At 38.1% G+C, this 232,828-nt stretch overlaps 4 protein-coding genes across 11 annotated transcripts; 2 read left to right on the forward strand and 2 right to left on the reverse strand.

Annotated features, from left to right (window-relative positions):
- Window positions 1–916: 916 nt before the first annotated feature.
- On the reverse strand, window positions 917–24,393 carry ythdf3 (YTH N6-methyladenosine RNA binding protein F3). Of its 4 annotated transcripts, XM_088642359.1 has the most exons (6): window positions 24,017–24,365; window positions 23,413–23,437; window positions 17,791–17,861; window positions 11,609–11,688; window positions 7,753–9,468; window positions 917–1,882 (listed from the first exon to the last, which is right to left on the reverse strand). In XM_088642359.1, the coding sequence occupies exons 4-6, from the start codon at window positions 11,672–11,674 to the stop codon at window positions 1,859–1,861; spliced, it is 1,806 nt and encodes a 601-aa protein (XP_088498485.1). In that variant the 5' UTR covers window positions 11,675–11,688; window positions 17,791–17,861; window positions 23,413–23,437; window positions 24,017–24,365; the 3' UTR covers window positions 917–1,858. The 4 variants fall into 4 exon arrangements, with proteins under 4 accessions (XP_088498485.1, XP_088498487.1, XP_088498484.1 ...); XM_088642361.1 differs by lacking the exon at window positions 17,791–17,861 and having other exon boundaries at window positions 24,220–24,393; XM_088642358.1 differs by lacking the exon at window positions 17,791–17,861.
- Window positions 24,394–28,753: 4,360 nt separating this feature from the next.
- On the forward strand, window positions 28,754–43,714 carry ttpa (tocopherol (alpha) transfer protein). Its single transcript, XM_088642364.1, has 5 exons — window positions 28,754–29,197; window positions 31,762–31,915; window positions 37,746–37,939; window positions 38,370–38,480; window positions 40,613–43,714. Exons 1-5 carry the CDS (start codon window positions 28,994–28,996, stop codon window positions 40,826–40,828), a joined length of 879 nt encoding a protein of 292 aa, XP_088498490.1. The 5' UTR covers window positions 28,754–28,993; the 3' UTR covers window positions 40,829–43,714.
- A 2,162-nt stretch (window positions 43,715–45,876) lies between these two features.
- ggh (gamma-glutamyl hydrolase (conjugase, folylpolygammaglutamyl hydrolase)) lies at window positions 45,877–55,573 on the forward strand. 2 transcript variants are annotated; one of them, XM_088642362.1, is made up of 10 exons: window positions 45,877–46,152; window positions 46,409–46,435; window positions 47,131–47,236; window positions 48,354–48,404; window positions 48,945–49,029; window positions 50,248–50,386; window positions 50,534–50,640; window positions 51,615–51,705; window positions 53,492–53,626; window positions 54,318–55,573. In XM_088642362.1, exons 1-10 carry the CDS (start codon window positions 46,053–46,055, stop codon window positions 54,437–54,439), a joined length of 963 nt encoding a protein of 320 aa, XP_088498488.1. In that variant the 5' UTR covers window positions 45,877–46,052; the 3' UTR covers window positions 54,440–55,573. The 2 variants fall into 2 exon arrangements, with proteins under 2 accessions (XP_088498488.1, XP_088498489.1); XM_088642363.1 differs by lacking the exon at window positions 46,409–46,435.
- A 2,325-nt stretch (window positions 55,574–57,898) lies between these two features.
- On the reverse strand, window positions 57,899–216,878 carry LOC148655633 (sodium/potassium-transporting ATPase subunit beta-1-interacting protein 3-like). Of its 4 annotated transcripts, XM_088642348.1 has the most exons (7): window positions 216,048–216,878; window positions 148,654–148,791; window positions 142,193–142,273; window positions 104,978–105,175; window positions 81,355–81,415; window positions 68,735–68,819; window positions 57,899–61,786 (listed from the first exon to the last, which is right to left on the reverse strand). In XM_088642348.1, exons 1-7 carry the CDS (start codon window positions 216,099–216,101, stop codon window positions 61,777–61,779), a joined length of 627 nt encoding a protein of 208 aa, XP_088498474.1. In that variant the 5' UTR covers window positions 216,102–216,878; the 3' UTR covers window positions 57,899–61,776. The 4 variants fall into 4 exon arrangements, with proteins under 4 accessions (XP_088498474.1, XP_088498475.1, XP_088498476.1 ...); XM_088642349.1 differs by lacking the exon at window positions 68,735–68,819 and having other exon boundaries at window positions 216,048–216,866; XM_088642350.1 differs by lacking the exon at window positions 68,735–68,819 and having other exon boundaries at window positions 81,312–81,415; window positions 216,048–216,836.
- Between the last annotated feature and the right edge of the window lie 15,950 nt (window positions 216,879–232,828).

Below are 232,828 nucleotides of genomic sequence, written 5' to 3' on the forward strand. Positions count from 1 at the left end.
AAAGGATTGTGGGAGTGTGGAACAAAAGGCTCTGCATTGTTGTTGAAGGCTCTGCAAAGTTCTTCTTTCAAGAAACAGCTGGATGAGATCTTTGGATCAATTACCTACTATCAAACAGACATACTGCCGAATGGCCTACTCGCCTTCGTAACTGTTCTTTGAAATCACTAAGGGTCACAGTTAAACCTTTGGTGCAAAACGTAAAATGAACTGCTGTAAATCATGTTATTCAATGTATTCAACACCAACGACCAACAGAAGCCTGGTGATCAGTAAAGAAAGGCAAAAATAAACGTGCTTACTTTGTTTTCAGTTCAAACGTTGAAAAGAGAAAGCACAGTAAACAAGTTCACATGGACCTGAAGCAGAACTATACAATGAGCTCACGTTAATTTTTCTGGGAGTTTAAGCAAACTCATTGTAACATTAAAAGCAGGTGTTTGTATTTGCCCCAGATCAATGAACTTTTATCTGTTTTAGGTCAGTACCTTGATTTTAACATTGCACTGACCCAAAAGTACAAGTTGAAACAACACCTCCTGAAAAGTAAAACAGGAGACTAAAGGGAGTGCAAGTTTCACATTCTGAATAGTACGTTTGTGAAGCAATTATGGGGACAAAAGAACCATTTTATTTTAAAGAAATGTCAGACTTCAGGAGATCATCTAGGATGCACTGGAGGGCTTTGCAAAATGTCAACTGAATTGTGAAAAATGTCCATACCAGCCCCAAGCATATTCTCCAAACTCAAGCCATATTTTCTCAACGGGAATTAGACAAAGGTACAGTCTGAATTTCAGTTTCACATAGAAATTTCAACCAAATGGATATTTTGTACTTCCACTTCTCCAGTTGCAACCTTGACACAATAAAATCAAAATGCCAAAACAAAAGCAGTAAAAACTCAAAGCATGTGTTCGCTAAACAAGTATTATGTTTATTTAGCTAGTGAATCACCTAAAGGAGAAAATTGTCACTTCCTTGATAGTTGCCTTTGGGCAAACCCCCCAGAGCTAGGAAGTTTACATTTTAAATGCAGTTACAGAGGTCTTAAAAAGATTGATTTAAACTGAGGTACGTTAACTTCGAAGTTCAGGATAGTTTGATTACTGGTAGCATCAAACAAATTTCTCCTTAGACAAATGCACTTTTGTATTACATTATTACAGGAAAACAAATATGTGCATTAACTGGTGATATCCACCAAGCTGCATAATAATATCTTCTTTTAGTACACAAAACAGATGTTGAAACAAGGGAAAGGTCAGTCTATAACAAATCGCATGATTATTCCTGGCTGCATTTTATTTGGCAAAAATATACACAGTTTTGCCTTGGAACATAAATTTTACTGAAGTGTTGGGCAGCTTAATACAGATTTAGATAAATGTAATTTGTCATTTTTTATATATTTAATCTCTTCTGAAAGCGCTAAAAATCTTCCAAATTTGAAAAAAAACCCAACACAAAATAGGAAAGTTGAAGCTTCGTGAAATCTTGTATCATTGGAACCAACTACACTGGTTAATTTGTTAGTAACAAACAAAAGTTCAAAGAAAGTTAAAGTCAGGTCTCTGTATTTACTAGAATACGAAACAGAGGACAGCAGAGATTGGTAGAAGCTTTAGAAGGATTGAAAGTGCTTAACAAAGATACAGTTCAAGTGTGTTTTTTTTCTTTTCTGTGAGACAGGAATACGAGGGCAGATGCACCAAAAACTGATACAGAGTCCACTGTTGTGTTAGGTGTTCAGAGATATCGTCTTCAGCAGAAAACCCACTCTTCCTCTGAAGTTAGGCAATTATTTAAGGATCTACGTTATTAGTGTTGCAGTTCTGGCAGGGCTATCTCCATAAGGTTACTGTTTGTTTCTATTCCTCTCCTGCAAAGTAAGAAAAAAAAAATTACACGTTAATATTTCACATCACCTCAATATTCTTTGTGAAATATCAAAACTGAAAACTAACATCAAGAAAAATGTCTGTATTAAGTATACACATATGCAATATAGTCAGACTTATTATATAAAGTATTTTTCTACTGTACACACTGGTTTGTATTTTCCACATAAAAAGCTTGAGAAGTCTCTTTGGGTTTCTGTTAACAGGCCTGATGTTTTTGACATCTGTTTTTTTACTCCAGGCTTCCTAGTTTTTAAAAGACAATCACTCATGTTTCTAGACAAACCCAAGTGCAAGCCAAGAGCAAACTTCTCAGCGAGCTGCTTAAATACAACAAGAGACACACGTTTTCACAACATTTTCTCCAAGTATTTCATCATATACCATATACCATCATCTAGAGTTTTGGAGATATCCCCCGTAATGTCAATGAACATTTTTTAAAGGATTGTAAATTAGCTAAGTTGAACAAAAAGATTTTACTGTGACAAAGTTTTCTTTTGTCCTTTTAAATTCTAAATAGGACCAGCACAGACAATGATGAGAACAGCACATTGAACAGACCTTAACAACAGCTCTAAAAACATTATTCCATGTAGATTAGACCGTCTGTAGTATTTACTGAACATTACCGTTCTCTCAATAAAATTGCCTTTTATGTAACTTCTATTCCAAATTTTCTAACTTGTACAATAATATATTCGTCAAAACATTTGAACACCCAGAAGTGCTCTCTGGTTCCTAGCTAGCCACATCTCCTCAGACTGTAAACACAGAACCCAGTCAGTGGGTTTTGGTGTCACCGATAAGACAAACAGCTTCAAAATCACATCCACCTCTACAGATGCCTGGTTCAAGGAGAACGTATCATCTACACCAGGGCTCCACCAAACCTAGAAAGTCTGTGAGAAGTTGCTCACATCACATCTGTGGACAACAGTGTGACAGACTAGTCATTGGCCTCTTCTGTCCAAGGGGGCAACAGTACATCCTCTTGTATGTAGTAGTTGTAATGAGGCTGCTGCCCAATATAGGTCTTCCAGCCTATGACATTTTGTCCAGCATGCTAAAACACTCTGCAGTTCAAGCTAGCATGACACACCACAACGAAAATAACATGGTACATCCTAGACTTTACCGCATGTCTAACTAAAACATGTTGCTAGGGAATATTGAGGTCACATGTTGGACATGTTAGGTAAAACTTTTTTGGTGCCGAAGTTGAATTCAAAATTCAACAACATAAGGAGGAATATAGAATGCCTCCGCTGAAAATACAAAGGGTCTGGTACCAAGTAGGAAAAAATAAGCCAGATTTGTGCTTCCTGCCTAAAACATGCGCTCTGAAGAAGTAACAAAAAGGTGCTTCCTTTGTGAGAGTGAATTTTTAAAAATGTTTACAATCAAGCAAAACCATGTGGAGCACAGTATAACAAATAATCCAGCAAACGTGTTCCTCAGCCTTACATGTTACTCACGAGAAGACAATATCTTCTACTCAGGAGGACACTGGCTCTCTGGGGACTTTATCACCCCTGCATTTTTAAACACAGGCTCACTGGAGAAGAATCCAGTGGTCCCTGTGAAACCTGAGACACGCTCTGAGTCACGGGGCAGATGGGAAAACACAGAACAAAAATAAAGAGATGCAGTTTAAGTGTCTCATTGAAAAGACTTTGACCCACGTCAGCTGTGTGAGACTGGGCCAAATTCAGTGAGACCAGGTATTTCAAGAGAGAATATAGGCAGATAAACGCTGCTATTTTACTGCACAATCTAGGCCTAAACGCAAGCATTCTTTAGTGCACAGAGGATGTTATTTGACTCCTGTCAAAATGCAAGACTTATAAATCATAAAAGTGTCAAATACCCCAGACAGGCCATGCCAGTGCTTCTCTGCCTTTCCCCTTATTTCATCTTTCTTGGTATGTGCAGCAAAAACAAACAATTGTATCAGTTCTGCTCAGTCTACATAAGGGTCAGTGTAAAAGAGAATAGAGCAAAACCAGCTTAGCTGACTAACCGACAACCCTACTGGGATTCAGACTGCTTCACTATCCTGCAGGTGCCAGAAAAACCACCAGGCCTCTTCAAATATGTATGTGCTTGCAGCATACCGAATATTAACAAGGCCAGGTCACACCGGCAAGTGGCTTTGTGTGAATTACTGCATAGCTGTTAATATACAGTATAAAACAGATAAATACATTAAAAACCTGGTGGTCCTATATTCCTCCTTTTTAACAAAAAACAAATCAAATATTTCAGAATCTGATGCAACTAACCCCATACCTGCTGTACCATAGTCTTGCTGGAGCTGGGACTGTCCACCTGTATAACAAAAGCTTTGGATTCCTGAAAATCATTCAAAAAAATAATCTGCTGGTCAGGACAGTCTCCGACTCCCCCACGATCCTAACGTTTTCCTAATAAAAACGGATTCCATATGAGAAATGTCAAAGTAAAATAGAGCAAGATGGACGTTTATGTAAACTCTTAAAATTTGAAAAGCAATAAACAGCAAAATTATAGGGCATTTTTAATTTGTTAACCGACTGGAAAGTGATCAAGCACATCCCAACTGAATTATACAAAACCTATTTTTATGGTTATTGTGTAAGCACACAATTTAAAGAACTGAACAAGATAGGCTCCCAGCTTTCAGCATTGCTGAATCCCTAAACCAGGATTAAACAGCTTTCTGATGGATGGATAAGTTTGTGACTAATGAAAATGTATGCTATTGATAAAAAAAAAATATTCTGAGCTTTACAAGTGCAAAGGGAAAACGGTCTCGGTCTTATTGAATGTGTATCTGGAGCAAACATTTAGTTACCTGGACAAACATCACTCCACCTTTTCGATGAATTACACAGGTCATTGAACATCTTTACGGTGTTTAACAGGGTCCAATCCAAAAGAAAAGAGCACTGTTATTTGCTCAGCAATATTTCTGAACCATGATAGAAGACACGAAGCTACTGAAAATGATTTTGAAATACAAAAAGAGATAATAATCTCAAAATATCACGAATGCAACAAAAAGCAAAAGTGATCAGTGAGTAAAACCAGACAGCTCAAAGTGACCTCCAAACTGTAACTGATTATCTTGGTAACATGAAGCACCACAGTCCAATGAGTGATGGTGGATCTAAAAGCAGAAAAGCTGCGCCTATGCATGTCAATTGGATACCGACCCACATTACTGGTACACAGAGCAGAAGAATAGGTTTATAACTGCTAAACGATTCAAAAATACAATGCAGCTTGATAAGGAGACAGCTACCCATCAAATTCTAGCACAATAATTACCAGTACAAGAACGCAAACTGTAACTAAACTGCACAAAGCATAAGCACAAATGCCTTTAATCACTCAGACCTTCATCTTCAAGTGTAACCTCCACGATGACAAATTTCACAGCCCCCCCACCCGACTCCCGCGTGTACAAAAATAAAGACTGGATACATGAACAGTTGTGTCCTGAATACAGAATAAAGGAAAGGTGATAGAGGTGAAAATTAAGAACATTAGCACTACCATCAAGAAATGCACATAACCTAATGTGCAAATTGGAAAAATCACTGCATCCTTCTTCAGACTATCCATTTTCCTATGCCTTTTGACTATCCAGCTCCTATACTTAATGTGTTTCTGATTGGACTAAGGCAGTCTCATCTCCTAGGTGAAAATAACTTGGGGGCAGCACTGTCTCTGTCTGGACGATCTCTACAAAAGCCACAGATGTTTGACAAAGCACCTTACGTATGCCTTACACAGAAGCGAAGGACGCTCAATGAGCAATTTTGAGCAATCATTGCATTTTTGCTTATAGCAAAGTAACTTGAGCTTCGTATCACAATAAAACAAAAACTAAATGCAATGTTTTGCCCTTGAATGCGATTTTAACACTGCTCACATTTTTCTTCACAAACAGCTCACAGAAGCGTAAGAAAACCATTTTCAAAAACAAAAACAAGGCCAGATGGGGCATTTTAAAATTGTCTGTCACACTTCAATGAGATCTATTCATATAGCTCTGGAAAGCATTTTTCAGACAAAACATGAAGGAAATTACTTTTGCTCTTGAATCCAACATGAAATTTAATGGTCAAGCTCAACAGTGGCTGCAGGAGACAAACGCAAAATGCAGATTGCAAAAGGCTTTGCACCGATAAAAAGGTTTTCCTTGCCAGGATGCGTTACATAGGAGCTGATGCTGCAGTTAGAAAGGGCAGAAATAGATAGGAGACATACTATAACACAATCTACCCCCACCCTCCTCTATACTACATATGACTGTATGTACGTGTGCATGCTGACCGAAGAGCCATAACTGTGAAGCTTAATAATTGTGTAACTCTATAGATGCAGCACTTATACACGTCATTTAATATAACAAATAACACTGTAAAGATGCATTCTGTCATCACTCTGTCCATGAGAGTGGGATTTCTCAGGGAGTGTAATTCGTAACCTGACACAAGGCAGATATATCGCTGCAAGAGGCAGTCCTGGAGTTCACAAAGAACAATGACATGACTGCTACTGCAAGCGATTTGGTAGACAGTACGTCAAAAAATGATTTCAAAATAAATCTTTTTGTTGGGTTGCTCATTTGGTTAGGTCAAAATACCAAGGCTGACAATACTAAGTTATGAGGATTGCATCTTATGCAAAAAAGGCAGCCAGCCTGTGTGTGGGTGCTGTAAAACACCATAAAATTATGAAGGTAGGGCCTTTAGAATTGACTAAGTGACAGACTCTGGAGGTGGAAATTCAAACCACAGGTAAAACCTTTGTTTGGGAAACACAAAGTATACAACCTAATGCCTCTGACATGGCATTTCTACAAGAACAAGACGCTTACATTCACATTCTCACTGTAGAATTACTGATATCATAGACATCATACATTTACAGGTCACTTGAATGAAAAGTAGAGATAAGAAAAACCAAAAGTTAACGGACTTCTACAGCACTTTTCTACTTCGGTAACTTCAACTGAGCAATTAAAACTGCCTTTTGCATTTCTCAAAGACAGCAGAGGAAATAAGCTCCCTGGTTCCTGAACCAGAAGGTTACTTTTAAGATATGACCAACTAGTTTTCTTATTTCTTGAAGTTTTTCCACCTTCTCTGAGTAAGCTGTTTTTCCATATACCCTCTCAGTACTGCCTTGGTATTGTGCACTAAAAAAAAACGTAAAGTAGTCATTAAACTTGCATTAAAAAAGTCACCAAAAAAAAGTGGCCATTCTTCAAATGAAATGACCGCAAATCTCTTGCAGTCTTTGAGAAGTAAAATGACTTTGAGAAGGGCTACTTGAAGAATTAAGTAGGTGGAATTAAACAGCTGGGGGCTGTAATGAACCACTGTACATTTCATAGAGCTGAATAATGTTATTTGGAGCACCGTTATGAGAATGGGTAAGATATCAATAAGAAGGTTTTGTGAATACGTGATGGGAGTAAATATCACACTGCAAATATATAATACCAGGCCGGACATCTACAGCACTCAAAGGTCACAGTCCAGCAAACATTTCAGGTACGCCTTAAGAACTGGAAAAGGCGTTAAACTAGATTCCAAATAAATTACGAACGGAGGCAGAACAAAAAAGTCGACCCACTGCTTCTTGCGAAATGAAGATGCACACTCCTGATCTTGCACTAGATAATCAAGAAGAGGTGTCATACCAAATTTAGTGGAAAAAACCTGAATTGAGGTTAAATGTTATCTAAAACATCACCTATACAATTCAGCTGCAACAGCGGAGCAGACAAACCCCCTGTTATACACTGCCAACCTCACAATTCTTTTGAGATTTTTATAAAAGTTTCAAGGCTTACCCTACGCATGGCTTCCTCCTCCTCCTGACGCTTTTCATAATGTGCAAAGTCATCAAAGATTGAGGTGGTATGCTTGAAAGTAGCGATAATTTTAAGCACTTGCTTAGCCTTTTCTAGAGGCACTTCCTGCGTGTCCCTGGAGTTGGTGACCGGTTTGTTGTCATTGTTTTCTAAGCGGATGTGTCGCAGCTGGTTGTTGGGAACGTCTTTTACAAAGATCCACTTAACCTCGAACTTGCCCTTCCACTTGTCCTGAGACCAGACGCCGGCGTAGGCGTTGTAGTCCACCACCGACTTCATTTCCGCCACGCCGCAAAAGTGTCCGCTGCCGTTGACGCTGAAGAGCAGGTACAGGGGGCCCTTGGCGTTGAGCGAGCGGTAGGCGGCGTCCAGCCGCTTGTTTCCGTGCTCCGTGCTGCACCATATGGAGTACTTGATGGAGCGGTGGATGTCGTCCTCAGAGTAGCTCTTGATGATGAACACCCGGCCGTTCTTCACATTCCAGTCAAAGTCTTTGGGGTTGTAGTTGTTGAGGGCCTTGAGTTTCTCCAGCACGGGGTGCACCTCCCCGGAGGCGGGGGGGGCGCTGAGGGGGGCCCCGACCCCCATGGCAAAGCTCTCCGCCCCGCTGCTCTGGTTGAAGGCGGCGCCCCGGTTGCGAGGCGCCACCCAGCGGTTCTGGGGCGGCGGGGGCTGCTGCTGGGGAGGCTGCTGCTGGGGTGGCTGGGGAGGTGGCGGCTGCTGCTGCTGCTGCTGCGGCTGCTGCCCCCCCTGCTGGAGAGGGAGCTGCTGCTGCTGATGTGGGTGGGGGGGGCCGGGGGGCAGCTGTTGAGGCGGCTGAGCCGACTGCAAATGCAGCTGCTGGTGCTGGTGCTGGTGCTGGGGCTGAGGAGGCAACTGGCTCTGCATCAAGGGCTGGGGCTGTGCCAAGAGCTGCTGCTGCACCAGTGGCTGGGGGGGCAGGACTTGTTGTGCCAAAGGTGGCTTCCCGATCGACCCTTTGTCATCCCAAGTGCCAATATTCATGTTGTGCTTTATAGGAGGAGGGGGTACAGCAGCCCCAACGCCCATGCCCATGTTGGCTTTGGGCTTGAGCTTGGGCTGGGGTTTCGCAGGCTTCCTGGCAATGGCTGCCCAAGAGGTAGGCTTGGGAGCAGAGGAGCTGACAGGCGGCACGCTGTTGGCTGCCATGCTGCTCATGCCTGCTGCCCCTCCCAGCGCGGAGCCTACTGTTTTGGTCACCGCCGCCATGTCAGCACCAAGCTTGAGCCCAGCCATTCCCTGCTCAATACTACTGAGGCCCGGCACTTTGCTGAGCTGGGTGTCGCTGCCAAAGCCTGCCTGTCCGTCTGCTATGGCCCGACCCAAGGAACTAGGAGGGTAGCCGTAACTGCTGCTGTAGGCTGAGCTCTGTGTTGACTGTCCCTGAGACCCACTCGTCCCCCAGGTGGAAAAGTCCGCATTCCCGGGAAAGAAGTTGAAGCCATGCTGGCTGAGGAAAGGTGGTGTATTTCCTAGGGCCCCTGGCTGGCTGAACACTCCATCAGGGATGAAATGGTGCTCACCATTGCTCATCTGTCCATAAGTTGTCAAATAGGGCATAGGAGGGTCTCCTGCTGTTGACCAGGCTGCTTCACCAAGGGAGTAAGGGAATCCAATGGATGGAGCATAATAACTAGGCATGTAAGGGTCCGACATTGGTGGGTAGCTGTTACTCTGTGCGAAGGAAAAAGAGAAGCACAATTACACGTTTTCACATTTTAGCAAAGAATGAAATCCGGCATCTTCCAATATGGGAACTTCCAGCAGAGAAATAACTGGAAAACCTACAAGACCTACAGTAAAAAATTATATTTCTATTGCATCATTTTAATACAAACTCATCATTGAGCATCTTCTATTGCTCAGAATAAGCAGGCACTATGTTCCTCACCACAAAGAGAAATGACAGCTATGTCCTCAAGGTTCCTGATTACAGTCAAGACAATGAAATAAATCAGCATTCCAAACACACTCTTTAGGTTACTAATTCATGCCTCCTCCAACACCAACAGCAATATTTACTCAATTTTACCTGAACATTCAAAAACATAACTTACTTACACAAAAGGGAACGCGCAGTATGATATTCATGATAATTATAAGGCGCCTTATTACCAATTTTAATAAGTTTTTTTTTAAAAAAGAAACTGACAATACTTTGAGAATACTCTGCGCCTTTCCAACTGGTACGTCATTCAGCAAATCAGGACTTTCCACTCACAGAATGAAATGCATTATTCCATCTAACAACTTTGTATATTTGAAACAAAGGCAATGACCTGAGTAAACCCAAAAATTCCCCAAACCAAATGTTTTCTTGACAGTGTATCTTGCATTTTGTGGAGCTCTTCAGAGTAATCGCTAATGTGTGCCTTTGACCTACTGCCAGGAATTCCTTCTTTGTCAAGTTTTCTCAAGCATCAGGGATAGTGTTCGGGACGTGATGCTTTGACAGTCTTCGAATTGCTGTATTTCTTTGACAGACAGGCGAGAGGACCCTAGGTTGAACACTAGCCCAAGGCAGCTTAAAGTCAGCGCGTCAGCATGACGGAGTGGTCTGTCACTGTGCCTTGTGGACAGAACCCCTCCAGGCTCCAAGACGAACTCTTTCAGAGAATCCTGCATAGTTCACTGTTCAGGTGTTCATCCCTCAGAGCACTTAAGTCACTTTAATTCATCTTCCACTATTAAGATCAACTCGTCTATCATCAGTCAGTCTGGTGAGATATACACCATCCGCTGTTGAGGTAAAGCCCAATCCATCATTCAGGATCCCAGCCAGCCCGGCCACAACTTGCTCCCCCCCCACGCTCTGGCAAGCGGTACCGCACTTTTGAAGCACAGACCACTAGACTCAAGAACAGAACAAGAACCCTACTGTACTGCCCCACAACATATGCATTATTCCTGTTATCATTTATTATGTTTGAAAAGTACTGTCTACATTGCACGGTGTTGTACTGTGTGTCCTGAGAGATCAGCGCGAAGAACAATTCCAATGTACACGTACATATGGTACTAAACTCCTTTAGTACTCTGGAATGCGAGTATGGGTGAATTGCTCTCATCTACCCCATGTCTCTTAATTACATGAAACACAAACATGTCTCTTTTCTATTTAACTCGGTTTAACCCTTTACACAGTCTTCCAAATGTTCTGTTTTAAAGTACTAATTACTTTACATAATGGCACACTAGTAAAATAAACTGAATATGAGGATAGTCTACCCAAGTGAAGGAGCTACAGGTCACGCTGGATGTTTCTTTCAGTAATTGGAACAAATCCTTAACCATAATCCTTGTAGGTTTTTTATTCTGACGCATATTATACCCTCTATGACACAGAGACTGCAAGCCTGTCAGCTGGTGTTAAAGCACGTGAGTCATAGGAGACTTGGAGGGATCACCAGCAACTTTGAATTGTTCCTGTAACCTTCTCAGTCACTTTAGACTTATTCTGGAATCTTCATTGTTCGCTTGTCATACTTCCCTACCAGCTGTGGCGTGAAATCCAACATATACATTTACTATTAAGTCATAACACGGAAACAGAAACAATGACACTAGTTTTGTGAAAGTAACTTTTTTACTTTCTATTAGCATTTTTAGCTTTTAAGCTATCAGCTTGAAGTAAACTGTGTAGATTCTGAATATAAAGCCCCATTTGAAAGGGTCATGATTACAAGCTTAAGCAACAAAATGTGGTAAAAAAGGCTCCTTAGAATGAAATAACACTGCTTTACACCACCTCTTCTCGTCCTCTGTTTTAAATTTAAAAAATTAAATATTCAATACAAGAAGAACTTGAACTCACCTGATTTGTCTGGCTGCTTAGATAAGGCTCAAAGTCATCATCATTTACAGCATCTTTCTGATGCATTGAACCGTTCTGCACTATAATAGAAAAAAAGGAAGAAACATTATACATAAGCATGAAAAATATCACTTAAGCTTAAAATATGAATTATGTAATATATATAACTGCTTTGGAAAGGTACATAAGTTGCCCCTTAAAGACTCAGATCACAGGCAAAAATACATTTGATGGAACTATTACTGAACCTGTAGTAGTTCAGTTGGGTAGTTGCGCCAGCATGCATAGGCTGCAAAGGAACAAGTTATAGGTTTATTCCATGCTGAAAAGAGAAGAAAGAAAACAACGTTTTCGGAAGAAGGCTCCACGGCCAAAACGTTGTTTTCTTTCTTCTCTTTTCAGCATGGAATAAACCTATTACTGAACTTGATGAGTTACCTCATAGGTTTGCCAAAGTTATGTTCACATACAAAGCTCAAAAAATGCAAATATCTACAGGATATTCTATTATACACTGCTTAAACTCATGACATTAAAAATAAAAACAGTAAAAACACTAAAGAGTGTAGCGAATTGTCATGTTCTATCCAGCACAAACCCTCCATCATTTAACTGTCAGTTTCAATACAAATCATAATTGATTAACTATGGTAACAACTTCTGTAATACCTTGATAGGTTTAACTGTGATTGTAATGTTTCAGTCAAAGGATTTATGTTAAGAGGTTGAACTTATTAGGCTTCTGGCTCTGATGCCATTAGACTTTGGATTAATCTTGATGAAAATGAGGACTCTTTCAGGAAATGTTTATACAATAATCATAAACGGATAAGAGTGAACCAAAGACCTTATACAGCAGACATGCCAGAAAACTGACATTTTATAAACAAGAGAACACACAAACTATTAAAAAAGTTACTTAAAAGTAAGCATCAAAAAACATTAAGTGCTGCTTAAAATTCTCCAGTTAGCTGTATTACCACCTTTGAACCTGATCTCGTCAAATTTAAGGAGCTATGTAAAGCTTGATCAGTACTGGAATGGTGGTGGTAGACCAGTAGGTTGTGCTCTTGTCTTTGGACCAGACTTCTAAAGCCAATGCACTATTATCTCAACTGAGGACACTGTGCTATATAATAAGAAATGAGATGAGACATAAGCCAAGGACTCATGTCCTCATGTCCAGGACTATGGTCCTGACCATTTGGTCATTAAAGATCCAGAAGTACTCTGTTAAAGTCAATGACAGCATCCTGCAAAAATACCACTGTGGCAGGGTTACTCTCCGCCGTGCATAAAGCATTTTGGGATCCTTTGGAATAGAAAACATTATATAAATGCAACAAATCATTATAACTTACTGATAGTGTTGCTGTAGGCCTGTGTAACTATCAGTACCCATTTGCTCCCAAAATTAAAATGCAAATCAAAAAAAGAAATAGCCATTTCCGCCAGAGCTTATAAGATATGCATCTTCATTACATCTTTAAATAAATAAGCATTCTTTAGTATTCTTCATGCTTCTTATGTCAACATTGAATTAAAAAAAATTGCAAATCAACAATACTAAACAATAAAACGAATATAGACAATACACTTCTGTATTCCAAACAAATAGAAGAATGCTGAACTGTAAATTTCAGATACTGTCTATGAAAATTACAATTGAAGGGAAAACAGATTAGAATCATGTAATAAAGTTTTGACTGTCATTTTACCGATTACAGTTGTATGCTTAAGTTAACTTGCAATTTTGTTAATTTAATCTGTCTTTTTCTAACAAAATAAACCAAGATATACTGTTACACAGTTCAAATACATTGAGATTCCAAACTAGAAAATAACTAAAGTAATTCTGACAGGCCAACACAAAGTTGTGAGCCTAACCCTGCTGTGACATGGGATTACAGAGAAAAATAATAATAAAATATTCTATAAATGTGTTACATTTGTTTTACACATGTGCTATTAAATTTCTTCAAGAATGCACCAGTCACTGAAGACAATGGAGAGGCAAAAAAGTAAAGGGAGGAAATATAAAGTATTAAGCAAAATATTCATGACACCTTCGGAATCTTTTTAGTCATGTGAAAAAGACATTTGCCATAACATTAAGAAAAAAACTGAATAGAAGATTAATCGCCCTAATGTAAGGTCAGGTTATATTTCAAATGAAACAAGCCAAACGTCTGGCCAGAACTGTATATTTGCAAGAAATTGAATTTTAAGAGCAGTACAGAAAGTCAGCACAGAAAATGACATGTTAATATTTGCCAAAACAAACCTGCCTCCTGCCTGTTGGATATGAGAAAAGGCATATCTGAAGGAGATGCAATTCAAGTCTACTTATACATTCTGTGTTCTTAGGATAGTGATAAATAATTTCAAGTCTGAATGAAATGGTGACTTGGACTCGTAGTGTGGTATTTTGAATGCAACAAGTCAGCACAGACACATGGCAAACATATTATGTACGTTATGTAGGGAGGTTCAAGATCTCCTATAATATGAGCCTTCAAGTGTCTTCACTTGAATCAATTTCAAATGGCCCATAGTGCTGATTTGATCCAAATTAAATAAATAAAAGTTACGTTTTGATGCATATACAGTAGATGTTGAACTTTTTTTTGTTTTATTGGGGGGGGCGCTGAACTCCTGCAAGAACAAATAAGGTTAAAATGCAGTGTAGAGAATTAATCTTGTAAAGTCAAATTATGCAAAAGTCTTCTTGAAACAGTTTACATGAACTACCATTATTTTTATTTTTCATTGTCTTTGAATTTCCCTTTCCTCTTTATTGTGAAATTAATTTGAATAACTATATTTATGAGATGTAATAAATTGAAAAATACATCACGCTGAAATTTTCTTCTGACATTGTACTCTGAACTCTACACATGGTATTAAATGTAATCCTGATAAAATTGACAAATTAAAGAAAACCCATGTTTATACTATGATTTCTAGCACATATAAAGTCTCAGAAATCTTAAAAATGGAATTATATGGTACACAGGATGGCCTTTTCACTACGCCATACACTTCCATTAAAAATTATATTCATTGACTAACAAAGATTTGTTTTTTAACAGTAAGGGAAAAATAGTTCCTTTGACTGCATTTCATTTACGAAAAACTTTCTTAAATTGATTCTTATTCTACAATAATCTGTAGCAATTCCAGTCCATAAGGTAAAACATTCGCTGAAGGGTATGATTTCAATGCATAATCAGAAACAGAAATTTAAATAACTAAAGTTTAGAATGAGCTCTTTTGATCAAGCATGAATTGTTACGATCACCTGTTCTACATATCACCCTGCAACTCACAACTGGCAACCCACTGAAGCTAAGCAGATGTGAGCCTGGTCAGTACCTGGATGGGAGACCTCCTGGGAAAAAAACTAAGGTTGCTGCTGGTAGAGGCGTTAGTGGGGCTAACCCTGCAGCTCATGTGGGTCCTAATGCCCCAGTGTAGTGACGGGGACACTATACTGTAAACAGGCGCCGTCCTTCGGATGAGACGTAAAACCGAGGTCCTGACTCTCTGTGGTCATTAAAAATCCCATATTTTTCTCGAAAAGAGTAGGGGTGTACCCCGGCGTCCTGGCCAAATTTCCCATCGGTCTTTATCAATCATGGCCTCCTAACAATCCCCCTCTATAAACTGGCTTAATTACTCTGCTCTCCTCCCCACTGATATCTGATGTGTGGTGAGCGTTCTGGCGCACTATGGCTGCCGTCGCATCATCCAGGTGGGGCTGCACATTGGTGGTGGTGGAGGGGAGTCCCCATTACCTGTAAAGCACTTTGAGTGGAGTGTCCAGAAAAGCACTACATAAGTGTAAGGAATTATTATTATTATTACTTGTGACACGACTACATGTTGGCAAGGAGAGGCATTTAAGACCTCCCTGCAACACTGCAGATGCTGTACTAACTGTACACCAAATTACATTAAACACTAAATGAACATTGGTGTTATCATCTAAGCGTTGTAACATAGCTTTTGCAATGCTTGAAATTTCCTTGAGATCCCCAAACTACACACAGTTCTGCAAGTTCAGGACTCTCAGCCATTCTTTGTCTACACAGTAAATCTTTGCCCCCCAGGAATCTAAGGATTAGCAAATGCCTAACACTACTGGAAGGAGCACTCAACAGCTACCTCATTTGTAAGAGATGGCCACTGTTTTGTATACACATACTATGTGACAGTGACAAATTCAAAACTACTTTATTCAACACACCAGATAACCGAAGACTCCTTCAAAGCAGATTTAAAAAATATCAAGCGTTTCACTGTTGTAGACGTTTTTGTAATGTCTAAAAGGAGAGCCAGCGTCATCGTCACACCATGACTGCTTTGCAAGAGATGGCATATAGACATGAAAGGATCTAAGTTTCCTGCCAGAATGGCATTCATGCATAAGGACAGGCAAGGGAAAGGACTTAGAATAATGTTCATGTCATAGCAATCCATTAATAATGCACACGAGGGGGATACCCTGCTCTGTGCAAGTGCAGGCTGAGCTCTGCGATCAGGGCCGTGAGCCTGGGGTGTCACTAGCCGACTGTGACCACGACTCCGCAAGCGGCAGCGCACGACTGGACCAGCCCCACTGGGCACGGAGTGGGGTTAGCGGGCCAAAACTCTCCCAGCCCTCAGAGACACGGGATCCCTTGTGGCTTTCCCAGCCCTTGCAGGCACACGGCGCCACTGGTGGGGGGTGTTCCTCTCCTCCGATGACCTGCTCTGCAATGTATTAAAAGATGAAAGACTCAAAGAGGTCTACCTACACTTCTGCAAAAGAGGGTGTGTGTGTGTAACAAAAACCGGAAATGTTGTACAGTTTATTCTACGTTATTTGAATAAGACTTTCCCGAATCTTCGCATTTGAATCAATATGTGGTTTGAATGACAGTTCTACACCTATATTCTGATTACTTAGTGTGCAGAAAAAACATTTAACATGTAACATTTGTAACTCTTCTGATTTGCTTAGATTGCAGTTTTCAACACTTCCACTGGAATTTGTTGACCAGATTTCCAACTCTTTATTTCCTTTTCACCTCCTCCTACTTCATCTTCCGTACGCTACTTTATTGCCTCACATTTCTGCTCTCCCCCTCTACCTAAAAAGCCGAAGAAGGCTCCACAGCCGAAAAAGTGCCTTTTCTTATTTTGCAGTGGAGATGGAGCTCCTTATTAATTTTTTTGCATCTCCCTTTTCTAACTGAGCGAGCAGCGTATTGAAGAGCTCCCTTGCCCTAGGAATTAAACCTGGGTGGTATCTACCTGCACTCACCTGTCTCTTTCTCAGGTGTGCTCTGTTGTGACCCAACAAAAAGGACATTCAAGAAGACGCCTCACCTAGCACTCACCATCTACCACTGCTGACACAGTCCTCCTTCAAAGAGGTAATAACACTTAAGTATCAGACATTATATTTCTTTTTAACATGGAGATAAATATCAAGACTGAAGTCAAAGTTCTTCTTTCCTTATAAGTACTTGAGGCAGCTTCACTTAACAGAAACATTTAACATCAATGGAAAAAAACCCACATAGGCCACTGCCTTGCATAGCTACTGTCCCATACCACAAAAAATGAAACATGTTAACACCACTTTGGCCTTTAAATGTGACAAAAAAAATAGAATCCACGTGTTAAAACCTCTTGCCTTATCAAAACAGCATTAGAAAACCTAAATCTTCATACCTTCCTAAAACTGCAGTACAAAAAATGCGTCAGTGATATGACATGTCATAGTGACTGTCAATCTTCACAAACATTCGCTTACACCTTGCTGGTATTTTTAGACCCTTAATGCTCTGTATCAAAAATCTATTTTCTATGCAAACAGTTTCTGCTTCTCTGCTTCAAAATGCACAGCATAAACTGGATAAATAAAACATCGATATACAATTAGATGGAAAAAAATACACTTTAAATAGTACAACAATAATGAGACTATTTTAACATTATAATAGGTATTATATTGAGCTTCATTATTCAAAAAAGTATGAATAGTAAAGGATCTGCTTTGTATGGACTTTTGGGGTTTGATATGGACAGTACACAACATCCACTGACTAAAAAAAGCTCTGATTAGAAACATTTTTTAAAATCTCTTAGTCTAATCCTGTGTTAAAGAAACAAATAAAAGCACTTTTACTTACATTGTTTTAATGCCTAAACTTGGATCAGAATTTGTAGCTAATATGAGTCAAGAGGGTACCCCCACTTTAATCTGGTAAAAAAAGAAAGTTCAGAATCAAGACAAGAACGTCAGGTACTGGCCGTGCGCCTCTGTGAACGGCTCCTGTCCCTCACTGAAACAGTTAGAAAAATGGCTCGGCCCTACGGCCATCACTGACACTGCTAAAAGAAACCCCAGCCTCTGTTAGATATGGACAAGGAGCCCTGCTACTTTAAGATGAAGAGCACGGGATACAGAATCCTGCTACATGAAAAATAAGCACTCACCCCTCTCCCAACACTGCAACACACTAAAGTAAGTCCAACAGTAGTTCTGTGCACATAAAAACATTAGCCGTCTGCAGGCCCATCTCGTATTCATTCATATTCAGTTGATTCACGAAGTCACACCTTGAGGTGTTACTGTCTTTGTCTTCTCTATGTTGTTTGTTTTTACAGTTTTTGTATGTTTTTACAGCCTTTATGTGAAGGCTGCTCTTCTTTTTAAATGCCAGGGCTCTGTCAGCATCCAAGGAAAGGCTGCTTGACACATCCTGCCGTTGTCCTTTTTCATCAGGTTCGCAATGGTTTGGAAGCACCTCATTTTCAGGGGGCGATGGTAGTGTTGGGGGGGGCTGGGGGCAACTCTTCGTAATCCTAATCCTGGTATTGGCAACATAACTACCAAAGCCATTTATGAGATATTCACCTTATTGAGTGCTATGGCAAACCAAAGTGCTTCTTTTTCCATTAAGGCTGTACAACTGGAGACAAATGTCTGTATGTTGACAGAACACATTTGAGTACTGGTACTACAGTAATGGGACAACACGATAATTTCCCATATATTAAAACACGGAAAGAGTAATATATTAGGAAACTCAATAACATTTAATGGACCAGCACCATAAATTGACAAATTAGGCAACACACACCCATTCACAGTTGTACAGCGCTTCTAGGGAAAAGAAAATCACTTTGAAGTACCCTAGCACAAATGAGGCCCCTTCCACATCCATATTTGTACAGGTTTTAATGTGTTTTTATATGTCTGACTGAAGCAGAGGCATTAATAATCCACAGACCACAGTGAAGAATGACAATATGGTGGACCTTCCTCCAGTTCCACAGTATGTTATGTTACTTAAAAACATTTGCAAATTGCTTGTTAAAGTAACAGCAGAATTGACTGTTAGTGGCAGGTTTTAAAAACACATTTATAGAGATAGCCTATAACTCTCACGATATAATTCAATGTTGCCTCCGTAAATAAACATTGTCAAGCTGCAATGTCAATGTACACAAAAAAACAGCAGCCTGATCACCTCTTACAACACTATTTGGAGATGAATTTCAAGCCGACACATACAATGTTACAAAGTGTCCCACCAAAAAAGATGTGGACATTTATTTGCCACCAAACAGTCTGATATAGCATATACTTAAGTGAATATAAAATGACTGAATTTCGTTTTACTTTTTTACGGATTGCACAGTAATCCACCGATGTCTTCCAACCTATCTGCCTTTTACACAAACATAATAGGGACAGAATAAAGACTCTGTATGAAAAATAGAAGCACCTGAATGCTGAAGTTTAAACTAAATTATTTTCTAAACTTACTTTCCAGTATTTATAACTGTAATAATATCAGATAAATCATCTCGCACTGCATAGCAGACTAAATGAGAAACTACATTTCCAGATGTAAGAACAAGTATATCTGAGACAGTTATTTGCTAGCTTATTAAATGTTATACTGTTGGCTGAAGTGTACTTACTGCTCAATGATAAGCCTTGTTAGTCTACTAAACAGTAATTATTGAGGACGCAGAGTGCAAATAATCACATCTGCAATGAAATAAACTTGGAAGAAAAACAAACCTGGGAACTACCTAACTCACAATCACAGCTTTTAATTGCATGTATTAAATTTTAGAATTGACCAGACACAGACTGGCCTAATGTGATAAACAATGAAATAGATCATGGAAGACATTAGATGCATTTTTCTTACACATCTCAAATAAAGTTTAACCAGCCAGGTTGTTTAACTCTTGAGGATCAGAAATTCGAAAACATTTACAATTCCTATTGTGACACTTGATATACTTGAGGATATTTTTATCAAATAGAAAAGGTTATCAAATTGTATAGTCTACTTAAGCAAAGCATACTATGAACTAAGAATTTCTGCTTTGTTTCAACTTCCTGTTAATTGTTAAATAAGACAGCGATAATGTAACTGACAACCAGTTTTCATCTTTTTTAGAAAACATAAAAGCATGCAGATTTTATCATTTTGAGATAGGGGTTAGTTAAAGGGGTTTTACTTTCAGTTCAAAATATCTTATTGTTCTACAAACACAGAAGACTGGGAGGATTTTGTTTCCCCCAAAACACATCAACCAGCACTGATTTTTGTAGAACATAAAACTTAGTTTTAAAAATAGTTTTCCTCTCAAATGAGAAAAGTAAAAACATTCATACTGAATAAAGAGCATGTTAAAATCTTGTTAATGGTAGTACACATTAATATTAAATCTGATGGTGTTGACAGGTCCAAAGCTTTTAATAGACAAGATTTTAACTTCAAAATATGAACTTTAATAATGTGCTTAATGGCAACACAGAAAATGGGTTCAGCTGTACTTGAGAGTGTCTGAGAGTACAGACTTCACAGGAACACAATGCCTCTCTCATAAAACATAGCCACTCCTTAAAATATTTTAGATCAAGTCAGACATTATCAGTGATTTGAGCCTATAAAAATGAGATGAACAAAAGAGGGCTAAAATAAAATAAGGGTTCTTTCTTCTTACACGATAATGTCAAACTATTGAAGTGTTTCTTTCCAGCATATTGGTCAAGAACAGATTTTTGATAAATCCAAATAGACATCACCATAACAAAGACTAGAATTCGAATTCAGTTTACCACCAAAATACCAAAGAATAAAATATTAGCACATCAGTGGACAGGCTTTTAGTAGTTTAGGGGTCACACTTCTGGGAGATATATGTAACCTGTTTAATGCTTATTTTGCACTTCTATACTTGCCCTTCATTTTCTTCACTTTGTCTTGTTGTTTTTGGGGGATTTGTACTTCCTGTGCCACATTCCAGGCTTTCTGCACGTTTCTGCTCTAACCCGAGCTCCCGATTCCTTCTCCTGCTGCTTGGCTTAGTGAGCATCAACCTGAATAAGCAGGCTTGCCACTGGCGGCGTCTTGCTTGGCTCATGTCCCAGCTTCCTCCCGATACCTGGTCCAAGCCCTGGTCAACCTTTTCTCTGTTAAAACCTTGTGTGCCATCAGTTTCGTTCATGAGCTAGGGCCAGAGCTTTCATGTCTACATAGGACAGAACTTTCTCCTGCCTGCTCCTCTCCCACACCATATTCCTCCTCTTCCCTTATAAAAGAAAGCACTTCTCTGCCAATTTAGGCCTGAAACAGACAATCACTTAGGTTAAATAAAGCTTGAATCAGGCTAAAACCTACACAATGCCAGATTAAATTCTCATTTAAAGAGATAATATGGGGTAACCCACATTTTTAATGTTGCATTTAGGGCGGAGGGGTGGCTCCGTGGCTAAGGATCTGCACCTGTAGCTGGAAGGTTGCTCTGACCCCAGGCTCTCTCCCTGTCTGTGTGTCTCATGGAGAGCAAGCTGGGGTATGCGAAAAGATAATTCCTAATGCAAGAAATTGTATAGGGCTAATAAAGTGATGTTATGTTATGATGTTATTTGTTAAACACTGAGATTCATAGGAATGGCTAAAAAATGAGGAGGTCATGTTTGCTGGCTTGGTGGTTGTAAATTGATCCAGGGATCCTATGCAGCCATTCCAGATGATTCCATACAGCCCAATGGAACCAGATTCCATAAATTCCAAGGCATAGGAGCTGACCTGCAAGTATTTTGGATGGGATGCAAAAATGTATAATGTTTCACTAAAATTATTTATATAGCTGACATTTGCAGTATTCTATTTACTAAGGTAATGCCAGGTATATACTGTAGGAATCTGTTTTAGTATTAACCGGATCCATAAGTATACATGTCAACTACGCCAAGCCTTTTTAAAAGAATTCATTTGGTATGGACATGACAAAATTACTCTTTTAACATCTGTTCAAAGCACCAGGCAGAGCGGCCATTTTGTGTTACTACAGTTTTATTATGACAACAGGTGCAAATAAAAATATCGATTTTAACGTCCTATAATGTCTTAATTTCGTTCTAGTTGAATGCAATTGATATGAAAGGTTTTTGACAAAATAACAATCCATGAAAAACTATTTTGATTAAAATAAGTTAAATACAAGAATGTAATGAAAGAATACAGGAGGCCATGCAGATAGGACCTCTCGAATGTCTCCATTTATGCACAACCTGAAAATTAAAATCAAATCTGATGGAACTGACATGGCTCTAATAGACAAGGTTTTAACTTAAAAATCTGAACTTCAATCAGGTGCTTAATACCAAAACAGAAAATGCATCCAGCTGTACTTGATGGAGCGTCTGAGAGGGCAGACTTCACAGTAACAGTCTGTCTCATAAAACACCATTAGCAAACAGACATAGTAATGAGTAGGTTAAACATTCTTTAAATAAATTGAGGTATTCTTTAATTTGATTTGTACATTTTATGCTGCGGACAACGGGGTTTTTAGTAAATGCCGAAACTCTTAAGTGCACAAAAAATAAAAACCAACAAGTTTAATTGGTCAAATATTGAGTATCCCTTAGATCTGGAACATGTAATTAAATCTTCAACAAGTAATTTTCTAGAAAGACTTATCAGAGTTTTATCCAATGCCTGAGAATCGGTGATTAACATGTGTGTAAAAGTCATAACTGCTCAGGGGCAATGTCATCCACAAGAATTAACTTCGCAGGCTTCCTCTACCATTGAAGTAGAGTATACTTGGAAAACAAAACAAAACAAAACATAGGCTACTAAGCCACTAAGACGAAATTTACAAGAAATTAGTGCTGCTGTAATTAGACTCACACACTTCTAACCTAATACCACTAACAGAAACCTCATTTAAAATTAGCCAGAAGTTTGCATGATCTCAAAAAAACACTTCAAGGCGTTAAAATAATACTGAGACCAAACATAAAGGTTGCAATAAATGCAGGTAAGAGAGACATGAAACGTTTGCTACCTGTTTGTTTCACTACTGTTTTCAAGACTAATGAACCTGAAACCTTGTTGCGAAGTTTCACCTGTCACTGTGACTGGAACGCTTGGTCCTCGTCCTCCTTCAGTTAAATCGCAGTGCAGCCGAGGCTCAAGTTACAGAAAACGATAAAAAAGCCATTGTGAAAATCGCCATATCGACACGTCATTGTAGCCACATTATCCCACCTTAAATGGGAAACGTGGGAGGCCTGAGATTTTTACTCGCCATCCAATTCTATTTATATTCGGCGTAGGTAACGAAACCTGGATTCTGCACTGAACTGTTTGCTTTATGCGTCTTCGGGAGACGCAGAGCCCGATACACCGTCTTGGGCAAGGCCGTTAACACCCTGTCTCGTACTAGGGATTTTTTTTGTCCCAATACATAAACAGTAATATGTAACTTACCTTTATTTCCTTGTCCTTTAGGTCTCTGATTCCAAATTAAGTGGGCATACAGAGAGGGGGGGAGAAAAAAAGGAAAGAAAGTCAGTGCACGAATTTCACACACTGCATAGTTCATAAAATAAGCACACAAAAAACAGCGTGGCTGATAGGCGTTGGACGCACTGTGCAGTTGTGCTGTACAGTAGCCCAGCTTAATTTTCCCATCAGGGGGCAATGGAAACTCCCGGCCCAGGCTGGTACTGCAGCTCACATTAGCTGGGATACTTACCTCTCCAGAGATACAGCTATGCAAAAGCAATCAAAAAAAAAATGTTCACACGGGTCTTGGGTTTGCTCTGTACTCCTAGGGCACCGCTGACCGGATGTCAAGCGTACCCTGCCCCCACACAAAACCAGAAAAAAATCCCTGTGCCGCACTGTACAGGGGACTTGTGCCCGAGGTGCACCACCAGAGAGGTTCAGTTCGGCCTACTCAGTGCATCATCTGCAACACAAGAGTCTTCCACCCCAGTCTGCTGCTTGACTTATCTGGCTATAATAAGCAGCCGGCAGCACTGGCGTGGCCCTGATGGCGAAGGTTTTGTTTCACTAGATCAAACTCTACCTGATCGACAGTGGTCGCAGACATCCTCCAAGAACCAGAGCTGGGTACTAATACTGTCCACGGTCTCCCCCTTCTCGTTTCTCTGCTGTTTTCTCTCTCCGGTTATTCAAGCTGTTTTGAAAAGGCGGTCTGTTTGTTTGTTTTTTTTCCTCCCTTTCCCAGAGTGTTATGTACTTTTCGGATTTGTAAAGAAATCGTCTTACGTTTTTCCGATTTTTTTTTTTTGGAAATATCAGACAGAGACGGGGGTGTCTTTCCCTCAGACACACGGACGCTGCAACTGTTTCAGATGCCCTGCTAAAACCTCCCGTACTGTCTATCTCCTGCTCCCACAATGGCGGACAGGCTCCCACTCTCACTTCCGCTCTTCGGCTCCGTGACCTTCCGCCTGTGACGTCGACAGTGCTGAGACTTAGGAGTAGAAGAAGCTCTGCAGTAGCATTAGAGGTTGTAGTAAGTGCGATATGAAAGTGTTCATGTGGGACTGTGTTCCAATCACAAAGACATAGAAAAGGACAATTTACTCTTCTTTTACGAGGCAGAAATGGCTTTGACTCACGAAATATTAGGAAACCGCTGGAATAGCAACGTGAACACAGCTACTGCTTCCGTGTCAGTTTTGAAATGAACAGGTGAGAATTAACACCTTCATCATCATTTTATAATGTAGTGGACCACTCAAAGAAATTATTGTTTTTTCAAGAGACAACTCGTTCAGCTACAGCTGCATTGCCAATCCCTATCTTCTGAAAGGCGGAGCTGATAAGTTTACAATAAAACAATTGTGATGCAGTTTTTTTCTTGTGTTTGATACAGTATTTTATTGCGGCATGCATGGAATAAACGTTAAACAGTTTATACAGGTATCATATTTAATGGGTATTTGTATACAATGTTAGATCACTTGAAAGCTTTCTAGTACTGAACGGACATCACGCCTGACTAACGCAAAACATATTGTAACTAGAGACACATTCAAACTCTTAAACATTTTCCATGACGAGAACACTTTAATAGTCAAAGATATTCTAAGCACAGTCCGGTTCCTCTAGGTATTGATTCTGTTAGGGGCAAACCGAATTACAGAGACACAACGATCAGGAATTCAGGTGTGAAAATCTCACTATTCCACCATGACGAAGAGATGCCTAGACAAAAATGAAAAATCACATTCCAATTTAGGAGCTGCACTGGTATTTTTTACATTAATGTTCAGAACACAGTAGGAAAATAGTAGAAACTTTTAGACACCAGTGTGATCTTGATTTGATAAAGGGGATCACAAGGCTTTGTACTGGAAGAAGCATGATAATCTGATTCTCTCAGTGCTTTACAGTACTTCACTGCAAACAGGTTATGAAAAGCAGCACCAAGGAGGCAAGATTTTACTTTGAATAGCTGACACATAAGGAAACTTATATTAATGCATTTAAAATGTTCTAAAGACTAGTGTTTTAAAACAATTCGTAAATATATTATGGGGACCATGTTATATACAGTATAACTGGCTTTGATTGGGTTTGTGCTGGAATGTCATTATTCCTATAGTCATGCACTGCAAGATTTTAAGTAATGTTAAAAAAATCATTTGCATAATTGAAAATTGCTATTACTCTAATATCACTGTAATAGAAGCAAGCATCACATCGTTGATAACATTTTCTGTCTTTCCTCTGTGAGCCATAAACAATCACTCAGGAGTCGACTTATTTCATGTGCACGGGCGTTACAGTTTGTCCCAAGAGTACACCCTGCAACTCAACGTTTTTCTCCACCTGGCCTGCTTTTATTCTCTTAAGTCGCTAGATGGAGGAGGGGGCTAGAGTCTTACTTTGTCTTCGGTTCATCCGTTTTACCACTTCAACACCAGTTTAGGTCAGTTTTGCAGTGGTAAGTGGGTTCCAAATAAAGAGTTCCATTCAGCTCCTCAGAACTGCTATCTTAAAACTCTCCCTGACCTTCTCTCCTTCTGATACCCTTAGTTTCGTTCTAATTTCTTTTGCATGGCTTGGTTCATTCATCAAACAGTCAAAAAGATCATAACTGTAATTAAATTCTCCATGTACTGTATGCACATACATGTACAGTATGTATGCAGAGTGTGCTCACATGTGGGTATTACAGTGTGGTTTGGCAGTAGCTCATTGTCTGACTGGAAGGCATTACAGGGGCTGGTCAGGTCAGCCCCATCCATCACTGGAGTACGGCTCCCCTCTATTTCAGACATTTTTACTACTTGCTGCCTCAGGAAGGCTGGAAGTATGGCTAAGGACACCAGTCATCCCGGTTTCTCATTTTTCTCCCCCCTTCCCTCTGGTGAGCGTTATAGAAGCATAAAGGCACGTATGTCCAAGTTCAGAGATGGTTTCTTCCCTCAAGCTGTCAGATTACTGAACTCTACCCCTGCCACTGGCTCACACGGAAGGGGTGCTTTTTCTAAGATGTATGTTATTTAATGTTGTTGTTGCTGCTGCTGCTGCTGCTGTTGTTCTGTGTTTATGTTTTCGGTGTTTACATAATGGCTTTTTTCTTTGTATTAGGGGAATACATGCAAATATGCATTTCATTGCACCTACAGTGCCTTGCGAAAGTATTCGGCCCCCTTGAACTTTTCAACCTTTTGCCACATTTCAGGCTTCAAACATAAAGATATAAATTTTTTATTTTATGTGAAGAATCACCAACAAGTGGGACACAATTGTGAAGTGCAACGAAATCTATTGGATTTTTGAAACTTTTTTAACTAATAAAAAAATGAAAAGTGGGGCGTGCAAAATTATTCGGCCCCTTTACTTTCAGTGCAGCAAAGTCACTCCAGAAGTTCAGCGAGGATCTCTGAATGATCCAATGTTGTCCTAAATGACTGATGGTGATAAATAGAATCCACCTGTGTGTAATCAAGTCTCTGTATAAATGCACCTGCTCTGTGATAGTCTCAAGGTTCTGTTGAAAGCGCAGAGAGCATCATGAAGACCAAGGAACACACCAGGCAGGTCCGTAATACTGTTGTGGAGAAGTTTAAAGCCGGATTTGGATACAAAAAGATTTCCCAAGCTTCAAACATCCCAAGGAGCACTGTGCAAGCGATCATCTTGAAATGGAAGGAGTATCAGACCACTGCAAATCTACCAAGACCTGGCCGTCCCTCTAAACTTTCAGCTCAGACAAGGAGAAGACTGATCAGAGATGCAGCCAAGAGGCCCATGATCACTCTGGATGAACTGCAGAGAACTACAGCTGAGGTGGGAGAGTCTGTCCATAGGACAACAATCAGTCTTACACTGCACAAATCTGGCCTTTATGGAAGAGTGGCAAGAAGAAAGCCATTTCTCAAAGATATCCATAAAAAGTCTCGTCTAAAGTTTGCCACAAGCCACCTGGGAGACACCCCAAACATGTGGAAGAAGGTGCTCTGGTCAGATGAAACCAAAATCGAACTTTTTGGCCACAATGCAAAACGATATGTTTGGCGTAAAAGCAACACAGCTCATCACCCTCAACACACCATCCCCACTGTCAAACATGGTGGTGGCAGCATCATGGTTTGGGCCTGCTTTTCTTCAGCAGGGACAGGGAAGATGGTTAAAATTGAGGGGAAGATGGATGCAGCCAAATACAGGACCATTCTGGATGAAAACCTGTTGGAGTCTGCAAAAGACCTGAAACTGGGACGGAGATTTATCTTCCAACAAGACAATGATCCCAAACATACAGCAAAATCTACAAAGGAATGGTTCACAAATAAACGTATCCAGGTGTTTGAATGGCCAAGTCAAAGTCCAGACCTGAATCCAATCGAGAATCTGTGGAAAGAGCTGAAAACTGCTGTTCACAAACGCTCTCCATCCAACCTCACTGAGCTCGAGCTGTTTTGCAAGGAAGAATGGGCAAGAATTTCAGTCTCTCGATGTGCAAAACTGATAGAGACATACCCCAAGCGACTTGCAGCTGTAATCGCAGCAAAAGGTGGCTCTACAAAGTATTAACGCAAGGGGGCCGAATAATTTTGCACGCCCCACTTTTCATTTTTTTATTAGTTAAAAAAGTTTCAAAAATCCAATAGATTTCGTTCCACTTCACAATTGTGTCCCACTTGTTGGTGATTCTTCACATAAAATAAAAAATTTATATCTTTATGTTTGAAGCCTGAAATGTGGCAAAAGGTTGAAGAGTTCAAGGGGGCCGAATACTTTCGCAAGGCACTGTATGCATATGACAAACTGAACTGAGCTGAATAAACTTTTAGTACTTGTAAAATAGATGACTTCCTCTTACTTTGCTGTGGTTGCCAGTTGCCATGCAGTAAGCACTTCCTACCTAAGCGTGCTTGTACAAAAGTTGCTTTTGAAAACTTACACTAAATACAAATTTCATGGCAAATATGTACAAAATAAGCTGTCAACATTTTTCACCCAAACAACAAAGTGCCTAAATGAGTCAATTTGGAATGATTAATTCCAAATGATTTGTGTGATTTAGCCTAAAGTACCTTTATAAGCCATTCATGCCGCAACAGACAAACACCTGCGTTACACAGAGCATGTGTCTTAACGTTCAACACAGAAATTGTTCATGGAGTCATGCTGTCATGGTTTTTTTGCTTGGAAAGGAAGGTATGGTTTATCATCTTTAGATATATGAAATGTGTAAAACGTCAGATGTATTCTGAATTCAAACAGAATTTAAATTATTATAATTCATGTCCCGAATTACTATTTCACCAAACTGTGCGCAGAAATCGCCATTTTTGGTCCGGTAAAGGGGAGAAACAAACATTGAAAATTTGCCATGTTGACAAAAGCTCTGTGACTTGTAATCCACATTTAGGAGATAAGGTGGTGTAGGGGTGGTTTGTGTGCATTGCTGATATCCAATTGAGTACCCTTGCGCTGGCACAGTTGGTGAGGTTTAACTTTCTCAGCAAGTAGCTCTGCGTCCTGCACTAGGCTGGAAGTTGAAACTTCATCCGGTCCCAACATGAAGTCCGGAGAGGAGACCGATTTTAACGGGAATCTGAACGATTTGCCTGACGACTCCAGTTTGCTCAAGCCTTACTTGTCCAGACTTAGACAAAAAGCAAAGCGAGAAGAAGGCGACAAGCGCTATCAGATGGACTTATCGGACACCTTCTTAATGAAGTTTCTACGAGCCAGAGATTTTGATATTGACCAGTCGCTGAAGGTATGGAGTTCTGGAGTTGTTTACAAGTTTAAAAGTTGTTTACAGTATGTTATATATGATTTTTTTTACGTTCGTATCTTGTGTACCTATATGTTATTATGGTACGAGTAGACGTCTGCCTACTCCTGTGGAAGACGCAAAGTAAAACTTAGTTTTCAGCCAGGATCCAAATTATTGCCGCATATTTGTTGCTGCAGAAGACACGCGCGTGAGTTGATTCTTAAATGAATGTAAAACCGATTTCATTGGAAAAAATGTGTTAAAATATGCGTTTAGAGTTACAAAAAAGAAGCATTGTGGGGTTATAAAATAGATAATTGTACACGTGCAGGTATTTTATTAAATTAAGAACGGTAAAAATGTGAATTTTGGTTAAGTTGTTTTAAACAAAGGCTTTTTTTATTTCAATTAAGCAGTAAAATCTTCGGCGTGGCAGTGGACGACTTCAGTACGTACTGTACCAAGTTCAGTTCACCCTGTTATAGCGCCACAGTCTTGCACAGAAAACTGAATTATTACAGTGTAAATTATTATTCTGATATTTAGGATATTTGTAATTCACAAAGTATTGAGGTTTGCAGGTTGTATTTTATTTCCAATATTTGTCTTCCGTTTTATTATTTTATTACTATAAGACAACGCAATATTCGCTGCTGTAAATGTTTTTGTAATTATCTCAAGAGACGGAATAGCCGTCAATCAGCTCCTAGCTCCGACTCCTAACTCTTGTCACAATCGCGAATAGAACTGGTTTTAGAGTCTGCTCCAGTGAAAACTTTTTTTAATTATTATATAAACGTCCCCCGCCTCTCTGGTAAGCAGGCTGCCGTAGACTGTCTGCTGACAGAGGTGCGTCTTCAAAAATATAAGATGACTAGCGTTTTCAAATACTTTCTGTTCTTTTTTGAACTGCTTATGAACTACTTTACGAAAATGAAAACTGCATATTAAGTAAACCACCTAAGTTGAATAGTACTGGAGCTCACGAAACTAAATAATTTCAGTGTACTGTTCATTAGTTATTGTTTCGCCTGTTCATAATGTTGCTTTGTGTAAACATATTGTGTATCAGCTCCAGATTGTTAAGCTACAGGTAGGATGCAGGACCCGAACGTGAAGATCGTTTCTGCAACCAGAAGTTATTGAAATAAAATAATCGAAGTGCAGAGCCTATGTAATGCTGCATTGGAATGGAGAAGTACTGTAACACGATTAATCCGTTCACGACAAAGGATTTACTACAGCGTTGAATGAGAATACATCCTGGCAGTTCATATGTCTTGTAAAATGTGTTTTTCTCATACAAGACAGGTTAATTCAGGTGTTTACGTCAGCACTCATTAGCTACCGTAATGTTTTACTGGCTCTAATTACGTGGGTTCAGAAGGTACAGGTAGGCCAGTGCTTCCAAAGCATGCAGGTGTAGAACAGGACTTAATGCATTTTTATACAATAATTCGTATTCTATATTCTGGTCGCTTGCAGATTAGAATGGCATATGTTTAGCAATAATATTATTTATGGTACCTGAAAGTTTCAGGTTGTTGCACAAAGCTAAGGTATGCGTATACGTGATCTGACAACTGGAATCAATTTCCTGTAGTTAAACTCTGTTTATTTTTAATTTTAAGCGTTGGAGTTGTGGGTTCAAGCCCTGATGCAGACCCCACTATTCTACCTTGAGAGAGGGACTGTACCTCAGTTGCTCCAGTTCTTCTAGCTTCAAGAATGGGGACCAGTATTGCTGTTGACAATTCTCTGAGTGTTTCAAATCTATAAAACCAGGATAAGCTCTGGCCTGAAGAGCCTTTGTCTCAAATGGAAAATCCAGTCTATTTATCTGTGACTTTGTGTCTTTCGAAAATTGCAGTTGCCTCTAAGCAGGCTGTATTTGTTGTCATTATCATGGCTCCTGAATGTTCACTGGGTGATAAATCTTTTTTCCTACTCAGTGAGAGAAAATGATCAGAATTACAGTGTGCCGTAGATGCAAAGTGATAGGAAAGAAAAAATAAAAAAAAAGTTTTACACAGAAATCCACAACAAGGTAATGTGCAATTGCTAAAGGTTTATACACTTGATAAAATGATACATAATCTAATATTTGCTGTAACCTATCTCTTTCTTCTATTTTGACAACTTCAAAACTATTTTGACAAGTTGTCAAAGTACAGTAAGTTTCCACATATTGTATAAATTAGGTAATTCACTAGAAATACGACTAATTGCGGGGATAATTGTGAAGAGATTTAAATATAAAAAAACAGTTACGCTTAATTGATTAGTGAATAACTAATTTATGAATTGGTGGTGGGTATTAATCCATCTGTGATGAATTGATATGCTAGTTGTGTTTATCAACATGTTGATCGCTCTAAAATGTTGCTTTCCACTTGTTTCAAAACATTAAACTGGCAGTGATGCGATGCAGACATGTTTTGACCTTTGCTTGCTCATTACATAATCCCATAATGGGGACATAAGTAGGACAACATTTTTTGGAATGTTTTAGTTGCTTTGTGGTCAATGATTCAGTAGTGTGTCCTTGTGCACTCTCTCCACAGTTACTGATCAACTACCACAAGTGGAGGAATGAGTGTCCTGAAATAAGTGCCAATTTGCATCCATCGTCAGTCCTGGGTCTCCTCCGAAATAATTACCATGGAGTTCTGAGGTCAAGAGACGCAAGCGGCAGCAGGGTTCTGATCTATAGGATTGGTTCGTATTCTCGTTTTCAATAAATTAAAATTAATTTAAGATCATGTTCTCGTGCAGGATTTACACTCATCGCTGAAGATTTAAGCGCAATAAAAAAATAAATGAATCAAAAAGTGACATTGTGCTTTTATTCACAGTTACCTGTTGTAGAGTCAGTGAAGGCAGTGAGCCTTGGGTTGGCTTTGCACTCTGTGCGACGTCACTCTTTCGCTTACTTTGTGAGTGCAGGAAAAAAGATTGCAGACCGCTGGTCTGGTCCTCAGATCAATCTCATTCCCTAGTTCTGTCATTTGTATTCCCTAAATATGATGCCTGAACCGTCTGCATCTAGGATGTTCTGCAGAAATTAAGTTATCACAAGTAAAAGGAGACTCAACTGGAAAATTAAGTTTATGTTATCTGAACTGAGCTCAGCTACTGTACCCTTCTGTAGTCCATATTCTTTCATCATATGAAGAAAGAAAGATCGGCCACTTTATGAACAAAACCTAGGAGGTGTCGCAGTGAAGATGATGAATTCAGAGAGGGAGAAAGTCTCAGTCAGTGTTCCGTGTCATGGTAACAGTATTAGTTAACCTCTGTGATCTTGATCACAATAATTTATTTTAAATGCTGAAAGGGTTTGACTCTAGTTATTGCAATTAGTACATCATTAGTGGGTTTTATTGTATATTTGTATGTAATATCTGTAAAAGGCTACTTACATTCAGCTCTGTTACTAAAACTGAGTAAAATTACAGAGTCCAAAACTGACATGATGTTTAATGAGAAAACAGGTGGAATTTAGGATTATACACTGGCAAAACAATAAAACAGACAGGCATGACACAAAGCAGAAGCAAATTAAAAAATAGTTAATAAATTGTTTCAGTGTAAATCCCGTAGGTTAGTTTTTCATTTTTGCAGCATTTTTTCCAAATAAAGACTTTCTTGCTATAGAAGTATCAGTGGAGAGTGGATGGGTAAACAAGCTTCGGTTTATCCACATTTGCGTTTAAAATAAAATGCATATTTCCTGTTTTTATCCTAAATGTCCATCTGTTTTTTTCATTTTCATGCACATTGTTTGTTACGACCCCAGGTGTCTAGGGGTAAAGGGGTGTAACATTTAGGATGGTTTTGGATGCAGGTGGGTTTCTGGTGAGAGACTTGGGAAGCGTGACAAGTTTTGGTGCAAAAGTGATTTGAAAGTGAATAAGTGACTGGTATGTATCAGGACACAATAACACACAGGAAAGGGTACTAGAGCGATGTCATGCTGCCTAAAATTTAAAAATTCTTTAGAAAAAAATCTCTATATAAATTATACAGTATTACAGTCTATTTTTATCCATTACTATTGTTGACTTGTTAAACAAAACTTTAAATTTTCTTTAACATTTTCGAACACTATCTACCATTTCTGAATCCATGCTTAGTATCTTTAAGGATCATATTTCCATAGAGATTCTATTCTAGTTTTGTTCTACTGATCGTTCATTTCCTAGTAATAATAGAGATTGTGTCCTTAAGTACAATTGTTAGAATACTAGTTGTTACGACCCCTAGTGTCTAGGGTAAAGGGGTGTAACATTTAGGATAATTATTTTGGAAGCAGGTGGGTTTTGGTGAGGGACTAGGAAGCATGATAAGGGTAAGGAACTAGAGTGGTGCCAAAGAAAAGAAAATAAACAAAATGGAGCTGGCTAGGACAGTGAGGGAAAGCTAATCTGACTACAAAAGAAAACCCGAAACACACGCTCTTCGGCATCTTCAACACCCTAGCTAACCTGCACTGACTACCCAAAACCATACAAGACAAACAGCACTCACCCGTACTAAACTAGTGTACCAATACAAAGTCAACTAAGTCTGTAAAGTGTACCCAACAAACTAAACTAACCTTATATACAAAAGTTCACACAAAAACAAGTGAACCAGGAATACAAATAAGGGAAAACAAGAGTAATCAACAGGAGCAGGGTACAAAAGAACACAAAAGTTGAACATGTAACACTGGGGCAAGGTAATGGCAAAACAAGGATGAACACACAAACAAATGAAAGTACAAAGAAACTAACGTAAAACCAACAAAACAACAAAGCCGAAGCTATACAAAAATACACACACATAAAGCAAAGCCGAAGCAATAACCCGAAGCGAAGCGATAATCAAAACCAAATGGGACCGAAGTCAAACGAAAGGCCTCTCCTTGCTGAAAACCTCCATGTTATATGCTGAATAAGATGTGTTCTGATTGGCTGAGAGCTAATTGATGATGATGTCATACTGAAAGTGTGGTGTAATGGTGGGCCAATGGGGAAGGGAAAACAATCAAGGGTCAGCAGTGTGGACATAACAGAAAAAACACACAGAACACACACTGGGATGTAACACTAGTAGACCCTGGAGATTTGCTTTTATTAAGAGCATCTAATAAACACTGCCTTTTCTGTGCTAAAATACTTCAATATCGAATTTATGTTTGCTCAGCTTTATTCATGTAAAACATCAGTCATTTTCCTTCTATAATTTAAACAGTTCCCTTTTTATCTCTTTAGACACTTTGTTTCATCTGTTACTGTTGTAATACTGAAAAAAATTATAATTTATTTCAATTGCTTAATTTCTTTCTTTGTCATTCTTAGCTTTTTATCCTTTTTTATTCAGTACAGTGCATTGTACAGAATTTCTTTAATTTGATCCTGCTCTGTTTGCAAACTCTATAAGGTGTTTTATTTCTCCTTATATTGTTCTTAATCCATTTATTTGATTATTAGGGCCACTGCTTTCCTGCTTTGATTTACTTACTCATTTGTTGAATCCATTAAGTGCTTCAGGCAGAATATGTTCAAACCATATTTATCCTGTCCTAGTCTACTTCTCTTCCAACTGTTAAAGAACACATTTTTGTGTTGATGTTGGGTAGATACTGGGAAGTTTGTATTTCCCTCTGCAACTATTAATGAGACAACCATGTCTGTATAACAAACAGCTGTTATATATACAGTATCACTTCTCTACAATGTAAAATATATGAAATATTTTGACATTTATATTGCACAGTATTCACAGGTTTTAGCTGTAGATGGGATATTAAAATGTACGTGTCAAGCAAAATGTGGTTCCAATCTTACAGTATATCCATGAGTCTTGGGTTAAACAAAAAACAACCCTCGTTCACCACTTTGTACCCAACCTAGGTAGCCCTTGGCTGACTTTAGCTGCAGACTATGAAAGTAAAAGCCAAGAATAATTTATTTAGAACAAAAAATCCTTGGCGGAAGATCTTTTAGAGTAAAGTTCATGTTTACCAAGGAGTGTGAGATTCAGAACTGTGAGAACTCGCCCAACATTTCAGGTGAATGCAGAAGATAACGGTTAAAAAAAATACAGATTACATAATGTTACTATCCTGGTAAATGTCTTCCCTTCAGTTTGTTGGTGTGTGTGAGAGGTGAGTAAACATGTTGCCTCTCTTTTTGTATTGAAAAATAGGAGATTAGCCATTGACATATCTAGAGCATTTGTGTGAATCTGGCACCTAAGGCTATTTCTAAACTCCCACGTTTTTTCAGTGTTCCTGTGAGACTAACAACTTCCAAGAGACTTATCTTCTAAAGCATAATATTACTGGCATTTTTATACTCTTTCAGGTGGATTTCTATTTATAAATATTTATTTATCTATATATAAGAACTTTACTATTAGTTTAATTCCTGTATGTAAGGTACTGGTAGGTTTATTAAAACACACCATGATGTTTGCAACCATCATAAATTGTAGTCATGCAAGATGCAGACAATGATGTGCATTTCTGCTGCCAGAATTATGTACAATGAACCATACATTACATTAAATGAAAAACCTATCACTATATCTATATAGATATGGTTTTTAAAACATCAAGTATGTGGATTGTATAAATTAAATGTTTTGGCTTAATTGTGATCATAAGTTGTCCATGACTGACTGTGATAAACCTGAGTGACCTTGGCTGTTCTACAGTATAATAATAATAATTATTATTATTTATTATATTATTATATAGCACTTTTCTGGACACTCTACTCAAAGCGCTTTACAGGTAATGGGGACTCCCCTTCACCACCACCAATGTGTAGCCCCACCTGGATGATGCGATGGCAACCATAGTGCACCAGAACACTCACCACACATCAGCTATCGGTGGGGAGGAGAACAGAGTTAAGAAGCCAGTTCATAGATGGGGATTATTAGGAGGCCATGCTTGGTAAAGGCCAATGGGAAATTTGGACCTCGGTTTTACGTCTCATCCGAAGGACGGCGCCTGTTTACAGTATAGTGTCCCCATCACTATACTGGGGCATTAGGACCCACATGGACCACAGGGTGAGCGCCCCCTGCTGGCCCCACTAACACCTCTTCCAGCAGCAAACCTTAGTTTTTCCCAGGAGGTCTCCCATCCAGATACAGATCAGGCTCACACCTGCTGAGCTTCAGTGGGCTGCCAGCTGTGAGTTGCAGGGTGATATGGCTGCTGGCATATATGAGCGCTTATCACATTAGGGACAGAGATGATTGGGCACTAATGTAGTGATGAGGTTATTAAACCCATTGAATGTAAAGCTTGGTGAAAATCAAGAAAGAAAAACACAAAGAAGGACCAATATGCCCTGCTTACCAAGAAACACCTTGGTGCCATTGATATGTTGAAGCAACAACTCATATGGACTTACCATCAGTGGAACCAGGTCCTTTTCAGAGAAGAAAAAATAAACTGTATAATACTCCGATGGACAATAGAAAATGTCACACAGATGTGCAGAACACTGTTATTTGTTGTGTACAACAGACAAATCAGTCGGGAGGTAAAAGTGTGATACTTTAGTTAAGAGTGTCTAGACTAGGATCAAGAACCTGACATTTTTTTTCAGCCTGACATTTACATAAAGGGTTGTAGATGTCTGGAATAACCTATACCCCGACATGTTGTTGGAACAGATACCCTAACTGCCTTTGGGAAATCAGAATCAATTAAATGAGCTTGATGTGCCAAATGGTCTTCACACTTTATCTGATTTACAGTATGTTCTTATGTTTTCTTGCATATGTGGCTTTCGTAGTAGTAAAGTGCATCAATGACAGTTTGTCTCTTCTGCTGCAGTAAGTGAGCTGCAGTGCTTTCAGTAGTAACACAATCACAATATTGTTTTACATGTGGTTCTTACCACAGTTTTACTCATAATCATCTAGCTGGTTTCGAACATTATGACCAACGAGTTGACCACAGAGATTAAGTAGTTTTTCTCCTCATAGGCAATGAAAGTCCTTGAAATGGCTTTGAGAATCATGAGTGGTAATAGCTCTGTGTTTTGTATGCATTTACATTTGTCATGGAAGTTCAGGTTTCAGTAACTCGCATCAAAAGTCCTCACGTGCGTATTAAGTAGTGTTAGCAATGACCTCTGTGCACAACATCTATTCTAGAAAAGACACAGATAAAATAAGGAATATTGGAGGGGATAAATGCAGTTTTGTGTGGTAGAAGGATTTGGTCTTTGTTGAAGGGCTTCTCAACATTGTACTGACAAGCCATATTAAAATTTGATACTTGTATTCCTCAGGAGGATAGCACAGAAACCTGCACCTTCCTTATGGCCACAGCTTGGAATCCAGTGTTTCCTTGGATAATCACAGAAGAATATAGACTTTTCAGAAGATTATAGAAATCAACACAGAACTTTAATGTATTAAAAGAAAATAAGATGTGCTTAAATATCATCTGTTGGAGATATTCTGGAGTTTTTTGGTTAGGAAACGTTTTTATATTGTGAGTAGTGCAAAAAGATGTTGGTGTTCTGTTCTGTAGGTCATTGGAACCCAAAGAACTACACCGCCTATGAGGTCTTTCGTATCAGCCTAATCACTTCTGAACTGATAGTACAAGAAATTGAGACCCAGAGAAATGGGCTGAAGGCCATCTTTGACCTCCAAGGCTGGCGCTTTGCTCACGCTCTGCAGATTAACCCATCACTGGCTAAAAGGATTTCTGCAGTGCTCACAGTACGTACAGTATGTTTATAATCATTGTATTTAAACCGTGCTAGAATTAGAGGCACCACACGCAAATGGTTTTAGGACGTAGGCCCACGTATGGTGAAACAAAATTGAAAGATATTCAAATGAAACCTTTCTTTCCTAAACATCTCTTTTTCCTCTTCATTCTTCTCAACGGCTTTAGTTTTATGATATCTTGACCTCAGCCCCCATTCGCAAAATTCCTCCACCACGGCTAATTCAGCCTGTTCTTTCACTTTTTGGATATACTTCTTTTCTAAGAGCTAATTTTGTATTATTACTCCATTTCAAAGTACTGAGACATATTGGTTACTATTTGGACTAGAATCCCAAGAGCTTCATACTGATAACAACTAAACTGCAAAGATTTTTGTACTGTTATTTTACTTATTGTTATTTATTATGTTATCTTCAGGACTCCTTCCCACTGAAGGTGCGTGGCATCCATCTGATAAATGAACCAATATTCTTCCGTCCAGTTTTTGCCATGATCAGACCGTTCCTGTCTGACAAAATTAAAGCCCGGGTAAGTGGTCTTTAATGAAATTAGGTACAGCAACAAGTGGAAATGATTGCCTGCAGTTTTATTTATTTGGATATTTTTTAGATTGAATAAGCCCTGAACTATACTGCCTTCCTCTACTGTATGTTTTGAAATTAAGGCCTTAGTGTAATGAATTAATACTCCCATGCAAGCTGTATTCATTGATTTATTTGGAATAGGAACCTTTACTTGATACTTTCTTTTAGAAGAAAGGTAATGTGTTACTTACATTAGTGAAACAGTAAAAATTACAGATAGAAATTAGTATCCAAACAGAGCAGAAAAAGACTGTTATGTATTAATTAATCATTAATGTCCCGTCCATCATCCAGCTAAATGATTGGAAGATGTGTCCCATTAAAAAAAACACTGAACAAAACTAAAGTTATATACCCAGTAATCTGCTCTGCACAAGGCATTTATGCCATTGAAAAGCAAAACCCACAGTATATATTTTTAAAGTGGTTTGAGGATATCCTAATTCCTAGAATAATATGTACCCACTTAACGCATTTTCACAATAAAAATGTTATTCATTTTTAAGGGAACATTTTTCATATAAAGTTTTAATCCCCGTCTTTGTACTTCACAGAGCTGTGCGAGTTGGTGTAAGTAGTGGGATTATGCATGAGTGGATGAACACATAGTGCCGTTATCTGTCCCTGTCCTTGTTTTACCAGTGTGTCTGACCATAGCCGTTTTATGCGGTTACAATTTTTCTAAACTTTATTATGCCTTTTTATGATGCAACATGATATCAGTGATCTTGGAAAAAAAATGCCATTTTATTTTTTTTTCCATTCTTTATTTTCATATAATAATAGTATCACAATACTTTCGATAATTCCTTATCCAGTTCTGGATCACAGTAGCCCGAAGCCTATCTCGAGAAGCATTGGGTGCAAGGAGATATGCTCCCTGGATGCCTGTCCATCACAGGGCACACACAGATGCAAAAACCACAGACTCACACCAGGTCAAGTTTTGTTTTTTACAGAAACCAATTAACCTACTAGCAAGTCTTTGGGCTGTAGGATGAAACTGGACCACCTGGAGGAAACAGACACACTTCGCACAGATAGCACCCCAAAAACTGAACCCAGGGCTCTAGCGCTGTGTGTGCACCACTGTGCCTCCCTTATTATAATAACATGAACATTATTTAAGTTAGGCCATCTTTTTTCTAACACAAATTATTAAAGATAGCTGCCCATGCATAGACACTGAAAGACACGTTAACACGAACATACAAAAAAAACAGTACTGTACATTCTTTCTGATTTACTGATACCTGCAAACATGCAATCTCATACTTGTGCACATACTGTACAGTACACGACAATAAAAATGACAAAATAAAATAAAGTTATGAAATGACAGCTGAATAAGTGCCCCCCGTTTCCATGATTTTTAAAGGGAAAATTGTCCCCGCGTAACACATCACTTATTGTGAAGTTTTCATGGATTTAACTAACATTACTCAAGGAATTATTGTAAGAACATATTGACTGTTTCAGTTCCATGACAGTTCAAGCCACTCAGTCATACCACTTGCTGACAGACACTGGGATTCCCAAAATAGCAGCATTCAGTTGACTCAGCACTGCAGGGTAGGAACTGGCCAGTCAGGGTCCACTTAACTCTCGTTGAAACAGTGACTTCAACTCAAGCTTACAGTGATGTCAGTGAGACATGCTCCACTTCTCTAATCTGTGTTACCTTTCCACTAGGACAAAAAACAAAGAGGTAAAATGAAAAAAGAACAATGTGTTATTCTTCATTTGTGGCACAGGAGCTGAAACTATTAGCTTCACGCAATTGGCAGTTCTAACTTTTTTGAGCATATAATAAAATAGATGTAACTGTGAAACACTGTGGTATACTCAAATGTTAGAACCTTTTTTACGATGGAATTCTGTGTTGGTGAAGTTTTAGGACAATATGAAGGATTCGAGCATAATTGTCTCCCAGTTTTGTTGTGAGTGCCAGTAATGGAGTGAAGATCTGATCACAGCGCCTCAAAATGGTGCAGGTGCTCCACACATTGTGTGTCTGAAATTAATCATAAACATAAAGGATAATAAGGATCACCCGCCTGTGTCTTTGCAATGCAGATCCACATGCATGGAAGTGCATATGTTCAAAGCCTCTGTGAGCACTTTCCGGTGAGCATTCTACCACCAGAATACGGAGGTACAGGACCTGCCATGGAGGAACTCTGCCAGGAATGGACTGATTTTATTCTGCAGTCAGAGGACTGGCTTCATAAGCTCTCTATCGACACCACGGGCAGCAGAGAACAAAGCCTTTCGTGTTCCTACAGTCAATAAATTAGACCCCATCAACATCTAGTTTGTTTTTGCTAATTTGTTTTCTTTTCTTTGGTCACCAAGAAGCCATTTTTGCACCTGAAGGAGCCAAGTTCCCATTAATTGAGATTTAATGATTCAAACAATTGATGGAAATACCATTCTGTCGCCAAACTTTCCACAAGGTCTTCGTTGGAAGAGAGCAGCAAATACAGTATGTTTACAATTAGCTAAAGACTCTTGTTTACAGTTTGAAATGTAGGATATACTGCAGGTTGTTTTCAGAGTGGCAATCACTATTGCCCTTATAGTCAAAGGCAAAAGTATTCCGTCTGCTGCATAATTTGCAGTTCACTACATCAGGAATATTCAATGTAATAAAAATCAAAATTACATTTAATTAAGAATAAAAGAAGTGAATGATTTGTAAAAAAATGTAAAATCTGACATTGGAAATTAGTTATGTAATGTTTAGGGAAAACTGACAAACTATAAATCATCATATTAACTTTTGTATAGTTAGAGTCTATCATAGTCTACATTTTCCAGGAAAGATAGTTTTATAAAAAAAGCCAATGTGAAAAAGTACATTCAAAAAGCTGAAAAAACAGTTCTAAAAACATTCTCGTATGGTGTAACTTTATGGTCTTATGAGCCAATGCATAAGCTAATACTTATAATACAGAAACAAAAGTTATGGACATACTATCAATTCCAGAATAGTGTAGCCTTTGTTTCTTCATGCACTGCAAATATTTCACAGCACAACACAGCAATATACAGTACTAAGACATAACCCTGACTAACATATTAAATACCTGTCAGAGATTAGAACACACTTAAAATAGCTTCAATTATTACCACCACAACAAATTGAATTTTAAAAGCTAAAGCTAATCCAAATGCTGAATTTTCCATAGTAATCACCTGATCTCAATCCTATTGAAATGTGTTGTGGGCAGATCTGAGAGAAAATGTAGCTGCCTAGGTAACCAGGCCATTTAAATGCACTCAGAGCTGCCTTTGTTGAAGAACTCAAAAAAGGAAGCTGAAAAAAATATTTTACATGCCAAAAAGTATCCCTAGGAGAGTTAGGTTGCTAAATACTTACATAGTTTAAATGTTTTTTCTATACAACTACAAATAATTAGAACATAGTTTTGACCTTAGACTTGCTTTCTCATTTGCAGCACACACTAGTGATATGGAGATCATTCACTAAGACAAAAGCTAAATATTTAACATAAGCATGAATCGGTTACAATTCATGTTTTCCTGTAATCTTAAATCACTTGTACTGTTAAAATATATTCCCCTAATTAATGTTTTATTTACAGGAGTTTTATCAATGGTAGTACTTGATTGGATTTATTTTAGGCAAGTGAATCACAACGCTGATAACTGGAATTTCCTATTGCCTTTAAGTAAGTCCCTTAGACTTTTTAGTGAGCTCCTGTGAAGTATGGTTATTCATCTTAATATGTGAGTACGTTCAGTCCAGGATGCCCAAGATGCCTTCAACACCACCAAAACCCACAGGAGAAAATGAAATCGTTACGGTCTTTGCAAATTGTATTTTCTTTCTGATAAATACTTGCAGGTCAAATGTAATTGTTACCATCTTGTAGCCTCATCTTGTCAGATCTCAGAAGGTAAACACAGATTTGCCCTGGGTAGTTCTAGAATGGGAGATCTGATACTGTAAGTGGTGTTGGTGGACCACTGCACTCTTCCCTCTATACCAGAATTTCTGAAATTGACTACTTAGTCATTAATGGTCTCATGTCACTGTTCATAACATACAGCAGGTAACTGTTACCGATGATGTGCTGACCAAGTTACACTCTGGGATTGCACAGTGTAGCCTACCTAAACCTCACCTTTTATGCAATGGGTGTAACAATCTCTCACTTCTTTGGGTGAAAAGTGTTATATAAATGCTATTGATTGTATTTACTTCTGTATCACAGTTTTCATCTCAATCCTTTCGAGCTTTGTTCCAAAAGGGTACATCATTTTCCTAATGACCATATCTCCCTGGATTTAATTGGGAATTATGTCTCATAGAAAATTAAGAACATCATAATATGAGGAACAAGAGAGATGTGCAGTATAGAAAAATCTGATCCAAATAAGTCATCCTTCAACAGCCTATGATTTCAGCATTGTATGGATCGTGTATGGAGTGTACCTCTGTGTGAACTGTGAAATGTTGTGTTCAAATGTGAATCATATGAATGTAAAGACAAACGTAGGTTGTATAGTTTATTGTTAGAAACAAGGTTGGATTTATTAATAATTAAGAGTCCTTCTTAAACCATATGTATTTAGAATGTTAGGCACCACAGTGCGAAACTGTCTTAGAAATCCAGTGGACTTTGCCAATGAAGTATGTTCACTGCAAAGCAACTGACAGAACATTCAGCAAGGTTTGGAACTGGGACGTGACTGGTAATACAAATTATACAAAAATATTCATCTGCAACTCCTGTGAAAATCATCTGCTCAATCGCCATCTGTTTTAACTGTAGTTGAGAACAGAACTGAATTTTAACTTGAACCGCAAGTCTACACCTGAGAACACTGGAGTGCGCAATCCCCACCAAGACGTTCTCAAAGGCATCGACTCTTTTCTTCCAAATGAACGGCAATACACACAAATCAAAGGGCACAAGCGGAAGTGCATTTAAAATCTAGAACAGGCAGCACTTCTTTACCCAAAGAGTGGTGGGGGTTTGGAACAAGAGACCCAGCCATGTTGTTGAAGCTGATACCCGGGCTTTTTTCAAGAAACAGCCAGATGAGCCCCTTTACTAATTACTGCAATGGACAAGACAGGTCGAATGGCCTCCCCTTGTTTGTAACCTTTCGTATGTTTGAAGAAATAAATTGTCTATTTAATGTTAAGCAGTTTGAGACTTCTGTGTTTCAAAAGTTGTTTTTTTTTTCTGTGGACTGGCATTCCTTAATTGAATCTTCAAGCAGCAGCCAGGGAATAAATTCCTGCCTTCTTCTTATCAGCCACGTCGGGAACTCCTGCGTTCCTGTGGAAAAGTGGTAAATCGAATGGGATCTCTCAGATGCCCGCTTTCTTACTAAGGAAATTTGTTTGTTTTTTTAAGTAGAAATTTACTGAAAGGTATCCCATGCTTATCCCCTCTATCCTAATTTAAGTGGAAAATTGAAATCCAACTATGTCATCTTTACTACTTACCTTTCAAATGTTACCATACAGTAGTTATGCCCATGTCAGCATTAGATAGTCTATAGCATATACCTATTCTTGGGTCCTATTCTATATTCTATTTTATAGTTTACCCCACATAAATCCTAAACTTTCGTGCTTCAGTTGCGGGTTATTTTTGATGTACAGTACCACTCTCACTTCTTTTGTCTTGGTTGTTTTTCCACAAAATCTTTATCCACAAATTCTATATACTGTACATCCATATAATCCTTCCCTTCCCATGCTTTAGTTATTCCTATAATGTTGTACTGTAGTTACCTGTTACTGCAGTAGCCTCAAGTTCCTGGCTACTTTACTCCTTATGCTTCTGACGTTGAAGTTGAAGTGTTTAAGACGTTAGAAACAGTGTTGTGAGGAAACACTGGGGGACAAGTTCATTCAGGAAGAAAATCATGACTGTCTGAAGAACAGGGAAAAGAGTAGCCCTGCTTTCAACAATTATACAAACTAGATAAATAAATCCTGCAGAAAAACAGCAAAACCTCTTTTGAATGACTGAGGCAGCAGCAGGAAATAGGGACTTGAAGATGGGGAAAGAAATTACTTTTTCCCCCAAAGGAAAAAAGCTGTTCACAGATCACTCAGTAGGACATAACAACTGACTCTTATGGCAGGGGTTATGCCTACTTGTTGAAAATTTGCAGATTCCTATTCATTCAAAATGGAATAAACAGAGCCATGGTATTACAGACTAGTTAGCCTCACCTCAATCATAACCACATCATCAGAGGATCTAAAGATCTGTAGGAGGAACATGCATTTTATAAGATGGCATAGATTTAGAGGAGGTACACTGCACAAGAAATCTATTATGAGTCAGTGGTGGCAGCGGCCATCTCCTACGCTGTTGTGTGCTGGGGCAGCAGCACCATGACAAGAGATGCAAATAGGCTCAATAAACTTATCAAGAAGGCTGGCTCTGTGTTGGGGATGAGCCTTGACCCCCTGGAGGTGGTGGCTGAGAGGAGAATGCTGACCAAGCTCACAGCCATCATGAACAACACCTCTCATCCGCTTCATGGGACTGTTACGGGGCAGCGGAGCACTTTAAGCAACAGACTGCTCCAGCTACGGTGTTCAAGGGAACGTTTCAGCAGGTCTTTCCTCCCGGAGGCTGTCGGGCTGCCCTAGGCTAGGACTGTTAGCCCTTCATTTGCTCGTCTATGGACAGCATGTTTGCTCTATTGTACTTTTTGGACAATCAGTCTGTATATACCTATGCACATTTTGCACATATTGTATTGTTTTTACAGTGATTATGATCATATTCTGCACACACCTATTTATTTACTGTATTTTATATTATTTTGTATTACTGTACGTGTTCTAATGTTTTGTCTATTCTGATGTCTGTTTTTTGCTTGTCTTGGGCTGCTGTAACACATCAGTTTCCCTTCAGGATCAATAAAGTCTTATCTATCTACTGCTGTAGTAACTTTATGATACTGTATATAATACAGTATATAAACATACTGTAGCATGTTGAGAGAACTTATGATAAAGTACTCTCAAATTTAAAAATATAGGAATCCAAGGTAATGTGCAGACCAATAAAAATGTGTAAAAAACCCCCAGAAAACAGGGTACTGATAAGGAGAGTTAACGCAAGATGTAATGATTGTTCAATCTAGAATTATTGGTAGTAATGCTGCTTCACATTAAAGGCTATAGGGTACTGTAATCTTTATTTATTAAATTATTAAAACTCACGGAAATGTAAATTATATATCCGTCAGGCAGCAGATCTCTTTATTCTAAAGTTATATCACAATTTAATTTCCTAAAAGCAAAAAGTGATCGAAAATATGACTACATATCCCAGGGAACACTGTTGCGCTGTATCTAGTGACGCAGATACGATGTTGTAACAGTATTTACTGCTGTTTATCTCACTTTTAAAAGTTCGGTTAGGTCTCGGGTAGAAGCGCAAAAAGAAATACGTTTTATCCCTGTGTACAACGTGCAGTAGAATATATATTAATTTTTAAAATTTAGTTTATGGAAATGAATTTTCTGAGTCATGCATTCTTACTAGTTCTTGGCTGTGCCTCGTCCGCAGTGTTCAAAACAGCAAAAATAAACGACAGACCCATTATCGGTGAGTTAAAATTATTAATCTCATTTGTTTGCTTAAAAAAAATAGACACTAACTTACAAATTTCTCTTCGTTTTATATTCTGTACTGGTTCAGGCAAGTCACTCCGTGATTTTACCGTGTCACTTGACTCCAACCGGAAGAACAGTTGAATTAGGCAGTAGATGCGGGTTTTAAATTTTAGTCAAAAGGGCCCAGTGTCATGCAGATTTTGTTCCAGTTTCAGCAATCAATCACGGTATTTCTTGCTTCATTACAGTTACCTGCAGACCACCTCAGAGACTGGGTAGGATTATTACAGTTACTGTAGTTGATCAAAAGTAAAATGAATACATTTTACAGAACTTTTTGAGCTCTGGTGCACGATAGTTGATTTGAAACAGGGAGCCTTTACTTTGGTTAATCAGGTCAGTGCTTCATTTGTCACACTAGACTGAATACTTCAAATGAAGAACACAGTAGTGAGACACACCTATGGCAAAAAGCAAAGTGAAAATTTAGAATGAAATTAGGATAATTTATACAGTATTTAATCAGTACAGATTTTACAGTGGTCGTTGTTGTTCAGTTAATATCTTGAGTGAGCATCAATCTTTTCCCAATATTACAAATTTAATTTTCGTAATGCCGTACTGCAGTGAAATAATTTCTTATGACATACAAAATAAATGTATAATGTATTTGCAATTGCCAGTATCACTCTGTTTTTAAAACATGTCACATTGTCCAGCTATTCATATACTTTGGTCTATACAATATACATTGTAATGGTGTAGGCTATATCTTATTTATTTCTATTTTTTCTCCCGTGCACCTAAAGCAAGAAAGGTCTCAAGCACAGCGATCGAAATGGTTCAGTGTTATAACCTAAAATGAGAGTTTGACTGATAAATTATTTGCCAAACATACTGTAGAGATCTTTGCGCCTTGCATTGGTAACCATGTTTATCTTATTATAGAATATTATATCAACCATTTTAGGGGTTTTGGCTCAAGAAAAATCATCTGAGAACCCAGAAATTTCTTACATTGCGGCGTCATATGTGAAGTTCCTGGAGTCAGCAGGAGCTCGAGTGGTGCCTGTAAGGTAGGAACATGAACTACGCCCTGCTCAGATAAGTGAGACCATGCACTGCAGTAAGGTTATGACATCTTACATGGCTGTATGGTTACCACTTCATCCTTTGCAATTTAGATATTGACTTACACCATCCTATAGACGTTTTATTCAGTTCAATGAATAATGTAGTGCTCAATGATGTTAAGTGGACATGATATGGAATTATGTTACAGATCTTTGGTTTGGCTTGTTTTTGAAAGCTGAACTTGAAAATAAATGACAGCCCTTTTAGAATAGGATTAGGATTGGATAAGGTAAAAAGAGAAGAGTATTGCCAGTACTATTTTAATTACTGATAATTTCTAGTTAATTCTTAGTGAAGTTTCATATTTGTCATACTGTATTATCGCTGGCAGTGATGATTTTAGAAAAATGGAGAATTAATACAATAGGTTTACAGATAAAGCGAGAAAGTAGTACTGTAATGTCTGCATATTTTTCCACCTAGTCTTAATGGCACTGTTACAGATTATAAACATAACACAATTTCAGTAGTTCCTGAAACACCTTTTGGCAAAATGTATTTGCCTTTGTCACTGTGTTACCCCATTTCCTATAGCAAAACTAGAAAATATTGCCACTAAGAATACAGTACATTATCATTTACAGACTGTAAATCAAATGACATGTAAACGTAAATGTAAAAGAAATGACAATTTTACAATATCTAGTTATGCAACCCTTTCTGATGCAACCCTAACTGATGTTACATATTGCTGCAGTGAGTAAAACAGTATATTATAATAATCTTCTTTGTTTTCAGCTCTGTAACTACTTGCTTTTTATTCTTACACGTAATATAAACAAAGCTTAACTGTTAAGTCTTGGGCTTGTTTTTTAAAAAGGCTATGAATGGGACATTAGAACATGTATTTTTAAATCTGTCAGCTGGGGAAAAGTTTTTCTTTTTAAGAAAAAGAATGGGTTTTATTCTTAAACCTACAAATGCAATAAATTCCTTTTATTTTTTGTGAAAAATGTTATAACCTTCTGACCACTAGGTTTTCCAATTTCTTAAAAAGAACAGATTTCTCGTAGTATTTCATCAACGCTTTAAAAAACTCATTTCCCCTTTCTTGTATAGAATTAATCAGTCACAAGAGGACTATGAAAAGCTTTTCAACTCTATCAATGGGTATGTATTCTACTGTATATCACTACATTTTCTTGTTTGGGGGTATTGCACCTCAAAAGTCTTAAGGTTATCTTAAGACTGTTTTTGTCTTACTGCATCACATCTTTATTTGAATCCCTCACTGTCCGGGAGAGTCAAGGATCACACTGTGTTCTTAGGCAGTGTGCCTCTTTCTCACAGTGACATGAAGCTGAAATGGAGGAGCTTGGGTGCTGTGGAGAAGGGCCAGTACAACTAGCTCTAAATCAGTCCTGCTGGCACCTGGCTAGCCCCAGCCAGCACTGTGATGAAGCAAGTCAAGGAAACGCTGTGTTGCATGTCCACTTGCTAACTTGCTAACAGTGAAATGTGAATGGGGCACTTGGCACAACATTGTACCCATACTGCATCCCCTGACACTGGATTATCTACAGACCAAGACAGAGATAAAGTGGGAAAAGGATAAGAAAGTCAAAAGTCTGCATGATCTGCTTATTCCTTTAGTTATTTTCGGTTTTAAAAACATAATAATATCATGAAAATGTAACTTTCTCCTGTCAGATTCCTGTTGCCGGGGGGAGGAGTCAACCTCATCTCTTCAGGGTATGCCAAAGCTGCAAGTGTTTTTTATCAGCTTGCTTTAAAGGTAACTTTCGTTCCTCACTGTATCTTTGACATTAATCGCAAGAGCTGCGCTGACCAAGTTCAGTTATGTGCAGAACAGATATCGAATGCTAAAGTAAGCATTTTGTCAGCTGAAATAAAAACGTTGATCCATTCCAATTGCTGATTTCGAAGCCAGTTTGAGGTTACAGTTTACTGCTGGGTAAAACAAAGTGTCTTAAATGTACTGTACATGTGTTATGAAAGAAAATGTGTGTGTCCCTGTGTGATTTATTTATTTTTCATTGAGGTCATTGCCACAGTCTGTAATGGAACACAGTACTATGGCATCAGCCAATGAGTTTTCACAGGGCATATAATCACAGGCTTATAAGGGTTCCTTCTCAGGGGCATATGGAGGCAAAACAATAAGTAAAATACACGTAAAGATTTTTTTTTATTTCTAAACTCTAAGCTTTCGAACTCTGAGCTAAGCTAAGCTACTCTCACAAAATGTCATTTTGTGCTGTTCTCATGTTTTGAAACCTGTTTTTATGAGAATGTTTATCCCTGACAGGAAGGTGTAGTTTCTGATACCTACTGATGTCTGCTGGGCCACATACTGTAGTTTTTCATAATTTCCTGTTTTGGGTAGGATTGATGTGTCCTTTTTTGAGCTTTCCTCTTCAGGACATACACCTCCATATGCAGAGCCCTACATATGCTTATATAACCTTCCCCCAACCTGCCTAAAAATTAAAAATAAATTTCTCATAGTTATGGATCATGCAGTAATGCACCGTAGAAATCATGTAGACCAGATGTGCAACATCATAAGAACTGCTTTTCGGGTATTACTAATGTAAATCGAATTACCCTTTAGTCGTCGGTTGTGACCCCATGTCCTTGATTATTTGTTTGAAACCCTGTGAACTAGGGGTGTTTTCATGCTCTGTAGTGAAACAAGGACATGGGATTGCAATTGGAAATGTAAAGGAAATTCATTCAGAATAAAGAAAATGTAATAATTCATCACAGCTGGGGTTGCGAGTGTCTGGTACAGGCTTCCCAGCCAGGTAGTTTCTAGAAGTGGCAGGTAAAACCTTTAATTTCACGTACAGTAGCTGTTAGAACTACCTACTGTAACACCCAAGGTTGGGTCCTTTGCAGTCTTCCTTTTTTTGTTATGCTCATAACCTCAGAACAGACCACTTTAAATATGTAATAATGAAATATAGTTATTTATTTTTGTTTGTTTTAGGCTAATTCTGAAGGTGACTACTTCCCTATTTGGGGTACCTGTTTAGGATTTGAGGAGCTGACTTACCTTACGAGTGGAAAGATTCTGTTAGTAAGGACTAACACTACTAGTGTTGCACTTCCGTTGATTTTTACTAAAGGTAGGTTCTCGTTCCATACAATCATACATTTCCTAAACTGTATTCTGTCCAAATTCATTTATTCGGTGTTGGATGTGTGTTAGGTGTGTAGATTTATTCACTGTGTAGTAAATCTGTAGCAGTTATTTACATTACACTGTTTTGTAGGTGCCAGAGAAAGTAGGCTGTTTAAGAACTTCCCTACAGAGCTCTTGGAAGCTCTTGCCACTGAGTCTATAACCGAAAACTCACACATATGGAGTCTCTCTGTTGAGGTGAGCCTTTCCCAAAATGCTTCAGTTTGTAGTCCATGCTTAAATAAGGTGGGTAGCTGCGTCAGCATGCGTAGGCTGCATAGGAACAAGTAATAGGTTTATTCCATGCTGAAAAAAAGAAGAAAGAAAACACAACGTTTCGGCCGTGGAGCCTTCTTCAGGTGGGTCACCTGAAGTGACCCACCTGAAGTGTGTCACACCTGAAGAAGGCTCCACGGCCGAAACGTTGTGTTCTCTTTCTTCTTTTTTTCAGCATGGAATAAACCTATTACTTGTTCCTTTGTGCTTAAATATGCAGGTCTAAATCCAGGTTGCTGCCTCAAATGGTGCCATTGGACCAGTAAGTGGCCCTATTCCCTCCCGACCAGAAATGTCATTGTCCCAGTATGGCTAATGAGGAAACTGCTGTAGGCATCTGTTCTTTGAAGAGATGTTGAACTGAGCTCAAGTGAAATCAGCACCAAAAAATTAAATTACCAAATTCTTTTTTGCTCCATTTGTGCCATTGAAAGTAGCGTTTATGCTCTTTGGTTCCATTCCTCTTACTTTTGGAGTGTTGTCACTCAGCACCACCCCAACCGGTCTCATTTGTAAGTGCTCCGTTATTGCCAAAGTGTGCCACTCAAAGTAGTGTCCGAGCTACGTTCTTTCCCGAGAGCCTCTGAGGGTGTTGCCTTTGGCAGGAAAACCCAAGATCTCCCTGCTCAGCTGAGCCAAATCCGGCCCTGTTTGGTTGAGCCAGAAACGTACTAAATTTACTAAATTGTATGGGGTTTTACTCTTTGACTTGCAATGTTAGCAAAGTAGTCAAGCTACATCTCAATCTCTGATAACTGTAAACCTTAAGTTATTTTGAAGTTGGCCCAGCCAGTGCTAAGTACCCATTTGCCAGGTTGTTTGGAATGGGGTGTTATTTGCATAGCTAGTTGCACGATTGTGAAGTAAACCTTACCGTTGCTTCCAACCTGTTCCAGAAATACAATAGTGACGAGAAACTCCGAAAGTTCTACAACATTTTGACAACTAACAAGGATGAGAAATTGGAATTTGTTTCTACCATGGAAGGTAAGACTATGTTTCATAAAAGAAGTTAATATAATAAAATGTAGAACATTCATTTATTTAAAAAGTTGGGCTACAAAAAAATACCTCACACAACTTCAACACAAAATGTCACCTAGTTCTTAGATGATCTCAGTTTCTTAAAAGTTGTTTTGCAATGATAATGAAATGTTTTATGCTATAGAAATATAAAGTGAATCTATGATATTTAGTTTAAATTTGAAGACTCCTAAGTAGGATGGACATCGTGTAAATACAGTATCAGGATGTCAGTTGTATGATAACTTGTCTGGAGCTGGTATGTATTTTAAAAGTGCATGAAAAAGGCTAAGCAGTACAGTCTGTAGGCTAAATAAAAAGCATCTGGCTTGTGGCACTGTGGCTCAGCTGCATTCAAAAGCATGTTTTCTTTGATACTCATTTGGTTTAGTTTTCTGAGTGGTCGAGAAGTCCCCACTCACAAGATTTGATCCTCTACTAATAGTTAATTTGTGTGTCCTTCATGGTTTTTACTTTCTTCCATAAGACTTGCATGTCTTACTGCCCCCCATTTCTTTATCCCATTTCTCAAAATAACTCTTAAATGCATATCATTACTCAAAATGTAAAGAACAGATTAAGAGATTACTTTATTAGCCCTATACAATTTATTGTATTAGGAATTCCTCTTTTCACAGACCCCAGCTTGCTCTCCATGAGACACGCAGACAGGGAGAGAAGCTTGGGGTCAGAGCACAGGGTCAGCCGTTTATACAGCGCCCTTGGAGCAGCTGGGGTTAAGGGCCTTGCTCAGGGGCCCAGCGGAATAGGATTCCCCTGCCCGCTGTATGATATAAACCGGCAACCTTCTAGCCACAGGCGCAGATCCTGAGCCACAGAGCCACCGCTCTGCCATAAGAAGGCTGTACCCCTGGAAATGCAAAATGTAAGGTGGGAGGCTCCTCAGCCCCCCCAAGCAAAACACTTGCAAAGGCAACCCCCAGCCCCCAGAACAGAAGAAAAAGACACATGATCATCACGCGGACACCACTCTTCTAGTTCAGCGCATTTCAGTTTTGATTTTTCTGTAATTGGCCAAGAGGGCTCAAAGCAACGTTTTGTTTTGTAACTTTTCTTTATTACTTTTAAACATTAAACATTTTAACCAGTGTTTGCACTGGATGCTTCCGAGTTGAATGCATATAAAAACGTGAATCCAGGAGCTACAATTCACTCCAGGCGCAGTGGTTAGCAGTGTTGCCTTGCAGCGCTGGGGCCCTGGGATCAATCCCAGACCTTGAGTGCGATCCCATGTCCTCCCCATGTTTGCATGGCTTTCCTCCAGATGCTCCGGTTTCCTCCCACAGTCCAAAGACACACTGATAGGTTAGTTGGCCTCTGGGAAAACTGGCCCTGGTGTGAGTGTGTGTCTGTCTCTGTCTGTCCTGTGATGGACTGGCGTCCTGTCCAGGGTGTATCCTGCCTCATGCCCATTGCTTGCTGGGATAGGCTGTGAGCCTGACCTGGATAAAGTGGTTGGAAAATGGATGAATGGATAGGGATGAAGAGTGAATAATGTTAACATCCTAAACAAATGGAACTGTGGTTTGTTTGGCCTACAGTCCTACAGAAGTTAACGTAGTACATGTTTTATTTTGAAAATGACGGCCTGTGTTGACAGCTGTAACCCTGTTTTAAAATAAAAAATAAACACCGAGGTCTCCTAGGAAAATAAGTACAAATGCTTCAATTAGGTTTCCACGGGAATTCCATTGTTTTACATATGGCTTGATTTTTATTCTGTGTGCAGCCTATGATGTCCCCATTTATGGAACTCAGTGGCACCCTGAGAAGAATGCCTTTGAGTGGACAAGACCATACATTCCCCATTCACCTAATGCAGTGAAGGCTACCTTCTATATGGCTGATTTCTTTGTCAATGAAGGTAACTGATCAGGTTCTGTTCCGGTGTTAAAGCCTCCCGATTGGGTCAAATCAAAGTGCTGCGGGGGGGGGTCACAAAGCCTCCACTTTAATGTAGGCCCTGCTGCTGCCTGCCAGGCTGGGGGCCATCTCAGACTGGGAGAGTGACATACAATTCTGTGGGGCTCTTGTGTCTTGCTGTTCAGAAGTTGATCATGTCACTGGCTGCAAGCTGGGAATGGAGTGGGGTTTAAAGAATCTGTTCTCTGACCTCAAATACTGTTCTTTTAATTTTAAAATAAGCATGGAAGTGTGTATTTTAGTGGGAGGTATTTCAGTATATAATCATCCTGAGTTAGTGTGAGGAGCAGGCTCAATAGCCTAAATGATCAAATATTTGTATAAATTAGCAAATAATATACACACACACTGTCTATATACACTTACAGAACATTGACTAACAGATTTAAGAACACATTTTATTTCAGTAGAGAATGGCTTCAGCTACTACATTGTCCTGAAAGATGAAGCTGCAGTTAATTTACCAAAAATGTCTAAAACGTAATCAAGAGCTTAATTTGTTGTATTAATAATTTACTCTGCATTAGTCTCTTATTTAGAATGTATTTTTTGTTTAAAATGTGCTTTCAACAGATATAAGCAAAAAGATATTTATGGATGTGCTGTAAATGGGTTTTCTTTGTTTTTAACAGCAAGGAAAAACTTTCACCATTTTCCAAGTGAAGAAGAAGAATCAAAAGCTCTGATCTACAACTACAGTCCAGTTTATAAAGGAAATCACTCTCCTTTTGAGCAGATCTATATATTTTCTTAGCAACAGGGTTTTAATTGAAAAACATTTTTGTTTGCTCTTAAGGTGGCAAGGCAATAGTTTACGAGTATATATCTTTCATTTGATTGAATGCTTATTCAGAAGAAAAGAATGATTGTGACAGATGATTTATAATTTTCTTGAATAATGTCATTACTTAAATTTGATGGAACAAAACCAAAATCAAGAGGCACTTTACAATTATAATTTTAATTGCATGTCCAGTGAAATAGAGATGTTGGGTGGGAAGCTGTGTTGGTGTGTGTTGGCTACAAAGGAAACATTGAAAGGTTAATAAGGAACAAGTAACGGGTTTATTCCATGCTGAAAATTCCATTCTTTCTTCTCTTTTCAGCATGGAAAAAACCCGTTACTTGTTCCTTTGCAGCCTGTGCATGCTGATGCAGCTACCCACCTGAACTATTAAAGGTTAATTCCAAGCTGAAAAATAGAAAGGAGAAACACAACATTTCAGCTGTTCAGTTCATCAGATGTCCTCTGCCCCTCTATACCTAAAGAAACAGCCGAAAAATTGTGTTTCTTCTATATGTTAGCTTGGATTGAACCTTTATTAGTTTCAGTGAAATAGAGGGCTATCATTTTGCTTTCTGCATTTTTTTTGTGTGATTTCTACTTGAATGTATTTTTAATTAAAATGCTGAAACCTTTAGAGTTTTTTAAATATAGTGTATGTTTTGGGTGCACTTTTTGTCATTTACACCACAGAATTTCCAGTTTTGTCACAGATGCCTGCTTTCTCAGTGATGATGTGTCTTACGACAGGTCAGGATTTCTACCATCTTACTGCATGACGTACTGTACATGTACAAGATCACTGTGCAAAATGTGGCTTCATGTCAGTGATGACCTGGGGAAACTTCAGCATTTTGTGAAACATCATACCCTGGTAGTATTTTAGAATTTTAATACTTTTAAGAGGATGATTTGTAAGAGACTTTAATAGTTTTATGACATAACGCTATTTTTTTTCTTTTTGTTAATCTAATCCCCATAAATTCCCGTCCTTTTACTATTCTGTCTCTCTTGACAAGCTCGCGGACAAAGCATTTCATTGCCGACAACACTGCTGTATGCTGTACTGTTTGTGCATTGATAAATAAATCTTGATTAACTGATTGAGACATTTTTGATTTGTTGTTTGACATTTGTTTTGCAAAAGTTTTTAGTGTTCTTTTAGCACAACTTAATCTATCAAATTATTATTCCCAGTGTTACAATCTCCTATTGGTTCCAGAACTCAGAATTGTTCCCTCAGACTCCCAAACTTCGGCTTGATACTGAATAGAATGGTGCCCAATTAAGAAAACAATAACTGTCCTAGTTAATTATTTCTGTAACGTACCTACAGTCATTAGCATCTCCTTGTTACATGAATAAAACGTAGGAATTACAACATTTTATATAAACAAAATGTGCTGGTATAGAGAGGTATTCATGCTGGACTCAATGATTGCGAGGCATCCAGGTCCTGTGGCCACAAACTAGGTCCAGATTATCACCCCTGCTTGATGGACGGTCTTGTGGTTCATTCAGGTGAACCTAAGCCATGCAGCAACATTCTTTTTGGAGAGAAGGGGTTTTCTCCTGTCTACACATCCACAAAAGCCATTATTGTTCAATCTTTTGCTCATGGCAGAATCACGAACTCAAAATGTTTACCTTTTTGACTGAGGCTTGGAGATCCCTGGAGCATCATACTGTCTGACCGTGGGGTGAATTTGCTGGGACACCCACTCCTGAGTAGGCTGGCAACCGTCTTGAACTTTTCCTCCCTTGTAAATTCTCTTTCTCACTGTGGAATGATGGACTGCATATTGTTTGGAAATAGCTTTGTATCCTTTCCCAAACTAATGAGCAGCAACAATTATTTTGCTGAGATGGTCATGGATATCTTTTGACCTAGCCATGATATGTTACCACAAACCTGACTGTTCCACTCCAAACTGACAACATTTCTGATTCTATACACAGAATCCTTCCCGATTATCAACTAATTATGTGCACGTTTAACAGCACCAGATTCCAATTACCTTCTTAATGGATATGGAAGCAGTAAGGATGCTTTTATTTTTTTTGCACAAGGCTTCTGAAATTTGCCTTTTTTTTGCTTAAATAATAAAGTGTGTTTTATTATAAAGTAATTCTGTGTTATTTATCACATGAGGTTAGATTTATCTACTGTTAGTACAAAACCAACATTTTGCAATGGCCAAATTCAGTCTCTATACTTGCAACCCATTGAAAATGTGTGGTTCGAATTGAAGAGGGCAGTCCATGAGCACGTAAAAGTTACCAAAAGATATAAACTATCTGGAAAGCATCTGTATGAAGGAATGGTATAAGATCCCTCTCAATATTTTCACCAACCTCATAAAACATTATAGAAAGAAGCTCAATCCCATTGTCGTTGCAAGGAGAGCCAATAATTGTGGCACATATTTTAAAAACATATTTATAGTTTGAAAAACTAATTTTTGGTCGATTTCATTCGATCATTAATAAAATATATTCCGCTTGTTGATAAATTACAATATAGCTCATTACCTGTTGATTTTTTATGCAACTTTTATTGTTCATCTTTAGCAGGATCAAAATGGAGGTGACACTGTTTTTTTCTTTAGAAATGTGCTATTACTTCATCTTAAATTGAAAAAAAAGTGTGAAATTTTCTTTGCTCTTTAAGATTTGGCCATATACACAAATGAATAAAATTGCTCCTTTATTATTACTACCAGAGATTATCTTATCCATGATTAAATAATTCAGTTATAATACTTAGCCTCTAGATGGCATATATCATTTACATATGAGGTACACAGATTTAGGAATTACATGAGCGTAGGCCACTAAATATATACATATTTGTGAAGATAAAATGAGTTGTACATTTTTACTTGGGGATAATTGTGTCGATAAATTAATGTAATTACTCAAAGATGAACCAGTCTGAACAGCTTTATCTGTTATTTTGTGATCTTTGTGCAGCCCAAGAGAGTTCACCAACAGTACAACCAAAGAAAACGCATAGGAATAAACTGCAGGTTTAAAATGAATGGGAAATTTGCTAAGACAGTCTGATCAGTGTGTTTGATAATTACTGAACGGTCATTTTCTTGTCATGAAACGGTATTTCAATGAAAGACACATTAGTCTCTGATGATCACATCCTAACCACACTGTTGTTCTGCAGCAAAAGGAAACGTTTTTCTTAACACTTTACAAATATCTAACAGCATTTCAGATACTTTCAGATTAGAATCACCGAGAACTCCTATGAAGAAGTAGTTTAAATAAAGAAACCATCAGAGGCTTTTATGGTGTGGTAGGTTTTTCTTTTATGAAAATTTCACCAGATAACTATGAAAGCATCTTAGTTAACATTTAAAACTAAGAAATTTGAACTTTAGAGAATAACACTCATTGATGAACTCGCAGACACAGTTAAACTACTCCAATTTACAGTTTATTAATAATTGACAAGAAATTCTTGTTATTAACACTAATTTGTACACAGTACCCCAAACTGGTCTACCATTGCCTGAAAAAAACTTTACATAGTGTTCTTATTTGTAACACTTGTCACATAAGAATGTGTAAAATATTTACAGGTAGAAATTAAATGTGCAAAATGGTTCTACTATTCTACATACAATAAAAATATCCACAGACTGTCACACATACAAAGCCAGAAATAGTGTATTTCGTTTTTTTCCCCAAAAGATAAGAATTAGTTTATTGCAGCCTGTCTCAAGCTGGCAGTGTTGGCAAAGCATGACATATTAGTACATGAAGAGGAACTTAAAAAATAAAAATAGAGCTAACACTTTCAAAACTGTGATATGCAGAACATGTAGTTATTACCTGTCCTGTTACAGTAGCTGACCTAAGAACAAAATATTATAATGTACCAACACTAACTGCCTAATGCTCTTTTGTGTCTTGAAGTGTTTGGAGAAGCATACAAAATACTGTGCATTCTTTAGTTACTCAAAGTTTCATTTTCTAAGTCTTGCAGTAGAAGAGACTTATACTTATTGGAGCCTGTTTGACCTTCACAAAGATTTTCATGAAGTAAATATTAAAGAATCATCAAAGAAGAGCCATGACCTGCCTTAAAATCCTTATGAATTGTATAGTTGAAAGCATGTTGCAAAAGAACTGTAAAATGCTTCATTTATCCTGCAAGTTAAAAAGTTTTGTCATTAGTATACGAGTTGAAATGGAAAGTTATATGCTGTGAAATTTTCTGCTGCCTTTTTAAAACTGCCTTTAAGTGTTAGTGTTAACATCCATCCATTTTCCAAACTGCTTTATCCAGTACAGGGACGCTGGGGAATGGGACACTAGTCCATTGCAGAAGTGTTAACATTTCTTTTCTGAAAATCTGATTAACATGACAGGACTAACACACGTACTGTACTTAAAAGCCTGTTTTAGCACTCTGTGAGGTGCCACAGTGGAATCTATATTATCAAGTCATTTATTGATCTGTTTCAACAAGACCACAAACCGTGGAATACTGCTGACTGGTCTCAGTGGCCTATCTGAGACATCACCTGTAAAAAATTTCAGATAGGACGGCTGGTTTAAATTTAATTTAGGTTCTGAAGACTACACTAACAAAATACAGCACCAATGTGAATTTCTGTCCTATTTGGCTACCACTAAACAAGTTTAAACATTTAAAGAAAATAGAACAGTTTCTATGCCACCATTCACTTTTTCTGCTGTCCAGCAGAGGGTGATAAAGTCTGTCTTAAACCTTGTCTCCAGTTTTCATTTACACTGAAGAAAAACAAAACTTGCAGTTATTTTCGATATGGAGCCTCAAATGAAAACTACACAACCTAGTAAGTGATCAAAGAAGTTACAGATTTTTATGAAGGCACTAGTATTAATATGAAGAATGTACAGCCTGAGAATGGTCATTTGTAAAAGGTAGTAAATGTTAACTGCCTTAAAAAAAACTTAGTGGATCAAATAAAGAAACAAAGAGACTCAAAGTTAAATTCTAAAACTAAAAAATACATTAACGTATCTTAATGGATTTTATTCATGTGAAGAAAGGACATTTAAAAGGAGCTGCTGAAAGAACAAGAATAAGATGTAAGCAAATGAGGTCCGCGTCAGGTGGTCGTTTCGCGTTTCGTAAGTTAGCAAGTTAATCGGAACCCAATAGCAAAGCTGGAATTTTAAAAGTGTCAGATGAGTTCATATTTCTGCATTTTAAAAACGAATACATATGGAGGTTTCTATTTATGATGTATAAGATTTTTAACAATCTATTATTTTGTATATTTAAAAAAATAAAATGATCTTTTAAGATCATGTACTGTATAATAAGAAAAAAAGCGAGTAGGTTACGTTATAGTGAAAGGATTTTGAAATGCTGTCATGATTCAACTGCCTCTTGAAGTTTTATAGAAAGTGTAGTACGCGAAATACAAATGCTTCTCGCATCTCATTTTCCACTCATGGTTTAGTTACCCGTGACGTTATGTGTCCTTTTACTTTGTGAAGCAGTACGTTTGCCGATTTAAAGAGGAGAGCGTTCTTCACCTTTCCTCCTCAAGATGTCTGAACAGGCGACCAGCGAACACAATTTGCATCACGAGCAAGGTTGCCGTTGATGTTCACTGGTTACAGGTGGGGGGAAAAATAATCTGCACTTCATTTCCAGATACAGGCGCTTGTCTACTTCATTTGATATTGAGTGAACTTCTCTAGAGCGCTGCTCACTGAAACTATATTTCAATCATTTCTCGGGAAACATCACAAAACGTGAAACTCCTCAGAGGTCAATACAGTCGTACATTTGCTGGTAGGAGAATTAGATGTTTTTTTCTTCTGTATGCAAGGAAATGGTATTTTTCTACACTGTTCATCATAAGCCATATCGATATACTGTATCAGCCCCAGGTATGAAAAAGGCTGCATCACTGGTGTTGATGATTTAAGCCTGCTACCAGATACAAGTCTGATGAGCAAAAGAAACCTAATTTTATCACTACCTCAAAGATATTGCTGTCATTCTGATGATGGAAAAAATATTTTTCTCTGGCCAGCTAACTTAATACTTTTACTAGCATAATGAATTTAGTGCTAATATAGTAAAATAAAATAAAAAACCATACGGCCAGTTATGGACAGTATTCTTTTTAAAAATGAGCTTCTCATTAAATGTTTCAGAGACTACTTAATGGTGTGTTTATTTTTTAGCAGTTTTACATTAGAGGTACATAATATACAACTTTCCTCTGTGTAAATCCTATTCACAATAACAGATAAAAGGAATTCAGGGTAACTAATGTAGCTTCATTAAAATATTTAAATGTAGATGGTAGTTGAATCAAGGGGCATTATGTATGAACAAAAACTGATCTTGTATATCGTTATAATTTTATGCATGGCAACATCCATAATGTGACATTGCGCAGATCTTGAGGAAATATAAAAAAAGAAAGCATGAACATATGGAGGTCTTAACTAAGTCTTTTATATGCAGGATGAGTTCTTGTCTTTGTCTCAAACACTTTTTGACCTATAAATATAATTAGCAATGCTGAGCATCTTTGAAGTTTTACAGAATATTTACACGAGACGAGATGTTACTGCCATTTTGATTCACATGTCCCATGGGAGTTTATGTTAAAATTAGGAATTTCAGCTCTTTTAATTTTAGAACGGAATAGCATTTAAAAAAATCACAGAATGGAAAATTGAGAAAACGTAAGAACATTACATAAACATTGCACCCTTTAAATATTTTTAAAAAATCTATCACACACACAGTGACATTTAACCCATATAAAAAAAGAGTTCAGGACTGTAGAACTTCCATAAAAGATTTTAAAAGGTGTAATAATGTTTTCTAGCAATTTAGAGTTTAGACCGGTGTGGAATGGCTGCCAGGAGATGGGAACTGGGCGTTGAGATCACACCAGTAACGTACCTATATTAATTCATGTCTTGTGCATAAAACAAGCAGACAAAACATTGCATTTCATATCACCGGTGTCCCAGTACAGTTGTCATGCTTAAGAACACAATTCACAGATCACCAAAACTGAATTCAATCTGTTGGTTTACATACAGTATGGATCCTAGTAATCAATTTGGTCAAAAGTTGACAGTGTGTAAGTCCCTGCCCACACACACACAAACTCACAGCAAAACACATCTCATAGCCACAGCCACGCACAAACAGCACATTCCAGACACCCTTCCAGACTCCACCTCTCTTCAGAGAGCTGTGAATCACACAGTGGCCTTTCTTCTTAAAGTAGCTCCTTCGGTTAAAACCAGTTGCTGTTTGTCATTTAGTTCGACCTGTCAGAGATAAAAGGAAGGACAAGTGTTAATGATAAATCACCTCATCGCAATGTGCCTGTGTGATTGAATTTTTAAAGGCTGATGATTTTTTTCTTATTGAGTTTAGATTGCCAAACACTTAATAAATAACAAAATGGTCAACTGCTTAAGATATCATACAATGCCCTCCAACAGGTGTGGGACAGTGGTTCTTTAAGTATTCATTCTGGAGCCACAGTGAATTACAATATCAATAAAGATGAGAGGTACAGTTTCATGTATATCTCTACAAGGTTTCAGAATTGGCTTAGAAGTACAGAGATGAGCCAGGAGAGTTTTGAAACTAATTGTGTGGACAGGTGAGTCCGAGAAAATCCTTGATCAAAGTGATTGAAAGCTCAAAGTGTACAGAAAGAGAGAAATTTCAGATGCACCACTACATCTGTGAAGCATGGCAGAGGTAGAGTATTTTCATCCTCAGTATGGGCCCGGTTCCCTCATTTTTCTGGATAATGTACCTATTGATGGCACAATAGCTAAACAAGTAGCAGAATGAATTCTGAAGTTTACAGAAACATTTAGTCTGCATATGTAGAAGGAAATGCTTCCCCACATAATGGGTAGCACTTCTCCATGCAAGTTCAAGTTCAATACCTCATTGTATGGAATTTGGTTTGGTGAGTGCAAGCAATTAAAAGACATACAATACAAATATACCACACAGAGCCAATAATAAACAGCATCCACTCAACACATTTTCACATACCAACCTTAAACACACACCAGTAATAACATATTTAGCAGTGAGACCAGATGAAATGAAATAACAGTGAGCCATGCAAACATTTAAAAATGAAAGTACTGAGTTCATACATCTCACAGCTTCCAGGTAGGTACCGAACCTATTAGTGCCTGTTTTGATAGACCTAAGCACTTATCAGAGGGAAGGAAAGTGAACAGAGGTTGGGCAGTGAGGATCTTTAAAGCTTTGCGCTTCAGTCTAGAGAAATAAAATGAGTCCACAGAGGGAATTTTATAGAAGCTATACACTACTCTCTCCATCTGTTTCTTGTCCTGGGCTGAAGTGTTGCTATACCACCCAGTGATGGAGAGGAACGAAACACTCATGTCATGTAGCATGACAATTACCAAGGAGCTCATCAGCAGATCTTATATACGGTAACCCCTCATTACACAAGCTTGATTCTTTCCTGGAAAACTGCTTGTAAAGCAAAAACGTATATAAGGGAAATTAAATTCCCATTAATTCCTGTGTTGCAATCTCCAATTGGTTCCAGAACTCAAAAACGTTCCCTCAAACACCCAAGTTCTACCTTAGTATGGCATGGAATGGTACTCATTCCTGGTCAATTGAGTAACATGCCTAGAGTCATTAGTCACAAGCCAATGCATAAATAATAATGTGGAAAATGCCACCAATCCTGCTCATTTACTGTACTGTATACTACATTGTTACAGTCGTTAGCAAATGCATAAACAAGGTAATTCAAGTACAGTAAAGGAACAAGTAAAGGTTTATTCCATGCTGAAAAGAGAAGAAAATAAACAACTTTGCATTTTTCTTCTCTTTAAATGCATATAGGTACTGTACTATATGCATTTAACACACAAGCCTTTATTATAAAAAAGTTCTTATGCAATAAAAAATAAAAAGTAAATTCTTCATCCAACTAGATGTGAGAAAGACAACAATGCTAATAACCTTTCATTAAATGAAAAATGAATTACTAGACCATATAAATGAAACCTTGTATAGCAGTTGGTCTTATAGTGAGGGATTACTTTAACACATTTTTGTATTTCCTGCTGTGTGCTGACACCCTTCCCTATTTATTTGTTAAATTTAACAGATTGAAAAAAATAAAACAGTAAATGTGGCATGTGCAAAAGTTTGGGCACCCAATTTTCTGATTCATATTAATATGATCACAAGATCATAATTTCATCATCACAAATACAAAGTGCTTGCCTGTAAACCGAAAATAGGCACATTTGACTTTGCTGTCCCAATACATCTGGAGGGCACAGTATTTTAACCTGAGACACAGTCTAAAAATAAGCAGCTGAGCTGGAAGAAAAGAAATTCAGACAGTTCAGTTTCTGTAATACTGTTCACTGATGATACACAGCCAAAATATCATCCCTAATGTATTGGTTAAGAGCTCTTGTAGCAGAACATGTTTTCCTAGCAAAGGATAAATGAAAAAGGGTGGAAATTGTAGTAACACAAAAATAGGTTATGTCACATCTAGAAAATATTAAAGTATTTTCATCGACCTCAACAATGAAATACTACTCAGTTGAAAAGACATTATGAGGGGGACAGAATTTTTCTGCTATGCTTGAGCTGACCAAACGCACTCATATACTAGAAAATGTCACACCTGTCAATCTAGTATGAACCTGAAAAGCAGAGAAATTTAAAGGGTAAGATTTAAAAACTGAAAATATATATAGATTCATAAATTCATATATAGAAATAAACCTTTACATAACATTTTACATTCAAAATAAAAAAATAAGATATATATTTAATATATATCTGGTTTATTGTTTGAAAAAATCATGGAATTTACTAGTAACTATACAGTAACTTAGTATGTATATTCATTACATTCTACACAACCACAATGTCCAGAACATGCTATTACGAGAAAATGTCAAATGTCAATTTTATTAAGAAATGTCTGTTATTGATTTGTATAGTTCTGCACTTCAATTTTGAATGCTTTATTAAAAAGGCTTTTGGAAGCCCTGTTCTTTTTTTATGATGTCCTCAGATCATATTAATGTCATGCGCATGTATTCAGGGAAACAAAATAAACAAATATTATACCATGAAAGAATTATCTTCAATCAATTTCCTGCAGTTTAAAAGTGAGAGCTCCCATTATGTGGCGCATTTTATTTTTTCCGAAAGAAATGAAACAATTTTGGCTATAAAATATTTGTATCTGCCTTCCTAATAGCCTTCTATCTAACACAAAATATGTTTTACCATCATTCTCAGCAACATCATCACTCCTTGAGGATTTGTTTCTCTGTTCGTGTGTGGTATAATAAGCTAGGAAGTGATTTTGCTAATGGAAGATCAAGATTAAGGGTATTAAGAGGTACTAATCTGAAGGTTGGAAAACAATCCCCCTCGTGAATTCAGAGGGGCAGCGACCATTGGCCCGTCTTGTGAAAATGAAGCAAATCCCGGCTCTTTTGAAGTTGGGGCTAGAGCATGCTAGCCGTGTACTCTTGAAAATTAACCACATTACAGAAGCCAACATGGATGTCTTCATCTTCTTACATGCAGGGACTGGGGTATGACTGTTGAAAACAAAGTGACATTTGAATGTTTTGCTCCATGCACTGGCATCAGAACTGATAAAATCAATGTTTGTTTAAATCCAGATCAGAAGCATGCAGCACTGAAATCCAGCACCCATTTATATGACTTTTAACAAAGTTATCAAATGTCTGTCTTTTAAAACTGCACAAATAAAAATTAAATCTCAAACCAGAAGAGATATTACAGATCACATAGATCAGAAACAGACAGAGAGAAGCAGAAAACCCACTTCAGTCCAAAACAAGCTGAAAGGTTTGTTGTTGTTTTTTCTCTAAGGGTATTTTTTATAGTCTTTTACAAATAGTTGTGAGATTTGTCGCTTTGTGCTTCAAGGCTACTAATTTATCCTTTTAAAAGTTTTGACCACAATGAAGCCTCTGAGAAGTTAAATTAGCTCATGCTTCATGATGATCTTTGACACGTTGAAACCATAAAAACAGTAGGTTAGCGCAGAACATTTGGGATGCATTTCCAATCTGGAGGAAACTGGGACAAAAACCATGTTGAAAATGGAACATTACCACTTAAGGATGAGTGATAAAATTTTAAATAAGCTTCTTCCATTACACTGCAGAAACTAGGGTAGCATGCTCTGAAAGAGCAGGCAGATCAGAAAAGTAACTGAATGCTTTGTACTGTAGTACTACATTTTAGTACTGTAATTGTATTACTGCACTCAGCCAAGGAGGGCAGTTAGCATTTCAAGACTTAAAAGGAGATCCTTCTTGGTCTCAAAACGTACTTTTTTTCCTTCTTTGTCATGTGCAGTATTAGGCAAATGCTGCAGAATGTGCACAGTTACATTTATGTTGAACCTTGGAGCTTTGTTATTCCGACACTGAACACTATAGTGTAAAAAAATGTGCCGCCCTTCAGAGGAGATGTAAAACCAAGGTCCTGACTCTCCGTGGCATTTCTCGAAAAGTATAGGGGTGTTACCCTAGTATCCCAGCCAAATTTCCCCCTGGCTTTTATCAATCATGGCCTCCTAATAATCCTCATCTCTGAATTGGCTTCATCATCTGTTCTCCTCCCCACTGAGAGCTGATGTGTGGTGAGCATACTGGAGCAATATGGCTGCCACCACATCATTGAGGTGGGGCTGCGCACTGGTGGTGGTGGAGGGGAGTCCCCATTACCTGTAAAGTGCTTTGAGTGGAGCGTTCAGAAAAACACTACATACAGTAATTGTAAGGATTATTATTCTTCACTATTATTCTCTAACCTTCACCATAAAGTACCCAAATTGTGTGCAATCCCATTTTCTGTCCCTTTTAAAATAGAAAGTACTGTTTACTGAAAGAAAAGGCCACAGTGTTTTGTACACTATTCACAGACTGCACTTGCCATAATGTGTAAATATGCTGTGTGGCTTTTGGCAATAATCCAACAGGCCACAAAGGTCTCAGCATGTACTCGCCTCACTCTACACAATACACTTTCATTTACTGTCTGCTGCAGAGAAAAATGTTAACTGCTCAGAAACAGCCACAGGGTTAGATGCAGAATACAGCTCCTGCATTAATAAACCTGTATTAGTTTTTAACCCATCATTCAATGTGGATGCCTTTTGTTTGACTTTATGAAAATACACTTTAGACCCTGTCAAATGTACTTAAATCCTGAAAAAGTCAAATTAATGTTTTTTTCAACTCAAATACTGACATTAATCAACCCTCACCACTCACTTGATTTACTTTCTTTTACATGATCAACTGTGGCACTCACTTTTAAAAAAACAAATCTCATAAAATGATTATGCATGTCATACATTATCAATCATTTTTACATAACATTTAAAAAACAATGACAAGTGCATAGTCTAACAGCAATTCCAGTTAAAAAAATTAACACACTACCTTTCTCATACAAGGATTTATAGGCTGCACCCAAATTAGAAATATATTGCACCTGCTAAATTTGTTAGACGGGTAACTGCACCACCGGTTTCTCTAATTCACATTCACAAAGTCAGACAGCAAAACAATCTATTTTTGACCAGTTGCAGCCATAACTATAAAAAGTAGGAAAGAACTGTCAAATCCACTTTTTGCAGCTCACTTGGTTTTTCCTACAAAGTTTTTGTTTATTTCAGTGTATGTGGAGAGTTTGCACTTAACCTCAAAAGCTCTTCAGTGGTTTCTAGAGGCTGGGATTAGTGGCAGTATTAACATACACTAAACATTTCTAAAAATATATTCATAGGCAGTTTGTTGAAGGAATGTCTTTATAATGTTTTATAATCTATTCACTTATGTGTAAAAATGTTTTGCACGGTTTTGTGCAATTTTAATTGGAATGTCCATCACATTTGCATGCACTTGCAAGAATGTTCCCAATGATAACATTTAATGATAATACAAAGTTATTTATTTAATAAATTGCTCAGGGTTGGATTGCAAACCAAACCAAACAGTACAAAATGACATGTCTGTAGTAATGGAGGGTTCCTAGGAAGCAAGGAAATAGCAGAAGATTTAGAAGTGTGATCATACAGTATATGGACCCAGTGGTCTCATCTTGTTTTATTTAACCTTTCTTCTATCCTTTGCTGGGGAGAAGAAAGCAACACTTTTGCTTTTTAGATAATTTCCCTGCCTGATCACATTTGCATTCTTCACAATAATGAGACACAGAACTTATGATTTTGTAAAATGCACAGAATTTTTCAGAATGTTCAGAATATTCAAGTAGAGGATTACCACAAAGGCTGGTATCATATCTCACTCATGTATATATACTGTATATATCTGTGTACGTATAAGCCTTGTTGCTGAACTGGCTTCTCTCAAGAAAAAGGTGGACGAGATTCTTGTTAGAATAACAGTAGCTACCAGCAAACAGACTGGCAGAATGGCCACCTTTTGATTGTAACATTCACTATGTTCCTATGTGTACCTTATAACAGTATACTGTATACAAGCAAATGAAAATATTGCTACTGTGTATAAACCTATACTACATTCAAAATAAACAATTATAAGATCAAAATTTATATTTAATAAAGATCTACAGTACACGCATTCAATGACATATTTTCACAGTACAATTAAGAAAATTATAAGAGATATAACACCTCATTTCACCTCATTTTCAAATTATAAATAAATAAAGCACAATATGATTTAAAGTTCAGACATGATTATAGGACAAAGCTTAAACAGCAAAGGAGGCTCAACAACAAAAACTGAAATGTTTACAGTAAAAGAGTTATTTCTCTTCCTATCCACTTACCTTGTGGTGGAATTGTAAAGCATGTGTCAATACCGCCTAGTGGCCTTTCTCTCTTACGTTTGATTAACTGCTTAATTTGCTACCCTTAACCTAGGTGTCTGTCCTACTCGCTAACAACTAATTACAATGTCTAACCTAATGCCTCACACACACACCAAAAGGTCTGAATTAATTTACATTTAAAATAAGAAGTTATAATTGCTTCAAAACCCTTACTCAATTACAATTTACATCTTGCAGGAACAGCATCTTCACTGTTAGTAAGACGTTAGGCAGTAGTTAGTTGTGGTATCCACAGCAACCGCTTCAACATACAGTTAGTTCTTTAGTCCAGTTAGAATGAAGGAGGATGACGCATTTCCTTTACTTACAGATAAACCGGTTTTAATTGGACATGAGAAGATTTCTGGAGTGAGGAGTGGTAGGTGTACGAATCACGTCCACCTATAAAATCAACTGAAATCACAACATAACCATAATCATGAGAATTATGGGCAAAACAAATCATTACACATGAAAAAAAACACAAATGTGGAATGCAATTAACAAAAAACAGCATGCAGTAACATCTCTAAATCTTGGCTATGAAACAACTTTAAAGAGAATGATCATTTCCTGACAATGTTACGTAAACAAAACAAAGGTATGTTGATTCATTTTTACCCATTTTATCATTTTGTGCACAGTACCTTGTTTTTCATGCGCTATTTTATTCCAGCTGCCAAATCCATTTTTTGCATCTCTGGCAGCTAAACTAAAATGACAACTAAAACTATGGGAACATTTCTACCTCATAAGCCCACGCCAAGGTTTATCCCCAGAGGTAGAGCCAGTCTTAAATGCACAGATAGAAAACAGGAAGCATTTAATAGACTACAAGCCTACAGAGACATCATATACAGCAGGAAAAAAGGCACTGGGACACTGACAAAATACCAACATGGTATAGACTATTTCTGCCCTTCGCCTTACATGCAAGGACACGACCTCTTTCACACCGAGTGAATAATTTCAGCACATTTTGAACAATATCTCTGCGAAAGAGTCCTGTGAAGAAGATATACCAAGGTGCTTTCACTCATCAAGGATAGCTCAGTAGCCTTCCTGTCCAGACCTTGACAGTCTTTGACGAGAGATGCGTTATGGGATACAGCAGGGTCACATGTCTTGATATACAAAGAAGCTGTATCTCCTGGCCAAAACATCCAGAGGGATGTCTGCCTGTCTACACCAAAATAGTAATCTGATAAAAATAGGGAGCACCCTTATGGAAATTGGTAAACTGAACTAAACTGAAGTGCAAAACTCTCAATCTATTACCTGACCAGGCCCTAGACATGAAACCCACTGAATACGTATGGCCCATCCTCAAATATTTCCTGCAAAACCACTTCATTAAATCCACTTCCCAGTACTTTCTAGTAAAACCTCCGTGCCAGGCGAGAACTGCAGTTCACAAGTGCTTTCCTTATTTTATTAAGTGCGCACCTTACAAATGGTAGTAGCATTAAGTTTCACCCCCATTCCCGTTTTCGATTATTGTGTGACTGCTCTTTCCCCATCTTGGGGGTTCGTCTGCTTACATCAGGTCTTTGTGTACATTTTGTATCTCCTGCGCAAGTGAAAATCTTGACTCGGGAGCCATCAAGCTCTAATCAGCGCGAGCACAGAAGCCTGAGTAGATTCTGACTCATCAACATTTCCTCAAAACATGATATCATACTGAGAGATTAAGAAACACTGTAAAATGGAACATGCCAATCTGGAATTCTTGATACGCAGCCTCTCAATGAAGCATATCATGAAACCTCAGCATGAATACAGCTGTAGTCTTTTGATGAAAAAATTCAATTTATCACTGAATGAGCAAGGTCAAAAGATTGAATAGATCGAGTGGTATCTTGCGGGGAAGGACCTGTTGTTGGAATATGCTATGCTACTGTGTTTTGTTTCCCGGTATCATGAAAGTATTTTGTTTTATAGATGTCAAAGCCACCACGAGTCACGGTTTTAGAGAGGAAAAAGCTGTGATAATCGCAATGTTTGTATATGCAGGGATATGTGTGGGAAGAAACAAATATATTTTCCAATGTACAGTTGTATGAGAAAGCCAAAATATCCCTGTCAGCAACTGATTAACATAAAATGTAAACTACAAAACACATTTAACAAGTACCACCTTACTAAAGCGGACTAAACTGAAGTGATCTCATCAAAACAATATCTGTATCAAGTACTGATTTTACCTGGTAATTTTATGCCTGGCTAACAGGAAAGTGCCTTTAGCAAAACTGGAAATGCTTGGGGTCATGTTCGTAAAACATTTACCACTGCACTCTTTATACCACTTTGTTTTCTAACGAGACAACAAAATGAATTTGTAAAGTGTCAAAAACACTTTAGGGATGCTAATATTAGAATCCCTACCGCTTCTTTAAACTTTTAATTTTGATTATGAAACATAAGAACTTTGTTGCTCCCTTTTCAAAAGGAGCAAACTGTCCACTCAGCATAGCAGAAAACTATACAATAATGCCATCCTTGAGTCTGGCTACACTATAAGCCAAGGGGACTGGGCAGTGAATACCATAGAGTGCTGCAGATGTAATATCCGATCTCTATTTGCGTATCTTAAATCCTGTAAGGCTAATGTTTCCATTGGAGCAATAAAATATGAACAGATGACTATGGCATGTGGCCTTGTACAATATGAATAACCTATAGATGTCAATTTGACAATGGTATCCGTTTTTCAAGAAAGCAAGTTTCCTCTGAAATACGGATGCATCCCCTGTGCCCTTTTACCTTCGAATCAGTACAGAAAGCTTTAAAAAGTAATGATATATTAGTAGACTGTTCATATAAACCTGTGACATACTTAATACTATCGCTATGAATGAGTACAATAAGGTATGAAGGTGTACTGCATGCTAAATAAAAAGGTTATGTGAGGTTCCTTTAAAATGCATGAAAGCGACTGATAATGCAGATATTGGGAGTTGCTTTCATGTTCACTCCTAATACTCTCATACCTCTTCATGGAATACAGCTTTGGTAAAGATCAAATTTACTCCTGAGGGTGAAAACGTTCAAATCAAATACCACTGATGGTTAAATGATAATACACGGAGGCTTTATAAACCCAACAGATGCTATTCCAATACTCGTTTGTTGCACATTTAACACCTTTCAGTACACTACCAAATACCTAGAAAGGAGAAGCTGTATAAAAGCTGGATAAGAGAGTATTATAAATATATAAAAGGAACTAATAAAATGTAGCTCCATGCTGAACAAATTAAAAAGAAATAAGAAAATACATAATGTTTCAGTGGTGGAGCCTTCTTCACAAGTGTGCTCCGAAGTCAAAATATGTTGCCTTTTTCTTTGTTTTACTTTTATACTTTAAGAACACTCATTTCCAATTGGCCCTTACCAATCATGGCCTCCTTATAATCACCATCTATGAACTGGCTTCATCACTCTGATCTCCTCCCCACTGAGATCTGGTGTGTGGTGAGTGTACTGGTGCACTATGGCTGCCATCGCATCATCCAGGTGGGGCTGCACACTGGTGGTGGTGGAGGGGAGTCCCCATTACCTGTAAAGCACTTTGAGTGGAGAGTCCAGAGCTTAAGTGTAAGCAATTATTATTATTATTAACACAAGAAATACACACAACAAATGACCTTTTGGCCCATCTAGTTCATTTGTTTTTACTTTCAGTAACTAATTGATCTAAAGACCTCATCCAGCCTTTTCTTCAAGGGTCAATTTAACCAACAAAGATGGGTTATCTTCTTCCACATTCCCACAAACCAATTAACCTCTACTTACAGAGGTTAGTCCTTTGCAGAGGTTAGTTTGCAAAATTTTCCTGCTTTCAGCTTTGAAACTGTCTGCTTTTCTTTAATGGAAATCGATTTGGCTCTCACTTTGTCTACAGACTCAAAACACTGAGGTGAAAATTAGACTTCTGCATGCAACAAGATGTTCAAATTGATGTTCACTCTTCTTTTATGAGTGCCTAATTACCCTACAAACACCTGACCACCATACACTAGACCCTTCCTAATAAAGAGGTTCAAAACTATCAATTTGTTTAATTGAACAAAAAGGGTTGAAATTAATTCAATTTATTAAAAATCAAACACCTAATGAGTTGTACTTATCAGTCATGCTTTTTTATGAGAAATAATTATCATAAGAGTCCACAGTTTAGACTTCACTCTCCCACTATTTTGAAATCATTGTATATAGAATAAACTATTATTTACATTATTTATATAAAATTATAAAAATGTACAAAGTGTACAAAATTTCAAATTTAAAACACAGGGGATGCCAGATTGGACATGTATCCCTTTATACAAGAAATCTGAATAAGACACTTCACCTGTCTTATCTGATGCTAAATCTTATTAACTACAGTCTTGACACAGATATACAGAGGAATCGTTCGGCTGCTTTTCAGTCTGTCTGCGAACAACCTTTGATGAGGATTGTCCACCCTTTAGACACTCACATTAAAACACAAAAACGCACCAATGAAATATAGAGCTTTCCATAGCAGTGTTCTTTACCATGACAGTCTAATATACAGATGCTGACTAGGTTATACTGTACACAGTTAAATCGTGTAAAGAAACTATGCTGGCATATGAGTGCTTGCTCACCACAAAAATGGTAGATAATTGGACAAAATCAACAAAAGAATCAGTACTGCAGGAGTACCGTAATCCTTCATACTTTATTGATTACGCAAACAGAGAGGATTTCATAAACACAGATCTTTTTATTTGAAATATTCTGAAGAGGATAATTACGTCTGCTGCCCAACCTCTCAAGTTGTTTGGCAGCTCCTACACAAGATTCACCAGCAGGTGAGAGAGAGCAGGAGGCATCAGCCCTATATCTCCTGTGGACTACACTGGCATAGGGACACAGTCCTCTGCCCTTGGGGGCAGCAATATCCTATTTGTTGGTGGCTATTGCTCTTTTTCAGGAGTGACCTAACATTACTTGCAAGACTCTCATCCAACCAATATGGCAGTATACTAACGCTGTCCCATGGCAGGTCTGGGGGGAAATGTTGGTGTTTAAGAGAGAGAGGATTATAACACAAGAGATTACCACCAAGTGACTCAAAGATCCAGTTACACCCAGCCTGTGGAACCTCAAAAAGGTGTACAGCCTAGCTAGCCACAGCTACTATTTCCATCAGGGAAAGAAAACTTTGACTCTCTGAGGCCACAGAAATTGCATCCACAAAGTCGGAGAAGCTCTGTATCAACAAGATGCTGACCTGGAAACTATGAGCCATAGGAGAACTGTGGTTTAGGACATACTGTACTTTCAGTTCCTTCACTGAAAAGTTGTAATCATGCAACAGAAGAGCACAGAGATCACTGACATATTTGCGGATGTAATAGTCTGCAAAAACACAGTCTATAGCCATCAGAAGGTGATCTGCGACAAGACATTTTATGAGATACAACTAGCCTCCCTGGAATGTGTGCACATCAGTAAGTCCTGTGAAGGGGGGTGGTGTCCCACAACAGTGTAGTGCATAGTCACACTGGTTGGAATTGGGCAACAAGGTGGACAGGCCTGTAGTGCCACTAGTGTGGGATATGATCAGGGCTGAAGGTGTCAGATAAAGAGCTGACTGGGACAAAGGGCCACAGAATGGATTGGTTGGACATGTCCCTGTTTTTTCCCCAATGAGGGAAGTCAAGGGCCTGACCACAGTGAGTATCTGTGCGATTGGTGTTGCCATGGAGATGCTATAAGTCCCCATGGAAAAATGATCTTGTATTACTACAGCCCAAGGATAAGGTGGGGATGCCCCTCTCTGGACCTTAGCCTTAGGGGACTTAAAAGTATAAACAACTTCCTCAACCAAGGCGATATAAAGCTTTAAGGGCTGAAAGGCTCCTCTCAGTAGCCTGAGCAGATGCCTCTGTCAGCCCGAGACTGTGGCAGATAGGATTCTCAGGCTGTCCGTCCTGGCTGCTGGAAGCAGCCTTTAGCCATTTAACAACCACATAATCCATGAGAAGATTCTCATAAGGATTTGTAACATTTTCCTGGTCTCATTGCAAAGTGAACATAAACAACAGTTCAATCTTTTAAAGTAGTACGTTTAAACAATACAGAAATATGACCTATATCATGAATTCTGCTTCTACAATTTTGGAAGATTATCTATTGGAAGATGAAATAGTAGTAACAAAGCAATAGTTGTTATCGGTATTATGATCATGTTTTTCACAGGCAATGATAATGAAATAGATACCATCTTAAAACAAAACAGACCAATTAAATAAATAGCCCAGAGAAGACCAATTTCAAGACTTCAACAGAACATACGGTATAAAGGGAAGGCCTAAACTAAACTGCAACTAAACCCTTTTGTTTGTAGTCTTTCTACAGCAGCGATTTGGTGTGTGCAATTAAAGAAGTGCCCGTTACTCTGAACAGATTTAGAAACTTGCACACTCGCAGGCGGTTTGTTTTCAGAAGATGAATACACCTGCTTCTGCTGTGACAATGGAGGACACAGAGGCACTAAAAGGCACAGCTGTGCTCCCAGATGGGCTCTCATTATCCTCCGCAAGCTGTTTAAGACAAATATTTTCAAGCAGGAATGCAACTGTCCAGAGGGTTGCATGAATTCATGTAACTATTTTTAGAATGTTAATGAGTTCTTTATTAAATCTATCTGCTATGGATAAGCAACCAAACGAAAAGCTTTAAAAGGACCCCACCAACAGGGACTACTCCACTGACATCTTGCTGCCTACACAGTTTCACTAGCAGGATGAGTAGACACACCGATATTACAGCATGTTTTGCTTGGGACAGATGCAAGCCAAAGGTAAATTTAAAACACACAGAATATAGAAAAGATGCAGAATGTGATTCTGTATGCTAATTATGTCTAGAATGTATCTTGATTTAAAAATTTCTCATACCTTTAATATCTGGTGCTTAGTATTTTTTTATAATTACATCATAAATCCTCAACTATCATATGAAAGTATTCTCCTACAGTACCTATGCTGATGGGGCAGGCAGGTCTTGGAAGGGACTGTAATAGCAACATACCTGCCACTAGAGGCTGCTAAAGATCTCTTTCATTTGTAAATATACACACTGGGTTATAATTGGACAATTTGGTGGTTAGTTTAACATTAAATGAATGTCAGAAAAAACTATAAAACACACATCATGCTTTTTCCATCTGTTGTCCCATACTTCACTTGTATATCCATTTACGGTATTTTTTCCCATTGAACAGCAAGTTGTAATGTTTATAGAAAACTAAAAACTTGGAAAATGAATGAGCTACAAATAGCACATAATGTTAGATATATTTTGCTTTCTATTAATTTTCATCTAGGCTTTCCAGTTCCACATGCCCTAATAAGGAGACAGATGCATACTGAAGAACTGTTTGAGTTTTGTGTTGTTAATAAATGCAGTCACCGTTAAGAGTGGTAGTTGGGCCCAATCACTGCTTGACTCAATATGTGAAGACTGTGTGTTGCTCAAGTCAATGAAGTGAATTTTAAGTGAGGGAGACTCTACAGCCACAGCAGTTTGCTCACTGAATATTAATGCAGTCTTACACTTATATCAAGGTGTGAAATTGAGTCAGGGAAATGAAATTTGATTATTCTGCTCTATGCAATTCACTGAAAACCAGACTTGCAGAGTTTATTCTGCACTGCTGGGGCCACTGTGGATATGACTAACATGGCATTTGCTAAATTGATTAGTAACAGAATGTACTGTCCTCCACCAAGTGCTATCCTAATTTACAACTTTAGCTGGTTTTACGGTTTGAGATGTTATATAGCCAACATATTCATACAGGCAGCTTTCAAGGATATTTCCAACAGACCACCCGGATCTTAAACTCTCAGAATACACAATTTGCACAAAATGTGCCAGATATTTCAGGAATTTTAATTATATTGGACTATTAAACTACTTAAGTGTTACTACATTTTATGTTTGCTGTTGTAATCGGCAATTAAAATACATTTTCTACTTTTGGTCAGTCCATTTTACAGCTGATATCCAGCCAATAACTCTTGTAGTATTCTTGATTTGGGAAAAAGAATCTTAACATTGTTTTACAGAGGCTAACACCCATTCAGTTAAATAAAGTGGAACAGACACTGCTTGGGACACCTTCATGTGACTTGAAGGGACAGTGAGCTCGGTTGATGGAGGAAGAGATCTTATACCTGGGTAAACAGAATACAGGATAAAAATTATATTTTACATCCTAGTGATTCCTAATGAAAAGCTTTTAAAAATACTCGTAAGCAAGAATGCCTGAAAACTCTTTAGATTAAAAAAGAGCGGCATCTGTTGTTGATAACACTGCATTCAAATATTTTAATTAAAAGAAAGACCTTTATTATAATCCTTAAATTATACCAGCTGATCTCGCTTTGATTATTATGGTTTTGAAGTTGGGTGCAACTGAAACGGTACTAAACAAAAACAAATTTTCAGCTGGTAGGTTTTAGATTAAACATATGACAGCAGGGATTTATCAAAAGTTTTCTATAGTATGAAGCTTTGTTTTGAAATCTCAAGGAAAATTATACCACATAACACAAAGCATACTATCTATGGGTAGCTTTATGCGTTCCGGACAGATTGATTTTATGCATTTCATATTGCTACGGACAATTTGTTTTAAGTGTTCAAATACAAAATTTCACACCACTTCCTCACTTTGAAGACATTTCAAACATGTAAAATGAATCTTTGACATTATTAAAGACAGAGTGTTTGTGTCACAAAATAATAAAACACATTGAATGGACACAATGAAAACAATACAATTAAATACTTTGTAGCCACTCCCCCATCTCCAAGCTCTTTTAACTTTATAACAAGCTCCAGCCTGCTGCTATTCACATTTTTGTAGACGAGTTCACTACCATAAGCAAGAAGTCTAGCAAGATTCTGTACTGGTATGTATTTACTACAGTAACATTAGCTGTAAAGCTCAGCTTATTTACTGTAAATCATACTGACGGGGTGAAAATCAAGTCAGTTGAGGATCTTCTAGTAAACCCATTACCAATTTATCATCAATTGGTCAAACAGATGCCATGGAACACTACCATAAGTAGTTAAATACTGCTTTGTGAAATTATTTTAAATTAATTGAATTTCTTCAGCTTTTGTTTTATCTAAGCATTTCTTTGAAATTAACTGAAAGTAGATGCCAGCAACCATCACAAAAGGTACTGTTTAAGTCTTTACACTTTAAACTTCTCGGTTCTTGATGCAAATTGGCCAAAGGTCCAAATCACTTTAATTGTGGTATTAATTGTTAACTCAGGGTAAACTAATACTGCGAAATCACTACCTTGGCCCTCCTAGATCATAAACATTTAACAGGACTATTCTGAGTGTGGTCAGAATAATTAGGACACACGTTAAACAGAGAGGAGTCAGAGCATAGGACAGAGAGAGGAAGAGTAACAAAGAGGAAGACTCTGTTCTGCGATATAAATCATCAGGGCACACGTGCTGTATCTTATGAACAGTTTGACCTCTGGAAAGGTGCTTCATTAAGCTAATCAGTTCCAGGAAGAAGGAGAATCTGTCCCAATAATGAAGCAGTGATACTGATTCTAATGATTAATCAATTCAAGCTTTATTATCCCCTGAGGGAAATTAGTTTTGTTTTGAATTTTAAGGCGACAATACACTTTCTTTTGACCTTGTCCTCAAGTTGAGCTAGTTCTAAAATGCTTAAGTATGTGAACATCAGTCAGATTAATCACAACATCAGAGACTTTCACCATGTCATTATGGGCTTTTTCCCCAGTGTTGACAGGCCTAGCAGCGCATTATCAAGACAGAAGGCAGTACTGTCAAAATATCCCATTTCTTTCACTTGTGTTAACTAAAAATGATTCAAAAAATGCCACAGTGAATGGCTTTTACTTAACTGCTGGCAGCAACATTAATGACTTTTTGATTGAAAAGAGTTAATGTTGCTTTATTCCATTTTCACATAACTTTACTGCGATGGTACCTGACCCGATAATGTTCTCCCTCAACCTAATGTTCTATCATCAAAGTATTAAGGTGAAAAGTGAGCAATTTTCATTCTTGATGGTAAAGAAGACACAACAAACCTGACTGAGATTAGTTGTTGACTGAGTGAAGGCGGCTGTCAGCCCCTACTGTACCTTTAAACTAGAAAATAATTTCTCCGTTTCTGACCAGGACACCATACAAAGCCTTTAGCTCAACATAATAAAATTAGAATTTTTTCCCACTGCTGAACAGAGAAACCAAATCTTTCCTGGGTTCTTTGGTTAACTTATTATCAAGGTTCACAGAAGATTTTTATGTTAATGATAACAAAAAGTGCATCTTTGTGCACTTGACTAACATATCTGGAGTGAAAATGTCTTACAAATTCACACTGCCCATATTTATACTCGATTACCCATGTTGCTGCCTGTTTATACGGTAGTTTCTATTTCAGTTACTATTTCACTTCACTTTCACTTTCACATTTCACTTTTTTTTCCACAAAACACAAATGTAGTTTGTGTCTATGGCTCATGTTAAAAAATATACGAATTCCATTTTTTATGACAATTTTTAAAAGCACCTTACGTAAGTAACATTAAACTATTAAGGGCATAACTGTAATGTTCTGCAATATACTTTTAATTTTCATCTCAAAAGTTGAGATGGTTTTCTTGCCCTGACAGTAAGCATAATGATAATTGTTTCACTACCTTTTTTCAAATCATGTGAAAATCGATAGTTGTGACTATCTCAGTACTGTTTTCTTTTACAAGCACTTTAAGTTATTTATCTGTCTCTTCTGTAAGATACTGTCTTTAAATCGTATATAATTGAGTGAAGAATTTCAGGTTTCCTTGTAATTTTGCCATATTAATTTAAAATCCGCAAGCTCTTACCACTTTACTACTACTTTGCAGCCAGCTACACTGATAGACTTGGACACTGGTTGTTTGGCACTTGATGGTAAAAAAAATGATGGAACATGCTGTCACTTTTAACATGCCAATACTATTTGGTCTTTCCATAATCCTTACGTTGATTTTAAGAATGATGTAGAGAAGCTTTCACTGTGTCTTACTGGGCAATACAGACACAGTCCATTTTTAAGAATAACCCCGTACATCTCATGTACTGTATATTGCGTTTTCATGTGTAACATCAACAAGCTCCTCTTTTAAAATGTAACTCAGTTTGGTAATTATGCAAATGTTTTTTTTTTCTCTCAGCTTCTTCAAGTTTTGACCATTTATAAAACACTTCTCAAAGTTTTCATTCAAAAATGCAGTTCAATCTGTCTGGTTTTGATTTATTTATTTTATTATTATTATTATTATTATTTTATAAATTTATTTGGTATTTATTCTTGCAGTCAGTTCCCTACCATCATGCACATTCATCAGTTTTGTCACCAGGCCAGACAATATATGCCAACAGAGCTCCATATTTTTAAGAATCAAACTAATTTCCATATTTATGACTCCTAAATTGATTGATTCATTCAACCATGGGGGTGTTCCTTATTGAAATGTATAAAACAGCATCAGTCTTGGTGAAAGCAAATGCACCACAGATGCCGGAATGCCATTTGAAGAGAAGGAAAATAAATTGATGTTTGTAGTGTATTCTTTAAATTAAATCACCTTCCTTTTCACTGCAGAGTAACCTTTGTACAGTAAGTTGTTGTTTGATGGAGATCAGTATAAAAATAAGCTGAGCACAACAGTGAACAAACTCTTCCGTCTTCAGGAGTGATTTTCCTATGTCAGCATCATCTCAAATGCAATACAAATGCTGCTCGTGTGAGCACACTGAATTATCATGACAAAGGCTGAAGTCTCTCTCCAATTTGTCACTCCAAAAATCATAAGAAATGAAAGAAACAGCCATCAGTAAATGACAAATACTAAGATAAAGCTGTCAGTGTCCCAAACAGACAAAGAAAGAAAGGAGGAGCCTTTAGATTGGAATTCAAAATTTGGCTGACAGTGTTACACATTTTAGAAGAAGCATTCATCTTCTTTTATTTAACTCCATGGAATGCTTTCAGGGTAACTCATTTAGAGAAGAGCCAATGTCCTGATATGAACTCCTGAAGGAGAAAATAACAGGCTCATATCTTCTTTGTCCAATATATTACAGTAAGCATTAAAATGAAATTCTGTTAAGGGAATTCCGTTAAGACTGTGGGTCTATGTCTGTTACCATGACATGGCTATTATTGCTTTAGAACACTTCAAAGCACGGTGGTGTCTTTTTGTCTACTGAATTTCAGACCACAAGCTAAGATATTCCTGGGTGTTGTGTCACTGCAGATGAGATCACCACTGCTGCATGATGCTCCGGAGCACACAGAATTAGAGCTTCTCGTTTCTGTCTTTATATAAGCTACCAAGGGATTTTTCACTGTGATTCTGTGATACAGTACTGCTCCACAAGGCCTAACATTCTCGACAAAACCCAGCCAGTGTTCAAAAGTTTAGCTGCAAGGCAACTGAAAAACTGTCTCAGAAGTTCCTAATAATGACGTCAGGTGCACAGAAGCGAAGCACACTTGTAACGTGGATAAGACGTCAAGAGCACTTTGATCTTTTGTCACAGAAAACATAAAAAAAAACAATATTACAAAATCTGGACTGCCCCAAGATTACAGAATGGACAGTCTGTATAATAATCAATTATTTTTTTAACACACTTCTCAAAACACATATGGACAGAATGGTCTGCTCTTTTTTGTAACCTCTCATATTTCTTATGGTTCTCAGAGCAGGAATGTTGGCTTATAGAGTGACTCATGAGGGCGTTCATGCAGGACATCTGTTGTAATGGGATGGGATGATTATCGGTTAGTTTAAGATTGTGTCTCACCCTGGAGAGCTCCAGAGACGGAATGGAGGGCGTCAGTACTTACAGTTGTCCTCTTCCTCTGTGAGCACGCTTATCACATAGCAGGCGCACACAAAGCTAATCAGCTGTGGAGACAAGACAGACACAATAACCATCAGCTGCTGAGAGGTTGACAGGAAAGATAAATAAGACTTGTGAAGGACAGTCTTTTTGGTGACTAGTCATTTCATTACGTCCAGCAAGCCAAATATGCATGAAATCACCGTTTTCTATATTAGGTCTAAATATATATTTGCTAAACTTTTCCAGCTTCTTTTGTGGACAAAAACATTAAGATTTTGGTTACACTTTTCTTCTAACGTACCACTGACTATAACTCAAGGTTCCATGTCAATCTGTTGAAGACAATGAAATCAAACTTCCTGCTAAAATGCTGATACTATTCATGTTAGACTGATTCAATTATAATCAACAATGCCTAAAAAAAAACACAGCTGACTAAATGCTACTGTGCTAATGTAAAAAAAGAAACACTCCCTGTCTATAGACATTACATGGAATGTTAAAACCTACAAAAATGCATTTCAAAAGCAGTTAAAGCAGCTATTTATTGTTCACATTGAATATACAAAATGGTTACTAAAGAACAACAAAATAAGTATTATTTTGGAAATGTATTAAAAACTAGGGGTACAGTAAGCTAAATCATACTTTAAGATGTTGGCACATTTCCAACACAATCCATTCTGCTATAGACTATTAATTATGGAAAACAAATGCAACAGATGGCCATACTATTCAGTGTCTGGAAGCATGTAATATCTGTCATGAACATTTTCCTTTTAAAGACAACCATGGAAACTTCTAGTAATTCAGTCAGAAGACATATTCCTAAAGGAAAACTACAAAGACCGTGTTTTTGTCTGTTTGATGCTTTCAAAGCACTTCAGTTCGGACCATCGTGGTAATTCCCTTTCACCGTATAAAGTAATAAAATTTCATCAAAATGGATTCATTCTGGCCTCCAGGGTTCACCGTTAACATGATTGCCCAAAATGGAGCACACAGTGAGACAGAGTAGGCGAGGAAGAAGGGAAAAAAAGCCCCGACTGGATCACTGAACTTTAACTGCGAGCCACTCTTTCAGCATTTGCAGCGGAATAATGGGATTCAGAAGCCCTGACCTTGCTGTGAGACTGATTAAGTCCCAGACTTTCAATAACTGTCATTTGGCCTTCCACGTTATGATGAAGTGTACCTCGGTCTTCCTGTGATGTGCTGCTTTCTCTTAGTCTGTCAATGTAATTGGTTTGTGTCATACAGACATCTGTCACCAGCACTCTCACACCCTGGATTATTATGCGCTTCCTGTAAGTGTCTGATTCAAGAGAAGATGGGGGTGTTGGGTATGACCATGGTGCACATTTGAGCTGGTTAAAGTAACCATCCGTACTGCATTTTTACGACTGCAAAGCGGAGGCCCTAATCCATATGTCTGCGTAGCAAGATTCATTGTTTCCTGGTTGTTACGTATGTGGCCGTGCACTTACTGTACATTCTTAATTTTCAAAACTTAAACACTGAGAAAAAGGCCTTTTTAAAAAAAACAATAAGGAATCAAGTACAACTGAGATTTTTTTTCATTAAAGACTACTACATTTGTGGACCTTTTTTATTGTTAGTTAAAATTACAGAAGGGAGAACCTGTTTCATTCTTTGGTTTCTTTGGATTTTGTTTTCTTTGAAATCAAAGAGACGCTGATTAGCTGGACAATGCTAAAATTGTCTGGTATCTTCTCAAGGATGCTGCTTCTTTGTTTCAAGACAAAGCCACATCATTCCAGACTGCCAACTACAGCATATCCATTAAGCTTCAGATTCATAAATTACTCCCTGTTTAACAGAGGGCATTTGTAAAGCCATCACAAGTTTTCTTGTCATGCTGCTGAGAATATTTATTAAATCATAATGAAATCCTTCCAGCATCAGACATTGTCTCCAAGCACACAACGTTACTGCATGGTTTTCCTCAATTCAATACGTTTTTGTTACAAAAATCTTTTTTTCTTTTTATAACATCCTGTTTTTTCTTTTCACATACTGCACAACTAATAAAATATTTATACAAATTAGCTTCCAGTCTTGATGAACGTAATTACTTTTTTTAATTTATAATTTAATTGCCCTATAAATTTGTCTAGCTGTCAAGATAATTACGAATGTGCTGAAGTCAGAATGATGCATACCGAACACTCAATGACTGAAGCAAGCTATATTGTCTTTTTCACATGACCTGTTTTGCATAACCATTAAGAAAAGTTTCCAGAGAAAACTGACTAACTTGCATCTTCATTGAACAAGCTTGCACATGAAAGGTTTAGGTCATTAGACAAGTGGACTAGTTTCTTGAAGCCTTTGACTACAGTTGCTGTTGTTATGTTTAAAACCTTGAGCCTGTTGTAGAATTACCTCTTTGGGTTAATACTATCTGTTAGCTATTAGAATGCTGACAAGCTAACTGAACATCTAAGCCTGCTGTGAATACAAGTTAAATCAATAAGTGGACAGAAACTATCCTGGCATCATACATTTTTTTTGTCTGAAATTTAGGTATAAATGCACAGACAGCTAGTATCAATTTTTACTAAGGCTAAGGATAATCAAAAAGAAAATGTAACAAAACAAAAGTATGATATAAACAGTTGCGACACCGTTAAACGTTTCAAATGCTATCACACCTCTGAGTGCTGAAATCCCAGTGCAATAATAAGATTGTTAATTGTGCTGCACAGTTATGCTGGCACAGGCATTTGATTGCTTGAGGACCTGCTGTTTTCTGGTTCTGAACCTCCAGGCACCTCAGCAGTTTCTTGTAACCAATTCACCACTGCAGCGCTGACGTACCAGGGACATGTCAAACTGTCCTGTCCAGGTTTACTGTACTGTGGCTGCAGTATTTCTAAACAGCTGAAGAAGGACTTCTATCTGAAACATGTGTTTAGTGACATAGTTTAGCATTTCTGCCATACTGCACTGGGGCCCTGGGTTCTATTCATGGGATGTAATCTCCATGGAATTTGTATCTTCTGCCCGTGTTCATGTGGGTTTTCTCTGGGTGCTCTGGCTTCACAGGAAAATTGGCCCTGATACAAGTGGGTGCATGGCTGTGTCTCAGTGGGTCCTGCGATGGACTGGTGTCCTGTCCAGGTTGCACCCTTGTGTCTTGTGCCTGTTGCTTGCTGGTATAGGCTCTGGTTCGCTCATGATCCTATACTGGAGGTTAGAAACTAGACTCATGGAAAAACATCTTTCTATGACCTTTATATCTTTATATCTTTCTCTGGATCAAGACTCAAGGTTTCCTACAGAAGTACAAAATGTAGATTTTAAAGCTGAACACTAATCACAAAATCTTTTTCTGTGCTACATATCTGAAAATGTAATTTTACAATATACAATACTATCTGTAACAATTCCACACAAAAAAACCCACAAAAGTTTTTTTTTTTTAAAGGAACAGTCTCGAGAATAAAAACAAAACCCGACTGCTTACTTCAAGGCCAAGTTTAATTTGATTTCCAGTCTCAAGACACGAAAGGTGCAGGTTGCGGTGCACCAATAAAAACATAACCAATGTCCTAATTGAAGCATCTCAAAGGGCCTCAGAATAAAAATGCTAAAAAATTAAATCATTACGCATTACTCACTCAAAAAAGACAAAAAGCATTGCATCCACGAATACAATAAATGGATTTCATAGTTTCTGTTGTGCTCAGGCTCTTTAGTTCAAATCATAGCCTGCAGCAGACTCCCGACTGTCAAGATCTAAAGAATTCACAGGGCAGAAGTGACTAAGTAGGAGTACATTCAAGATTGAGAAAAAGGAGGCACTTAATTACACAAAAGTTTATGGGAATCTGGAAGGAGCTAATGCACCTAGCTGTGTTGTTGAAGCCAATATCCTTCAGTTTATATAACAAACTCCATATTTCATTCTTGTATATACAGTACTATCTTACAGTTACAGCGTTGCACACCTACGCCGATATCAATTCTCCACAATTTGTAGTGCTCAATACTAAAGAACAGGAAAGAGTTAAAACAAGAAGACAAAAACTGGAGGCCACCATAGCAACACACTTTAGAACAGAACTACTACAACGTTTAATGGGCCAAGCATGACTGAATGGGTGATAAAACCTGAAATGCATGTAAGAAGTCTTGCTGTCAAGTCCAATTCCCCCTGCCCTGGAGGATGTGTACACACTTAGGCATGAAAATCTTCTGGGATTCTCTGTGCTACTGGTATAGCAAACGGTGGAACATACAGTCACTGCAAGCTTTAAAGAATTATGCAACATAATGGTACTTTCATCCCCTTCAAAAGGAATTTTAGCCTTATAACTCAATTAATAAGCATTATCATGGTTCTATTTCCAAAGCATTAACTGCAACATGTGCTACATCAATAATGCTTTTATGAATACAATTAGAATTTTAATACGAACATGATGAAATCAACCTAGTGATTTGTTCAAATACCATTTCAACGTTCTGAAACAGAAACACATTTTAATCCAGGCTCAGATTCCCTTGTGTTTGGAAGATCAGATCCTATGCACATCCTTTTATTTCTAACTCAACCCCTGATCTTTTCTGTCTATACATGAATGATATGACTACAACACCAAAGTAACGAATGCTTAAATTGATAACATATGCACTTACAAGACACTTCTTTAGTAGATTCTTCAGGGAAACAGATGTCCTTTTAGTATATGCTTCAATGAAAGCAAGTGCACAAATACTGTACATTATATCTGAAGTTATTTTCAGTTATTGCTGAACATGCTTCTAAATATATTTAAACGTGTGTCGGCATGTGCATGTGTTGGCGAAGAACTGTGCATTAGATCAGTAGATGAATACAAACTTTTCTAATGCCTTTTCAGGTTTTTTGTTTAAGGTTGAATACAGTTGAATATAAAAAAGTATATTAAAGAAATATTTTAATATGGCTAATTCTGGCTTTTAGTTTGTGACCATGTAGAGAGCATAAATAAAGTTGGCACTTTGTTAAGTACATTATTGTCAAACAAACGTGGGCTGCAAGTTTAAAGCCATTCGTAAAAGTGAAAAAAAATGAACCTTTTTCTAGTCAGGTAACAGTTCTCACCACTGTGCCATCGTACCACCCTATGTTAAAACTAATCCTGAAAAAATTCTATTATTGCACTATTATGTATTTGTATTAAGTGTCAGTATCATTTTTTTGTCCCCCAAAGTGATACTATATACTGTACATAATACCGTTCCTTTGGAAACTCAAATATCAGTAAGTCAAATATTGCATATGATGGATTGCCCAGCAAGCTGGTGGCCTAATTATATTAGTGTAAATTCACAGAAAAAAAAAAACAAGAAAGTGTTGTGAAGAACCAGCTTCATTAACAGTTTGTAAGGATTTGAAAGACTGTCACATTTTTTCCCTCCAAACAGGAGCTGAATGGGCAGGTGCTGACACCATTTCCTTCCTGTGTTGAAACATTAACACAGCCATTAACACAGCTGCCTCAGAGGGGATATTTCACAAGTGGGAATGAGCACGGATGTTGTAGGAAAAACTTGTGAAGATGCTGTCTGTAACCCAAACAAACAGCAGCAGAGAAAGTGGAGGCTGAACACTGTCGTGTAATTCGTAGGGCCAAAACAAAAAATGCAGGATCTTCAGAGTGTACTGTATTTGTGGAAACACATTGTGCATGAAATGATTCCATACCTCTTCAGACAAGTCATAATATGCATCTTGGCAGAATACCAACACTATATCTAAGCAAATCTCTCAAATTCTGCATCTCCACTGGTTTTCAATTGTTTTACCTATATTAACAATACTAAGTGAGACACTTTTCGCCACAAATGATATTAAAACATTGTGTAAAATTCAGTACCACTGTATTTGTTTCAATGACCACAGCTCACAAACAACTTTCGCTTGGTTGTGTCTGCTAATAAACTGTAACCAAATAAATTGTCACAGCTGACATTTTATGGTATTTTCATCAGGTTTGTATCCGTCGATGATTTCTAATCTTGGAAATGACTACAGATACTCTTCTGTCAAAATACTCTGTGCAGTTTATATCAGCTCTACCAATGGCTTCTTAAATGTCAGAGTCTGCCTTGACCTTGTTTTGCATAATATTGTAATAAAACAGCATCCCTCAGGGCTTTGTATTAAAACATTCAAAGATATGGGGTAAACCATATTTTGCCCTTACAGTAATAACCTGTTAATTTGTTAAAATGTTAAACGTTTAAATAACCATTTGTTAGAATTTACTGTTTGTTTTTTTTGCATTTCAACAGAATATAATTTATATAAAATCCAAATGGTTTTCTACTTTAAACTTCTCAAGTTTGCATGTCCTTCTGATTCAACTCCATGTGAACCTCCGGTAGTAAGGAAGGGATTAAAGAACATGTAATTATCATACAGTATAAAGACAGCTGGCAGGACCGCGTAGCTAGATGCACTGCATTTCTATAAAGCTGAAATCATATTTAATGTTACTGTTTTGAAATTAAAATAAAAAATTCAGGTTATATAATTTGTTCTTTGATGCATGTCTTGTAAACCAAAGTTTTGATTTTTAAAAAGAAAACATCACTGTGGGAAATGAAAGAATACATTTAGTTTTCCATAAACCATTTAGAATACATTTAGTTATCTATAAACCGTGTTAGACAGGCACTTGCTGGCAGACCTTTGCACTATTGTAAACTAATACAGTAAACAAACTAGTTTTTCATATTGGAGAAGGACAATTTAGCCTACTTTGTCAATTACATATGGGCTTAAATGTAATCTTACACGCTATCTCCTGCCCTGTTCCTCTCCCCCCTTCACTGTTCTGGCTCATATGACTGGATTCAGGGTAGCTAGCTGACTTCTTGTGCTATTTCTGGCAGCCAAATGAAAATAGCAGTGATGTCAGGTTTACAAATCCAATTTTGGACTACAGCACCTGGATTTAAATGAATAGCCCCAGATTGTTATATAATATCATTTTCTTAGTGTTTGATATGTAACAATATAGTGCTATTTTGTTACAACACTAAGTTGAGAACTTCGTATATTTTGAGGGGACAGTTGGAGATAACAAAGGATAGTTCACACAACCCCGTAAATGTACAAAATCATACAAAATCAACCTTGATTTTTGAAAGAGTACTCTGACAAGAGTAATCTTTTCAGCGTTTGCAATTAAATTTACCCACTAAAAATGGCTGACCCATTCTTTGTGATGTCATAAATCTGATATCCATGCACAAGGATAGTTTTATGTTTTATAGTTTTGATTTAGTTCTATGAAATGTGGGATGGGGGAGTAGGTCATTACTGTATTTTCCACCCAAGCTTTCATCACTACACTGTCACAAAGGATTAGCTACTGAAACTTAGTATGAACATAAATAAAATGGACACCAATCAAAACAAGCAGATTTTCAATAGGAAATTCAATTCTGACACAGGTAACAAAATGCTGTGATTTTGAAATCCTGGGCAGGAAAGGGATGCAAGCTGACAGGCTGCCGAGCTCCGGGGAGAGCGCATGCGCGGGCGGGGAGCCAGACAAGAGCGGCCCACGCCAAAATCCGAACCACAGGGGTCACTTCAGGCCTCCATGCTGTGGCGATTTAATATAACCGACCGATACGGCTTCACATTACATGTTGTCAGGAGAGTCTGAAAATGGAACACGGAGAACCTCATGTTGGCATCTGAGGGATTATCAGTAGTGCCACGTTGCCGTTACAGGTAATTTATACATTGCGCTTCAGTCTAATCCAAATCCGCAGTTCACAATTTTGCCCAAACAGCCCAGGCACAGAGAGGACATCATTATTTTCAGTCAGCTGGGGCACAATCACTGTCTACCGCTGCCGATTTCTGTTCCTCCTATCATCAGAAACATTCTACAGCAGTCAAATGGGTTCTTTTATTTGTGAAACAACTGTGACAATAAGAACTTCTGAAAATAAGTAAATAGTGTCGTCAGCCATGATATGGTGAGGATTCTGCAGGCCACAGTAAACAAAAATAACACTCCGTCAGAGGCGTCAGGGCAAGCTTGAACTGCTACCAGGTACAGGCTGCACCCAGAAATTTGAACTGTGGAAACTGGAAAAAAAAAAACTTCCCAAAGCACAAGGTACCTTTCAGAATAGAAACAACTGAAATGAAAGAAAAGTTCTCTCGGTTTAAAAAAATAAAGGAAAATAGAGAGGCGTTTAAAAAAGCTCAAATGCAAACAATGTCCGGATAAACACCGTGCTTGCTTCCTCTAAAACTCTTCTGCTTCCCTTTTCAATCAAGAGCGCTTCCTTTATTCCTCAACATCTCCTTGCGCACCGCTCATCCTCTGCAGACTGCCATCCAGCCTGACGATTCCCATGCTGCTCAGCACACAGGGGCACCTTCTTCCTGAACGCAAAAAAACTGGACTGCGATCTCTTGTTCATTCTGGGTAACCAAAAATGAATATGCACGTTTTTTTCATCAATCGATCGCAACCACGCGCCGAAACCAAGCAAAATGGTGTACAGTTCAACACTCTTCAGTACTCTGGTGGTAAATACTGTATATCAACAACCAGACCAACTTCAGTTTTTTTTTACTTATATTCAAATATAACTGTATAGGCCTGAAATTCTGGGGGAAAAGTGTTGCTTATATTTGGGCAAATGTGGAGATAAGGCAATTACTGAGTCTAGTCTCAACTGTCTTGGGAATCATTTTTGCACCTCAGATCACTTGAGTAAGAACAAAGTCTTACCTCAAAGAGAGAAAAGTTCTGCAGGCTCCTTTCTTTATTCTAAGCAATTCTTTGATTTCTGTTTTTCCCTAAGGTCGGCACTTACTGAATAAAACATTTACTATTTACATTTATTTTTATGAACACAGTCAAAAAGGGCTGCCCCTCTCCCAAATTTCTGACTTCAATCAAATTTATTTTTTTGGGTTTAGTATGTTCCAGTGTTAAGACCATTTTAGCGACATTTGTCTTCCTAGACACATTCCACAGCGCCATTCGGCCCCACACAATGTAGTTCTGTTTTTGCTAATGTGGTGACTGCCCTTTAGAGAGCACAGGATTTTAAATAGCATGGAAGCAATTTAAACATAACTACTTGTCTCCTTTATATTAAAAATATAAATAACTCATCAAAATAATAACAAAAAAAGATATGTAAATCATTCATACTAATTACAGCTGGGGTTTTATGGGTTTCTTGTTCTTTTTAACTTAAATAATAGCCAGATCTTTCAAGTGTAGTAGAGGAATCAGGTAAGAGTTTTCATCTCCGTTCTAAATCTGGATACATTCATTTTGCAATTTCCATCCACATTTGAACGAGGATCACAAAACAATGACTGACCAGTAAGGCGCCTATTGGTTTGTCTACTGAAATATTACAACTGGGACTCCACCGATAGTCTCAAAGACATCCTTTACCAATAATGAATGCTCACTAATAAATATAAAGAATATTAACATCAACAACTCATTGCTTATTTTTCCCCATCTGCAGCCTGAAGGAAATATAGAATTTTCTTCTCTGGATTTTAGGATTTATTTCAAATAAAGATGACACCATCACTGCAAGTCATTATTCCTCACAAAATAATTATAGATTTAAGAAACATAAAATGCTTTTTGCTAACAATAATTTTAAAGATGACAATTTAATTTTACAAGAAGAATTATATTACACAATCATACAGATGCACTGACTGGATCAATATCACCCTGCAACTCACAATAGGCAGCCCAGTGAAGCTCAGCAGGTGTGAGCCTGGTCAGTACCTGGATGGAAGACCTCCAGGGAAAGCTAAGGTTGCTGCTGGAAGAGGTGTTAGTGGGACCAGTAGGGGCACTTACCCCATGGTCTGTGTCGGTCCTACTGCCCCAGTACAGTGACAGGACACTATACTGTAAAAAGGCACTCTTCCTCAGATGAGACATAAAACTGAGGTCCTGACTCTCCTCTTCATTAAAAATCCCAGGGTGTTTCTTGAAAAGAAAAGGGATGATGCTCTCAATGTGATGTGCTGCGCTAGGTTTACACCAAACAAAGTTCATATTTGGTCTCATCAGACCATGGAATCTTCCTCCAAATTGTTGAGTCTCTCACATGCCTTTGGGCAAACTCCAGCCGAGATGCGATATTAGTTTTTTCCAACAAAGGCTTTCTTCTTGCTACCCTTCCGTATAAGCCAGATTTATATGGTGTGCATGCTATTGTTGTCGCATGCCCAGCTTCTCCCATCTCTGTCATGGAGGACTGTAACTCCTTTAGAGTTGCCGTAGGCCTCTTGGTGGCCTCCCTTACTACGACTCTGCTTGCCCGGACACTCAGTTTTGGAGGATGGCCGGTTCTCGGCAGATCCACAGTTGTTCCATATTTTCTCACCTTTTTAACGATGGACTTCAATGTGCTTCAAGGTATATTCAATGCCTTGAAAATTTTCTTATATCCTTGCCCTGATTGGCATTTTTCAAGAACCTTGTCTCCGATCTGCTTGGAATGTTCCTTGGTCTTCATGGTGTAGTGCTTCCTTGGAAAATCACCAAGTGGAAAGCTCCCAGACACAGGTGCTTTTAGGAACAAGTTACAGGTTTATTCCATGCTGAAAAGGATGGACTGTAGCTCCTTTAATTAGGAGTTGGTAAGGAGGACTGTAACTCCTTTAGAGTTGCTGTAGGCCTCTTGCTGGCCTCTCTTACTATGGCACTTCTTGCCCGGACACTCAGTTTCTGAGGATGGACAGTTCTGGGCAGATTGACAGTTGTTTTTTCTCATCTTTTTAACAATGGACTTCACTGTGTATACTTATTCTGAAATCATGTGAAATACCTCAGCTGCACACAGGTAATTCTGTGACCTGGAGAAGAGAGGTGGTTACTTCAGAGTTAATTTAGGTCTGTCAAAGCAAGGAGGTGAATACTTATGCATTCAATTATTTTCTGTTTTTTATTTTTAATTAATTTCATAAAATGTCTGGATTTTTGTTCCCCACTTTGACATTATAGAGTACTTTGTGTTGATGAGTGGCAAAAATTCTCAGTTAAATACATCATGGTTCCATGCTGTAGCACAATAAAATGTGAAAAAGTCCAAGAGGGGTGAATAAGTTTGCAAGGCACTGTAGCCCTTGAGTGATTCCCCCAGAATATCCAAACACATCAAACAATTTCAGCAGCATGAAGATCCTCACTTCTAGCAGCAGAAGACTTCATCCATAACAAAGCTATATAACACCCCCTACCAAAATATCAATCATCACAGTTCTACATTCTGCTCGAAGACATGAAAAGACTATTTGCTCATCAAAGGAAACCAAAGAATACTAAAACAACCTGCAGGCTGCAAATATAAATTATTAAAAAGTAAAAACAAAATACGGGTCAACTTTTCATGTTAGCTGCAATGTTCAAAGTATTAGCACGGAATTAGAAAAACCTATTAAGAGATGCATCTTCCGGAAACCATGGTTACATCTATCTGGAAGCATTGTATCTGCCACCAAGAGGCCCTTGACATTTATAATGTATTATTATGTTATTCATATTCATTACATTACTCTTTCATGACAATTAAAACATTTATGACATTTGTATGAATAGCATTACATTGAACCTTGCATTAAAGGTCTTTAGTCTTCTCACACAACTAGATATAAAACAACTAGTAAAAATTTTAAGTACAGTAGTTAGCTGTGTCAGCATGTGTAGGCTGCAAAGGAACAAGTAAAGGTTTATTCCATACTGAAATGGGAAAAAAAACTTGTTTCGGCTGTGGAGCCTTCTTCGGGTATCACACCTGAGAAAGGCTCCACAGCCGAAATGTTGGGTCTCTTTTCCTTTCAGCATGGCATAAACATTTACTTGTTCCTTTGCACGGGAAAAAAATTGTTAGCATTTTGTCCACTAAAATGCCTTCTAACAGTCACCTCAAGGAAACACTCATTTATGAACAATATACCGCATACAGGTATGCTCAACAAATCTGTACGGGGTGACGCAATTTCAGGTAATTGTAAATGCAATTCTGACATTGTAAGCATGTTAGCTCTGTAATTGTAAATGTGAGCTCCTTTGATAGGTAGTCAGCTTCTGCATTACTTATTTTAAGGGTCTTCCATCAAATGTTTTTTACACGGGTCTACCAAATCTCTTGGCTGTAATTGTTAACTGTCTCCAAATGTCTGCAATCACATTTAAGCTCCAGATTCTATGCTTCTCTCTGGTAAACTTCCCTGTCACCTGAAAAAGCCTTTAGTTCATTAGTAGTTTTGATTCTTAGAATTGGGGAAAAAAAGGCCTTATTGGAAGACAAAAGTTAATGTGATTATATTTGATGAGGTTTGCATATAGTCCTGATTTTAAAGAAATTTACAATATAGTTACTTCAAGAAATTTTTGGCAGTATATTAAGTACAGTGCTTCATTCCCGATTTGGGGGGGGGGTCTGAACTGCTGTTGCCTGTCACTACTGATACTGAACTCATTAAGTTCATATCTGGGTATGTGACAAGAGTTAAAGGCCTTTATAATATAAGGAATAATAAGATAGTTAAATACATAATAAAAATATAAAGAACATTGAAATACACCCCAGAGCTTTATCTCCTGAACTACTACTAGACTACTATTCACTAAACTGTAGGTCTCATCCTGTAGTATTATGATGCCAAGGTTTTACAGGATAAAGTGATACTTTTTAAAAGACACACAAAGCTATATTATACTCACAAAAAATATTTGGGAAGATGCTCAAATTGAGGGCGTGTCAGAGGATTGCTTCTATTTCTGCTTTGTGTTTAAAATTGTGCAGATGACTATACTGAAACAGTGACATTTTAAGACATTGGATTTAAGATCATGCTTTAAGGGAAAGAAATGATTGTGTAAATTAAGAATTAAAGAATATTTGCTGTAGACAGAATTGAATTACTGTATGCAACAAGTTTAAGGCTGATAATTTGCTCATAATTCCTGCTGCGTGAATAGTTACAGATTTGAATGGGAGAGTAATTGCAAACTATTATGTGCAATTTATCATTGACAAAATATTTATGGCAACTATAAATAAATTAAAATATTATTTTAAACCTCAAGAGTCCCTGTGTTTACAGAACCAAATTTATGTCACAAAAACGCAAATGTTGCCAAATTTATTTTATGAGCAATACTAATCAACGTTATTTACAATCTACATTATATATATAAGTGTTTTAAGGAACGCAAAGGACTGTACAATGGTACACATATTTAGCATAATTATACTCAGTAAACCAACAAAATGAAACCAACATTAAAAACAAACTTATACATTAAAGGCTATAATAAAAAGACAGGTCTTTAAGTGAGTCTACACGTCTCTAATGGATGTGACCAGCAAGTCCACAGACATAGTGCCGAGAAAGAGGCTCCGGACTCACTCTGAGGTCTCAGGTCATCATCTAAGATGACCCAGGTCATCTGATTTTAGATTAAGAGTTGGGCTGTACTCATGCAGTAAAACTTTCAGATAACGTAGACCATTAAGGACCTTGATCATTGTCTTCTTCATAAGAATAACTTTAAAATCCACTTTGTATGTCCCAAGGAGTCAGTACAGGAATGGAAGTTGCAAGCTGAGACTGAGCCATAAATGCATCCTGTTGACATACTGAATACATACTAAAGCCTATTTAGTATTTCAGTGGATAAACCAGTTAGCAAAGAATTAAAAGAGTCTAATCCTGATTAAATAATGGCATGTAACAAAAGTGAGGCCCTTAAGATAGCAGTGTTATGCTGAGGGAAAGACCCTTATTTTTTCTCTAAAACTCTAAAAAAACCTTGAAGTGCAAATTGGCTGCAAACAGGGGTGGATCCATTGAAGGGAGTTAGCAGTAATCCCTAAATAGATTTCTACACAATCCAGTTAAATGCTGTGGTATGAACACCAGTAGTTAAAACAAAAAGATGTCAGAAATGAAATAACAAAAGCTGTACTAGTGCTGTGTCTGCTTGCTTTTAAAATCTTTTAAAACAAATTTGGTTCCAAACATGGTTAAGGGTGACCCAGAATCACCATAAATTATGTAGATAATGAAATCACTATTGGTCAGAATTCGGTTATGGTAAATATTTTACTTATAATGCCTAAAATAAACAAAACTACCACTACATTAAAGTTGACATGAACACCCTTAAAGCAGGTTAAAGCCTTTGATGAATTATACCCATTGCCTCGTTCTATAATCACATCCTTGCAAAGGATTTTGATGTCGCAAAACTTGCCTTAAGTAAGCTCAGAACCTCTTCCACATAAACTGATAAAGGAGTCTGCTGTGTTTGAAGAAGTAAACTTTTATGTATCTTCAAAGGCTTTTTTGACCTAGAAAAATCTAACTAAATCACAACAGCACAAGTCAGAAAGAAAGACTTAGCCACTGCACAACCATCAACACCCACTGTAGTTGTATATTTAGTGTGATTTTGGATTATTTTCAGTTGTCTAAATTCCATTTATACATCTTCTCTTTCCTCTCTCAGTCAACTGGGCAGAAAAAGGAAATTATGTATTATGTTCTTGTCCACTTAAAATGTTAATCCTTATAACATGACACATTCTTCATTATGATTGAATATTTGGTAAAACTTCAAAATAGGACATACTTGTATGGCATGTATAGTTACTTTATTACAGAAACACAATTCTTGAGTGGCAACAAAATGGAAGAAGACTAAACAGATGGAATATTGTGTTGATTCTTCCTCTCTTTTTACTATTCCCTTTTTACAGTGTGAAACTGACCTCTACTTGTTCCTTTGTAGCTCACAAGCTGATACTCAAGGGAAATGAGTCTTCTGCAGGGCACACACAGACACAACACACACATACCAGGACCAATCTGCCTAGAGACCAACTAACTAACCGCCATGTCTTTGGACTGTGGGAGGAAATCAGGGCACCCAGAAGAACCCCACATCAATATTATTATTATTATTATTATTATTATTATTATCATCATCATCAATTGCTTACACTTCTATAGCGCTTTCCTGGACACTCCACTCAAAGCACTTTACAGGTAATGGGGACTCCCCTCCACCACCAATGTGCAGCCCCACTTGGATGATGCGACGGCAGCCATAGTGCGTCAGTACTCTCATCACACACCAGCTCTCAGTGGGGAGGAGAACAGAGCGATGAAGCCAGTTCATAGATGGGGATTATCAGGAGGCCAAGATTGGTAAAGGCCAATGGGAAATTTGGTCAGGATGCCGGGGTAACACCCCTACATCAACATGGGGAGAACATACAAACTCTGCAAAGATAGTAGCCCAGGTCCAGAACTGTGACCAGGGCACCAGTGCTATAAGGCAGCAATACTAAACACTGTGAAATGTGCTGCCCCTCCCCAATCTAATATGGTCCTTATTAGCAAAAGGTAATTTCCTATCCAGCCTTTAAACAAGGCTGTCCTTCATTTCTTAAGTGGCATTACATCATTCACACATAACCAACACATGTTTTACTTGTATCTCCTATTCTCCTCTGTAACTGAATATTTACAGGTGTCCAGTAGATGGTGAAGGGATCAGTAACATGAAACAGATAGAAACAAAATTAAAGCTAAAAAAAGGTAAGAGAACGGCTTGGTGTACAGCCTAGTCACATGACCTCTGCTGAGGTCTACCATAACCTTTTCACTTTCTCACTTCCTGTCATCTTGGAAAAGGTCACATTCTCTGTACTTGAGTGTAAATTATTGTTTGATTTCATGTATAACATGAAACTTCCCCCAACATAGATGTGTCATTCAAGTTCCAAAGGATAACAAAACTTTTAGCAGACTCGTGTTAATGATCTTATTTTCCTGCAAGTCATTGGTTCATTATCTGAATTATGTCCAATAAAAGTCTAGAATACCTTCTGATTCTAGACATTCTCAGTGCATTAATAACAGAAGACATACAGTAGATCTATCACTTGTAGATTTCAAGGAACACATCACTGAGAAATGAACTAATGTAAATATGCAGAACACGGATCGGATTGATTCCAACAGGATAATATTGAACTTTTAATACAAACTCAAAAAATGTAAATGGTTTTCCCCAATTCAAACACTTTTTAACCTCTGTATTTTTGATGTCTAGAACAAATTACATATTGCGACTTCTTCCTCAAAATGTAGAATACACATAATATTATTACAAAATAACTCATGACTCAAATTTCAGGCTGAACTGAGAAGCGTCTTAAAATGAACACAATTCAGGTTTAGGATGCGTTTTTAAAAAACAGTCACTATGAGTTATATGGATGAATATTAATTCGGTATTACCCTTTCACAATGCTAAACAGAATTTCCTGAACAGATTTCGTATTCTCTCTGCGCATTTATAAACCCAAAGTTAACAGCCAAGGACAACAGTTGTAGCCCTTGTTAAGGTTCAAGAGCAGCTACTAAATTTAACTATATATGCAAAGCAGAATTAGAAGTATATTTAAATGGTTACACTCCTCAGGATTGTAAAATGGTGAGAGTTTATTTTTAATTCCCATGATCCATACTAAATATAGCACATAACCACCACTACATAAGTTCTGTACATGAAGGCCTTGAGCGAAGAGTAAAACCACACAATCTGTTTATTTATGCATTGCTTATTTCTTTGTATACAGACGCACCTAAAGTGAGCTACTGGTTTTTCCCTTCGCTCCATCTCTCAGCAGAAACGGCTAGTCACCCGCCTTGCTTTGATTAATTATTTACAGGCTCCTGTATGTCCTTATTGTCCCGGCTGTTCAACCACAGCTGATTTTTAATTAAATATGGGTTTCCTTTGATGAAATAATATTCAGGCTCCCTGAACGTCATCTTTCATTTTCACATTGAATAATTAATGGCTCGCCGATTCTTTGAAATTAGCAACGCACCAATAATTTATGAAGAGGAGGAATGCTGAGGAGAGTATTTTAAGATGCCAATGAAATTCCTTAAATTGCATCCAGTCTCTCTGACAAAAAAAAAAGTTTTCTGATCAATATTCAAATGATTTAATGGGTTTCTTAAGTAAGAAACACTCATTTCTTAAACAGAATATTATATCGTTGCTCCATTTCAAATTCTTAAGAGTGTCATTTGACTTTAATCAGAGTTTTGCATTTCCGAAGGACTCTCCTTTCTTGAAACCTGCTCAGTCTCTCCATGGACTGTGTAACTGCCAAGCAGAAGCAATTACAGGCGAGCTCCGAAAGAAGCGACCTCATCCAAGACAGCTGCAGCAACGCCCTGCGAGTCTGCTTTCCCAACCCTTACCAGCCCCTCTGAGCCACCCCTACACTGCAGCCAACTGGTGCAGATTGGTCTAATCACATCGCTTTGGCAGCAGGGTCCCCATTACAAATACCTTAAACGGCAGTCCTTTAAAAATGCATTAACCTGTTTGGAGCAGTGCGTTTTGAACCGTTAACTCTTTTCTGATAGATAAGTATTCGTCTGGTTGATTTCATTCTATTCATTTCGCCTGTCCGCCTGCGAGTCTCGTTAATCAATTGATTTTAAAGCTGGGTGTCCCTCAACAGCAATACATAACATGCATGACCACAAAGTAATGTGGTACTTTGAGCAAACCATTCAAAAATGATGTGATAGTTGGCTATATTGTGTCCCATCACGACAGCATGACCCTGTTCGTCTCTCTGCCCTTCCCAGATTCCCAGGAAACATGGGTTTGGAAAGAAATAGAACCTAAAACCCTTTCTTCCTGCATTGTGTAGACAAACGAAAAGCAAAAATGTATTTTACTTAACTTCAAATTCATAACATTTCTTGCTTACATGATAGTTTATTGATCTACCTACTGCCCAGGTGCTGAATAGCCGATGCCGTGAAAAGGAAACACTTGGCTCATGTAGGCAAATGCAGAGGCTCCAATCTCTCCTCTAAGAGTCCATAAAGTAAGTAAGTCAATATTGTCAGCTGGGGAAGGAACATTATCTTAAACCATATGAGCAGAATAGTCAACCCTAGATAATGTGAAACACCGGAGTATTAAGTATTCTTAGTACTCCAAATAATGAAAAAAGATAATTTATTTGGCATACAACCCCTGATTGCATTTATAGTCAGTGCAACAAGCAGAGTGAAACTACAATACTATACAACCTAAATTAAGTCGACTGAATGCAAACTGCGATTTATTTTTGGAATTTCTTGGATAAAAGTGTCTGCTAAATATTTATTAATAACATCCGTGCACTAAAATGGCAGAGAGGTGTGTTATATTTCATCTCACAGCTCTCGGGTGCTGGGTTTGATTCTGGGCTTGTATACGCTGTGCGGAGCCTGCCTGTTCTTTACGTGTCTGTGGGATTTTTGTTTTCCCACCCCAAGCCATGCTGGTTAGGATGAATTCAGAGTGGTCTCTTACTGTCTCGATCTCCCCTTGCAATGACTGGCATCTCTTCCAAGTTAAGAGCAGCCTGGTGTGGTCAGTCCTGCTTTGCTCTCTGTGCTGCTGGGATGGGGTTTTATATTGGATGGTTATTATAACTATTTCACAGTTATTTAAACACTTTTTAATAGAGTATACTTCATGTTGATGTAATCATTTTTCTCCCCACAGAAAACATTCAGATATTCCCTGCAATCACACAGACTAACGGCAGAGCTGAAAGTTCAAACAGGAAGAATGTCATATAATGATCTCTTACAACATACTGTCCAACCCAATCTGCGCAAACAATACAAACTTCCCTCCATCGTCACCATTGTACTATTTGTAGATGAACCAACCTATTGACTTAAATACCAGAAATTTACAAGACAGACAATACTGGAAGCCACGAGTGCTACCTGTAGATGATCATGAATACATGTTTGAAACTTGTGACTTTTATTCAAATGCACGCAATGACACAGAAATGTGCAATGTCAAGACTGGGAATAACTAACATTTATCACTGCTTTTCGGATTGAATGTCTGATTTTCCCCCAATTTACATATAAAAATGAACGATGGCTAGGAGGATTTTATTTCTCTAAGTGGTCCTGCTCCTGTCAGGTTTTAGTCACTCTGTTGAGAAACATATTCTGTTGCTCCTGGCAGTAATAACTACCTGCATGGAATAAGCACAGCAGCTCCTGGAGTCCCACGGGGCTGAGCATATGGTCTATTCACTGCCTTCATGTGCTGTACTGAGTATGGCCATGCATGACTCTACGAAGATGTTAAACAGCACAGCCACATGCATAGAGTGGCAATACAAGGCACTGTTTCTGTTTGATACGTTGCTCTTAATCTTAATGAATTCTGTGGCTTATATTATTTATTCTTAAATGGAATTCCTGAGGAAACTCAAACAAAAAGAATGATTCGAAAGTTTAGGTAAGAATAAACAAAAAGAGAGTTGTAGGGTTTGGCTAGGATCACAGATACAATAAATGAAAGTGAAAAACTACATAGGCCGAGATTTGTATTCAAGCCATTTCTATTAGTCTTTCGGACAAGGGAAGATTTGTGGCTTGTACAGTAGTTAATACTGATAATCATTAAAGCCACAGAAAATAGTTCCTGAATTTTAAATCATCGTTGTCTCAGTTAAGCACTCAAAATAATAATCAGTTCTCCACATTTGCCAGTTGCAGCACACTTTCGTTTTTGCTTTGACAAAATAAGTATTAAAAAATATCAGCAGTCCTGCCATACTTTCAGAAAGAAAATTAGGATGCATAAAAAAACAATGTGATAAGAATCTGACAGAGGAAGCAAGCTATAATTACCAACCTCACTAGAAGCCCCTGCATTCTTGCCAAGTTGAAACATACCAAGTCTAAGACCTGCACTCAATCAAGTCATTTTCAAGATTTCCACTAAGATCACACATTTATCACCCTACTGCAATTTCTATTTTCCATTCGTTCGCAACAGTTTATTTTAGTTTTAAACGATCAGTGAATGTACTGTTTAAATCCCATAGGCTACACCAAGACCGCTAATAGAGTAAACACCTGTACAAAGATTCGGTTAACTACCACACATCTTTATATAAATACTTTTATACGATTTTTTTTCTCTACAGAAAAAAAGCTTTTTCCCCCTAGGTCTACAGAAATAAGATGTTACATTTTATTCATAGCCCCGTCAATGGACTATCATTTCCCGTATAACAAATTAACTGCCCCGCAGCTCCAGGGAGGCTGAGAGTTTTTAAGAACATTGGATTTGATTCTTCATTCAATTAGTTTGGTAGAGGAGTTTGAGCAATTTCATTTTTAAGATTTCTACTCTGGGACTCTTCTACCTTCAACTGCTTGTGAAGCCCGCTTCTCTCAAAAAGAAATCGGCTACACGGTCAGTGCACGCTGTTCATATATACAAAACGTAGAAAGGCAACAACGATTACAAATGAGAGGAGCAAATTTCACCTTTCTGCTTCAGCCACATGGCTGGGTAACTAGATAATTAGTATAATCGAATTTCTCTAATAGTTCAGGTGGAAGAAAGAAAACACAACGTTTCGGCCGTCATACCTGAAGAAGGCTCCACGGCCGAAACGTTGTGTTTTCTTTCTTCTTTTTTTTCCAGCATGGAATAAACCTATTACTTGTTTCTCTAATTATTCTCTTATTACCCGCTTACTTGAATTCAGCACAACACAACCCGAAAACAATCAAATAAGCTAGCTATATTAAATAAATAATATAAACACAGAGATATAAAAAGCCACAATACAACCAAAAATATCCGTGCACTACAACGCATTCGTATTACAGAGGTGCTGACCAATACAAGAAAAGTAAATGAAAAAACACACTGGTGTGGGGGCGCTATCCCATAGCCTACAGTGTTTGCTGTTGGGCTGTAAAGAAACTGTACACTTACCTGTTAGAGGATTTGTGTCCATGGCAGCAGGAGGGCAGAAAAAGAAAAAAATAGACTTGTAAGTAGTTGTAAATATGTAGAATTATATATGTTTGTTAGTAGTAACTAATCTTACTCGCCTGCATTCATAGGCCAAACGCTAAAGCCCAGTGAACAGTAACCACACAGACACCGGCCTGATTCCACAGCGCCCCCATCCGTTTAAAAACACAGGTGTTCCGCCATTTTCCCCATAAATGACAATATCTGCACAGAATTCGTCTTCTTAAGAAAATACAAAATACAAATCCGTAGCAGCAGCAGAGTGGAGGCTCCTGTATGCTGTTATTGTTGTCTGAACAGATGTTTGTAAAAGGAGCAGCATACCTTTAACCCTTAAGAAGCTTTTAGGAGTTAAGAGGGGTGGAGCTTTCAAAACAAAAAGGCAGATACACGTTTCCAGGCAAGACTTGAAAAAGGAAGAAGCTCTTGTGCCTAACTGAAAGTTGTTGCCATTTATATTTCCTGCTGTTCTTGGTGTAATGCAGATAAATTGGCATCCGTTTTGTTGGGGACTGGGAGAACCTGTGACCTCTCGAGGAAAGCAGTGCCCTGTGACAGCACTGTATGGACTGGTGTTACTTCCTTCTGTATGCTGCCCTTAGCATTTCTAAATTGAAGCCGAACAACTATACTTCACATACTAACAAATCTGCTATACAGTATGATATTTAAAATTGTTGGATTATAATGGCACCTTAAAACATAAATGAAAAAAATCATGAGGTTTCATAGTCGAAGTTCGAACAAAATCAAACAGATTCTGTTCTTACAACACGAAACCCATGTTAACATCTACGTATTATGCTATTATCTAAGATTCTACAATTCAAGCTGAAGACATACTGTACAGTATGTAATTGGTTTCTCTCCAGAGTGCAGGGCTGCTTAACACAGTTTTCCAGTGAACAGGCCCCTTAATTATTCAATCAATAATTAGTGGGATCAACATAACAATAAAAGAGCTAATGGTCCTTCACTGGAAATGGCTGGAAGAGCTGCAAGTTGAGTAGCCTTCTGTAGAGTACAGAAGCCAGAAAAGAAAAAAGACTGAAAAAGCATACACCAGATCAAAAAGGGATTCAACACCATGGAAGTGACAAAAACTAACCACCTCTACAAAGGAAAGGTTGACATTGAACACTGGAAACTCTGGGGACATGAATCAAAATTATATTATTTCTCTAGTGATTTTCATAGGCTTGGTTCAAGTAAGTCTCAAAGACATATTCAAACATAGGTTTGAAATGAAAGTTGTCAAAAGGGTAAATTACAAGGTATTATGGTAGAGATATTCTTTCTTCTAACACATGCTTTGGAACGAAAAGGTCCACCCACACAGCATGATGGGCCAAATGACAAAGGGCAGTAACACTGCCAGCGTCCACCAGGGGGCGCACAGCACACTGTTGGGGTATTAAGATTGCTGACACACCCTGAATCTCTGCTGTTCTCAATCAGGTCTGTACACTACACCGCTGTTCAAAATATGTAAGTGCACAGACAGGAGCTGCACTGACCTGAGAAACTATTCATCACATTTTCAATTAAAATGTTTGTTCTAAATACAACATAGCAGAAAAAGAGTCTTCGGTCTTCCTTTTCACTTGTGCAGTCCCTGGTTTGTTATTCACGCTTTCAGACAAGGTCTGAGTCAAATGTGAGGCAATTGTAAGGGGTCAAGCAGTTGTATAAAGACGGCTGTGTGCACATCCACTGCTGGTTGAACTGAATTGAGGTGGCACATTAACTTAATAAGCATTCTGTAAATATGGTACGATAATACTTTGTCTGATTTCTCAGACATTTGTCTTGCATTTAAGCATGTATTACACACAGTGAAAACTACAAAACATACTAATAGTACATGTTAACATAACATGACGACACCTACCTATACATTTCACACCACTCCTATGGCCATATCACCCTGCAACTCACGACAGGGAGCCTACTGAAGCTCAGCAGGTGTGAACCTGGTCTGTACCTGGATGGGAGACCACCTGAGAAAGCTATGGTCACTCCTGGAAGAGGTGTTAGTGGAACCAGCAGGGGGCACTCACCCTGCACTCTGTGTGGGTTCTAATATCCCAGTATAGTGATGGGGACACTGTACAAAAGACATTGTCCTTGAGATGAGATGTAAAACCGAGGTCCTGATCATTGAAAATCCCAGGGCACTTTTCAAAAAGAGTAGGGGTGTAACCTCAGTGTCTTGGGCAGATTTCCCTGGCCTTTACCAATCATGGCCTCCTAATAATCAACCTCTATGAACTGGCTTCATTACTCTGTTCTCCCCCCCACTGATAGCTGGAGTACGGTGAGCATTCTAGCAATCTGGCTGCCATCGCATCACTCAGGGGGGGCTACACAATGGTGGTAGTGGAGGGGAGTCTCCATTACCCGTAGAGCGTTTTGAGTGTAGTCTCCAGAAAACTGCACTATAAGTATAAGGAATATTTATTATTATATTTACTACCCCCCCACAATTACACCAAGCCTATATAATTCCACCTGCACATAATGCACAGATACCACTTGCTCATAAACCACTACTCAGTTACTGATTGAGTAGTTTGACGGAGTATGGGATAAAAGAATTCCTCTACAATGTCTGTTTCAGGGTCTGGGGTATGAGATGGATGTTGGGGCAGGCTCACAGTGCGATGCGAGGGGCTACACAGTACTCACAGACAGCAGCAGTTGGAAAGAGCTGTGGAGGGCCTCCAGGTACTGGAATGGCATGATGCACCCAGTCACAGAGATGTAGGAGTGGTCAGCAGGGGCCTGGCTGGGCGGGGGCTGGACTTCTCTTCTCACACAGCCCGGCCCGTGTTCCCGCCACCAGGACCGGTGCATGGAGATGTTGAAGGTCATAAAATCGGTGTCCTGGCAGACAGGCGAAAGAAGAAAGACACAGCAGGCTATTTCTCATTGAAATGAAAATATCTCCCCAAATATTTTTGCTTATAACAACTTATAAGACAGATATGCATTACTCCAAAATTTTACACCGAACATATCTTGTCTTTAAAGGGATTAGGCAAAGGTTAATAATAATAATAATAATAATAATAATAATAATAATTGCTTACACTTATATAGCGCTTTTTCTGGACACTCCACTCAAAGCGCTTTACAGGTAATGGGGACTCCCCTCCACCACCACCAATGTGCAGCATCCACCTGGATGATGCGACGGCAGCCATAGTGCGCCAGAACGCTCACCACACATCAGCTATCAGTGGGGAGGAGAGCAGAGTAATTTAGCCAATTCATAGAGGGGGATTATTAGGAGGCCATGATTGGTAAGGGCCAATTGGAAATTTGGCCAGGACGCCGGGGTTACACCCCTACTCTTTTCGAGAAGCGCCCTGGGATTTTTAATGACCACAGAGAGTCAGGACCTCGGTTTTACGTCTCATCCGAAGGACGACGCCTGTTTACAGTATAGTGTCCCCATCACTATACTGGGGCATTAGGACCCACATGGACCACAGGGTGAGCGCCCCCTGCTGGCCCCACTAACACCTCTTCCTCTTAATGAAGAAAGTGAGCATCATGAGTTGGCCATTTTTCAGTAAATTGCCTGTAACCACTTTAAAAAAGTGGTTTAAAAAAGTGAAAATAATTCAACTCACATCCACACCCTTTTGGGATGAATGACATTTTCTTAGCACCAATTTACAGATTTAGAAATTACATGGACTGCCCTGCATGCTCTTTTCGGGAAAAGAGGGAGTTATTTTGAAATGGTCAAGGCTCCCTAAGAAAGAATGCATCATAAATCTATAGTTTACTTTATCGTATTGGACTTTGCTTACTGCTGGACTGGAAATCGCAATAAAATAGTGCACTTTAGAAGCAGTATTGTTCTGCATCACAATCACCGTTTTATATATGATCTAACACACATAATGGTAGCAAGGTTATGTTAATCTAGGGTTGTTTGCCAGTGTTTGCACATCCTTTCACTGATTTAGAGGGAACAGTTGTCAGATTAAGGGTCAGGTGTATCCAACGCATCGCAGGCATATAACCCTTGCAAGGTCTAATATAAAGTAAATGACAAATACTATACCTACACATTATAAAACTAATTTTGTTCACCCAAAGCAGGGAATTCTGTTTTTAAAACTATATAATTTTAAAATCCATCCATCCATTTTCTAACCACTTAATCCAATACAATCATTCAATCATGTATTTATGATAATATTACTTGTTCTTATCCCTTCAAACTAAAGTATGTATTTTTTTTCTTTTTTAAGCTGGTATATCAAAAACATGTATATGTGTTTCAGAACACTAAAGACAGACATCTTTGTCTCTCGCTTAACATTAAACTTGTATAGTGTGTCATTCAATCCTGTTTCTGTCTGGGGAAACAAACAGAAAAATATTAATTGGAAATTAAATTAGTTGACTATTTGCCTGAACAGTTTTCTAGCATTGTTACAGAAAGAATACAGAATTGAGTTTAATTACTGTTTTTAAATTAATGACTGTGAAGAGGTGGAGGGAAATAGGCTGGCATTATGAACAAATCACCTGACTCCAATTATGCTGCAGAGGAATTTGGTGTTGTGAAAAAAAAAATCACTTGAAACAAAGCCAGCATGAAAAAATTAAGCACTAAGTCATAAGTCAAGAGTGTGAAAAAGTGTTAAGCTTCAGTTAAAGCGCTAATTAGCTACATGCGTACATATTATTTTATAAAAACCTCTCAGTGCATCATTGTTCTGGAAAACCTAACCTAAAATATTATTTGTGATGCATGAGGCTGTTTCATGCAATACCAGATCAAATGGTTTTCTTATCATACTGCAGCATTACAAATACCCCTGACTTGCATGACAGTGTAGGATAATGTCACATTAGCATAGAGGGGCACGAAGCATTTAATGTTTGGTTCCCTGCTCAAACTTCACCACTAAACTGCTTTTACTTAAGGGGAAATGGTTTACTGGGAACTGTTATTGCCATCACTGCCTCTTTCTATATGTATACTGTATGCTTCTCTCAGTATATGTGTAAGCGAGAGGCAGTGATGGTGATGTGTATGCTCAGTAATTCCCTGCCTCTGCCAGACCACCAAAGGGCAGAATCTCACTTGAATTACCCGCTGACATTTGTGGCACTGTCCCATGAATGGCGTGTCCCTGCGAGAGATGTCAGTGCATGGCATTTATGACAACGAAGAGAAAGGCTAGTGTACAAAAGCTATTATCTCCAGAACCATCGTGTCAGAGCGCTGTCCGTGAGCATCTGACTACGTTGACCCCATCACTCATGCCAAGATCTCTTTCAGCTTCTTGTGCCCTATAAACCTCTACTCCAAGAGCAACTTTGACATTTCTATCTCAGCAGTCCAATGGATGGCACAAGTATAAAAGAAATCAACATTAACTTTCAGCCAACCCTAGGCTTAAGCATTAGTTTAGAATACAGCACATTTTTTTTTTGAACAGAATTGATGGTAGACAAGGATAGACAGTAACGAGAGAAGTTCAAGTAGGTCACCTAAAGAAGGCTCCACAACCGAGATGTTGCGTCTCTTTTCTTTTCAGCACGGAATAAACCTTTACCTGTTCCTTTCCAATGAGAGAGGCTGACTGTTTACAGAAATGCAGCTCATGTGTTTTTTATTTTACAGAAGAAGGCTCTGGGCCGTAACGAGACTGGAACAGGCTATGTGAAGTGGCACAAAAGTGGCATAAGATAATCACTAATGACTGTCTTAATTACTAACGCACAGGAGAAAGCAGGCCCTGGCAAAATAGCGAAACAAATTGGGACCTAAGATCTACTTTTGACTATCTTTTGAGATAAAAGCTTAATACCAGGCAATTAAAAGCCACTGTGCAACTGTTGTGGGACTGATATATTTGAGGTGGCTGGAACACTTTCTGAAACTCAGTCAAAATAATAGTGGCTTTTCAGTTATGGCGCAGTGTTGCTTCATTAATTGGACCAACAAAGTCTTACAGAGAATTCTGAATGAGCCACAGCCAGTATTTTCATTTTCTGATTCTTTCCCACATATGGTTTCAGAAAATCATGATATTTTGCTAAACCCAAACTCATTTCATTGTCAGTTAAAAGCTTAATCTTGAGAATTAGCGCAAGAGGCATCCCATGTCTGCTTGAGAGACATCTAGGATGATGTGCTCCAATTCTCAGCTGCTTCATGAAGATGTCCTTTCTGCTAAAATCCCAAGTATGAAAAATATTCTCGTTCCAGAAAGCTTTACGGGTTTATTTAACTTTGTGAATTCTGTGTGGATAAAAAGAGTCTGAGCTGTTGTGCGAAAAAGTCCGAAAGTGCTGGAACCCTGGAGAGCTGATGAAATGGAGTAGAAAATTTCAAGGTCATTCTCAACAGGAGCACGCCTCTAAGAGCTGAAGATGCTTTCCCTCCAGGGTTTCCTGGAGCTTAAGCAGGTTTCCATTAAGAGCAAGCATGTATAATCATCCTTTAATGGCAATGAATGACTTCAACATACTAATTAAACCAAAAAGCAGATTGAACACATATTGCTTGAGAAGATTCAGTCACTCTTCTTCTCCCCCTTATGCAGCTAGATTATGTGAGGTGATCACAAGTGCATATTAAAATCGCAGTTTGACCACTGGCAACAGAAACGACATGGAAGATCACAGAGGAGTGCAATTTATTATATTCTCAATAAAATTATAGTTTTATTATTACTGTATTATTTCTTTGTATATAACATTATTAATAATGTAACATAATATACCATTGTTACATTTAACATACTTTGTGATTTTTGTTTTGCCTTTTAAAGAAAAGGATTGTTTTCAAATACGTTCAAATGACATGGATACTGAACCCAGAAGAGAGAGAGAAAAAAACAGACTCAGAAAAAAGCCTCCAGTTGCAGCAAAGAACCATGTTCGCAAACAAAAAACAAGTAATTAAAGTGATTTTAAAATGCATCCTACATAAATGTGACAAAAGGGTGCATTTATACAATTCAGGAAGGAGACAATTAAATGCAAATGCAAAGCAATGCAAAGCAATTTCACTGCACAATATCCCATTAACATAATGAGGTTTTTAGGGAATATATTAAAATACTGAAGTGTAACTTAAAATGTGATGGATAAAAGAAAATAATGCAAATGAAGGAAATATTCAACTGAGCTATTTTGTGGGTATTTCTGATGTAATTGCTTGCTGTATGTGTAAAATATAAACAATCAAATGAATACTATCTTTTAATAGGAGTAATTTAGTACATCATAACACAGCAAACATTTTTTCATAAATTTTCATAAAATACAAATATAAAGAGCTGCTGGCATTATTGTGTGTTAAATACAGTATTTTTTATTTAAAAAAAACTTTATGGAAAAAAACAAGGTTTTACTAAATCAGCTGTATGGCTCATCGCCTTAGTGCCAGAATTTGTTTTTAAAAGATTGAAAAATAAAAAAGAGCATGTTTTAGTTCACAACCACAATAAAAAATGTCTTTAGGACACATAAACCAGAGGAAAACACAACTAAGGAAACGAAGGAAAAGGTCTGTGTAAAACTGAGAATAACTGGCATATCCCCACCCTCTTCCAAGGAAAGCCTGGATGAGATCCTTAGATAAAGCAATTACTAAAAAATAAACAAGCCGTGAGGACCATCTGCCCTCTTCTCACGTTCAAATATGTTTTAAACAAAAAGAAAAATGGAGAAGATTGGTTTATGACAAAAGCAAAAGACCTCGTAAACAGTACAGTATGTCTGGTTATTCAACCTGGAAGGTAGAGCTTTTTCCCTGTCTCCCTTAAGGTCATAATGAACTAGAAAGTCTCACATTGTTCACTCTAAATTCAATCACACGGACCAAAACGACCTCCATTACTCAAAACTCTGATGCTGTTTATGTAGTCTAGCTTAGTCAATGTCTTGCCTATCAGCTGCTCATAGTAGCTACCAGCAGCAGTGAAAGTAGCAGTTATCCTGGCTCAACTCAGCTTCATTTCTAACAGGCAGTATGCTGCCAGCAGATTGGTTAACCTTAAAGGTTCCAAGGATGCCCCTTTAAATGCGATAATGCAGACTGCTTTTTCTTAACATCTGAATTTAATTGTCTCAGAGACTCTTCTGCAAATTTAAGTACAGTATCAACCACTATCGATAGGTTATACCACCTAAGCATTCCTACAGCATTGCTAGGATTATCTTAGGTTTAATGCAGGTCCTGTGGTTGTGTCTCTGTTGGTATTACTAGAAATTTCTTGAGAAGGAAAATATATATTTGGCAGAACAAAAACACAAACAATACAGTAAAAACAGAAGGATAAACTCACAATGGACCAATTTCTATTGTCATTATTTTAAAAAAGGAATAAAATAATGAAAATGTAAGCATCCAAGGTTCAATACTGGAAATACACTGTTTCCATATACTGAATACAACAGCTACAATACAGAGTAAACCCAAGAGGTTCTAGAATGTGTTCTTTATTGTGCTAGTCAATGTATACCGTAAATTTGCTTCCGAAGGTATTTTTAATGAATGTACACTCATTCTGTAATTATTATATGTCATGCTTTGCTAGCTTTCCAGACAGAATAATTAATACTTAAGTGGCAAACAAAGAAAAGGCACACTTTTCCAATAAAACTGGCAGCGAGTAATTGATTGTATCTGCCACACAGAGGGCAGGCCAGGTAATATCCATTCATCTAACAGAAAATCTGCAATTAGTAAAAATGTATGGGAACTCTTCTTGAGGAACCATGGACGCTCAGAGCTTATTAGAGTGAAGGAATTAGTTTGCTTCCCACAGTCAGAAGCAAGGCTTAAAACTGCCTGGTGAATTAACAGCAAAACTCTGCATCACCAAGGGAAAAAGTCTTGCTCAAAACAATTAAGTCTGTCTGTTTTGCAACCAAACTCATACTGTCTTTGGATTCCGACTGCCTTGATTTCATTAAAAAACCGGCTTCCATTGTCAAAGCCTTGTTCTAAAGAGGGAATAGTTTAGGGACATATTGCTTTGTAACTTATTCAGTTTCATTTGCAGCTCATGCCCTTATGTTTGGAAGGCAGTAGGAAACCAGTGAAACGTGGAGAATATTCACACAAACATGGGAACACACAAACTCCAGGAGGAAAGCACCCCAGTTCTGAATCGAACCTGGGACCCAGAAGCTGTGAGTAAAATGTGCTGTCACGTCACCACGCCTCCCCAGGTAAAAACTGTAAATGAACTGCAGTTTTTTACAATTTTCATTTCTCAAAACCACAAGAAAATGCAAGGTGGCTGAAAGAGTAAAAGAGTAAAATCTCCCTCAGACACCACAAGACTCACAGACATTTCTGTTAAAAGCATTCGCAGGGACTCGGAAATTCAAGTTGGGTGGAGAAGTATAGAAAGGAAAACACATGTAAAAAGTTTTGTCAAACGGAATGTGAATATATCTTCCTGGGTTACCATTTATCATCACTTCTGAAAAAGATAATGACAAGGCACTTGAGTGGTACGGTGGAGTGCTGTCTGCGCAGACTTTGTATGTTCAAGCCACGTTCATTCACATGGGTTTCCTCTCGGTGCTCCAGTTTCCTCCCGTCATTCAAAGACATATCGGTAGGTTAATTGGCTTCTGAAAAAACGAGTTGTGGTGCGAGCGTTTATGTGTCTGTGTCTGCCTGTGATGGTGTCCCACCTCGCTCCTGCTGGGACAGGCTCCAGCTCCCCCTTGACCCTGAACTGGATGAAGTGGTTAGAAAATGGACAGACGGATGGAAGAAAAACAACATTCTATAAACAGGAGAAAAGCAGCAGGCCTCTACATTCTTTCTGCACAACATGCATTCAAATTTGACAGTCGTGTGTAGTGCAGTTGTTTTCTAGGCTAATCCATGAAGGACACTCATGTAATAAGTAGGATCCAAACAACTGCTAAACCACAGTAAATACTGAATGAAATGCCAAATCCTGCATTTCCATCCTGTCAAGAGATTTCTTGAATTTAATTGTTACAACTCAGAACTATTGACAGGAATTAGTGCCAGGCAGACCTGTCAACAGATTTGTCTCATAAACCTGCCAGTAGCACACAAATGTAATATAATATTTGAATCATTTCACTGGCCTTTCCCCTGTAATAATTGCTTTTTCCATGTAACAGTTGTTTGTATTGGCAGAAATGAATAGAGGGACTGAAGCTATTTTCATTCATTCCCATACTGTACATGACAGAAACTATAAGTGGAGGCTAATTCAAATGCCGATAACTGGAAGTACTTTTAGAATGAAAAGCAGAAGAATGAAACTCCTCTTAACCCTCTTAAGTATTTTTCATTGTTTTCCACCAAAAAACTTAAGATAGTTTTGTCAATGCAAAACATAAACCAACAATTAATTTAATGATACAGTATATTCAGCTGTCCTGTTCTCCAATACTGTAAGTCCTGCTTTTTTATTATTTATCAATATAAAAATATTGATATATTAATATTCTTAAATAATATGCATTTTAATTTAAAACTGGAAACACTTGCTCCATCTCAATATACTATGGATATGTGTGAAAACTGTAAGATAACATGTATGATTTAAGTTCTAGATGTTTAATCCGTCATTTGTAGTAAAAATAAAATGGGCCTGGATTTAAGAAGCATTGACATTTACCTTTACAACAATCAATCTATTATTATGAGTTATAGTAGTATTTTTGTAATGAACAACTTTCAGTGTTGTAGTGTTTTTAAGAGTAAGCATTCATTATGAATTAGGTTCATATTAATAAGCTCTCCCTGTTTCTCAATGGTGGAATGCAGAATTGTCAAAGTAAACTTCTATTTCTGCTTTGTCAATACACAAAGTTGGAAATTACTACTACTTTTCTGTTCATCTTTACCAAATTCTTAACTGTCCTTTGTTTCTTTAACCTGTGTTCCAACTGGGGCCTATCGTGAACTGCAATTTTAGAGAACAAGTCAGTGAATAATGTGACTACATTCTGCCATTTTTCACTTCTTTATGATCTGAAAATGTGTCAAGACCTTAATTGTATGACATTGTTCCCTGCACACAGGGTTACATTTTTTTCCATCACCTCCTCATTCTGTTTAAGGAGAATGAGAATGCAGCTGCAGGGTTTTTTTTTCTTAATGTAGGCCTAAATGAAATTCCATTATTTTGAACACCCAACTTGTTCTTTGCACACTTGGGTATACGTTTGTAAAGAAATGTCTCATGCAGTGCGGAAATTGCCAGAAACAAGAAATCAAATGGGGCACTGAGATCCAGAATCAAACTATCCTCTAAATTTAACAGTAAGGATTCGAAGGGCTGTGGTAGTACCACATAAATATCCCCATTAAACTTTGTCATGCTTGAACAGGGCTTCAGGTAATGAAAAGCAGGATAATTTCTGATTGCTCCCAAAAGAAGGGAAATGTAGTACAAAATAAATTGCAATTTTCTTATTCTTGCTACAGAGCTCAGAACAATATAATGTACAATTTTAGACTTCTGGGAGTGCAATAGCAACTGTATTTGGTCTTTATTCTCTTCTCATTTACTCAACTGAAGCCTTTGTATGAATGTGCACTCAATATATGCCCAACCAAAGCAGTGCAACTCTATTGAATATACAAAGTATACAAAGTGGAAAGAATGGGTACACCTATAAATCTTAGTCCTGATTTTGAAATGGAGATATTTAAATCATCGGCATTTATGAAATCATCCTCTTAAGTGGACAGTATAATAGTGCATATATTTTGTTGGTTTACGAGATCATTTACTTGTGTGAAAACATTACTCCTTGGAATAGAGAGTACTGTAACGGAGGTGTTCTTTCCAGACCCTATGCAGACGACACAATCCGGGGAAGAGTGAGAAAAACACGGGGGGAAAAGCATGCCAGAGTCGGGAACGAAAACAGGGGGCGTGTCCATGGTGCGCTGGTGTTCTGGGGGGTGAATCCAAGGCAAACCATCCAAAAGGGAGTCCAAAGGGAAATGATGTGGCAAATGTCCAGAGCCGGGCGGTCCATCAGAGATGAAGACAAACGGGATTAAAAACCGGAGCGGGATCCGGTGGAGGGTCGGGGGGGGAACGGGACCAGATGCTACAGGTCCCGGACTCGCCTGGTACAGGAACCAATGCAGAGCCCGGATCAGAGTGAGTGTCTGGCTTTTAAGGTGGGCTGGATTGAAGGCAGATGCACAAAATCAAGTCAGAAGTGAAAGAGCCGGAGCGCCCTTAAGGGGGAGGGACTACAATCATGACAAGTACTGTACATGGAGGAAACAAAGGAAGCTGAGATTCTATTCACTTGGCACAGTGATTTTTTAAAAATTCTACAGCAAATTTTATGATATACCATATTAAGGTACTGTACAATTAAAATAGATGATCATGCACAGTTAATTAAATCTGGAGTATGAAATGAGGTTTAAGAGGATTCAAAAGTGCTCCAGATCTGATATCTGACTTGCAAGATCTTATATAGGGTGGGATGTCATTTGACAGTCTTAGAGCAGCAGACATTTTTCTTTATGATGTACAAATGTGTCACAATCTCAACTGTAAGACCTTGTTCATTGCACACTGGGAAACATGTTCTCAAAGGAACACATGGACAACTTTCATGTTGGGTTGTGTAATGGGTAACTGATAACTTACAGTATGGTGACATATTTGAGCAGGTTACCTTCAATAAATCAACAGGAAATCTATAAATCTGTCTGAATTAATGCCTGAAAAAAAGGTGTTGGCTAGCTTCTGAGAGTGTGGACTTTGACAAATGTCAAAAATGACAAAAATGACAAATGATGCCGACTACGGCATCTCTAAAGATCACCTAGAAGATGAAAAAACACCATGATTGATGAATGATTTCCACGATACTGAAAAGCTTGAAGAACTTTGTACTGAGACAAGAGCTCACAATGTGATTTCTTGCATGAGTATAAAACTTTTTATTTACATTTGTCCCAAAGTACTTTACATATACACACTTTATCCACTACGGAAGTACAGATCTTGCCCGGAGCATGTAACATAGCAACTGCCTACTGAGTGTCAAAACTGGATTAAATTGCCAGAGGGGGCATCAAAACACTCCAGAAACAGGGAGGAAATGCAATATCTCATTGCGCAAGTGGTTATCAGGGGATTGGTGAGACTGTTGGTTAGTAGAGTCTTGCAGTAAGACTCTTAGTTCGGACAGTCTAGCAGTGGAATTGTTGGTTGTAGGTCTCATGGGGAGACTTTGGGTTACTATTTTCAAGGGGAAACTTTGGGTTATGAGATTATGCAGAGCCGGAGAAGGCTAGCAGCCTTGGTCGTTACTGTGTCGGCCTGCCAGTAAGGTAATGAAGACGGCAGAGTCGAGCCGGCCAACAGGAACAACCGAGTTGAGAAAATTCCACTGCCACTACTCGTACATAACGCGAAGGTTTTAGGCTTTCAAATGACAGACCGGGTTCAGGTTAAAAGGAGTTAAAATAATAAGCTTGGTTCAGTCACCGCCAAATTCAGGTTAATAAGGGGGTTAATGTGTGCAGATCCTCGACACTTGGCTACCATACAAACCTGCCACACTGCACTTCAGAAGAGGATCCTGGGTCCTGTATGACAATCATTCTACCTCAGCCAGCTTAACTATGTTGGAAATTTAAGTAGGCTGACCCAGGATTTAGCTAGGGGATCAGTGTAAGCAGCAAATATTGCATAGGAATGTTTAGAGGTCAAAGATATTTTAGATCTTAGCTTAATGTTTCGTCTGCTGGACAGCACTTCATCCCATCACTATACTGAGGAGATGTTTTGGATTTCCTGGGCTTACAGTGCATGTGTTGTGATAAACACTCCCAGGAGAAGCACTTGGAATATAAAAAATCTTAAATTATATGTATTGCAGCCGCTGTAGAGGCTGTTTAACTGTTTTTCACCCCCTAAGCTTCACTTGGAGAGATGACTACCCAACAAACTGCCCCTAACCTTGCTAGAGCCACAGTGGAGCGATAGTTACAGAACTTAGATTTGTCCAGCTTTTAAAGTGGACATACAGTTAAGTCTAAAAAATAACACTGTTTCATGATCTTGGTCAAAACAAGGTTGTCTCATCCTTATCTTTGTGGACTACTCAGTATTCCCTTTACCAAAGTTATGTTACAAAAGTCAGTTCTATAACACATAAGGTGTCATAATGATTGTTACATATTGAGAGTTTAAAGTATAATATTAACCATTTAACCGTTTGTGTTAAAAAAACAAAAAGGAAGAGTGATACCTACTGTTCTACCATCATAACTTACACCAGCACCCTGATTTGCTTTCAGGTTCACCCTTCCAAAACCTGACCAAGCCCATTCTTGCTTAACTTCAGAGAGCTGACAAGATCAGGCTTTATAGTGGCAAAGCTACCTCTTTGGACAGTAAATATGATTACTTCAATACATGTTTATCTTAGTATTGGTAGAAATCATTTGTCAATCATACAATCAGTGATATCCAACAACAAAAAAAAGAATACATCTGGTTTCACATAAACAGTATGTGGTACAGACAAAATAAATGAAAATTATTGAACCCTATTATAAATTAAATTGTATGTATGTACCTAAATGTATTTGGTAAAATTAACACTATACACTACATATATAATTTTTTGCATTGTCTAAACTGTATTGCCTTACTTTTTTTAACAAGAAAGAGTCAGGCCATTATACATATAGAAACACCAGTTGAGCTGAGCTATTAATTAAGCATCAGCTGTTGAAACTGCAAAAGAAGCTGTGAAGGAAGAGATGCTGCTGGTTTGCAGCATTGCTGGTGCAGGAAACCTTCAAACCTTCCTCCTAAAGAAGTCAATCGCCCAGCTTCAGAGCTGGCTCATTAGGCTAAATGTGTGTGGAAGGCCTGTGTTATTGTACTGTAGATGCCTGTGGCTTTCTCGTTTTGTACTCTATTGCAAATATGGTTCTTTTTCTCAAAAGAGAGCTCTCCAGTACTAATTGAAACCTAGTTTCGAAATATGCCTTTGCCTGCTAATTAAGAATGCACTTTAGAAAATAAGAGAACGGGATCTACCGTAGGTAAGAAAAGGATGAAAAGAAAACAATGAATTGCAAGCAGAGGTAGAAGATGATAACAGATGGAGACTGATAGAAAACAGCAATGCAGTATTGTAATGGAGGATAAAGTAAACGTTGATAGGTCTTTATTGCAATAGTACTGGATGAAGTCAAGTGCAAATGGGATAATAAGATAAGATCACTTTATTAGCCATAAACAATTTTGTGTATTAGGAATTTGTCTTTTTGCATACCCCAACTTGCTCTCTGTGAGACACACAGTCAGGGAAAGAAGCTTGGGGTCAGAGCCCAGGGTCAGCCATTTATACGGCACCCTTGGAGCAGTTGGGGTTAAGGGCCTTGCTCAGGGGCCCAACAAAGTAGGATTCCTCTGCCGGTTGTGGGATACAAACCGGCAACCTTCCAGCCACAGGCACAGATCCTTAGCCACATGGGCACTGCACCTCCTAATAATGGGAAACCTTTGAAACACTGTAAGGAAATTCACTATTTCATAAAAATGATTACCAAAGACGAAACAGACAACATACTGGAGACTGAAAAAAGACAAATTCTACATTAAATAATATTAGCTTAGAAGAAGACATGTTAGAGATACCAGAAGCAGTAAATGGGACCTCTGGGACAAGATGCCATTTTATCAGTCATACTTAAGGAAACAAAGGATGCTACCCATAGGCCTTAAAAAAACTCTTCCAGCTTTCTTTTGGGTTAAAATTTAATGACTGGAAAATTGCCAATGCAGTGCCCATCTAAGGATGACAAAACAGACACAACTAATTACAGACTAACTTGTCTTTCTTTATTGTATGCAAGGTTAAGGAAACAAAAAGAACTAAACGAGAGGAACATCTACTGTACATGGCAATAAAATAAGATACTAAGGCATAGTCAGAGTACATTTTAAAAAGGTAAGTCTTGCTTATCAAACTTAGTATAGCTCTTCGAACAAGCTACAGTAGTGATGGATACAAACAACGCATTTGATAGGGTATATTTAGATTTTTAGAAAGTACTTAGAATGTGGTTGAGGTAATTAGCTGTGTACCACGAGATATGTTTTGCTTTTTAAAACAAGGAATGTTAAGTTAAAATAGTACAATGCACTAGTAAGATGTAATTTATCATATTGTGTAACTTTTACTGGTTAACACATTACAGAATGATTATCAGATACAATCCAGGGTTTAAATGAATGCCCTACAGTAGTATACTAAAAGAATTGCACTTTTTTAAATCTTGAACAATGAAGCCTACAATTACAGTATTTAAAGTCCTCAAAGTCCTTCTTGAACCAGAGCACACAAAGGAAGACAACGAAGAACTGGTCTCTGAGACCCTTAGATGAAACCAGTTACTAGCAAACCAAATGACATAGACGGGCTGAATGTCCTTCTCTGATTTGGAATCTTACAATCTTCTTTGCGTACTTTGGTCAAGCATGGATAAGGATAAAAACAGAAAAGCTTTCAGGTGCTTGCATTGGAAAGCCCATCTCTTAATTTCTCATAGGTGACAGTTAATAATTTACCATAGTATATACTGTAGTACCCTCTAATTGTTTTCATACTCCTGAAGAAATAGGAAAAATAAACATTAACGTTTTACAGACTGCATAACATTTCCTGCTTGAAAAGTCTATGAAGTCATCTTAATAGCACTGCACAGAGCAAGTTATGTAAGTTCACAGAACATGAGGGTCACATTTAGCCAGCAGCTATATCAGCCTGCAACTCACAACTGGCAACCCTCTGGAGCTCAGCAGTGTGAGCCTGGCCAGTACCTGGATGGGAGGCCTCCTGGGAGAGCTGAGGTTGGTTTAGGAAGAAGTGTTATTGGAATCAGCAGGGGGTGCTCACCCTGTGGGCTGTGTGGGTCCTAATGCCCCAGTATAGTGATTGGGAAACTATACTGTAAAAAAGGTGCCATCTTTCAGATGAGATGAAGGGTGATTCATGGTGGTCATTACAAATCCTATGGATATTGTTAATATTATGATAAGAGAAATTCATGAACATTCCTCACTGTAGGGTCCTTCAGACCTCTTGGTTTCCATTGATTAAATGCCATCTTGAGATTGCAAGTATTCAATGGGATTGAAGTCTGGAGATTAGATGACCAAGGAAGAGTACTTTGTGTGCTGTTGGGCGTACCTTTTTCTGTTTGGTTCATTGTCATGCTGGTATGTCCATTTTCAACCATGCTTGAGCTTCTTAGCAGAAAATCAGATGTCTGGCCAAAAATGTTCTGGTACATGTTGGAGTTAATGATTTCCTCTTTCTTGACCGAGCCCCAAAACATAACAGACCTTCCCCATAATATTTCACAGTGGGCATGAGTGTGTTCTCCACATGGCTTGTTTATGCCAAAGATGATAAACTTGTCCTATAATTGTCATTCAATTGATGTTTAGCAAAATCAATGTTTGAGTCACCTCTATTTGCAGTTTGTCTAAAGAGGCTTCTTCTGTTCAACCCAGTATCTGGTATTTATATTGTAGCTGGTGTTGCAAGGAAGAAGCTCCTTAAATTACTGCATTAATAAATATGGAAGGAACTGTGTATACAGGGAACATGTATGTAGTATTTAAAAATGCTTGATACAATGCATCTATACCATATTTTTACTTTGTATTAAATTTGTTTTGATACATGTAATAGCACCTTTTTAGCTTCCCGTTACTCATGCAGTATTGATTTCAGTGTTAGGGGGAAAAAATCCTTCTCAGGAGTTTAAGTCAACCAGTAACAGAAATAAATCATGACGCACGCAACATTAAAAAAAGCATTGTGACCTAATTTAAAAACAAATGCAGTGATACAGTGATAGGCTTAGTACCTCACTGAATACATTAGCTAGAATAATAAATGTTCCAATCATTGTGTTGGATTGTGTTCCAATACCAGTAAATAATAAACAAATAAAACACATTCATTTGTTACTTGAATATGTTTGTGGGTGGCTATCATTAACAGATTTGTGTACTGGATGATTACTGTTCTGCCTTGAAAATCTAGTATAAATGTAAAATATTTAAGATCTGGTTGCAATTTTGTACTTCTCTGCCACAGGGAACCATGTTTATGCATCAGAAAATTCCTACTCAGCTATATTTCCCAGCAACTGAATTACAGAGTATTTTTACTATGATGTGAGTTACCGTATATGACCACAGTTTATTAAAACCATCAATAACAAAAACATGTAAACATTAGCGCAACTATGACAACACAATAAGTGGCAAAATTGCTTCTCTGGCTGCTTTTTAAATAAAACGATCCTATTTATCTTGCATGTCTGTTGAAATATCTCAACAATATCCAGCCTTATTTCCATTAATCATAGTCTTTGTAAATCAAAGATTCAGTTTCAGTTAGTGGATCATAAAAGGAGCAGAATACATGTCACAAATGAAAGGAAACCTCATCCAGCCCACTTAGCACTTAGTAGCTAATTGATCTAAGAATCTCATCCATCTGTTTTTTTCACAGGGCTGGGTAGTTTTTTTCTATACTCCCACAGACCTCTTGGTAAAAAGTGCTTCCTGTTTTTGGTTTTAAATTTATTACGATGGGTTGACCATCAATGCCTTTGAGGATTTTGAATATTTGTATCAGGGCCCCTTGTTATCTCCTCTGTTTGAGACTAATACTTACGTCACAAGCGCTTTGAAAAACCGACTGTTAGAACAAAAGAGCCCATCAGAGGCACAGTGTTTTTCCATTCCAACAACTGTTAGCCTGTGCCTCAAATCATACAGAAATTTTAAATCTTTATTTCATCAGAGCAACACAGTGATGTTCTCTTTTCAGTAGCACTGCACCTCACTGGCAGAAACGTTATGTCTTTTTTAATGTGAAGCATTAAAAACACTTGAGTGAGAAGGGTGAACGACAAACTAAGTCCAAACACACTGCAGTCACGACTGCTAGGACAACCTTGTAACTAGAACACTAACTTGCAAGTGCACTTAGTGTTCGCACGTTTAGACACTTGTTAAAATAGAAAATCATGGTCTACCTGCTGGGGGGTAAAGATAAGTTTGCATTCATGTGGCAGCAGATTTCTTTCCAGATATGGCAGAACTCACTGTAGGAAGAAATATACATAGTTTTCTCCAAACTAATGAATCTTAGCCACACACATACCCCTCAGATGACCTTGTTGGGCTGGTAGGCAGGCTGCCAATGTCAAAGTAACGATAGCACAATATAAGACTGAAAACCATTAACAACGTTGATTTTCCCTTGTGCTCAATTTGAAACTAAATGAATAATTTATCAATTTACATAGCAGAGGAAACCCGGGGAAAAAAAAAAGAGTTATGCACTGCTATGGACATTTCAATTGGATATTTAAGCCCCCTCACAGTGATTATGAGACCAGTTCTGGTGGATTTGAAATATTACCACTAGGAAATAACTCAAAAGGGAATACCTCGGACTCCTAATACAGCGCCCTGCAAACTGTAGCGGTCCACCTGCTGTTATTTTCGCTTTCCATTCCGGCAATATGTGGAAACAATGCATACACAAGCATAAGAGATTTATGGAGTCAAAATTCAAACACCTTTTAAAACAGTAAAGGTTCCAACAAACTGACACATCGGCCCCTTGGACAAAGCCGATTGTTTGTTTTTGGATCAGTGAATTTGCGAGCTGCACACAGACACGCGTGTGCTCCGTGACGGTGTTCTTTCCTGCACTCCACGCACCAGAGCGAAGGAAACCGGGAATGTAGCCAGCCTCCTGGGTTCGGGCTGTCCTCCGCCAGTCACAGTGGCCGGCTCCCACCTGCGCGGCAGCACGGCTGTCGCTGGGAGGGGGAGAGGCCGTCTCTCTTTTAGCCCGTTTGTAGGTACGGCGAACGAGAGCAGCTTCCACGCACTCTGCTGGGATCAGGAGGGCCCTCCATCCATCATGCCGGGACTCTCCCGGCTCTCAAACAGATGGTGAAGCAGGGAACTCGGCTGGAGTAATTGATGAAGTGGAAGGAGACAGCGGGAAACCTGCCGCCACACTTCCCAGGAGGGGCAACCCCATCCCTCCCTGCATAACCCGCGAAAATATTCTGTTTATTTTCACATTTCTTTCCCAGCAAGAAGCTGCGAGGGCGCGACTTGCCACAGAAAAGCAGAACAGCTATACACTATACAATGGCATTTTCTTAGCTTGAAATATTTCTTTGGGAAAGGAATGAATATTTTACCACTTCAGGGTGTAAAAAGCAGGCCTGCTGGCCAGGTCGCCATAAAGAAAAGATAGCTTTCACTGCTGTGAAACATGTCTATGGACTCCTCCTGTCCACTACTCATTTCAACCTTAAGCGTTCACTGAGGTCAAAACTAAGTGTCGGTGTCAGGAATTGTCCGTTAAGGACAGAAATAGGATGAATGCATAATTCAATTTTGATTGAACGGGTCCCCAATTAAAAAAATACCTGTAAGAGTTAAAATCCTAGACAACCAGGCCATTGTCCTGTCATAGGACGCTGAGCTGTTCTTATTTCCGAGATGCCTGGCAGCCATCTCTCAGCCATGCTGAGTAGTAATAAGAATATGAATAAGAATTGCTTACACTTACAGTACATAGAACTTTTCTGGATACTCCACTCAAAGGTAATGGGGTCTCTTCTCCACCACCACCACCAATGTGTAGCCCCACCTGGATGATGCGATGGCAGCCATAGTGCGCCAGAATGCTCACCACACATCAGCTATCAGTAGGGAGGAGAGCAGAGTAATGAAACCAGATCATAGATGGGGATTATTAGGAGTCCATGATTGGTAAGGACCGATGGGAAATTTGGTCAGGACGCCGGGGGGTTACACTCCTACTCTTTTTGAGAAACACCCTGGGGTTTTTAATGACCACAGAGAATCAGGACCTCGGTTTTATGTCTCATCTGAAGGATGGCGCCTTTTTACAGTATAGTGTCCCCGTCCACTATTTTTCCCAGGAGGTCTCCCATCCAGGTACTGACCAGGCTCACACTTGCTGAGCTTCAGTGGGCTGTCAGTTGTGAGTTGCAGAGTACGCGGTGTCTGAATAAAAATTCACAATTTACGATCCAGTGAATGGCTCTAACAATTTATATTAATCCAAAATTAAACTTCCACTCTATAGGCAGGAGACGTAGTCAGCCAGTTAAAAGATATTGCCCTATTCTAAATGAGACCTTAAAATGAGATTTGGTAAAAGAGAACTATTCTTTTAACTACATGATTTTTGCAAAATATCCACATAAGGTAGTAAAATCCCCAAATACTTGCATTATCTCCTTAGTTAATTTAAGACAAAGTCTAGCTGTAATTCAGAAAGAAAAGGTCACTCAGAAAACGTTTTACAACGGTTTTGGGCATGAGTCATCGAAATCACATTCTCATGTTTCTGAGAATTAATTTGAGTTTTGATATTCTTTAAAATACTGAAGTACTTATGAGAAAAAATAACCACAGTACGATAGTAGATCATATATTTTCTTGCAGAGTACAACAAAAGTAGTTAAAGTCAGAGCAGGCAAAATAGTATTTACAATATATTTACTAAAAAAATACTAAAATTGCAAAAAAAAAATCAATTTAAATCCAGAAGTACAGGACATTATAAATCAACAAAGCTCTATTAAATACTTCTCATCGAGATCATTCAAGATTATTTCCAAATGTAAACATCCATCCTCTTTGCCCGGGGAGAAGTTATTAAATGACTTTCTTCATAAAGGCACTGCTTCGTCCGAGTTCTCCATTCAATGTTAATCACACACTGAAGTAAAAGCTCTTCTTTGGGTCAAAGGGTTTCCACCTCTTTATTTGGCAAAGTACAGTCTTCCCAATAATGTCTGTGAAATACTGAGCTCTTTATAAAGTGTGTTCTCTGAAATCCATCCATTTATCCTTTTTCTAACCGCTTTATGCACTTCAGGATCATGGGGGAACTGGAGCCTATCCTGGCATACGAAGGACGCAATGCGGGGTACACCCTGATCAGGACTCTAGTCCACCTCGGAGCACACACAGACACAGACGCAAATACTCACACAAGGGACCATCTTCCCAGAAGCCAGTTAACGTACCACTATATCATTGGACTGTGGGAGAAAATGGGAGCATCTGGAGGAAACCCATGGGAACACAAGGAGAACTTGTACTGTAATCTCCACGCAGATATTATCCCAGGTCTGGAATCGAACTAAGGGCCCCAACACTGCGAGGCAGCAATGCTATCCACTGCATCACAGTGACAATCCTTTGAAATCTACCACAGTCAAAAGTGAATATCTGAAGGACAAAGCCAGGTGCAGCACCTACAGGATGAGCCAGGCAATGAGTTATGTAAAAGATGCTTCCCATGAATGCTAACAAATGACTCTGTGCATTCTAACAGAGTATGATTATTGCTTCAAGAATCTGAACTGCTTTTATATCTCTTGTAGCTTATAATATCTAGGTAATTTGAGTGTGAACAAATGGGCTTAACAGAAAAACGTGATTCTTGATTTCAAAGTGCTGATGGCAATAAATGTCAAATCCATTAGTACAAAAAGGATTGGTTTTGTTTAAATTTCTCAATAACTCTGCAGATTTGTAAAGTTGCTGGTGGAACGATATCCCAGACTTTTAAAACTATGGAGTGGTTTTAGCTTTTTTTCACAAAAGGATGTGTTTATGTGACACCAAAATGAGAAAAAAAACATATTTAAATAAATCCCTCGATTAGGAAAAATAAAAAACAGGTTAGCTACGCGTGTTACCAAGTAGTAAATCAATGTCTTAAAAGGAATTCATAGAAAAAACTATTAACCTTAGTGCTCTTCTGAACCCTTCTGATTCTTCACTACAGTAGTACACTACCAACTGTCATTACAGCCCTTTTCCGTTCATCTAAGAGCAACGTTTACATAAGATTGCAGCGTGCACACCATACAAAGAGGTTTTATGATTTACCTTTAAAAGCACATTGGAAATTGCACCCAATAGAACACAGAAGTTATTTCTGGGCAATGCACTTTACCAACACCTCTAAACTGTAACACCACAAACTACAGTATGTAAACACACACGCAGGGCTTCATACTGTACAGTATCTCACATCTTTAGTTCAGGTTACCATCCAATAACGGTCTTGGCATATACCTGTACATTTAATAAACCTGGCAGCTCTAGAGAGTGCACCAAAAAGGTACAAAACTCCATCTTTAAACATATTAAAGAAAGCAAAATCTGAAATCAGTGTGGAGATAAGGGAGATACTTACATTCCCTTTAACAACTGGACATGCTCAAAGGAAACCTCAGGTCTCTGCAGATTTAAGTATTGGTTGTATGAATGCTTGTGTAAAACTTTTTCAGACTGAAACAAATGTTGTTCTGTGGCGTAATGGTCATATGTTACAAACCTCTCTTTTTTTGCTAACTGCTCATTGTGAAAGCTGCAAATCACCATTAATCAGTAGGACCACACTATACAAAACAACTTGGCTTATTTTATAAATATTAACTGTGGTAGTTGAATGTTAATGTACGATGTTGATATCAAATGTTCTTTTAAAATTTCATTTGCTTTTGCCCATGACAGAGTTTTAGCTGTTTCACGTTTTCTTTAATGGCGTCTGAAAGGAAAGTTTGGGAGGGATGAAAACAACAACGTTCAATCAGACTTGGCTGTCAGTAATTAGCAATCACTCCTGATCTCATTTCCTCTCCTAAAACACTAAATACTTTACGTGATTCCCTTCTTTTCCTCGCATACGTCTTTTGCATTCCTCCTCCATCCCATCTCCACCTCTGCAGCTGCCCCTTGGTCACTCCTCACTCTGCATGAGGGTCCCAGCCTCCTCGTTCCCTGGCCAGGAGGTGAGCCCCCCGCCAAGCGGGTTAAGCCACATGTTAACTAAAACACCCCATAATCCTTTCAGTACACTTGATTCATGTTAATTCAAGTGTTGTTAGTTATAGTGAATTTAGGTAATATGCTGAAATGATAAGTGAAAAATCTTTCACTTCTATAGGGAAGTGCATTGTTGTCATTAAGAAAAACAAATTCCCGAGTCATCTCGTAATTACGGATAGCAAATTACCTCTGTAATTACAGAATAGCAATGATCACTTCAGTGTATGAACAACCCGTTCCGTTGTCCAATGACAGCACCTACGAGCTACCGATAAACCTACATTATCAGGAACAGTAGACCCACAGTTCCAGCAAAGCTTTCGTTAGCTTGTAGATGCTGTCATTGCATAATGTAACGAGTTGCTCTTAAACTCAAATGATCATTGCTATCTCGTAATTACGAGATAATCTACTATCTCATAATTACGAGATCATTTCTTACGTCATAATTACGAGACAAGTCAGGAATTTTGGGCCTCCATGGCAGCAATGCGCTAAAATAATATGATGTTATAAATGAACCAACATTCAGTCATTCATGTGCATGAAGGTCTCCCATGGTTCCCCTTGTAGCCAGGGTGTGTTTCAGTGACATTTTCATTCAAACAAGACCTGAGAGGCTCATAGGGTCAAGCCAGAAGCGAAATAAAGAACTATTATTTATGTTTATATTTATGTTTCTGTGCATGTAACCATTTTTGATGGTCATATTAAACGGGATTGTCTCTGACCAGCGTTTCAGACGCACCTCTTCACCACCACACACACTCTTTCTCAGTCATGCATGATAAATGAGTTTCTACTTAATGCTTGAGTAATTTTTAATTCAGCTGTTTTGAACTTCCTCCAAAAAAGTGAAAGACTGTCAGCTATACATGAAGAAGGTCTTTATATATTTGATTTCAGAAAATGTAATGTGCAAAAGCCATTTGGAATGGTCTTATGTGAAATCAACTACATTTAAAAATTAAAATTTCAAATGATGAATCTGAAATTCTTACTATTGCTCATATTCCTGAAATGTTTTATATTACTTAGGCTTGACGTAGACCTACAATTCTTTATTTTGTTAAGAAAGACTTAAATCTGTTCTACATTGCTGTGACTTTTGTAAGTAATAAAGGAAAAATAAAATCTGCAATGCAAGTTTAATATTCAAGATCCTTCCTGCTCACGAATTCACATTTTCTGAGTTTCACAACAACCACAAACAAAGCACATCCCACCCAGAAACAATTAACAACAATCTGGCCTGAAACGCTTCATAAGTTTGGCAACCATCAGCGCTGATCATTTGTTACTATAATCAATTCTTCAGTTTCAATGTTCACTGCGTGCGACAGTAGCACTGGTAATCAGTTCTGGCACTGATGAAAGAGAGCTTTTTTGCAGTCATTGTGTTGGCTGCATGCCCCTTTAGAACACTGAAAACTAATTCAGAGGAGATATCCTACAGCGCCATGGGCACAATAGAGCATTTCAGGAGTTCTGGAACCTTGGAGAAAGAAATATACCAACTGCCAACGATGATATGCAGGAAAATATCTTGTGCCGTAATTTAAAAAAATAATGCAGGAAAAAAATAAAAATAAAATGAACATTTGCTTTAGGTATTTTCTGTCTTCATTAGTTTGTGAGCCCTGTGCCTCGAGCACCAGATTAATAAGAAAAGTTTCCTAGAGGAAATTCAGCCACAGAGACCTCTACGTATCTCTTAAATACAAGATCAATTAGGCCAGTCTGGAGAGGCTTAGTGGTGTGGTTATGAAATCCAATTTCACAGACTGTTGAAGGTACAAAACCATTTAAAAAAATTATGCCATAGGTTATGCACTGTATCTCAAGAGACATTCCTTTCCCCATACACTTCAGACTTGATCACTACTGCCCGTGCCAATTTGTTTCACCGTAACACTATTGTCTCTATACCAGCAACATAACCAACGCAAACCATTGTATGTGATGTTTGTGAAGGTTCATGTGAGTTCAAGTTTGCATAGGGGAGCTGTCTTGATTAACTCAAAATAGTGAAATCACTAATTGTTCTGCATGTTTTTATATCAATTGTATATGATTTATTGATAACCAAACAACTAATGTCAATCTTATCACAATTCATAATATTAACTGAGTCAAGGCTGAGATATATGTTCCAGGTCTCTAATATAATTCAATTCAAACACCAATAACTAAATGAGTTATACAGTATGTGTATACTGTATGTATACTTAATGTAATCAGTAGTTATGTATTGGTTCAGTGAGAATTAATTAGGGCATACTGTATATTGTGCAAGGAGCTTTCGTTAGCATTATACATACAGACCTGCTATCATCCCACATCAGATGACGTAAATACTAAGTAAAGAAATCTTAACTTTTTCCAAATATTTATTCAGTTACTTCTAATGCAGACTGTCTCTTCGTTCAATACATCATCAATATTGAATTCCCATTGCTTTTTGTGTTACCTGACAGAGTTTAGAAGGAGAATATCCAAAGAGTTCTTTTATAGTAACTAAAAGCAAGATGATGGATGTCCCACCATGTCAGTCTCTCACCATCATATCACTGCATCTAAAAAAACATTCTGGCCCTACTGCGTGATGGATATTCCTGTACATCTCAACAAATGATGTAGGGCTCCAATAATTCATCTCTTCAGTGATCTGCAGCCTGGCAGGGATAGCAAAAACTACTGCCCCTGGAAACACAGCAAATCAGTGCACTCCTCATTTCTCCTGCTATCTCTGCTTCACAACGCCTCAGTGAATCATCAGTCATTCATTTTCAAAGAAAGAGCATAGCAGGGATGTGTTGTTTTTTACTGCAAATGGGCTTTAATACAACAGCAAGAAAAGATTGGAAATTAATTCTTAATTTGTTCTAATTTTCTCAGACTTCGTCTTATGAAAACCCTGCTCAATGACAGCTATTGAGACGTGTATTTTTTTCTAATATGAGTTTCAGTAAAGCTTAACACTATTGATAAAAAAAACAATGTATATATTTTTAGTTTAAGTGTTTCAAAAGCGGTGGCATTTTAAAGAACGTATGTAAACATAGTCCCCCACACCACCTATTGATTTATCCATTTATTTATGTATTACATACTGCTGCTGTGATTTAATGTACTTTATTGTGATTTTGTCTGTGTGTTCTGCACTTCCATGGGAGAAGACAAAGACAATAAAGTATCTAAATTATAACAAGGCAGCAGACATCAGATTATTGAATGTTGGGCTGGAGGCTCTTGAAAATGCCTATAATAAATAGTGCCCCCATTTATAAGCGAAAACGACCACCCATCCTGACTCCACTGTGTCTGGCATCACTAGATAAGGTGGGTATTAAGGTGTCTGTACTGCTCCTGTGATATCTAGATATCACAGCAGCTGGCTAAGATGTCAGACCGATCTGAGTGGTGACAAGGTGGCTGAACCACACAGACATCCAGAAGATGAGCAGCCGCTCAAGTGACTAAGTGATCGACCTATAAAAGACAGATAACAAGGAAGAGGAGAGTAGAAGAGACAGAGAGCAGAAGAAGAATCAGGACTGAGCAAGTTACAGCAGACAATCTACCTTCACCTCTTGATTCCTGAGGTTCTTAGATCTCTCAGGTATTGGGCACAGAAGAGACTTACGACTAAATTTAGCAAAGGAACTGTTCTTATTTGTCAAATTCTTGTTGGTCCAGAGTTGGTCCCTTTTGTTCATTGGGGTTCTCTTTTGTTAGATCATAATTAGTAATTTGCTTATTTTATTTCATGTGCATTACATGGGTTTTGTAATAAATGTGTTTTTAATCTCCTCCCAGTTATCTCATTCCTTCACCAACAAATTGCTTCCAGAACATTGAAAAGAAGCATCATGACCCTCCTCAGTATTATCTGACAGTAGGAGTTTTTATTATTTATTATAAGTTTTCCAAGTTGCCTGTCCCCAGGCTATTGTCAGCAGTGACTTTAATATTTTTAAACATTTAATGCCTCTTTTATGACTAACACCTGCTGTCTTTTACAATAGGAATCTCATATTACAGTACAATATGAGTGCAATATCTATGATCTACATAAAATCTAGAAAACCCAATTCAAGGATGCAGATGAAGCTTTTTTTTAACATGAGTCTGATATATTCTCCATTTGAAGTGCCCTGACTATTCCTGTTATTTAAAGAAATGTATGTGTAAGTGGGACTATCTGGTGCAGTGCTGAGAGAGAAAGGAAGAATCCAGTTTTGAATGAAGCAGTTAAAAAAACACACAAAGACAGTAGTCTTCTTTTAATGAAATAATCAAGATTATGTCTGAGCTAGCATAGCTGGAAAAGGACTCAAAATGAATAAGACAGCAAATGTATTGCATTGGATCTAAAATAGAAGAACTCTTCTTACTGAACATGCTTACTGAACACTAAACAACTAAAACTGTTTTAAGTTGTGATTCACTTACTTCCTGTACCAGTGTAAAGTGAAAGCTTAATGACAGTAGCTGCATGGTGCCATATATTTCTGTAAAACATTGTAATATTTGAATTATTATTAAAAGGCCTTTTATTTAACACATTTTGTCTATTTCTGGCATTGCATTTTGGTTATAAAGACAGCTCTGATGGGTGTTAAGAATGAGTAACAAAAAGGAGAAACTGACAAGAACATTCTGCGCTGCATTAAGTGAAGAGAATAAGCAATGGTGATGTGCAAATGAGAGCAATTCCATCTGCAGGCCAGCAAAGTAGCAGGGCTTGCTCTCATTCAAATGCTAATTAAGGCAATTTAGTTTTCTCTTCCAGACAAACAATAAAACACTGAGCAGCGCCCATTCTGTGATGAATCGGCTCCCCTGCAGAATCCATTGACATTTTTAACACTTTAAACAAGGAGGTACAAGAATAGCAATATTGCTTTGTTATCCTAATCCTCAGGTGAATGTGTAAGAGGATACTTAATAAGAGGTTAAAAATAAACTTGTAATGGATTCCCAATGGTCAAGGTTTAAATTCCATAAAGCACAATTACACTTTGTTAGCGACTCGCAACTACATGAACTCTATGAGCCTTCTCTTGTGTGAAATCCTTTTGTAACGCTCTTAACATCAAGCCTGACAAACAGCAATATTTAATACCCAAAGACACAGTGAGAGTGATAACAACCGACGTGATTAGATAGCAGTGACATTTCTATTTGTTCTTAGATTGTTCTGCTAATATCTTGAACAAAAAGCTATCCAGCCATCCACCTGAAGAAGGCTCTACAGCCAACATGTTGTGTCTCTTTTCTTTTCAGCACGGAATAAACCTTATCCTTTTCCTTTGCAAGCTGTCCATAACCTTTTTTCAACAACATTTCTCTGCACATTCATCTCCAGTGGACAGACCTGTTCATTATACCAAGAGAAAGCTTTGTAATGTAAATGTAAATTTATTCTAATGTCTTCTGTGCCACTACTCCATTCAACTGATTTTTTGGCCTGGTCAATTTTTATCCCTTGAAAAGGGGGAGCCTGGTTTTTTCAAAGGCTATCAAAGTTTGGCAGGTTCCCTTTGTGGTCAAAACATACAGCAAAGCAACAAGTCAATTGTGTAGCTCAAAGACAGACAAAAAATGTTGTTTCCACTACAACAATCTCCTTCTGTGTACACACATCAACAAGGATGGGCCTTCATTTGTAATTTTAAGGAGAAAAGGACAGACTGAATATACCGTGATGTATATTCAAGAAAAGATTAGAATGATTAACTCACATCTCTCTGGGGGTATTAATAGAAGGAGCCACAGATACACCCTTTAGATTCCCTTTAGAGAGGCAAAGATAAGAAATCTTTTGAATAAAACACTTTACCAGCATCACGCTAGTTAAAACAACTCAAGAAATTGTGTTGTGTTTTTGCAAGGTTTCTGCAGGTGGTGTTTGTTTTTTGAAGAATCATAGCCCACCCACAACAGACTCATTACAGCAACATTTCATGCCAGCAAAAATATATCAGCATGACTGCAGTTAGATTTATAAACTGGCTCATTACAGCAGTGGTATAACTGCTGAGATAGCACGCAGTAATATTGGGAAAACCTTATTGTGAATTACAGTTGATATTACCAAGAGATACTAATGAATTACAGATGCACCAAATATTCACTGGAAAGCAATTTTATAAATCACAGTTTTGAAAACAACAAATGCATGTCAGTATATAATAGCTTATAACAGCAAATTTACAAAATTATATTTCGGTGGACTTTGAGGATCAGGAAACAGACTGGCAAAATAAAGATCAAAGCTGTAGCTTGGTGTTGGAGCTAAAAACAATGGAATCAGAATTTCTTGAAGCATCTGATAATACAGATTATTAATACAGATTAAATTCCAAGCAGAATTTAATTCATGTTCTTACAGTACATACTAAGGTTCGGTAACTTTTCTTGGTTAATTACTTCCAAATTCTTGACAGTGATCTCCAGTAATTCTGTACATGCGCTTTTATTGTTTGAACCACCACCTATTACAGCTAAGCCACACTTTCCTTTCAGAATTTATTTTCAAATTTCAGAGCAAATATTCATGTTTCTTTTTGTTTTCAGGGTAAGAGCAATTTGTCTCTCCGTTTGCTTTGGAAAATTTGTATTTTAAGACTCACTGTTTTTTAAATCCCTCAGGGACGTCTGCATACCAGTATTCCTGCAATAAATTAAAATCTGCATCCCTTTCTTCAGTTATGTGTAAGCTGATGCTGGCTTGTGGCAAGGGCGCTAGGTCACTCAGTATGTAGCAGCCATTGTTAGCTTGCCTGTTCCTCTCAGACCCCAGCATTCACAACCCTCATCCTTATGAGTAACACCCAAGGAGAGAATTAAAGCTCTGCTCCAAAGCAGACAACCTGACTACAAAACAACCTCAACTAAATAACATCAGACGCATTTTATTCAAGAACAGTGGATTACTCACAAAAGGTCTGGTAGCACCTTGGACATGTAAACAAAGCTCATTTATTCCTTTTCTTTAGAAAACAGACATTTCTGAATTCTTCACCAAGGCCTGATGAGTCCAGATGTACAGTATGAGAAGGCAAATACACATATTTTCTTGTATTTTCCGTATATCTCTATACTGTATCAAAGTGTTTGTATGGCCTGTGTATGTATAGACACTGCAATGTCAGCTGCTCCTATTATAGTATTCAAATACCTCGACAATAAATTATTTTAATGTCCCTATCCAAGTTTTTAAACACTTTATATATGTTTATTTGATTATATGTGTGAGACAATATTTCAATATAAATATAAATCAAACCACCACAGATCATTCATTCATTTACAGACTGGATGGGAGTCACTTCATTCACCACTGAAGTCTAACACCCACCTGAGTGAAGCACAGCTGCTGCCATTATACTACTGTAGGTCTCCCAGGGCTGTGCAGTTTGACTAACGCCAATATGACTTTGCATAAAAACCTCCCATGGGTCCCATGCTAAGATGTTCTAAGGAGAGTTTACATGTTATTCGTGAAGAGCACGTTGTGTGGGGAGCTCCTCCTTCAGATGAATAGGACGGAGGAATCGCAATGGAGTCCCCACCAGGGCTCGCTTTTCCTTCACGCACATGAGCTGTCGTCTGCATATCATCTTGTGTTTTTTCATTAAACTCTTGTCAGAGAAGCACCCAGGGTTATTATTTTTATGATTTACTGTGTATTTTATTTTCTGTTCAATCACCGAACAGTACGGTTTAGTGTAATGAAATGTAGAGTTTTTTTAATACACGTGTTACACGGTAATTCCAATTAAACAGTGTTTTCATTGTTATTTCATTTCTTATTGTTCTCCCCCTGCAAAAACAGGGTACGTTTATTTACTTCCTCTCCCTGCTTCCTCTCTAGTGGTTAAATTCTCTGTCTAGTGGTCTATGCTACTCTGCAATCATAACACACTTCAAAGCTGGTCTCCAGCCTCTCGATTTTCTTCACCTGTTTCCTCTGTCTGGGACAGTACTTCTAGTTCGAATGGTACATTTTACACATCTTTACACATTTTTTTAATCAAAAGTTCAATACAAATTTCAAATCATTTGAGATGCCCTCCCCCCTTCAAATACACAGGTTTTAAACATTTCTATGACAAATCTGCAGCCTTTGTTTTCTAGAACATATCAAATTAACGGAAATCCATGTCTCCAAAAAGCTTGGACCGATGCCCCCACAACTGTTAACAATTAAAGGACAATAAATGCTGGCGAGCCTGCAATTCTGCTCTCCTGTCCCTCCTTCCTCTCTCATGGACACACTAGTGAAAATAAAGTAGGGTCACTGCAATATTGTAAACGATAAATCTCTGTCTGTGTTCATACAAGGGCTAAGCAAGTGTCACTTCCGACTTACATAAAATCCTAGTTACATAAAGACTTCAGGAACTGAGCCCTTACATACCCAGGGGATAAGACACCTGTAGCCTCATCACACCAGTAGCCAGACCACACAGCAGATCAGTACAGAGTAGTGAGAAACTCCTTCATCAATTGAATCAAAGGAGAATGTTCAAGTCCAGAGTGTGATTTTAGACAGGACACTGGGATTTAAAAAAGCTTTTAAAAAGCATGAGATCATGGGAACACTGCTAGCAAAATGTTGAAGAGCGGCATGTTTTTGTGGACAATTGCTAACCGGGGAACCTTCTTGAGAGTTTCGTCAGGTGTTCCAAGCTTAATCCCACCCTATATCAACTATGCTAGCTACATTGATTGGCATCTACAATACATACCGTCCCACTGTGCATATCTGTGGGTGTTTGCACCATGTGGTGGTCTGGCGTCTTGGACTGGATCTGGTCCCATCATGCACCTTGTGATTTCAGGATATGAGCAGCAGAAAGCTTGGATTCACCCAAATGAAGTCTTTTTTTCTTGTTTAATTGATGCTAGGATATAATCTTGAAGGGACAGTGGAATACTGTAATTAATCTTGTAAAGCAAAGAACATCTGGAGTCCACAGAGGCCTTTTAATCATATAAAGGAGCTTCAGATTTTATAAAGTGTTCATGGTTAGTTTTCTAAATATGTCTGTAGTTTGATGAAATCCTTAGGCTTGTTTATTTGCAGATTATGCAATTGAAGTCTGCATGACCATTGAATAACTATTAAAAACGTAATCAGCCTGTTATTTTGAATTTCATCTTTGTTTTTCCATTACATTTCAAACTTAAAAAGAGAAATCGGACATTCTGACAATATTAGGTTAAGTGAATCCTGTTAGCTTATCTGTGAAAAGAAGCCTGCAAGAACTTCAAAGGATTTGAGGTCACATTTTATACATTTAACTACCAGGAAGGTTGATTTCCTCTCTTTAAAAGTATATAGCTCTTTATTACTTCATTCCGCAGAGAGAAAAAAGGCACATTTCTAGGATAAAGAGATCTTGTGATTTCAAACAATATGATCCGTTCCACTCTATGCCCTGTGCTGATGATGATAAACTGAGTCCCCAGACAACAAAGCAATCAGTTTAACAGATGGGCCTTCCCTTTTTTGAGTCAGACTCCTTGAAAGAGTATAGCCAGTCGTAGCTGCTCAGGCCCCTGTGGGCAGTAATGCAAAATAGTAGGTTCAACTGCATACTGTGCATTCATTTACGGAGACAAAACAGAGCCCCTCAAATTATTCAAGACATAAGCAGAAATAGCAATAGGTATATCACATCTAAAAACAATTACAAACATTAAAATTAAAGCAAATAATTGTTTCAAATGAATCTTTGCAGATCTGCTCCAAACCATCAATGACCTACAGTATATTTATAACTGTTTTTTAAGTACAAAACGCATTTGGAAAATTTCCACTGAGTGATGACGCAAAGGGAAGAGTTAGCGAAGCTGGACATCAGTGCGACTGATGGGCTGTTGGGCGACATGGCATCAGGGGGTCATGGGAGTGCATGGCGGCAGGCTGGAACACATCCCCGAGGAGCAACAAACTGTACGACCATTTAGGAGAAAAGACAACACTTATCTCTCGCCCCTAAAGAAACGTCCTACTCCTGTGTAAATGCAGGTCAACGATCCTGCCTTCACAGCTTTCACTGCTCCATCACCCCAAGCGCTCCCTGTGCCGAAGCACATACTGACCCCATACTGGGGTCTTGGCCAGCTCATCCTCAGTGTCAAGCTGTCAAAAAACAGCCATGTAATCTTCATAACTACGCAGCCCCATTAAGTCACAGAGTGTTGTCTGAATATCCTGAATTTTCATTTAGAATAAGTAGATTCAAAAAAAGAAAAATAAATGCTTCATAGTTTGTGGGGCAGGGGGACCCAGGCTCACTGGCTTTTCGGCATAAGTCCCTTGCACACCCACACTCCCCTGCTATCGCTTTAAGTCATCCCTGGTGCACTTTGAAATGGAACAGTGTTGGCTACAGCCAGGTAATGCTGGGGGGAAGCCAAAGAAAACTCCCACATTCGCTCATTTTCCACATTCTCGGGGAATGCAGGGGTGACTCCTGCTCGCTTTCCACAATGACGGGGGATGGATGGGGGATGTTTTTCCTCTTTGGCCTTCCGTGTGTTAGGATTGAGGCCCAGGGTTTTAAAACATTCTACTCCTAAACTCTGGCCTGGACTATGCTGGTCTGTGAAAGATTTCATTAAAAAAACATGAAAGCATAAACTACTTTGTAGTTAAATATTGTGAGCAGAGCAACATTTGACAAAAAAAATCTCACTACTTAATGGTGAGCGGTATATATGAGCCTATACAATATTTACTGTATGCTGGTATACATTACATGATCTTGCCAGCAGCCATATCACTCTGCAACTCTGCAACCTGGATGGGAGACTCCTGGGAAAAGGTTGCTGCTGGAAGAGGTGTTAGTGGGGCCAGAAAGGGGGCGCTCACCTTGCGGTCCATGTGGGTCCTAATGCCCCAGTATATTGACAGGGACACTATACTGTAAACAGGCGCCAATCTTCGGATGAGACATAAAACCGAGGTCCTGACTCTCTGTGGTCATTAAAAATCCCAGGGCGTTTCTCAAAAAGAATAGGGATGTAACCCCGGCGTCCTGGCCAGATTTCCTATTGGCCAGTACCAATCATGGCTTCCTAATAATCCCCATCTCTGAACTGGCATCATTACTCTGCTCTCCTCCACACTGAGAGCTGGTGTGTGGTGAGCGTTCTGGCGCACTATGGTGGCCGTCGCAACATCCAGGTGGGGCTGCATATTGGTGGTGGAGGAGGGGATCCCCCATTTCCTGTAAAGCGCTTTGAGTGGAGTGTCAAGAAAAGCGCTATATAAGTGTAAGCAATTATTATTATAATTACATGGCCATTTTCCTAATATATTTTTCAGTGAGTTAAAAACATCTACTCATTGTAAAATTTTATTTGGCTTCAATGCAATGTGTAGCACAACGCATATCAAGTCTACAAAATCATGAGTTCTGTCTCTGCATCTCAGTTAAAGTTTGTCTAAATCCAGGATACCTCTTAACATATTGGCTCATGCCTGGTAGTTGATGCTTAAATATTGTTTTAAAATGTACCACACACATTAAAGCCTTATCTATAGTGTACTACTGTCAATATCTTGTTCATTTTCTTTGGTTAAGATATTTTAAGAGATGTCTGACATAATGTCAGGTGTAAAGTTCAGCAAAAAGAGACTATAGATACAAAATGGGAAACCTAGAAGAGACTATGAAAAAGACCTACTTTAGGTGTTTATGTTGACATGTCATTTACATCTTTCTGGTCAATGTAGGGAAATCATTCAAAAGGCACACAAAATGCTAGGGTATACAGTTAAAAGCATAGAATGAACTCAGGTTATAGTAAATTGTGCTGCATAACACATTAATAAGGCATAGACATAACATTTAGAATACACGTGACATTTAGAACATTTTGTCCAGTTTTGGTTATCATGTTACAGAAAACATACTGTTGCTCTGGACAACAAGACACACAGGGGTTAAGGGAATGTAGTACACCAACAGGCTGAAGGAAATGAACATTTTCAGTCTTGAACAGAAAATAAAAAGGACATCAGGACCTGACAGAAGTATTCAAAATCCTCAAAGGCATGGATTTCTACAGAATCAACAGTGAAATTTATACCAGAGAACACAAGTGGAAAGTACCTGGAAATACATTTAAACTGAGAACAGGAGGCACTTCTTTACCCAAAGGGTTGTGAGATTGTGGGACCAGCTACCCAGCCATGTTGTTTGAAGTCTATACCCTAGCTCAAGATACGGCTGGATAGATCCTTGAATCAATTAGCTACTTATTACCAAATGGGCTAGATGGACGGAATGGACTCCTCTCCTTTGTCTTCTTAACAAAAAAGTTTACGAATTTCGCATCATAAATCTTATGAGGCAAAGAGGACTATGAAAAGTAACTCAATCTTTAAATCAAGAATTATATATGCTTGTTTTAACTATACCCAATCACGTGCAATTTAAAAATAGTGTCAACATAGTGTCTTTTTAATAGCTGTGCAGCATTTAAAACGTCAACCTATTTTACAAAACATGTAAATGGTTGAATTTGATTCTTGTCCAATTTGTAAAAAAATTCAACACCCTTATTAAGCAACTTTATCATTCATTAGACCCAGTTCTAAATTATTTTGCTTCTTAACAGTCCAGTTATGAACAATATGTTGTCCTGAGCACTGCTGACAAAGCTTCCAAAAATGTAGCTAACACCACATTTAGACACAGTACTGTATTAACATTTAGCAGCTTATGTTTATTCTATATGAAAACAAGTTGCTGTTATTCAGTGAACCAGGAACTGAATAATGTGCATTAGCACTATATACGTACTGTAGCTACAATTACCTCTGACCACTAATCAAATCTCATTCCAAACAGCAGTTCTCTGTTTCAAAGTTCTTCAGGAAAAGAAGAGATCAAAAACACCCATGGAAGAAATAAATGAAACGCCTGGCTAAATCTGGAATAACATTACTCCTAATTACTCCATTTCAATAGTATTCTGATCATAATGTTGTTTCAATACCAAGATTTTAAAGCATAGTGATTGTGCCAATTGATGTGTATTGTGAGGTCCCCCCTTTCCAACACTTTTCTAAATGTGATGCTTAGGAATCACTGTTACTACTCTGTGAGTGCCAGGCTTTAATGATATAAGACAACCAGCCGATTTCTGTAACTGCGTTTATATACTGCAGTGGTTCCCAACTCTGGACCTGGGGGATCACTGTCTTTTCTGGTTTTTGCTCCAGCCCAGTTCTTAATCACTGGCTAACTAATTCCAGATTTCTACCTGGAGCACATGTTTAAACGTGCTTTCAGCTCTTAAAAGGTATATTGTTTGAAATGTAAGCCCCTTTAGAATATATAGAAGGCAAAACAAAAGACCATTGTGGGAGTGTCTGATAGATTGTCGCTCTTCCCTGTTTGTCAGAAACTGGTCATCGATTCAGAGCTTAGTCAGAAATGTAGGTAAGGAACCTGAGGAGAGTTTGCTTAAATCTTTGAATGTTCACATCGGTGGAAACAATACCCTTGACAAAGGCTATGTTTGAAACCCAGGACTGCATCGAAAACCATGTTTGCCCAAATTCTAAACAAGTTGGCAGATCAATTAAAAGGATTAAAGATACAGAGATCAGCTGGATCAAAAGCCAGCAGATAAAGTGGTCCCTCTGGGGTTGGGCAGCAATGATGTGGTGTTTTTCACCCCAAATGATCCCAAAGTTATTTCCAGAAATGTATAAACAAAAGGGGATATACTCTTGCTACTAATTTAGTGCAACACCCAAATGCATCTCACCTATGTAACACACTGCCGTCATTATGTTTTAGCAACTTCACTACACAACAGACCAAGTAGCGAAGAAATTACTTTGCCAAATGAAGAGTTAACTCCTCCACTCTTGCAATGCCATGAGCTTTGAAGGAACAAGTAGTCAGGACTGCAGTTTAACGTCCTGTCCAGGGTGCCACCTCCTACAGCACAGTGTACCTGGTTATCACATGGGCTACTGGTTAATGGAAATTGTGGACCAGAGGGAAATCAAACCTGATGGTGGAAAGGCTGCTGCTCAACACCTCACAAGTCAATGAATGTGTTAATCTGGAAGCAGTATTGAAGGCCATATGTCTGCCTTTTACCAGAACAATTCTACCTTTTGTCACTAAAATATAACTTAGGTGTTTAACTGGCCCTATGAATAAAGGCATTATGAACTTGATGAAGAAAAACTGTTTACCTGGTACAACAAATAAAGGCTCCATCCCATTTTCACACCAGACACAATCTACAAGCTAGCCTTGGCATATTACAGTATCTCTCCACTTCCACACACTAAGAATGCATTTAAAATACAGTTCATGATTTAATAGAAATTATAAAATGTTTTAATGTAAAAATGAGATGTCCAAGAAATATAGGAAAAACTATTTTTAAATTAATGTAAACCCACTGTTGTTGAAAACTGTATGATGGTAGAACATAAATTACAATAGTCTCGGAATATTTTAAAATTATTGTATTTAAACCTATTATGTAGTCTCCGAGGTCTGTAGAATTTGAAGTTCCATGATTTGTACTTAATATTAATAATATATTAATATTAGTCGCAAGATAAAAACAACACGAACTGCAATTGCAGAATACATATTAAATGAAGTTTCAACAATTTATACAAAAAATGCTTGTACTACAGAAATTCCTAATTACACACTGGTGTCAATTAAACAGATTATAACTACTTGCACTGGCAGATTGATAACCTTTTCAATCACAAGGCCATAATTATTTTCAATTATTTTCTAAAACTGGAAACAACTGAATTTGATGGCTAATTACATGTATTAATTTACTAGTGTGAAACACTATACAAACTCATGCGCCTAATACTCAAATATAGTTTTGTTCAAAACAGACCTTTATTGCAATAAGACGTCAGTGAAATAGTGAAAGAGGCAGCATTGTGTAGGACTGGTAGTATTAAAAAATGTATGCAAAGTAGGACCGAAGTGACAGAATGAATTGAATGAATTTACAATACAAAGTACTGTCAGTAAGAACAAGATTTTAAATGGCAAATTTTCACTGATCTCTTAAAATAAAATGGAACCCTTAGGGTACCATACGGCTGATGTTGATTTATATACTGTAAAGGTTAGAGTAAGGGTACAGTTGGAAAACTAGTCAAAACTGATGATAGTACAAAAATAGGGGGAATGACAACCAGAAACAGTGGAAAGGGAATTATAAAAAGACTTAGACCACATCATGAATTGGCAGATACTTGCCAAATGAAGTGTAACATTGGTAAGAAACAACAGGCTACTGTCCAGAGCAATTATGATATTGTAGCCTGAATTCATTAAATCTCATAAGCTAGGCTGGGCATGATCAGTACTGAGATGAGAGACCTCTAATGAAAAACATTTTGCTGCAGTGAGTGGTTTGACGGACCAGTAGGCGGTGCTCTTCTCTCTGGACTAGAATTTATACAATATAAACAATATTACATTAAAATATAATATATATAGTCCAGAAAGTAGGATGCAGTAGAAGACAGTGGGAGGTTATGTCTTTCAGACGAGATGTTAAACCAATTATAATAATTATATGATCATTAACATTGCCACAGCACTGTTTGTAACTTGATTAGGGGTGTTAACACTGGTGTCCTGCGCGACTTTTACTCTTCCACAATCTGACCTATCTATAGTTAATGACCTCTGGCAAAGCAATCTCTCAGTTCTGCACTTCAGAAGCATATTCACCTAACGGCTGTCGTGTACTGTAGGTAGGTGCTGCAGTTCCCCACTTACTATATATGTAAAGTGTTCTGGTACATGAAAAGAAGTAAATTCATGCGAATAATTATTAGTTATTGCTCAGCTTGCTCACTATTCTAAAAACTGCGTAAATGAACACGCTGACTTACCTTGGAAAGGCCTCCAACCTCCAAGTAAAAGCAGATTATGAAAACATTCCAGGCTACCCAGAGGGCATTCCAAATGGCATACTAAAAGAGACAAAGGAAAGATGGAGGTGGTCAAACAAAGTGAAGAGCTCAGAGCACAGGGAAAAATCAATATGGCAAGACAGCTTCAATAACGCTCCATTGGGAAGCATTAAGGACAGCAAGCAAGAAAATATACCGAAGGGAAAGCAGACCTCCCTCATCCCAGCTCCCATGTGGGCTGTGGCAATCTACTAATCCAATTCTGCATCTGTTGCAAATATTGACGAGTCAAAATGAGATTCATTGTGTCTCAAAACCAAATGAGACCAAGGAATCCCTTGCCTCAGCTGACCAGGCAAGTATTCATTGCTTTCATTTTACAAATGACAAGAAAGATGCTGCAGGAGAGCTATAAACAAGAATGAATAGTCTAAACATTTACATTATAAACTCATACAACAAAAAAAACGATTACTTCCCTCATAGTAAGAGCATTTTTTTTTAAATGTTGAAAAGCAAATGACATTTCAGCCTCTAAAGAGTAGTCGTCTGGCAGCTAAAAGCAATATATTTGCAGCAAACATTTCAGACCAATGTCAGTATTAAGACACACGGACAAAAATGTTTTAAAATAACCAACTTGCTGTTGTTCGATCTGTGATTCTAAATGCAGGCCAATGTATTCTAGGCTCTAGCTGAAGTCAGTGACAGATGTGAGTGGGATTTAGCATAATAAAATGAGGCTTTGAAATATTCTCTTTGGGAAAGGGGTTCATTGTCAGATGTTTAAAGCATTCCTCTTCCTTAGAACTGATTGTACTGTATGCAATGCTGTGAAGTTTTACCCCCCTTCAGAAAGTTTTCAAAATGAAATGAATTAAAATGTGTGTTCCATTTAAAATCTCTACACATATAATACATAATACAGCATCATCAAACAACAGCAACCATAACAATAGCAACATGTAACACAGCAAAGGTAAGATCAAAACATACAGCAGGTGGTCATACAGTAGCTTTGTCATTTTGAGAGCCATTCTAGTGGATTTTCTAACTTTATTATTGGACTTGGTTGAATCTTGTCTCTCCAAGGGCAGAAATGCAGAATAGCACAATATTTTCAAAATGCAGTGATTCAAGGATTTGACTACCCACCCTAAAAATTATACTGGTTTGGGAGAAAGGGTGTGGAAATGTCATGATTCCACTCTTGGATAAACAGTCGAAAGAGACTGTGAAGGAGGACTTTAAATTTGCTAAGGGGCCGCAGATAAACTGATTGGTTCACAGTATTGTTAGAACTGAGATAAATTTATAATGATAACATAAGATCTGTCTACAATGATAATTTAGTGTTATGCACACAGGTTGTTTGAAATATGGTTATGTGCTAAGGAGAAACTTTTAATAATAATAATAATATTTGCTTACACTTATATAGCGCTTGTTGAAAATAATAACTAGATTTAACAGGTGCAATGCAGAACTCACATGAGCCACATATGTGTCTGAATATGCTGCTCTGTTCAGTGGGAAAAATAGCTTGTATGAAAAATACAGTGCTTTTTAAAATCTATTTTACAAATGCAGCAGATAAAAAACTAACAGGTACACCATGTGAAAATGTACATTTTCTGTGAAAGCACTTCACTCACAACATGAGAAGAGCAGCCGTTGTTTTTTCATTACAAAGATTAAGTCAGAGAAGGTAGCAAGCATCCTGTCAACATACTGCTCTCTATTTTAACTTAAAATATCAATCATCTCACACAAAAATAAACTCCTATCATTAGGGAGGAGAAAAACACATATGCCCATCTGTGAGGATATTTTCCTGTAAACCTAACAGAAATAACTGTTCCTTAATACCATTCTGTTACAAATTCCTGTTTTAACAGAATATCATCATCAATTAAATACTGCCTATAGTAACCATATGTCAAACTAAAGAGGGTTCAGATGGAAAATTCACAGCACAGATGGGGCAAAGCTTTTAGGAAACTGGACAGCTGTAGACCGAACCACCAGAACATACCTTGTCGGAGTTCTAATTTAGCATTTAATTGTTTGTTGAAAACAAATGTTTATATAATCTAAGATTTTGTTACTGATTTAATAACTATTTTTATTAAGTTATATATCAGCCTATATTTAATCTTAATAATTATTAAATTGTTGATATAGGATCTTGGTTTTATTCCAATTCACCATGAGACCAAAATGGCTTCGCTTCCCCATTGAGTAACTCAAGAACAAGGACGTGAACTTCCAGAATTTCTGCCGGAAATTTAACATCATCTGCGTGGTCGAAGTCAGTGAATTAGTCTTCCAGTGTTGTGTCAATAGATCTAGTGCTCTAGATCCACTCCAGCATCTGATGTCAGTTTATAGCTTTGCCTGTCCTGGCTCAGGATTTCAACTTGCTGTCAATAAAGGTGATGTATAATATTCTTTGGAATTCTAGCCTTGACTGCAGCAGAACCATCAGCGGAAGGATTCTGTGTGTCGTGGACCTGACTGGGGTGAATGCTCTCTGTCTGAGTCTCCTTCCAGTTTATAGTAAGTTCTTCACTCTGCTCAGCAGAGTGTGTGTACTGTATGTACCTGGAGCACTTCTCCTAACAGACGGGAAGAATGATATCCGCTTGCTGCTTCAGCTGTGCACATCACCATCATTATTGTTGTCCTCATTGCCGATGATGAACCCCTTTATCTAACACTATTTAAATTACAAATAATGAGCTTAAAAAAAATCCATCATGTAGAGTGTTAAAAACAAAAACAAATCACTTCAAGGCACAGAAAGAAAAAACACATCCAATGATCTTAAGCTAATCACGGTCCTGATTTTCTATGCATTTGTTTCTGCCACAGGGATGAGTGGGAGAAGAATGAGAGGATTTAAGAGATAGGAGAGCGAAGAGAAAGAGCAATTAAGTGACAAGCAGGAGAAGAGTGGACAGAATGAATGATCATAGAGGGAGAAATGACAGACTGGAGATTCAAGGGAGCATATTGATGCAGGGAGTAAGCGGGAAGAACATGGAAAGTGGCAGCCAATGAAATGTGCACGGTGGAGGAAAAGCAGGACGAAGAGAATACTGAGCGAGCGGCAGAGCCTAAGAGACAGTGACTTGTTGATGCAGAAAAGCAGCATAGGAGAGCAGCAGTAGTTCCGTCTAGACAGAACAGGAACGGACATGGAGCGGAGTGTGTTAGAAAAGGGCAATCCTGTAGAACAAGAGGACATAAGCAGGTAACTGAAGACGTTGATGAGTGGGAGACAATGACAAATGAAAATGAAAAAGACGTGGAAGGATGAAGAAATACAGAACAAGTCATATTTCTTCAGGTTGGATTTGAGGTGATACGAGTCCATCCAGGACGAGATTACTAATAGGCATTGAGATATGCAAAAACTCATTTCAAAGTTATAAGATTGGAAGGAAAGATCTGAACATCATTAGTGGTGAAGTGGGGAAAGATACCAGGGAATGAAATAAGAGAACCCAGTGATAACTGACGATTTTTCATCTTAAGCAGCGACAGGAAGGAACACATTCCATGTTCCACTGTCAATCCTCAAAGGCATTGACAAAGTCAACCCAGTGGACTTGTTCAGAATAAAATATGAACCCTAGTCAAAAGGGAAAGTGTTGACTACAGAATGTGTACTTAAAATTGAGGAGACACTTACCCAAAGTGTTGCTGGCATTTGGGAAAAGCGTCCTAGCCATGTTGTTGAAGCCAAAACACCCTGACTGTATAAGATCCTTGGATCAATTAGCATTCAGCTACCAAATGGATGAGATGGGCTTGTTTGTAACCTTCCTTGCTGTATGTTCTCAATGTTACCTTAAACTACACTAAATACAGGATTAAAAGCAAAGTACGTTTTGTAAAACCTTTTCAAATTATCAATACTTTTCAGAACAGTAACATAAAGGAGTTTCCCAGAATACTTCTTCAAAATGATGTCACTAAAAGAATGGAATAAATTTAAATTAATCTTGTACATTTTGTCGGTGGTGTGGGTTGGGGTGAGGGAAGTCGTTCTAATATAACTTTATAATTTAAGCTTTATAAATTGCAAAGTATCTTCAACATTTAAAATGAAAATGGAAGAATACATGTCAGAGGATGTCAAGATAGACAATAGGCTCTTAACTTTAACATTTTACCGCGGTTTCAGTAGGAAGAACTCTTTGGCAGGCTTGAAACAAATTACCTGTACATGGAAAAAACAATTGTACAGTGAAAAACAAATTGCACTACAAATACTGACAAAAAGCCAGGGAATAAAAAATATAGACTGGCACAGTTGCTGCAGAAAACAATTTCAGAGTATAGCTTAACATAAAAAATGTAATACACTGAAAAATGTGATACTTTACAGATTATTTGCATATTAATTTTTTGAAAAGCCTGTATCTGAACATTAATGTCCCCTGTTTCTATTCTCCCAGGAGGAGAACATATTTCAGTAATGTAAAATATGGACTGAATAAATCAAGACCTATAAGAGAGAAAGACAATATTTAATACATTAAGGGAATAATAAATTGTATAATCTGATTTTATCCAAAACTGTAATAATCATACTGAACTCTGCCATATTGGAGGGTTAATATTATCAAAACCTGCAAAAATATTCAAATTAAAATTGAATGATTATGTACGAATCAAGACGCTCCAAAGTCAGTAGTTAGTGGATGTACCTTTGGCAGCGAGTATGTAGTGACAATTTTTATGAATAGGTGTCTCCCAGCTTTACACAGTGGGATGGTGCACTTTCTGTGCACACTTTGTGGCAAAATTATTCCAGTTCTAGTCATCATCATTTACCGTGAATTTCAATTGGATTCAAGACTTTCACTGAGTCACACAAGGACATCAACTCCCTTCATGGCAGACCACTTCAGTGTGTCTTTGGCTTAGTGCTTAAAGTCATTGCCATGATGAAATGTTAATTTCTGACCCAGATTTAGATTCCTGAAAGAATGAAGCAGGTGTTTCTGTAGAAATCACTGATACTTTGCACCTTCCACTTTCTCTTCTATCCTGAGAATCTTCCCAGTCCATGATGAGAATCCAAATGGCAAGATGCTGCCACCACTAGTGGCATCTAATACCACCATGCTGTGTTGGCCTTGCACTTTGCATTTAGTCCAAAAGGGTCAGATGTTTTCTCATCTTGCTACAAGACCTTCTGCCATGTTCTGCCACATGTTGCACTAAAATTTACTTAGTCACAAGCTCTTTATCTGTAATTCTTTATCGTTCTTACAACTTCCACATACAGTACAGGCCAACTCTGAGTTAAAAATGTAAAACACCACTGTTGGCCTAAGGGTATCATCCCAAACGTTTCCGGCTTTCATGGCCACTGAAGTTGGAAGGCAATCTGCTCTGGCTAGTGTCTGACTGGTGTTACCCACATTCTGCTTCTTAGTAATGATCAGTGACTTTGACTCGGGAAATCCTGAAACTTGTGATGGCTTCCTCACTCAATGTGACATTGTGTTCTCCTTGCAGCCATTTTCCTATCCTAACGAAGACTCAAAGGGCGCCTTTATTATCTACCTTCTAAGGGGGAAGGTTTTTTAAGCAGCATTAATCAATGCTAGTCAAAATGTAGTCAATGACATATTGATATGAGAAGACACACAATGTATAATGCTGAACTCTGTACATTACTTATTTACAAGGAGACTAGATAAACACTGTGCCATAGGGTATTTAATTATTCTGCAACTAGCATCTTCTTGTTTGGATGGTTCTGGAAATACTACTCAAAAACAGATTTCATTTTTTATCTATTTACATGAATTTGTTACATACTGTACTGTATGTATCGATGCAAAGAGTCACAGCACAGTTCATTGCAGTTTTGAAATAAGTTTATTCAGCCATCTGGGGAGCAGAACACACTGGTTTATCTCCAGTTCTTCAGGCATCTTAGGTGACAGATACAACTCAAGAACAGGGGAGATGAAGATATTGTACTGATTGTACCCATGCTACACTCTAACAAATTGTGCAATCAAGTCTAGGGAATTCATTAAAGAGTAATTTAGTAATGTAGATCAGTTGCAGTTTTGATTTAATACTTTTGTGCGGGTAGCACTGATTGCATTTTACACTTGCCCAGCTCATTTCTGTGTTGACTAGGGTAAGTCTAGTCTGTTAATGGGACTTTCCAGCCCATTTCACTGTAGAATTGAGACCCAATTGCTTCCAAACCTGTTAAATTGATTTCTACAATTAGAGAGCTGCACCAAAGACTTGGTGACATTAGAATGTCTCATAAGTGATTATCCCTGATTTTGATCTACTGGCTTGTTAATAAACATTCACTTAATTATACAATCATAGCCCAACCCGTACTTTCAGAAAGTAAATAAACTAGTTATATAGGATATAAAAAAGAAAACACTTACCACCACAATATATTTTGGCCTGTACTGAATGGTTCCGAAGAGGCCCAGAATGACAACAATGATGTGCAGGAAGTTTCCAAGAATAGGTGCCCACTGGTAGCCAAGGAAATCAAAAATCTGTCTTTCTAACGCCCCCAGCTAAAAAAGAAAAAAGATACTTTAATACAGAATTTTTTTATCATACTTCAACAACAAGGGTTTCAAAACTGTAAATGTGAGCAGACAAAACATTGTTGTTCAAAAACATTCTGCTTAATACTCAAATGCTAGATAGAACAAGGCAGATAGCTAAAATGTGTTGTCATACACTGAACATTTTTCTTCCTACCGCATTCCTGTCAAATTAAAACCATTCCTTTTCCAATTATCTCATTTTCCATTCAATGTGAGATACAGAATTCAGATCTTTACAACTACACGGTAAAATCAAAGCTTTCCAGCAAGAACGTATTTGTTTGTGAACATCTGCAACACGAATTCATGTTACAACATATTTTTAGCGTGGTTCATGAAAATACAAACCAAACCATGTTTTTTTTATTAATGAGATTATCTGAATGAATTATAGTAATCTTGGAGATTAAGCACCAGTGACAAATATACTACAGCAGAACCTTCCTTAGAGCTTTTGAAACCCTCTAAATAAATAACCCTCTAAATAACTGCTTTTTTGAGTCAGCTTTCATTTACCTACTTTTTCTCCTCAGATGAACGTTTTTAATCATTTTAATGAACTGAAACAGAGAGACTTGAACCATATTTTATGAGAACTGTTTAATTTTCAATAAGACCGAGAAACAAACATGTAAAATTTAACTGAGAAGTGTTTTGACTATGATACAGGTCAACACTTATTAGAATCTTGACTTCTTTTCAGTTAGAATTAACCCTGACCCATAAATGGTTAATCATTTACAACTCATAGACTCAGAATAAACTCTCAAGGGATTTCATCTAGTTTAATCAATTTAAAAGAATCACACTGTGCTATGTACTAATATATTTTTCAGTACTACAACCCATAGTTGTTCAGCAGTATTGACTTCAAAACACAACAAATGAAAAAAAGTGATATTCCACCATGCAGTAAGTTAACATTCATAAATGTACATTACTAGCTTTGAAGCAAATTTTCTTGATCATAAGAAAGATCTCTCTTAAATGACCAAAGCACAGTACTGAATGAGATTTAACAAGTTATCTTCAAATGATCCCTGAAAAGCTACATATGACACTAAATCATTTTAATTACAAAAGGATGAGTTAATCATTTTATGTGTCAGAGCTCAGGAGTGGCTAAAAATGTTTTCATTTTAAAAACAATTCTCTTTTATAGGAAAAACACCATTTATCACTGACCTACCTGAAGACAAAAAATAACCCAGAAAAAAATACATTTTGTGAATTCAATATTTTTATTTCATTTGGCTAGTAACTGCTTCAGGCCAATTGATCTCTTGTAGTTGCAATAGCAATATCTCTAAAAACCGACTTTAAGCACATTACATCCATCTATATTGAACAGTCATCTTGGTAATTTAGCCAACAAAAGCAGCGTTGAAAAAACGTGGCAATGTAACACTTGATTGTGACAATGTTTATGGAAGAAAAAGAAGGTATTACTTTTTGTTTCACATTTGAGGAACACAATTGCATTCATCACGACATCTTTCACTGTCATTTCCATTAAATTAATAAAAGCTTCTGTACAATGCTGCACCATACTCAAAGCTAGTTGGAGGATTTATCTTCACTGACGTTTATAGGGGTGTGACTTATAGAATTAGTTATGACTATTAACCTTGTCTTTGTCGTTTCTCCACGGACATGTTCTGACAGAAGGTCCATTCACCCTGGATCAGCAAGCCTCCTGATCTTTGGGGAAACCCAGGTCAACAGCTGCCAGCAATTGGCCACAGTGAGGGAACAAGAAGACTGTAGCCCGAAGTCATAGCACCTGGGTTTCAGCTATTACCCAACTGTCTGACATTTATGGTGGGGAAAGAGTCTGTGTGCTTATGAAACCAATGGCTGTCATTATAAACTAATTGTCTTTGTATTCCCTTACCTAGACGAATTCTCATTTGTTTAAATTTCACGCAGCCTTGTGCCATGTTCCCCTCCCAGCTGTTCCTCTGTTTGAGATAGTTTGCGACCTGCTTATGGAGATTTTACACTAGAGCTTCATCCATTAAGTGCAATGAGAATCAAAAGTCCCATGGTGGATTTGTAATATTTCAAGGTACAGCTGTTTAATTTTATTGTCAAAGTACACCCAGTACTCCCTTTTTTTGGTGAGGGATGCATTCCTGAACTACCCATGGATAACAAAAAACACGTATCTCCTATACCATAAATATATACCAAGGGTATGCCTAATACACCATGTGAATGAGCTCAAATAAGCCATATAACAGATAAACATGACAAAAAAATAGTCAACTGCACTGTTTTCTATCATAAAATTAATCAAAATGAACAAAGTTTGATGTGTAACAAGGAGGAAAACATATGCATGCACGTTTTACATTGAACCTCTGAGAGTAATTTGCATTTTTAGTGTGGTCTGAGACGTTTCAGGCCTCTAAGAATATTCTAGAAGCTTCCAGAACGCTTCCCACGCCTGGGTTGGTCTGACCCTGCGAGTACGCAAAACTGCCTGTGAAAAACCATGGATAAGAAGGAAGGCGTACAGAGCTTTTGATATTGCACCCTCTTGCATTATTATACTAGAAATAACATCCCTGAAGGCTGAATTGCAGTAGTTTCAACACACACGATTACAGAATTTACTGCCATCTTTAGCTAAAGAAACTATTTAGTGGAAAATTAATACTACTTAAATTTTTCAAATTTTTTAGATTTGTTTCTGACACCAAGCAGGTGAAAAATCCAATGAAGAGACTGTGATGGAGAACAATGAGTCACCCTATACTGGAAAGAGAACACTTATTTGAAAGTAGAACATCAGGAAAACCACCAAAACACTATCAATTCACATTGCTGCAAGCCCATTTTTTTAAGTATACTTTCATTAATGCATGGTTTAATGTGCTGAGACTGACATGAGAAATTGGAGTGGATGAAGTGGGTCTCCCCCTAAATAATTATTTCAGGCACATTAAACGTATATAAAATCAACACAAATATTTATATATACAGTATATTAAAAATGATTGTGTCCTATGACCTTTTATTTCAATTTAGGTCTACAAAATGAACACATATTCTAGAACACACTTTATTCTAGAATGCAAACAATTCTGCTATTTGAGAATTAATGCTTTATGAGGAACTTCATCAGAAGCCTTCTGCAAATCTAAATTTACCTTTCAGAATGCTCTGCGTGTGCCCATTCCTTATGTTGCTTTGAAGAGTTCTAAAAGTAGTGAAGCACGGGCTGCCTACTCTAAATCCATATTGACTATTCCTTAAAATCCAATTTTGCTATAGCCGATCCTCTAGTTCTAATAATTGTTTCCACGACCTTGCATGTAGGAGAAGTCATGTTTAAGGGAGGGCACTACACTGGCAATTCATTACTCCATGGGTACTACACCTGTCTGTTGGACAAGTTGGCTTATAATTCCTGATGTTTGGTAAGGATATCATTGTTATCTCCAGGATACCAATTGATTTATTATTCATGAGAGCTTTTAGATACCTAGATACTTCTGCCTCTTCTGAGTTAGTAGTATATAATAAAGAATCTTCTTCCATTGCCTGAGGCATGTTGACTTATTCCTTAGTAAACACCTGAGTGAAGTACATATTTAGCACAACAGCCATTTCTCTTTGTCTAGAAATCTCCCTTTATTGTTCCCGAAACATTTGACTAGTTTTTCTTTTGCTGTTACAGCACTTAACTAGGTTTTTTATTAACTATTGTAGCCTCCTTTGCAAAATGTCTTTAAACCACTCTTGGTCTTGCTGAATGTCTATATGTGTTCACAATTACACTCCGTTTCTTCAGCTGGATCCTGTCATTTCTTAACACTTTCTTTTCCCTTATGTTTTTCCTAATCGATTTCTTAACCCATCTGAAATAGTTTTTTAACTTTTATTTTTCTTACAGAATAAAAGTTTCCTGTGCTTCAAAAAGATTGTATTAAAACTGTTAATATCCCTTCTCCATTGACTCCACATCTTTTCTAGCCATTCTTCCTCTCTTGAGCTCTGTCTCAGTCCTTCGAAGGCTGCCTTCTGGAAATTGTAAACTGAATTACAGTAAACCCTGAGTTTAATAAACCAACAGGTAGAAGGAGTGTCTCATGTTGCATTAAAATTTTAAATGACATATGATGTTTTTCCAGCCCATAAACACACTATGATATGAGAAATAAAATATGCATATACTATATTTACGCTTTCTGGATAAGTAAATACAAAGCAGCACTGTATTGCCAATACAGTACACTGTACTGTATACTGTATACAGACACTGTCCTCATGGCCAGCTCATTCATACAGGTAAACTAGCCAGTCCCCCAGGGTGTAATGGGGTATCAAATTTGAGAAAAAAAAATAATGGCAAAATTGTAAAAGGTTTAAAATACAAATTAAAAATGCAGATGTCATTATTCAATTCATGCGTGCAAAAGCAGGGAATAATACTAAAAGAGTCATGTAAAAAAGATCAAAAGGATATTTTTGTTTCCATAACCTGATCTTTGGAAACACATATACATATTTACATAGATCTTTTTAAGCATACTGGATATACAACCTTAAGCTTTTGAGATGCAAATTAAACCTTCAGATAGCTGGACTCAGTACAAATGTTAAACCTTGAGCAGCATCTAGCAGCATTATTTAAGACAATCACTTTTGCATGGTTAGTTCCATGTACTTAGTTCCAGAGATACAGTTAAATGTTTCAGCTTAGTTCAGTTCCAACATTTGGAAATTGTGTAAGTTTTATCGAATACAACAAAAAACACAGTGAGGCTTTGCTGAGAACAAGAACTATTTTTAACCATATAATTGAACAAAATGACAGGGAAGTTATATCATAATGTGTAATTGGTATTTTTTATAATAAACTACATATTTAATTATGTATTTTGAGCTTGGTTTGGGCTAAAATGTGCATCTTAGGTCAGCTGGCTAGTGAACAAAACTATGATAATCAAAACGTTGACGACCATCGGACAAAGTTTTAAAAATCGGTTTCAACAGATCAATTTAATTTTAAATCTAAAGTTTATGGACAATAAAAAAACTGAATTTATCTCAAGTTGAGAAAGAGTTTAGCCTACAAAACAAATTTTTATATTGCTGTGTCAGAGGAGAAGAAACAAATCCATCTACCTTTAGAAGTAGATTATATTTCTGATAAAGTTACAATAAGTAAACTTTATATTATGGTTCAGAATTAGATACCCAAGATAAAGCAGAACGTGATGCCTGGTAAATCCTTAATAGTTGATGAAAAACCTGCTTTATACATAAATGAGGGATTCTATTCTTTTATTTTTTAACTTTAAAGGTTTGAACATCATTCATACTTAATCTTGTTAATGACAAAATAATTAAACCTGATCCACACGAATGCTGGTAGAGTACCCAGTTGACTTTTCATATATAAAGGTTTCATGTGACAGAAGCTGTCTTTGATGTTTCTTTTTCATTGAAACAAATAAAAATGCTCTAGCAGACAAAAATGTTTGTTTGCTGTGACTGTAGTACACTTATGTAAACTCTTATGTAGACTTTCTAGCAGTGATCTATGACAAAAAAGGCACCAACAGGATCTCAGGGTAAAATTATTTTAGCTAATTAAGGTATTATCACATCAGCACAAACCTTTGGTGTCCAGGCACCACAACAAATACAAACCACAGAATCCAAGAGAAATGTAATTAAATGTACAGGTATTTAAGGAATTGAATGAACTCCTTAAACTGCCCAGTCATGGTAAATCCACAGATTTGAATGTGAAAAAGAAGATGCCCTCTCTTAATAAAAGCAAAAACATACCAGACCAGACAGCAAAACATGAATTCTATATGTTGTTTGACCTCAAGAGTAATACACAGGGGCACTAATCACATTGATCTGCCAATATATTTCCTACTTCAACCAGTCTTTGCTGTTTCATTTCCCACTTTGGTTGCGGACAGACAGAGCATGTTAATACCATGCGCTCGACATGTTGTGATTCCTTTATGGTACATTTGACTCCTTCAAGCAAAACACTCAACGTAAACGTTTGTTTGAGGTGAACATAGTTTAAACCTTATGTAAACAGTTTTAATAGAAAGGTCTCTCACAGAATGGTCCTGTGCTTTGTTTGGCGCTCTGTCTGTCCCATAAAAATGCCAGAGCTGTAAATAATGAAAAGTCACATTTCTAATCCCTAAATAGCTCTGCATTTAATCTAAAACACTCTTACGCGTAGTCTCTATTCAAGACAAGAAAAGAGTTCAGATGTTTCAGCCTGGTAGTGTAGGACATTCCCATAAGAGAAGAACGGCCTTTTTGTAACATGGCAACCAATATTATATACAGTATTCTAAATGAGGTTTAACTAGTGCATTGTATAATTTAAATTAAACATCCCTTGACTTGAATTTTCCACTCAGCCTAACATTCTTAATGTAATGTAATTCAATGTAATACCCTGCCCTTGTAAACACTATCGGCCAGGAGTTGGCCTGGAACTTTATCTTAATTTTAATGTTACTAATTTTATCCACTCATTAAGAGATTATTCCTTGATTTAAAGTCTACATGTTTCCCTATATATCTAACTGGATTGCCTTTTAGTTTTCCCACATTGTGGGTAAGATTCACATTATTTGTCAAATTCTTCAGTCTTTTTCATAATTAGTGTCTTAAGGTTTAATGCTTTTATTCTTATATTTATAATTTTATGTTTTTGCTGGCTTCTTGGAGCTCTGTACTACTTAACATGTCATCTGCCCAGTCTTGACTTTTGACTAAATCATTTAAAAATTTCTTTGTAGTTTCTGCAGTGTTATCTCTCAGAGATAAAAAATGCCAGATGTCATACAAAAACAAGCTTATAAGATTTCTAATTAGAACTGATAGCAGACAACCTGACTTTTGCATCACCAGCTTCGAAGATGGGAGCAGCCCCCCTTTGATCTTGGAAAAAACATTTACAGTATGACTGACAGATGCCCTTCAAATACTCTTCAGTCAAATAATGTCCATTTAGCACAGCGTCAATGGGCCTCAAGCCACTGTACAAGATGAAAATACACCTACGTTTTTTTCCAGTTTTGGGCAGCTAAGTTTAAATAAAATAAAAACCTATAATAATATAATAAAATATATAAGATATAATAGATAATAATGTTTGTGCCTTGGTATTGTGCTAGACACAATTACAAAATTACTTGCCCTTGTTAAACTCTTTTTACCTGTCCATTATGTGTGTCCATTTGGTCTGGAGACACAAATATTCTCAATGGACATGAGAACGACAAAGTGCATAGACGTTTCCTAAAGTATCGTGTGAATATCTTTGTATACTTTCACTGGATTAAAAAAGCCATCTTTGGAGTTGCAAAAGTGACTTGTTTGTGTATGTGTCTTTTTGGTATCCATATTTGTTTCTGAGAACGGGATAGGAGTGGTTATTGAAGTTACCAGATACTCTGGAAATGATTAAACAGCAAAGCACCAGAGGGCACTCAATAACTCAGACATACACATCTCTCCAACAACCTACAGTATATATACAGTAGTTAAAGCTAATCCTTCTGTGGATGGGACAATGGAATTCAAATGATCACACAAACATGTCCAGCTTTTTGAACTTTTATTAAAGGCACCAGAGATGTTGAAGTAACATTCTAAAGGCATTAGAACTAACTATTAAAATGCATACAATGTATATCACATAACTACCATTATATTACTATAGGTAGATGGATATACAGTATATGACAGAATCCCCCAGCTCAGCCCTCCTGAATTTGCAGTTGTATGGAAAACAAACTAACAACATGAAGGCATGAAAGCGAACAGACCTGCATTAATGGAGCATTCAGACATTTTCACCTTGCACTAGACATAAAAACAGAAAGCTCTGGTGCTCCAAATCTCTTTCATTACCTCCCAGCAATAAAAAGAGCTACAGTGCTGTAGAGAGCAGCAGGGATCCGTATTAGTAGGAACATTCAAGCAACGCAGGCTGTGCTCACCTCTAATCTGTGGACAGCTGCCAGAACTCTTTATTTGGTGTCAAAAAAACAAACAGAAACCGTAAGACTGAAAAAGTGGAGAGGAATAAATAATTCAGCTGTTGCCAAACAATAACAAGCACTCAAGCCTTGCCCACCTCTGACACCCACTTCCTATATTTTTCTTTTGTTCAAGTAAACCCATTTTCAAATGCGAAAGATGTCACACGCCGTGCATTAATATTTCACAGCTCTCAATGTTCCTATTTCAAATTCATCCGATTCTTATCTTACCTCACCACTTAACACACAGCACTGCTCAGTAACCACAGCCTCTCACTGAGCTTGGAACTACAAAGGTTTCCAGGAACCATCACTGTAGCCCAAAGAAATAATCAGATGGGAAGAGAAGACCTGTAGGCAACATTTATCTAAATGGGTACAAGCATCTAAAATAGTACAGTAGTTTTGGATGCATATATACTGTAATTGTTGAATCATTTAAAATAATTGTTGAATATATACATACATACTCATTTTTCAATTTTAATTTTAGTTTAGTTTAGGATTTAATGAAATAAAATAACTTTCTTTTCTATGTTGCAAATACACCTTTAAAATGGTGCGGGAACATTCCGTTATGCATCCAATTTCCATTTGCACATTTATTAGTTTACTTAACAAAATATCTCTGTTTACAGCTGAAAGGCTCACATATTTATGAACTTTTTAACTTTTACCACCGGTCACGGTGTTTCTTAGTATCAAGGTCATTATCATAAAGGCAAAGAACAAAGAGTTTAGTTTTCTCAGTCTTTCATTTACGTGCTAAACAGTCATATATACCAAATGTAACACTTTTTACCCTATTTACAACAAGAATCAGTGTATGCTGCTTTACCAAGTTTGAACCACCACCCCAAAGCCACATATTTAATTAAATTAAGTAGCAACATGAATTGGGTTTCTAATTAAAAAGGAAACATTTTTCATGTCGTGTTTACACTTCCAATACTGCCAATGGAACGGGCATTAAAATTCCGATCAAACTAGAAGGATCACAGACGCTAAAAGTTAAGTTAAAAACTTTAAAAAAACTTTAAGAAAAATCTCATTAATAACTTAATCTTCATCGCTGAGCTCCAGACTCCAGAATGAATAATGAACAAACGAACAAATGAGGAAGAACCAGCTGATGGTGAGGTGTAGCCTGCTTCATCATCATTTACGGGCCAGTGGTTTCTGCATTAGTGTAGCAGCTTCCGAGACACTTAATTTTATTCTGTACGTAATGTGAGTGGAAAGGGGTCACAGTATTGAAGCTTAACATCATAAGGCCAAAATACGAGCAGTGGAAACAAAATCAATTCTTCAAATGCAGATCGGTGGAAAAGCCAGAGATGGTAATTTTAAGGGTTGGTATTTTTCTCAATACAGTCAGTCATAAGTCAAATCCAGAGGCCCTAGCAATAAATGTTCAAGAGCCAAGAGAGCAGAGGGCATGTTGACTTCTGCCTTGGTTGACAATGCCGAAATCTCTTGTAATACATGTTTAAACTGTCTCTGAGACTAAAGTACAAACAGGAAAATACAATTTTTTTTAAAAAAAAAGAACCGGTTCAGTGAAAGGACTTTGGACTTGGTCTTCATGAATGTCTAGTCTTTTTCTGTCCTAATCTGAAAAGTAAAAAAATTAACTTGGGTGGTTAAAAGCTTAAAGGAAATGAAGTGGTCTGTATCAAGAGCACTCCACTGATGGTAGTGTTAATAATCAAATCACACAGTATGAAAAACTCTCTTCTCTCCTTGAGGTTTTGACTTGATTAAATAGAGGTTTCCATGGTTCATCAATACATAGTTTTTAAACTTAAAAAAATATGAGGTTTTTTACAGAGAACAGTGACTGTTAATAGTGATTCAGAAAAAGAAATACAGGTGTGTCTACCGGGAATGGTGATTGTAAACAGTGGTTTAGAAAATATTGCAAATCATCTAAAATTCTCATTTCTCTAGTGTTATATACTGTAGCTATTTATGAGGGGTTATAATTAGGTCCTTTGGGTGTCATATTCTGTATCTGATCACACCACCCCCATTTGTTACAGTAAAGGTGACTATAATTCATGCAAACTGAAGTAAGTGTTCATAGATAAACACTTCATTCAGCAGTGATCTATTACAGTTTCTATGGTAATATAAGCAACCCTAACCATCTTTGCAATTCCAAGAGTAAAGGTCTTGTAGACCATGAAAGGAAAACCTAGTGAAACACCATAATTCTTTAGCACTGTCATACATTATTACACGATTTAAATTTTTCATTTCCCTGTCTGAACAACTGCCAGTCAAAAATGAAGTACAGTATTTTTACAGAATAAACTGATATTAAGACGTTGCTAATTACAAAGTATCACTGGAATATGTCTCAAACTCTTACCTGAAGTGTCTATCTTAAGAGACTGAAGAGAGTAATCTATTAAACTAATGTAGATCCTATATTTCAAAGGTTTATCAGTTATTTGTTTCAATGGAGGAGTCAATGTTTGATCCAACAAGCGTTACCTATGGTGTTCCTCAAGGCTGTATTCTTGGTCCAATATTATTCTTTATATTTATTTGTTTAAATTGTTTTAATCCAGAACAATTGCTTATGCTAAACTGCTATGTTTATGACAATTATATCTTTACATGATGTGTGTATCATTTTGTACATTAATATATGTAGTTAAGAAAGATCATTTGTATTTATGATACAATGTGCATCCTTTTATGTATTATATCAGTCCTATATGCTGACATGACACAGTATTTGTCTTACTTAAATGTATTACCGACATCTAAACCTGAATGTCCCAAATGCTTTATCCAACACCTTGACTTTTCAGAAAGACTCCGCCAACTTACTGCCTGATTTTAAATCTGATGTCATTTTTTACTGTGAATTTTCTGTCACACATTAAAATATTTCAAAAAATGATTTTATCATTTAAAACATATTATGATATCAGATTTTTTTTCTGTATTTTTCTAATGCTGACAAAGCGGGCCATGCTTTTAACTCACCTAACTGTAAACTATAACTTTCTTCTTGCCAGATATGCAAGCCAAGCCTTAGTCTACAGCTTGTATGTATTTCACATGCGAGGATTCTTTGCATTTTTCAGGTTTTAAATATAATTTTATCTGTTACATTTTTTAACATGGACTGTATGCTTTTCTTTTTATCTTTCTAAGGTTTTTTTTTTCTCCAAATCAGTGAAGCTTTGTTACTGTCTATTTTAACTTTGTGTAAAGTGCTTTGATCTCTGTGGTGTGCTAGGCTCCATACAAATAAAATTTCTGTTGTATTATAAATGTGAGCACTGTCATTTCATCAGCTAGAAGGCTGTTTCCATCACCTTCCAATAACCAAATTAAGCACAAATGCTGCTGTTTACCAATCTCTCAGTGCTGGTAACAGTACAAATCTCCTATAACTTAACAGAACTGCCTGTCACAACATAAATTAGTTAAAAAGGAATCGTCTTGAGAGGTGAAATGAAGAATCCTATACAATGAATAATTTGTAAAATAAAAGTATTTTTTCTAGATAAATTAAAAGAATTATTCAAAGGCCGCTCTCTCTGGTTATTTGGTTACAGGAACTTTGTCCAGATACTTTTCTTACTCATTTTGATATATAATTCAGTAGTTTTATTTATGTTCACTTACTCTTAGCACAACTGTCCTTAGACATTTCCATCTCATCCAGCTTGCTTATTAGATTAAATATGTATAACTGCAAGAAATATTGTCTTGACTGCTGGTGGAATTATGAAGACAAGATAAAGAGAGAGGGGGAGTGAGTGAACTCCACATTTCCCAAAGTCCTTCATTCCCTCACTGGAAGTTAATACATTTTTAATGTGACTGCACACATCACTACATTTAGCAGCTGGTAAATCTGAATAAGTCCCACATCCCTTGAGGGTCCCTCTGCTCATTTGTAAAATGTCAAGAAGTACTCAGTGTCAAAAAGGACTCATTTACCTTCCCAGCCATCAATAGGTAAAGTGCCTTTGAAAGCAAACGTTTCCAGGGGTATGGAGAGGCAGAAAGAAAACTGTACAGTTCTGCCTATGTAACACAGCCTTTCTATGTTGGTATACTTCTCAAAAAAGGGCTTTATGGCTGCTTTAGAGAGGCAAAATACTGCACACGTGGAAAGTGAAAATGCTGTCTCTTTGAAATAATTCTCTTTGAAACATGTAGCAAACGTACATAAAGAGTTGGTGATGCTGCATCCAAAGCAAAGAAACAAGTGAAGAACAGTAACCGGACTGGGTGGTAAGTGAGAAATGTGAAATTGTAATTGCAATGATCAAAGTAATGAACAAACATGCACTCGGGAGACCAATCCTAAAGGCGTGACTGCAAACTCCTTTGCCTGTGCTGACGAGCACTAAATGTTCTTTCTTTTGCTCAATGGGATATTGTGGCCAGAGAATGGCTGTTTTATATTGGCCAGGTATATATTTACATAATGATAAACTTTATTTTAATTAAAGCCCCTTTAAAGTGGTTTTTCAAAGCGCTTTCCATTTACATGATAAGCTACCCCCTCTGAAAAAGACACAGACAACAGTTTGTGAACTGAGGCCGGTGGATTTTTATGGTCTCTCGACTACTTTCAGCTTTTGCTTTGGTTTCTGTTTTTTGAAAGGTGGAAAAAGAAGCTATCTTGGTTTTACAATGCTATAATTAAAATATATTTAACACTTAAAGTTTTCCTAATGAATAAAAGCAATAAAGTACAAATATATTAAAGCATATCTAACGCAGGGCTTCCCAAATTCTCTACATGGGATCCCTAAGCCTGCTGGTTCCAGACAAACTCTCTGTAAGTTGAATCCACAAATGAAATTGTTCTAATTTGTAATACGAAATATTAAAAGAATATATCCAACATTATTGAAGAGTCCTTCATCATTATTGAAGGATTGAATTACATAACTATGAGTTTAGCAGAAACAAAAGCCAGTGAGCACAGTTGGAGATCATCAGAACCAGAATTTGGGAACTGCAGTCCATGTAAACATGGCTTAACAATGGCCTCCCTCTTTAACTCAGGCATCACTATTAAACCAAGCACCATGTGAGCAAACAGTCCAGCATACTGTACCTGCATATTCCTGGAACATACATGAGTTACATGACCCATAAAGCTTTGTGACTAATACACTCAAACAGTGTTCAATTTGGAACTAATAAGTAGCATTTAAACCTGTGTTCATCTTTAAGCCTGATGTATCATAATCACATGGTCCGCAGGACCGGTCCACTCCCCCAGCCCAGTTTTCCAGCTCTTGTTGAAGTTCCAGTCAGAGCCATTAATCAAGATCACACTCTACGTTCAGGCCTCATCTGAGCCCACACATCAAAAACGCCCCCTTGGCGATGTTACCGTAATAGTGTGGCATAGACAGTTCTCCTTGTGGTTCTCTACTTCATTCAAACGCTGTGCTCCTGTTTGATGTCATGCACAGTGATGGTGGGAAAACAAAACTAGACCTGTACACATATACAGCATATACTGTACAGAGAGATGTATGTGTGGAGGAACTCAAGCTATCTAATTGTCTCTAGTTCTAGAGGAAGTAAAATTCGAGAGACACAGTAAACTAAATATGCAAAGAGACACAGTGACTTAATATGCAAAGTATTTGATATGTTAACTTGATCATTTATTATTAATTCAGAAGTGAGCAGGAGAAACAAAAAAGGTACAGTAGATACAGGCTATGAAAAGCAAAAGTAGAAAATTAAGTGTATTTTTAATGTGGCAATATAACCATCAATTTTTAAGATTTGCACTTAGAATGAGTTTACTTGTCAAGGAAACAAGTACAGGAAAAATACTCTCTACTGCAGAGTACTAACCTTAAAATATCTGAGATACCATAAGAATTAGCGAGAAGTAGCTTCATCTTCATTAAAACTGCATTTTCAGCACTGGTAATAAGCATATAAAGCAAATATTTCACTCAAGTGTTTGCATCATTTAAGGGGTTTGGTTAATACATGATTAGATGTATTCAATTTAAATAATTATTTCTTTTACACAGACAACATTTGTGTCTACCACAAATATTATTTTTTAAAAGACAACTCATTTAAATGGAGCACTTGCTTTCATCCTTTGATGCCTAAAAAGATTTCTGAAAAGAATGATAAAAAATAGACCCAGTTTAAATTTCCATTCACCTGTATTAATTATTTAGAACCCGACTAGAGATCAACTTGCTCTCATCCTTGCTGCAGGTTTGTCTGCAACTGAATCTGCTGCACAGACAATCTCTGAGGTAACTGTTATCAGGAGGCCTAATTTTTAAATATAGATGAACAGAAAAAGAATGTGGTCAATGCTGAATCCTACGGTCTACCATGGAAACCTGCATCTTATCCTGTCAAAAATATCTTTACCCCTCTAATGTGCTCCCTGAAGCTAAATGCATATAAATGTTCTTTACATGAGAAATGTGTGCTTCAGACTGAAAGACAGATAATATATACTTACTTTTAGAAACCTCAGAGGACCTCACCTGCCAATTGTGCATCAAACTGTGTAACAGTGCTCATGCCTGTGTGAGATATATCCCCGCTGAGGATTAAAAAGAAACAGTGACCCTGAAGCAGTCTTTATCTTATTGCATTTTTTCTTCTTCTGCAAGCCACTTTCCACATCTAAACTCTGTGTTCCAGGGGGTTCATGCTGAACAGTCTTCTGTACATGCAAGGGGAATGCTGCCTTAAAGGAAGTATGGATATACGCCTGGCTTAAATCCCCTTTTCAGCATTATCTGGTTGTTCAGTAGGGCAGAGATTGCTTAAGAGTGTCTAAAAGTATGGACAGAAATCCTACACCTAAGGAGCAAGCTCGCCATTTAAAACAGTGCTGGTCATTACTGACAAATCAAATTTAATCATACTTAATTATAGCACATAATGTTTTTGAAGGCAAACCAGAAAAAACAAAAGGAAATGTGTTGTGGTTAATTCCATGTTGAAGAGGGCTCACCATTTGAAATGTTATTTACACTTTCTTTTTACTTTCCAGTGTTTAATTACCCTCCACTTGTTTCTTTGCAGCAACAACTTAAAACAAGGTTACACAGGTCCTGTAATATAAATCCTTTTAATCAGAGATGTACAAGCATGGGATATCAGCAAAAGGCATATCTATTCCCAGTCATGTCTGCTTTGGCCTCTAGGCATCCCTTGCAAAATGTGAACTGTTAAAACTACAATAGTATTTGTTCTTTCATCTTAAATCAATAAAAAGCAAACAGAAATAAATTGTAGACAATATATACCAGGACAGGCATGTAAAAAACTCATATTTTTATGATCTTATTTCAATATTATGAAGGGTTTATAATACCAATTTAAACGATTAAAATAGCACCTAATTCAGTTTTGAAATAGGTCAATTCTACGCAATATGGTAAATGTCTGGCCCTGAGGCTGCAGTCTGAAAAACATTTATCCTGTTTCAAAATGCACAGGGTTGGAAAATCTTAGGATTTAAAAATATTCTCCTAGGATATGCCTCAATGGATGGTTATGTAGTAGTTTCTCATTTGAATAATGACCTATATTTACTGATGAAATACATGTTTTAAATGAATCTTCACAAAAAAAGATTCAAAAAGAACAACACTTCATCACAACACAAGAAACAGCCTTCAACATTTTCAGCAGTGTTTGAGAATATTGTAATAAATTCTTTCTTCTCCTGCATCTTTTATCAGGGTGGCATAAAACATTACCATAATACTTCATTGTCTGATTTCTCAAACATTTGTCTGGCAAAAGTGCATGCTTTACACACACAGAAACTTCCAAAACATACACATTACATGACATTGGACACCTTTTTAACACATTCCACCAAATTATTTTATCTTCCATAAACTGAAGACATTCAAGTAGGTAGCTGCGTCAGCACACGTAGGCTGCAAAGCAACAGGAAAAAGTATATTCCATGCTGAAAAGAAAAGGGGTAAAACGTTTTGGCTATAGAGCCTTCTTCAGGTGTCAACACCTGACACCTGAGGAAGGCTCCACAGATGAAACATTGTGTATGCTTTTCTTTTCAGCATGGAATATACCCTTTTCTGTTCCTTATCTTCCATACGTCAATGGCAGGTAAAACAAAAGTTAGAGCTGGGGAGATCCTTACTGCGAGAAATATCAGTCCTATTCCATCTCTGGATAATTGACTACACAATCAATAGCAACTACTGTCTAACTCTAAGCCACATGCAATACAAGAAGATGTACCAAAAGTCAAATAAAGTAGATGGCAAATATTTTATTGCACTGTGAATATATACTTTTAATCATGACTTTGGTCCTGAACAGTAGTTAGATGGATGAATGTGGTACAGACAAAATGTCTCATCAGACCCATTCTTTACAGCCATCAACCTATAATTACTCTTATCTGTAAAGGTAGCCAAAAGAACAGAAGACTGCTTACTCCATTTTTACAAGAATCCTATCTTGGCTGTTCTTGTCTGCTGTCTGTGGTTACAAAGCGGGTAGCATCATCCTGCTGGGTGCTTTGAGACGTACAAGGGATCAAATGACAAATGAGGCCAATTTCACACAGCACTTTCTGTTGGGTTCCTTATCTTGACCAGGGCTCGAAAAGATACTCTTTGACCAGAACGTACAGTATTTGGTCACTGAAGTCACAGCATCAGGAAACACGCTATCATTTGACATAATCAGATAACATCAGAATTTCTTTTGAAATACAGCTCATTATGAAAATACTAATGGAAAAAAAAACTCTTCACTGAAGGACAAAATATATTCAGACATTCCAAAAGCAATTTGATTTGATTGAATCATCCTTGCCTGTACACAACAAGTCAAAGGAGTTTCTCGATCAGAGTAATGCAACACATTAGACGGATACTTTTAAATACATAAATATGTATTTATTCAACGATTTTTTGTGCAATTCAACATTCATTAAAAAAACAACACATATAAACACCCTTTAGCTTTGTGGACTAATATCCACCTCAGTTGAACTTAATTTTGAGACTGCATACTCGACATGCCAGAAGACTGAAGCACAGTACCTGATGAGAAGAGAAGCCTTAACAAGGCTTTCTGCCTCTGTATTTTTTCTGTTACTTTTTTCATACTGGTGATTACTATGGTGTGCAGCAACTCAGTACACCGAAGGCAGGAGAAAGAAAAAAAAAACTACCTTAGTGTCTCAGCCCATGAATACTAAAAACTGTAATGCTGAATAGTCTAAGCTCCTTATGTTGCAATGAATTTTAACTGTAAAGAAAAATGACTTAAGCCGTTCAATGCCCAACCAGCCTGGAAGTCATATAGGAGTTTTATTAAACCTGACATTACCATCCTTGTGGAGTATCACTTGCCCAGGAACATTTTAAAACTGAGGAGAGTGATATTAAAATATGCAGGATTATAACAAACCCAGGTTCCAAAGCATACATAAGGCATATGCAGAAAAGCAAGGAATAAATTCATAGTGGCTTTGCCTGTTGGAATAAAAATGGAAATTCTTACATTTCAAAGAGCTCAGGGGGGCAGTACAAGTTGGCAGAGGGATGACAAAGCCTCCATTATTAAGTTTGCCTTCGAAACAAAATGATGAGGACAGACTCCTAATGATTATGTCTTTGTAATGTATCTCAACATTAATACACATGAAAGACCCACCGTGTTTGGCCAATTACAATTCGCTTTCCTCCTTTCAGCAAATTCTCAGTATCACTTACCTAGGATTCAAGGATCTTCTTAGTTGGAAAAATAATTAAATTTGTGGACATTTCTATGCCCATCTTTTGTATTTATGTATTTTTTTTTTCCTTTTAATTTTGTTTGAATATATTTGATATATTCTTGTGCAGTACCTTTATATGCAAGGCATGAAATGGCACTTGATCGATATGATTTCTTTAAAAATTCACAGTCAATGCCAAAATCAGTTTAAGGATAAAACTGAGGTTTCATCACATAAAACTATCCCTGCTAGGCAGACACCTACCATTGTCTAATCCAAAATATCCATTCATTATATGACAGGCAGTTCTTATAAATCTTATGCTCAATAAAAACTCATAGATATCCCTTTCTGTGGGCTTTTAGTTTCTACGGAACGCGCCTTACATAGCACAGTAAGCGTCGTTCACGAAATGCATGAGAAACCGAATTTGAAATCTTTTGGTGCACATCTTTAAGTGCAAATCCTAGCATCAGTCATCTACCGCGTTAGTGCTCGGTAACTTTATGTGCGGGGTCACAAGTCGCAGGAAGACGCAAGCCTCCCAGCAGACACAGATCTTTTGTTCTCACGTTCAGCTCACTGCTGGTGACCCCAGCCACTGTCACGTTGTCATGGAAACATCCATCAGTGCCATTTCACTTCATTAGGCTTGCGGAGAGTTCCCTTATGTTTTATTGTAAATACAAGGACTGAAATTCCCATGAACAAAGCACATAAGCCTTGGTATTATTATTTGTCAGTTCGTACGTGCCATGCAGAGTGTTTATTATCAAACCGCACACAAGCATAGTCATTTATAATTTAAGTAAAGACATTCCTGGCTGGGAAATCCATCTGCCCCCCCCCCCCCCAAAAACCACACACACATACCAGTTCAGTCCCATAATAATTAAGTCATTTTATTATCACTGAAAAACAATCATAAAGCAGCTACAGTATCTTAATTATCCAATCCATCCTGCCAAGATATCTATCAGTATTAACCAAGCTTGGACTTACTGAAAAGAAAACCCCAGTGCAGCTGAATAAACGAAACCCAATTAACTCTCCTGTTATTAATATCTATTTGTCACAGAACCCCTGTTTCTACTAACACAGCCAATTGTAAAACAGGGGGAAAAAATCTAAGTTATCAGCTAATGATAGTGAGAACTACTATTTCTTTTATTTCCGTCAGCATTCCAGCACAGCAGGTCATTACATTACAAAGATCAAATTAGGCCCTCGGTCTGTTTCTGGATGCCTCCGTAATCTAACATTGGGTGTGGTCTTGAGAAGCATGAAGGTTTAGGTCTGAGAGACACACAAGCTTCAGAACAGAAACTGGCAGACAAGTGTGGTGACTTGACATTCAAGTCATTAGAAGAAACAAAACTGCCTGTATAGTGTCACGGAAGCTGGGCTGGTCTCCCGTGGAGGGTGGTGTTTAGACCCTATGCGAGGCGACAATTCTGGAAAAAGGACCATATACGGGGTTCAGGGTTCAGGTTTATTGGTGCTCACAGTGTAGTAGGGAAGTTTGTGCAGAAGTGCGGGGAAAATCCAAAGGCAAACATATCCAGGGAAGTTCAAGGGGAAGTCAGGAAGCAGTCCATAACTTATGGCATAAAACAGGGCACACCAGGAAATAACGCAGGTAATAATTAAAAGGACTAACATGAGGAGGGTGGAGCGCCCTCTGGAGGAGAGGATGGTGACCGTGACACATAGTTCAGGAAACAATCAAATATTCCAGCATGGTCTGTAAATTACTTAAAGAGATGATACATTTTTTACACCAGATTAAACAAAAAAAAACTGCAGCCAAATGACAGTAATTATTTAACAAGCTTCTTATAGTTGTTTCTCTGAAAGAAGCACTGATAAAAATCGTAATTATTTCCCAACCCACTAAGACAAGATATCAAAACAATGTAAAGTTTAATGTAAACTTCTGGTAACAAATACTGCACTACAGTTATAAGCTTTGCTAATAACCCCGAGCGTGTCCTTGTCTTGTTGATGATGAAGAATGTACAAAATTTTGATTAAATTAGATTTATCCTCATTACACAGTCATTTTCAGACTGAAGAACCTGCTTCATATCTATATCTCTCATTTTCTAGTACGTAAAATATTGTACATAAACTCTGGCACAATCCAATTAAGCCATAGGGCTGTCTCTGTTTTATAGAGCCGGACAATTATTAATGCTCCTAATAGCATCATAACTTCCGTTAGTATACAGCTAAACTATTTCCCATACAAATCCCACATAATCAATTTATTCTTAAGTTGTTTATCCTACAAACAATTACTCTTGACCTTCATAGGCAGTATGGTTCTTACAGATGGCACTTAGAGAAAAATGTAAGCACTTGCATAGAATCTGGGATTGCAATATTTAAATCTCATATTGCCAACATAACTACAGGTTTTAATTTTGCAGTTAAAGATAAGTGACCTAAAACAGTCAGTGTTGAAGATGTCTACTTTTACTCAGGCCTGCTGCGTTGCTAATTAATGTCATTTATGTCTAGAAAAGTATACAAACCTGAGATGATTTAAAAGGCTCATTGCAGTAAGTTTAATAACTTTTGCAATGACAAGAGGATTGCTCGTCACTTCTTTCAGCCCAATAAAACACCATATAAAACAATTGCCAAATCAGTCCCAATCCTTATTTTTAATGATTAATCCAGTAATCAGGAACCATTTTATTATTGGTGGAGATGACGGCAACCAGTTGTAGCAACCAGCATATCTCCCTGCAACTCAAAGTTATTAAATAAAGTTATTAATGAGATTTTCCTTAAAGTTTTTAACTTAACTTTAACGTCTTTGATCCTTCTACTGTAGTTTAATCAGAATTTTAATGCCTGCTCCATTGGCAGTATTGGAAGTGTAAACACTACACTGAAAACCCACTGAAGCTCAGCAGGTGTGACAGTTGGTCAGTACCTGGACGGGAGACCTCCAGGGAAAAACTAAGGCTGCTGCTGGAACAGGTGTTAGTGGGGCCAGTAGGGGGTGCTCACCCCACGGTCAGTGTGGGTCCTAATGTCCCAGTATAGTAATGGGGACACTACAAAAAGGCACTGTACTTCGGATGAGCTGTAAAACTGAGGTCCTGACTCTCTGTGGTTATTAAAAATCCCATGGTGTTTCTCGAAAAGAGTCGGGGTGCTATCCCTGCGTCATCGCCAAATTTCCCTTTGGCCATTTTGAAATCATGGCCTTCTGAGTATCCCCATCTGTAGTACGAATTGGCTTCATCACTACAGCACTACCTGTAGACTGCTTGTCAAAAAAAGCGCTATATAATGTAATAAGGATATTATTATTGTTGACGTTCAGGTGGGTAGCTGCATCAGCATGGGTAGGCTATTATTTTTGTTGTTGTTGTTATATTCTGGAAGCACTGGGCACCACAATGGTAGTGCACACTGGGTAGGGTCGATAATTTGGAGATGGCTCGTGTCTGAGAGGTGGGAGGATACCGTGGTGCTCAGCAAAAAACCATGTGCAAGCCACATACCTAAGGACCCCAAAAAGAAAATGAACCTAAAGCACAAGAGCTGTGAACCAGCTGGACTAACCACTACACCACTGTTGCCCTAATCTTTTAAAACAGGTCTTACTATAAAGGTAAACGTATATTCCTTACAAATCCAAACAAAAAGGCACATATAAATTAAAAGTGCATTAATTTAGTAAAAAATGTGATTACTTTATTCATATTCCCATATGACGCCATCCTGCAGTAGTTTAAGGTACTGTACAAGTTAATTCTGGCTCAGCACTGGCTAAACTGGGACTGAGTCTAGACAAATGAACAAAGAAGACGGATATTTCTGTGATTCACATGAAAAAAGTCAGAGATTCCAGACATTATGATTCTATTTATCCAGGTTGCTAGTATATCTACATGCAGACTTCTTTAAATAAAAACTTAATAATCAAAAAAGAACATATTAACAGTCACAAGAAAGACAGTACGAGTGCTCTATAAAAACTTTAGTGTAGGTACAGAGGGAGTAGGTCATGTGCAAACTGCATTTAAAATCTAGAACAAGCAAGTCAATTCTTCTAAAGAAGATTAAGAAAATTGAATAGCACTGTATGCTACAGAGGTCTTTCAATGATAAGTTTTGATACATCTTACTATAATCATTTTATACCAATGTCAACATATATTGCACAAAATCAAGTGCCACCATTCTGACTCTCCCTGATATTGCACACCTGCTTCTTAGCAAGTTCACTCACGTCAGACTTGCCAAAAACAGCTCGTGTCACACACAGTGGCTGCCTGCATCTCTCTGAACAGGCAGTTCCACACGTCTCCAAGTCATAAGGTTGGTAGCCCTGTGAGTTGCAAAGCTGACAAAGAGGCGAAAATCTCATGGTGCCAAATCAAAAGGCACCATTTGATTGATTCTTGTGTATGAATCACAAATAAGCAAACTGCTTTGATGTTAAGGTCGCCTTTGCCTTCGCGTGGGAGTAAAATCGAAAGGCGCTTCCATGCCATCACATAACGCATTGTTTGCGGTTTGGGTTATTCTGGCCATAAGCGGCCATTGTCCCTCTTTTCAGAATAAAACATCGAAGCAGCTTCAACTAGAAATATCTGTGGACCGGTAGCAATGGTAACCAGTCCTGGAAGATTGAATCTGAAACCCGAGTCTCCAGAGAAACCCAGAGGTTAGTCAGGGCTGTCCTTAACCTTTGAAACACTTCATGTCTACATCCCCTGTAGACCGCACTGAATAACAAGCAGCATTGTATACCTCCAGGTTGCTATGTCGATGCATTAAGCATCGGAGCAGTGGCAAGCGTTTAGCATTCTCAGTTGCTATGTACACATTATTGGCTCCCCATCAAGTGGCAGGCATGTGAACAGAATGTCCCTGCCATTCAATGGAAGGAAATAACGGACCGTTTTTAATCCGTGGAAGCTCCTACAACTCTGTGGGAGGGTGCGAGTCTAGGCTCACAGGCTGCTCTGAGTGGTACTGTTGTGCAAATTGCTGTTCGGGAAGGAGGCAGTTTGAGCCTCTGCATCAGTGTTGAGCTATCTGCTTTGCCCTTTTTAACAGTCATAACCTGCCAAGCCGGACTCACTGGCAGGAGGCAGATTAGAGCAGCCAGTTCTGTCCAATCAGGCGAATTGTTCTCTTACTCCGTCAAATACTCTGACATTTGTTTCCTCTTTTCAGAAACTCAAATCGCATTACATTTCCTCAGTGCTGTCTTCAAGTACTTACCCTTGTTGTCAGAACTACACATCTTTTAATCCTGTTGCCATTTTTTCTTCATAACTCAAACTATGGAACCATTTGCTATATCTTTTGGAATTTAAAAGATTCTAAAGATTGTGCCAAAAAGATTTCATTCTTTTACCTTTACTTGAAGATTTCTGGTATCTAATCATTTATTGTGTTCTCCGTTGTTTCACCTTTGCAGTTGTTAGAAAATTTAAATCCTTTACTAATGCTAAAAAAATAATTCAGAGACATAAAAACTTTTTAAAGAGTCACCGTGGCCCAGCAGTTGGCATTTCTACCTCGCAGTGCTGGCACTCTGGGTCCAGCTGTAGACCAGGGGTGCTGTCTGTGTGGAGTTTGCATGTTAACCCAGCTTTCCCATGGGGTTCCTCCAGGTGTTCTGGATTCCTCCCACAGTCCAGAGACATACTGGTAGGTGAATTGGCTTCTGGGAAAATTGACCCTGGTGCGAGTGTGTGCATGTCTATTAGTGTTGGTTTTGTCTGCCCCACAATGGACTGGCACCCCATCCAGGGTGCAGCCCACCTTGTACCCCTTGCTTGCTGGGATAGATTCCAGATCCCCCGTGACCCTTAATTGGAAGAAGCAATTAGAGAATGGATGGATAGAAAAACCGTGAAAGTAATGATTAGTTTATTCCAGGAAAACAAAACAAAATTTCAATAAAGGTTTATTCCATACTAAAAAGAAAAGAGAGAAAACGTTTTGGCTATGAAGCCTTCTTCAGGTTTACAATAGATGTAAACATGCAGACATACTAGTCTGCAAGTAATCAAGTTATCTCATTCACAGAAAACTCTTGCTAGGATGAATGAATGAGTTCATCATCATATTATTGAAATGTACCAGTTAATAACCATTACACAGTATACTAAACTGGTTAAATTGATTCATTTTTAGAATTTAAATTCTAGAAATACTGCTTTGTTTAATTGCTGTTGGTACTGTCTAGAAGAGAACAATGAGTCAAGCCCCTCTCATAGTTTGTGTCTTCAAAGTCCATGCAGCTCTAAATACATGAAAAATGAATCAGTAAAGATTAATTCCACTCTGAAAAGCAGGAAGATGCAAAAGAAAAATACAAAATTTCAGCTGTGGAGGCTTCTTCAGCAGTCTGCTTTCCTCCGTTTCAGCTGTTTTTTTCTTTCTGCTTTTCAATGTGGAATTAACCTTTTACTTGTTCCTTTTGTGGCCAAATTTGTTCCTTTACAGCTCTCTGCTCAATGCACTAAAAACGTACATTCTTGCTACATAGATGCAATACTTTAAAATGCAAATTGAAGGAAATGTATAAAAAGCTCCAACTTCTTGAGCAAATGCTCTATCCAGATGCTTTCCGCAAAACACCAAAAGGAACTGTAAATCATAAAAAGATAAATATATATATATTAGTTTTCTAACACATAACAGCCCACAGAAATAATCATGGTATCCTATCAGATCCTAGCAGATTATGTTTAATCTGCTTAATATGTATAAGCCAAAAAACAAAAAAATATATAAATAGGGTGTATTTTCAGCTACTGGTTCTGTCTGCAAATGCTCAGCCACTGTTTGAAATGCTGATTTCTGATAACTGATAACTTGCTTATTGTACGAGTTTTATAGGGTATTCAGCTTCTGTTCTGAAGTAAATTAATTGCTCTTAGATACACAAAGGAAGGGTGGGTTTACAATAATACGCCTTAATGGATTCTGAACAAGCTATATTTTCATGTCAAAAGAATCAGAATCTCAACATTTTGAAATAATGAAGAACAAATTTGCAGACCACTGAGTGACACAAAAGACACATCCCGAAACTATTTTCTTTTGAATCTTCTGCCTTCTGCCTCAACAAAGTTTTAAGTCATAATTTTAAAAATCCAAATAGATCCACACTGAGACGTACTTCGTCTCCACTGTGAATCGTCCATAATATAATGACTCTCAGATTTATTTTTGCAGTCCAACAGCTGTTTTATTCCTTTACTTCTCATCATTTGCTCTTCTAACCTCACATTAACATGATGCATTATATCTGAGAGTTACTATTAATTAACTGCAATATTTACACCCGAGAAGTGTTTAATTTGGGGGATTGTAGTGCTACTGTAACAGGTCTCATGGTGTCAGAGGAAGCTGCAATAGCAATACAATTTCTAAATGTGTAAAAGCCTTCAAGTCTCCCATAGCAGCAGAATGGACTTTTGTTGCTGTAAAATTGTTTGAGCTGTGCATGTCAGGTGCTTGGTATTTAAGATATGGCAGCTCAAATTCTGGGTACACCTGCATGAACTAAACCTTATACACTGTCGACCCACTCTCTTCTTCTACCAGTGCAAGCCCAGGAGCCCAGACAGCCAAACTCAGGTGTCATACAGAAGTCCCCACACAGCTCCCACAAAAAAAAAAAACATGTGGTGGCCAATCACAGGAGTCACTACTGTACCTTGGCAAATGTCAAACCTAACCACTCAACAACCAACTGCCAAGTATGCACACCCCTGATGGAGGCCCCAGTCACAGCTGATCAATCACTTAGCAGAGGCAGGGGCCACAATAGTCCAATCTGCAAGCTGAGTGGAGGCCATGCCTGACCAACCCGTGAGCTACAATGCAATCATCCCTAAATCCTCGAAACAACGAAAACGAACGAAAAGTCAAAAAGGTAAATGGCTTTCCATGATTTTCTAATCCTGTACAATGGGATATCAACTAGTGGAACGTCCATAATAATAACAACAATAGAACAAGTATCAGAATCAATAACATATTTTGGCCTGTTTTACCCTGCTACACCTCTAGCTGGAAGAAACCCCTAACAGGCGCTTCTGCAATTTGACTACATTTATGCCTACAAGTCCTATGCCATCAATTCAGTTCTTAAGTTACATTACATATGTACTTTGAAATCATATTATCAACCTTTTTCTGTTTACTAAGAAGTAGTGATGATATCGGTCCAACCAGACATTGTCGGTTTATCTTTACAGCAATATAACAGTTCCTGCACGCTGCACATTTCATTCAGTGACAACATGTCTCAGCAACTCTTTCAGAAATAAGACGGAAATTACATTCTGCTTGGCAGCTCAGTCATTAATACTGACAAAATAAATCTAGGACAAGACAAAAAAGCCACTTTATATTAATGACCTTCCTTGTGAGTTGTGAGAGGTTGCTTGCTGGCTCTTGGAGTTTCCAAGGCTGGAGTAGTAAATCACTCCATCTGAAAAACATGCTCTGACAGGCTGCTTCATTGCCACACTGTGCTGAACACTTCTGCCAAGGTAAAACAAAAGTAATTAATCAAGCTATACAGTACATTTAAAATGAATAACAAAACAATATTTTTGAATGAAAGACCTTGCAACAGTATACTATAAAGTGATTCGTGCATTAGATTTAGCCCTACTGAATGTAATCCTTAGTCTAAGATTATTTTGCTCTAGCAAGACTTTTTTATGCCTATACCTACAATAATCCAGCTTTCTATTGTACAATTTTCTTTTACTGTTTTATGTGTCTGTCCTGCTTTGTTTTAGTCAAGATTAATTAAAGTATTTTAAAGGTTAATAAAAGTATTTAATAATAGTATTTTCAAATATACATATACGGTAAATGTGCACTACTAGTAATATTAGACTCAAAATGCCTTGATTACTAAAAGGTTAGAGGTTCAATTAGATATGAGGATCATGCTAAATTAATCTGCAATTCATTCGTAGTGTTTTAACTTCATGGACCCGATGCAAACGTGGGGTTAACACGCAAACTCCACACAGAAGGTGTCCCTATCCAGGACTGACCACATGATCCAGGAGCTGTGAGGCAGCTGACTAGCCGTAACACAGAATAGCATTTGTAATCATAATAGGCAGAAACATGTTAATAGACAAGTACACATATCCTAGCTGCAGGAATACGTGACAATGGATGTTTGTTTTTTGTTACACTAGAGCCATCCAAAGCCACAAAAAACACCACAAAGGGGATCTACAGAGGAATTGTGTGAGTGTCTGAAATGAGCTGGGACAAGAGCACTGCCAGTCGAGTTTTCAATCTAATCTGTACTTCTTAATTAACACCTCTGTCCTCGAGCCCAGACGCTGTCTTCCTGTCCACTTCATCACAATGGAACAGCTGACAATTTTTTAAAGATGAATCCGCACCTTTTTCAGATGAGTCAGCACCTTTGTTTTCGGAACAAACATACATAGAAATAATGTTGAAAAAAACTAAACAGACACAGAGTGTACCAAAACCTTATAATTCAAATCCTTTAACTTTTCAACCTATTAAAAAAAGGCAGAAAAAACCAGACCTATTAAAATGATACTACAGCGCACTCGGGTTCATGTGGGTATGCGGCATCGCCGCTGCTGCCTCAGCTCGGCCCCCCACCACTGGGTACTCGAACCCGGGCCTCCGGCGTCACTCAACAGGGACCCAGCCTCTTGAGCTAAAGGGAAACCTCCCGTCAGCCCTACGGCTGCGGTCCCTGCTGTTCACAGGGAAGGGCAGTGATGTCACCGCGCTGGTAAGCCGGCTCGCACAACCCCTGGGGCTTTCCCATCCCACTGCTAACACCAATGTAGCGAATTCGGGTTCGGCGAGGACGGACTCAGTGACTCAGACTCTCGTTGAGTAGAGAAAACAGCGTTTTTATCAAACTTCGGTACAGCCAGCCCAGCACACCTGCGCCCCCGCGTGCCGGCAGAGAAAACGCCAGACCGAGTGGGAGAGAGCGAGCAAGAGAGAGAGAGAGTGACAGAGACAGGGGTGCGAAACCAGGGAACTATTTACACGGAAACGGGCGATCTCCCCAGACTTTATGCCCGTTTCACAGTGGGTCAGCTGCACTGGTCAGTGGCCTTCCTAATCCCCGCCCTGACCATTACTACTCCCCTCCTGCCCCTCGCCGTGTACCCCAGCTGGGCGCTCTTCGGCCGCAGCGCCGGGCGAATGCGCTACAATTCCATTCTGGAAAAATTCCCTTTGATTCTGAGCAAATTAAAAATTAATTAAAAAGACTAATTATCTTTTTATATTCACACAACCCTTTCTCCATCTGTCAAGACAGAATTTAAAACATCCATTCTTAAGATGTTCCTTTCACACGGTCCTCTGTTTGAATTTGTCAGTCTTGACTTTGACAGCTGTAAAATCTGTCACAGATTATTGATATTATTCTTACCTACAGCAAATATTTCAGTCAAATGTCGTGTCAACAAACAACACCCACTTGTAAGGATTTCTGTTGACAGGGATTTGTAGGAAAGATATACCTCTCCTTTTTTCATCTTTAAAAGTGAAATACCTCTAAGCCTTTTTGGTTTTCCTTAAAAGACTTCAATGTTATTTGAAACCTATTTTTCATCACTGAAATCAGTGTGTTCTCTTTGTACAATACTGCTTTAAATTTCTACTCTTCTGTGTTACAAGCACCAATTAGTCCCCCAATGCATGGTGCTTACAGAATGTCCTGCCCCTTACCACACTGATAGAGAGGTTGAAAATGAAATCTGTAATGCCACCACTTTTATCCTACCTATTATAGTAGTCTTCAGTAGTACATATAACAATGGTAATTTTAACATCAAATTCAATCCATTGCCACTACAGTACACTGTTCTGTTTACCCTGTCTCTTTTCAGCTGCGATTAACACGTACGTATCAACCAATAGACTGCAATGCTGACAGATTAGTCAGGATGGATATTGAAATTACTGAAATTACATCCTTGATGGAAGTTAGAAATCTTACTATTACTTTCAACTCTTGCATTGTCATTGGAAATTCACGTTAGGACTGTTCCAAGAGCTTTTTTCTTCCACCTGTGTAATTGTGAAATTTGGTTACAAGTCTTACTTACTGTGACATCTTCTAAGGTTTATGCCTTACCTTTACGCCTCTTTTATTATTCCCTCAAGGCTACTAGATAGTTTTAGTACATTTTATTTGAATTATACACTACCAAAAAGAAGCACCAAAGAAATAGTGACAATGTTTTTCACTACTCAGTGCATGTTTGCCTGCAGCTGGGTCTAATATACATTCTGTATATACAGCCTGACACAATATATACAGTACTTATCTTTTATGGATTGAAATGGTATTCAAGATAGCCCAAATTGTTACAGGAGAGAAAACATAGTTTTTTTTTAAGTTTTTGGGAAAGTAAACAGTAAAAAATATATTGCTTGTTGCTTCCTTCACAGGGAGACGACATGTTCCCACAACCCGCTGTGTCACAAGCAGTGTTAACTGATCTTCACAAACCAATACACAGTGGGGAAAGGGAGGACCACAGCCTGACTGGCAGAGAACACTGCCTAACTTGCTGCCGTTTTAAATGAATACAATGGAGATCTTTTCCACAACATCAGCTCACTGTGCACTATCTCTTCTCAGAGACTGGGCGAAGACCTTGCCAGTAACTGAGCACACTAGGTGTCCTTTTGTAGAGCCCTATCAATTAATCTAGTGAAAACAGTCATACCCAACGCACACGGATAACAGCTGCACAACGAAAAATATCCAAATTCAAATGCTATGTGCTACACTTCCAACATAGATAATAAGCACAACCACATCAAATCAGGCAAATTTGAACAAATATTTAACTGAATCTTAATAGAATGATTTATTCTCCTCCAAACTATTAAAACATACGTTTGAATGCATCTGGACATGCATTCTAACCTTTCATGAATGCAAGCCTAATTATTTACACAGTTTGATGAGTTATTGACAACCTACATTATTTATGAGAGCTGTGTGTTGTCTCTTTGTGCTCTTTTGCAACGTTATTGTGTTAGAGTGTTAGAGTTTCCATGGATGTAATCCCCAGTGTTCATAAGACCCTACAAAGCATCTACAAACTTACCCATAATTCCCATTATTAATAGCAAATGTCACCAGATGAACTGCTTGCTGCAGTCGGTCAACAAGCAGTAGTTCACAGCAAGCTTTGGTACGATTGTAAAGCAGTATACAAAGCAACACAATTGCAATAACATAATGATACAATTAGTAGTGCTTAACAGCACACAAATTCTGACATCACCAGCTTTTATGAGTAAATACAGAATGTGACTATAAAAATGTAACAAGCATTTGAAAGTAATCATTAAGAATTCGAAATTTAAATCTCTCCAGTCCGATACATTTCTTGAATATTCCATTTTTAATCATATTTGCATTTCTAGTTTGTGAAAAATCTAAAATGAAAACAGACAATTTCACAGACCAAGATTAGTGCGCAGGTAATGTCAGGAAATTCAAAAAAGGGTGCTTATACAAACCTTGAATTGTGACCTTGCAAAACCAATGCAATAAAAAATAAATAAACATTATTCTCACAGAATAAATGTACACACTGTAAAATAGAACTACAGTACCTTTGGAACTGGCAGTAGAATAGGATGACACATACAAAATTAAATTTTTAAATGTTATAGTGTCAGAACGTAACATTAGACTTTAGACCTGAAAATAAATAGGAATATCATAATTAAATTGTGAAAGAGAGCCATTAGATTAGTTTTCTCATCCATTTTATTTTTTTTTATATTTGGTCTTCTATTAAAATAACTATTATTTCTTTATTTTTATACTAAGAATTGAGCAAATTCTATTTGGTTTCTGTCATTAAGTCATTAATACAGTAATTGGAATTTAAGTAAGATTAAATTAAAGTGCTCAGATATTTGTAATTCCAAGCATTTAAGAAATCTGAAACACATATTTGACATTATCTTGATGCCCTTGTTTAATAGCAAACATAACTAAAATGCTTGAGGTCTTTATCTTTCTTGTTATTATTAAAGCCTTGCAAGAAAGCAGTCTTCAAAATATTGTTTCTAAATATGGATTTAGTACCCCAGAGATTAGAATGTGGAGCTGTATCAATTTGAAGGCTATTAACAAACATGTTGAGGCTAATTCCATGTCTAAAGTAAAAGGTAAACACATTTAACCCTCTTTCACTTTATTTTCAGCATGATACTGATCTCTGTGTGTTCTAATTGAAAAGTTAAAAAAAACAACTTTCAAGTTAAACATAGAACTGTTTCACTGAGCTGATGCCATTCATGATGACAACCTGGACCCAGAAAGCATCTATTTTACCCCTCACCAGAACTAAAAGGTCTCTGCTACTCTTCTGCTACTAATCTGCCAGTAAGGACATATTCATATTTTCAGAGCTATCTACCTTATTTCTTCAAAGGTAAAGGTAAAAGAATAATAATTGCAAGCTGCTATCACAAAACCATCATACATCACTGAACATTTGCAATGTTTTGACAGCTAATCACCATGTTTATAATAATGACATTGGATTGCCGGCTACCCTATTAATTTTAACGGGCTACAAGCCTCCTATTTAACGGTTCAGTGAATGTAATAACGCAACTGCTTTTCTTTGTATAATCATTGGTTTCCGGATTTCTGGTACAAAATAGAAGTTCACTACTTCAACATCAGCCTATAGCCTCCACGCTAAATCCACGATTGCTTTTGTGTAGTTCATCAAACTTAATAAAAGACTGACTTCAGCACTTTCTTAAATCAAAGACATGAAATTAAAATAAATAAACCAGGGGCCGAACAAGATCTCTGAAACTAACAGTCTGATAAAGCATGGGATTTATTAGAGTATAATTTACAGTGGATAAAAACTGCACAAGAAACACAGTTTTTTTTTTTTAAGTTATCAAATAACAAGAATATTGAACTTGTAGAAGCTACCAATGACCAAAAAAATGAGGTGTTAACATTGAAAGTTCATTCATTTGGATCTTACAGATAATGGGGAGAAGAAATAGAAAAGGCAAACAAAATATGAGGATATATAATAATAATAATTGCTTACATTTATATAGCGCTTTTCCGGACACTCCACTTAAAGCACTTTACAGGTAATGGGGACTCCCCTCCACCACCACCAGTGTGCAGCATCCACCTGGATGATGCGACGGCAGCCATAGTGCGCCAGAACGCTCCCCACACACCAGCTCTCAGTGGGGAGAAGAGCAGAGTGATGAAGCCAATTCATAGAGGGGGATTATTAGGAGGCCATGATTGGTAAAGGCCAATGGGAAATTTGGCCAGGACGCCGGGGTTACACCCCTACTCTTTTCGAGAAACGCCCTGGGATTTTTAATGACCACAGAGAGTCAGGACCTCGGTTTTACGTCTCATCCGAAGGACGGCGCCTGTTTACAGTATAGTGTCCCCATCACTATACTGGGGCATTAGAACCCACGTGGACCACAGGGTGAGCGCCCCCTGCTGGCCCCACTAACACCTCTTCCAAAAACCTTAGTTTTTCCCAGGAATTCTCCCATCCAGGTACTGACCAACTGTCACACCTGCTTAGCTTCAGTAGGTTGCCAGTTGTGAGTTGCAGAGTGTTGCATATAGTTAAAAGTGTGAGAATTTAAAACAAGGGATGTCATGCTAAAAGAGTATGATGTATTTGGTCACCATGCTCAAAAGCATGTCATTGTCTGCCAGACTGAGAAAGTCTTTTAGTATTTAACAAAGAAAAACCATGTGCAGACTGGGGATGTGCAGTTTTGATATTTTAGGTTGGTTTAGCTTCTGGTCAGTTTTATACAAAAAATTCCAGTTTTCGTTTTTTTAAGTGATAGATATACCAATGTTGTTAATGTTACATTTTTTAAGGCCATAACATCCTGCAAGCGTGGGTATAAAAATACTGATCCACACATACTACACACTGACATAATTTAAAATAATATTTACTGTATGTACAGCATAAATAGCAAACAGTGATACAGCTACTCTTAAAGTAATCAATCAAGCAATCAAGACAGGTGTCTTACATTATTTTGCTGACACACATTAAAATTAGTGAGAGTCACAGAGATTGAGGCTGAGACAGATGAGCTGTTCTGCACAGTTCAATCTTTCTCGATTGTCATGTTTACTCCACAGGTTCTCCCTAAAAACTGAATCCAGCCTGGTTCGTTTAGTAGGTTTCTCCTAAAAAAAAATAAAAACCCAGACAGTAAATATTTTCTGTTTTTATAATGTGTCTGGGTAAAATTATTAAATATATAAACATATTTATATATTTATATACATTGCTGACAAAAATATCAACGATTGTTTTAGTCAAAAACACTGTTTTCTACACCCCATGTTATTTTTTGCAAGAATGACAATTTTGTTCAACATCAATTTCAGATGACTAACTTCAGCAATGCACATTTTGGTTATAGGAATAAAGAGAGCTTTACTGTTTGCGATTGTGTAGTATTATCTGTCTTGTTTGCAATTAACTGTTCATATTCACTTTTATGGTACACCTCTAAATGGCGTTTTAAATTTGTAATATTTCTGTAATTAAAACTGACTTTCTTTGCAAACAATTTACATAAACAACACTGTTTATCGGTCATTGGTTTATCGGTCCACTTTTCATCAATGCTGTTTCTACGGTTCTCTTGAACATTTTAGTCAATGTTAAGTTGTGAGAAAAACAGACTTTTTGAGCAGTTAGTAAAAGCTTAAGAATACTTTATTAATGGCCACGATTAATTACGGTTGAAAAAAGGCCACCATGTGGCCATCATTTGATTTTGATTTTATTTTAAAAGGATTTAAATATATCAATCTTTAAAATCTGATTCATGAACAGCACTGATTAATGTATAACAACATTACTACATGTAACATTATGAAAAAGACTTGGGTGTTAATGTCATTGCATATTTATATACTCTACATGTGTATATGTACATATATACTGTAGTTAAAAGTGTAGAATTTAAATCAATGGATGATAAAACTGTAAGGCCTCTGAATATTTTGTATAATCATGGTCACCACATTATTGAAAAGCTATTGCTGTAACAAGCAAGACAAACGACATTCAAAGATTTATTGGGTAATCGAAAACTTGACAACAGCTAGCAAAACTCCTGTGCAGCTTTTCTCATCAACTTGTGCGCCTGTAAGTTCTCTTGTTTCCCTTTTCCAAACAGATACAGGGAATAGAGCACCAAAAAAACCTAAACAACATCAAAGACAGACCGATTAAAAAGACCAATGCGAGTTCCTGTGCTATAAAGTTGTCAGTTGATGTTTAACTACAGAAATGTTGTTGCCAGACACCAAAAAGCATCAGAAATATTGCAAAAATATTATCCATTAAAAAACAAAAAAACCTGAAAGCATTCAAGCCCGTTTTCAGTTTTTTATTTAAAAACTGACCGACAGTCGGACAATTAAACTACACATCTCTTGTGCAGACCTGATTATTCAAGTATTTATCTAGCACTACAAAATTTGGACTTCTTTGGAAACAACAGTTAAACACGAGCAAGAAGAAACAAGTAAGAACTATGGTCACATCCAAAATTACTGGCACTCAAAGAGAAACAATAAAGGCTCTATAAACAAAATCAAACAAAATTAAATCTGCATTAACAAGCTACTATTTTGGGGTTTATCTCAGTCGTCAGGAACTGTATTGTGGCCTTAAATGGGTTCCTGTTTCACTGGAGTACAAAAATGAAGTAGCACACATGTAAGATCTCCTTATTATCATCACCATGGGGAAAGGCAAAGAAGTCAAAAATGAAAAGAGACAAGTGGTCACTGACCTTCATAAATCAGGTAATGTGTAACAAAAATAAAACAACTAAACACACCACTTACCACTACTAGTACAATAAGTAAGAAGTTTAAAAGCACTGAAAAAGTAGTAAACCTGCCTGATAGAGGATGCCGGAATTGTATCCTGACTGCATCTCGCAAAGATTGAGACTCACAAAGTCTCTAAATCTATGATTAAAGGCCATCTCCATGCCAGAATGTGGCTTGAATTGAAGAGGCATGTTTAAAGTTACCAATGAATATCAGTATCAATGAATCATTAATAAAATAAAAAATTAATTAACATCACTTTATTAACCCTTTACAATTTCTTGCATTAGGAATTATCTTTTCACATACCCCAGCTTGCTCTCCATGAGACACACAGGCAGGGTCTGCCTTTGCAGGGTCTGCCTTTGCAGGGTCTGCCTTTGCAGGGTCTGCCTTTGCAGGGTCTGCCTTTGCAGGGTCTGCCTTTGCAGGGTCTGCCTTTGCAGGGTCTGCCCTGGAGCAGTTGGGGTTAAGGGCCTTGGTCAGGAGCCCCACAGATTCCTCTGCCAGCTGTGGGATTTGAACCAGCAACCTTCCAGCCACAGGCACAGACCCTTAGCCACAGAGCTACCACTCTGCCTGATATATATGAGCTCATTACCTGTGTTGTTTATGTTATACAGCCTTTTTTAAGTCATCTTTATCAATGATGCCAACAATTTTGACTGAATATATCTGGAAGTGCAACAGATTCTGAGAACAGGAGGCACACTTCACCCAGACGGTTGAGCGAGTTTAGAACAGGCTACCCAGCCATGTTGTGGAAGCCAATGCCCTGGCTTCTTAATCGGCAAATTTGCTTATTCACGATTCTGTGTGGCCGATGGGGTTTTGGGTGAAAGAATAGCAGGGCCGGATGAAACCGAGCTGAAGGTTGTTCACCACGACTTTCAAATCAGAGGCCCAACAGGCTAGGATCGTGTGATGAATCTCACTAGTGAGTGAGCCTCTCCCTGCCTCTACCCAGCTTCCACATCTCCGTGTGACGCTGTGTTTTTACACTGTAATGAACACTCCAGGTTCTGTGTCAGCTGTGTGGGGCCTGACAGGCTGGAGATGATTTTGTCAGAGAGCTTGTAGACTTATTGCCCATTTCATTACAGGTGGGCTTTCTAATCACGGAGGAAGACGGAGACAGAGCAATTCATGATATTCAACTTAACTGAAAAGTTTGCAATTAAAGTTGTTTCCTTCACTTGATCAATGTTACTTAACATAAAGTCAAGAGGAATATTTCCATTGGCTTAAAAGAGATGTATACAATGTAATAGGGCCGCTTCACCTCACTGTAAATTTGGTCGCCTTGTTCTTAAAATGGCGCTGCGCTCACATGGAAATCTCATCTATTTTGTGATATAAATTGGAGGTTTTACACGGTTTTACACATTCATATTATATTACTATTTATATTAATCGCCTTCGTTGCTGGCTATGTGTTTCCCTCATGATGTGCTGTTTTTGAAGCCTTCCAGTTTAATCTAAAACTAAGCTTTCACACCACTGGAAGTGGGCCCAATCCACATGACTGCAGGGAATCTGTTTTGTGGGAACCTAAATTTAGTATGTCAACAGCCAACAGCCAACACAGACAAAACAAACAGCAAAGTCTTAATTTAGAAATGGCTTAATCACAATTTAATACGCTAAATTCTTCTTGGAATCTTAGAGGAGGAAAACAAGTCCCTCCTCTGTACTATTAAAATGACTCATTTCAACAAGCCTTTTTAATTTCCCCTATAATTCCTGACTCCTTCATATGATGCCAAACTAGAAAAGACATTTCCCGTTTTGCACGAAACAGGTCAAATATTATATTGAAATGAGGTGAAATTTTACTTGCATTGTAGCTATCTATATATTTTACCCTGAAACTGTACAATATGGGTTTTGATATTTTTCAACTGAGACTGACTGTATCTTTCTCCAGTGATAAGGATTTGAGCTTGACCTATTCAACAGAAACTAAATGTATTTTACTCCAGTGATTGTCTTATCAAAAGGCTGCTACCAACTGCATGTAAATTTATGTTATTCCTGTGACAACACAACCCAAGTAAAATAATAGGCCACCTTTCAAAGCGTTTTGCTCTAGAACAGGCTTCCACTTTTTCTAACATCCAAATAAAATTCAGTTAAAAACCCCAAATTAAGGAGAAAACCTATATTTCTATATATTCTCTTGCTACATTTATAGCCTTAGAAGGGTTTTTCCATAGCACATTCAGCAGTTAAGTATCATTACTCACATCTCAGTTTTATTGACAGTTTCTTTACCCCTTTTGGGTTTTGGTTGAAGGATTTACCGGCTTTTTCCAAGCCACCCCTTACAGTCGAGAAAATGAGAGGAGAGTATAACTTACAGCTTCCAAAACTACATTGTCCAAAAGCAGTGAGAGGGCAGTGCTACGATCCTTAAAGAGGAACTGCAGTTCCAATTCCTCAGACAGGTTTTTAAGTCCCGGTAACAAAATCAATTAATTAACGGACTCGCAAATTTTTACAAATTCCGAATCAAGCACAAAATCGTGAACTTTGTGAAAGTAACGTATAGTCGCCATATTGTCGCAAATCCCTGGTCTGGCCACGGGCGAGAGAGTTCGCGCGAACTGTAACATGAAGCAGCTCCTCCTGCTCACAAGTCACTTTAATGACTAATGTAACGTGTACGACGGATATATCACATTACAGAAGTCATTGCAGTGACAATAAATACAGGCTGTGGAGCAGACATTTCACCGAAGTGTTCCAACGTGGTCTGTATGCAGAGTTAACAAGTAGTATGTATGAGCAAAGTCTTCCCGGAGCCGAGAGCAATATTTCTATTGGCTTAAAAGAGATGTATACAATGTAATAATAGGGCCGCTTCACCTCACTGTAGATTTTGTTGCCTCGTTCTGAAAATTGCGCTGCGCACACGTGGAAATCTCGTCTGTTTTGTGATGTAAATTGGAGGTTTGACACATTTTTATGTACATTTTACTTTCGTTGTGGTTTGAAATGCACTCATCAATGACGATCCCTTCAAACCCTGAAATATAAAAATAGCATTACGGTTCCTCTTAAGCCATTTTCCAAGGGACCAACGTGGAGATACAAATTTGCAAGAATAGCCATGATAACAAATGTGAATGATTAGGATTAATAATTATTATGAAATATTATTTTATCTTTTGTGGAGGGGTAGTAATAAGAATTGACACAAGAAATCAGTTGGCAACCAACAAAACATGTTCATACTGTATGGGAATGACAAACAAAAGTATAAACAACAGATCAAAGAATTCCACAATCTCAATCAAACTGTAAAAGTTTATATTCCAGGATAAGAACCCTAATCATTCTTGCTGTTTTTTTCCCCATTTTTAAACACTTTTGTCTGAGCATGTAATAGCAGAATGTCCAGAAGTTTGAGCTCTACTGCATGATCCATCAAACCCATCAGTCTACAAACAGCAGAGCTGATGTACTGTAAGTTTGTAGGGGAATAAGGACACCTGATCTGACACAAGTGCTTAAATCCCAGGGATTTTGTAGCCATAACCTTTAAAGCAGAATCTAAAAATGCTTCCCCATGGATCAGAGTATACCATCCAAGATTCTAGCCAAGTATACAAATAAAACCAAGGATAAAACGACAGCCAATATGTCATCATAAGCTACTCAATATTGCTTTCTCCTTCGAAAGATCTCAAGGGGGACGGTACATCCACAGACATTGATCGCACTGGCTCTCACTGGAAGCTGTTGTGCCATCGGTCTCTTTTAGACCAATAATGTTTCTGAAAATGGCCATTTTAGGAGCATTTGACTCCTGCTTTAATATATACTCATTTTGGATACATGTGAAAAACATTTTTTCAAAACTTTATAGTCTGTTTCAGAAAATTAACTAAAGATGAAATGCTTGTCATGAAGCCCGTAGTGCTTATTGATTATTGCCAACTTTTCTGCAGTCTACTGCAACATTTCTGCAACTACTCACAGTAAGAACAGAAAGCCAGGGCGATCTCTCACCCTAGCATTGCTGGAAAAAAACTAATGTGCACTCTGCTATGTGAGAGTGATATAAAGAAAAATGCAAATTTGGCTCACCTTGCTGCATAAAATAAAGATTTACCATTCACCATTTATAACTTATTAAAAATAGCTACCATAAAATAAACCGTGAAAATAGTTGATATTTTAATAAGTATCAAATGATGCAGTATACCACACATTAGTTATTCTTGGTTTCTTTTCAATTTAAATGTGCGCCTTTCTATTTAAAACTCACTTTAACTAGACCATTTATCCTCTGAGGGTATTTTGCAGTTGGAAAATTAGACCTTCAGACTTATTAATAAAGAAGACTAGACTTCCAGAAAGCGGTGATAGAGCTGGCGGCATAATGTTTTGGCTCCCGGTCATTGAGAGTAAAACTCCACAAAATTCAACTGTTTTTTAAAAACTTAACCAAATTTACAATCCAAATGTGAGTCAGACAGAGTCCAAGAAAGGTCTACCGAAACAAAAAAGTACAAGAATCTCCGGAAGTGAGAACAGAGGAAGATGACCACTGCTCCCCAGAGACGATTTACGCCATTGGAAAAGAAATGAAGAAGACTAATTCTAAGTTGTAACTAAAATACACCTTTAAGTTTAAGCAGTCTGCCCTTAAAACTAAAGGTCTCTTTATAGTGGAGCCAGTGCAACTTGAAGATAATGACCCGCCCAACAGACGATGTCACCCACCACAATTTGGGAATAATTCCTTTTTAAGATTCTGCTACAGAAAAGGTGCTCCATCCTAAGTTGTTTGTGCAACAAAATGTAAAATACAACAATTATACTGTAAGTGTTATGCTCCTTAATCATTGAAGAGAGTAAGAGTTGTTCAGTGTCTGCAATGAGCTCCTTCATGGGCTGACATTATTATCTTCCTTGGCTAATGCCTTTATCCAAAGTGACTTACTTTTGTGCCCATTTAAACATTTAGACAGCTTTACATTTAAAATATCTTGCTCAAGAGGAACTGCAGTGTTTGTCCTACCTTCCAGGTCCCAACACTGCTGCACACTGCTGCCTACTGATGTCATGCGGACAGAGGGTCTACTTTTGACCAACAGGGAACCACAGAATCATACCTGCACAGTACGCAGTATACTGGATAAAACAAGCAATGCTAAATGCCCCACCAACAGATCAGCGAGCTGCATTTGCCTAATCTTAACCAGATGGAGTATATGTTCATTTTAATCCTTTGTACTAGGGAGACAAGGTAAAAAGACTCTCTTAGCTCCAATAAAATAGAGCTTAAACGATGGACTTTCTCTTTAATGCAACAAATGGAAGAGATGACAATAGCAACAAAGAGATAAACTGAAAAAAAAACTGAACTTTGTTCCACCCTCTTAATTCAATCCCTTGGCCTTCTAGGGAAGTGTTCCAGCTGACAACCCCCCAGTCTCCTCCCTCTGGCCCTTGTCTCAATTAAGCTCTGTTCACACAGTCGAACTTCATTTACATACATTCAATGACAATTAACTGGGCTGCACTGCAAGTGACAGGTCATGTATAAGGGTAGAGTAATTTGGAAAAAAAACAAATTAGCCTCATTTTAGGCAACATTAATCAATTAATTCCACCCAAAAGAGGTTTATGGTAGAATCCAATCAAGTTAATCTGTGTCAAAATATCATACTAATAAAATTAGCTTGGCCTATTACATATAATTACAGTTACATATTCCACTATCCAGTGTTCCTATAGATGCTTTATACCAAAAAGTGGGGTTTAATACATAATTATACAGGGTTAGTCAAAATGCTGTCGAAAGACTTTGATATTTATGCTTTCGTTTGAAACCTTTTTTTGTCACAGTAACCCATTTAATTAATTTGTAATAAACTGTCAAAGTTTCTAACAGTAACCTTACAATCCTTCGCCATCTGTGGAGGAGAAAACAAAAGTTTACATTTTGACTAACCCTGTATTACTAAACATTAAGCTTTCAAATTTAATAGATACTGGCAAATAACAAAGATTATATTAATTATTAATTATACTACAAATAGGGTAAGAAAATTAACAAAATATATGCTTAAACAGAAAAAACAAAATATACGCTTTCCTTTTTTCTTATTGTGATAAGATACCTGCATAAGAATGAAGCACTTGGGAGTGTTTTCCTGGATGATGGCCATGAAAAACATGACAAATGTTACAAATATTACAAATGTCCAGGTGTACTACCTAAGGTGAGCAACACAAGAAAAAAGGTTAGGTAATGTTTTAGTTATTCATATACTGTATGAAAAACTTTATTCCTTCCCTTTCCCTTTTTGGGATATAGCAAAATTCATTTCTGCTGTTCCTTCTCTTTTGCTTCAGACACAATTTTGTTTGGGATTTTGTAACAGGATGGCATGGCTGCCGTTCCTGCCTCACAGTGCTGGGGGCCTGGGCTCAATTCCTTGGGTGCTACAGTAGCTGTGTGGATATTTTTCTGGCTGCTCCAGTTTCCTCCCACAGTCCAAAGACATATTGGTAGATTAATTGGCTTCTGGTCCAGGTGTGAGTGTGTGCGTGTTTTTGCCTGTGTGTGCCCTGCGATCGACTGCTGTCCTGTCCAGGGTGTATCCCACCTTGTGCCCGTTGCTTGCTGAGATAGGCTCTGGCTGCCCCGTGACCCTGTTCTTGATAATGCGGTTAAAAAATGGATGGGTATTAGTAACAGTAAAGATTACACTAACACACTAGTGTATTCACACTAAAATGAGTATCCCCCAGAAAGGAACAGTTTTCCCTACACTACACCAGCGTTTTGTTTGGATACTATCCAGCCTGTTGCAAAAACAACTTCAGGCCCTGCATGATGAACATGGATGAGCCAGTAGCCATGTACATATCGTACATTCAACCCTTCTACCATTATAGCACTGAGCTAATTCATTTTTTTATACTTCATCGTTTCAGTCCTAAATCTCAACTGATCCAAACCAAAAGATATATCGCCACTAATTTCGCACCTTGCCATTTTAAAATACATACATTTGTTTTCTCACCGCTGTTAGGTGGTTTAATATCCCTCTTATAACTCCAGCTATATTTAAGTACTGAAGAAGCGCTTGCTAGTACACTGGATCGCTAATTGCACATTGGGGGCTCAGCACACTATTGCCTCAGGTCTCAGAACACCCAGGTGGGCAATTATGAGCGTGTAATGTGGGCTATTTTCATCCACGTTTGAGTGGTTCATAAGTGGTTACACACAGCTGGCCATATACCCTGTCTCCTTTTGTGACACTTTGCATATTCAGCTCTCATGTTTATTTTCACAATTTGTAGAAGATAACTGCTACAGAATGGCTGCGTCCACCTGTCTCTGCATCACAAAAGAGCTCGGAAATGTTCAGCAATCGCGCAACAGATATTTAGAGCTCAGAAGTCTACAATAACAAAAACTGCCCAAGTAATGGAAATCTTGTTGCCCCTAAGTGAAGACAACATATCTTTAAACGAGTTATGCGTTACCCTGGCTACTGTCTACATTAATCTAAACATAAAGACAAGATATATAAGCAATTTCAATCTCATATCTTCTGGTCCACAATTTCAATTTATCCTTTATAAATAAGACTTAGCTTACAGTAATGGGGACTGTGCTGCATCACTGTAATAAAATCCACCTGTTAACACTCTTCTCCTTGGAAGATTTATCAGCTTAGGTAAATAGAGTACTCCCATTTACTGAGTACAACTGAAGCCAATCCATCTGAGTGCTGTCTGCACTGCTGAGAGGATTCACACCAGAGCATCTCTTGGGGTCTTTGCATATTTTTTTGTGCATAAGAATACAACATATTTGTTTATTAAGCTTCCTGACAAATGCTTTCCAAACCAAGACTGCTGAGAAGAAAGCAAGTCTCAGAGATGGCACACTCCTGAACCACATACCATCCTGCCAGATCCTGGGTTTATCCTAACAAGTTAGTACTTACAAGTCAATGAAATTATATTGCTCAACATTGACTTTCAAAACTAATCATACTCTTGGCAAAAATACATTATGTAAATCATCTTTAACAAATCTTTAAAAAAAAGGTAATACTGAATTATTTCACATAATTTATTCCATTCCACATACTGCTGAACTGGAGAAAATTATCACTACATCCTGGAAGAATGTGTCAAAATGGAGATGTGAGAGCTCAGGTCTTCGTGTAACAGACTAAAACAATGCGAAATTTAGCACACTACTCGTAAATTCTATCACACATCTCTGCTCTGTCACATTTCAAAGACAACCGCAACTGTGAGAATAAAACAACATAAATAATGAACTTGACACTCGTGCACGGAGTCCGCAGGTTCAAGGTGAAACTGTAAGATTAATCATCAAGCAAATCATTCAGCACTACAGAAACATACAGGAGTGTGCAAAAGTCTATGCACCCCTGGTCAAGATGCAAGTTTCACAGAATCTTGCAGTGAAAATAATTTAACACAACATCTGCAGGATACTGGAACGGAACAGTTCTTTCCAGACCCTATGCGGACGACACAATCCGAAGTAGTGAGGAAACACTGGGGGAAAAGGTCATGCAGGAATACGGGGATGAAAATGGGGGGGCGTGTCCAAAGTGCTCTGGTGCACGGGGGAGGTGTGGCCGAGGCAAACAATCCAAATAATAAGTCCATAGGTGAATCCAAAAACGGGCAAAACTCCATGGCCAGGTGATCCATCCACGACGAATGATTAAAACCAGGAACCGGGGAACAGGAACGGAGAGTTAAAAACATGACGGAGCCAGACTCATCAGGACCCGGGCTCACACGGTATGGAAATCAGATGCAGAGCCCAGAACTGACTGAGTGTCTGGCTTTTAAGGGGAAAGGGAAGGAGGCTGGAACAAGGGGCAGGTGCACAGAATTAAGTCCAAAGTGAAAAGAGCCGGAGCGCCCTTGAGGAGGAGGGACTACAATCATGACAGATACAAACATATTTCAGAACATTTTAATGCACAATTACTATTTATTTGCTAAATTTAACAGGGTGAAAAAAATAAACCAGTAAATTTGGCAGGTGCAAAGGTTTGGGCACAGTTTGTCAGTACTTAGTAACACCCCCTTTGGCAGAAATCACAGCTTCCAAATGTTTCCTGTAGCCAGCTAAGAGTCTCTCTATTCTTCCTTTAGGATTTTTTTCCCTACTCTTCCTTGCAGAACTGTTCATCTCTTCTTCAATAATATTCAAGTCTGGGGACTGTGAAGGCCATTCCAAAACTGGAAGGGTGTCCAAACGTTAGCATATGCATTCAATTCAACATTCAATGTTTTATTTTTTCAATCAGTTCAATTCAGCAAATAAATAGTAATTGTGCATTAAAACATGCAGAAATTGGTCATGTTTAAGTTTGGACCCTGCAGAGGTTGTGTTAACTTCTTTTGACTTTAGAGATTCAGATGCAGTTTGACCATGGGTGCCCAAACCTTTGCATACAACTGTAAGTGACATTCACTGCTTTTATGAACTTGTATCCACCTGCTCATAGAGAGTCTCACCATTTCTGTAAAGACATGACAATAATGTTGAAAGTACTGGTAATTATTTACCAAGCACACAAGATGGGCCAGATGGACTTTCTTTTGTAACCTTATATTCCTATTAACTTCACTGTACACAGGTTTGTAATATGTTTCTAAACACCAGGGTTTAAGATGTGATAAACAAGACAATTCCCACACAGTTAAACTCTTGTTCTGGCTTAAATCCCTTCTTATCTACAGTTTTCCATAAGAGATCCAGAAATGTCATAGCAGCTTTATGGTGGGCTGGTGCATATTCCTCGGTTATTTTTACATTATGAGAGCTGAAGCACCTTTTAAAATGATCAAACCAGACTCTACTGCCACCACAATGACCTCTCTCCATGCCCTCCTGCAAGGTGCTCATCAATGGGAAGAGCCAAGTCCTGAATGACTGGTCTGCTATGTTCCTGTGGGATTGATCCGCAGTTTCTTGAATTTTTTCTCAAGTGGATCGTCACAACTTGCAACAACCCCAAGGTGCACTGGCAGCAACACCAGACTTGTTCTTCATTTATCTTCATATAAACAAGGTTGACTTGTTGATGCCAAAATGACCGACTGAAGCATAAGTTTCATCTGCCTCCAGCCGATCTCATTACTCCACTTGCAGAGGAAAAGAAATAGACATCACTTTTCTTTGCCTCTTCTCAATAGGCACACTATCAGTCAGCTTCCTTTGTTCAGCCACTGTCACGAAAAAGATAAGACCAATAATAATAGTAATAGAGTGTAGACTGCAGGGGAGGATTAAGATATCACCTGTATCCCTACACACACCAGTAATGCTATGCATCACACAGGCTACCAGTGCTCACAGAAAGTCACAAATCTTTGCCCTGGCCAACCTCAAATATTCAAAGCAACCGTGTTTTCTAGCTGTGAACCATAGAACAGGGTCTCATAACTTTGACTACGAATAAGCAGAAAAACGCAAACTACAGCACACTGCGCTTCCTCTAATGAAATATAACTGGGGGCTATTTCTTCAACCTTTAACGAGTATAAGATATTATTAGAAACTACAGTCTAAATCTCATGGGTTCAATAGAAGAGCAAATCTTCTATCTGCATATCCAGAAAAGTAAAGGAAATTAAACAGCAAGATTAAGAACAGAATTTCAGACTCAGCTGAGCATCTAATATGCATTAAACATTTTTATACTTTTAAAGGATAACAGACCCAGAAGGGAATACAAACATTAAAGACAAAACAAGGGACTTAGCTATAAGCAGAATATACATCATAAGGCTCCTTAAATAATTTTTTAATGATTTAATAATTTAGAAAACTAAGAGGAGAAATATGTATACAAAGTTTCAAATGAATGACACAAATGAGACTTTAAAGCAGCTGACAAGGGTAGATTTATGCATTATACTACTTCTCTACTCTCCTCTGCTCACAACATCTGTCCTAACTAGTAGGTGTTCCAGGTGCAAAGAGCACATCAGACAAAAGCAAGCAGTGAGCGTGGAGCTATCCTGCTTTCCCATTTAGCCCAGCTTTGGTGTGATGACTTAAGTCTGATAAAGAGAGAACTGTTTAGTGATCAGGCCACACAGATCTTCAATCCAGTGCTACACTTATATACAAAGCCTTATATGAGTACTGAACATTTTATGGCTGTGCATCCTGAAAGTATGTATTAATCAAGTTTTACAATGTCTTGTTTTGCAACTCAGAAAGAGAAAACACGCAAGAAGCTGCATAACAAATATACTGTTCACAAGAAATAGAGAATCATTTCAAAATGTGGATTTGCCACCTCAGATTTGTATTATTTGACACCTCATTATTTTTAGGTATTTATCAAGCTCACATGAAGATGAAACCAAATGTACAAACCAGAAAATAGCAAATAATACCAATGCAAAAAACTAACATTCCACGTGTTTGTTTTAAAAATGTGTCCTCTGTGGTCTTCTTTAAATTAAAAATAAAAAAAATGTATATATTTTTAGATCTTTCAGATCCATAGATAAAACTCTTCAGGTTAATTTGAATTGTAGGTTAACTGTTGTACCATATTGGTTATAGTGGAACTGGCCTACCCACTATAAAAGAACAAAATGAAACTCAGCAGTAAGGCTCCCTAAATTTCTATTCCAGCTTGACTAGAAGAATTGACAAGTACATTCATTAAAACTTCCAAGTGATATCCATAAAATTCCCACAAAAGGAATACAAAACATAATTAAATTAATTGTGGTGTAATACAATGTGATATATTTTCATAAAACTACCAATTAAACTAAAGTAATTTAATTAACTGCAGAGGTGTTAAAGTGTGTAAACAGCCATCTCATTCATAATTTAGTTTTTAGCAGAAAATAAATACTCAGTAAAATAATCCAGTATTTACAGACTCTTGCGAATTACAGTTACACTTCTAGCATTCCATAAGGGATATGGAAAAAATCTTAAATTAAAAAGTGTTTTATCTTATGTGGTTTTCCCAGTCGACAAAACGTCTAATGACAATCACATCCTTTATTTGTGCAACAGCAATCACATAACCATCAGGCCTACATCTGTCATTTTTAAATAACTGTGTAACAGTGAAAACATTCCACACTTTTCAAGGTTACCTTAAAATGCTCAGGTTCGATGAAACAAAAGTAGTCGTTCTTACTTGTCTGTGCTTAATTTGTGTTTTAGCTGATTTAATTTCTAAACTGGCCTGTTTTGTGCCCCCAGAAAACCCATCTCACTTCCCCAGGGGAAGCTGGCAGCCCAGGTTGAGGACTGCTGCCCTAGAGGTACTACATTAATTCTCTTTTTGTCTGGAACACACCTGCAAGGCTATACCACTTTAACTGTACGGCACAGTAGTTATACAAAACAGAAGCGGATTTCCTGATAATAAGACAATTCCTTATGCAAAGGAAGCTTGAGCTGTTAATATTTTGTCATATTTCTTACCAATTTAAAAGGTCATTCTATGACAAATCAGGACACTTATGTGTCATTTTTATATAAAGTAGCTTTGGCTGAGACTTTTCTGACAGCTTATCATTAGAACCTGAGAAAGTGTCTAGTCAGTGCCAGGGCTATTGTTATTAGTCTTGAAACGACTCTGAGGTCTGTTTCTAAAGAACTTGTTTCTTGGTGTACGCCTTGGGGACCCAAAACATCCAGCAAAATAAAGTATTTATTATTTTACTGAAGTAAATAAAAATATATAAATATAGATATAAAAAATGTAAACTTTTATGTGAAGCCATTTACATTTGTACCCATTTATGAAACTATGCACTAACAGCAGTACCAAACCCAGGATTAACACCTACGGTCTGCCAGTTACTAGCAAGAACATTCATCTCTACTCCTCACTTCTGCCTTAATAACAATCAAACATACTGACTACATATGAAAAAAAATTATAAAGGACCTCGGTATGAAAAAAATTTTAAACCGATCTCAATCCTTCTTTCACATCTCCAAGGTAATTCTGATAGCAGACAGGTAATGGAGTACAGCATAAAATTGTACAGAAAACCACGGATGGCAAAAAAACACAGTTTTCATGCAAAAACATGTAAGTCAATGCATTATAGAAGAAACATTATACTGAACATGCTGTTGTTCGCACACAGTCTGGATATCGAAACACAGCTCTAAAATGTTGATGTTGGCAATGTTATAAGATAAGATATGTTTTCAACCCAGGGCTATTTTTTTTAAGGTCTTTAATTATAATGAAGACTCTGATCTTTCTTCAATACTGCTAAAGTTAAAGCCAAAGGCTATATACAATACACCTTCACATTTTTTTGTGCAACAAAATATTTTTGTGGATATATATTATGTACACTATATCTCTCACAAAGACATGGGTTCTTGTCTGCAGGTGTATCTCTGCATGCCAATGGAAAAGTAATTATCTGGAAACATTGATAAAAACTAGTTCTTCATCAATTTTGCACTAAGAGCGTCATAAAAACAGACCGGGCAGCTAATCTCACTTGTGTTAGCCACCAGCAACACCCTTTCATTACACCAAAATAAGGCCATTCAGGATGAGCGAGAAAGGCAAATCACACCGTCACCCAGCCACCTGGAGCCCTGAACTGCTGTTAAGGTATAAGGCAGATAAAATAATAAAAACACATAAATAAGATACGGCCTTGGTCAGGAAATTGAAATATTGACTTTGGCCAACAAGGGGAATTATGCTTCTAATATTCTCCGAACAGTCATGGCCACAGGTGCACATAGGCAGCATTATTAAACACGGGGACAAAACTGAGGCAACAATGGTGGTATTTCCACTGCTTCTCTCTGACACAGGAAATCTGACCTTTCAATAGTATTGATAATAATCAAGTAAATGTGTTAGGAAAGGAAAACTCTCTTCATAAACCACAATCTTTTTAATGATTTTTGTTGATTTGCTTCAATTTCACAGCATTGGCATTATTTTGCATAAAGAAGCAGAGTTTCCACAGGTTTGTTCCAATTTCCGTTTTGTCGGCTTCATCATTCTGTCATTTCTTGAAAATATCCATTCTTTCTTCGGCCAAACACAAGACATAGACAATACAGAGACATACTGTAGGGGAATCACAATAGCAAACTGTTGGTTTTAACTGAGCTACTATTGTGTGCCAGCTTTAGTTTACTTTTCTTTTCTCTAAGTTAATATGTTACTACTGTTTTCCTGGTACCTTGGTATGTTTATTACTCTGTGAAGAACAAATGCCAAAATCAAAGAAAGGGAAAGTTGGATAAAAAATGTCAATGTTAATTTCGAACAGTAAAAAGACAGTGGATTTACTGTTGCATAGTATTAGAACAGAATGAAAATGTCTTATTATACACTTCATGTCAGGGCCTCATTAAATGTACCTTGCCATTTAGAAAGCAAAATAAAAAGAGAGGCTGTAGATGAAACAGAGTGTGTCTGTGATGCAAACTCACCTTGTAATAACTATGGGACTAACAATACAGAGGCAATAAATAAGGCTGTGCACCATGTTTCTAATTATAGCTTCTAACGCAAGGCTAGGCACTGCTGGCTTGTTTTTCAATGGTGAATAACAGGATAGCTTGCACACATTTTTCATTTCTCACAGGCTCAATTAAAACCAACAGCCTCTGATCTCTGGCCACCTGAGCAAAAACAACGCTCCATTAACAACCTTACGCATTGCACTGTACAGGCAGAAGACGGGATTTTGTAATTGTGTGTCTACAGCTCCTGGAAATGTTCAGTGAGGACTCTTTTGTTTCAATATTGTTTTTTAATTCACCTGAGATTCAAAGGTGATCAGAATGGAGCCCTTCCTTACCCACATCAGTCCTGTGGTTAAATGAATGTGAGGCATCTAATGTTACAATAATGGTTCTTTCACCTAGAAACGAGTGAGTACATCCCGAAACAGGCAGAGATTTACCAAAAAGTGCAGCAACTTCCAAAGAAACTTGTGTTTTCCATTAAGTATGAACAAATCAAATATATCTATTTAAAATATTTTTAGCAGTCCATTGCCTTTGTTACTTCTAGTTTGCTATATCTTCTCCCATTCCCAGGTTGTGAATTTCAAAGTCTCCTTTTTTTAACCTGTGCAAAAGCTTTTTGTGTCACACATAACAGTAGCTATTTTTTACGGTTAAAAGATATTATTTTAATATATGTGCACTCTAAATGACAATATTTATACATTTTAAATAGCAATTATTTAATGTACCTTTTAAAAAGCAAAATGTCAAAATCATTGAATGTTAAGAAAACTGAAGAAACGTGTCCTTTCTTGGCCCTGAGAGTAAAAGCACTAGATTTCTTAGATGTGTAGAGTAGTGCTTTTTGCACCAAACATCATTCTAAATGGTAAAACATAAGGAGCAAAGACAAAAACATGCTGTTAGTTTTAAGTAACTGAAAACAGAAGGATAATATGATAAAAATATTCACTAATTGGATCTCAGGTACTGTTCCCTTAAGATATGAAGCTGACAAGCTTTGAACACAGCAGTGTCATTTGCAACTATGTTTATCCCAATTTTCCAGGCAATATGTAACTATATTTTGCTGTTGTTGCCTTATCAAATTTCACATTGTAGCCACAAAAATCGGATCCTGCTCAGATTATGATAAAATGAAGGTTTTAAGACATGTAATATGACACAAAAAACTACTTTTTGTTAATTTAGCAGTCACCTTGGCTAAAATTAACATTGCTCTTGCTAAAATTTGAAAGTAGCGTGTAAACAATTCAGCAAATTTAGGTAAGATATTTTCCTTATGAGCCCTTATGAGGCTTATGAAACCTAAGAGGAATATATCTCTAGTTGTGTTTTAAGTAATAGAGTACAAAGATTAAATTGTGCCAGGACTCCATTATTCATCTTATCAGATTTCATTCTTGGGACACCAACAAACTGTGAAAGGTCCTATTTTTACAGCACTGCAAATTAAATCTCATTATTTCTATACACGTTATAACAATCTAATCTTGCTTGTGCAAGACAGAAATGTATTCCGTAGAACACTCCTTGCATGTAAAAAGAAGTCAAAACTCAAGTTTGTTTTACTTTGAGAAATCAGCTGCTGAGAAAGACCACGCAGATTTGGTGAACCTTTAACAGGCTTTAGGATCTGAGCGTTTACAGTGTTTCTGCCTCTCTGGCGAGGCAAATGGTACAGCCCTCTGGGGCACCTCAGTTCATTTAGCACAAGCCTGGTGTGCAGAAGAGCAGCTAGCGCTCACCGATGAGCTCATCCATCACTCGAACATGAACCGTAAGAGAGTGACTCCGACAGCCCTTTCTGTCAGAGCGTCCATCACAGGAAAAATGCAGGCTGACAGGAATATTGAGCTAATCAAGGCAGATTGCTAGCAAAGCGAGAATATTGAAAGCTGCCCACAAAACAGACAAGCAGTCAAGATAAATTTTAAACAAACAACAAATGTGTCACAGGACTGGATCCCAAAATACAGTATCCCATTTCTAAGCCTGAATTATGTACGTCCAATGTGCAGGGTAGGTTTTTGATGAACATGATTGCTTTGCTTTCTGACGGAATCCGGGGGAATATTGTCACAGGCAAGACAAACAATTCACAAATCAGTCTTTTTGTCTTAAAGACAAAGAGTATCAGGGAGCAGGTTTGCTAGCAGCATATATACTGCCGAGGCTTTGAATAACCATGCTACAGATTTTCACAACTGAAGGATCTACGGGAAACACATACTGTATATACAGTATGAGCATAAGCCTGTTGCTGGCATTATTATGTGATAATTCAAGAATAGATTGACTTATTCTTAACAGATGTTGCCCTCATACGGCTTGATTATACTGTAACTGATGTCCGATTTCTTTGGATTCCTCTTTATATGTTCAGAATATTAATTCATCACATACTCTCATCAGTACAGATAATCTAGAGTATGTACTAGGCTTGGGCATACTCAGTGTGGATTTACAAATCATAGGTATTAACTAACTTGTTAGAGATGTTTGAATAATTATCAGTAAAAATAAATATGGTGTTAACATATCTTTTAACCGTAAAAAATAGCTATGACACTTATGAAATGGTGTAGATGTATAGAAAGCTTTTGATAAATTTCCTCACAAAGGAATAATTCTATAATCTCATGTGGTATACATTTAGGAGAATCCATGAGTTTGGATGGAGAATTGATTAATATAAAACAAGAGAGTACAGGTGTACGCTCAAATTGGAGTCATATTTTTTTGGTCATAGGATTGTTAAAGCAGGGATGCACTTTTCTGTGTTTGGGAGATGAGTATAGGATTGTGAATACAAAATTCTAAATAACTTTGTAACTAAATAACTTGTCCCAAACTCTGTAGACAGATCTGACAACATGCTGACTGTGATTCAGTTGATTTGTTGAAATCATAACCGTAAGTAAGTGATGCTCGATCGGAAAAAGTGTGTGCAAGAGCTGTCAACGAGAGAAAATACAGTAATAGGGTCGCGGGGGAGCTGGAGTCTATCCTGGCAAGCAACGGGCGCAAGGCAGGATACACCCCGGACAGAACACCTGTCCATCCCAGGGCAGACGGACAGAAACACAGACACACGCTCACACCAGGACCAGTTTTTCCAGAAACCAATTAACCTACCAGTATGTTTTCGGACTGTGGGAGGAAACCAGAGCGCCTGAAGGAAACCCACATGAACATGGGGAGAATATACAGCCTCCACACAGTTAGCACTCCAGGCCCAGAATAGAAATCAGGGACACGTATGCAGGGCAGCAACGCCACCATGCCACCCAGTACAATAATGAAGTATAGGATTATCTGAGATGCTTCATTACTGTGTAATTATCATTTTTGTCAAGCATGCATCTAAGATGCTCCACATTCATGGAAATTGTATTTGATTAAAATCGCCATAAATCAGTTCAATAGAAGAAGCACAATGTGACACATCTTCCTTTACAACAGCATGATGTCTTCATCAGCATTTCTTACCATTAATGAAGGTAATGAGGGGCAGCAGAAAAATGCTTTGTAAATGTAAATACATTTGAAGACAGGCACCCTTGATATTTCTGAAATGTTAAGTCCTTTATGTGGACAACCACTAAAACCACAGCTCTCAGTCATTAATGTCAGCGATGCAGAGTCGATTCTGGTATCGTCAGCAAACTAGTCAAATTTGCAGACAACATGAAAATAGGGGGATTAAGACACACTGTGGTGGCAGTAAATGTAATTAAAAAAGACTTCCATTAAATTCAAGCATGGGAAAGCACATGGCAAATGATGTTCACTGCAAAATATTCCATGTAGCAAAAGCCAAATAGTTTGTTTATACCTCAGTTTCTTCTAGAGAGTGTGTGGAAGCAATAAAAATAAATAAAATGTTAGGATATATTGTTAAAAGTAAAAGAATATTAATCAATGAATCTTATATTACAATTAAAATGTGCTAATGACGCTAATAATAAAGAATAGTGTACATTTGACAAAAAAATTGCATATTTTACAAACAGGACGCTGCTGCTCTTGAGTTAGTGCAGAGAAAATAAATCTGATACATTTTATGGATTAAAGAAAAGTCCTACCCTGGCTGGCTAAAAACAGCATGCATTTTGCTAGTCTTGTACAAGCAAAATTGTGACGAATCTTTATCCAGATCGAGTTATTCAGATCCAAAGACATGGGCACAGTCAACTCACTGAACCTCTTTAGAATCCACAGTGAAACACAAACCTATATGAGGACACACACCAATCTATGTGGAAGTAGTGGAAGAAACCGAGGTTGTGGGAGTGTGGAACAAGCAACCCTGCCATGTTGCTGAAGCCGGTACTCTGGCTTCTTTCAAGCAGCAGCTGAATAAGTTGCGTTATTACGCGGGGGGCGTGCCCAGTGTGGAGGCGGAGCCCTGGAGGAAGGGACGACGCCCCGCCTTTGTAGTCCCAGCTGTCCCGGCTTCTAGACAACAAGCCAGAACCGGGCAGGTCCTATAAAGACACACTGGACACACCCCGAAGGGACGAGCAGGGCCACCCCCTGGAACGGTAGTATTTTTCCACCAACAGTCCTGAAGGGGGGTTTGCACCCGCGTAATCCGCCCCAATTCCAGAAACAGGTTTTAAATCCCCCAGTGTGTTGTGTATATTGTATTATGCATTTACCTTGTAATTTGCACTATCTGCACTTTGCACTACGTGTATCCTGTCTACAATGTCTATGTCAGTGTCCTGTCTGTCCTGCCTGTATCTGTACCGTGGACAAGCAGGAACGGTATTTTGTTCCACTATATACTTGTATAGGGCTGGAATGACAAATAAACGTGAACTTGAACTTGTAAGGCGATCTTTTTCTTTTTGCCTGTCCCGTCACATATCTTCCCCAGGGCAGGCACACCTTTCTTGTTTTGTTTTTGCCTTACAAGTCCAACAAGTCCAGTCTGGTCACTGCTGTGCTAGTAGTTCTTCTTTTTCCCAGGCTGGACCTGTTAAATAGGGTAGGCCCAGTCTGGAGGTCGTGATGCACAGCGGTACACCTTTCTTTTGTCCTTTTTGCTGGAATTTTCACCCTTTTTCTGTTATTTGTGGTCCCTGCTAACTTCACACTGGCTCTCCCGTCCCTCAGTTAGGGGCGTTGACCTTTTTACTGGTGCTCACCTAAATATTAGCTCCTAAATATCAAATGTGTTATATACTGTAGGCCAAGCGGCTTCTTCTTATATATAACAATTCTTACGTTTTTATATATTTCTAATGTTTATATCTTTGAACCATGTCTTCTCATTTTTAGTCTCTGACTTAACCAGTGTTTAGAATGAAGACAAATACCTTGAAGAAAAGAAAATGGCTTTTGAACACTACGTTCTTTCTAAGGAGTGAATTCTAGGGGTAATTTTCCAAATATGAGCAAAAGCCATTTGCAACCTCAAAAAACCGCATGATCCGCTGCAAGGAAAGTTTAAGATTGTGATGTACAGTGCACACTGCCATGCAAAATGCAAAGCATGGTAACTTGCAGAATAGGAAATAATTGTGTATTGGTATTGTCAGTGTGCCCATTCTTTGATGAGAAACAACTCAGACAATAGCCTCATTGTAAACCCATGGCTGTTTCGTTTGGCAGTTTCAGTTTAGTTATGGTTTTTCTCTCTCTGTTATGCAGAGTCATGAGTTTAGTTGCTCGGCAAACACATACAGTAGCCTGTGTCTTGCAGGCATGATTCACTCACAGCTGTGAACAGTCTCTCTGAGACACCACCTGTGCTGTTTGAACCCTCTGTTGCAGATGAAAATAGACTTTAATGTTACTAGGGAATTGCCTTAATTTTGTGAGGGATTTCAAAACACATAAAAATGTTTTTATTTTTCTTGGTTTGGAGTTTCATTGGAATGATCAGTAGAAATCAGTTTGTTCAATATTATATTCTTTTTGAATTAACTGATTATTTATTAACCTCTCAGTCCAAAATTGTTGGCATGCGTTCCTTGATTATCAAAAATGTCTATTTCTCTGAAATGGTTTTCATAAGTATTGAAAAAGTGGACAGAATCTACAATACTTACTGGAAAAGGTACCTGAAAAAAATATTTTCAATTAAAAAAAAATGTATTTCCACATCATTGACTCATTTTACCATGATAATACCAGATAATACAAATATTTTAACAGTTGCAGATGTTCCACAGACATTAAATGAATCATATACAGTATTACCATAGAAAATGCCTGCTGAGAGTTTGAAATTATTATTTTTTAATTTTACGGCAATAGAAGTTCCATTTTTTATGCATTAAAAAAATAAGTATATGTTGCATTTAAAAGAAGTATATGATAAACCAAGCCCTGGGCTCAGTTCCTGGGGTGCTATTTGCCTGGAGTTTGTGTTCTTCCCAGGTTTCTGTGGGTTTCCTCTGGGTGTTCCCGTTTCCTCCCTCATTCCAAAGACATACTGGTAGGTTACCTGGCTTCAGGGAAACTTGGGCCTGGTGTGAATGTCTCTGTGTGTGCCCAGCAATGGACTGGCATTCTGTCCAGGGTGTATCCTGCCTTGCATCCAACACTGCCTGGCTTAGGCTCCAGGCCTCTGTGACCCCGAACTGGATAAGCGGTTATGAAAAGTGATAAATCAATCAGACTTAGGTTAGGGAGCACCTAAACATTGCTCCTCCTAATGTCGCCATAACTGTGACTTCCAACTACAGCTTTTAAACGAGTGTTAATTTAATTCAAACAGAATATCGCAGTATAAAAGGGAACTGTGCAGTTTTCCACTAACATTGTTGTGGTTTTGCTTGCCATATCACAACAAATATTTCTGGCATGTTCCGATTAGCTAAAACAAAATCATCCGGGTGCCAAAACTGATTGCATTTAGAATCTTTCACCATAATAAGGTTTTTTTGGGGGGTTTACCCACAGCCTTGCACTTCGGAGCAAGTTCTATTTAAAAAAAATAAGAAACTGGAACACTTCAGGTCAACTGCATTCTGGGCCCTGTGTTTCAAGACTGTCCAGAAAGGAGAAAAAAAGAACATATACCCAAAACCGATGAGGTGCTGACCAGTAAAAATTAATATTGCTATCAAGACTGCGCATCTTATTACTTTTAAAAATATCCTTCAGCATAGAAACCAAGAAAAAGAACCTCAGACAGAATACAAAACAGCCATTGATCCCTCCTGATATCTAAAACTGAATAGTAAAGCACAATTTAAAAACTAGCATGCTGCAAAGAGAAATGCTGATGTTACATGATGTACAAACACTGCAAACATTACCTGGTAAACAAAACCATGCAAGGTCAGGTAAAACCCAGAAGAACCTGATAAAAATGTCAAATATAACTTAAGACTCTAGGAAACAGAATATGCACAGTTAAAGGTATTAAAATCACATCAAAACTTTGCTTTAGGTTCACCCTGTACAAGAACAAAATCTCACAACCCTATTTTCGTAAGTGGGATTAATGGGTTTATGCCAAAAAATACTGCAAATTTTGATTTGCTGGAATCTCTGAACAACAATCCTGACAGGTTTTTAAGATATGGTGTCGACAAACATGATAGAGTGAGTAACCTCTACTGGCCTGGAACTTTCTTGATGTGTTCTTCATTGAGTAATATACTGTACTATCTAATTTTTGCCATTCAGTGTTAGATTTATCAGGCTATTTTTACTTTTCCATTTGTCTTGCAATCTGGCCATCTGAGGCCAGTTCATCAGTCAAGAAGTTATTTTTAACCAATAAAAAATGTGCCTTTGACAGGTCATTTAAATGACTGATCTGTAGCTCTTTCATCACCAAAGGCGCAGATTTTCTCTGTCATTAAAATATAATTAGACTGGTACACAATAGGTGTGTCTGACATGGTGTGACTGAGACCATTACTTAAAAAATCTTGATTGATGATTCAGCAGAAAGAATGACCTTAATAAAACCATTTAATAATGTCACATCATGCGCCTGTATTTCTGTAATTATGGAGGATTTCAAAGAGAAAAGTCTAACAGTTTGTAATGTGTTTAATACACGTAAAAACATCTCAACAAAAATACTGTTTCCACTATGAAAAGCTAGGTATCACAGTTAAGGCCTTCAGAAAATACAGCTCTGTTTACAAAACCCACTTTCTGGTAAAAACAAATAAATGTTGTAGAAATTAAAAGCCAGATCACTGCAAACTGGTGGCTCTGTGGCTAAGGATCTGTGCCTGTGGCTAGAAGGTTGCCGGTTCAAATCCCACAGCTGACAGAGGAATCCTACTCTGTGGGGCTCCTGCCCAAGGCCCTTAACCCCCACTGCTCCAGGGGTGCTGTCCAATGGCAGACCCTGTGCTCTGACCCCAGGCTCTCTCCCTGTCTGTGTGTCTCATGGAGAGCAAGCTGGGGTATGTGAAAAGATAATTCCTAATGCAAGAAATTGTAAAGGGTTAATAAAGTGATGTTATATTATATCAAACGTAGTATAACATCAGAACCCAACAGCTATTAGACCTTGCATATGCAAAGCTTAGCAATGGATGTGGGGTTGAACACAAGTGCACTGGCACTAACTACTGCCTTTGTTAGTTCAGTAGTTAGAAAGTCTTTTCATTTGCAATTTACACCTGCAGATTCAGAACCTGATATTTGCAGATTCATATTTGCATACTTATGAGGAAGTAGTAATAGGTTTCTTCCATGCTGAATGCTGAACAGAGAAGAAAGAAAACACAACGTTTCAGCTGTGGGAGCCTGCTTATCTGCATTATGTTGACTATATGGGTTCTCTTAAACAAGGGTGAGTGGGGACCTGTGTCAATGTACTGTACCAGTTGAAGTGAGTGCAGGCTGACGGACTTCTTGAGTGGCTCAGGCGAAAAGTGGATCCGAAGAAGCCAGGATGACCTCCGCCTTTGGGGGTTATGATAGGGGGTCGTGTTGCGACCCACATTCCCCGAGCCCTGCTATCAGCCACACTGCAGCCAAGCACACTCAACTGGACAGAGAGGGAATCGCTTCTCCTTCTGCGGCGCTGAGCCTCAGGCCTTATCCTAAACTTGGGAAATTCATTTGGCAATATTGCTTCACAGCCTTCACCAATAAAAAGGAAAGAGATACCATAAAAGTAAATAAAATAAATACAACATGAAATCTGAGAATTCTTATCTTGTTTATCTTGTAAAACATGGCTGCTCCCCCTTCTGCTATAGCTACACACCCCGCTATTAAGGAGGTAATTTCAATTACATTATCTGTAATATATCCCGTTATCTGTTCTGTCTTTTCAATCATCAGGTTTTTTATAGAGCTCAAAGATTTTATAGACCTGCGGACTGCGCTGCCTGTGACATGTTCAGAGGCGAGCAGCTCAGAGGCAGGAGGATCAGAGGTGTCTGCCTCCTCTTCCTCACTTGTCACAGGAAGGGTATTCCTAATTGGGCGGGTATAAGGAACATTTCTGGAGATTCTAAATACGATGCTGAATATTAGAAAGAGAAAACAGTTTCTTTTCAAGAAGAAGGCAGCTGCATTTCAGAATCAGTCTGTTCTCTTCTTTCTACTTTGTAGCATGGTATGGTATTAATCATTGATAACGTTCAAGGAAAAACCACTTGTATGGCTCCTCTTCCGCAACATGAAATCTGCAAATTGCCTCTGTGCCAGCTGTCATGCACTCAGCACTCAGCAAACATAAACACCTGTTCATGATCTCAATCTCTGAAGTAGAGAGGAAAGACAGCTCTGTAACAAAGGCAGGTCAATTCCATTATACCACTGATGTTCTGCACTTGCAACCTTTAAAACAAATTGCAGACTGAAATGTACCTCTTTAAATAAAACATTCTGTATCATTACATATGTATTAGTTAAAAATATCGTTAACATAAAAGAATATATCAATGTACAATTTATATATTTGTTATTATATGAATTATACACTTGGGCAGAAGTATTAACCAAAGAGAATGATTAATTATTATATGCACTAATAATGTTTCTTAATCAGACAATATTTCAAATATAGGACAATATTTTAAAGAACTGTATTTGTATTTATTAATTTTCAATATCAAATTCCAGGATCAACAGGAAGTTATTTTTAATTAAGTCCTTTTGTGCCCTGGAGCCCTGTATCTAATACAAGGTTCACTGTAACATATTTTAAATGTTTATAGAACTTCAATTCACAGTATCACCTAGAAGTTCCAGTGAGGTGTAAACTATTTCTTTTCTCCTCTTTGTCAGCTGTGGCTTTAACAGCTTGCACAAAAACACACAGATTTTATAAAACTTGGAAGCGTTTGATATTTTTTAAATGCGCCACTTTGCTTCAGCTAGACACGTGTCCTTATAAACTGATAATGCATCTTCAGCGTTCAACCCCCTGTGCTTTCTGTTAAAAGTGACCATTAAAATTAAAAATATGCCTTTGTGGAATTCGTTGGAAGCCTCTATCTTTGTCCTGTTTGGAACAGCCCTGAGGTCTAATATTTTCCATTCCCCTGCGGAAAACAGCCAGCCACTAATCTGTGAAACCAGCTAATGAGGCACATCTCAAAGAATTTATCATGCAGCAAAGTGGTGTTAAAAAGTTTTAAAAGTCTGAGGGAATGCCCCTAACATAAAACTATCACTCCTGTCATTAGTGTGACCAGACCCATAAAATGTGTGCCCTAATATAGTGGTTACCAAGATATACTTCAAGGATTTCTTTGTCAAGCAAACTCACCCTCAACGTGAAATAGTGGATATATTTCGAATTAAATCAATAGATTAGAAAGCTGGGCAGCACTGTGACGCAGTGGTTAGCATTGCTGCCTTGCAGGTCTGGAGTTTGAGTCCAGTCGTGGGGTGTTATTTGCACGGAGTTTATATGTCCCCCCTGTGTCTGTGTGGGCTTCCTCCAGGTGCTCTGGTGTCCTCCCACACAGTCTAAGGACAGGTTAAGCCGCGGTGTCTGTGTGTGGCCTGCGACGGACTGGCGTCCCATCCAGGGTGTACCCTGCCTTGTGCCCATTGCTTGCTGGGATAGGCTCGGGACCCTCCACATCCCTGTATTGGATGTCATATAGAAAATGGACGGTTGGATGGATTAGATAGCCATCTGAAATGTGCAAGCAATATAGAATTCAAAGTAATTAACAGGCCATTTGAAATTACACCCCCCAGAAAGCTCAGGTGTTAAACCTAATACAAATTCTCCCTGGAGAAATCCCCTCTATTGTCAGTATCCTGCAAATGTTTTTGAAAAGCACCTCAGCTGAATGGAGAACGACGATGTCCCTTGGGTTCTATTGATTCACTGAAGCTAATTACTCTGACTTGAATAGATTCCAACCAATCATCTGCCACACGGTCGCTTCTCATGGTGGAAAAAAGGTAAGTGGCCTTAAATATTAAAGCCTTAGTTCTCTTCAAGGGGATTTCAGTATAGTGAGTATTATCATATATCATATGAAGCGTATATTCAAAATATAAGAAAAAAATAAAGAAATCCCAAATTGCTGTTGTGCTTTCATAATGAACATTCACAAACAGAACAGACAAATCCAGAGACTGGTTGGGAATGCAATACGGTGCTGTATGTTTACAGCTAATTTAATTTTAAATTAGAATAGGCTCTCCTAACATAAAACATTCCCTCAAATGATTTTTTTACGTTTTAAAAACCTGAGCAAGATGTGGAAGAATTGATGATTGACGTCCTAGCTAGGTATCCTGTTTGTGGGCAGCTCTTAAACTGAATTCTGACAGTTGAGCAGACTGAAGCTTCATCTTTCCAGCAGGAGGTAGACTGGTTCACAACCCTCCCAACAGCAACAGATAGGCAAAGTTCAAGTAAAATATAAAATATTAACTTTTGACAAGTAACAGCAGGCATTTCGAGAAGCCCGATACTCCTTCGTAGAGTGAGCCATTCTAGTGCTCATTTAAAGCAAGTCCTCTTCTGTCAGTTACAAAGAAGAAGCCTGTTATTGGCTTAGAGTCAGGGTCACCACAAGGTTAAATGGGTTAGCAAACAGTCTTCTGGTAGGGTCATGTGAGTCCAGGTTTAATAATTGTAATTAAGTGATTAAGACTTTCAAAACATGGTTAGTGGTTTATTCAATTCATTAACAAAGAAAGCTGGAACCAGGAGGCTGCAAATCGTAAGCAAGACATAGTTAGCTATTTTTATTTCTTCTTAAGGTATCAGCAGCATAACAGAGAACTCTATCTTTATACCCGTGGTGCACAGAATGCAGTTCTATTACTGTAATACATTATCACTCGGTTTATTCTGTACATTTTTTATTTCCTTGCAAAACAGACAACAGATGTTTTCCTTTGAAGATCTCAACTAACAAGAGCATCAAGGTCCGCCAGGGCCTTAAATTACACTACAAAATGAAGAGCCAAGGGAAAGAAAAAGATAAATCAGCATCGTGGCCTTAAAAAAATTCATTAAAAAAAGAATCGATGAGTTCTCCCGTATTTTACATTTCTTTCCATATTTCCAAGGGGTAAATCTCTTATTAAATGATTGCATCCATGTAGACACTCAGCTCACTTGTGTCCTGTATCCCCCTCACTCCTGTGCTTAAACAGCCATCCAAACGGGGGCTTGAAAGCGATCTGCTTCAGGTTTGACTGACATCCCACTCTAAAAATCCCCAATGATGATGCCATGTTAAATCGGACAAACTACACATTTAACACATCTGCCCACAGAGCTAGAAGCTAAATATAGGCCACGAAGAACTACATGATGAGGTGCAGTTGGGAGAGGATGCATGACATTCGCGGCCTAAGCGAACATGGAAACAGATGGCTCCGGCATCGTGCCATCTTGCCTGGTAAGAAGCCCTGAGGACCCTCAGAGCTCCCGATCTTGACAGCTGAAGAGCAGGTTCAAAAAGCACCAACAGGGATCCTCTACTGCAGGTGAAACTGATCCACACACACCTACAGTGGATTTTTCCCTTTAAGTCAGCTTTGGCAAGTTGAACTTTTGCTCGCTAATTGGTGACAGTCCTCGCGGTTTGGACTACTGTATCATCCTTATAACCAACTCACATTTAAATCTGTGGTATATTCCTCTTTGATAAAGAGCAGGGTTCATTCCTTGTCCCACGGGGTTGGTGTGTCTGCCTTTTCAAATTCTCTTTTTAAAGCAGCGGTATCTGAAAAGCTGGGAGGAATTTGTCAAATTTCTCCAATTAAGCCAATAACGAGCTTGTTTATTTTGTTAAGTACCAAGTTGGAGTGAAACATGCAGACATACAGGCCCTCCAGGACCATGATTGGACAGCTATGCTTTAAACATTTAGATGAAAAACTCCACAGTCACAGCGAGTGTAGAGCTCTTTCAATTACGTTGTCTAGAAATATTGCAAACATGATTCGTCTGGGTAGCCCTGCTAAATTGAGGGTCTTCCAAATAGATGCTTTTTTTCAGTTAACTGAAACATTGCTCCTCTTCAAATTGATATACTACAGTCTGATACAATTAAAAGTGTCAACCGCTTGTGTTTTAAAAGCCTAATATAAAGAGCCAGAGGCCACAAAATTATCTATCCGTCTCTGTGAGTAATATAACAGATCTCAAACCACCCTATTCATTTTCATGAGCAGCAGTATGACATTAAAATGCTTCTTAGTCAGATTTATTAAGCAAAAAATAACATTACAATAAAACAGCATTTCCCAGGTCTGATTTACATTCTACCACATTTTTGTTCTTAAAACCCTCAAACAGGCAGCATAATTTGCTTATTGTGCTTGTTCACTACTAACATGGAATACATACATATAATACATCAATGCCCTATCGGTACTGTATGGTGTCCACACTATCTATACATTGGTTTCCTACTGTTTCGCCTAGCGCAGCTCTTGTATTCAACTTCCAGCTTGTTTTAGCCTAACTGCCATTTTTTTTTCACTGTAATTACATACAGTAGCTGTTCCTTGTACTTACTGTTTCTCATATAAATTTCATATACTGTAAATGTATGTCACCCTGGTGAAGGTCGTCCGCGAAATACAAAAAATAATAATAACAACGATGATAATAATAACAAATTCCAGTTGCAATCTTGTCCCAAGAAAGCAACAAAGCAAGTGATGTTTGGTGACAACTATCCGAGTTGTAGAGTTCAGAACAAAACAATATTTACGATATATCAGTTATCTCACAGCAGCAGCATGTTCAGTTGTTCAGTTCAGGTGTGCATGTTCAGTTGAAGGTGTGCGTTTTAAGGCGTTCGTTGGTGTTCAAGGGAACATTTGACCGTGAGGAATAAAGCAGCAGCTGACACAACAGAAGGTAAGGCCTTCACTTAGAAACCCGGGACTTTACACCGAACTGAGCTAAACCTGACTGCTCTACAACAACTGCTTTCACCGGACGATGCAGGAGATTTATTCTTTACATAAATGTAATATATCTACGGCTCCCGCTGGTATCAAAGTGTCACCTCACCCACTGTGTACAGTTAACTGTATATTTATGACCAGAAAGCACAGCTGCGCCTGTCCTGCCTTGCGGACATGGAACATCACCACTTCACAGGCTACCCAGCACAGTTCCATGGCTACAGTCACATTACTCAGAGTAAACCACCGAATAACAAGGGCTTTCAATTTCATTACAGCGGGAATGACAGAAGGCACAGAAGGCGAAAGACTCCTAACTGTATTAAAACTGATTTGTGAATAGCAGATTTTGTGCTTTGTTCAGTAAACATCTTGTGCTTCCCTTGTTATTCCGTATTAGCCATTAAGCTTTGTTAATTTTATTTTACACATTGCTAGCTTCAGCTGTATTGTTTTTCATGCATTGGTTAATAATACCCAGTAATGTATGGAAATTGTGTAGTTCTTCTAACCATGTTTAGATGGAGCACAGAACACATTTCCACATCAATGTTGCTATTCTGAAGGAGACCAGTGAAGGATAATGGAGACAGGATAGGTAACGCTGTAGTGTTACTCATGTCTGTTAGACCAAGATGATATCACTGTGTTATTTTAATAAAGGGTGTTTTTTGTTTTTCAATACGCCAGCATCTTTGAAGACAGGCAAAATCCAACAGAGATATTCCAGAGTGCTTAATCACGTCTATGTTTCATACATGTAACAAACATTATTCCCCCTTTACAAAGCATTTTCCACTATCTAAGTTTGTCTCACTTAAAAACAATGGTTAATCCTGATTAGTTTCTCAAAATTACTGTTTTTACTGACAGAACTTTCTCTTTCTTCAGAACTTAATACAACCTCAGTCCTGCATTTCCTTAACTGAAAAGAATGACATGAAAGTGACTGCAAAACATGTTTTGATTTTTTCAATACACAACCCAATTTTTACAATAATTAACTGAGAAGATCCATTAAATGGCCAAAAGGTTTTCATTTAAAAACATACTGTACATACTGGGCTGTAGTATATGTTCCTACTAAAACCGAAGTTACGTATTCCTTTTTGGTGTTAAAAGGACAAAATGTGAAGACAATATTTATATGTATAAGTTAATAAAATTGTCAAAGTCACAAAACCACAAAGGTGTGGCAAATCTTTACAGGGTCCATAGAATGTGGAGCTTAAAACAACCAGCATGAGAAGATTATAATAAAATGGGTTTCATTCCATTATGTGCACAATGTTCTGCACCAGATTACCACATTACTGGAGGTCACACACACTCTAAAGCAGTATTACACTTCATGTAAAGAAGAGACATTTTAAAAGGACTTCAATTCCTTTGTCCTAAGTTCATATGGCACTATATCCCTCTTCTGTTTTCTTACAGGAAAATGTCTCTTGTTTAATCTTTGAAAGAAACAGCATCTCATCTATGGGACGTGCAACATTAATCAGAAGGATCTTTTGTAACAAGTGTGGCTCTGGTTTTGAGATGTGCTTAAAAGATGTAGTTCTGAGATATTGAGTACCCACTGACATTGCTGGCTTCCAGACTCCAGGCTTTTCCAGGGTGAGCAACAAAACAATCATGCCAAAAGACTGTACATTCTAATCCTACATTAACATCAGCCCTATTCATGCTAGAAATCGCTTGAAACATGTTATCGTTATCAGACGTTTATGTCACATGGAATAGATGTTAAAGTCTACTTCAATGGATTAATGTAACGTGAGAATTTTAAACTGGAGTTAAGTACACAAACAACAAAATCCCGTTGCTCTGTAAAGCCCAAGACATGAAATCTTTCTCCGTATTGTTTCAAAACCAGCAAAAGGTTCTATATGATAATAGTTCATATTCACATTTTTAAAGCGCTTTCTGTCTCAAAGGATGCCAAAGTACTTTACATTTGGAGAATAACTATTTCATCCACCTCGTGGTGCAATCCATTAGAATAAAGCATAGAATACGATTCTTAATACTTCAGCCAGCATTTTAATATTAATTAACTGAACAAGATGTCATGGTCATTAAATATCTATTTATATTTTACCTAGATAATAAAAGCGCCAAATAGTGTTTGAATACGTGAAGAATTTCTCGTGTTGCACATTCACAAAGAAATCACCTCTGTAAAAAAAAGCCATTACTCTACACAAAAATCAAGTTCATGAAAGTATTCCTCCCTATACTGGGAGAAAAAACAAACACATTTTACGCTGCCCAGTAGCATCTACGACTTCAATTAACAGATTTAACATTTGTGAAACGGGAAGTAAATATTTCTGATTCATTTGCAAGAGAACCATGAAAGAGTATTTAAATATTCTAAAATACATTAATTTGGAAAACTTGATTCTAGTAATTCTGTTGCTTAGCCAATGAAAGCTTCCGATAACCAATATCTCTCTACAGGATAGATGATGATGGCTATCATTCTTCCTGCAACTTAAAAAGAATGACCATCCTAGAAGATTTCACTCTGTGTTTGATCTTTTTTTTAAATATCGAAAACCATTTCCTCTTAACGAAGATCAGCGTTATATTATTGCAATTTAAATAGCTTATTTATTCCACTAAACCCAAAGCAGATCGCCGCTCATTGACCAAAAAGCACGGATTCCACATTGTACACTGTACATCAATCACTGTACTATACAGTACCTAACGGTCGCAATGTAAACAAAGGAACCACGATTAAATATTCTACCTGCAACTGATCGCTTTGCCTTCAAACACTGGTCCATAGTGTTGGTAATAAAGTGTGTGTGGCTGTAAAAACTCATCTCTTAAAAGCACATGAGGTATCTTTGTTTTGCGAGTTTCTCTTTGTTACAGCTACTGTACATCTGGACCTATTGTATACATTGCTAAAACTGAAATCACAGGCGCCTTCCACGGCGATTTCGATATTCAGTGCCGTCAAAAAGAAAAAGGGCAGATTATTAACCGCGCTTCGCATTATTCACAGAAAAAAATCACCCTGACTTGATCCGTTACACTTTGGTTTTGATAAGAGCAGTCATATTTACCACAACTCCGATCACTCTCAGACAGCAGCACTGCAAGGACCCAGCTGTGCTAATAAAATAGTTTAATTTTGCATAGAAGGTTTACTGTTAATTAGCAAGACACGACGAACGTATTAAGTTACAATGATCACCGCTTGCACTGCATATTGAAAACATAGTCCATAAGAAACAAAGAAATAATACTTCTGGGGGAAAAAAACGCCATAAAGTTGTTTTCGCCTTATGCACAAAGATACAGGAAGCGAGAGATCCGCTCTATACAGTATATGACTGCCCTTTATTTTCCCAAAGAGCGCCGTTATCTTTCACTGATGTGAACTGCGCTGTACCACAAAGATAAGCTTTCAAGCTCTTCATCTGCCTCTTTGCTATAATCAAATATGGACTATTGTGTATAGTGTCTGTTTTTAAAAAAATAATAATTGTGTATAGCCAATCCCTAGGAATGGGTCGTATGTTTACGATCGCTGGACGAACATCTTGTGGATTTGCACATGTAAGAATGAGAAAACAAAAACGCAGTCTTACTCACCAGCTGGAAAGTGCATAGGAAGATCAGCGCGCATCGTCCGGTGCAACAACTCATTTTCACTAACGTAATAAAAGCAAGACTTCGGTCTATAAGGATAGTCCACCCTGGTTGATGGGAAGCAGTTTTCCCCCTAAGTGGTCCGATGCCCAATCGGATTTAAACAGGAATCACAGGGATAAAGGCTTGGGATACTCCATGTACATTCAGCACATTCAGAAGTTTAAAAAAAATGTTTAATGTAATCCAGTAAATATGTTCGGGCGAATCAGAATTTTCTCTGTGTGCATCTCTTTGCAGATTGTTAGGGGTCTTTTTTCCCCAAGTTGTTTTTTTTTTCCCCCTCCTGGCTTCCACCCTCCCCAAGTCGATCCAGCCGGTAATTCAAGCTCCGTTGTGCTGAGCTGGGGTTAGTGGGGAGCTCGCGTCTCTGCAGAGACCCTTGAATGGCCTTGATGAATTTCAGGAGAGCGCGCCTGACGCCTATGTGGGAGTGACTCTGCTCACCCGAAAGAACCTGAGCACAATGGAGGTCCGTGATTTCACACCAAGCAACGCTTCAGAAGAGAAAAAAAACGGATTGCATTTTAAATGGACTAAGTTTACGTCAAAAACGCCTTCAAACGAACCGCGACAAAGCAAGAGTAGTTGTCAAAGCCCAGCCGTGACGACAGACGCGGTCTGGTAGGAAGACCGCCTCGGCAGAGGCGCGGATGTGTTGTGCCGGTTCGGGCTGTTCACTTTGCGAAAGTCAGACACGTTTGGTTGAAAAGTGTTTGAACCGCACATCACAATCTTACAGTCTCAGACTGGGAATTGGAGGGTGTATGTTGCCGAATGCCACACATTTGTTCTGTGTTTTACAACACACTTTAGTTGTGTCGTCCATCGTTTGCAAAGCATCTTGAACCCAAGTGCGTGCTTTATTGAAGTGACTGAGGTAGAAACATAGTCAGAACATTGCATTTCCTGCCTATGTGCACCCCTGGTTTGTGAATACATTTTCCTTTTAAACAAAATGTATCAATATTGACATGGACTAAATTCAGTTTTAGAAACTGATAAACTGAAAAGGTGTTTCAGGTTGCCAGAGAAATGTTCACAAGCGCAATGCGATATACAAAATTACATCTTCAAAAGTCTACTTAGCTACTGTTTCTCTGCATGCTTTTAAAAAAATACCTCCTGCTTTTATGTGACATCACGTCGTTCATTTATTTATATTCTCCCAAAATTACATTAAATCTGGTAGCACATATTGTGAAGCCTGACAGTTTTATAGCCCTTCTATATTCTGCTGATAAGATATTCATATAAAATCTTACCTTGAAAAGGGACAAGTAAAGACATGTTTCCTAAAAGCTTTTTTGTAGTGGGGATGGTTGTGCTTGGATAATCTTCTTCAAGACTAGGAAAATGTGAAAATGCATAAATCTTTAAGGTTTATGAAGTATACACATAAAGCAACATTTTAAGCTTTTAGCTCCAGAAAAAAAAGGAATACAAGATGAAAGGTACCTAGAAGACTACAAATACGGTGTATTTGTTACAGTTAAACAAGCAGATGGTAAAGTTCTAGAGAGACTGCTTTTCTGGTGCATGGACCAGAGATAGGGTAAAGGCATTATGTCATTTCAATATGATGCTCAACACTGCTGAAGATTGCTTGTGAAAGTTTTGTTCTTCGTAGATCCGAAAAGCATAAGAACTGTAACCAACAAGAGGAATGCTTATTTGGTGGCCACTGTAATTGATTTGTAGATCATATCAGCCTGTTTCATGAAAGAAGCCAGGGTAAGACTCCAGAAATATGGCCAGTGAGCTACAGTAGCTCCCACTTCTCTTAATTAACCCTTTGCTTCAGCAAACTTAAGCATGCAACCCAACAAAACACAAATCAATACCATCAAAAAGAAGAATCACCGATCTTAAAATAATGAGTTGCAGGTCCCCTGATCACGTCCTGCACAGTGATGGCCTTGACAACAGTATGGAAAAGAAGAACGTAACCAGCATAAACGAGCTCTGGAAGGCTCAAATACTCAGTAGTAATATGGCACATACAAATGTCTTTTGTCTTCCTTCTTCCTTCTTCCAGTATTACAGTGAGTCAGGTACTCCAATAATGTGGGGTAGTCTGTGATTGTTTTTTTTGTGTGAATTGTTTGAGTAAAACATGCAGCTATTGAAGACTGTTCAATATGAAACAGAGGATCTGGTTTCTTTATAGTGGTACATCCGTTTTATGTGAGAATTCAAGATTGCCTGTTTATCCCATTTTAATTAATTAATCAATTTTTGATTAGTTAATCAATTAATTGATTTTGTAATTGTTAGATAGATACGTTATTAATCCCGTGAGGGAAATTGCAGTACAACAGCAGCTTAACACAGACAACACAGCCACAGTGTAACAAATGATACAATAAGAATAATACAACACATACAATACAATCAGTACAGTGAGAAGTGCACTGAGAAGAGTAACTCACAGTCCAGAACACACAAAGAGCAAACCAGAACAGAACAGTACACAAAAATGTCATATTGCACAATATGAATATAAATATAAATGCACAGGTCCCTGGCATATATTGCACAAAAACGGTTGTAAACAGGAAAAGAAAAAGAACAGATGTATCAGTTTACTGTTCAGTCCAGAAAAAGGTCACTGTCAACGCTGCCTCTGCCCACACGCAAGGTGGATGCGTTGTACAGTCTTATGGCAGAAGGCAAGAATGACCTCCTGTAGCGCTCCCTGTCGCACCGTGGATGAATCAGTCTATTGCTGAACGTGCTCTTCATTTCTACAAGCCTGTCATAGAGGGGATGGGAGACGTTGTCCATGATGGCCTCTAGTTTGGACATCATTCCATTACGATTCATCGATATCATCGTAATTTAATTACCAGATACCCCTATCCAAGGCAACATACAATACATCCAATGCATAATATTTACTATATATTTAGTAATAAATCTTTATAATATAGTAATATTTAAATGCATTTATTTACTTTTAGTCACAAATGTTATTTCCATGTCACTCCAAGAAATACCCATTATGTATTTTAAAATCAATAACCTCACAGTACATTGTTCAAGAAATTATTAATTATTAAAACACTGGAGATAAAGGAATTTGATACAGTAGGTGTAAAAACAACATTAAAATAATAAAGCTCTCAAAAGACACATACAGAAAATAGGCTGTAGTCCATACGTGTTCTCTAGTTAAAATAAAAAAGAAACATTCCATAAGAACATGAAGAACTTCCATAATAAGCATTTCCCTGTTTATAGTCACAGTGATACACTGTTTTATGTACTGCTTATAACATATATGTGCCACTATACAATGACTTCCAAAACAGTCAACTTTATTTTTACTGCTCTGAAACTCAAAACCATTACAGATCCTGAAAACACATCCATACAGTACATTATGAGAAAACTCATACATTTCCTTCAACAGAGGTTTATTGTTTTAAACCAACAAAGAACTAACAAAAAGAAAACAACATAGATTGGAAAGCATTAATTATGATGATGTAAATAATATCTTTGGTCTGAGACATGTTGTTAATCAGTACGTTCACATCAGTTATAAATTATTCTTAGAGCTCTCCGGTTAATTACTTTGGTCTGTACAATTAAAAATTTGCAGCATATAAGCTCATTTATTCAGGCAGTCAACATTAAAGCATCACATACTGTATTTAACACCCGAGACAGGAGTATAATGTTTTTAACACTGTCATGGGAAATTCCTGTAACCATTCGGGGTGCAAATCATTTTGTCATACATCACATAGTAAAGTATTTTAAAATACTTTTAGTTCAGTCATTTCAGCTGACACAGACTGACATTAAGTACTATTCTGCTATGCAAATTTCACACTTAATTACATGTATTTACATCTTACTGTAGGAGTTATGCTAGGAAATAGATTAATATAGTGGGATATCAATGACAGTCCTTGAACCTGTCCTGTTGTCATGATCTGATTAGCTGATGCCCTTATTTAAGGCAATTTACAACACATACTGTACATTACATAACATTTCCAGTATATGCATCCTTTCCAAAGTAACACCTTTTATGGCCTAACAGTCTCATATCAAGAGACGTTAAATCAGAATCTAGAACACATCCTCCTAGTGAAAAAATAAACGTTAAAAACACTCTTAAACGTAATTACAAAAACGAATGCCAAGAAAAGCTGGAATAGGTTGGATTTGGAGAAGAAGAGAGAAACAGCAGCAGAAGTAATTAGAAGATAAGGAGTGAGGTGGAGGTTAAAGGTTGAAGTTGTGAAGAGCTTGCAGATGTCAGAGATCTTAGAGGTTTGAAGATAATTGGCAACTCCAAGGAGCACCTGAACTGAAACATAGGAAAGACATTTGCATGGGAAGAGAGAAAGGAGGCAAAGAAATCCGGAAGAGATGGGCCTGGGTCATTGGGGGAGACTGAGGATGGCGACGAGTGAGAAGACGGGACAACAGGAATGGGGAAATAAGGATAAGAATAGAAGAGGAGCAGATCAGATAAAACTAGGTGTAATGACAGCAGAAGGGGGCGGGGGCAGTGTGTTCAGCTTGGCTAGGGGCAGGAGCTTGGCTTGGTCAAGCTTGACTGTCGCCTCACTTCACTTCGGCTTCCATGGTGGGTGTCACGATCATCATCATTCCTCTAGAGGGCGCTCCGACCCTTTTGTATTTTAGTTTCATTATCGCGTTCACCTGCCCCTTGTTCCCCGTCTATTATTTAAACATCGTGCCTCTGAAGCTCAGGGCTCTGCATTGGAAGACGGATGCCCGGAGGCCCACCTAGCATCAAGTCACCCTACATCTGTGGCTTGAGAGCATAGGTTCCTTGTACACGTTTTCTGTTTTTATTCATGTCTTGTCTTGGATGGATCTCCCGGTTTTGGATTATGGACTGCGCCCCGATTTTCCTATTTGGACCTGGACTCGTTTGTCTGCGCTCCCCCCATGCACCTGGATCACTGTCGGCACTGTCGGCACCTCCCCCTGTTCGCCATCCCTTCCATTCCTCACCGTGTTTTCCCTGTAGCCCTTCTCTAGTCACTTCCGGATTATACCGTCTGCACCGGGTCCTAAACTACACACTTCACGGGAGTCAGGACCGGCTCCCATTACACTGGGAATTTGTGTCTGAGTTTGGTGGAGCAGTGCAGCCCTATTTGGGTTCCTGTAAGACCTGTGGGACAGAACTGGTGCAAGTATGGGACATTTTGTCTCCATTGCAAGAGGGTGTAGAATGAATTCAGTCTACTGCAAATGGAAGCCAGTGGTTAGATATTGTGCAAGATAATACAGGACTGTTACTTTTCATATCTATGTCTATATCTAAACCTCACATTTACTGTGGAAAGGACCTGCTGATAGTTCACAGCTGAAAAGGAACTTCCTCATTCTAGTAGTAACAAATCATATAACTGTGATTACATTAACTGTGATGTAACACACAACCTGTATTTCATTACAGTGAGAGGGTGTTGATGTTAGCATGGCACAATCAAGTGCAGAATGCAGTCAGTTAGAGACATTTTTATTCACAATAACTGGAAATAAGTTAAGTGAAAGTCTGACATCTTTTTTTGAGTTTGCAGGATTTTGCATAACACATTACCAAGAAGGCCTTTTTAAGAGCTGTAATGGACTGCTAAAACTATAAGATAAGATCACTTTATTGGCCATATACAATTTCTTGCATTAGGGATTTGTCTTTTCACATACCCCAGCTTGCTCTCCATGAGACACACAGGCACACAGACGGGGAGAGAGAAGCTTGGGGTCAGAGTGCAGGGCCAACCATTATACGGCACCCCTGGAGCAGCTGGGGTGAAGGGCCTTGCTCAGGGGCCCAACTTCCAGCCACAGGCGCAGATCCTGAGCCACAGAGCCACTGCTCCAGCGGTTGAGGTGTGCATTAGTTTACTAAAATGTTACATATTTCACCTAATTAGTGGCTTCCAGTGCAATTTGGACTGAAGGAACAGGTTAGCTGTACATACAATACTGAAATAGCAAATATCATTCCTAAGTTAAAAATGAAGTGAGGGTGCAGCAATGGAATAATGGGGCTGACAGATCATGAATTAAAATATTGTGGGTGCGTGTCAGGGATCGGGCAGGTAGTTTTCCGAGGATCCTGTGCTTTGCCGTTAATTCGGCAGTATGCAGAGGAAAACAATCCAAAACTGTAATCAAGAAGCATGGTCGATAGGAAAAGCTAGTGATCAGTAAACCAGAAAGAGCTGAGACAAACCGAGAAGACAATCCAAAAGGCGAAATCCAAGAGACGAGATCAAAAAGGAAAAGTTAAGTCCAAAAACTGGGAAATCCAACAAGACAAAACGCACACTAGAAAACTCTAAAGGAGACTTTTCAATAGTGAGCATGGTTTGGTGCGTGAGGGAACTTTAAATAGTAAAGGGAGAGGGAGGAGGCTGGATAATTGGTTCAGGAGTGAGAATCTGTGGAATCTGGTGCCTGTGGGAATCTGATGGGTTCAGTTAGGAATGAGATAGTGAAACAGTGGGTTTGGGAATGTTGTGGCGTTTGCGAGGGCGAGTGCGGGACGTGACAGTGCATTCATGACTTTTCACAGGGGTGGGCTGTGGCTCACAATCCTTGGTTGCCCCGGGTAACTGGACATTCCCATGAGAGATGAGGACTCCCCTCGAGGACTCTGGCGAGACACCTCTCTGTTTGGCTCTGCCCTTAACTGGAAGAGGTGGAACACAGCTCATTTCAACTTTTGGTTCCAGACATTTTACCTTTCTGGTTAAGACTAGGGAGGAGGCTATTACAGCACTAGTTCAGGCTGTTGCCGTGCATACTTGAAACTAACAGGATCCAGCAAAAGATTAATAAAAATAAAGAGGAAGAGACAGAAGTCCAGCTGGGAGGTACCAGGGGCCTCCAAAACAAATTAAACTCACAGTCCAGAGTTTTGGGGTGAAAGAGAAGAGGAAGGAATTTAGTGCTGCATGTCTAGTACATGTCCTACACAAAATGATCATGGGTGGTGATGTTGAAGCCTTTTGAGTATACTGCAGAGAAACAGGGCTGGGAAAGAGATCAGTGGGTATATACAGTGGCCCCATTTTTGACTGGTCAAGCTCAGAAAGTATATTTTGACCTTGAGGGTTCCGAAGCATCCCTGTATAACCTTTTGAAATGTGAGATTTTGGCAAGAATGTGAGTCACTAGTCACGTAAGGGCACGACAATTTCGTGCCTGGAAATATTGAGCCGGTGTCTCGCCCAACTCTCAGTTGTTTGATTGGATCGATCTAGCTAAAAAAACATCTTCAACTGAAATTACATGTAATTCAGCAGCTAAAATCAGGGAATTGCTGGTATTGGGCACATACTGTACAGTAGCTCTTCAGACTCTTGCTTTTATACGTGTGGAGAATGCAGACACAGGCCCTGCCAGTCTGGAACCTGCGGATGGTAGTGTCGGCCTAACGCAGGCTCTAGTTTCACATTCTAAACGTGTAGCACAGAATAACATGTCCACTCTGGTACTTGAAGTCACAGCCAGGATGAGCAGGAAGATGGTCCAGGCCCTCATCGACTCAGGCAGTGCCGTAACCTTACTGTATTTGCAACTATGGTTTGAGATCGACAGCCAGTTCAATCTGTCCCGAAGTTAAGGGGGTCACTTGTGTGCATGGAGAAGGGTGGCCTGGATGGGACTGTAGAAACGGGGCTGAACCGCCAAAGGGCAGTGTTAATGTAGTCCCAGAAACACATTCCTTGGAAATTAGGGACCAGGCTGCATCTGGGGAACACCGGTTCTCTATAAAAGCAATCACTGTGGAGACAGAGGTTGTCTAACCTAATCCTCACCGTCACTCGGGACAGTGAGGTTATATGATCTCAGGGTGAGATCCTCTGTGGAGACTATAATAAGGTTTACAAATACACCACTGGGAGGGGGTGGGGTGGGGTAAAAGTAAAGTCAAGAGTTATCTTAATTAGTAGCAGCCTCGATCGTTGCCATGCCAGCCCACCAGTTAGAAAGAAGGATGGTAAGAGCGGACTGGCCTAAACGTGAGGGCGAGGCATTTACTCTCCTCATTGTGTGGAGTTAAACATGCGGGTTTAGTGGTGACTACAGGGTAGGCAAGGAAGTGTACCACTGGGGCGGTTCCATTGGCCATTTCATCTCCCATATTAGGGTTGGTTTCATGTGCAGGCTCCACTACCATCCAAGGGCGGTCTGTTACAGATGAGTAACACTTGCACAAATTATGGGACAATTTAAGGAGCTTTGGGCCCCTGACAACGTTCTAGAAGATTTGAGAATTCTTGCCCGCCCTGGCTCAGTGCTTCCCCTACAGTGGTGGAAGTGGTCGTCTGATGCTTTGTATTTTAGGATCTCTCATCTTTTCTCAAATCACAGGGTTACGTTCTGTCAGCTTGAGAGATCAGACAGGCAGGAAAAATGAGTTTATGGGAAAGAGAAGTGGGGAAAAACGATACCAAGAGAAACGGTGAGACAGAGAGAAAAAATCGACTTCGTGTTTTGTGAATAACCTGGGCAGCAGCTGAAGTTTCCTTAGTTCTTTTTCTTTCTCATTTTCAGATGCTAGCCTTCTACCTTCAGCAGAATACCAGTCTCCACTAAAAGAATGCTGTGGCTTATGGCGGAAATAAGCAAGACGAATTCTGAACTCCTGTGCCCCCTTTGGTGCGTCTGGCTCTTGAAAGCAGAGGGATAAATTCATAAGGCCTCACTGCCATCTAGTGATGAGAAAGAAACATCACTGGCAAGGAAAGTGTTCCACCTTACATAAGTCAGAAGATTTACATTTTTTACCTGTCTTTTTATCACTTAAAGAAACTAGAAAAAAGAAATTAGCATTAATAGTAAAATGTGGGGACTGATGCAATACGCGACAGTGAGATCTATCTGGTATTTTGTTGTAAGACCCTCTGACTTAGCACAAATTAAATGAGAATTTGTGATAATAATTCATTTTCTGACCCTGGGTCACTTAAAATGATCTTTCTTTAGGATTGAATTGCAGCTTTTGATACTGTCAATTATCCTATTCCACTACATGGGACATTATCACTGGTACATTATTGGTTTGACTAATGGGAACTTATTCATAATTATTGGCTGTTTTAAATCTGATTGTGTCATAATTAATCATGGTACATGGTGCTGGCCCTTTATTTCTTTCTTGCATCTGTGTAACATTGCTTTATCAAGGCCCCTTACTCTATCTGGTGCTAAATTATACTGTATATAGTAGCCTCCACTTAATCAATATTAGACAATATCTACTAAATTACTCAATACATTTCAGTAAATCCAGCAATTGCATTTGCTAACTAAAACTACACCGAATCAGCACATGACCCCGGCCCTCTGTAAATTGCACTGGGTCTCTGTGAAATGTAGCATGGTATTGTATATCTTAAGGTTCTATTGTGCATGTGTGAGGCAGTGGTATAACTCCATGTTATCTTAGGGCATCATACAATTCATCATACAATTTAGGATTACCTAACATCTACCATCAGCAAAGAGGAAGCTAGCCACAGACCTGGCCCAAGTTTCTCAGTTTGTCCAAAAACTTGGTTGTCCTTTAGGCCAATCCTACCCTTAAACCAGTGAATATCCATGTGAGAGCTTGAAGCAGAGTCCTATGCCTCTGTGGTTAGTCAGAGACTGGAACTCCTGCAATCAATCAACAAAATTAATTCATAAAGCACCATTTCATCCTTTGCTTCTTAAGGTATCGTATTGGATTAAAGTAAACTCAGATAAGCAAAACTCACATTAAAATTAAAATGCAAAGAAAAAAATAAAATAGAGAAGATATTAATTTGTTGAAAGACTGCACACAACAATTAGCCTTCAGCCTAGCTAGTCTCAGAATTCAATAATAATTTATATGAAACTTCAGTAAACTGAAACTTTACTTAAAATTACATGTAATTTTATATCCCATCCCTCTTATTTCAGAGCTGACTAACGGTATAGGAAAGTACAACACCTGTAGTCATCATTGATGCAGTGGAAGATAAATGTACTGTTAATGGTGAATATGCTTTGTTATTGTTCTTCTCTCAGGTAATGAAAAACAAACCCCAGTAAAACTAAAATGCACTTTAGTATCCTCAATTTCCACCGTGTGGTAACACATAATTCAATCGTACTGTGATGTTCTTTGGTAAAAGCGCGGTAAAGCAAAGCAATATCAGTGTACAGCGTGTGGAGATGTAAATGAAGGCACAAATCACGGCCAGCCATGACAGATTAAACTAAATCTTTTATAACCGAGGGAAAATCTTGGGAAAATGTACCACAGAAAACCTTCATAAACAAACCAGTCAAACTGCCAATTCCTCCCTGAGAAACCAGTGTGTAGACAAGAAAATATATTCAGCAGTGCTCTCTGTTGGAGATTTATAGAATTGACATCACATTTGATTTCATCTTTTGTTTCATTTCTGTGGTTAAAAATGAGATTCAGTCTCATCTAATTAGGAGTTCTCATGTGCACCACAAATAGGAATGCATTGCACTATACTTTTTCTTGCAGCACGCACCTTTATTTGTAAATCTAGATGAGAGCTATTCCAGATATTTTGTTGATTCAATTGCTTAGACTGCGACTATTTTCTGGTTCATATTGCATGTTCATGTTTCTTTTTGCACTTTAATCATCATCGGTGGATGATAAAACTAATCTACTAATGCCATATTCTGTTTCTCCTAAGTTCACTGAAAGATAATGTTTTCAAAGCTTGAGTAACATGTAGTTATCAAAGTCTTTTGCAAAGACGGATGTGGTGCCAAACAAATGCATAGATGCATAGCTGTTGAGGTAGAAGAAGCTGCTCCTTAGTATTCTGAATGAAGACGGTTACATATTGTAGGTAACTGATACAAGATGACTTTGGTTCAGATGAACTTTGTACCCAAACAGCCTAAAAGCAGTCTCTACTGTAGAAAGCCTGATAACATCTGAGTGCTGACATGGCACTCAAATACACGTCAGTATCCTCGTTTTCCACTGTGTAGAAACACAGAATTAAACAGAACGTGCAAAAGAGTCTCACATTTCTGTTGGAAATAAATGAGTCCATTATCCATGAACATCCTAGCCTGTCAAGAGTTTCTACTAGATGGGTGTCACAGAATTTCATCACATATGAGACCACAGTAGAGCTGATGAAAGAGTCAGGTGGATGCTGGATCCTGCTCCACAGCATCTTGTGCCTTGTGTATTTGCTGATGAGGAAACATACTGTAGGCTCATGATTGCAAGTGTGGGCCCCAAACTGAACATAACTACATACTGAATGCTGTTTAAACATTATGCTGGCTTGCTGACTCAGCTGTGTAAAGCCCTCAGTGGAAAGCAGTGGGATATGATAATGTGACGTTAAGCTGCTGTACAACAGTACACCAGTTCAGTAGGCTGTGGGTCCTACTTCATTCTAGAACATCTGAACTACAACAATCCTACTATCCTAGTTCTACGACCTCAGAAAGCAGAGGGAATTAACTTCCTTCATAATTTCATGAATAACCTTTAAATATGTGTTGTTGAGCCAAGACTGATCTTTAAATTCTTCCCAATTTAAATTTGAACAAGGAGAGGCTGAAGAAGAATTTGTAACTGGTGGATACAATAGCTTGGGGCATGGTTGGAGCACTGGTTACCATTACTGCTTTGCAGTGCTGGGGCCCTAGGTTCAATTTCAGACCTGGGCTGCTATCTCTGTGGAATTTGTATATCCTCTCTGTGTTGGCATGGGTTTTCTCTAGGTCCTCTGGTTTTCACCCACAGTCCAAAGACACACTGGTAGGTTAATTGGCTTCTGGGAAAATTGACCCTGGTGTCAGTGTGGATGTTTGTGTCTGTATGTGCGTCCTGTCCAGGTCTTGTACCTGTTGCTTGCTGGGATAGGTTTAGGCTGCCCCTCAACGCTAGGATAAAGCAATTGGAAAATGGATACAATGGTATTGGTGTTGCATGTCAAATTGACTTGAATTCTATTACTGTTATCACGAACATGAAGATATGCTAACTTGAAGAATTGTGAAGATGAACAATTCCAATACCTTCTGAAAAAGATTGTTCATGTCTGGTGACAGGTAAGAAAAGATTATGGTTTGTAGTACCACAGTGCTGTCATAGCAGGTGTCCATAGTGGGCAAAACCGATGCTATTATGTACACTGCTGGGTGTTAAAATACCTAACCAGCATGAAAACCAAAGGTGGTCAGAAAGGAGCGGAGATCAACATAGAATGCAGAATGGAAAGATTTCTTTCTACAAAGCTTTTATTTTGAACATACAGAGGCTAGATTTCAAGTCTCACATTTATTAATTTTCTTCCAAATGTAAAAGGTATGTCCTAAATTTTAATGAACACATTAATATCATGAAGATGTTGAAGACCTGTGGAAAATATATTTTAAATTCATTAATTTCATCTAAGTTTATTAAGTGTGAAATGGAGGCACTGGGGACTTGTCTTCCACAAGTGCAAACATTTTAAGAATCTCTTAATAGCAAAAGAGCTGTGTTAATGAGACAGGTCTGGTACTGTATATCTTTAAGTAAAATTAGCACTGCAGCTCAGTGAAATCTAATGCTAGTTTCCTGGTAGGTTTATTTTCAGAACTAGAGCATTGTGCCAGATTTTTTCCTGCCCAGAAGTAAAGACAAAATATCATCTACTTTATTAATGTGTTGTTATTTTACATAAGATTTAATCTCTTCTAATAGGTGTTCAGTCAATAACATCTGACAATAGGAGCAGACAGTGGCATTACTAATGGCTACTATGACTTAGTAAGAAACTTTGATGATGTAGCAAGAAACAAATAATGTTTGCAAGACACTTTAATAACTACATAATCTGCAGACAAATGCAGATTATGCAGTTATTAAACTGTTTTACAAAGGTATGCAACAGATTGTTGAATTATTTTTTACAGTAAAGATAGAATATAGAATTGGGTTTGTTCACACTCATCAACTAGTTATTTATATTTCTGATGATAGGTATATTAAACACTGCAGATTGATGTAATTTGTGAACTAACTGTTATGACCAAGCATGGCACCCGCCACTAATTGAACCTCCTCACCTCGTTAATCTATCACACCTGCCTCTTTTATATCCCACATTCCCACACTCGGTATTGACCCTGTGCTCTGACCCCAAGCGTCTCTCTCCCTGCCTGTGTGTCCCATGGAGAGCAAGTTGGGGTATGCAAAAAGACAAATTCCTAATGCAAGAAATTGTATATGGCCAATAAGGTGATCTTATCTTATCTATTGGAGTCTCTTGCTACAGTGAGCTCGTCGGCAAACTCTCCTGGCTTTTCAACCCAGATTTTGGCCATCGGAATTCATGCCTCTCGGGCTGTCCTTTTCGGACTTGTTTGCCTTCAAGAATACCAACATGCGCCGCATAGGGTCCTGCTTGTTCATCGGCGTTCAGCCCTAACATAACACTGTGAAATAGTCAGTTTCTTTCTTTTTCTTCCAACATATTGAGTTGTACTATATGTTCATGTATGTAAACTCAAAATCTAAAAAATAAAGAAAAAAATGTAAAGCCATCATTTTGTGGAGAATGATGCTTAATATCTATAAATTAAAAAAAAAACCTTACAAAGTTTAAAACAATCACCACTGCTGTTGAGTTATCTAAACCAGTCAGGTTAATTTCAGTCAGGAATTGCAGCCTGGACTGGACTCTTCTCCCACACAGCATCCACAGAAAAGAAAGAAAGTCAAGGAGGTGTACAGACTGTCCCACAAAATGCTACAACTTCTTGCAAAAATAATAACACTACTTACTTTTTTTTAAATCGACATCTTCTAAAATTACAACATTTAATATTGAATCAACCCTTGCAAAGTTCTAGAGCAATACTGTGAACGACACATTTGTGAAACTAATTACACACCCCATGGGTCTTATAATAGAAGTTGTTATGAATACGGTGTGAAAAGTCGACGGTGTAGGAATAAGCACTGACACAGCAGTGTGCCTGCTTACTGGACGAAGTCAAATAGTCCACTGTGAAGTAAGATTTCATTTATCATTGTGCAGTGACAACTTACTTTGAAGAAAACCACATGAGGAAACAAAAACACTTCTTCAACACGCATTTTTTTAAATGAGCAACTATGCACCTATAGCTCTCGAGGCGGAAGTGGGAATCAAGATGGAAGGTGATACAGCCATACCGCACTTCTGACACCGGTAGGAGCAGGTGAGTATTAACAGTGCTTGACAATGTGAACAGGTGCTTAAATGACTGGCAATCCCTTTGATATCAGTGATGCAATGTTTCTATTAATATCAAATCGGCATCGGATTTTCATTTCAGAAATGTCTCACTGTGGACCTCTTAGTATTAAAAGCAACAAGGCAAGCAAAAGTCACTGAGGCTCAAACACAGGAAGGATGATAGATTGAAGGTTAGATTAAATTAGAATAATGGCTCTGCCATAGCCAGGCACAGGACATATCGACGGCAGTGTATTAATCCATCATTGAATGTAATAATTCATTGCAATTAGATAGAGCTTTTCATCCCAAAAGCTCCCAATGTGCTTTCGGGAGCAGAAGAATTTTCTTCGAGCAGAGGCAGATCCACGTCTTCTCCCACGGATGTGAAACACCCCCATGGTGGAAGCTTGGCTGGCCCTAAGCAGCAGGAGTCCCAGTACAGGGCAGTTCAGGGAGTTCAATTAGAAATTGCTTGGAGTAAGAGACAGCTTTAGGCAGGCAAGTAAAGAATGAATGTTAAGCAGAAGACCATAGTTAACATCCATAATCCTAACAGACAGGATGTAGTAATCCAAAGAATATCTCCAACTACTGCACAGTGTCTCTGGTCACCATGACTCCAAGGGAAGAGTGCCATCTACTGGTCCACGGCATCAGCGTTGCTTTGAGGGGGGGATTAAGCCACCTCACCAGACAATCAGTCCACCTTGCATGCAGCACTGGCTTCCCACTCAGGTCCGCCTCCAGCTGCTGACATCTCTTGCTTACACCACTAGGCTGGGTCACACACTCACAGCTGCTCACACAGAGGATTTCTGTTTACTAACCAGTCCATCTTGCACCGTGTGTCTGCAGCCTGTCGGTCAATACTGTTTGGCTGGTCCCTTCACCCCCACTCTTTTCAAGAAACATCCTGGGATTTTTAACAACGAGAGAGAGAGTTAGGACCTCAGTTTTACATCTCCTCTGAAGGACAGCACCTGTTTACAGTATAGTGTTACCATCGCCATACTGGGACGTTATGACCCACACAGACTTAATGCAGGGTGAGCGCCCCCTACTGGCCCCTCTAACACCTGTTCCAGCAGCAACCTTAGTTTTTCACAGGAGGTCTCCCATCCAGGTACTGACCAGGCTCACACCAGCTGTGAGCTGCAGGGTGATATGGCTGCTGGCTGGGGTACACCCTGGATGGGAATCCTGTCCATCGCAGGGCTCACACAGACATCACCGGCACCAGAGCCAGTTTTCCTAGAAGCCAATGAACCCACCAGCATGTCTTTGAGCAGTGGGAGGAAACCTACAGTACATGAGCTGAACCCAGGGCCCCAGCGCTGAATGGCAGCAATGCTAACCACTGGTCAATTTTATGCTTATAGATTGACTCTTGCTTTCAATGTCATGAATTCCAGTTTTTTTACTCTGGCAATTGAATTTCAAAGGATCCCATTAGGAACACCAGAGAGGTCACCGACGTAAGAAAGTCTCGTGGCCTTTCAAGCACTTCTGGGTCCATGTCTCAATTGGCCCATAACCAGTACTGGTTGCACCTTGCCCAGCCTCTGGTTACTTTCCTCCCCTCTTGGTAGATCTCGGCTCAGGTCTATCAAGTCAAGGACCACTAGATTTTGTAACGGCACCTACCCAGAGGTAGTGAGATGCATATGTTTTGCAGGGCTCATTGTTATTTTGTCGGGTCTCACTGTGATTTGTTTCATTACTGATGTGTGTTTAAGGTGGATTAAGTATTATATTAAGTAATGTACTAAGTGGATGCTGTCTATTATCAGCTTTATGTTGTATATTCGTATTACATGTCTTTATGAGCTATGTATGAGCTCACCAAGCCGAATTCCAAGAAATTAGTTGTTATGGCAATAAAGTATTGAGCGGAGCATGCAAAAAATCCCTCTCCCCCTTCCAATAGTTACAATGCAGAGCTCCCAGTCAACACTAACCTGAATATCTGGGAAGAAACCAGAGCAAGAGCAGCCGATCACATCTGGCAAGAACCCAGAGCAGGCAAAACTTGCACACACACCCCACTCTATGGTCAAATGCTGTTTAACATTTACAAACCATAACATTAGCTGTAGGGTTTTTGTTTTGGGGGGTGTAATGATACCAACTACACGCTAATATCAGATATGTATTGTGGCGCCCTCGCCTGGCGTTGCGGCCGAAGAGCGCCCGGCTGAGATGCGCGGCGAGAGGCAGGACGGGAGGAGGAGCCACAGGGGGGACTGAGGGCTACCGGCCAGCGCGGGTTGACCTTCTGGTGCGGTTGCACATTATTGTGGGCTGTTGGGTTACTATATAAATTGTTATCCATAGTTTACACCTTTTTATACCTGTACCCACTTAACCACGCTATCACTATGTACCTGTACCCCAAGTGACCCTATTGTGTCATAGCCCTCTGTCGTTGCTGCTGTGCCGGCATTAAAGAGCCGTTTCTATTCTGAA

Source organism: Lepisosteus platostomus, chromosome 8 (assembly GCF_059453375.1).
Source record: "Lepisosteus platostomus isolate fLepPlt1 chromosome 8, fLepPlt1.hap1, whole genome shotgun sequence".
Lineage (NCBI taxonomy): Eukaryota > Metazoa > Chordata > Actinopteri > Semionotiformes > Lepisosteidae > Lepisosteus > Lepisosteus platostomus.

Bases quoted from the DNA above. Each gene is read 5' to 3' on its own strand.
- ythdf3 (XM_088642358.1), bottom strand. From the start codon at position 24,040: ATGTCTGCGACCACTGTCGATCAG. The intron at 23,438-24,016 runs GTAGAGTTTGAT...ATTTGGAATCAG, and splicing joins CTGCGACCACTGTCGATCAG to AGACCTAAAGGACAAGGAAA. The intron at 11,689-23,412 runs GTAAGTTACATA...TTTCTATTATAG, and splicing joins TAAAGGACAAGGAAATAAAG to TGCAGAACGGTTCAATGCAT.
- ttpa (XM_088642364.1), top strand. From the start codon at position 28,994: ATGAAGTCCGGAGAGGAGACCGATTTTAACGGGAATCTGAACGATTTG. The intron at 29,198-31,761 runs GTATGGAGTTCT...CTCTCTCCACAG, and splicing joins ATATTGACCAGTCGCTGAAG to TTACTGATCAACTACCACAA. The intron at 37,940-38,369 runs GTACGTACAGTA...TGTTATCTTCAG, and splicing joins GGATTTCTGCAGTGCTCACA to GACTCCTTCCCACTGAAGGT.
- ggh (XM_088642362.1), top strand. From the start codon at position 46,053: ATGGAAATGAATTTTCTGAGTCATGCATTCTTACTAGTTCTTGGCTGT. The intron at 49,030-50,247 runs GTAACTTTCGTT...TGTTTGTTTTAG, and splicing joins TTTATCAGCTTGCTTTAAAG to GCTAATTCTGAAGGTGACTA. The intron at 50,641-51,614 runs GTGAGCCTTTCC...AACCTGTTCCAG, and splicing joins TATGGAGTCTCTCTGTTGAG to AAATACAATAGTGACGAGAA.
- LOC148655633 (XM_088642348.1), bottom strand. From the start codon at position 216,101: ATGAGTTGTTGCACCGGACGATGCGCGCTGATCTTCCTATGCACTTTC. The intron at 105,176-142,192 runs GTAAGTCAGCGT...CCTGTCTGCCAG, and splicing joins AGGTTGGAGGCCTTTCCAAG to GACACCGATTTTATGACCTT. The intron at 68,820-81,354 runs GTAAGTACTGAC...TTGTGATTTCAG, and splicing joins CACAGAGGAAGAGGACAACT to TTGATTTTATAGGTGGACGT.